Genomic DNA, 288,358 nt, shown 5'->3' with positions numbered 1-288,358 from the left:
ACTTCCGTCGGATTGCACCCGGTGTGAGACGGCACAGTGCTGTTCGGGATCGAATTTCGTCCCTTTATTGGTCTGCGCTGGACATCGGATGCGTCCCATTGTGACCGGGGACTATCACAGATAGATAGAGTATGTGGCTTTGGCCACTAGAGGCCACCAGAGGGGACGAAATGGCCTCTAGAAAAGTTGGCGCTCCGAAACAGTACCTAGCATAGTGCGAGCACAAAACGAGCACGTCACCCGACCGCATCCCTAACACAGCCGCCGAAAGTGGACCTTCAGCGGGGTAGCAATTTTTGGAAATTACAAACTCCGCTCTTTAATACAGCTCGCTCGCACGCACGCACGCAGTATTAGGAGAAGACACAGACCGTAACGGTACGGAACGAAACAAAACAAAACAGGGAAAAGCGCTGAAAAAGCAGCAGAGGAAGCAGAGAGATGTCGGACAATAACGCAGCTACCGAGGCAGTCGGCGAGAGCCCGTTGGCGGCACCAGCCGTGGGCAGTGAGAAATCGCCGAAAAAGGCAGGCGGCAAATCAGCGGCGGCAGCAGCAGCAGCGAAGAAGCCGAAAAAGCCCGCCAACCATCCACCGGTTAACGAGATGATAGTGGCCGCCATCAGGACGCTGAAGGAGCGCAACGGTTCATCGCTGCAGGCCATCAAGAAATACCTGGCCGGCAACTACAAGGCGGATGTGGCGAAGCTAACTCCGTTCATCAAGAAAGCGCTGAAGAACGGTGTCGTCAAGGGCCTGTTTGTGCAAACGAAGGGCACTGGTGCGTCGGGCTCGTTCAAGATCCCCCCAAAGGCCAAAAAGGAGTTCACCGGGGAGAAGAAGAGTGGCTCGTCGGCTAAGAAAGCACCAGCAGCAGCGAAAAAGGGTACCGCTTCCGGGGATAAGAAATCCAAGAAGGCAGCCGCCGAGAAGAAGCCGAAAAAGGCTACCGCTGCTGCTGGCAAGAAGAAAGCTGCCGCTGCTACCGGGGAGAAAAATACAGCAACCGCAGCCAAAAAACCGAAAGCTGCTGCTGCTGCTGCTGCTGTGAAGAAGGTGGTGGCCAGCGAGAAGAAAACCAAGGCAGCGAGTGCCAAGGCTGCCAAGAAGACCGGCAGTGTGAAGAAAGCTGCTGCTACCGCCCCGAAGCAAAAGCCAACGAAACCCTCGAAAACCGCCGCACAGAAACCGAAAACGCCAAAGCCAAAGAAAGCAGCAGCAGCTCCGAAAAAAGCTACCGCTGCCAAAAAGTGAACAACGTAGCCAGTAGTAGTGGTCCGACTAAAACAACAGCACAACACGAGAAATCAAATTCAGTCCTTTTCAGGACTATCAATATTGTTTTAAAGCAAAAGAGTTTATTTTATTGTTTTCCACTTATCATAGAATATTGTGTAAAACTACAATCAAATATTGTTGTTTACTTTCGCATTTTCTTCGACCAGGTGCAAACCGTCATATCCACGGCTAGAGATGTCTAAATTTTTCGTTTACTCGATTATGGATCAATCATCGTTGGGGCATTTTACAATAATCGATTCATTCGAATATATATATATTTTTTTTGTTTTCTTTCGATAACAGGAGTAGGTTTGTTAGGGGTGGTGGGTTCATGAAAAGCAATCGATTGGGATGAAGTGTGTTCGGTTGGATTGAGATTGATTTTTAGGTTTCTTCCTTGAAGATACCTTTCCCAGGGAGGGAGGACTGTCCATCTTCAGATGATTCAGCATTTAGTGCAGTGCAGTTTGTACTGCCAGGCGCGATTCGCGAGGACGGCGGTATGGTGTCGACATCTGGATACGACATCAATTTGTATGAGGCAACAAACTATTCTCTATCAGATTAGTCGGTCCGAAGGCAATTTTGAATTGTTAAAATTTGTATGAAATTTTTTTCTTTGCATTATTTAATTACTTGAAGTACGTTGTTCTGACCATAATTTAAACTATTTTCTACAAATTTTAAGATATTCTCACCAAAACTCACAACTGTAATGTAAAATTATTTTTATACACAATTTTTGTATGACATTTTTTCATCGCTTGCAGACAAAAGTAATTTTCATTTACATAGAGTACTACTTTGATTTGGGAAAATAATTTTTATTTTAAAAATGTGTTCATTTCTGCTACAAACACATATAGTCATGCAAACTCCCCCAACTTGTAATACGAAGCTCAATGCCATCTAATCTACGCGAATAAGTAGTAACACACACAAAATTGCAACATTGGCAACAGAGTGAGAGTGAGAATTACATCAAATATTTAAATGTTTACAACTAATTTCATTAGTGTATCCATCTGATCACATGGTGTCTGGGACGAGACACTGCCAATACAGGGGGAACCCCCGCCGCTGATTGGTTGATTTTTGTAAACAAACCAATTCTACACTGTTGCCAATTTTGTGTATGCTTCTACTTATTCGCGTTGACGGCGGAATGGTGTCGACATCTGGATACGATGTTAGTTTGTATGAGGTCAGCTATTCTCTATCAGATTAGTCGACCCTAAGGCAGTTTTAAATTGCTTAACCCTCCTGTACTCGCGTGCAAAATCATAACACGTATACTCGCGCACGGTGTCACAGACCGAAAATTGAACTTCTCTGTAATGTTGCTATTGTGTATTTTTCAGGCTTCGTTGGCATTTATTTGAAGAAGAGGGTATGATTGAATGAAAAACTCCAAAAAATATGTTTTTGTCGTCTTTATTAAGTTTTAATAGTCATCTAAATCAGCCTCCTCAAGACAGAGTAATTTTTGACACTCCAACACAAATAACGAAATTCGAATTTTTCACTCTTGTTAATAAAAAGTAAGCAACTGAACATAATTCATGGAAGTATAAGGAGCTATAAAATAACATAAAAGCGTATTAATAGATTGTGGTTTCATTGGAGTAAGAATCAGAACATTGCATAACTGCATGCTCGAAACAAACATATTTTTTACATTTCATGCAGTTGTTGCGTGTTTTTCGGGTCTTTTATCGAAGAGAAGAATGTATAACGACCTTTTAGATAATTATCAGATGATAAAGATTTTGGAATATAAAGTTTGCATATTTCTAATATTCTTATATGCTGTATTCTTGGTAAATTAAGAATTAATGCTTTTTTTTAGATGGGGCAGAAAAAGATTATATAAAAGGATTTCTAGGAACTTCCTTTTCTTTTTCTTGTTTTCTTGTCGATATATATAGATGTATAGTGAAAAACGTCGTAAAACTCGAGCTAGTGCTCTGAAAGTTAAATTTTCATTTCTCAATCTTCGGCAATGGTTTTGTTTGTATTGTTGAAAGCATCGTTATTTTTTCGACACTGATGCCAGACAAGATCGTCGAAACAGCTATAAAAACCACTCAATAACATGTTATTTCTGAGTCATAGCGTTTCATGTAATTAAAATCAATAGAATAAAATTGTGTTGATATCAATACAATTATTATTTCTACGTTTAATGGGTCTATAATGTAAGTTCTAGCAACTTTAACATTGGGTAAGAAAATTGTATTGTAGAGCTCGGAACACCGCCTATGCTTTCAAAAACAGTAAACGGAAAAGTATTACATTCAATCAAAATGCCTCGGCCAACGAAGAGCGTTAAGGCTCTCCAACGTGAGTATGTGAAAACAATACGATCAACGAAGGAAACATTAAGGAATTATCCACATCGAGTTACTATGCGGAAGAACTTGTTAATACCAAAAGGGCCCCAATTCGCATGTCTTATAAATTTGCTCATGTTACGCTCGCGTATAATCAGAATTTTACTTCATATACAGATACACCTTCTATACATATTTATATCCGCAATTGTTCGTGGGAACATATCGTTCGTACATTTTACATTTACAGTATTGAATTGTTATTTTTATTTTCAAATTTATTCAAAGACTCGTGTCAATGTAGCGCCACACAGTCTGATAAGTGAATTGATCTATTTACGTGTGCTTTGCTCTTCTCTCACAAACACTATTACCCAATTTTTACACGTGGGTTTACCTATACTACTACCATGGCTAGCTTCCACCTTCACCTTAAGTAGAGGCAAAGAACAAAATTGGCAACCGCGTAGAAGTGATTTGTTTACAAAAATCAACCAATCACCGGTGGGGGCTCCCCATCTATTGGCTGGTCTCGTCTCAGACGCCACGTGGTCAGCTGGATACACTAATGAAATTAGTTGTAAAAATTGAAACATTTTATGTAGTTCTCAATTTCAATTCTCAATCCCGCTCGAATGTTTCTATCGACAGAAACACGAGAATATACTGTATATGTTACTATGTGCAACGGTTTACAAAATACAATCGAATACAAAATTAAAAAAAAAAACCAAACTAACAAACAAACAAAAAATACAAAATGAAGGTTCTCAAATGGGGATCAACACTAGGGTAGGAGCCTACCTGTTGGTCTCAAATGTTCCTATCTCACGCCTCCACGAAGATCATATGACGACATTTTTAGATCGGGCGTGAACTGGAAACGGGAGGTTCTCAAATGGGGATCAACACTAGGGTAGGAGCCTACCTGTTGGTATCAAATGTTCCTATCTCACGCCTCCACGAAGATCATATGACGACATTTTTAGATCGGGCGTGAACTGGAAACACACACCTGGTCTTGGCTCCGAGAACGGGTGTCGAAAGTGGCTAAGTGAGGGGGTGCGAGCGAGTCAGAGCGCTATATCTCTCCCGGGGAAGGCCTCCCGGGTCATGGAGGCCTTGCCAACCCGCTGTCTCCCGGGCAAAGGAGATACACCCAGAAAATGGAGCTACGTTCACGAAGAATACTCAGAATGCGATCGCCCGAGGAGGGTCCCCGAACTGGAGCTGGTCCTGGAACGGGCGTAAGAGCGAGCGGCCAGCGGCTGGAGGGCGATGTGCAAGAGCGGGCCACCAGCCGGGTTCAACCCGAAGAGCTACCGCCACACGGAAACAGCAGCCATCGACATCACCAACGAAACGCTGCGCCTACGAGGCGTGTTGCGACTGTCAGACGACAGTCGTCCACACTTGTGGGTACTACTAGGCGACGGATCATGTGGACACATGAAATGAATGAATTCGTGATCCGCGCCTATTACATCTGCACTGCTTTGGAGACGGACATGAGCGGTCGCCCTCGAATACTCGCAATGTTCGAGGAAGCGTATCCAGAGTTCGTCGGGAGGCTTGACCAAAACGCGATGAACGCGAGGCGTAGAGCGATTGTACGCAACAATATGCTCTCCCAAACGCAAGTCGACGAGATCAAGCAGCAGGTGCAGAGAGAACTAAGCTCCAGAACAAGCAGAGCAAGCGATGTGTCGAGACGAAGTTCAGTACGGCTGAGCAATTCATTCGCGAGTGGGGCACGCGAATCAGCACCAGTGGAGGCCACAGTACAACAACCCCCTGAGCCGGAAGATCCACAGCCAGATCAACAACTACTACGCGATCTGGTCTTCCATTACGACGAGGCGATCTCACAGTTCCGCGACACGGACCCTTTGTCGCGCCCCAGGATCCCGAAGTTGCAGCATTCCCGCAGGCTGACAAGTGCAGTAAAGCTCATGAACGAGCACGTTCTTCCGCTGCACTTGGTTGATGCTGAGAACATGGAGGAGCTGCAACTGAAAGTTTACTGTGCTGCTGTGGCGACCGCCAAAAGTTTAGGATACCGTATTAGGCCAAGAGGCGGACTGCTCCAACATCTCCGTGAAAGGCGTGAGCCTCCATGGCGAAGGAGATTGGAGCAACGGATCCTAAACAAGCGCGCCGCAATTGGAAGACTGATGGCGTACAAAAGAGGCAGCAGATCGGCGAAATTATGTCGCCAAGTTGCTGTGATCGTGCGGCCTACTGAACTTCGCCAGCTGGGAGCTCACCAGCTGACGGAAAAACTCGACACACTGGTACAGCAATTGAGCGTCCTAACTAAACGGCTGAAACGTTACTCTGACTCTGCAAAGCGCCAGGAACAAAATCGGATGTTCAGAGATAACGAAAAAGCGTTCTACGACCACATTAGCGACGAGAAGCCCGACTACCGCGAAGGTTTGCCAGATATTAGCGATGTGACGAACTTCTGGGCTGGTATTTGGGAGACCCCAGTAGAACATCGCGACGGGCAAATGTGGTTAAGACGGGAGGAGGAGAGTTGTGGTGAAATTGGAGAGATGCCAGCTATCATCGTCGGAGAGAACGATGTCCGCGAAGCCTCGCGGTACCTGAGGAACTGGGCAGCACCGGGCCCCGATGGTGTCCAGAACTTTTGGCACAAGAAGCTGACCGTCGCACATCCAAAGATAGCTGAGTGCTTCAACAAGGTGCTACGTGACCCACACAACCTTCCTGAATTCGCCACCCGTGGCGTCACCTTCCTCCTCCCGAAAGACAGCAACACATTGAACCCATCAAAGTACAGACCGATAACGTGCCTATCGAGTCTGTACAAAATACTGAGCAGCATAATTACCGCCAAAGTTTCTGCTCACTGCGAACAGCATCACATCATCGCAGAAGAGCAGAAAGGATGCAGGAAAAATACGCATGGCTGCAAAGACCAGGCCATCATCGACGCAGCCATAGTCGGCCAGGCGGTATATAACCAGCGGAACCTAAGTATGGCCTACATCGATTACAGGAAGGCTTATGACTCCATACCTCACTCGTTTCTCGTCCGGGTATTGGAGCTCTACAAAATTGATCCCGTCGTCGTTAGGTTCCTGCAGCATGCGATGAGGCAGTGGAGTACGTCTCTGCACCTCAGTGATGGGGAAAATGTGTTGCAGTCTAGAACGCTGCAGATAAAGAGGGGGATATTCCAAGGCGACTCTTTCAGCCCGCTTTGGTTTTGTCTGGCACTGAACCCCCTCAGTAGGACGCTCAATAGAAACGGTCATGGCTATAAAATAAGGTATGGCGACGGCGCCCACGAAGAAGTGACCCATACCTTTTACATGGACGATCTCAAGGTCTACGCTGATTCACGTCAGCGTCTAGGTGTAGCTATCCGGGTTGTCGAAGACATAAGCAGGGACATCTGTATGGAGTTCGGCCTCGACAAGTGTCGCTGTGTCCACCTGCTGAAAGGACAACTTACCGAATCCGGAGGCTACGAGGTCTATGACGGCGAGTTTATAAGAGACATGGTTCGTGGCGAATCCTATAAATATCTTGGATTCCGACAGCTCACCGGGATTCGCCACTCCGACATCAAGACGGAGCTGCGAGACAAGTTCTTGAGTCGAGTGAACTGTGTCCTGAGGACTTTCCTCAACGCGGGGAACAAGGTACGCGCGATCAACACATTCGCGGTTCCCCTGCTGACCTTCAGTTTTGGTGTAGTCAAATGGAGCAAAACTAACCTAGAGGACCTTGAGAGGAGGATGAGGAAAGCATTCAAAGAGGCCGGAATGCACCATCCTCAATCGGCACTGGAGAGAGTTTCACTACCACGCAAAGAAGGGGGACTTGGAATCGTCGACATTTCTGCACTGTGTGTTGCCCAGGTACGACAACTGCGCGAGTACTTCGCAGAACGCGCCAACCAAAACGCGCTATACCGGGCTGTCTGCGCCGCCGACAGAGGATACAGCGCTCTGCACTTGGCGCAAGCGGAGTACCAACTCAACTGCAATCTGCAGACAGTGGAGGAGAAGATTGCAGCTTGGAAGCAGAAGGCAGTGCATGGTGCCCACCCCCATCAACTGGACCGGCCACACGTCGACAAGGCCGCATCTAATCTGTGGCTAACGCGTGGTGAACTCTCTTCAGTAGTAGAAGCCGACATGATAGCCATCCAGGACAGGATAATGCCGACGAGAAACTGCAGGCGGTACGTCTGGCATCAAGACGTTGATGACATTTGCCGGATGTGCCATCAACCAGGTGAAAACATAGAGCACATTATGGGAGGCTGTCCCGTTTTGGCCAACGCAGCCTACACCGAGCGCCACAACAACGTGGCCCGTATTGTTCATCGACAACTGGCGCTCCAATGTGCTCTACTGGAAGACAACGTACCAAACTACCGGTACCTGCCTGCACCTGTCCTGGAAAATGACCGTTTCAAGCTGTACTGGGATCGCACTGTTCTGACCGACCTCTCGATCCACCACAACCGCCCAGATATAATGGTTTACGACAAGAGCGACCGCAAAGTCACCATCATCGATGTCGCTATTCCACTGAACCAGAATCTGGAGGAGACCCACGGTCGCAAAATCTGCAAGTACCGACCATTGGCCGTGGAGCTCAAGGAACTGTGGGGGCTAAGGGAGGTCCCAAGAATTGTTCCAGTCGTTCTCTCTGGAACTGGAATTATCCCGAAGACACTTCTGGAAGCGCTAAAGGTGTTGAACATCGAGAAGGAATTGGCCGGCATCCAAAAGTCGGTCATCCTTAGCACCTGCGCGATTGTCCGACAATTCCTCGGTCAGGACTAAAACAGCACGAGCATGCAGATACGTGCATTCCGCAGAGCCTAGTCCCCCTTTGGCATTCAGAAGCCCGGGGGCAGGTGAAAATTCTGGCTAGGTTCGCCTAGTTAAGAAGTGAGATAAGTCTGCCAAATGAAAAAAATCGTTTGTATTATTAAGCCAATTGATATGCGAGTTGGTATGTGGTGTGAGTCAAGGTTTTATTTTTGTTTGTTTGTTTTTTTTTTTTTTTTTTCAAATGAAATGTAGTTGTGTAGGTGGTAGTGTGGTGGTGGTTTTTTTTTGTTAAGAAACTAAAATTGATAAACTCTTTTGGTGACAAACATGTTGTGGTCCTAAAAAGGACCGTTTTGTTTTGGGGGTATTTGTTAACCTCCAAACCCGTATAGGGTACGTCCCTGACGTTTCAGCGCGTATACGACATCCATAGCAGTCACTGTTTTACGCTTGGCATGTTCGGTGTAGGTGACAGCGTCACGAATAACATTCTCCAGGAATACCTTCAGCACTCCTCGGGTTTCTTCGTAAATCAGACCAGAGATACGTTTGACGCCCCCACGGCGGGCTAGACGACGGATAGCGGGTTTCGTGATACCCTGGATGTTGTCACGCAGTACCTTGCGATGACGCTTTGCTCCTCCTTTACCGAGTCCTTTGCCTCCCTTGCCGCGTCCAGTCATGTTGGTTAATGGGAAAGAAAGTTACTGACGAAAGCACAGGCGCTTGTCGATCTGAGCGTCGAACGAGTATAATGAAGAAAAAAATCACGCGCGCACTATTTATACCCTCTCGCTTGGGTGCATCCGCACACGATGCTTGGTCGTGATTGGCTACAGCTGTCGGCACCACTATACATCCAAGTATAAAGAGCATAAAAGCTACGTACGGACATTTTTTCCAACACGGTGCTTCTGACATTCAACCGAGACGGTCATGTTTGTAGCGCCCCTTGGAAAAGAGTAGCGAAAATAGAAGTTTTCTCCTCATACAACTGGTTCTATGCTAAAGGAAATTCCTTGAGGCTCTAATCAGTCCTAAATAAAGTTTTCTCCCACAGGTGTACAAGACGAGGACAAGGAGGAGGCCACCGAATAGCCTAGACGGTTGGTGGCTTTCGATACCGGCAGTTTTCACTGCCCCTAGCGTCGGTCCCTGTTTTTGGCGCGTTTTTTTCAGCTCACTTATATATACTCCACATTATTATTACTGGTTACTTATCTCTGGTGGTGGTTTTTATTTTCAGCTGGTGTTTGATCCTGGATTGCAGAGAGGTGGTGTACCCACACTACCGTTTCTCCGGTGCGGGGGCGCACCCCCCCAGCAGCAGTACATAGTGTTAGTGATATTTTAACAGTTTTTTCTTTAAACCTCATAGACATTATAGTAGTGTTTCATTGTATTAAAAGTAGTGTTTCTAGTGAAATTTTAAAAACTTTTTTGAAACAAGCTCCGAAACTGTTGAGCCTTTTCTTTTTTTTTATTCTGCATTAGTGCCATTTTTAGTGTGTATCTCTACATCAACCCCCCTGGCTGTACCTCCCGGGTATAGCCAGCCTCTACCATGGCTTCCAGCAGTGCCGGTAAGTCAACAAACCTTTATAATGGCGTGCCCACCACACGCACCTCTCCTCTCTGGGCCGACCCCTTATGTGGGGAGCTCCAAATTTTATTGCTCAAAGCAACTGGCAAGAATACTCTACCATCAAACCCTTTCGTTGTTTCCAAAACCATCCAAGCTGTTACGGATCGCGATTTCAAGGACGCGAGACCACAGCGAGATGAAAATAACAATCTACAATATGTTATCCATATTCGCAACAAAGAATATGTGGATGCACTCCTGGGTATTAAGTCATTAATTGACAAAACCCCTGTGGAGATAAATTTTCACCCTACCTTGAACCAGCGCAAATGCGTAGTATCGTGTAGGGATGTTATTGATATGGCAGAAGCTGCACTTTTAAAAGAGCTTGCTGACCAAAGAGTCATAGCAATCAAACGAATTTCCCGTATGGACCCAACCAAGAAGGAATTAATTCCAACTCCAACCTTGATTTTGACAATCAGAGGTACTGTAATTCCTGATTACATCAATTTTGGCTTTATCCGCGCCCCCACTCGTAATTTTTATCCGAATCCGATGCAGTGTTTCGGCTGCTACAAATTCGGACACACTTCGAAAAAATGTAGGACCAAGATCCAATTATGCCGAAACTGTGGACAAGCACACCCAGAACTAGGCAATGAAGAAACTGCCAAGAGCTTTATTTGCAACGCTCCTGCCTACTGTGTAAATTGCAGTGGCAACCACCCTTCTACTAATAGAAAATGCCCTGCATGGGTCATGGAAAACAACATCACCAAAGTGAGAGTTGACCAAGGCATATCCTACAAGGAAGCCAAACTAAGCTACCAGGCCAAGATAAATGGATCCTCTTACGCAAGCAAAGTCCAAGAGAGACTTAATGTAGCCCAAAGTACAGGATGCAATCGCTGCAAGTGCAACTGCACGCAATCCAACCCTACCCCAATCATTCCAACGGTTTCCACACCGATAGTTAATCTACCAGACATGGAATATACCATCTCCACTTCCGATTCCGAAACTGATTCAGAAATTCCCATGGAAACTGAATCAGCAAAATTAAACAAACGAAAAATTAAAAATATTAAAACTACAACTTCAGATGAATTGAAATCATCTGAAGATGAAAATTTCCGCGTTAATGAAAAAACAAGGAAAAGGTACAAAAACCAACAACTTCAAATATCTCAACCGGCCGCCCCACAACTGGCCGACCCTCAACCATCTACTTCACACAAAACAGTACCCAACACAAATAGAACAATACCAAATTACTTAAAATTTGACCCTAGACTGAAGACCAAGATTTCCAAAGGTAACAAACAGTCAAAATAATTTCTGATATACCTCCTTCCAAATTAATTAAACCCTTCAAGAGCCTCCATAACATTTCTTAAAATTCAACACTCCACACAAAAACAGTACACCTGTTGTCCAAAATTCAACATCCAACCGAAAACTTGCCATTCAATGGAATTTGCGTGGGCTTAGTAGGTCAATGGATGAAATTAAATTAATGTTAGCTGAGGAGAAACATCTCCCACTAACACTTGCATTCCAAGAAGCCAGAGTGACTAAGATTACACCCGATTTTAACCTTTCACTACAAGGTAAATACAAGTGGTACTTCCGTGAGGGACTTACCTCACGCCAGGGTGGAGTATGTCTTGCTGTTTTGAGCCATCTCCCACATACCCTCATCCAAATTTCATCACAGTTACAGATATGCGCAATCCAACTCACGGGACCGTTACGGTTAACCCTCGCTTCTATATATATTTCCCCAACGCATAGTAACAGTAATTTGGAAGCAGAAATGAACAATGCCATTCAACAATTACCACACCCTTTCATAATCATGGGTGATTTTAACGCCTACCATACTGTATGGGGTGGCCAAAGATGCAATTTAAGAGGTAAAATTATTTTAAAAATAGTTGAACAACTTAACCTCATCATCCTGAACGACTTCCAACATACTCGTATGGATGAACACTCTGGCTCTACTTCTTCAATTGATTTAACGATTACCTCATGGGACCTAGCGCCCAGAGTCAGATGGTGTGTCGATGATGATCTAAGAGGAAGTGATCATTTTCCCATTCACATCCGAACACTGACCAGTAATCCAAAAATCCTCCTGCGAAGGAGATGGTTGTACCAATTTGCCGACTGGGATGGTTTCGAATCAACCATTTCGCATCTGTTACCTGCACAGGGTAACTATTCAGTAGAGGAGTTTTCCCAAGCCGTTTTCGCAGCTGCGGAAGCTAATATACCCCGCACTAGTGGTATCTCCGGCCGGAAGGCAGTCCCATGGTGGAATAATGATGTCAAACAGGCCATTAAATCCAGAAGAAAAGCGCTAAGGAAGCTTAGAAGACAACTGGACGGTAGTGAGACAAAAGTACTTGCCCTAGCTGATTTTCAATCCACTAGAGCTAGAGCAAGGAAAATTATAGCGGAAGCTAAACAAAATAGCTGGCTTAAATTTCTAGATAGCTTTTGCCCTCAGACAACTTCTAGTGAACTGTGGAGCAAGGTTAATGCAATCAGTGGCAAAAAAAGATCGCGAGGCTATTCCATTATGATCAATGGTACCACTACCGATGATCCCGGAACTATTGCTGAACATTTAGCTGACCATTTTGCAAGTACTTCTGCCACCTCCAACTACAAAAGCGACTTCAAAGCTCGTAAAACTGCCGCGGAGACTACAGAGTTTCCCTCGGACTCAGGGGAACCTCATATTTACAATATCAGGTTCTCTATGAAAGAAATGTTGTGGTCCATTAGTAAGTCCAAAGGCAAATCAGCCGAACCAGACGAAATAGAATACAGCATGTTAAAAAAAATTACCTTTCCACGTCAAAACGTCGCTGCTCCAAATTTATAATAACCTTTGGGCTAGCAAATGTTTCCCCGACTCATGGAAGGAAGGGCTAGTCATCCCCATCCCTAAACCGATGGAGAAAAAACCACTAGCCACTAGTTTTCGTCCCATCACCCTTCTCAATTGCCTAGGTAAGGTCTTCGAGAGAATGATCAAACGGAGATTGATGACGAACCTTGAAGAACGTCATCTCCTGGATCCTCGACAACATGCTTTTCGTCAAGGCAATGGTACCAACACGTATTTCAGCCAACTTGATCAACACCTTCACGTGATCACGCGAGACCACCTCCACGGGGAACTCGCTCTGTTGGACATATCCAAAGCCTACGATACAACCTGGAGATATAATATCTTGGACCAACTCCATCAATGGGGTATCGAAGGTAATTTGTTCGAGATAATTCGCAGTTTTCTACAAAATCGTAGCTTCAAAGTTCTTCTCGGAGGAGTCACCTCCACCAGTAAACTGCAAGAAAATGGAGTGCCACAGGGTTCTGTGCTATCGGTGGCTCTTTTCCTGATAGCGATGCAATCATTATTTGATGCCATACCCCAAAATATTGACGCTTTGCTATACGCAGATGATATTCTGCTAATTTCAAAAAACCCATTCCCAGTACTAGCAAGAAGAAGACTTCAGGAAGGAATCTCGTCTGTTAATAACTGGGCGAATTCCGTGGGATTTAGGATCTCAGCTGAAAAATCTCAAGTTCTTCATTGCTGCAACAATAAGCGTCACAGGAAAAAACTACGTTCTTATCTTCTGAACGGTAGTTCCATTAAACGAGTCAATTCTGCACGAATTCTCGGTGTAATGGTGGACAAAAAACTCACGTTCAATAAACATATAAAGAGTACAATATCGGACATTAAAAACCGCCTTAACTTAGTTAGCGTTATAAGCGGTCGAAGCCGAACAGGATCCCGCAAAACTATCTTCAACATTGGAAGAAGCTTAGTCTATTCCAAACTTACTTACGGTATTGAACTCTTCAGCCGTGCCACCTGGAAAACGCTTGAAGAACTGAGGCCTAGCTATCAAAAGATAATAAGACTAGCTTCAGGGGCCTTTAGAACTAGCCCAAGTAAAGCGTTACTCGCTGAGTCAGGCAATTTACCTTTCAAATTGTTCCTCACGAGATTCTACAGCACGCGCGCGATACGAACGCTCGAGAAACATCCAACATTTGAATCCTCACTTGTGAGAGTGAATAACTGGTTGCAGGATACATGCCGAACCACTCTTCCAACGATTGCACCAATTCCCATTATTAACCTTCGACCATGGTATAAACGGGAACCTCAGATTGATTGGTCAATTAAAAATTCTGTGCGAGCTGGTGAAAACAGCAGCATAGTTTTGGCCATTTTCAACAACCACATCCACAGTAAATACCTTTTTCACCACAAGATCTTTACAGATGGATCCTTTGATGGTTTACAAGTAGGTATCGGCATTTTTGCTAATAACCTGCAAGTTAAGTTCCAACTCCCAAATATCTGTTCGGTATTTTCAGCTGAATTAGCGGCACTTCTTATCGCTACATCAAAGTGCGAACACAACAGAAAGACGGTTATTTTCACCGATTCTGCTAGCGCGCTTCTTGCTCTTGAGAGCGGAAGTAGCAAACATCCATGGGTACTCGCAATTGAAGAGAAAACTGCCCAAAATGATATCACCTTCTGCTGGATCCCAGGTCACTGTGGAATCCGCGGTAACGAAGAGGCTGATCGCCTAGCCAAAGAAGGGAGAACATCCGAACTATGGAGCACAAGCGTCCCATCTGATGATATAACCAGATGGGTTAACTCATCTCTGATGACGTGCTGGGAGAACGAATGGAACATCTGCAGAGATACTTTTTTGAGAAAAATTAAAAACACTACCCATCCTTGGATGGATAGAAACCAAAGATCTTTTCAAGTATGTCTAACACGTCTTCGTATTGGACATACCAAATTAACGCACAGGTTCTTGGTTGAAAAAACCGAACCACCCATTTGTAATACCTGTAACGTCAGGCTGACCGTAGAACATTTTCTACTTGTCTGCCCACGTTACAACCTTATGAGAACTAAGTTTCAGATAGCTGACAACCCAAGGACAGCCCTAGCAAGAGATAACTTGGAGGAGGACAAATTACTGCATTTCCTGAAGGAGACGGATCTTTTGGAGCTTATTTAACCATTATACAATTATTTACTATATGTTACAGACTTAACCACATCATTCATACTAACACCTAATGCTTGTGAGCTAATATATGTGTTACCAACGTATTACATATGTTAGGTCACACACATTTTATTTATAAAAAAAAAAATAAATTAATAAATATATATATATAAAAAAAAAAAAAAAACAAAAAACAAAAAAAAAAAATTAGTTAGATATGTAGTTAGATATCACAAACCAAACACACCCACACACACACTTAGACACACACTCACAACAAAATACACAGATTTTAATTTTTTGTAAAAAAAAAAGGCTCTTTTCCGACATACGAATTCAAATTTTGCGTGGATGGCACACAAGTCAATTAACATCTTTTAATTACCATATAATTCACTTTCAGCTTCCTGGGCTAGACATCATTTCTCATTTTATTTTCTTTCAGCGTGTTTGATATAATTATTTCTTATTTCTACTACCAGGTGACCAAATATGCCTCCCATTACTAACGTACTTCTCTTCCAGCATATGTTATACAATTATTACACTATATACATGATTCACCGGAAACGAGAGCAGAGGAAGCATGCGCGAAATTTGATTTAAAAAAAAAAAACCCAAGGCCTTTCTCAAGGCTAGAGGCGAATGAACTGAAAAGTTTAAAGCCTCTTTAATTCAACATCATCATCATCATTTTTCCAACATATTGCTACCTCTGCTCTCGTACCGTGAGAACCTCGCTCGCTTCGTTGAGAAAACGTAGAACGTATCGTATTCGTATCGCCCGTTGTAATGGCTCGTACCAAGCAGACTGCTCGTAAATCTACCGGTGGTAAGGCACCGCGTAAGCAGCTAGCCACGAAGGCAGCTCGGAAAAGCGCCCCAGCCACAGGAGGTGTGAAGAAGCCTCATCGCTACCGACCGGGAACCGTTGCTCTGCGTGAAATTCGTCGCTATCAGAAGTCGACCGAATTACTGATCCGCAAGCTTCCGTTCCAGCGTTTGGTTCGCGAAATTGCCCAAGACTTCAAAACCGACTTGCGCTTCCAAAGTTCCGCCGTTATGGCACTGCAGGAGGCAAGCGAGGCATATTTGGTCGGCCTTTTCGAAGATACCAACTTGTGTGCTATTCACGCAAAACGCGTCACCATTATGCCAAAGGACATCCAGCTAGCACGTCGTATCCGAGGAGAACGCGCTTAAACGAGCCATTTTTTTAAAAATACATACAAAAAATTAACATCGGTCCTTTTCAGGACCACTACTCCTATTTCTGCGAAGAGAGTTACGCATAAAAGTTTTCTCCAACAGAATAGTTAGAGTTTGTCCCCAAGGGTTTTTTTTTTTTCTCAAGGCCAGAAACGGCAACTCCCTGGACAAGAACGACAGAGGTTCATGAATGAATCTGCCCGGATACTACCCTAGACGTGAAATTTGACAATGTGTTGACAACAGTGTTTTTGTAAATAGTAGACTAAGATGTTTGGTCAAGTAGGTAGATTTATCAATTGACATGCACAGAGCTTTGCATCGACGAAAACAACACATGCGCATGCGCGGGACGGCCTCTTCTTCATCCATCGCCGACTTCCAAAGTGTATTCGTTGCTCAGGACCAAGCAGCAAGCGCCTGTACAGACACGTGCATTCCGCAGAGCCTAGTTCCCCTTTGACATTCAGAAGCCCGGGGGCAGGTGAATATTTTGCCTAGTTTCGCCCAGTTAAGAAGTGAGATAAGTATGTAGGAAAAAAATGTACCTTATCTAAACGAACTACTATCCGAGGAAACCCGAACGGGTAAGTAATAACAATATACAATAACAATATATATTTTCAGTCCATTCGCCTCTAGTTAACAACGCGATGGGATTTACAACTTAAAGATGTAGAACCCCTAGGTTGATCACTTGAAATGTAGTATTATTATTATAATGCAAACAAAATTAAGAAATAAAGAGAATTTATGTCAAATTAAAAAGAAAAAAAAGTCACCATGGGATTTCATTATAAACTCTTTCGAAATAGTTTTGTCGTCCTGAGAAGGACGGTTTTTTATGTTTCTTGTGTGATCTCACAGAAAAGAACATTTAAGCTTTCTTTTCGGTCTTCTTGGGCAACAGAACAGCCTGGATGTTTGGCAGTACTCCGCCCTGAGCGATGGTAACTCCGGACAGCAGTTTGTTCAGCTCCTCGTCGTTGCGGATGGCAAGCTGTAGATGACGGGGGATGATGCGGGTTTTCTTGTTGTCGCGGGCGGCATTGCCAGCCAACTCGAGCACTTCGGCGGCCAGGTACTCCATAACCGCGGCTAAGTATACTGGTGCACCAGCACCAACCCGCTCGGCATAGTTACCCTTGCGGAGCAATCGGTGAATACGACCGACGGGGAACTGTAGACCAGCACGGTTGGAGCGGGACTTTGCCTTTCCCTTAACTTTTCCTCCTTTGCCACGTCCAGACATAGCTGCTTGTGTTGTCTTGTCGATGCGATAGAACCACACTGGGGTACGGTTTGAACGAGAATGATATCTTTTTTTACGGGGTCCGGACGTTTTGTACTCTAGCGGTACACGCTCACAGGATAGAGACAAATCGGCAGACTCAGCCAAAGGGGCGGGTCTAGCGAGATGAACGAACAAGCGGTCAAAGGCAAAAAGAGCGTGAAAAAAACAAAATTATTCAGTACGATTTGTTCGCTCGTCGAATTCACACGTAGTTCTTACTAGCAAACACGATGGCACCGAAGACTAGTGGAAAAGCCGCCAAAAAGTCCGGCAAGGCGCAGAAAAACATCTCGAAAACGGACAAGAAGAAGAAGAAAGTCCGCAGGAAGGAATCCTATGCTATCTACATCTATAAGGTGCTGAAGCAGGTCCATCCCGACACCGGTATCTCGTCGAAGGCGATGAGCATCATGAACAGCTTCGTCAACGATATCTTCGAGCGTATCGCAGCTGAAGCCTCGCGTCTGGCCCACTACAACAAACGTTCCACCATCACGTCCCGGGAAATTCAGACCGCAGTCCGTCTGCTACTACCCGGTGAACTTGCCAAGCACGCGGTTTCCGAAGGTACCAAAGCGGTGACGAAGTATACCAGCTCTAAGTAAAGAGCTGGTCCCGAAGGCGTTGATTCCGAAACAAGTCAAAAAACAAAACGGCCCTTTTCAGGGCCATAAAATCGTCTTTAATCTAAAGAGTTTATTGTTTTGTTATCACTCGATATCCCCATCTTGTTCGGCTAGAACTCCCTGTTGTTGTTTACAACCCCCCAAAACTTCTTCCCAACCCCTGCCGCCGAGTCCTTCAAATACCGATGCATCCATTCATGCATGCCCATTCACGATTCAGTGGTCGTCAATCCAGTTTGCAACCAGTCGACTAACGGCCGCGAGTTCTCCAAGTATCTTTTCTCAAGGCTAGAGGCGAATGAACTGAATGAAAAATTTAAAGCCTCTTAACATCAAAACTCACTCGTGCTCATGCTTTCATTGTTCTACCAACAAATCATCTCCCCGGTGATTGAGAATACCCAATTGACACGTACTTGAAGCAGCAGCAGGGCCTACGACGCATCATCGGCTCCACACTCCATCGAATCCAAAACACAATCCCATTCCCTCAACCATCCAGAGACTCCAACGCATCCGGAAGAAATTTCTTTCGTAACACAGTTCACAAGGTCGGAGGTTCACGGGAGAGCCTGCCTCGATACCCTAGTAGTGAAATTCCACCAATTTATTCAGAAGTTCGGAGAGAAGTGCTTCAATTCCGAACATTCGATTTTCCGGAACCTTGTACAGTCGAAGTTTATTTAGAAGTAAGATACTGTTACATACCGTCAAAGTCATTGCACCTAGCGTCAGCGATAAACATGATTGACAGCGAAGCGGAAGCAGCTATGACAGCCGAATAAAGTGCGCTACACATGCAACGTCTCGTCACCGTGAAGTCAACGTAGAGAAATGATTTTTTTGACGTGGGACTACGTCTAACCGGAATATATGGAGGGTAAAATGAAAACCTAAACACAGAACATGCAGGAAAAAATGAAAGATTTCGAATGCTTATAGCTCGAACATTTCGTACTGGATAGGAGAGATGTTTGCATCACTTGATAGGGAATATTTCTACGCATCTATCGCAACTAACAAAATGTTGTTTTTCATTAGATAAACAATTGAATAACTGTAAAATATTAGGCGTTATCTAAACGCCCTAACTGCATCGTTTTGATTGGCCCGATTTACGGTTTCCCTAACACAACCATCAAAACCAAGCAGCCTTGGGGAAATCGGCATTGCAAATACATGAAAGTAGGGGGACTTTTGTTCTCATCGAAAAATGTTCCCTAACACAGACTTTAAAACCAAGCAGCGAAATCGGCATTGCAAGCACACGAAAGAGCCTAGAGGCGAGTGAACTGAAAAGTTTAAACCCTCTTAAAGCCAAAAAGAAGAAAAAGAACACACGAAAGTAGGGGGAGCTTTTGTTCCCACCGAAATGTGTTCCCTAATAGAGATTTCTGAACCAAGGTGCCTGGAGAAATCGGTATTTCAAATTCATGCAAGTCGGGGGTATTTTTGTTCCGACTGGATTAGAGACGAATGAACTCTCAGAGTTTAAAGTCTCTCTAATTCAATACCTTCCCTTCCGACTGGAATGTGTTTCCCTAACACAGACTTCAAATCCATGAAGCGTGGGGAAATCGGCATTGCGAATTCATACAAATCGGGGGTATTTTTGTTCCGATTGAAATGTGTTTCCCTAACACAGACTTCAAAACCGAGGTTTCTGGGGAAATCGGCTCTGCAAATAAATGCAAACTGCGAGTACTTTTGTCCTCGCTTGCCTTTGTGCAGAGTGGAATATGTCTGTCCTAACATGATCTTCTAAACTTAGGAACCTGGGAAAATCGTGCAGCCACTAGAAGCGAATGAACTTCCCAGTTTCAAGCAAATTCGAGATTCGAGAAGTATGTACACTTTTGGGATGTAAACTTCAGAGGGAAATGTAAAATAAAATAATCGTTTGATAATTTTTTTTTTTGTCTTTATTGGAAAGATTTTCAGCCTTAGGCTGGTTCATCAAACGTTTGATAATTCTTCCGTACATATATTTTGTTCTAGTCATCATACCAAACGTAAAAGGTCCGTCATTAAATTTACTTGTAACGAAGAACAATCAATCACAATAAATGAATTGACTTTACACGGCATTTGTTCATTTTTTTCACTCACAGAGCAAATATATTGAACTCAATTGAATTTGGAAACTGTTTCATTCAATCAAGAATTTAATCAATACAAACGAATGATTGCTAAGCTAAGGTAGTTCCACGTGAACCTTTTTTTTTTTTTTTATATATATATACAGTGCTTGAATGCTGCTTATAATGTCTTGACACTAGTGGTGAGCCTTATTCTTAATATATAGCTACAATGTCCAGAGCTTAATCTTGGTAATACGGATTAGGGACTAGGTTACGCTAGATGAACACAGCTGAAAGACTGAAGGACTGGAAGAATAGTGAAGGGATTTAGTCGTAAGCAATTTATTTACTATATTTACTGAAATCACTGTAATATGAATTTGATGAATTTATAGGAAAATTATATTCTCCAAATTAAATTCGAATCGTGGTAATTTTATTCCGGCACTGACCCTACTCCTAGCAGGTCACAAAATAATATTTAATATTTAATTCCGGTAGGACCATCGTGGGCATCTGTCCGCGGCGGCGGCGGATGGACTAGCAGCTGTCATGCTATTGAGAACGGCTGCTGGCGCGGATGGTACTTCTTGGCCGGTCACTAGGGGCTGACCGCTTACCCGGATCCGAACAACCAATGCACCATTCTGTAGGGAAACTTTCCCACCCGCCGAGCTGTGGTAATTCGAAACGGTCCGATCGGGCGATTGGCCGGAAACGGAACACTTCCGTCGGATTGCACCCGGTGTGAGACGGCACAGTGCTGTTCGGGATCGAATTTCGTCCCTTTATTGGTCTGCGCTGGACATCGGATGCGTCCCATTGTGACCGGGGACTATCACAGATAGATAGAGTATGTGGCTTTGGCCACTAGAGGCCACCAGAGGGGACGAAATGGCCTCTAGAAAAGTTGGCGCTCCGAAACAGTACCTAGCATAGTGCGAGCACAAAACGAGCACGTCACCCGACCGCATCCCTAACACAGCCGCCGAAAGTGGACCTTCAGCGGGGTAGCAATTTTTGGAAATTACAAACTCCGCTCTTTAATACAGCTCGCTCGCACGCACGCACGCAGTATTAGGAGAAGACACAGACCGTAACGGTACGGAACGAAACAAAACAAAACAGGGAAAAGCGCTGAAAAAGCAGCAGAGGAAGCAGAGAGATGTCGGACAATAACGCAGCTACCGAGGCAGTCGGCGAGAGCCCGTTGGCGGCACCAGCCGTGGGCAGTGAGAAATCGCCGAAAAAGGCAGGCGGCAAATCAGCGGCGGCAGCAGCAGCAGCGAAGAAGCCGAAAAAGCCCGCCAACCATCCACCGGTTAACGAGATGATAGTGGCCGCCATCAGGACGCTGAAGGAGCGCAACGGTTCATCGCTGCAGGCCATCAAGAAATACCTGGCCGGCAACTACAAGGCGGATGTGGCGAAGCTAACTCCGTTCATCAAGAAAGCGCTGAAGAACGGTGTCGTCAAGGGCCTGTTTGTGCAAACGAAGGGCACTGGTGCGTCGGGCTCGTTCAAGATCCCCCCAAAGGCCAAAAAGGAGTTCACCGGGGAGAAGAAGAGTGGCTCGTCGGCTAAGAAAGCACCAGCAGCAGCGAAAAAGGGTACCGCTTCCGGGGATAAGAAATCCAAGAAGGCAGCCGCCGAGAAGAAGCCGAAAAAGGCTACCGCTGCTGCTGGCAAGAAGAAAGCTGCCGCTGCTACCGGGGAGAAAAATACAGCAACCGCAGCCAAAAAACCGAAAGCTGCTGCTGCTGCTGCTGCTGTGAAGAAGGTGGTGGCCAGCGAGAAGAAAACCAAGGCAGCGAGTGCCAAGGCTGCCAAGAAGACCGGCAGTGTGAAGAAAGCTGCTGCTACCGCCCCGAAGCAAAAGCCAACGAAACCCTCGAAAACCGCCGCACAGAAACCGAAAACGCCAAAGCCAAAGAAAGCAGCAGCAGCTCCGAAAAAAGCTACCGCTGCCAAAAAGTGAACAACGTAGCCAGTAGTAGTGGTCCGACTAAAACAACAGCACAACACGAGAAATCAAATTCAGTCCTTTTCAGGACTATCAATATTGTTTTAAAGCAAAAGAGTTTATTTTATTGTTTTCCACTTATCATAGAATATTGTGTAAAACTACAATCAAATATTGTTGTTTACTTTCGCATTTTCTTCGACCAGGTGCAAACCGTCATATCCACGGCTAGAGATGTCTAAATTTTTCGTTTACTCGATTATGGATCAATCATCGTTGGGGCATTTTACAATAATCGATTCATTCGAATATATATATATTTTTTTTGTTTTCTTTCGATAACAGGAGTAGGTTTGTTAGGGGTGGTGGGTTCATGAAAAGCAATCGATTGGGATGAAGTGTGTTCGGTTGGATTGAGATTGATTTTTAGGTTTCTTCCTTGAAGATACCTTTCCCAGGGAGGGAGGACTGTCCATCTTCAGATGATTCAGCATTTAGTGCAGTGCAGTTTGTACTGCCAGGCGCGATTCGCGAGGACGGCGGTATGGTGTCGACATCTGGATACGACATCAATTTGTATGAGGCAACAAACTATTCTCTATCAGATTAGTCGGTCCGAAGGCAATTTTGAATTGTTAAAATTTGTATGAAATTTTTTTCTTTGCATTATTTAATTACTTGAAGTACGTTGTTCTGACCATAATTTAAACTATTTTCTACAAATTTTAAGATATTCTCACCAAAACTCACAACTGTAATGTAAAATTATTTTTATACACAATTTTTGTATGACATTTTTTCATCGCTTGCAGACAAAAGTAATTTTCATTTACATAGAGTACTACTTTGATTTGGGAAAATAATTTTTATTTTAAAAATGTGTTCATTTCTGCTACAAACACATATAGTCATGCAAACTCCCCCAACTTGTAATACGAAGCTCAATGCCATCTAATCTACGCGAATAAGTAGTAACACACACAAAATTGCAACATTGGCAACAGAGTGAGAGTGAGAATTACATCAAATATTTAAATGTTTACAACTAATTTCATTAGTGTATCCATCTGATCACATGGTGTCTGGGACGAGACACTGCCAATACAGGGGGAACCCCCGCCGCTGATTGGTTGATTTTTGTAAACAAACCAATTCTACACTGTTGCCAATTTTGTGTATGCTTCTACTTATTCGCGTTGACGGCGGAATGGTGTCGACATCTGGATACGATGTTAGTTTGTATGAGGTCAGCTATTCTCTATCAGATTAGTCGACCCTAAGGCAGTTTTAAATTGCTTAACCCTCCTGTACTCGCGTGCAAAATCATAACACGTATACTCGCGCACGGTGTCACAGACCGAAAATTGAACTTCTCTGTAATGTTGCTATTGTGTATTTTTCAGGCTTCGTTGGCATTTATTTGAAGAAGAGGGTATGATTGAATGAAAAACTCCAAAAAATATGTTTTTGTCGTCTTTATTAAGTTTTAATAGTCATCTAAATCAGCCTCCTCAAGACAGAGTAATTTTTGACACTCCAACACAAATAACGAAATTCGAATTTTTCACTCTTGTTAATAAAAAGTAAGCAACTGAACATAATTCATGGAAGTATAAGGAGCTATAAAATAACATAAAAGCGTATTAATAGATTGTGGTTTCATTGGAGTAAGAATCAGAACATTGCATAACTGCATGCTCGAAACAAACATATTTTTTACATTTCATGCAGTTGTTGCGTGTTTTTCGGGTCTTTTATCGAAGAGAAGAATGTATAACGACCTTTTAGATAATTATCAGATGATAAAGATTTTGGAATATAAAGTTTGCATATTTCTAATATTCTTATATGCTGTATTCTTGGTAAATTAAGAATTAATGCTTTTTTTTAGATGGGGCAGAAAAAGATTATATAAAAGGATTTCTAGGAACTTCCTTTTCTTTTTCTTGTTTTCTTGTCGATATATATAGATGTATAGTGAAAAACGTCGTAAAACTCGAGCTAGTGCTCTGAAAGTTAAATTTTCATTTCTCAATCTTCGGCAATGGTTTTGTTTGTATTGTTGAAAGCATCGTTATTTTTTCGACACTGATGCCAGACAAGATCGTCGAAACAGCTATAAAAACCACTCAATAACATGTTATTTCTGAGTCATAGCGTTTCATGTAATTAAAATCAATAGAATAAAATTGTGTTGATATCAATACAATTATTATTTCTACGTTTAATGGGTCTATAATGTAAGTTCTAGCAACTTTAACATTGGGTAAGAAAATTGTATTGTAGAGCTCGGAACACCGCCTATGCTTTCAAAAACAGTAAACGGAAAAGTATTACATTCAATCAAAATGCCTCGGCCAACGAAGAGCGTTAAGGCTCTCCAACGTGAGTATGTGAAAACAATACGATCAACGAAGGAAACATTAAGGAATTATCCACATCGAGTTACTATGCGGAAGAACTTGTTAATACCAAAAGGGCCCCAATTCGCATGTCTTATAAATTTGCTCATGTTACGCTCGCGTATAATCAGAATTTTACTTCATATACAGATACACCTTCTATACATATTTATATCCGCAATTGTTCGTGGGAACATATCGTTCGTACATTTTACATTTACAGTATTGAATTGTTATTTTTATTTTCAAATTTATTCAAAGACTCGTGTCAATGTAGCGCCACACAGTCTGATAAGTGAATTGATCTATTTACGTGTGCTTTGCTCTTCTCTCACAAACACTATTACCCAATTTTTACACGTGGGTTTACCTATACTACTACCATGGCTAGCTTCCACCTTCACCTTAAGTAGAGGCAAAGAACAAAATTGGCAACCGCGTAGAAGTGATTTGTTTACAAAAATCAACCAATCACCGGTGGGGGCTCCCCATCTATTGGCTGGTCTCGTCTCAGACGCCACGTGGTCAGCTGGATACACTAATGAAATTAGTTGTAAAAATTGAAACATTTTATGTAGTTCTCAATTTCAATTCTCAATCCCGCTCGAATGTTTCTATCGACAGAAACACGAGAATATACTGTATATGTTACTATGTGCAACGGTTTACAAAATACAATCGAATACAAAATTAAAAAAAAAAACCAAACTAACAAACAAACAAAAAATACAAAATGAAGGTTCTCAAATGGGGATCAACACTAGGGTAGGAGCCTACCTGTTGGTCTCAAATGTTCCTATCTCACGCCTCCACGAAGATCATATGACGACATTTTTAGATCGGGCGTGAACTGGAAACGGGAGGTTCTCAAATGGGGATCAACACTAGGGTAGGAGCCTACCTGTTGGTATCAAATGTTCCTATCTCACGCCTCCACGAAGATCATATGACGACATTTTTAGATCGGGCGTGAACTGGAAACACACACCTGGTCTTGGCTCCGAGAACGGGTGTCGAAAGTGGCTAAGTGAGGGGGTGCGAGCGAGTCAGAGCGCTATATCTCTCCCGGGGAAGGCCTCCCGGGTCATGGAGGCCTTGCCAACCCGCTGTCTCCCGGGCAAAGGAGATACACCCAGAAAATGGAGCTACGTTCACGAAGAATACTCAGAATGCGATCGCCCGAGGAGGGTCCCCGAACTGGAGCTGGTCCTGGAACGGGCGTAAGAGCGAGCGGCCAGCGGCTGGAGGGCGATGTGCAAGAGCGGGCCACCAGCCGGGTTCAACCCGAAGAGCTACCGCCACACGGAAACAGCAGCCATCGACATCACCAACGAAACGCTGCGCCTACGAGGCGTGTTGCGACTGTCAGACGACAGTCGTCCACACTTGTGGGTACTACTAGGCGACGGATCATGTGGACACATGAAATGAATGAATTCGTGATCCGCGCCTATTACATCTGCACTGCTTTGGAGACGGACATGAGCGGTCGCCCTCGAATACTCGCAATGTTCGAGGAAGCGTATCCAGAGTTCGTCGGGAGGCTTGACCAAAACGCGATGAACGCGAGGCGTAGAGCGATTGTACGCAACAATATGCTCTCCCAAACGCAAGTCGACGAGATCAAGCAGCAGGTGCAGAGAGAACTAAGCTCCAGAACAAGCAGAGCAAGCGATGTGTCGAGACGAAGTTCAGTACGGCTGAGCAATTCATTCGCGAGTGGGGCACGCGAATCAGCACCAGTGGAGGCCACAGTACAACAACCCCCTGAGCCGGAAGATCCACAGCCAGATCAACAACTACTACGCGATCTGGTCTTCCATTACGACGAGGCGATCTCACAGTTCCGCGACACGGACCCTTTGTCGCGCCCCAGGATCCCGAAGTTGCAGCATTCCCGCAGGCTGACAAGTGCAGTAAAGCTCATGAACGAGCACGTTCTTCCGCTGCACTTGGTTGATGCTGAGAACATGGAGGAGCTGCAACTGAAAGTTTACTGTGCTGCTGTGGCGACCGCCAAAAGTTTAGGATACCGTATTAGGCCAAGAGGCGGACTGCTCCAACATCTCCGTGAAAGGCGTGAGCCTCCATGGCGAAGGAGATTGGAGCAACGGATCCTAAACAAGCGCGCCGCAATTGGAAGACTGATGGCGTACAAAAGAGGCAGCAGATCGGCGAAATTATGTCGCCAAGTTGCTGTGATCGTGCGGCCTACTGAACTTCGCCAGCTGGGAGCTCACCAGCTGACGGAAAAACTCGACACACTGGTACAGCAATTGAGCGTCCTAACTAAACGGCTGAAACGTTACTCTGACTCTGCAAAGCGCCAGGAACAAAATCGGATGTTCAGAGATAACGAAAAAGCGTTCTACGACCACATTAGCGACGAGAAGCCCGACTACCGCGAAGGTTTGCCAGATATTAGCGATGTGACGAACTTCTGGGCTGGTATTTGGGAGACCCCAGTAGAACATCGCGACGGGCAAATGTGGTTAAGACGGGAGGAGGAGAGTTGTGGTGAAATTGGAGAGATGCCAGCTATCATCGTCGGAGAGAACGATGTCCGCGAAGCCTCGCGGTACCTGAGGAACTGGGCAGCACCGGGCCCCGATGGTGTCCAGAACTTTTGGCACAAGAAGCTGACCGTCGCACATCCAAAGATAGCTGAGTGCTTCAACAAGGTGCTACGTGACCCACACAACCTTCCTGAATTCGCCACCCGTGGCGTCACCTTCCTCCTCCCGAAAGACAGCAACACATTGAACCCATCAAAGTACAGACCGATAACGTGCCTATCGAGTCTGTACAAAATACTGAGCAGCATAATTACCGCCAAAGTTTCTGCTCACTGCGAACAGCATCACATCATCGCAGAAGAGCAGAAAGGATGCAGGAAAAATACGCATGGCTGCAAAGACCAGGCCATCATCGACGCAGCCATAGTCGGCCAGGCGGTATATAACCAGCGGAACCTAAGTATGGCCTACATCGATTACAGGAAGGCTTATGACTCCATACCTCACTCGTTTCTCGTCCGGGTATTGGAGCTCTACAAAATTGATCCCGTCGTCGTTAGGTTCCTGCAGCATGCGATGAGGCAGTGGAGTACGTCTCTGCACCTCAGTGATGGGGAAAATGTGTTGCAGTCTAGAACGCTGCAGATAAAGAGGGGGATATTCCAAGGCGACTCTTTCAGCCCGCTTTGGTTTTGTCTGGCACTGAACCCCCTCAGTAGGACGCTCAATAGAAACGGTCATGGCTATAAAATAAGGTATGGCGACGGCGCCCACGAAGAAGTGACCCATACCTTTTACATGGACGATCTCAAGGTCTACGCTGATTCACGTCAGCGTCTAGGTGTAGCTATCCGGGTTGTCGAAGACATAAGCAGGGACATCTGTATGGAGTTCGGCCTCGACAAGTGTCGCTGTGTCCACCTGCTGAAAGGACAACTTACCGAATCCGGAGGCTACGAGGTCTATGACGGCGAGTTTATAAGAGACATGGTTCGTGGCGAATCCTATAAATATCTTGGATTCCGACAGCTCACCGGGATTCGCCACTCCGACATCAAGACGGAGCTGCGAGACAAGTTCTTGAGTCGAGTGAACTGTGTCCTGAGGACTTTCCTCAACGCGGGGAACAAGGTACGCGCGATCAACACATTCGCGGTTCCCCTGCTGACCTTCAGTTTTGGTGTAGTCAAATGGAGCAAAACTAACCTAGAGGACCTTGAGAGGAGGATGAGGAAAGCATTCAAAGAGGCCGGAATGCACCATCCTCAATCGGCACTGGAGAGAGTTTCACTACCACGCAAAGAAGGGGGACTTGGAATCGTCGACATTTCTGCACTGTGTGTTGCCCAGGTACGACAACTGCGCGAGTACTTCGCAGAACGCGCCAACCAAAACGCGCTATACCGGGCTGTCTGCGCCGCCGACAGAGGATACAGCGCTCTGCACTTGGCGCAAGCGGAGTACCAACTCAACTGCAATCTGCAGACAGTGGAGGAGAAGATTGCAGCTTGGAAGCAGAAGGCAGTGCATGGTGCCCACCCCCATCAACTGGACCGGCCACACGTCGACAAGGCCGCATCTAATCTGTGGCTAACGCGTGGTGAACTCTCTTCAGTAGTAGAAGCCGACATGATAGCCATCCAGGACAGGATAATGCCGACGAGAAACTGCAGGCGGTACGTCTGGCATCAAGACGTTGATGACATTTGCCGGATGTGCCATCAACCAGGTGAAAACATAGAGCACATTATGGGAGGCTGTCCCGTTTTGGCCAACGCAGCCTACACCGAGCGCCACAACAACGTGGCCCGTATTGTTCATCGACAACTGGCGCTCCAATGTGCTCTACTGGAAGACAACGTACCAAACTACCGGTACCTGCCTGCACCTGTCCTGGAAAATGACCGTTTCAAGCTGTACTGGGATCGCACTGTTCTGACCGACCTCTCGATCCACCACAACCGCCCAGATATAATGGTTTACGACAAGAGCGACCGCAAAGTCACCATCATCGATGTCGCTATTCCACTGAACCAGAATCTGGAGGAGACCCACGGTCGCAAAATCTGCAAGTACCGACCATTGGCCGTGGAGCTCAAGGAACTGTGGGGGCTAAGGGAGGTCCCAAGAATTGTTCCAGTCGTTCTCTCTGGAACTGGAATTATCCCGAAGACACTTCTGGAAGCGCTAAAGGTGTTGAACATCGAGAAGGAATTGGCCGGCATCCAAAAGTCGGTCATCCTTAGCACCTGCGCGATTGTCCGACAATTCCTCGGTCAGGACTAAAACAGCACGAGCATGCAGATACGTGCATTCCGCAGAGCCTAGTCCCCCTTTGGCATTCAGAAGCCCGGGGGCAGGTGAAAATTCTGGCTAGGTTCGCCTAGTTAAGAAGTGAGATAAGTCTGCCAAATGAAAAAAATCGTTTGTATTATTAAGCCAATTGATATGCGAGTTGGTATGTGGTGTGAGTCAAGGTTTTATTTTTGTTTGTTTGTTTTTTTTTTTTTTTTTTCAAATGAAATGTAGTTGTGTAGGTGGTAGTGTGGTGGTGGTTTTTTTTTGTTAAGAAACTAAAATTGATAAACTCTTTTGGTGACAAACATGTTGTGGTCCTAAAAAGGACCGTTTTGTTTTGGGGGTATTTGTTAACCTCCAAACCCGTATAGGGTACGTCCCTGACGTTTCAGCGCGTATACGACATCCATAGCAGTCACTGTTTTACGCTTGGCATGTTCGGTGTAGGTGACAGCGTCACGAATAACATTCTCCAGGAATACCTTCAGCACTCCTCGGGTTTCTTCGTAAATCAGACCAGAGATACGTTTGACGCCCCCACGGCGGGCTAGACGACGGATAGCGGGTTTCGTGATACCCTGGATGTTGTCACGCAGTACCTTGCGATGACGCTTTGCTCCTCCTTTACCGAGTCCTTTGCCTCCCTTGCCGCGTCCAGTCATGTTGGTTAATGGGAAAGAAAGTTACTGACGAAAGCACAGGCGCTTGTCGATCTGAGCGTCGAACGAGTATAATGAAGAAAAAAGGAAGGAAGGAAGGTATTGAATTAGAGAGACTTTAAACTCTGAGAGTTCATTCGTCTCTTGCCCTTGAGGGCGGGAAATTTAACTAAAGGAAAACTAAGAAAAACTCTTGCAAAATTCGTTATTCTCGCTCGACTCAGTCTTAGTAACCGCTATGGACGTATGTCGTATCGCCGCACCCTACACGGCTCTGGGGCCAAAAACACAACCAAACAATTGGAGCAGGGAAAAAGCCCATTTTAGTGTGCTTGAAGAGCTTGCTTCTAAAATGGGCGTAAAAACCTGCTCATCTTTTGCTGAAAATAAAAGAACAGAAAAGGAAAATACTTTTAATGTGTATTCATTTCGATATTATATTATTAAATTTTGTCGAGTAAACCTGTATCCTTTAAGAATTTTATGGTCCGGTCCTCTTCGATGTCGTCTCTTGCTAATGCAGTTCTGATGCTGTCTCCAACCTGAAATTTTGTTCTAGAGATGTTAAAAACTGGGCAATTGATTAACAAATGCTCTACTGTGAGCCTTACATTGCACCATGTGCAGCGCGGTTGATTTGCGATCAAGAAATTATGTGTTAAGAGAGTATGCCCGATACGCAAGCGTGTCAGGCATACTTGAATGGGGCGCTTAGTACTGTCCATCCAAGGATGGGTGGTATTCTTTATCTTTCTTAGAAAGAAGTCATTAGAGGTGTTCCAATTTATATCCCAACACGATCGTAGGTTGTTATCAACCCATCTGATGATGTCTTCGGACGGGGGGATATCAGTCCATAGTTCAGAATTTCTTCCCTCTTTGGCAAGACGATCAGCTAATTCATTTCCTTGAATTCCGCAATGTCCCGGGATCCAACAGAAAACGATGTCCTTTCCCTTGATTCCAGCTTCAATGCTTTGGGTCCAGGGGTGCTTATTTTCGCCACTCTGGAGTGCAAGCAGGGAGCTGTAGGAATCGGAGAAAATCACCGTTTTCGTGTTATCATCACATAGTGATATCGCAACGAGGAGGGCAGCTGTTTCTGCTGAGAAAATTGAACAAATGGATGGTAATTGGAATTTTATTTGAGCATTGTCGGAAAATATTCCAAATCCTACTTTATCACCATCAACAGATCCATCTGTGAAGATTTTGCGATGGAAGGGGAACTGTTTATGTATGTGATTGTTGAAGATAGCTGTGACTATACTGTTGGCTTCACCAGCTCTAACAGAGTTTTTAATAGTCCAGTCAAATTTTGGTCCTTGGTCGTACCATGGTCGAGGGCCTTCTCTAGTTAGAGGAGCGGCTCCCGGGAGAGTGATATTGCAAATGTCTTGAAGCCATTTGCTAGCTCTCGTGGTGGTTGATGTGAGATTTGGATATTTCTGTGAGATTCGGATGGCTCGATTGGCCAAGGCTCTGGTGATGAACATTTCGAAGGGAACTTGGCCAGCCTCCACAAGCAAAGCTTTTATTGGGCTGGACTTACAGGCTCCTGAGGCATATCTGATTACGCTATGGTAGCAAGGTTTTAAATGATCAATTGATTTCCAGGATGCACTGCTGAAGAGTTCAATCCCGTATAGCATTTTTGTGAAGACGATACTTCTACCGATTTTATAAATGGTTTTACGCGCGCTTAAGCGGCTGCGACCACTTATTACCATCGTTAACCGGATACGGCTTTTGATATCTGCTTTTGTCTTTTTGATGTGGTCTGTGAATGAAAGATTTTTATCTATTGTAACACCTAGAATTCGAGCTGATTTAACTCGTTTCACAAGTGCACCATTAATTTTGCATGGTTTGAATTTTTTCTTGTGACCTTTTAGACTGCAGCAATGAAGTATATTGGATTTTTGTGCTGAAATTTTGAAACCAATTGAATCTGCCCAGCTGCTGATAGCAGAGATTCCTATCTGGAGTCTTCTGCGTGCAAGTTCAGTGAATGATGCTCGGGCCATAAGCAGTATATCGTCAGCATATGCCAGTATTTCGATGTTTGGTGGAATAACATCGAAAACTGATTGCATTGCTATTAGGAAGAGAGTTGCCGAAAGAACAGAGCCCTGTGGTACTCCGTTTTCTTGAACTCGGCTTTCAGATATTGACCCTCCGAAGAAAACTTGAAAACTTCGGTTGAGGAGGAAACTTTGAATGATTTCGAAGAGGTAACCTTCGAATCCCCATTGGTGGAGTTGATCTATGATATTATGCTTCCAGGTGGTATCGAATGCTTTGGAAAGATCAAGCAAAGCAAGTTCATTGTGTTGTCTCTTCTGTGTGGAGTCATGAAGAAATTGGTTGAGATGGCAGAAATATGTACTTGTGCCTTTTCCTCGACGGTAAGCATGTTGTCTGGGGTCTAGTAGTTGTTGTTCTTCGAGGGTTGTTATCAGTCTTCGGTTAATCATCCTTTCAAAAAGTTTCCCTAAGCAGCTGAGGAGCGTGATAGGGCGATAGCTATTCACATCACGTTTGTCCTCTTTTGCTTTGGGGATCGGGATTACCATGCCAGCTTTCCATGAATCTGGAAAGTATCTGTTTGTCCAGCACTCGTTGAAAATCTGCAAAAGCAGGGTTTTCGCATGGTGGGGCAGGTGTCTTATCATCGGGTATTCGATATTATCTGGGCCGGCTGACTTACCTTTGGACCTTTTAAGGGCCCAGAGCAGCTCGTCCATGGAGAAAGGTTTGTTGTATTCGTGCTGTTGACCTGTAGCAGAGGGAAACACTTCTAGTTCTGCTTTGGCTTTGATATTCTTAAAGGCATTGGTGTAATTCGAAGTGGATGAAGATTTGGCGAAATGATCTGCCAGATGTTCGGCTATGGTACCAGGGTCTTCAGTAGTAATACCGTTGATCTCAATGGAATAGCAGTTAGAAGCTTTCTTGCCACTGAGAGCGTTGACCTTGTTCCATAGTTCTTTTGAAGATGTTGAAGGATTAAATTCATCAAGAAATTCAGTCCAGCTTTGGGTTTTTGCTTCGGCTATTGCTTTTCTGGCGTTAGCTCTAGCTTCCTGAAAATTGGATAAAGCAATCCTTTTGCTGTTGTTTCCATCTGGAAGACGTCTGAGAAGACGAAGCAGTTTTCTTCTTTTTTTGATGGCAAGTGCTACTTCATTATTCCACCAGGGGACAGCCTTACGACCGGGGTTCCCACTTGTTCTGTAGATATTTACTTCTGCAGCGGAGAGAATGGCTTGAGTAAAGTCATCAACAGAGTAGCTTATGTGTGCTTGAAGTAAGCTGTCAATTGAAGATTCAAAGCCTTCCCAGTTGGCTGATTGGTATTTCCATTTTCTGCGAAGTGTAATATTGGGATTCCTTGTTAATGTTCTGATGTGAATTGGGAAGTGATCACTTCCTCTGAGGTCATTGTCAACAAACCAATTTAGTCTGGGTGCCAGTTCCCAAGATGCGATCGTGAGATCGAGGGCAGACGTTGATCCAAAACGTGGATCGAGTCTGGTATGTTGATGATCGTTGATGATAATGAGGTTCAGTTTTTGGATGATTCTAAGAATCGTATGACCTCTTGCGTCACATTTTTTTCCTCCCCAGGAAGTATGGTGTGCGTTGAAGTCACCCATGATAATAAATGGGTGTGGTAATTGTTTGAAAGCATTTACCAAATCAACTTCAAAATCATTGATATTGTGCTGAAGGGATATGTATATTGAAGCAAGGGTTACCTGGAAAGGTCCCTTGAGTTGGACTGCACATATTTGTAGTGGTGATGTTATGGGGATCACAGTATGAGAAAGGTGACTTAGGACAGCGAGGCATGTTCCTCCTTGTTGTGAAGATAGTCCGTCACAAAAATACCATTTGAATTTGCCTCCTAGGGCACTATTCATGTTTGTACCAGTCGGTACTTTAGTTTCTTGGAAAGCTAGGGTTAGTGGGAGATGTTTCTCTTCCGCTAACATTAATTTTATTTCGTTCATTGAACTGTAAAGCCCACGCAAGTTCCATTGAATGGAAAGTTTGCGATTAGGGATAGGGTCTCGAGACGATGGTGTATGATTAGGTGGGGGATTGAATGTTAAGATTGGAAGGGGGGAAGTGGGCTGAGGTGTGGAGGATAAATTGGAGATTGGTGGAGTAGAAATCAGTTGAAATTAGTTGTGGTTGGGTTTTTCACCCTTGGATTGTTTGAGTTTTAGTCTCGGATCATTTTTGGAAACATTAACAATTGGTTTGTTGGTAGTAGGATTGGGTTTGTGTTGGGTAGTAGGTGGATTGGATCCAATTGGTTGGGTTGAAGTGCTGGGTTGTGATAGGTAGTTCTGGTGGGATTGGGTCTTCTGTAGGGTTGGGGTCGATTTCTTATTTTTAGGTTTCTTCCTAGAAGATTCCTTCTCAATTGGTTGTTCATCTTCCGATGATTTGAATTCATCTGAAGTTGTTGTTTTCGAGATGATTTTTCTTTTGTTTGAGTAAGTTGATTCGATTTCCATTGGAGATTCAGAATCTTCCTCAGAGTCAATTGGAATGATGCTGGATCCCTGTTCAGATTTTTTATTGGCCTGAATAGAAACAGTCTTATTCGATTTAATAGGAGCTGACTTTGTTTGTGTACAGTTGCACTTGCATTGTTGGCATCCTGTGTTTTGGATATTGTCGAGCCGCTCTTTCAATTTACTAGCGTAGGAAGAACCATTATTGTTTTCACAAATGGATTTAGCTTCCTTGTAGGAGATTCCTTTATCAATCCTAACTCGTGTTATTTTGTCCTCGGCGATCCAAGCTGGGCACTTCCTGCTAGTGGAGGAGTGATTTTCCTTGCAGTTCACGCATGAGGCAGGTGCATTGCATTGAAACTTCTTCGCCTTTTCTTTATCGATTTGGTTTAGTTCTGGGTGTGCTACACCACAGTTACGGCATAACTGTATTTTCTTCATACACTTCTTGAAAGTGTGTCCATAATTATAGCATCCGAAGCATTGCATCGGGCTTGGATAGTAGTTTCTGGTTGGTGCGCGAATGAAACCGAAGTTAATCGCTTCGGGAATGACTGTTCCGTTGATGGTTAGGATTAGGGTAGAAGTTGCTACCTTTTCCTTTTTAATTGTATCGTATCTAAATATTCTTTTGACACCGATAACTTTTTGCTCAGAGAGTTCAGTAAGAAGTACATCCTCTGGCATGGAAACAACATCCCAGCAAGATACAACACACTTGCGTTGATTAAGAGTGGGATGAAAAATTATTTCAATTGGGGTCGAGTCAGTTAGCGACTTCATACCCAGTAAAGGTTCAACCTGTTTGACGTTGCGTATTTGTAGAACATATTGAAGGCGACCTTTATCATCGCGTTGAGGTTTTGCATCTTTAAATTTATCTCCGATCACACCTTGGATCGATTTCGATACAACGAAGGGGTTGGGTGGAAGAATATTACCATCAGTTGCTCTCAACAATAAAATTTGCAAATTTCCGCCAAAGGGATCAGCCCATTTGGGGGAAGTGTGGGTGGTGGGAACACCATTGTATATATTTGTTGGCCTTCCGGCGCCGGAGCTGCTGGAAGCCATGTTCAAGCCTGGCTATACCTAGGTACAGCCAGGTAAAAAGTTTTTAAATTTTCTTATTCTATGTACGTTGTGCGTCGGGGGACAATAACAGCGGGGACGAAAACGGCGGAGGACGGTAACGGCGGGGGACAATGCCAACGCAGTTACAAGGACGAACACCGCAATCACTTGGCTGAAAAACACTTGGGGCAGAAAAGCACTGTTTTAAAAACACTTGGAAAAGTCACTTTTAAATATCTGTTATATAAAATTAATTTGGGATATGTAGTAAAAATTTCCTAACCTATACCCTTTGGGCGTCCTATCTTTCACTAACTCCTGGTAAAATGAAAAGTTTGGTCACTCACCGATCGTGTTGAAGGACCTCCTCGAAGATCACCACCTAATGGTAGTGGGGTAGCGGGGAAGGGACCGGACACCGCCGACGGCAGGGCAACAGCCGCAGCGGCTCAAAACGACGAAGCGAAAATAACCTCCTCACACCTTACACCTCCTGAGCTGCTGATGATTGATGCGAAGAAAATTGCGCCAAAATCGCGCGTCACTGGCAGGGGAAACGTTGCTGATGAAACGGGCGCAAACAGCGGGACACGCAAAGGGCAGTGAAAACTGCCGGTCAAAGTGGCCAATCCGACCGAACCAACTTCCAGAATGGCTGTTGGGGGCTTCTCGGCTGCTTCCTCCTTTCCTGATGTCCGGACAACTGTTGCTGAAAAAGAACGCTTTATTTAGTACCGAATACAGCTTTGAAAAAAGCTATGCATCCGGTTGTAGGAGAAAACTTTTATTTCTATGCTTCTCTTTTAGAATGGCGCTAAAAACGTAACCGTTGCGGTCGAGTGTCAGTAGCACCATGAAGGAAGAAAAATGGTAATGGTAATGAATTAGAGAGACTTTAAACTCTGAGAGTTCATTCGTCTCTTGCCCTTGAGGGCGGGAAATTTAACTAAAGGAAAACTAAGAAAAACTATTGCAAAATTCGTTATTCTCGCTCGACTCAGTCCTAGTAACCGCTATGGATGTATGTCGCAACGCCGCACCCTACACGGCTCTGGGGCCAAAAACACAACCAAACAAATGGAGCAGGGAAAAAGCCCCTTTTAGTGTGCTTGACGAGCTCGCTTCTAAAAAGGGCGTAAAAAACCTGCTCATCTTTTGCTGAAATTAGAAGAGAAAACAAACGTAGTTTTATCAGTATAGGTAGATTTAGTAATTTGACATTAGATCTGATCGAATAAACCTGTATCCTTTAGGAAATCGATGGTCCTTTTTTCCTCGACGGCGTCGTCCGATAGTGCTGTCCTTATGGTGTCTGCAACCTGAAACTTTATTCTTGAAGCATTAAATTTAGGGCATGTGATTAATATGTGTTCCACCGTGAGTCTTACATGGCACGACTCACATAGTGTTGGTTCCAATCTACGCATGATAAATTTGTGTGTTAAAGATGTATGCCCGATACGTAAACGTGTCAGACATACTTGAGTAGATCGGAGAATACTATCCTTCCAGGGAAGGGTAGTATTCTTGATCCTTCTTAAGAAGAGGTCACGGGAAAAAAACCAACTGTTCTCCCAGCTCAATCTGAGGGATTGCATGACCCATTTGATGGTGTCATTTGCTGGGTGGGAGGTGGTCCATAGTTCGGAGAGCCTACCCTCCTTGGCGAGACGATCAGCCTGTTCATTACCCTGGATTCCGCAGTGCCCTGGGACCCAGCAGAAAGTGATGTCCTTCCCTGTAATTTTTTCCTCAATGCTTTGAATCCAAGGGTGTTTACTATCGTCGCTTTGTAGCGCCCGTAATGCACTATAGGAATCCGAGAAGATCACCACTTTACTGTCGTTATCACAGAGTGATGTCGCGACAAGGAGAGCGGCAATTTCCGCGGAGTATACCGAACATATGGAAGGCAGTTGGAATTTTAGCTCCGTGTTATTGGCAAAAACTCCAAACCCTGTTAGGTTTCCATCAAAAGACCCATCTGTGAAGATTTTGTGGTGGGTGTGATACTTGTTATGCAGGTGGTTATTAAAACAGGCCGTAACAATGCTGCTGGCTTCCCCAGCCCTGACAGCATTTTTGATTGACCAGTCGATCTTTGGCGGATGTGCATGCCATGGGCGTTGACCGACTCTGCTTAATGGGGCAATAGTCGGGAGGGTGACTTGGCTAATATTTTGCAGCCAAGTGTTGGCTCTGGAGTAAATGGATAGAAGATCCGGGTCTTTCTCGGACGTCCGGATGGCTTTAGTGGTTAGGATATTCGTGAGGAAGTGTTCGAAAGGAACTACGCCGGCCTCCACAAGCAGAGCGTTTATTGGGCTGGTCTGAAAGGCTCCTGATGCATATCTAATCACATTATGGTAGACAGGCTTTAAGTAATTCAAGTGATCCCAAGAGGCACGGCTGAAAAGTTCGATGCCGTAACGAATTTTAGAGAAAATAATGCTTTTGCCTATGTTGTAGATGGTTTTACGAGAACTCAAGCGGCATCGGCCACCTAGAGCATTCACCAGCCGCAGGCGGCACTTCATACTAGCTTTAGCATTTCTGAGGTGTTGTCCGAAAGATAGTTTACTGTCAACTAGCACTCCGAGAATTCGGACAGAGCTGACTCTCTTAATAGGCCTGCCATTGATTAGGCATGTTCTAAACCTTTTCCTATGACCTTTACGTTTGCAGCAGTGCATTATATTAGACTTCTCTGCCGAAAACTTAAACCCGATGGAATTTGCCCAGTTACTAACCGCCGAGATTCCTTCCTGCAGTCTTCTGCGGGCCATTTCTGGGAAAGCATTTCTTGCCATCAGCAGTAGATCGTCTGCATAGGCCAGTACCTCGGTGTTTTTAGGGATAACCTCTAGAACCGACTGCATAGCTACGAGGAAAAGGGAAACTGATAGAACCGAACCTTGTGGTACTCCGTTTTCTAGGCAACGGTGATCCGAAAGTACTCCTCCGAAGTAAACTTGAAAACCTCGATTGGTGAGGAAACAGCGAAGAATGTTGAAGAGTGAGCCTTCAAAACCCCATCGGTGGAGTTGATCGATAATGTTATGCCGCCATGTGGTATCGTAGGCTTTGGCTAGATCGAGTGAAGCGATTTCGCTATGTTGGCCCTTTTCGATAGTTTCTTGAAGGAAATGATCGAGTTGACTGAAGTAGGTGCCCGTACCTTTACCTCGGCGGAAGCCATGCTGTCTTGGGTCTAATAGTTGGCATTCTTCAAGGGCCGTCCTAAGTCTTCGATTGATCATTCTTTCGAAGACTTTCCCTAAGCAGTTGAGAAGGGTTATGGGACGGAAGTTGTTCGCGGTCCGTTTACTCTCCTTCACCTTTGGGATAGGTATTACCAAGCCCGTTTTCCATGCATCTGGGAAATAGCTGTTAGCCCAACATTCGTTGTATATCTGGAGGAGTAGAATTTTTGCATGAAGAGGTAGATGCTTGATCATCGGATATTCGATTCCGTCAGGGCCAGCTGATTTGCTTTTGGATATTTTTATTGCCCATAACAACTCGTCCAAAGAGAACTTATCGTTGTATTTGTGGACCTGTTCCGAAGCAGGAGGAAAAACTTTAAGTTCCGCCTTTGCCTTAATAGCCTTGAATTCGTTGGTGTAGTTGGAGGTGGCTGAAATAGTGGCAAAGTGTTCGGCTAGGTGGTCGGCTATGATGCCTGGATCTTCGGTGAAGGTGCCATTAATCACGAAGGAATAGCAATTTGAAGCTTTCTTGCCACTAAGTAAGTTGACCTTGTTCCAAAGTTCAGCTGTCGAAGTATTAGGGTTGATACAGTCGAGAAATTCCATCCAACTGTTTTGCTTGGCTTCGGTTATTACCTTCCTGGCTAGAGCTCTAGCCGTTTGGAAGTTGGTTAGGGCAATCATTTTGCAAGCGCTTCCATCAGGAAGGCGTCGTAGGATACGGAGGGATTTCCTTCTCCTTTTGATGGCCTGTGCAACTGCATCGTTCCACCATGGGACAGCCTTTCGGCCGGGTTTCCCACTGGTACGGTGGATATTTTGTTCAGCCGCCAAAAAGATGGCGTGGGTAAATTCTTCCACGGAGCAGCTTTCATGTTCGGAAAGTAAGCTGTTGATTGTGGATTCGAAGCCTTCCCAGTCGGCCGACTGGTATATCCACTTCCTGCGCAAACGAATGTTTGGGTTTCTTGACAGGGTTCGGATGTGGATGGGGAAATGATCACTACCTCTGAGGTCACTATCAACTGTCCAGCTCAACCTGGGGGCGAGGTCCCAGGAAGCAATCGTGATGTCAATGGCCGATGATGATCCGTGATGGATATCTATCCTGGTATGACGGTGATCGTTAAGTATGATGAGGTTTAGTTTTTGGACGATTCCCAAAATTGTTTTACCTCTTTTGTCACATTTGTTTCCTCCCCATGAAGAGTGGGAGGCGTTAAAGTCACCCATCAGGACGAATGGGTGCGGTAACTGTTTGATGGCATCCGTAAGTTGAGTTTCAATGTCATTACTGTGCAATGGGGGAATATAAATGGAAGCAAGGGTTACCTGTAGAGGTCCCTTCAGTTGTATAGCACATATTTGTAATGATGATGTTATGGGGATGACGGTATGAGGAAGGTCACTCAGGACAGCGAGACAGGCTCCAAAAAGCCCCGAGGATGGTCCTTCCTTAAAATACCAAGAAAATTTGCCGCTAAATGACCGCTCTAAGAGCGATACATTGATTTTTTTAGCTTCTTGAAAAGCCAGTGTTAGTGGGAGATGTTGTTCCTCAGCTAACATTAGCTTAATTTCATTCATGGAAGTGGATAGCCCACGCAAGTTCCATTGAATAGCAAGTTTTCGGTTGGGTGTTTGGTTACGGGACGAAGGGTTGCTGTTAATAGCTATAGGAGTGAATTTTAAAAAAGAGAAAAAGGTAAGTGGGCTGAGGTAAGTAAATAGGGGTTCGAAGATGGGAGAAGGGTATGAGATTAGGAATGGGTAGATTTGCTGGATATGTTCTTCAGTCTAGGATCATTTTTGGAAACGTTGGCAATTGATTTGTTGCCAGGTGGGGTGGGTTTGTTTGAATGGTTGGATTGGTTGGAGGTTTTAGTTTTGGATGCGGTGGTTGGTTGGAATGAAGTGGATGGTTGGGGGGAAGAGGGTGGTTGGAGGGAAGTGGATGGTTTGGATTCGTTGGCTGGTTGGGTTGAGTTGAATTTTTGGTTTTTGGATTTCTTCCTATTGGATTCTTTTCCTCTAAAAATTTCCTCTTCTGATGATTTGAATTCATCTGAGGTTGACCTTTTGTTTGTATTTTTCCTCTTGTTGGAGGGGGTAGTTTCAATTTCCATAGAAATTTCTGGGTCGGATTCTGAATCTGACGAGGAGGTGCTGAGTTCCGATTCCTGTGGATTACTGGACGGGATTGGAACTGCTTTTTCTGAAGAAGTTTGCTTAGCCTGATTGCAGTTGCATTTGCATTGAGAACAGCCTGTATTTTGAATTTTGACTAGTCTCTCTTGCAGCTTACTTGCAAAGGAAGGACCATTTTTGTTTTCAAAAATGGATTTAGCTTCCTTATAAGAAACACCTTGGTCAATTCGGACTCTGGTGATGTTATCCTCTGCGATCCACGCTGGGCACTTCCTACTGGTAGAGGCGTGATTTCCCTTGCAGTTCACACAAGAGGCAGGTGCATTGCAGATAAAATTTTTAATTTTGTCCTTATCGTTACTATTTGTGTTAAGTTCAGGGTGGGCTACACCGCAGTTACGACAAAGCTGGATTTTTTTGGCGCATTTTTTGGAAGTGTGGCCGAAAGCGAAGCATCCGAAGCATTGCATCGGGTTTGGATAAAAATTCCTGGTTGAAGCACGGAGGAATCCGAAGTTAATTGCTTCAGGGATAACTGTTCCGTTAATGGTAAGGATCATTGTTGAAGTAGGAACTCTTTCCTTCAAGACTGGGTCAAATCGTAGGATTTTTTTAACGCCGATCACATTTTGGTCGGCTAGTTCAGTTAGGAGGACGTCTTCGTTTAAGAACATTACGTCACGACAGGACACAACGCATTTGCGTTGGTTCAAGGTGGGATGGTATAAAATTTCGATGGGTGTTTTGTCGATCAGCGACTTTGTACCCAGAAGCAATTGAACGAGTTTTTCATCTCGTAAATGTAGCGCATATTGCAGGCGATTTTTATCGTCGCGTTGAGGTTTCGCATCTTTAAATTCCGTACCGATCACTCCTTGGATCGATTTGGAAACGGTGAAAGGATTCGATGGAAGAATGTTACCTTCAGTGGCTCTCAACAATAATATTTGCAAGTTGCCACCAAAAGGATCAGCCCATCTGGGCAAGGTACGAGAGGTGGTAACACCTCTGTAAATGTTGGTTGGCCTTCCGGCGCCGGAGCTGCTGGAAGCCATGATTGGGGCCTGGCTATATCGAAATACAGCCAGGCGCGGAAAAATATTCACGAACCAAAGTAGACTATACGACGTGCGACGGGGGACGAAAACGGCGGAGGACAGTAACGGCGGGGGACAATGCCGACGCAGTTACAAGAACAAACACCGAAATCACTTGGCGGAAAAACACTATTTTTAAAAACACTTGGAAAAAATCACTTTTTAAATGTCAGTTAAATTAAAATCAATTTGGGATATGTAGTAAAAAATTATTTTTTTTTAACCTATACCCTTTGGGCGTCCTAACTCTCACTAACTCCTGGTATTAAGAAAGGTTTGGTCACTCACCGATCGTGTTGAAGAACCACTCCTAATCCACCACCAAATGGTAGTGGGGTAGCGGGGAAGGGACCGGATACCGCCGACGGCAGGGCAATCGCCGCAGCGGTTCGAAGCGACGAAGCGAAGAAAACCTCTCTCCACACCTCCTGAGCTGCTGATGATTGACGAGTAGAAATTGCGCCAAAATCGCGCGTCACTGGCAGGAAAAACGTTGCTGATGAGACGGGCGCAAACAGCGGGACACGCAAGGGGCAGTGAAAACTGCCGGTCAAAGTGGCCAATCCGACCGAACCAACTTCCTGAATGGCCGTTGGGGGCTTCTCGGCTGCTTCCTCCTTTCCTGATGTCCGGACAACTGTTGCTAAAAGAAACGCTATATTAAGGACCGAACACAGCTTTGAGAAAAGCTTTGCATCCGGTTGTAGGAGAAAACTTTTATTTCTATGCTTCTCTTTTAGAATGGCGCTAACAACATAACCGTTGCGGTCGAGTGTCAGAAGCACCATGGAAGAAAAAAATCACGCGCGCACTATTTATACCCTCTCGCTTGGGTGCATCCGCACACGATGCTTGGTCGTGATTGGCTACAGCTGTCGGCACCACTATACATCCAAGTATAAAGAGCATAAAAGCTACGTACGGACATTTTTTCCAACATATTGCTACCTCTGCTCTCGTACCGTGAGAACCTCGCTCGCTTCGTTGAGAAAACGTAGAACGTATCGTATTCGTATCGCCCGTTGTAATGGCTCGTACCAAGCAGACTGCTCGTAAATCTACCGGTGGTAAGGCACCGCGTAAGCAGCTAGCCACGAAGGCAGCTCGGAAAAGCGCCCCAGCCACAGGAGGTGTGAAGAAGCCTCATCGCTACCGACCGGGAACCGTTGCTCTGCGTGAAATTCGTCGCTATCAGAAGTCGACCGAATTACTGATCCGCAAGCTTCCGTTCCAGCGTTTGGTTCGCGAAATTGCCCAAGACTTCAAAACCGACTTGCGCTTCCAAAGTTCCGCCGTTATGGCACTGCAGGAGGCAAGCGAGGCATATTTGGTCGGCCTTTTCGAAGATACCAACTTGTGTGCTATTCACGCAAAACGCGTCACCATTATGCCAAAGGACATCCAGCTAGCACGTCGTATCCGAGGAGAACGCGCTTAAACGAGCCATTTTTTTAAAAATACATACAAAAAATTAACATCGGTCCTTTTCAGGACCACTACTCCTATTTCTGCGAAGAGAGTTACGCATAAAAGTTTTCTCCAACAGAATAGTTAGAGTTTGTCCCCAAGGGTTTTTTTTTTTTCTCAAGGCCAGAAACGGCAACTCCCTGGACAAGAACGACAGAGGTTCATGAATGAATCTGCCCGGATACTACCCTAGACGTGAAATTTGACAATGTGTTGACAACAGTGTTTTTGTAAATAGTAGACTAAGATGTTTGGTCAAGTAGGTAGATTTATCAATTGACATGCACAGAGCTTTGCATCGACGAAAACAACACATGCGCATGCGCGGGACGGCCTCTTCTTCATCCATCGCCGACTTCCAAAGTGTATTCGTTGCTCAGGACCAAGCAGCAAGCGCCTGTACAGACACGTGCATTCCGCAGAGCCTAGTTCCCCTTTGACATTCAGAAGCCCGGGGGCAGGTGAATATTTTGCCTAGTTTCGCCCAGTTAAGAAGTGAGATAAGTATGTAGGAAAAAAATGTACCTTATCTAAACGAACTACTATCCGAGGAAACCCGAACGGGTAAGTAATAACAATATACAATAACAATATATATTTTCAGTCCATTCGCCTCTAGTTAACAACGCGATGGGATTTACAACTTAAAGATGTAGAACCCCTAGGTTGATCACTTGAAATGTAGTATTATTATTATAATGCAAACAAAATTAAGAAATAAAGAGAATTTATGTCAAATTAAAAAGAAAAAAAAGTCACCATGGGATTTCATTATAAACTCTTTCGAAATAGTTTTGTCGTCCTGAGAAGGACGGTTTTTTATGTTTCTTGTGTGATCTCACAGAAAAGAACATTTAAGCTTTCTTTTCGGTCTTCTTGGGCAACAGAACAGCCTGGATGTTTGGCAGTACTCCGCCCTGAGCGATGGTAACTCCGGACAGCAGTTTGTTCAGCTCCTCGTCGTTGCGGATGGCAAGCTGTAGATGACGGGGGATGATGCGGGTTTTCTTGTTGTCGCGGGCGGCATTGCCAGCCAACTCGAGCACTTCGGCGGCCAGGTACTCCATAACCGCGGCTAAGTATACTGGTGCACCAGCACCAACCCGCTCGGCATAGTTACCCTTGCGGAGCAATCGGTGAATACGACCGACGGGGAACTGTAGACCAGCACGGTTGGAGCGGGACTTTGCCTTTCCCTTAACTTTTCCTCCTTTGCCACGTCCAGACATAGCTGCTTGTGTTGTCTTGTCGATGCGATAGAACCACACTGGGGTACGGTTTGAACGAGAATGATATCTTTTTTTACGGGGTCCGGACGTTTTGTACTCTAGCGGTACACGCTCACAGGATAGAGACAAATCGGCAGACTCAGCCAAAGGGGCGGGTCTAGCGAGATGAACGAACAAGCGGTCAAAGGCAAAAAGAGCGTGAAAAAAACAATATTCTCAGACTCAGCTAGCTGTCTCCACGATCTTCTGAGTGGAAACAGCAAACACCCATGGATTAAGCAAACAGAAGAGGCTGCTTCAAATAAAAACATCTCCTTCTGCTGGGTTCCTGGTCACTCAGGAATCCGTGGAAACACAGCCGCCGACATACTGGCCGGCAAGGGCAGCAAAATAGATCCCCCAGACATGCCCTGTCCTCCATCTGACATTGTCCGCTGGGTAAAACAGCAAGTCCGTGAAAGCTGGGACATAGGCTGGATAAACAGCCGTCCCACTCATCTTCATAAAATTAAAAATTCCACTCTCCCTTGGGATGACCGCCTCAATAGTAGGGAAAGGCAAGTCCTTACCCGTCTTCGAATTGGGCACACTAACTTCACCCACTCACACTTGTTCTGCAGAGCCGAAAAACCCCAATGTGCTTGCAACGAAGCTCCGGTTTCCGTTAGCCATCTTTTACTTGAATGTCAACATACCAAAGATGCTCGAGCCCGACACAACATAGGTCAGAGTCTCCGAGATATCCTCAGTAGAGACGAGACCCAAGAAACCAATTTAATTGTGTTTCTGAAAGAAACCGACTTCTTTGGTAAAATCTAAACCGAAATACTAAATACCTTGGAAATTGCTTATTAAAGTTCGCCACTTCACAGTCATGTATGCGTGTTTATGTGTGTATACACATGTATGTACGGGTCGGAAGGAAGGTATTCATACATGTATATACACGCATTCAATAATAATAAATAACAAATAATATAATATATACTTTCATACCCACATCTATCTTCTATCCATTACATTATACTTTAATCAACTTCCTATTCCTACAGCCACACTCACCAAGGAGGATAAATTAATTAAATAAACCTCTCCATTTTTCAGCTCTACTATATACCATTAAATTCAAAACCACTATATTTTATTATCTATTAAAACTGTATTTCATTTCATTTCACCCCACCCCACACCCACTCCTCCCCTCTTTCCTTCCCATACCACTCCCACCCCCTCCCACTCCACTAATCCCACCCAAATCCTTTCCACTCCTTTCCTTCCTATCCTCCTGAGAAGGGCCGTTTTGTTTTTTGGCTTTGGAACACGCCTTCGCTGAGTCACTTGTGCTTCGTTAGTGCTTTGGTCCTCGGATCAGTAAATTTACTTTTCTTTACAGCATATATTAAATATCTTATGAAGCATAGGATCCCTTCCTACCTTCTTCTTTAACCGAGAGTCGAGCGGACGGGTCTGATGAGTGATTTTGTTGGTTTCCCTTTCGCCAGTCCCCTCTGGGCTGGTTTTATTGTGGCTCTTCACTGGGCTAGAGGCGAATGAACTGCAAAGTTTAAAGCCTCTTAAAAACAAAGAAAGAAAGAAAGAAAAAAACAAAATTATTCAGTACGATTTGTTCGCTCGTCGAATTCACACGTAGTTCTTACTAGCAAACACGATGGCACCGAAGACTAGTGGAAAAGCCGCCAAAAAGTCCGGCAAGGCGCAGAAAAACATCTCGAAAACGGACAAGAAGAAGAAGAAAGTCCGCAGGAAGGAATCCTATGCTATCTACATCTATAAGGTGCTGAAGCAGGTCCATCCCGACACCGGTATCTCGTCGAAGGCGATGAGCATCATGAACAGCTTCGTCAACGATATCTTCGAGCGTATCGCAGCTGAAGCCTCGCGTCTGGCCCACTACAACAAACGTTCCACCATCACGTCCCGGGAAATTCAGACCGCAGTCCGTCTGCTACTACCCGGTGAACTTGCCAAGCACGCGGTTTCCGAAGGTACCAAAGCGGTGACGAAGTATACCAGCTCTAAGTAAAGAGCTGGTCCCGAAGGCGTTGATTCCGAAACAAGTCAAAAAACAAAACGGCCCTTTTCAGGGCCATAAAATCGTCTTTAATCTAAAGAGTTTATTGTTTTGTTATCACTCGATATCCCCATCTTGTTCGGCTAGAACTCCCTGTTGTTGTTTACAACCCCCCAAAACTTCTTCCCAACCCCTGCCGCCGAGTCCTTCAAATACCGATGCATCCATTCATGCATGCCCATTCACGATTCAGTGGTCGTCAATCCAGTTTGCAACCAGTCGACTAACGGCCGCGAGTTCTCCAAGTATCTTTTCTCAAGGCTAGAGGCGAATGAACTGAATGAAAAATTTAAAGCCTCTTAACATCAAAACTCACTCGTGCTCATGCTTTCATTGTTCTACCAACAAATCATCTCCCCGGTGATTGAGAATACCCAATTGACACGTACTTGAAGCAGCAGCAGGGCCTACGACGCATCATCGGCTCCACACTCCATCGAATCCAAAACACAATCCCATTCCCTCAACCATCCAGAGACTCCAACGCATCCGGAAGAAATTTCTTTCGTAACACAGTTCACAAGGTCGGAGGTTCACGGGAGAGCCTGCCTCGATACCCTAGTAGTGAAATTCCACCAATTTATTCAGAAGTTCGGAGAGAAGTGCTTCAATTCCGAACATTCGATTTTCCGGAACCTTGTACAGTCGAAGTTTATTTAGAAGTAAGATACTGTTACATACCGTCAAAGTCATTGCACCTAGCGTCAGCGATAAACATGATTGACAGCGAAGCGGAAGCAGCTATGACAGCCGAATAAAGTGCGCTACACATGCAACGTCTCGTCACCGTGAAGTCAACGTAGAGAAATGATTTTTTTGACGTGGGACTACGTCTAACCGGAATATATGGAGGGTAAAATGAAAACCTAAACACAGAACATGCAGGAAAAAATGAAAGATTTCGAATGCTTATAGCTCGAACATTTCGTACTGGATAGGAGAGATGTTTGCATCACTTGATAGGGAATATTTCTACGCATCTATCGCAACTAACAAAATGTTGTTTTTCATTAGATAAACAATTGAATAACTGTAAAATATTAGGCGTTATCTAAACGCCCTAACTGCATCGTTTTGATTGGCCCGATTTACGGTTTCCCTAACACAACCATCAAAACCAAGCAGCCTTGGGGAAATCGGCATTGCAAATACATGAAAGTAGGGGGACTTTTGTTCTCATCGAAAAATGTTCCCTAACACAGACTTTAAAACCAAGCAGCGAAATCGGCATTGCAAGCACACGAAAGAGCCTAGAGGCGAGTGAACTGAAAAGTTTAAACCCTCTTAAAGCCAAAAAGAAGAAAAAGAACACACGAAAGTAGGGGGAGCTTTTGTTCCCACCGAAATGTGTTCCCTAATAGAGATTTCTGAACCAAGGTGCCTGGAGAAATCGGTATTTCAAATTCATGCAAGTCGGGGGTATTTTTGTTCCGACTGGATTAGAGACGAATGAACTCTCAGAGTTTAAAGTCTCTCTAATTCAATACCTTCCCTTCCGACTGGAATGTGTTTCCCTAACACAGACTTCAAATCCATGAAGCGTGGGGAAATCGGCATTGCGAATTCATACAAATCGGGGGTATTTTTGTTCCGATTGAAATGTGTTTCCCTAACACAGACTTCAAAACCGAGGTTTCTGGGGAAATCGGCTCTGCAAATAAATGCAAACTGCGAGTACTTTTGTCCTCGCTTGCCTTTGTGCAGAGTGGAATATGTCTGTCCTAACATGATCTTCTAAACTTAGGAACCTGGGAAAATCGTGCAGCCACTAGAAGCGAATGAACTTCCCAGTTTCAAGCAAATTCGAGATTCGAGAAGTATGTACACTTTTGGGATGTAAACTTCAGAGGGAAATGTAAAATAAAATAATCGTTTGATAATTTTTTTTTTTGTCTTTATTGGAAAGATTTTCAGCCTTAGGCTGGTTCATCAAACGTTTGATAATTCTTCCGTACATATATTTTGTTCTAGTCATCATACCAAACGTAAAAGGTCCGTCATTAAATTTACTTGTAACGAAGAACAATCAATCACAATAAATGAATTGACTTTACACGGCATTTGTTCATTTTTTTCACTCACAGAGCAAATATATTGAACTCAATTGAATTTGGAAACTGTTTCATTCAATCAAGAATTTAATCAATACAAACGAATGATTGCTAAGCTAAGGTAGTTCCACGTGAACCTTTTTTTTTTTTTTTATATATATATACAGTGCTTGAATGCTGCTTATAATGTCTTGACACTAGTGGTGAGCCTTATTCTTAATATATAGCTACAATGTCCAGAGCTTAATCTTGGTAATACGGATTAGGGACTAGGTTACGCTAGATGAACACAGCTGAAAGACTGAAGGACTGGAAGAATAGTGAAGGGATTTAGTCGTAAGCAATTTATTTACTATATTTACTGAAATCACTGTAATATGAATTTGATGAATTTATAGGAAAATTATATTCTCCAAATTAAATTCGAATCGTGGTAATTTTATTCCGGCACTGACCCTACTCCTAGCAGGTCACAAAATAATATTTAATATTTAATTCCGGTAGGACCATCGTGGGCATCTGTCCGCGGCGGCGGCGGATGGACTAGCAGCTGTCATGCTATTGAGAACGGCTGCTGGCGCGGATGGTACTTCTTGGCCGGTCACTAGGGGCTGACCGCTTACCCGGATCCGAACAACCAATGCACCATTCTGTAGGGAAACTTTCCCACCCGCCGAGCTGTGGTAATTCGAAACGGTCCGATCGGGCGATTGGCCGGAAACGGAACACTTCCGTCGGATTGCACCCGGTGTGAGACGGCACAGTGCTGTTCGGGATCGAATTTCGTCCCTTTATTGGTCTGCGCTGGACATCGGATGCGTCCCATTGTGACCGGGGACTATCACAGATAGATAGAGTATGTGGCTTTGGCCACTAGAGGCCACCAGAGGGGACGAAATGGCCTCTAGAAAAGTTGGCGCTCCGAAACAGTACCTAGCATAGTGCGAGCACAAAACGAGCACGTCACCCGACCGCATCCCTAACACAGCCGCCGAAAGTGGACCTTCAGCGGGGTAGCAATTTTTGGAAATTACAAACTCCGCTCTTTAATACAGCTCGCTCGCACGCACGCACGCAGTATTAGGAGAAGACACAGACCGTAACGGTACGGAACGAAACAAAACAAAACAGGGAAAAGCGCTGAAAAAGCAGCAGAGGAAGCAGAGAGATGTCGGACAATAACGCAGCTACCGAGGCAGTCGGCGAGAGCCCGTTGGCGGCACCAGCCGTGGGCAGTGAGAAATCGCCGAAAAAGGCAGGCGGCAAATCAGCGGCGGCAGCAGCAGCAGCGAAGAAGCCGAAAAAGCCCGCCAACCATCCACCGGTTAACGAGATGATAGTGGCCGCCATCAGGACGCTGAAGGAGCGCAACGGTTCATCGCTGCAGGCCATCAAGAAATACCTGGCCGGCAACTACAAGGCGGATGTGGCGAAGCTAACTCCGTTCATCAAGAAAGCGCTGAAGAACGGTGTCGTCAAGGGCCTGTTTGTGCAAACGAAGGGCACTGGTGCGTCGGGCTCGTTCAAGATCCCCCCAAAGGCCAAAAAGGAGTTCACCGGGGAGAAGAAGAGTGGCTCGTCGGCTAAGAAAGCACCAGCAGCAGCGAAAAAGGGTACCGCTTCCGGGGATAAGAAATCCAAGAAGGCAGCCGCCGAGAAGAAGCCGAAAAAGGCTACCGCTGCTGCTGGCAAGAAGAAAGCTGCCGCTGCTACCGGGGAGAAAAATACAGCAACCGCAGCCAAAAAACCGAAAGCTGCTGCTGCTGCTGCTGCTGTGAAGAAGGTGGTGGCCAGCGAGAAGAAAACCAAGGCAGCGAGTGCCAAGGCTGCCAAGAAGACCGGCAGTGTGAAGAAAGCTGCTGCTACCGCCCCGAAGCAAAAGCCAACGAAACCCTCGAAAACCGCCGCACAGAAACCGAAAACGCCAAAGCCAAAGAAAGCAGCAGCAGCTCCGAAAAAAGCTACCGCTGCCAAAAAGTGAACAACGTAGCCAGTAGTAGTGGTCCGACTAAAACAACAGCACAACACGAGAAATCAAATTCAGTCCTTTTCAGGACTATCAATATTGTTTTAAAGCAAAAGAGTTTATTTTATTGTTTTCCACTTATCATAGAATATTGTGTAAAACTACAATCAAATATTGTTGTTTACTTTCGCATTTTCTTCGACCAGGTGCAAACCGTCATATCCACGGCTAGAGATGTCTAAATTTTTCGTTTACTCGATTATGGATCAATCATCGTTGGGGCATTTTACAATAATCGATTCATTCGAATATATATATATTTTTTTTGTTTTCTTTCGATAACAGGAGTAGGTTTGTTAGGGGTGGTGGGTTCATGAAAAGCAATCGATTGGGATGAAGTGTGTTCGGTTGGATTGAGATTGATTTTTAGGTTTCTTCCTTGAAGATACCTTTCCCAGGGAGGGAGGACTGTCCATCTTCAGATGATTCAGCATTTAGTGCAGTGCAGTTTGTACTGCCAGGCGCGATTCGCGAGGACGGCGGTATGGTGTCGACATCTGGATACGACATCAATTTGTATGAGGCAACAAACTATTCTCTATCAGATTAGTCGGTCCGAAGGCAATTTTGAATTGTTAAAATTTGTATGAAATTTTTTTCTTTGCATTATTTAATTACTTGAAGTACGTTGTTCTGACCATAATTTAAACTATTTTCTACAAATTTTAAGATATTCTCACCAAAACTCACAACTGTAATGTAAAATTATTTTTATACACAATTTTTGTATGACATTTTTTCATCGCTTGCAGACAAAAGTAATTTTCATTTACATAGAGTACTACTTTGATTTGGGAAAATAATTTTTATTTTAAAAATGTGTTCATTTCTGCTACAAACACATATAGTCATGCAAACTCCCCCAACTTGTAATACGAAGCTCAATGCCATCTAATCTACGCGAATAAGTAGTAACACACACAAAATTGCAACATTGGCAACAGAGTGAGAGTGAGAATTACATCAAATATTTAAATGTTTACAACTAATTTCATTAGTGTATCCATCTGATCACATGGTGTCTGGGACGAGACACTGCCAATACAGGGGGAACCCCCGCCGCTGATTGGTTGATTTTTGTAAACAAACCAATTCTACACTGTTGCCAATTTTGTGTATGCTTCTACTTATTCGCGTTGACGGCGGAATGGTGTCGACATCTGGATACGATGTTAGTTTGTATGAGGTCAGCTATTCTCTATCAGATTAGTCGACCCTAAGGCAGTTTTAAATTGCTTAACCCTCCTGTACTCGCGTGCAAAATCATAACACGTATACTCGCGCACGGTGTCACAGACCGAAAATTGAACTTCTCTGTAATGTTGCTATTGTGTATTTTTCAGGCTTCGTTGGCATTTATTTGAAGAAGAGGGTATGATTGAATGAAAAACTCCAAAAAATATGTTTTTGTCGTCTTTATTAAGTTTTAATAGTCATCTAAATCAGCCTCCTCAAGACAGAGTAATTTTTGACACTCCAACACAAATAACGAAATTCGAATTTTTCACTCTTGTTAATAAAAAGTAAGCAACTGAACATAATTCATGGAAGTATAAGGAGCTATAAAATAACATAAAAGCGTATTAATAGATTGTGGTTTCATTGGAGTAAGAATCAGAACATTGCATAACTGCATGCTCGAAACAAACATATTTTTTACATTTCATGCAGTTGTTGCGTGTTTTTCGGGTCTTTTATCGAAGAGAAGAATGTATAACGACCTTTTAGATAATTATCAGATGATAAAGATTTTGGAATATAAAGTTTGCATATTTCTAATATTCTTATATGCTGTATTCTTGGTAAATTAAGAATTAATGCTTTTTTTTAGATGGGGCAGAAAAAGATTATATAAAAGGATTTCTAGGAACTTCCTTTTCTTTTTCTTGTTTTCTTGTCGATATATATAGATGTATAGTGAAAAACGTCGTAAAACTCGAGCTAGTGCTCTGAAAGTTAAATTTTCATTTCTCAATCTTCGGCAATGGTTTTGTTTGTATTGTTGAAAGCATCGTTATTTTTTCGACACTGATGCCAGACAAGATCGTCGAAACAGCTATAAAAACCACTCAATAACATGTTATTTCTGAGTCATAGCGTTTCATGTAATTAAAATCAATAGAATAAAATTGTGTTGATATCAATACAATTATTATTTCTACGTTTAATGGGTCTATAATGTAAGTTCTAGCAACTTTAACATTGGGTAAGAAAATTGTATTGTAGAGCTCGGAACACCGCCTATGCTTTCAAAAACAGTAAACGGAAAAGTATTACATTCAATCAAAATGCCTCGGCCAACGAAGAGCGTTAAGGCTCTCCAACGTGAGTATGTGAAAACAATACGATCAACGAAGGAAACATTAAGGAATTATCCACATCGAGTTACTATGCGGAAGAACTTGTTAATACCAAAAGGGCCCCAATTCGCATGTCTTATAAATTTGCTCATGTTACGCTCGCGTATAATCAGAATTTTACTTCATATACAGATACACCTTCTATACATATTTATATCCGCAATTGTTCGTGGGAACATATCGTTCGTACATTTTACATTTACAGTATTGAATTGTTATTTTTATTTTCAAATTTATTCAAAGACTCGTGTCAATGTAGCGCCACACAGTCTGATAAGTGAATTGATCTATTTACGTGTGCTTTGCTCTTCTCTCACAAACACTATTACCCAATTTTTACACGTGGGTTTACCTATACTACTACCATGGCTAGCTTCCACCTTCACCTTAAGTAGAGGCAAAGAACAAAATTGGCAACCGCGTAGAAGTGATTTGTTTACAAAAATCAACCAATCACCGGTGGGGGCTCCCCATCTATTGGCTGGTCTCGTCTCAGACGCCACGTGGTCAGCTGGATACACTAATGAAATTAGTTGTAAAAATTGAAACATTTTATGTAGTTCTCAATTTCAATTCTCAATCCCGCTCGAATGTTTCTATCGACAGAAACACGAGAATATACTGTATATGTTACTATGTGCAACGGTTTACAAAATACAATCGAATACAAAATTAAAAAAAAAAACCAAACTAACAAACAAACAAAAAATACAAAATGAAGGTTCTCAAATGGGGATCAACACTAGGGTAGGAGCCTACCTGTTGGTCTCAAATGTTCCTATCTCACGCCTCCACGAAGATCATATGACGACATTTTTAGATCGGGCGTGAACTGGAAACGGGAGGTTCTCAAATGGGGATCAACACTAGGGTAGGAGCCTACCTGTTGGTATCAAATGTTCCTATCTCACGCCTCCACGAAGATCATATGACGACATTTTTAGATCGGGCGTGAACTGGAAACACACACCTGGTCTTGGCTCCGAGAACGGGTGTCGAAAGTGGCTAAGTGAGGGGGTGCGAGCGAGTCAGAGCGCTATATCTCTCCCGGGGAAGGCCTCCCGGGTCATGGAGGCCTTGCCAACCCGCTGTCTCCCGGGCAAAGGAGATACACCCAGAAAATGGAGCTACGTTCACGAAGAATACTCAGAATGCGATCGCCCGAGGAGGGTCCCCGAACTGGAGCTGGTCCTGGAACGGGCGTAAGAGCGAGCGGCCAGCGGCTGGAGGGCGATGTGCAAGAGCGGGCCACCAGCCGGGTTCAACCCGAAGAGCTACCGCCACACGGAAACAGCAGCCATCGACATCACCAACGAAACGCTGCGCCTACGAGGCGTGTTGCGACTGTCAGACGACAGTCGTCCACACTTGTGGGTACTACTAGGCGACGGATCATGTGGACACATGAAATGAATGAATTCGTGATCCGCGCCTATTACATCTGCACTGCTTTGGAGACGGACATGAGCGGTCGCCCTCGAATACTCGCAATGTTCGAGGAAGCGTATCCAGAGTTCGTCGGGAGGCTTGACCAAAACGCGATGAACGCGAGGCGTAGAGCGATTGTACGCAACAATATGCTCTCCCAAACGCAAGTCGACGAGATCAAGCAGCAGGTGCAGAGAGAACTAAGCTCCAGAACAAGCAGAGCAAGCGATGTGTCGAGACGAAGTTCAGTACGGCTGAGCAATTCATTCGCGAGTGGGGCACGCGAATCAGCACCAGTGGAGGCCACAGTACAACAACCCCCTGAGCCGGAAGATCCACAGCCAGATCAACAACTACTACGCGATCTGGTCTTCCATTACGACGAGGCGATCTCACAGTTCCGCGACACGGACCCTTTGTCGCGCCCCAGGATCCCGAAGTTGCAGCATTCCCGCAGGCTGACAAGTGCAGTAAAGCTCATGAACGAGCACGTTCTTCCGCTGCACTTGGTTGATGCTGAGAACATGGAGGAGCTGCAACTGAAAGTTTACTGTGCTGCTGTGGCGACCGCCAAAAGTTTAGGATACCGTATTAGGCCAAGAGGCGGACTGCTCCAACATCTCCGTGAAAGGCGTGAGCCTCCATGGCGAAGGAGATTGGAGCAACGGATCCTAAACAAGCGCGCCGCAATTGGAAGACTGATGGCGTACAAAAGAGGCAGCAGATCGGCGAAATTATGTCGCCAAGTTGCTGTGATCGTGCGGCCTACTGAACTTCGCCAGCTGGGAGCTCACCAGCTGACGGAAAAACTCGACACACTGGTACAGCAATTGAGCGTCCTAACTAAACGGCTGAAACGTTACTCTGACTCTGCAAAGCGCCAGGAACAAAATCGGATGTTCAGAGATAACGAAAAAGCGTTCTACGACCACATTAGCGACGAGAAGCCCGACTACCGCGAAGGTTTGCCAGATATTAGCGATGTGACGAACTTCTGGGCTGGTATTTGGGAGACCCCAGTAGAACATCGCGACGGGCAAATGTGGTTAAGACGGGAGGAGGAGAGTTGTGGTGAAATTGGAGAGATGCCAGCTATCATCGTCGGAGAGAACGATGTCCGCGAAGCCTCGCGGTACCTGAGGAACTGGGCAGCACCGGGCCCCGATGGTGTCCAGAACTTTTGGCACAAGAAGCTGACCGTCGCACATCCAAAGATAGCTGAGTGCTTCAACAAGGTGCTACGTGACCCACACAACCTTCCTGAATTCGCCACCCGTGGCGTCACCTTCCTCCTCCCGAAAGACAGCAACACATTGAACCCATCAAAGTACAGACCGATAACGTGCCTATCGAGTCTGTACAAAATACTGAGCAGCATAATTACCGCCAAAGTTTCTGCTCACTGCGAACAGCATCACATCATCGCAGAAGAGCAGAAAGGATGCAGGAAAAATACGCATGGCTGCAAAGACCAGGCCATCATCGACGCAGCCATAGTCGGCCAGGCGGTATATAACCAGCGGAACCTAAGTATGGCCTACATCGATTACAGGAAGGCTTATGACTCCATACCTCACTCGTTTCTCGTCCGGGTATTGGAGCTCTACAAAATTGATCCCGTCGTCGTTAGGTTCCTGCAGCATGCGATGAGGCAGTGGAGTACGTCTCTGCACCTCAGTGATGGGGAAAATGTGTTGCAGTCTAGAACGCTGCAGATAAAGAGGGGGATATTCCAAGGCGACTCTTTCAGCCCGCTTTGGTTTTGTCTGGCACTGAACCCCCTCAGTAGGACGCTCAATAGAAACGGTCATGGCTATAAAATAAGGTATGGCGACGGCGCCCACGAAGAAGTGACCCATACCTTTTACATGGACGATCTCAAGGTCTACGCTGATTCACGTCAGCGTCTAGGTGTAGCTATCCGGGTTGTCGAAGACATAAGCAGGGACATCTGTATGGAGTTCGGCCTCGACAAGTGTCGCTGTGTCCACCTGCTGAAAGGACAACTTACCGAATCCGGAGGCTACGAGGTCTATGACGGCGAGTTTATAAGAGACATGGTTCGTGGCGAATCCTATAAATATCTTGGATTCCGACAGCTCACCGGGATTCGCCACTCCGACATCAAGACGGAGCTGCGAGACAAGTTCTTGAGTCGAGTGAACTGTGTCCTGAGGACTTTCCTCAACGCGGGGAACAAGGTACGCGCGATCAACACATTCGCGGTTCCCCTGCTGACCTTCAGTTTTGGTGTAGTCAAATGGAGCAAAACTAACCTAGAGGACCTTGAGAGGAGGATGAGGAAAGCATTCAAAGAGGCCGGAATGCACCATCCTCAATCGGCACTGGAGAGAGTTTCACTACCACGCAAAGAAGGGGGACTTGGAATCGTCGACATTTCTGCACTGTGTGTTGCCCAGGTACGACAACTGCGCGAGTACTTCGCAGAACGCGCCAACCAAAACGCGCTATACCGGGCTGTCTGCGCCGCCGACAGAGGATACAGCGCTCTGCACTTGGCGCAAGCGGAGTACCAACTCAACTGCAATCTGCAGACAGTGGAGGAGAAGATTGCAGCTTGGAAGCAGAAGGCAGTGCATGGTGCCCACCCCCATCAACTGGACCGGCCACACGTCGACAAGGCCGCATCTAATCTGTGGCTAACGCGTGGTGAACTCTCTTCAGTAGTAGAAGCCGACATGATAGCCATCCAGGACAGGATAATGCCGACGAGAAACTGCAGGCGGTACGTCTGGCATCAAGACGTTGATGACATTTGCCGGATGTGCCATCAACCAGGTGAAAACATAGAGCACATTATGGGAGGCTGTCCCGTTTTGGCCAACGCAGCCTACACCGAGCGCCACAACAACGTGGCCCGTATTGTTCATCGACAACTGGCGCTCCAATGTGCTCTACTGGAAGACAACGTACCAAACTACCGGTACCTGCCTGCACCTGTCCTGGAAAATGACCGTTTCAAGCTGTACTGGGATCGCACTGTTCTGACCGACCTCTCGATCCACCACAACCGCCCAGATATAATGGTTTACGACAAGAGCGACCGCAAAGTCACCATCATCGATGTCGCTATTCCACTGAACCAGAATCTGGAGGAGACCCACGGTCGCAAAATCTGCAAGTACCGACCATTGGCCGTGGAGCTCAAGGAACTGTGGGGGCTAAGGGAGGTCCCAAGAATTGTTCCAGTCGTTCTCTCTGGAACTGGAATTATCCCGAAGACACTTCTGGAAGCGCTAAAGGTGTTGAACATCGAGAAGGAATTGGCCGGCATCCAAAAGTCGGTCATCCTTAGCACCTGCGCGATTGTCCGACAATTCCTCGGTCAGGACTAAAACAGCACGAGCATGCAGATACGTGCATTCCGCAGAGCCTAGTCCCCCTTTGGCATTCAGAAGCCCGGGGGCAGGTGAAAATTCTGGCTAGGTTCGCCTAGTTAAGAAGTGAGATAAGTCTGCCAAATGAAAAAAATCGTTTGTATTATTAAGCCAATTGATATGCGAGTTGGTATGTGGTGTGAGTCAAGGTTTTATTTTTGTTTGTTTGTTTTTTTTTTTTTTTTTTCAAATGAAATGTAGTTGTGTAGGTGGTAGTGTGGTGGTGGTTTTTTTTTGTTAAGAAACTAAAATTGATAAACTCTTTTGGTGACAAACATGTTGTGGTCCTAAAAAGGACCGTTTTGTTTTGGGGGTATTTGTTAACCTCCAAACCCGTATAGGGTACGTCCCTGACGTTTCAGCGCGTATACGACATCCATAGCAGTCACTGTTTTACGCTTGGCATGTTCGGTGTAGGTGACAGCGTCACGAATAACATTCTCCAGGAATACCTTCAGCACTCCTCGGGTTTCTTCGTAAATCAGACCAGAGATACGTTTGACGCCCCCACGGCGGGCTAGACGACGGATAGCGGGTTTCGTGATACCCTGGATGTTGTCACGCAGTACCTTGCGATGACGCTTTGCTCCTCCTTTACCGAGTCCTTTGCCTCCCTTGCCGCGTCCAGTCATGTTGGTTAATGGGAAAGAAAGTTACTGACGAAAGCACAGGCGCTTGTCGATCTGAGCGTCGAACGAGTATAATGAAGAAAAAAATCACGCGCGCACTATTTATACCCTCTCGCTTGGGTGCATCCGCACACGATGCTTGGTCGTGATTGGCTACAGCTGTCGGCACCACTATACATCCAAGTATAAAGAGCATAAAAGCTACGTACGGACATTTTTTTCAACACGGTGCTTCTGACATTCAACCGAGACGGTCATGTTTGTAGCGCCCCTTGGAAAAGAGTAGCGAAAATAGAAGTTTTCTCCTCATACAACTGGTTCTATGCTAAAGGAAATTCCTTGAGGCTCTAATCAGTCCTAAATAAAGTTTTTTCCCACAGGTGTACAAGACGAGGACAAGGAGGAGGCCACCGAATAGCCTAGACGGTTGGTGGCCTTCGATACCGGTAGTTTTCACTGCCCCTAGCGTCGGTCCCTGTTTTTGGCGCGTTTTTGCAGCTCACTTATATATACCCCACATTATTATTACTGGTTACTTATCTCTGGTGGTGGTTTTTATTTTCAGCTGGTGTTGGATCCTGGATTGCAGAGTGGTGGTGTACCCACACTACCGTTTCTCCGGTGCGGGGGCGCACCCCCCCAGCAGCAGTACATAGTGTTAGTGATATTTTAACAGTTTTTCTTTAAACCTCATAGACATTATAGTAGTGTTTCATAGTATTAAAAGTAGTGTTTCTAGTGAAATTTAAAAAAACTTTTTTGAAACAAGCTCCGAAACTGTTGAGCCTTTTCTTTTTTTTATTCTGCATTAGTGCCATTTTTAGTGTGTATCTCTACATCAACCCCCCTGGCTGTACCTCCCGGGTATAGCCAGCCTCTACCATGGCTTCCAGCAGTGCCGGTAAGTCAACAAACCTTTATAATGGCGTGCCCACCACACGCACCTCTCCTCTCTGGGCCGACCCCTTATGTGGGGAGCTCCAAATTTTATTGCTCAAAGCAACTGGCAAGAATAATCTACCATCAAACCCTTTCGTTGTTTCCAAAACCATCCAAGCTGTTACGGATCGCGATTTCAAGGACGCGAGACCACAGCGTGATGAGAACAATAATTTGCAATACGTGATCCATATTCGTAACAAGGAATATGTAGATGCGCTCCTGGGTATTAAGTCATTAATTGACAAAACCCCTGTGGAGATAACTTATCACCCTACCTTGAACCAGCGCAAATGCGTGGTATCCTGTAGGGATGTGATTGATATGGCAGAAGCTGTACTTTTAAAAGAGCTTGCTGACCAAAGAGTTATTGCGATCAAAAGAATTTCCCGTATGGACCCAACTAAGAAGGAATTAATTCCAACTCCAACCCTGATTTTGACCATCAGAGGTACTGTAATCCCGGAATATATTAACTTTGGCTTTATCCGCGCCCCCACGCGCAATTTTTATCCGAATCCTATGCAGTGCTTCGGCTGCTACAAATTCGGACATACTTCAAAAAAATGTAGAACCAAGATCCAATTATGCCGAAACTGTGGACAAGCACACCCAGAACTAGGCAATGAAGAAACAGCCAAGAACTTCATTTGCAACGCTCCTGCCTTCTGTGTAAATTGCAGTGGCAACCACCCTTCTACGAATAGAAAATGCCCCGCATGGGTTGCAGAAAACAATATTACCAAAGTGAGGGTAGACCAAGGAATATCGTACAAGGAAGCCAAACAAAGCTACCAGACCAAAGTAAATGGATCCTCGTACGCAAGCAAAGTCCAAGAGAGACTTAACTTAGTTCAAAGCACGGGATGCAATCGCTGTAAGTGCAACTGCACACAGCCCAACCCTACCCCAATCATCCAAACGGTTTCCACACCGATAGTTAACCAGCCAGACATTGAATTTACCATCTCCACTTCCGATTCCGAAACTGATTCAGAAATTCCCATGGAAACTGAATCAGCAAAATTAAATAAACGTAAAATCAAAAATTCAAAAACTTCAACTTCAGATGATTTGAAATCATCTGAAGATGAAAATTTCCGCGTTAATGATAAAACAAGGAAAAGATATAAAAACCAACAACCAGAAATCTCTCAACCGGCCGCCCCACAACAGGCCGACCCTCAACCATCCACTTCATACAAAACAGTACCCAATACGAATCGAACAATACCAAATTATTTAAAATTTGACCCTAGACTGAAGACCAAGACTTCCAAAGGTAACAAACAGTCAAAATAATTTCTGATATACCTCCTTCCAAATTAATTAAACCCTTCAAGAGCCTCCATAACATTTCTTAAAATTCAACACTCCACACAAAAACAGTACACCTGTTGTCCAAAATTCAACATCCAACCGAAAACTTGCCATTCAATGGAATTTGCGTGGGCTTAGTAGGTCAATGGATGAAATTAAATTAATGTTAGCTGAGGAGAAACATCTCCCACTAACACTTGCATTCCAAGAAGCCAGAGTGACTAAGATTACACCCGATTTTAACCTTTCACTACAAGGTAAATACAAGTGGTACTTCCGTGAGGGACTTACCTCACGCCAGGGTGGAGTATGCCTCGCTGTTTTGAGCCATCTCCCACATACCCTCATCCAAATTTCATCACAGTTACAGATATGCGCAATCCAACTCACGGGACCGTTACGGTTAACCCTCGCTTCTATATATATTTCCCCAACGCATAGTAACAGTAATTTGGAAGCAGAAATGAACAATGCCATTCAACAATTACCACACCCTTTCATAATCATGGGTGATTTTAACGCCTACCATACTGTATGGGGTGGCCAAAGATGCAATTTAAGAGGTAAAATTATTTTAAAAATCGTTGAACAACTTAACCTCATCATCCTGAACGACTTCCAACATACTCGTATGGATGAACACTCTGGCTCTACTTCTTCAATTGATTTAACGATTACCTCATGGGACCTAGCGCCCAGAGTCAGATGGTGTGTCGATGATGATCTAAGAGGAAGTGATCATTTTCCCATTCACATCCGAACACTGACCAGTAATCCAAAAATCCTCCTGCGAAGGAGATGGTTGTACCAATTTGCCGACTGGGATGGTTTCGAATCAACCATTTCGCATCTGTTACCTGCACAGGGTAACTATTCAGTAGAGGAGTTTTCCCAAGCCGTTTTCGCAGCTGCGGAAGCTAATATACCCCGCACTAGTGGTATCTCCGGCCGGAAGGCAGTCCCATGGTGGAATAATGATGTCAAACAGGCCATTAAATCCAGAAGAAAAGCGCTGAGGAAGCTTAGAAGACAACTGGACGGTAGTGAGACAAAAGTAATTGCCCTAGCTGATTTTCAATCCACTAGAGCTAGAGCAAGGAAAATTATAGCGGAAGCTAAACAAAATAGCTGGCTTAAATTTCTAGATAACTTTTGCCCTCAGACAACTTCTAGTGAACTGTGGAGCAAGGTTAATGCAATCAGTGGCAAAAAAAGATCGCGAGGCTATTCCATTATGATCAATGGTACCACTACCGATGATCCCGGAACTATTGCTGAACATTTAGCTGACCATTTTGCTAGTACTTCTGCCACCTCCAACTACAAAAGCGACTTCAAAGCTCGTAAAACTGCCGCGGAGACTACAGAGTTTCCCTCGGACTCAGGGGAACCTCATATTTACAATATCAGGTTCTCTATGAAAGAAATGTTGTGGTCCATTAGTAAGTCCAAAGGCAAATCAGCCGGACCAGACGAAATAGAATACAGCATGTTAAAAAAATTACCTTTCCACGTCAAAACGTCGCTGCTCCAAATTTATAATAACCTTTGGGCTAGCAAATGTTTCCCCGACTCATGGAAGGAAGGGCTAGTCATCCCCATCCCTAAACCGATGGAGAAAAAACCACTAGCCACTAGTTTTCGTCCCATCACCCTTCTCAATTGCCTAGGTAAGGTCTTCGAGAGAATGATCAAACGGAGATTGATGACGAACCTTGAAGAACGTCATCTCCTGGATCCTCGACAACATGCTTTTCGTCAAGGCAATGGTACCAACACGTATTTCAGCCAACTTGATCAACACCTTCACGTGATCACGCGAGACCACCTCCACGGGGAACTCGCTCTTTTGGACATATCCAAAGCCTACGATACAACCTGGAGATATAATATCTTGGACCAACTCCATCAATGGGGTATCGAAGGTAATTTGTTCGAGATAATTCGCAGTTTTCTACAAAATCGTAGCTTCAAAGTTCTTCTCGGAGGAGTCACCTCCACCAGTAAACTGCAAGAAAATGGAGTGCCACAGGGTTCTGTGCTATCGGTTGCTCTTTTCCTGATAGCGATGCAATCATTATTTGATGCCATACCCCAAAATATTGACGCTTTGCTATACGCAGATGATATTCTGCTAATTTCAAAAAACCCATTCCCAGTACTAGCAAGAAGAAGACTTCAGGAGGGAATCTCGTCTGTTAATAACTGGGCGAATTCCGTGGGATTTAGGATCTCAGCTGAAAAATCTCAAGTTCTTCATTGCTGCAACAATAAGCGTCACAGGAAAAAACTACGTTCTTATCTTCTGAACGGTAGTTCCATTAAACGAGTCAACTCTGCACGAATTCTCGGTGTTATGGTGGACAAAAAACTCACGTTCAATAAACATATAAAGAGTACAATATCGGACATTAAAAACCGCCTTAACTTAGTTAGCGTTATAAGCGGTCGAAGCCGAACAGGATCCCGCAAAACTATCTTCAACATTGGAAGAAGCTTAGTCTATTCCAAACTTACTTACGGTATTGAACTCTTCAGCCGTGCCACCTGGAAAACGCTTGAAGAACTGAGGCCTAGCTATCAAAAGATAATAAGACTAGCTTCAGGGGCCTTTAGAACTAGCCCAAGTAAAGCGTTACTCGCTGAGTCAGGCAATTTACCCTTCAAATTGTTCCTCACGAGATTCTACAGCACGCGCGCGATACGAACGCTCGAGAAACATCCAACATTTGAATCCTCACTTGTGAGAGTGAATAACTGGTTGCAGGATACATGCCGAACCACTCTTCCAACGATTGCACCAATTCCCATTATTAACCTTCGACCATGGTATAAACGGGAACCTCAGATTGATTGGTCAATTAAAAACTCTGTGCGAGCTGGTGAAAACAGCAGCATAGTTTTGGCCATTTTCAACAACCACATCCACAGTAAATACCTTTTTCACCACAAGATCTTTACAGATGGATCCTTTGATGGTTTACAAGTAGGTATCGGCATTTTTGCTAATAACCTGCAAGTTAAGTTCCAACTCCCAAATATCTGTTCGGTATTTTCAGCTGAATTAGCGGCACTTCTTATCGCTACATCAAAGTGCGAACACAACAGAAAGACGGTTATTTTCACCGATTCTGCTAGCGCGCTTCTTGCTCTTGAGAGCGGAAGTAGCAAACATCCATGGGTACTCGCAATTGAAGAGAAAACTGCCCAAAATGATATCACCTTTTGCTGGATCCCAGGTCACTGTGGAATCCGCGGTAACGAAGAGGCTGATCGCCTAGCCAAAGAAGGGAGAACATCCGAACTATGGAGCACAAGCGTCCCATCTGATGATATAATCAGATGGGTTAACTCATCTCTGATGACGTGCTGGGAGAACGAATGGAACATCTGCAGAGATACTTTTTTGAGAAAAATTAAAAACACTACCCATCCTTGGATGGATAGAAACCAAAGATCTTTTCAAGTATGTCTAACACGTCTTCGTATTGGACATACCAAATTAACGCACAGGTTCTTGGTTGAAAAAACCGAACCACCCATTTGTAATACCTGTAACGTCAGGCTGACCGTAGAACATTTTCTACTTGTCTGCCCACGTTACAACCTTATGAGAACTAAGTTTCAGATAGCTGACAACCCAAGGACAGCCCTAGCAAGAGATAACTTGGAGGAGGACAAATTACTGCATTTCCTGAAGGAGACGGATCTTTTGGAGCTTATTTAACCACTATACAATTATTTACTATATGTTACAGACTTAACCACATCATTCATACTAACACCTATTGCTTGTGAGCTAATATATGTGTTACCAACGTATTACATATGTTAGGTCACACACATTTTATTTATAAAAAAAAAAAAAATTAATAAATATATATATAAAAAAAAAAAAACAAAAAACAAAAAAAAAAAAAAATTAGTTAGATATGTAGTTAGATATCACAAACCAAACACACCCACACACACACTTAGACACACACTCACAACAAAATACACAGATTTTAATTTTTTGTAAAAAAAAAGGCTCTTTTCCGACATACGAATTCAAATTTTGCGTGGATGGCACACAAGTCAATTAACATCTTTTAATTACCATATAATTCACTTTCAGCTTCCTGGGCTAGACATCATTTCTCATTTTATTTTCTTTCAGCGTTTTTGATATAATCATTTCTTATTTCTACTACCAGGTGACCAAATATGCCTCCCATTACTAACGTACTTCTCTTCCAGCATATGTTATACAATTATTACACTATATACATGATTTACCGGAAACGAGAGCAGAGGAAGCATGCGCGAAATTTGATTTAAAAAAAAAAAACCCAAGGCCTTTCTCAAGGCTAGAGGCGAATGAACTGAAAAGTTTAAAGCCTCTTTAATTCAACATCATCATCATCATTTTTCCAACATATTGCTACCTCTGCTCTCGTACCGTGAGAACCTCGCTCGCTTCGTTGAGAAAACGTAGAACGTATCGTATTCGTATCGCCCGTTGTAATGGCTCGTACCAAGCAGACTGCTCGTAAATCTACCGGTGGTAAGGCACCGCGTAAGCAGCTAGCCACGAAGGCAGCTCGGAAAAGCGCCCCAGCCACAGGAGGTGTGAAGAAGCCTCATCGCTACCGACCGGGAACCGTTGCTCTGCGTGAAATTCGTCGCTATCAGAAGTCGACCGAATTACTGATCCGCAAGCTTCCGTTCCAGCGTTTGGTTCGCGAAATTGCCCAAGACTTCAAAACCGACTTGCGCTTCCAAAGTTCCGCCGTTATGGCACTGCAGGAGGCAAGCGAGGCATATTTGGTCGGCCTTTTCGAAGATACCAACTTGTGTGCTATTCACGCAAAACGCGTCACCATTATGCCAAAGGACATCCAGCTAGCACGTCGTATCCGAGGAGAACGCGCTTAAACGAGCCATTTTTTTAAAAATACATACAAAAAATTAACATCGGTCCTTTTCAGGACCACTACTCCTATTTCTGCGAAGAGAGTTACGCATAAAAGTTTTCTCCAACAGAATAGTTAGAGTTTGTCCCCAAGGGTTTTTTTTTTTCTCAAGGCCAGAAACGGCAACTCCCTGGACAAGAACGACAGAGGTTCATGAATGAATCTGCCCGGATACTACCCTAGACGTGAAATTTGACAATGTGTTGACAACAGTGTTTTTGTAAATAGTAGACTAAGATGTTTGGTCAAGTAGGTAGATTTATCAATTGACATGCACAGAGCTTTGCATCGACGAAAACAACACATGCGCATGCGCGGGACGGCCTCTTCTTCATCCATCGCCGACTTCCAAAGTGTATTCGTTGCTCAGGACCAAGCAGCAAGCGCCTGTACAGACACGTGCATTCCGCAGAGCCTAGTTCCCCTTTGACATTCAGAAGCCCGGGGGCAGGTGAATATTTTGCCTAGTTTCGCCCAGTTAAGAAGTGAGATAAGTATGTAGGAAAAAAATGTACCTTATCTAAACGAACTACTATCCGAGGAAACCCGAACGGGTAAGTAATAACAATATACAATAACAATATATATTTTCAGTCCATTCGCCTCTAGTTAACAACGCGATGGGATTTACAACTTAAAGATGTAGAACCCCTAGGTTGATCACTTGAAATGTAGTATTATTATTATAATGCAAACAAAATTAAGAAATAAAGAGAATTTATGTCAAATTAAAAAGAAAAAAAAGTCACCATGGGATTTCATTATAAACTCTTTCGAAATAGTTTTGTCGTCCTGAGAAGGACGGTTTTTTATGTTTCTTGTGTGATCTCACAGAAAAGAACATTTAAGCTTTCTTTTCGGTCTTCTTGGGCAACAGAACAGCCTGGATGTTTGGCAGTACTCCGCCCTGAGCGATGGTAACTCCGGACAGCAGTTTGTTCAGCTCCTCGTCGTTGCGGATGGCAAGCTGTAGATGACGGGGGATGATGCGGGTTTTCTTGTTGTCGCGGGCGGCATTGCCAGCCAACTCGAGCACTTCGGCGGCCAGGTACTCCATAACCGCGGCTAAGTATACTGGTGCACCAGCACCAACCCGCTCGGCATAGTTACCCTTGCGGAGCAATCGGTGAATACGACCGACGGGGAACTGTAGACCAGCACGGTTGGAGCGGGACTTTGCCTTTCCCTTAACTTTTCCTCCTTTGCCACGTCCAGACATAGCTGCTTGTGTTGTCTTGTCGATGCGATAGAACCACACTGGGGTACGGTTTGAACGAGAATGATATCTTTTTTTACGGGGTCCGGACGTTTTGTACTCTAGCGGTACACGCTCACAGGATAGAGACAAATCGGCAGACTCAGCCAAAGGGGCGGGTCTAGCGAGATGAACGAACAAGCGGTCAAAGGCAAAAAGAGCGTGAAAAAAAACAACAAGGTGCTACTGACATTCAACCGATTCGGTCGTGTTTTTAGCGCCCTTGTAAAAGAGTACGGAAAAATAGGAGTTTTCTCGCACAACTAATCAAATGCTTAGAGCAGCCTTTCTGAAGGCTTGATTAGTCCTAAATACAAATTGATTTTCAGCACCGCAACCCGAGGATAGCAGAAAAGGATATCAACAAACGTTCACTGCGGTGGCGGTGCTCACCGGTTCGCCGGAAAAAGCGCGCGCTTTTTCGGCGTCACTGACGCCACGCCCCCTTTTTTCTTTCGGGCAGTGTTGCCAGTTTTTTTCTGTAGTGCTAATAGTGAATCTTAATTATTAAATAAAATCTAAAAAGAAAAAAAAAAAAAAAAAACCACGCATACAAACAGTGAAGTGACTGAAGCAAATATTAGATTAAGTGTAATTTGAAATTTTCTGCACCTGTTGGTGGCTTTTCAAAGTGCTTTATCGGAACAAAGTGTGATTTTCTGGGAAAATACCCCTTAGTGAATATCCCCCATAAGGAATTTTAGTGGTTTTATATCCGTACCTGCTGACTATAACCTAGGTATAGTCAAGCAGAAGCATGGCTTCAAGTAGCTCCGGGCCTCCGGGAGGCCGGGCTACAAATTTGTACGAGGGTAAACCTACCCAACGTACTGCTCCAAGATGGGCCGATCCACTGAACGGCAACCTACAGATCCTGTTACTACGTGCCACAGGAGAGAACGTGATTCCGACTAACCCGTTCGTCGTGAGTAAGACGATCGCCAACGCTGTAGGAAAGAAGTACTACACAGCGCGACCGCAACGAGACGACAAGAAGAGGACGCAATATATCCTTACGGCCAAGGACGAAGATATCATTGGTAAGCTCCTCTTAATCAACAAATTAATTGATGAAACCCCTATTGAAGTGATTTACCACCCAACCCTTAACCAACGCAAATGTGTTGTTACTTGTCGTGATGTCATGGACATCAAAGAATCCGAACTGGTGACAGAGCTTTCCGATCAAGGTGTGATCGATGTCAAGCGCATCACCAGAAAGGAGAACAATATTGTTGTACCAACTGCCACTCTTATTTTGACGATTCGTGGAACTGTTGTTCCCGATTTCATTAATTTTGGATTTATTCGGGCTGGGACTAGAAATTTCTACCCCAACCCAATGCAATGCTTTAAGTGTTACAAATTTGGACATACTAGCAAACGATGCAAACGCGAGAACCCGCTTTGCCGAAATTGTGGACAGGAACATCCAGAACAAAAGGATGGAATTAAAACCTGCAACGCTTCAGCATTTTGCTTGAATTGCCAAGGGGACCATTCCTCTTCGAATAGGAAATGCCCCGTATGGCAAACCGAGAACAACATCACAAAAATCAGAATCGATTATGGTATCTCCTACAAAGAGGCGAAAGAAAAACACAACGGTCAAAATAATGGACCAACTTTTGCAAGTGTTCTGCAAGACAGACTCTCCAACTTGCAAAAGCCAACACCCAGCTGCAACTGCAAATGTAACTGCGCCTCGGCCGCTTCGGCCTCTTCTAGCCGCGAAAGCACTCCCCCAATTGACACTACAATCGATACTTCCATGACAGAGTCGACAACCGACAGCTCAACAACGGAATCTGGAAACGAATCAGTCATTTCAATGGACACTTCTGATGTTCCAAACAAAAATAAAAATAAAAGAAAAATGGCGAAAGGATCATCTTCAGATTCAGATCAAAAATCCGAAGATGAAATCCAAACAAACAAGGACAAGAAAAGAACTAAGAATGAACAAAGAACTACACCACCAACAAATAACAACACAACACCAACAGAAAACAACAACAACACACATCAAACAAAAAACAACAATAACAACAACAGCAACGCACATTCAACAAAAAACAACACAAACACAACAAACACTCCAAAGACTTCTACACCAAACAAAAACAACACCAATACCTCAAAGAAAGCTTCTCTTTCCAAGGGTAAAGGACCATCGAACTAATTCTCTTTGAATAGTTCAAACATACACACATTTAAGACTTAGGAATTAGAGTCAAAAACACCAACACATTCACTCCAACACAGAAATTCGGGATACAATGGAACATCAGAAGTATCCGACGAAATATTCTAGAACTGAAAATGCTTATTTCAAACTCTAATCCCACAGTCATAGCCCTTCAAGAAACTATGACTCCAAACAACTTCGATAAACACTTCATCTCAAAATATATCACATACTTCAAAGAGGGTCCCAACCCCTCAAAAAACGGAGTTGCAATCGCAATCAAAGATGGCACTCCACATGATCTTCTTCCCATTACCACTGATCTTCAGGCAGTGGTAGTGCGCATTAAACACCCCTTTCCAATCACCGTCGTTAGCATCTACATCACTTATGATTCCGATCCGAACACTCTACGCGGCCAACTAGACCATCTGTTCGCCCAACTTCCCGCCCCAATCATGCTTATGGGTGATTTCAACGCCCACTCATACGCCTGGGGAGGTGCATACCTCGATCGAAAAGGATCCATCATTGAGGATTTCATATCCGACCATTCTCTTCTCCTTCTTAACAACGGCCAACACACCAGAATCCATTATTCTGGTACTACTTCAGCCATCGATCTCACTATAGTATCAGACAAACTATCTTCAAAACTTTCTTGGAACATCCACGATGATACTTGCGGAAGCGATCATTTTCCAATCTTCACTTCCTTCGGCCAAACTTCTCCAGAGTTTTCAACAAGGCCAAGATGGAAATTTGAATACGCTGACTGGGCTGGCTATCAGTTTGACATTGAAAACCGCCTCTCCGCTAAACGAGATTGGACAGCCAAGGAATTCTCCAAAGTTGTCCTAGAAGTTGCAATGGTGCACATCCCCAGAACCAGTGGCATCCCTGGCAGGAAATGTGTCCCATGGTGGTCGCCTGAGCTGAAGGCAGCGATCAAAGGTCGACGTAAGGCCCTACGCAAATTAAGAAAGGCCCATCCGGACAGCCCACTGAGACCCACTCTGCTTGCAGAGTTCCAAAGGGCTCGCAAAGAAGCTAAGACTGCTATCAACACAGCCAAGCACAACAGTTGGGTTAAATTCGTCAGCGAAATTAATCCCAACGCGTCAACAAAGGATTTATGGAGTAAGATTGGCAGGCTTCATGGAAAGAAAAGAAGCAAAGAATATAATCTTCTAATTAACGGTCAATACACCAATGACCGGAAAATCATCGCCGAGGCGTTTGGAGATTTCTTTGCTTCCGCCTCCTCCAATCAAAACTACGACCAAACCTTTCTAACCCACAAAACGGAATGCGAAAGAATTCCCATCGATTTTCATACCGATGTGGAATTTGACTTCAACAAAAACCTCTCCCTCAAAGAGCTCGATTGGGTACTGAACAAAGTCAAACAAGGATCCACAGGACCCGATGACATCAGCTACCCTATGCTTAAGAATCTACCCCATCTCGGGAAAAAAGCACTTCTGAAGCTCCTCAACAAAGTCTGGGACAGTGGAACCCTCCCCAGTTGCTGGAAAGAGGGTTTAATGATCTGTATCCCGAAACCAGACATGAACAACCATCTTCTTGACAATTTCCGCCCCATCACTCTCCTAAGTTGTGTTGGGAAAGTCTTGGAAAAAATGGTCAATCGACGCTTAACGACTTTTCTAGAGTCAAATAAGCTGATTGATCCCAGACAATTCGCCTTCCGTGCGGGAAAAGGTACAGAAGATTGCCTTGTAGCAATCGAAAAAATCCTAGACGACGCAACTGAAAAATTACACCACATTGATATTGTTTCCCTGGATTTATCCAAGGCCTTCGATCGGGCATGGAGGTACCCAGTGCTGAAAAGCCTTTTCGACTGGGGGATTCGTGGGAGATTAGGTCTCTTCGTTAAAAGTTTTCTAGAAAACCGGTCTTTCAAAACCGTTATTAACAACCACCAATCTTCTCTAAAAATCCCAGAAAACGGCTTCCCACAAGGCTCAGCACTTTCACCAACCCTCTTCAACATTGCCATGCAATCTCTATTCGAGATTATCCCGGACCATATAAAGGTCATAGTCTATGCAGATGACATCACTCTTATCTCTACGAGCTGCTTCGGCTTAATTCAGAGAAAGAGGCTTCAAAAAACCTTAGACTCCATCCAAAACTGGGCTCTAAAAACAGGTTTTAAAATCTCCCCGGAGAAATCCAAACACATACATATCGGAAAAGCTCTCAGAAGGAGAACCTATCTTCAGCTCAACAAAATCCCGATCCCTACAATGAGGACATTGAAAATACTAGGGGTTACTTTCGACAAGAAACTCAACTTCCTATCACATTCCCAAAAGACCAAAATAGCCACCAGAAAGAAATTGAACATCATCAAGGCTATCGCAGGCAACCTAGCCTCTGGCCATAGAAAGACGCTGCTAAATGTTGTAAATGTTTGGTTGGTCCCACAAATCCTTTACGGAATAGGCACCTTCAGCCGTGGAGGGGACAAGGTGTTAAACACCATTCAACCAATTTACAATAAAGCAATTAGGCTCGCAATTGGCGCTTTTCCCACCAGTCCTACTCTTGCTGTAATGGCAGAAAGTGGGCAACTTCCCTTCACCCACCTGGTAACAAAAGCCATCACCAATAAAGCCATCCGTCACTTGTCACTCCCCGAAAGCGACCACAATGTCCCATTAATACATAGAGCTAAAACATGGTTCAAAAATCTCACGAACAAAGATCTTCCCGATATATGTGAACGTTCATCTGCGACGGGAAGAAATTGGAACGTCAAACCGCCGAACATTAACCTTGAACTTCTCAAGACAGTTCGAGCGGGAGACCCTTCTCCAAAAGTCAAAGCCTGCTTCAATAACCTCGTTGCATCCAATTTTCAAATCAACCACCAGGTATACACAGATGGTTCAGTCAGTGCCGATGGAGTTGGATGTGGAGTCTTTGAGAGTAGATACACTGGTAGCTTTTCTCTTCCACCGCAATGCTCCATCTTCAGTGCGGAAGCTTTCGCCCTTTTAATAGCTACCCAAGAATGCACCCATGAGTTTCTTCCTACCACAATATTCTCAGACTCAGCTAGCTGTCTCCACGATCTTCTGAGTGGAAACAGCAAACACCCATGGATTAAGCAAACAGAAGAGGCTGCTTCAAATAAAAACATCTCCTTCTGCTGGGTTCCTGGTCACTCAGGAATCCGTGGAAACACAGCCGCCGACATACTGGCCGGCAAGGGCAGCAAAATAGATCCCCCAGACATGCCCTGTCCTCCATCTGACATTATCCGCTGGGTAAAACAGCAAGTCCGTGAAAGCTGGGACATAGGCTGGATAAACAGCCGTCCCACTCATCTTCATAAAATTAAAAATTCCACTCTCCCTTGGGATGACCGCCTCAATAGTAGGGAAAGGCAAGTCCTTACCCGTCTTCGAATTGGGCACACTAACTTCACCCACTCACACTTGTTCTGCAGAGCCGAAAAGCCCCAATGTGCTTGCAACGAAGCTCTGGTTTCCGTTAGCCATCTTTTACTTGAATGTCAACATACCAAAGATGCTCGAGCCCGACACAACATAGGTCAGAGTCTCCGAGATATCCTCAGTAGAGACGAGACCCAAGAAACCAATTTAATTGCGTTTCTGAAAGAAACCGACTTCTTTGGTAAAATCTAAACCGAAATACTAAATACCTTGGAAATTGCTTATTAAAGTTCGCCACTTCACAGTCATGTATGCGTGTTTATGTGTGTATACACATGTATGTACGGGTCGGAAGGAAGGTATTCATACATGTATATACACGCATTCAATAATAATAAATAACAAATAATATAATATATACTTTCATACCCACATCTATCTTCTATCCATTACATTATACTTTAATCAACTTCCTATTCCTACAGCCACACTCACCAAGGAGGATAAATTCATTAAATAAACCTCTCCATTTTTCAGCTATACTATATACCATTAAATTCAAAACCACTATATTTTATTATCTATTCAAACTGTATTTCATTTCATTTCACCCCACCCCACACCCACTCCTCCCCTCTTTCCTTCCCATACCACTCCCACCCCCTCCCACTCCACTAATCCCACCCAAATCCTTTCCATTCCTTTCCTTCCTATCCTCCTGAGAGGGGCCGTTTTGTTTTTTGGCTTTGGAACACGCCTTTCGCTAGGTCACTTGTGCTTCGTTGCTGCTTTGGTCCTCGGATCAGTAAATTTTTACTTTTCTTTACAGCATATATTAAATATCTTATGAAGCATAGGATCCCTTCCTACCTTCTTCTTTAACCGAGAGTCGAGCGGACAGGTCTGATGAGTGATTTTGTTGGTTTCCCTTTCGCCAGTCCCCTCTGGGCTGGTTTTATTGTGGCTCTTCACTGGGCTAGAGGCGAATGAACTGCAAAGTTTAAAGCCTCTTAAAAACAAAGAAAGAAGAAGAAAAAAACAAAATTATTCAGTACGATTTGTTCGCTCGTCGAATTCACACGTAGTTCTTACTAGCAAACACGATGGCACCGAAGACTAGTGGAAAAGCCGCCAAAAAGTCCGGCAAGGCGCAGAAAAACATCTCGAAAACGGACAAGAAGAAGAAGAAAGTCCGCAGGAAGGAATCCTATGCTATCTACATCTATAAGGTGCTGAAGCAGGTCCATCCCGACACCGGTATCTCGTCGAAGGCGATGAGCATCATGAACAGCTTCGTCAACGATATCTTCGAGCGTATCGCAGCTGAAGCCTCGCGTCTGGCCCACTACAACAAACGTTCCACCATCACGTCCCGGGAAATTCAGACCGCAGTCCGTCTGCTACTACCCGGTGAACTTGCCAAGCACGCGGTTTCCGAAGGTACCAAAGCGGTGACGAAGTATACCAGCTCTAAGTAAAGAGCTGGTCCCGAAGGCGTTGATTCCGAAACAAGTCAAAAAACAAAACGGCCCTTTTCAGGGCCATAAAATCGTCTTTAATCTAAAGAGTTTATTGTTTTGTTATCACTCGATATCCCCATCTTGTTCGGCTAGAACTCCCTGTTGTTGTTTACAACCCCCCAAAACTTCTTCCCAACCCCTGCCGCCGAGTCCTTCAAATACCGATGCATCCATTCATGCATGCCCATTCACGATTCAGTGGTCGTCAATCCAGTTTGCAACCAGTCGACTAACGGCCGCGAGTTCTCCAAGTATCTTTTCTCAAGGCTAGAGGCGAATGAACTGAATGAAAAATTTAAAGCCTCTTAACATCAAAACTCACTCGTGCTCATGCTTTCATTGTTCTACCAACAAATCATCTCCCCGGTGATTGAGAATACCCAATTGACACGTACTTGAAGCAGCAGCAGGGCCTACGACGCATCATCGGCTCCACACTCCATCGAATCCAAAACACAATCCCATTCCCTCAACCATCCAGAGACTCCAACGCATCCGGAAGAAATTTCTTTCGTAACACAGTTCACAAGGTCGGAGGTTCACGGGAGAGCCTGCCTCGATACCCTAGTAGTGAAATTCCACCAATTTATTCAGAAGTTCGGAGAGAAGTGCTTCAATTCCGAACATTCGATTTTCCGGAACCTTGTACAGTCGAAGTTTATTTAGAAGTAAGATACTGTTACATACCGTCAAAGTCATTGCACCTAGCGTCAGCGATAAACATGATTGACAGCGAAGCGGAAGCAGCTATGACAGCCGAATAAAGTGCGCTACACATGCAACGTCTCGTCACCGTGAAGTCAACGTAGAGAAATGATTTTTTTGACGTGGGACTACGTCTAACCGGAATATATGGAGGGTAAAATGAAAACCTAAACACAGAACATGCAGGAAAAAATGAAAGATTTCGAATGCTTATAGCTCGAACATTTCGTACTGGATAGGAGAGATGTTTGCATCACTTGATAGGGAATATTTCTACGCATCTATCGCAACTAACAAAATGTTGTTTTTCATTAGATAAACAATTGAATAACTGTAAAATATTAGGCGTTATCTAAACGCCCTAACTGCATCGTTTTGATTGGCCCGATTTACGGTTTCCCTAACACAACCATCAAAACCAAGCAGCCTTGGGGAAATCGGCATTGCAAATACATGAAAGTAGGGGGACTTTTGTTCTCATCGAAAAATGTTCCCTAACACAGACTTTAAAACCAAGCAGCGAAATCGGCATTGCAAGCACACGAAAGAGCCTAGAGGCGAGTGAACTGAAAAGTTTAAACCCTCTTAAAGCCAAAAAGAAGAAAAAGAACACACGAAAGTAGGGGGAGCTTTTGTTCCCACCGAAATGTGTTCCCTAATAGAGATTTCTGAACCAAGGTGCCTGGAGAAATCGGTATTTCAAATTCATGCAAGTCGGGGGTATTTTTGTTCCGACTGGATTAGAGACGAATGAACTCTCAGAGTTTAAAGTCTCTCTAATTCAATACCTTCCCTTCCGACTGGAATGTGTTTCCCTAACACAGACTTCAAATCCATGAAGCGTGGGGAAATCGGCATTGCGAATTCATACAAATCGGGGGTATTTTTGTTCCGATTGAAATGTGTTTCCCTAACACAGACTTCAAAACCGAGGTTTCTGGGGAAATCGGCTCTGCAAATAAATGCAAACTGCGAGTACTTTTGTCCTCGCTTGCCTTTGTGCAGAGTGGAATATGTCTGTCCTAACATGATCTTCTAAACTTAGGAACCTGGGAAAATCGTGCAGCCACTAGAAGCGAATGAACTTCCCAGTTTCAAGCAAATTCGAGATTCGAGAAGTATGTACACTTTTGGGATGTAAACTTCAGAGGGAAATGTAAAATAAAATAATCGTTTGATAATTTTTTTTTTTGTCTTTATTGGAAAGATTTTCAGCCTTAGGCTGGTTCATCAAACGTTTGATAATTCTTCCGTACATATATTTTGTTCTAGTCATCATACCAAACGTAAAAGGTCCGTCATTAAATTTACTTGTAACGAAGAACAATCAATCACAATAAATGAATTGACTTTACACGGCATTTGTTCATTTTTTTCACTCACAGAGCAAATATATTGAACTCAATTGAATTTGGAAACTGTTTCATTCAATCAAGAATTTAATCAATACAAACGAATGATTGCTAAGCTAAGGTAGTTCCACGTGAACCTTTTTTTTTTTTTTTATATATATATACAGTGCTTGAATGCTGCTTATAATGTCTTGACACTAGTGGTGAGCCTTATTCTTAATATATAGCTACAATGTCCAGAGCTTAATCTTGGTAATACGGATTAGGGACTAGGTTACGCTAGATGAACACAGCTGAAAGACTGAAGGACTGGAAGAATAGTGAAGGGATTTAGTCGTAAGCAATTTATTTACTATATTTACTGAAATCACTGTAATATGAATTTGATGAATTTATAGGAAAATTATATTCTCCAAATTAAATTCGAATCGTGGTAATTTTATTCCGGCACTGACCCTACTCCTAGCAGGTCACAAAATAATATTTAATATTTAATTCCGGTAGGACCATCGTGGGCATCTGTCCGCGGCGGCGGCGGATGGACTAGCAGCTGTCATGCTATTGAGAACGGCTGCTGGCGCGGATGGTACTTCTTGGCCGGTCACTAGGGGCTGACCGCTTACCCGGATCCGAACAACCAATGCACCATTCTGTAGGGAAACTTTCCCACCCGCCGAGCTGTGGTAATTCGAAACGGTCCGATCGGGCGATTGGCCGGAAACGGAACACTTCCGTCGGATTGCACCCGGTGTGAGACGGCACAGTGCTGTTCGGGATCGAATTTCGTCCCTTTATTGGTCTGCGCTGGACATCGGATGCGTCCCATTGTGACCGGGGACTATCACAGATAGATAGAGTATGTGGCTTTGGCCACTAGAGGCCACCAGAGGGGACGAAATGGCCTCTAGAAAAGTTGGCGCTCCGAAACAGTACCTAGCATAGTGCGAGCACAAAACGAGCACGTCACCCGACCGCATCCCTAACACAGCCGCCGAAAGTGGACCTTCAGCGGGGTAGCAATTTTTGGAAATTACAAACTCCGCTCTTTAATACAGCTCGCTCGCACGCACGCACGCAGTATTAGGAGAAGACACAGACCGTAACGGTACGGAACGAAACAAAACAAAACAGGGAAAAGCGCTGAAAAAGCAGCAGAGGAAGCAGAGAGATGTCGGACAATAACGCAGCTACCGAGGCAGTCGGCGAGAGCCCGTTGGCGGCACCAGCCGTTGGCAGTGAGAAATCGCCGAAAAAGGCAGGCGGCAAATCAGCGGCGGCAGCAGCAGCAGCGAAGAAGCCGAAAAAGCCCGCCAACCATCCACCGGTTAACGAGATGATAGTGGCCGCCATCAGGACGCTGAAGGAGCGCAACGGTTCATCGCTGCAGGCCATCAAGAAATACCTGGCCGGCAACTACAAGGCGGATGTGGCGAAGCTAACTCCGTTCATCAAGAAAGCGCTGAAGAACGGTGTCGTCAAGGGCCTGTTTGTGCAAACGAAGGGCACTGGTGCGTCGGGCTCGTTCAAGATCCCCCCAAAGGCCAAAAAGGAGTTCACCGGGGAGAAGAAGAGTGGCTCGTCGGCTAAGAAAGCACCAGCAGCAGCGAAAAAGGGTACCGCTTCCGGGGATAAGAAATCCAAGAAGGCAGCCGCCGAGAAGAAGCCGAAAAAGGCTACCGCTGCTGCTGGCAAGAAGAAAGCTGCCGCTGCTACCGGGGAGAAAAATACAGCAACCGCAGCCAAAAAACCGAAAGCTGCTGCTGCTGCTGCTGCTGTGAAGAAGGTGGTGGCCAGCGAGAAGAAAACCAAGGCAGCGAGTGCCAAGGCTGCCAAGAAGACCGGCAGTGTGAAGAAAGCTGCTGCTACCGCCCCGAAGCAAAAGCCAACGAAACCCTCGAAAACCGCCGCACAGAAACCGAAAACGCCAAAGCCAAAGAAAGCAGCAGCAGCTCCGAAAAAAGCTACCGCTGCCAAAAAGTGAACAACGTAGCCAGTAGTAGTGGTCCGACTAAAACAACAGCACAACACGAGAAATCAAATTCAGTCCTTTTCAGGACTATCAATATTGTTTTAAAGCAAAAGAGTTTATTTTATTGTTTTCCACTTATCATAGAATATTGTGTAAAACTACAATCAAATATTGTTGTTTACTTTCGCATTTTCTTCGACCAGGTGCAAACCGTCATATCCACGGCTAGAGATGTCTAAATTTTTCGTTTACTCGATTATGGATCAATCATCGTTGGGGCATTTTACAATAATCGATTCATTCGAATATATATATATTTTTTTTGTTTTCTTTCGATAACAGGAGTAGGTTTGTTAGGGGTGGTGGGTTCATGAAAAGCAATCGATTGGGATGAAGTGTGTTCGGTTGGATTGAGATTGATTTTTAGGTTTCTTCCTTGAAGATACCTTTCCCAGGGAGGGAGGACTGTCCATCTTCAGATGATTCAGCATTTAGTGCAGTGCAGTTTGTACTGCCAGGCGCGATTCGCGAGGACGGCGGTATGGTGTCGACATCTGGATACGACATCAATTTGTATGAGGCAACAAACTATTCTCTATCAGATTAGTCGGTCCGAAGGCAATTTTGAATTGTTAAAATTTGTATGAAATTTTTTTCTTTGCATTATTTAATTACTTGAAGTACGTTGTTCTGACCATAATTTAAACTATTTTCTACAAATTTTAAGATATTCTCACCAAAACTCACAACTGTAATGTAAAATTATTTTTATACACAATTTTTGTATGACATTTTTTCATCGCTTGCAGACAAAAGTAATTTTCATTTACATAGAGTACTACTTTGATTTGGGAAAATAATTTTTATTTTAAAAATGTGTTCATTTCTGCTACAAACACATATAGTCATGCAAACTCCCCCAACTTGTAATACGAAGCTCAATGCCATCTAATCTACGCGAATAAGTAGTAACACACACAAAATTGCAACATTGGCAACAGAGTGAGAGTGAGAATTACATCAAATATTTAAATGTTTACAACTAATTTCATTAGTGTATCCATCTGATCACATGGTGTCTGGGACGAGACACTGCCAATACAGGGGGAACCCCCGCCGCTGATTGGTTGATTTTTGTAAACAAACCAATTCTACACTGTTGCCAATTTTGTGTATGCTTCTACTTATTCGCGTTGACGGCGGAATGGTGTCGACATCTGGATACGATGTTAGTTTGTATGAGGTCAGCTATTCTCTATCAGATTAGTCGACCCTAAGGCAGTTTTAAATTGCTTAACCCTCCTGTACTCGCGTGCAAAATCATAACACGTATACTCGCGCACGGTGTCACAGACCGAAAATTGAACTTCTCTGTAATGTTGCTATTGTGTATTTTTCAGGCTTCGTTGGCATTTATTTGAAGAAGAGGGTATGATTGAATGAAAAACTCCAAAAAATATGTTTTTGTCGTCTTTATTAAGTTTTAATAGTCATCTAAATCAGCCTCCTCAAGACAGAGTAATTTTTGACACTCCAACACAAATAACGAAATTCGAATTTTTCACTCTTGTTAATAAAAAGTAAGCAACTGAACATAATTCATGGAAGTATAAGGAGCTATAAAATAACATAAAAGCGTATTAATAGATTGTGGTTTCATTGGAGTAAGAATCAGAACATTGCATAACTGCATGCTCGAAACAAACATATTTTTTACATTTCATGCAGTTGTTGCGTGTTTTTCGGGTCTTTTATCGAAGAGAAGAATGTATAACGACCTTTTAGATAATTATCAGATGATAAAGATTTTGGAATATAAAGTTTGCATATTTCTAATATTCTTATATGCTGTATTCTTGGTAAATTAAGAATTAATGCTTTTTTTTAGATGGGGCAGAAAAAGATTATATAAAAGGATTTCTAGGAACTTCCTTTTCTTTTTCTTGTTTTCTTGTCGATATATATAGATGTATAGTGAAAAACGTCGTAAAACTCGAGCTAGTGCTCTGAAAGTTAAATTTTCATTTCTCAATCTTCGGCAATGGTTTTGTTTGTATTGTTGAAAGCATCGTTATTTTTTCGACACTGATGCCAGACAAGATCGTCGAAACAGCTATAAAAACCACTCAATAACATGTTATTTCTGAGTCATAGCGTTTCATGTAATTAAAATCAATAGAATAAAATTGTGTTGATATCAATACAATTATTATTTCTACGTTTAATGGGTCTATAATGTAAGTTCTAGCAACTTTAACATTGGGTAAGAAAATTGTATTGTAGAGCTCGGAACACCGCCTATGCTTTCAAAAACAGTAAACGGAAAAGTATTACATTCAATCAAAATGCCTCGGCCAACGAAGAGCGTTAAGGCTCTCCAACGTGAGTATGTGAAAACAATACGATCAACGAAGGAAACATTAAGGAATTATCCACATCGAGTTACTATGCGGAAGAACTTGTTAATACCAAAAGGGCCCCAATTCGCATGTCTTATAAATTTGCTCATGTTACGCTCGCGTATAATCAGAATTTTACTTCATATACAGATACACCTTCTATACATATTTATATCCGCAATTGTTCGTGGGAACATATCGTTCGTACATTTTACATTTACAGTATTGAATTGTTATTTTTATTTTCAAATTTATTCAAAGACTCGTGTCAATGTAGCGCCACACAGTCTGATAAGTGAATTGATCTATTTACGTGTGCTTTGCTCTTCTCTCACAAACACTATTACCCAATTTTTACACGTGGGTTTACCTATACTACTACCATGGCTAGCTTCCACCTTCACCTTAAGTAGAGGCAAAGAACAAAATTGGCAACCGCGTAGAAGTGATTTGTTTACAAAAATCAACCAATCACCGGTGGGGGCTCCCCATCTATTGGCTGGTCTCGTCTCAGACGCCACGTGGTCAGCTGGATACACTAATGAAATTAGTTGTAAAAATTGAAACATTTTATGTAGTTCTCAATTTCAATTCTCAATCCCGCTCGAATGTTTCTATCGACAGAAACACGAGAATATACTGTATATGTTACTATGTGCAACGGTTTACAAAATACAATCGAATACAAAATTAAAAAAAAAAACCAAACTAACAAACAAACAAAAAATACAAAATGAAGGTTCTCAAATGGGGATCAACACTAGGGTAGGAGCCTACCTGTTGGTCTCAAATGTTCCTATCTCACGCCTCCACGAAGATCATATGACGACATTTTTAGATCGGGCGTGAACTGGAAACGGGAGGTTCTCAAATGGGGATCAACACTAGGGTAGGAGCCTACCTGTTGGTATCAAATGTTCCTATCTCACGCCTCCACGAAGATCATATGACGACATTTTTAGATCGGGCGTGAACTGGAAACACACACCTGGTCTTGGCTCCGAGAACGGGTGTCGAAAGTGGCTAAGTGAGGGGGTGCGAGCGAGTCAGAGCGCTATATCTCTCCCGGGGAAGGCCTCCCGGGTCATGGAGGCCTTGCCAACCCGCTGTCTCCCGGGCAAAGGAGATACACCCAGAAAATGGAGCTACGTTCACGAAGAATACTCAGAATGCGATCGCCCGAGGAGGGTCCCCGAACTGGAGCTGGTCCTGGAACGGGCGTAAGAGCGAGCGGCCAGCGGCTGGAGGGCGATGTGCAAGAGCGGGCCACCAGCCGGGTTCAACCCGAAGAGCTACCGCCACACGGAAACAGCAGCCATCGACATCACCAACGAAACGCTGCGCCTACGAGGCGTGTTGCGACTGTCAGACGACAGTCGTCCACACTTGTGGGTACTACTAGGCGACGGATCATGTGGACACATGAAATGAATGAATTCGTGATCCGCGCCTATTACATCTGCACTGCTTTGGAGACGGACATGAGCGGTCGCCCTCGAATACTCGCAATGTTCGAGGAAGCGTATCCAGAGTTCGTCGGGAGGCTTGACCAAAACGCGATGAACGCGAGGCGTAGAGCGATTGTACGCAACAATATGCTCTCCCAAACGCAAGTCGACGAGATCAAGCAGCAGGTGCAGAGAGAACTAAGCTCCAGAACAAGCAGAGCAAGCGATGTGTCGAGACGAAGTTCAGTACGGCTGAGCAATTCATTCGCGAGTGGGGCACGCGAATCAGCACCAGTGGAGGCCACAGTACAACAACCCCCTGAGCCGGAAGATCCACAGCCAGATCAACAACTACTACGCGATCTGGTCTTCCATTACGACGAGGCGATCTCACAGTTCCGCGACACGGACCCTTTGTCGCGCCCCAGGATCCCGAAGTTGCAGCATTCCCGCAGGCTGACAAGTGCAGTAAAGCTCATGAACGAGCACGTTCTTCCGCTGCACTTGGTTGATGCTGAGAACATGGAGGAGCTGCAACTGAAAGTTTACTGTGCTGCTGTGGCGACCGCCAAAAGTTTAGGATACCGTATTAGGCCAAGAGGCGGACTGCTCCAACATCTCCGTGAAAGGCGTGAGCCTCCATGGCGAAGGAGATTGGAGCAACGGATCCTAAACAAGCGCGCCGCAATTGGAAGACTGATGGCGTACAAAAGAGGCAGCAGATCGGCGAAATTATGTCGCCAAGTTGCTGTGATCGTGCGGCCTACTGAACTTCGCCAGCTGGGAGCTCACCAGCTGACGGAAAAACTCGACACACTGGTACAGCAATTGAGCGTCCTAACTAAACGGCTGAAACGTTACTCTGACTCTGCAAAGCGCCAGGAACAAAATCGGATGTTCAGAGATAACGAAAAAGCGTTCTACGACCACATTAGCGACGAGAAGCCCGACTACCGCGAAGGTTTGCCAGATATTAGCGATGTGACGAACTTCTGGGCTGGTATTTGGGAGACCCCAGTAGAACATCGCGACGGGCAAATGTGGTTAAGACGGGAGGAGGAGAGTTGTGGTGAAATTGGAGAGATGCCAGCTATCATCGTCGGAGAGAACGATGTCCGCGAAGCCTCGCGGTACCTGAGGAACTGGGCAGCACCGGGCCCCGATGGTGTCCAGAACTTTTGGCACAAGAAGCTGACCGTCGCACATCCAAAGATAGCTGAGTGCTTCAACAAGGTGCTACGTGACCCACACAACCTTCCTGAATTCGCCACCCGTGGCGTCACCTTCCTCCTCCCGAAAGACAGCAACACATTGAACCCATCAAAGTACAGACCGATAACGTGCCTATCGAGTCTGTACAAAATACTGAGCAGCATAATTACCGCCAAAGTTTCTGCTCACTGCGAACAGCATCACATCATCGCAGAAGAGCAGAAAGGATGCAGGAAAAATACGCATGGCTGCAAAGACCAGGCCATCATCGACGCAGCCATAGTCGGCCAGGCGGTATATAACCAGCGGAACCTAAGTATGGCCTACATCGATTACAGGAAGGCTTATGACTCCATACCTCACTCGTTTCTCGTCCGGGTATTGGAGCTCTACAAAATTGATCCCGTCGTCGTTAGGTTCCTGCAGCATGCGATGAGGCAGTGGAGTACGTCTCTGCACCTCAGTGATGGGGAAAATGTGTTGCAGTCTAGAACGCTGCAGATAAAGAGGGGGATATTCCAAGGCGACTCTTTCAGCCCGCTTTGGTTTTGTCTGGCACTGAACCCCCTCAGTAGGACGCTCAATAGAAACGGTCATGGCTATAAAATAAGGTATGGCGACGGCGCCCACGAAGAAGTGACCCATACCTTTTACATGGACGATCTCAAGGTCTACGCTGATTCACGTCAGCGTCTAGGTGTAGCTATCCGGGTTGTCGAAGACATAAGCAGGGACATCTGTATGGAGTTCGGCCTCGACAAGTGTCGCTGTGTCCACCTGCTGAAAGGACAACTTACCGAATCCGGAGGCTACGAGGTCTATGACGGCGAGTTTATAAGAGACATGGTTCGTGGCGAATCCTATAAATATCTTGGATTCCGACAGCTCACCGGGATTCGCCACTCCGACATCAAGACGGAGCTGCGAGACAAGTTCTTGAGTCGAGTGAACTGTGTCCTGAGGACTTTCCTCAACGCGGGGAACAAGGTACGCGCGATCAACACATTCGCGGTTCCCCTGCTGACCTTCAGTTTTGGTGTAGTCAAATGGAGCAAAACTAACCTAGAGGACCTTGAGAGGAGGATGAGGAAAGCATTCAAAGAGGCCGGAATGCACCATCCTCAATCGGCACTGGAGAGAGTTTCACTACCACGCAAAGAAGGGGGACTTGGAATCGTCGACATTTCTGCACTGTGTGTTGCCCAGGTACGACAACTGCGCGAGTACTTCGCAGAACGCGCCAACCAAAACGCGCTATACCGGGCTGTCTGCGCCGCCGACAGAGGATACAGCGCTCTGCACTTGGCGCAAGCGGAGTACCAACTCAACTGCAATCTGCAGACAGTGGAGGAGAAGATTGCAGCTTGGAAGCAGAAGGCAGTGCATGGTGCCCACCCCCATCAACTGGACCGGCCACACGTCGACAAGGCCGCATCTAATCTGTGGCTAACGCGTGGTGAACTCTCTTCAGTAGTAGAAGCCGACATGATAGCCATCCAGGACAGGATAATGCCGACGAGAAACTGCAGGCGGTACGTCTGGCATCAAGACGTTGATGACATTTGCCGGATGTGCCATCAACCAGGTGAAAACATAGAGCACATTATGGGAGGCTGTCCCGTTTTGGCCAACGCAGCCTACACCGAGCGCCACAACAACGTGGCCCGTATTGTTCATCGACAACTGGCGCTCCAATGTGCTCTACTGGAAGACAACGTACCAAACTACCGGTACCTGCCTGCACCTGTCCTGGAAAATGACCGTTTCAAGCTGTACTGGGATCGCACTGTTCTGACCGACCTCTCGATCCACCACAACCGCCCAGATATAATGGTTTACGACAAGAGCGACCGCAAAGTCACCATCATCGATGTCGCTATTCCACTGAACCAGAATCTGGAGGAGACCCACGGTCGCAAAATCTGCAAGTACCGACCATTGGCCGTGGAGCTCAAGGAACTGTGGGGGCTAAGGGAGGTCCCAAGAATTGTTCCAGTCGTTCTCTCTGGAACTGGAATTATCCCGAAGACACTTCTGGAAGCGCTAAAGGTGTTGAACATCGAGAAGGAATTGGCCGGCATCCAAAAGTCGGTCATCCTTAGCACCTGCGCGATTGTCCGACAATTCCTCGGTCAGGACTAAAACAGCACGAGCATGCAGATACGTGCATTCCGCAGAGCCTAGTCCCCCTTTGGCATTCAGAAGCCCGGGGGCAGGTGAAAATTCTGGCTAGGTTCGCCTAGTTAAGAAGTGAGATAAGTCTGCCAAATGAAAAAAATCGTTTGTATTATTAAGCCAATTGATATGCGAGTTGGTATGTGGTGTGAGTCAAGGTTTTATTTTTGTTTGTTTGTTTTTTTTTTTTTTTTTTCAAATGAAATGTAGTTGTGTAGGTGGTAGTGTGGTGGTGGTTTTTTTTTGTTAAGAAACTAAAATTGATAAACTCTTTTGGTGACAAACATGTTGTGGTCCTAAAAAGGACCGTTTTGTTTTGGGGGTATTTGTTAACCTCCAAACCCGTATAGGGTACGTCCCTGACGTTTCAGCGCGTATACGACATCCATAGCAGTCACTGTTTTACGCTTGGCATGTTCGGTGTAGGTGACAGCGTCACGAATAACATTCTCCAGGAATACCTTCAGCACTCCTCGGGTTTCTTCGTAAATCAGACCAGAGATACGTTTGACGCCCCCACGGCGGGCTAGACGACGGATAGCGGGTTTCGTGATACCCTGGATGTTGTCACGCAGTACCTTGCGATGACGCTTTGCTCCTCCTTTACCGAGTCCTTTGCCTCCCTTGCCGCGTCCAGTCATGTTGGTTAATGGGAAAGAAAGTTACTGACGAAAGCACAGGCGCTTGTCGATCTGAGCGTCGAACGAGTATAATGAAGAAAAAAATCACGCGCGCACTATTTATACCCTCTCGCTTGGGTGCATCCGCACACGATGCTTGGTCGTGATTGGCTACAGCTGTCGGCACCACTATACATCCAAGTATAAAGAGCATAAAAGCTACGTACGGACATTTTTTCCAATCACGGTGCTTCTGACATTCAACCGAGACGGTCATGTTTGTAGCGCCCCTTGGAAAAGAGTAGCGAAAATAGAAGTTTTCTCCTCATACAACTGGTTCTATGCTAAAGGAAATTCCTTGAGGCTCTAATCAGTCCTAAATAAAGTTTTTTCCCACAGGTGTACAAGACGAGGACAAGGAGGAGGCCACCGAATAGCCTAGACGGTTGGTGGCCTTCGATACCGGTAGTTTTCACTGCCCCTAGCGTCGGTCCCTGTTTTTGGCGCGTTTTTGCAGCTCACTTATATATACCCCACATTATTATTACTGGTTACTTATCTCTGGTGGTGGTTTTTATTTTCAGCTGGTGTTGGATCCTGGATTGCAGAGTGGTGGTGTACCCACACTACCGTTTCTCCGGTGCGGGGGCGCACCCCCCCAGCAGCAGTACATAGTGTTAGTGATATTTTAACAGTTTTTCTTTAAACCTCATAGACATTATAGTAGTGTTTCATAGTATTAAAAGTAGTGTTTCTAGTGAAATTTAAAAAAACTTTTTTGAAACAAGCTCCGAAACTGTTGAGCCTTTTCTTTTTTTTATTCTGCATTAGTGCCATTTTTAGTGTGTATCTCTACATCAACCCCCCTGGCTGTACCTCCCGGGTATAGCCAGCCTCTACCATGGCTTCCAGCAGTGCCGGTAAGTCAACAAACCTTTATAATGGCGTGCCCACCACACGCACCTCTCCTCTCTGGGCCGACCCCTTATGTGGGGAGCTCCAAATTTTATTGCTCAAAGCAACTGGCAAGAATAATCTACCATCAAACCCTTTCGTTGTTTCCAAAACCATCCAAGCTGTTACGGATCGCGATTTCAAGGACGCGAGACCACAGCGTGATGAGAACAATAATTTGCAATACGTGATCCATATTCGTAACAAGGAATATGTAGATGCGCTCCTGGGTATTAAGTCATTAATTGACAAAACCCCTGTGGAGATAACTTATCACCCTACCTTGAACCAGCGCAAATGCGTGGTATCCTGTAGGGATGTGATTGATATGGCAGAAGCTGTACTTTTAAAAGAGCTTGCTGACCAAAGAGTTATTGCGATCAAAAGAATTTCCCGTATGGACCCAACTAAGAAGGAATTAATTCCAACTCCAACCCTGATTTTGACCATCAGAGGTACTGTAATCCCGGAATATATTAACTTTGGCTTTATCCGCGCCCCCACGCGCAATTTTTATCCGAATCCTATGCAGTGCTTCGGCTGCTACAAATTCGGACATACTTCAAAAAAATGTAGAACCAAGATCCAATTATGCCGAAACTGTGGACAAGCACACCCAGAACTAGGCAATGAAGAAACAGCCAAGAACTTCATTTGCAACGCTCCTGCCTTCTGTGTAAATTGCAGTGGCAACCACCCTTCTACGAATAGAAAATGCCCCGCATGGGTTGCAGAAAACAATATTACCAAAGTGAGGGTAGACCAAGGAATATCGTACAAGGAAGCCAAACAAAGCTACCAGACCAAAGTAAATGGATCCTCGTACGCAAGCAAAGTCCAAGAGAGACTTAACTTAGTTCAAAGCACGGGATGCAATCGCTGTAAGTGCAACTGCACACAGCCCAACCCTACCCCAATCATCCAAACGGTTTCCACACCGATAGTTAACCAGCCAGACATTGAATTTACCATCTCCACTTCCGATTCCGAAACTGATTCAGAAATTCCCATGGAAACTGAATCAGCAAAATTAAATAAACGTAAAATCAAAAATTCAAAAACTTCAACTTCAGATGATTTGAAATCATCTGAAGATGAAAATTTCCGCGTTAATGATAAAACAAGGAAAAGATATAAAAACCAACAACCAGAAATCTCTCAACCGGCCGCCCCACAACAGGCCGACCCTCAACCATCCACTTCATACAAAACAGTACCCAATACGAATCGAACAATACCAAATTATTTAAAATTTGACCCTAGACTGAAGACCAAGACTTCCAAAGGTAACAAACAGTCAAAATAATTTCTGATATACCTCCTTCCAAATTAATTAAACCCTTCAAGAGCCTCCATAACATTTCTTAAAATTCAACACTCCACACAAAAACAGTACACCTGTTGTCCAAAATTCAACATCCAACCGAAAACTTGCCATTCAATGGAATTTGCGTGGGCTTAGTAGGTCAATGGATGAAATTAAATTAATGTTAGCTGAGGAGAAACATCTCCCACTAACACTTGCATTCCAAGAAGCCAGAGTGACTAAGATTACACCCGATTTTAACCTTTCACTACAAGGTAAATACAAGTGGTACTTCCGTGAGGGACTTACCTCACGCCAGGGTGGAGTATGCCTCGCTGTTTTGAGCCATCTCCCACATACCCTCATCCAAATTTCATCACAGTTACAGATATGCGCAATCCAACTCACGGGACCGTTACGGTTAACCCTCGCTTCTATATATATTTCCCCAACGCATAGTAACAGTAATTTGGAAGCAGAAATGAACAATGCCATTCAACAATTACCACACCCTTTCATAATCATGGGTGATTTTAACGCCTACCATACTGTATGGGGTGGCCAAAGATGCAATTTAAGAGGTAAAATTATTTTAAAAATCGTTGAACAACTTAACCTCATCATCCTGAACGACTTCCAACATACTCGTATGGATGAACACTCTGGCTCTACTTCTTCAATTGATTTAACGATTACCTCATGGGACCTAGCGCCCAGAGTCAGATGGTGTGTCGATGATGATCTAAGAGGAAGTGATCATTTTCCCATTCACATCCGAACACTGACCAGTAATCCAAAAATCCTCCTGCGAAGGAGATGGTTGTACCAATTTGCCGACTGGGATGGTTTCGAATCAACCATTTCGCATCTGTTACCTGCACAGGGTAACTATTCAGTAGAGGAGTTTTCCCAAGCCGTTTTCGCAGCTGCGGAAGCTAATATACCCCGCACTAGTGGTATCTCCGGCCGGAAGGCAGTCCCATGGTGGAATAATGATGTCAAACAGGCCATTAAATCCAGAAGAAAAGCGCTGAGGAAGCTTAGAAGACAACTGGACGGTAGTGAGACAAAAGTAATTGCCCTAGCTGATTTTCAATCCACTAGAGCTAGAGCAAGGAAAATTATAGCGGAAGCTAAACAAAATAGCTGGCTTAAATTTCTAGATAACTTTTGCCCTCAGACAACTTCTAGTGAACTGTGGAGCAAGGTTAATGCAATCAGTGGCAAAAAAAGATCGCGAGGCTATTCCATTATGATCAATGGTACCACTACCGATGATCCCGGAACTATTGCTGAACATTTAGCTGACCATTTTGCTAGTACTTCTGCCACCTCCAACTACAAAAGCGACTTCAAAGCTCGTAAAACTGCCGCGGAGACTACAGAGTTTCCCTCGGACTCAGGGGAACCTCATATTTACAATATCAGGTTCTCTATGAAAGAAATGTTGTGGTCCATTAGTAAGTCCAAAGGCAAATCAGCCGGACCAGACGAAATAGAATACAGCATGTTAAAAAAATTACCTTTCCACGTCAAAACGTCGCTGCTCCAAATTTATAATAACCTTTGGGCTAGCAAATGTTTCCCCGACTCATGGAAGGAAGGGCTAGTCATCCCCATCCCTAAACCGATGGAGAAAAAACCACTAGCCACTAGTTTTCGTCCCATCACCCTTCTCAATTGCCTAGGTAAGGTCTTCGAGAGAATGATCAAACGGAGATTGATGACGAACCTTGAAGAACGTCATCTCCTGGATCCTCGACAACATGCTTTTCGTCAAGGCAATGGTACCAACACGTATTTCAGCCAACTTGATCAACACCTTCACGTGATCACGCGAGACCACCTCCACGGGGAACTCGCTCTTTTGGACATATCCAAAGCCTACGATACAACCTGGAGATATAATATCTTGGACCAACTCCATCAATGGGGTATCGAAGGTAATTTGTTCGAGATAATTCGCAGTTTTCTACAAAATCGTAGCTTCAAAGTTCTTCTCGGAGGAGTCACCTCCACCAGTAAACTGCAAGAAAATGGAGTGCCACAGGGTTCTGTGCTATCGGTTGCTCTTTTCCTGATAGCGATGCAATCATTATTTGATGCCATACCCCAAAATATTGACGCTTTGCTATACGCAGATGATATTCTGCTAATTTCAAAAAACCCATTCCCAGTACTAGCAAGAAGAAGACTTCAGGAGGGAATCTCGTCTGTTAATAACTGGGCGAATTCCGTGGGATTTAGGATCTCAGCTGAAAAATCTCAAGTTCTTCATTGCTGCAACAATAAGCGTCACAGGAAAAAACTACGTTCTTATCTTCTGAACGGTAGTTCCATTAAACGAGTCAACTCTGCACGAATTCTCGGTGTTATGGTGGACAAAAAACTCACGTTCAATAAACATATAAAGAGTACAATATCGGACATTAAAAACCGCCTTAACTTAGTTAGCGTTATAAGCGGTCGAAGCCGAACAGGATCCCGCAAAACTATCTTCAACATTGGAAGAAGCTTAGTCTATTCCAAACTTACTTACGGTATTGAACTCTTCAGCCGTGCCACCTGGAAAACGCTTGAAGAACTGAGGCCTAGCTATCAAAAGATAATAAGACTAGCTTCAGGGGCCTTTAGAACTAGCCCAAGTAAAGCGTTACTCGCTGAGTCAGGCAATTTACCCTTCAAATTGTTCCTCACGAGATTCTACAGCACGCGCGCGATACGAACGCTCGAGAAACATCCAACATTTGAATCCTCACTTGTGAGAGTGAATAACTGGTTGCAGGATACATGCCGAACCACTCTTCCAACGATTGCACCAATTCCCATTATTAACCTTCGACCATGGTATAAACGGGAACCTCAGATTGATTGGTCAATTAAAAACTCTGTGCGAGCTGGTGAAAACAGCAGCATAGTTTTGGCCATTTTCAACAACCACATCCACAGTAAATACCTTTTTCACCACAAGATCTTTACAGATGGATCCTTTGATGGTTTACAAGTAGGTATCGGCATTTTTGCTAATAACCTGCAAGTTAAGTTCCAACTCCCAAATATCTGTTCGGTATTTTCAGCTGAATTAGCGGCACTTCTTATCGCTACATCAAAGTGCGAACACAACAGAAAGACGGTTATTTTCACCGATTCTGCTAGCGCGCTTCTTGCTCTTGAGAGCGGAAGTAGCAAACATCCATGGGTACTCGCAATTGAAGAGAAAACTGCCCAAAATGATATCACCTTTTGCTGGATCCCAGGTCACTGTGGAATCCGCGGTAACGAAGAGGCTGATCGCCTAGCCAAAGAAGGGAGAACATCCGAACTATGGAGCACAAGCGTCCCATCTGATGATATAATCAGATGGGTTAACTCATCTCTGATGACGTGCTGGGAGAACGAATGGAACATCTGCAGAGATACTTTTTTGAGAAAAATTAAAAACACTACCCATCCTTGGATGGATAGAAACCAAAGATCTTTTCAAGTATGTCTAACACGTCTTCGTATTGGACATACCAAATTAACGCACAGGTTCTTGGTTGAAAAAACCGAACCACCCATTTGTAATACCTGTAACGTCAGGCTGACCGTAGAACATTTTCTACTTGTCTGCCCACGTTACAACCTTATGAGAACTAAGTTTCAGATAGCTGACAACCCAAGGACAGCCCTAGCAAGAGATAACTTGGAGGAGGACAAATTACTGCATTTCCTGAAGGAGACGGATCTTTTGGAGCTTATTTAACCACTATACAATTATTTACTATATGTTACAGACTTAACCACATCATTCATACTAACACCTATTGCTTGTGAGCTAATATATGTGTTACCAACGTATTACATATGTTAGGTCACACACATTTTATTTATAAAAAAAAAAAAAATTAATAAATATATATATAAAAAAAAAAAAACAAAAAACAAAAAAAAAAAAAAATTAGTTAGATATGTAGTTAGATATCACAAACCAAACACACCCACACACACACTTAGACACACACTCACAACAAAATACACAGATTTTAATTTTTTGTAAAAAAAAAGGCTCTTTTCCGACATACGAATTCAAATTTTGCGTGGATGGCACACAAGTCAATTAACATCTTTTAATTACCATATAATTCACTTTCAGCTTCCTGGGCTAGACATCATTTCTCATTTTATTTTCTTTCAGCGTTTTTGATATAATCATTTCTTATTTCTACTACCAGGTGACCAAATATGCCTCCCATTACTAACGTACTTCTCTTCCAGCATATGTTATACAATTATTACACTATATACATGATTTACCGGAAACGAGAGCAGAGGAAGCATGCGCGAAATTTGATTTAAAAAAAAAAAACCCAAGGCCTTTCTCAAGGCTAGAGGCGAATGAACTGAAAAGTTTAAAGCCTCTTTAATTCAACATCATCATCATCATTTTTCCAACATATTGCTACCTCTGCTCTCGTACCGTGAGAACCTCGCTCGCTTCGTTGAGAAAACGTAGAACGTATCGTATTCGTATCGCCCGTTGTAATGGCTCGTACCAAGCAGACTGCTCGTAAATCTACCGGTGGTAAGGCACCGCGTAAGCAGCTAGCCACGAAGGCAGCTCGGAAAAGCGCCCCAGCCACAGGAGGTGTGAAGAAGCCTCATCGCTACCGACCGGGAACCGTTGCTCTGCGTGAAATTCGTCGCTATCAGAAGTCGACCGAATTACTGATCCGCAAGCTTCCGTTCCAGCGTTTGGTTCGCGAAATTGCCCAAGACTTCAAAACCGACTTGCGCTTCCAAAGTTCCGCCGTTATGGCACTGCAGGAGGCAAGCGAGGCATATTTGGTCGGCCTTTTCGAAGATACCAACTTGTGTGCTATTCACGCAAAACGCGTCACCATTATGCCAAAGGACATCCAGCTAGCACGTCGTATCCGAGGAGAACGCGCTTAAACGAGCCATTTTTTTAAAAATACATACAAAAAATTAACATCGGTCCTTTTCAGGACCACTACTCCTATTTCTGCGAAGAGAGTTACGCATAAAAGTTTTCTCCAACAGAATAGTTAGAGTTTGTCCCCAAGGGTTTTTTTTTTTTCTCAAGGCCAGAAACGGCAACTCCCTGGACAAGAACGACAGAGGTTCATGAATGAATCTGCCCGGATACTACCCTAGACGTGAAATTTGACAATGTGTTGACAACAGTGTTTTTGTAAATAGTAGACTAAGATGTTTGGTCAAGTAGGTAGATTTATCAATTGACATGCACAGAGCTTTGCATCGACGAAAACAACACATGCGCATGCGCGGGACGGCCTCTTCTTCATCCATCGCCGACTTCCAAAGTGTATTCGTTGCTCAGGACCAAGCAGCAAGCGCCTGTACAGACACGTGCATTCCGCAGAGCCTAGTTCCCCTTTGACATTCAGAAGCCCGGGGGCAGGTGAATATTTTGCCTAGTTTCGCCCAGTTAAGAAGTGAGATAAGTATGTAGGAAAAAAATGTACCTTATCTAAACGAACTACTATCCGAGGAAACCCGAACGGGTAAGTAATAACAATATACAATAACAATATATATTTTCAGTCCATTCGCCTCTAGTTAACAACGCGATGGGATTTACAACTTAAAGATGTAGAACCCCTAGGTTGATCACTTGAAATGTAGTATTATTATTATAATGCAAACAAAATTAAGAAATAAAGAGAATTTATGTCAAATTAAAAAGAAAAAAAAGTCACCATGGGATTTCATTATAAACTCTTTCGAAATAGTTTTGTCGTCCTGAGAAGGACGGTTTTTTATGTTTCTTGTGTGATCTCACAGAAAAGAACATTTAAGCTTTCTTTTCGGTCTTCTTGGGCAACAGAACAGCCTGGATGTTTGGCAGTACTCCGCCCTGAGCGATGGTAACTCCGGACAGCAGTTTGTTCAGCTCCTCGTCGTTGCGGATGGCAAGCTGTAGATGACGGGGGATGATGCGGGTTTTCTTGTTGTCGCGGGCGGCATTGCCAGCCAACTCGAGCACTTCGGCGGCCAGGTACTCCATAACCGCGGCTAAGTATACTGGTGCACCAGCACCAACCCGCTCGGCATAGTTACCCTTGCGGAGCAATCGGTGAATACGACCGACGGGGAACTGTAGACCAGCACGGTTGGAGCGGGACTTTGCCTTTCCCTTAACTTTTCCTCCTTTGCCACGTCCAGACATAGCTGCTTGTGTTGTCTTGTCGATGCGATAGAACCACACTGGGGTACGGTTTGAACGAGAATGATATCTTTTTTTACGGGGTCCGGACGTTTTGTACTCTAGCGGTACACGCTCACAGGATAGAGACAAATCGGCAGACTCAGCCAAAGGGGCGGGTCTAGCGAGATGAACGAACAAGCGGTCAAAGGCAAAAAGAGCGTGAAAAAAACAACATACTGATTTTAACCTCCGACCGAGAAGGTCGCTTTTATTTTCAGCTTAGCAGTTTGACGTTTTGGACAAGCGGACTAGGACGTCCCCCCCCCCCCCCGGCGTTTTCGAAAGGAACGATTTCAACGGTTTTAGTGTGGCAGCAGAAAAAGAAGCAGGAAACAACAGTTCGTTTCGACCGTGAGGAGCGGGCGCCTACCGGTGAACCGGAAAAGCGCGCGCTTTTGCGGCGTCACTGACGCCACGCCCCCTTTTTCTTTTCTGGCAGTGTTGCCAATTTTAATAGTAGTGCTTAGTGTTTACAAAATAAAATAAAATTTAAAAAGAAGACGCACGCGTACGGACTGTGAAGTGACAAGAGGGAATAATTCCAAAAGTTTACCCGCGATATTGGTGGTTTTTCAAGTGCTCTTGTATAAAAAGTAGTATTTTCTGGGAACATATCCCCAAGTGTCAAGCCCTCACAAGAATAACTCAGTGCTTTAGTGCAAAGTGAAACCCACTTGTCGGCTATACCTAGGGTGTAGCCAGACAACAAAATGGCTTCCAGTAGCTCCGGGCCTCCTCAAGGCCGGGCTACAAACCTGTACGAAGGGAAACCTACCCAACGTACCTCTCCAAAGTGGGCCGATCCACTCAACGGCAATTTACAGATTCTGCTCCTTCGTGCAACAGGAGAGAACGTGATCCCTTCCAATCCGTTCATAGTTAGTAAAACTATCTCCAACGTTGCGGGGGATAAATTTAACAGCGCGAGACCACAACGAGACGAAAAAAAGAGGACGCAGTATATTCTTACAACCAAGGACAAGGATATTATTGGTAAGCTCCTTTCAATAACTAAATTGATAGATGAAACCCCTGTTGAAGTTATCTCTCACCCAACATTGAATCAACGCAAATGCGTTGTCACTTGCCGTGATGTCATTGACATCAAAGAATCCGTACTGGTTACTGAGCTTTCCGATCAAGGTGTGATCGATGTCAAGCGTATTACCAGGAAGGATAACAACATTGTTGTCCCAACGGCAACCTTAATTTTGACCATTCGTGGAACGGTTGTTCCCGATTTCATTTATTTCGGGTTCATTCGAGTCGGGACTAGAAACTTCTACCCTAATCCCATGCAATGTTACAAATGCTATAAATTTGGGCATACGACCAAGCGATGCAAGCGCGAAAATCCGCTTTGCAGAAACTGCGGCCAAGAACATCCGGAACAAAAAACAGAAGCAAACATAGTTTGCAATGCTTCAGCTTTTTGTGTCAACTGCCAAGGAAACCACTCCTCTTCCAGTAGGAATTGTCCCGTATGGCAAAATGAAAATAAAATTACCAGAATCAGAATCGATAATGGAATTTCACACAAAGAGGCAAAGGAACAGTTTCAACTTCAAAACAATGGCTCTTCATTCGCAAGTGTTCTGCAAAACAGACTCACCAACTTGCAAAAGCCAGCACCCACATGTAACTGCAAATGTAACTGCGCCTCGGCCGCTTCGGCCACTTCTAGTCGCGAAAGCACCCCCCCAATTGACACTACATTCGATACAACCATGACAGATTCAACAACTGGTAGTTCATCAACTGAATCCGAAAGCGAATCAGTCATTTCTATGGATACGTCTGATGTTCCAAACAAAAACAAAAACAAAAGAAAAATAACTAAAGGATCATCCTCAGAGTCAGATCAAAAATCTGAAGATGAGACCCAAACAAACAAGGACAAGAAAAGAACTAAGAACGAACAAAGACAGACACCAACAACAAATAACAATACAACCCCAACAGAAAACAACAACAACAACAACACACATCAAACAAAAAACAACAATAACAACAACAGCAACGCACATTCAACAAAAAACAACACAAACACAACAAACACTCCAAAGACTTCTACACCAAACAAAAACAACACCAATACCTCAAAGAAAGCTTCTCTTTCCAAGGGTAAAGGACCATCGAACTAATTCTCTTTGAATAGTTCAAACATACACACAATCAAGACTTAGGAATTAGAGTTAAAAACACCAACACATTCACTCCAACACAGCAATTCGGGATACAATGGAACATCAGAAGTATCCGACGAAATATCCTAGAACTGAAAATGCTTATTTCAAACTCTAATCCCACAGTCATAGCCCTTCAAGAAACTATGACTCCAAACAACTTCGATAAACACTTCATCTCAAAATATATCACATATTTCAAAGAGGGTCCCAACCCCTCAAAAAACGGAGTTGCAATCGCAATCAAAGATGGCACTCCACATGATCTTCTTCCCATTACCACTGATCTTCAGGCAGTGGTAGTGCGCATTAAACACCCCTTTCCAATCACCGTCGTTAGCATCTACATCACTTATGATTCCGATCCGAACACTCTACGCGGCCAACTGGACCATCTGTTCGCCCAACTTCCCGCCCCAATCATGCTTATGGGTGATTTCAACGCCCACTCATACGCCTGGGGAGGTGCATACCTCGATCGAAAAGGATCCATCATTGAGGATTTCATGTCCGACCATTCTCTTCTCCTTCTTAACAACGGCCAACACACCAGAATCCATTATTCTGGTACTACTTCAGCCATCGATCTCACTATAGTATCAGACAAACTATCTTCAAAACTTTCTTGGAACATCCACGATGATACTTGCGGAAGCGATCATTTTCCAATCTTCACTTCCTTCGGCCAAACTTCTCCAGAGTTTTCAACAAGGCCAAGATGGAAATTTGAATACGCTGACTGGGCTGGCTATCAGTTTGACATTGAAAACCGCCTCTCCGCTAAACGAGATTGGACAGCCAAGGAATTCTCCAAAGTTGTCCTAGAAGTTGCAATGGTGCACATCCCCAGAACCAGTGGCATCCCTGGCAGGAAATGTGTCCCATGGTGGTCGCCTGAGCTGAAGGCAGCGATCAAAGGTCGACGTAAGGCCCTACGCAAATTAAGAAAGGCCCATCCGGACAGCCCACTGAGACCCACTCTGCTTGCAGAGTTCCAAAGGGCTCGCAAAGAAGCTAAGACTGCTATCAACACAGCCAAGCACAACAGTTGGGTTAAATTCGTCAGCGAAATTAATCCCAACGCGTCAACAAAGGAGTTATGGAGTAAGATTGGCAGGCTTCATGGAAAGAAAAGAAGCAAAGAATATAATCTTCTAATTAACGGTCAATACACCAATGACCGGAAAATCATCGCCGAGGCGTTTGGAGATTTCTTTGCTTCCGCCTCCTCCAATCAAAACTACGACCAAACCTTTCTAACCCACAAAACGGAATGCGAAAGAATTCCCATCGATTTTCATACCGATGTGGAATTTGACTTCAACAAAAACCTCTCCCTCAAAGAGCTCGATTGGGTACTGAACAAAGTCAAACAAGGATCCACAGGACCTGATGACATCAGCTACCCTATGCTTAAGAATCTACCCCATCTCGGGAAAAAAGCACTTCTGAAGCTCCTCAACAAAGTCTGGGACAGTGGAACCCTCCCCAGTTGCTGGAAAGAGGGTTTAATGATCTGTATCCCGAAACCAGACATGAACAATCATCTTCTTGACAATTTCCGCCCCATCACTCTCATAAGTTGTGTTGGGAAAGTCTTGGAAAAAATGATCAATCGACGCTTAACGACTTTTCTAGAGTCAAATAAGCTGATTGATCCCAGACAATTCGCATTCCGTGCGGGAAAAGGTACAGAAGATTGCCTTGTAGCAATCGAAAAAATCCTAGACGACGCAACTGAAAAATTGCACCACATTGATATTGTTTCCCTGGATTTATCCAAGGCCTTCGATCGGGCATGGAGGTACCCAGTGCTGAAAAGCCTTTTCGACTGGGGGATTCGTGGGAGATTAGGTCTCTTCGTTAAAAGTTTTCTAGAAAACCGGTCTTTCAAAACCGTTATTAACAACCACCAATCTTCTCTAAAAATCCCAGAAAACGGCTTCCCACAAGGCTCAGCACTTTCACCAACCCTCTTCAACATTGCCATGCAATCTCTATTCGAGATTATCCCGGACCATATAAAGGTCATAGTCTATGCAGATGACATCACTCTTATCTCTACGAGCTGCTTCGGCTTAATCCAGAGAAAGAGGCTTCAAAAAACCTTAGACTCCATCCAAAACTGGGCTCTAAAAACAGGTTTCAAACTTTCCCCGGAGAAATCCAAACACATACATATCGGAAAAGCTCTCAGAAGGAGAACCTATCTTCAGCTCAACAAAATCCCGATCCCTACAATGAGGACATTGAAAATACTAGGGGTTACTTTCGACAAGAAACTCAACTTCCTATCACATTCCCAAAAGACCAAAATAGCCACCAGAAAGAAATTGAACATCATCAAGGCTATCGCAGGCAACCTAGCCTCTGGCCATAGAAAGACGCTGCTAAATGTTGTAAATGTTTGGTTGGTCCCACAAATCCTTTACGGAATAGGCACCTTCAGCCGTGGAGGGGACAGGGTGTTAAACACCATTCAACCAATTTACAATAAAGCAATTCGGCTCGCAATTGGCGCTTTTCCCACCAGTCCTACTCTTGCTGTAATGGCAGAAAGTGGGCAACTTCCCTTCACCCACCTGGTAACAAAAGCCATCACGAATAAAGCCATCCGTCACTTGTCACTCCCCGAAAGCGACCACAATGTCCCATTAATACATAGAGCTAAAACATGGTTCAAAAATCTCACGAACAAAGATCTTCCCGATATATGTGAACGTTCATCTGCGACGGGAAGAAATTGGAACGTCAAACCGCCGAACATTAACCTTGAACTTCTCAAGGCAGTTCGGGCGGGAGACCCTTCTCCAAAAGTCAAAGCCTGCTTCAATAACCTCGTTGCATCTAATTTTCAAATCAACCACCAGGTATACACAGATGGTTCAGTCAGTGCCGATGGAGTTGGATGTGGAGTCTTTGAGAGTAGATACACGGGTAGCTTTTCTCTTCCACCGCAATGCTCCATCTTCAGTGCGGAAGCTTTCGCCCTTCTAATAGCTACCCAAGAATGCACCCATGAGTTTCTTCCTACCACAATATTCTCAGACTCAGCTAGCTGTCTCCACGATCTTCTAAGTGGAAACAGCAAACACCCATGGATTAAGCAAACAGAAGAGGCTGCTTCAAATAAAAACATCTCCTTCTGCTGGGTTCCTGGTCACTCAGGAATCCGCGGAAACACAGCCGCCGACATACTGGCCGGCAAGGGCAGCAAAATAGAACCCCCAGACATGCCCTGTCCTCCATCTGACATTGTCCGCTGGGTAAAACAGCAAGTCCGTGAAAGCTGGGACATAGGTTGGATAAACAGCCGTCCCACCCATCTTCTTCAAATTAAAAATTCCACTCTTCCTTGGGAGGACCGTCTCAATAGTAAGGAAAGGCAAGTCCTTACCCGTCTTCGAATTGGGCACACTAACTTCACCCACTCACACTTGTTCTGCAGAGCCGAAAAACCCCAATGTGCTTGCAACGAAGCTCCGGTTTCCGTTAGCCACCTTTTACTTGAATGTCAACATACCAAAGATGCTCGAGCCCGACACAACATAGGTCAGAGTCTCCGAGATATCCTCAGTAGAGACGAGACCCAAGAAACCAATTTAATTGCGTTTCTGAAAGAAACCGACTTCTTTGGTAAAATCTAAACAGAAATACTAAATACCTTGGAAATTGCTTATTAAAGTTCGCCACTTCACAGTCATGTATGCGTGTTTATGTGTGTATACACATGTATGTACGGGTCGGAAGGAAGGTATTCATACATGTATATACACGCATTCAATAATAATAAATAACAAATAATATAATATATACTTTCATACCCACATCTATCTTCTATCCATTACATTATACTTTAATCAACTTCCTATTCCTACAGCCACACTCACCAAGGAGGATAAATTCATTAAATAAACCTCTCCATTTTTCAGCTATACTATATACCATTAAATTCAAAACCACTATATTTTATTATCTATTCAAACTGTATTTCATTTCATTTCACCCCACCCCACACCCACTCCTCCCCTCTTTCCTTCCCATACCACTCCCACCCCCTCCCACTCCACTAATCCCACCCAAATCCTTTCCATTCCTTTCCTTCCTATCCTCCTGAGAGGGGCCGTTTTGTTTTTTGGCTTTGGAACACGCCTTTCGCTAGGTCACTTGTGCTTCGTTGCTGCTTTGGTCCTCGGATCAGTAAATTTTTACTTTTCTTTACAGCATATATTAAATATCTTATGAAGCATAGGATCCCTTCCTACCTTCTTCTTTAACCGAGAGTCGAGCGGACGGGTCTGATGAGTGATTTTGTTGGTTTCCCTTTCGCCAGTCCCCTCTGGGCTGGTTTTATTGTGGCTCTTCACTGGGCTAGAGGCGAATGAACTGCAAAGTTTAAAGCCTCTTAAAAACAAAGAAAGAAAGAAAGAAAAAAACAAAATTATTCAGTACGATTTGTTCGCTCGTCGAATTCACACGTAGTTCTTACTAGCAAACACGATGGCACCGAAGACTAGTGGAAAAGCCGCCAAAAAGTCCGGCAAGGCGCAGAAAAACATCTCGAAACGGACAAGAAGAAGAAGAAAGTCCGCAGGAAGGAATCCTATGCTATCTACATCTATAAGGTGCTGAAGCAGGTCCATCCCGACACCGGTATCTCGTCGAAGGCGATGAGCATCATGAACAGCTTCGTCAACGATATCTTCGAGCGTATCGCAGCTGAAGCCTCGCGTCTGGCCCACTACAACAAACGTTCCACCATCACGTCCCGGGAAATTCAGACCGCAGTCCGTCTGCTACTACCCGGTGAACTTGCCAAGCACGCGGTTTCCGAAGGTACCAAAGCGGTGACGAAGTATACCAGCTCTAAGTAAAGAGCTGGTCCCGAAGGCGTTGATTCCGAAACAAGTCAAAAAACAAAACGGCCCTTTTCAGGGCCATAAAATCGTCTTTAATCTAAAGAGTTTATTGTTTTGTTATCACTCGATATCCCCATCTTGTTCGGCTAGAACTCCCTGTTGTTGTTTACAACCCCCCAAAACTTCTTCCCAACCCCTGCCGCCGAGTCCTTCAAATACCGATGCATCCATTCATGCATGCCCATTCACGATTCAGTGGTCGTCAATCCAGTTTGCAACCAGTCGACTAACGGCCGCGAGTTCTCCAAGTATCTTTTCTCAAGGCTAGAGGCGAATGAACTGAATGAAAAATTTAAAGCCTCTTAACATCAAAACTCACTCGTGCTCATGCTTTCATTGTTCTACCAACAAATCATCTCCCCGGTGATTGAGAATACCCAATTGACACGTACTTGAAGCAGCAGCAGGGCCTACGACGCATCATCGGCTCCACACTCCATCGAATCCAAAACACAATCCCATTCCCTCAACCATCCAGAGACTCCAACGCATCCGGAAGAAATTTCTTTCGTAACACAGTTCACAAGGTCGGAGGTTCACGGGAGAGCCTGCCTCGATACCCTAGTAGTGAAATTCCACCAATTTATTCAGAAGTTCGGAGAGAAGTGCTTCAATTCCGAACATTCGATTTTCCGGAACCTTGTACAGTCGAAGTTTATTTAGAAGTAAGATACTGTTACATACCGTCAAAGTCATTGCACCTAGCGTCAGCGATAAACATGATTGACAGCGAAGCGGAAGCAGCTATGACAGCCGAATAAAGTGCGCTACACATGCAACGTCTCGTCACCGTGAAGTCAACGTAGAGAAATGATTTTTTTGACGTGGGACTACGTCTAACCGGAATATATGGAGGGTAAAATGAAAACCTAAACACAGAACATGCAGGAAAAAATGAAAGATTTCGAATGCTTATAGCTCGAACATTTCGTACTGGATAGGAGAGATGTTTGCATCACTTGATAGGGAATATTTCTACGCATCTATCGCAACTAACAAAATGTTGTTTTTCATTAGATAAACAATTGAATAACTGTAAAATATTAGGCGTTATCTAAACGCCCTAACTGCATCGTTTTGATTGGCCCGATTTACGGTTTCCCTAACACAACCATCAAAACCAAGCAGCCTTGGGGAAATCGGCATTGCAAATACATGAAAGTAGGGGGACTTTTGTTCTCATCGAAAAATGTTCCCTAACACAGACTTTAAAACCAAGCAGCGAAATCGGCATTGCAAGCACACGAAAGAGCCTAGAGGCGAGTGAACTGAAAAGTTTAAACCCTCTTAAAGCCAAAAAGAAGAAAAAGAACACACGAAAGTAGGGGGAGCTTTTGTTCCCACCGAAATGTGTTCCCTAATAGAGATTTCTGAACCAAGGTGCCTGGAGAAATCGGTATTTCAAATTCATGCAAGTCGGGGGTATTTTTGTTCCGACTGGATTAGAGACGAATGAACTCTCAGAGTTTAAAGTCTCTCTAATTCAATACCTTCCCTTCCGACTGGAATGTGTTTCCCTAACACAGACTTCAAATCCATGAAGCGTGGGGAAATCGGCATTGCGAATTCATACAAATCGGGGGTATTTTTGTTCCGATTGAAATGTGTTTCCCTAACACAGACTTCAAAACCGAGGTTTCTGGGGAAATCGGCTCTGCAAATAAATGCAAACTGCGAGTACTTTTGTCCTCGCTTGCCTTTGTGCAGAGTGGAATATGTCTGTCCTAACATGATCTTCTAAACTTAGGAACCTGGGAAAATCGTGCAGCCACTAGAAGCGAATGAACTTCCCAGTTTCAAGCAAATTCGAGATTCGAGAAGTATGTACACTTTTGGGATGTAAACTTCAGAGGGAAATGTAAAATAAAATAATCGTTTGATAATTTTTTTTTTTGTCTTTATTGGAAAGATTTTCAGCCTTAGGCTGGTTCATCAAACGTTTGATAATTCTTCCGTACATATATTTTGTTCTAGTCATCATACCAAACGTAAAAGGTCCGTCATTAAATTTACTTGTAACGAAGAACAATCAATCACAATAAATGAATTGACTTTACACGGCATTTGTTCATTTTTTTCACTCACAGAGCAAATATATTGAACTCAATTGAATTTGGAAACTGTTTCATTCAATCAAGAATTTAATCAATACAAACGAATGATTGCTAAGCTAAGGTAGTTCCACGTGAACCTTTTTTTTTTTTTTATATATATATACAGTGCTTGAATGCTGCTTATAATGTCTTGACACTAGTGGTGAGCCTTATTCTTAATATATAGCTACAATGTCCAGAGCTTAATCTTGGTAATACGGATTAGGGACTAGGTTACGCTAGATGAACACAGCTGAAAGACTGAAGGACTGGAAGAATAGTGAAGGGATTTAGTCGTAAGCAATTTATTTACTATATTTACTGAAATCACTGTAATATGAATTTGATGAATTTATAGGAAAATTATATTCTCCAAATTAAATTCGAATCGTGGTAATTTTATTCCGGCACTGACCCTACTCCTAGCAGGTCACAAAATAATATTTAATATTTAATTCCGGTAGGACCATCGTGGGCATCTGTCCGCGGCGGCGGCGGATGGACTAGCAGCTGTCATGCTATTGAGAACGGCTGCTGGCGCGGATGGTACTTCTTGGCCGGTCACTAGGGGCTGACCGCTTACCCGGATCCGAACAACCAATGCACCATTCTGTAGGGAAACTTTCCCACCCGCCGAGCTGTGGTAATTCGAAACGGTCCGATCGGGCGATTGGCCGGAAACGGAACACTTCCGTCGGATTGCACCCGGTGTGAGACGGCACAGTGCTGTTCGGGATCGAATTTCGTCCCTTTATTGGTCTGCGCTGGACATCGGATGCGTCCCATTGTGACCGGGGACTATCACAGATAGATAGAGTATGTGGCTTTGGCCACTAGAGGCCACCAGAGGGGACGAAATGGCCTCTAGAAAAGTTGGCGCTCCGAAACAGTACCTAGCATAGTGCGAGCACAAAACGAGCACGTCACCCGACCGCATCCCTAACACAGCCGCCGAAAGTGGACCTTCAGCGGGGTAGCAATTTTTGGAAATTACAAACTCCGCTCTTTAATACAGCTCGCTCGCACGCACGCACGCAGTATTAGGAGAAGACACAGACCGTAACGGTACGGAACGAAACAAAACAAAACAGGGAAAAGCGCTGAAAAAGCAGCAGAGGAAGCAGAGAGATGTCGGACAATAACGCAGCTACCGAGGCAGTCGGCGAGAGCCCGTTGGCGGCACCAGCCGTGGGCAGTGAGAAATCGCCGAAAAAGGCAGGCGGCAAATCAGCGGCGGCAGCAGCAGCAGCGAAGAAGCCGAAAAAGCCCGCCAACCATCCACCGGTTAACGAGATGATAGTGGCCGCCATCAGGACGCTGAAGGAGCGCAACGGTTCATCGCTGCAGGCCATCAAGAAATACCTGGCCGGCAACTACAAGGCGGATGTGGCGAAGCTAACTCCGTTCATCAAGAAAGCGCTGAAGAACGGTGTCGTCAAGGGCCTGTTTGTGCAAACGAAGGGCACTGGTGCGTCGGGCTCGTTCAAGATCCCCCCAAAGGCCAAAAAGGAGTTCACCGGGGAGAAGAAGAGTGGCTCGTCGGCTAAGAAAGCACCAGCAGCAGCGAAAAAGGGTACCGCTTCCGGGGATAAGAAATCCAAGAAGGCAGCCGCCGAGAAGAAGCCGAAAAAGGCTACCGCTGCTGCTGGCAAGAAGAAAGCTGCCGCTGCTACCGGGGAGAAAAATACAGCAACCGCAGCCAAAAAACCGAAAGCTGCTGCTGCTGCTGCTGCTGTGAAGAAGGTGGTGGCCAGCGAGAAGAAAACCAAGGCAGCGAGTGCCAAGGCTGCCAAGAAGACCGGCAGTGTGAAGAAAGCTGCTGCTACCGCCCCGAAGCAAAAGCCAACGAAACCCTCGAAAACCGCCGCACAGAAACCGAAAACGCCAAAGCCAAAGAAAGCAGCAGCAGCTCCGAAAAAAGCTACCGCTGCCAAAAAGTGAACAACGTAGCCAGTAGTAGTGGTCCGACTAAAACAACAGCACAACACGAGAAATCAAATTCAGTCCTTTTCAGGACTATCAATATTGTTTTAAAGCAAAAGAGTTTATTTTATTGTTTTCCACTTATCATAGAATATTGTGTAAAACTACAATCAAATATTGTTGTTTACTTTCGCATTTTCTTCGACCAGGTGCAAACCGTCATATCCACGGCTAGAGATGTCTAAATTTTTCGTTTACTCGATTATGGATCAATCATCGTTGGGGCATTTTACAATAATCGATTCATTCGAATATATATATATTTTTTTTGTTTTCTTTCGATAACAGGAGTAGGTTTGTTAGGGGTGGTGGGTTCATGAAAAGCAATCGATTGGGATGAAGTGTGTTCGGTTGGATTGAGATTGATTTTTAGGTTTCTTCCTTGAAGATACCTTTCCCAGGGAGGGAGGACTGTCCATCTTCAGATGATTCAGCATTTAGTGCAGTGCAGTTTGTACTGCCAGGCGCGATTCGCGAGGACGGCGGTATGGTGTCGACATCTGGATACGACATCAATTTGTATGAGGCAACAAACTATTCTCTATCAGATTAGTCGGTCCGAAGGCAATTTTGAATTGTTAAAATTTGTATGAAATTTTTTTCTTTGCATTATTTAATTACTTGAAGTACGTTGTTCTGACCATAATTTAAACTATTTTCTACAAATTTTAAGATATTCTCACCAAAACTCACAACTGTAATGTAAAATTATTTTTATACACAATTTTTGTATGACATTTTTTCATCGCTTGCAGACAAAAGTAATTTTCATTTACATAGAGTACTACTTTGATTTGGGAAAATAATTTTTATTTTAAAAATGTGTTCATTTATGCTACAAACACATATAGTCATGCAAACTCCCCCAACTTGTAATACGAAGCTCAATGCCATCTAATCTACGCGAATAAGTAGTAACACACACAAAATTGCAACATTGGCAACAGAGTGAGAGTGAGAATTACATCAAATATTTAAATGTTTACAACTAATTTCATTAGTGTATCCATCTGATCACATGGTGTCTGGGACGAGACACTGCCAATACAGGGGGAACCCCCGCCGCTGATTGGTTGATTTTTGTAAACAAACCAATTCTACACTGTTGCCAATTTTGTGTATGCTTCTACTTATTCGCGTTGACGGCGGAATGGTGTCGACATCTGGATACGATGTTAGTTTGTATGAGGTCAGCTATTCTCTATCAGATTAGTCGACCCTAAGGCAGTTTTAAATTGCTTAACCCTCCTGTACTCGCGTGCAAAATCATAACACGTATACTCGCGCACGGTGTCACAGACCGAAAATTGAACTTCTCTGTAATGTTGCTATTGTGTATTTTTCAGGCTTCGTTGGCATTTATTTGAAGAAGAGGGTATGATTGAATGAAAAACTCCAAAAAATATGTTTTTGTCGTCTTTATTAAGTTTTAATAGTCATCTAAATCAGCCTCCTCAAGACAGAGTAATTTTTGACACTCCAACACAAATAACGAAATTCGAATTTTTCACTCTTGTTAATAAAAAGTAAGCAACTGAACATAATTCATGGAAGTATAAGGAGCTATAAAATAACATAAAAGCGTATTAATAGATTGTGGTTTCATTGGAGTAAGAATCAGAACATTGCATAACTGCATGCTCGAAACAAACATATTTTTTACATTTCATGCAGTTGTTGCGTGTTTTTCGGGTCTTTTATCGAAGAGAAGAATGTATAACGACCTTTTAGATAATTATCAGATGATAAAGATTTTGGAATATAAAGTTTGCATATTTCTAATATTCTTATATGCTGTATTCTTGGTAAATTAAGAATTAATGCTTTTTTTTAGATGGGGCAGAAAAAGATTATATAAAAGGATTTCTAGGAACTTCCTTTTCTTTTTCTTGTTTTCTTGTCGATATATATAGATGTATAGTGAAAAACGTCGTAAAACTCGAGCTAGTGCTCTGAAAGTTAAATTTTCATTTCTCAATCTTCGGCAATGGTTTTGTTTGTATTGTTGAAAGCATCGTTATTTTTTCGACACTGATGCCAGACAAGATCGTCGAAACAGCTATAAAAACCACTCAATAACATGTTATTTCTGAGTCATAGCGTTTCATGTAATTAAAATCAATAGAATAAAATTGTGTTGATATCAATACAATTATTATTTCTACGTTTAATGGGTCTATAATGTAAGTTCTAGCAACTTTAACATTGGGTAAGAAAATTGTATTGTAGAGCTCGGAACACCGCCTATGCTTTCAAAAACAGTAAACGGAAAAGTATTACATTCAATCAAAATGCCTCGGCCAACGAAGAGCGTTAAGGCTCTCCAACGTGAGTATGTGAAAACAATACGATCAACGAAGGAAACATTAAGGAATTATCCACATCGAGTTACTATGCGGAAGAACTTGTTAATACCAAAAGGGCCCCAATTCGCATGTCTTATAAATTTGCTCATGTTACGCTCGCGTATAATCAGAATTTTACTTCATATACAGATACACCTTCTATACATATTTATATCCGCAATTGTTCGTGGGAACATATCGTTCGTACATTTTACATTTACAGTATTGAATTGTTATTTTTATTTTCAAATTTATTCAAAGACTCGTGTCAATGTAGCGCCACACAGTCTGATAAGTGAATTGATCTATTTACGTGTGCTTTGCTCTTCTCTCACAAACACTATTACCCAATTTTTACACGTGGGTTTACCTATACTACTACCATGGCTAGCTTCCACCTTCACCTTAAGTAGAGGCAAAGAACAAAATTGGCAACCGCGTAGAAGTGATTTGTTTACAAAAATCAACCAATCACCGGTGGGGGCTCCCCATCTATTGGCTGGTCTCGTCTCAGACGCCACGTGGTCAGCTGGATACACTAATGAAATTAGTTGTAAAAATTGAAACATTTTATGTAGTTCTCAATTTCAATTCTCAATCCCGCTCGAATGTTTCTATCGACAGAAACACGAGAATATACTGTATATGTTACTATGTGCAACGGTTTACAAAATACAATCGAATACAAAATTAAAAAAAAAAACCAAACTAACAAACAAACAAAAAATACAAAATGAAGGTTCTCAAATGGGGATCAACACTAGGGTAGGAGCCTACCTGTTGGTCTCAAATGTTCCTATCTCACGCCTCCACGAAGATCATATGACGACATTTTTAGATCGGGCGTGAACTGGAAACGGGAGGTTCTCAAATGGGGATCAACACTAGGGTAGGAGCCTACCTGTTGGTATCAAATGTTCCTATCTCACGCCTCCACGAAGATCATATGACGACATTTTTAGATCGGGCGTGAACTGGAAACACACACCTGGTCTTGGCTCCGAGAACGGGTGTCGAAAGTGGCTAAGTGAGGGGGTGCGAGCGAGTCAGAGCGCTATATCTCTCCCGGGGAAGGCCTCCCGGGTCATGGAGGCCTTGCCAACCCGCTGTCTCCCGGGCAAAGGAGATACACCCAGAAAATGGAGCTACGTTCACGAAGAATACTCAGAATGCGATCGCCCGAGGAGGGTCCCCGAACTGGAGCTGGTCCTGGAACGGGCGTAAGAGCGAGCGGCCAGCGGCTGGAGGGCGATGTGCAAGAGCGGGCCACCAGCCGGGTTCAACCCGAAGAGCTACCGCCACACGGAAACAGCAGCCATCGACATCACCAACGAAACGCTGCGCCTACGAGGCGTGTTGCGACTGTCAGACGACAGTCGTCCACACTTGTGGGTACTACTAGGCGACGGATCATGTGGACACATGAAATGAATGAATTCGTGATCCGCGCCTATTACATCTGCACTGCTTTGGAGACGGACATGAGCGGTCGCCCTCGAATACTCGCAATGTTCGAGGAAGCGTATCCAGAGTTCGTCGGGAGGCTTGACCAAAACGCGATGAACGCGAGGCGTAGAGCGATTGTACGCAACAATATGCTCTCCCAAACGCAAGTCGACGAGATCAAGCAGCAGGTGCAGAGAGAACTAAGCTCCAGAACAAGCAGAGCAAGCGATGTGTCGAGACGAAGTTCAGTACGGCTGAGCAATTCATTCGCGAGTGGGGCACGCGAATCAGCACCAGTGGAGGCCACAGTACAACAACCCCCTGAGCCGGAAGATCCACAGCCAGATCAACAACTACTACGCGATCTGGTCTTCCATTACGACGAGGCGATCTCACAGTTCCGCGACACGGACCCTTTGTCGCGCCCCAGGATCCCGAAGTTGCAGCATTCCCGCAGGCTGACAAGTGCAGTAAAGCTCATGAACGAGCACGTTCTTCCGCTGCACTTGGTTGATGCTGAGAACATGGAGGAGCTGCAACTGAAAGTTTACTGTGCTGCTGTGGCGACCGCCAAAAGTTTAGGATACCGTATTAGGCCAAGAGGCGGACTGCTCCAACATCTCCGTGAAAGGCGTGAGCCTCCATGGCGAAGGAGATTGGAGCAACGGATCCTAAACAAGCGCGCCGCAATTGGAAGACTGATGGCGTACAAAAGAGGCAGCAGATCGGCGAAATTATGTCGCCAAGTTGCTGTGATCGTGCGGCCTACTGAACTTCGCCAGCTGGGAGCTCACCAGCTGACGGAAAAACTCGACACACTGGTACAGCAATTGAGCGTCCTAACTAAACGGCTGAAACGTTACTCTGACTCTGCAAAGCGCCAGGAACAAAATCGGATGTTCAGAGATAACGAAAAAGCGTTCTACGACCACATTAGCGACGAGAAGCCCGACTACCGCGAAGGTTTGCCAGATATTAGCGATGTGACGAACTTCTGGGCTGGTATTTGGGAGACCCCAGTAGAACATCGCGACGGGCAAATGTGGTTAAGACGGGAGGAGGAGAGTTGTGGTGAAATTGGAGAGATGCCAGCTATCATCGTCGGAGAGAACGATGTCCGCGAAGCCTCGCGGTACCTGAGGAACTGGGCAGCACCGGGCCCCGATGGTGTCCAGAACTTTTGGCACAAGAAGCTGACCGTCGCACATCCAAAGATAGCTGAGTGCTTCAACAAGGTGCTACGTGACCCACACAACCTTCCTGAATTCGCCACCCGTGGCGTCACCTTCCTCCTCCCGAAAGACAGCAACACATTGAACCCATCAAAGTACAGACCGATAACGTGCCTATCGAGTCTGTACAAAATACTGAGCAGCATAATTACCGCCAAAGTTTCTGCTCACTGCGAACAGCATCACATCATCGCAGAAGAGCAGAAAGGATGCAGGAAAAATACGCATGGCTGCAAAGACCAGGCCATCATCGACGCAGCCATAGTCGGCCAGGCGGTATATAACCAGCGGAACCTAAGTATGGCCTACATCGATTACAGGAAGGCTTATGACTCCATACCTCACTCGTTTCTCGTCCGGGTATTGGAGCTCTACAAAATTGATCCCGTCGTCGTTAGGTTCCTGCAGCATGCGATGAGGCAGTGGAGTACGTCTCTGCACCTCAGTGATGGGGAAAATGTGTTGCAGTCTAGAACGCTGCAGATAAAGAGGGGGATATTCCAAGGCGACTCTTTCAGCCCGCTTTGGTTTTGTCTGGCACTGAACCCCCTCAGTAGGACGCTCAATAGAAACGGTCATGGCTATAAAATAAGGTATGGCGACGGCGCCCACGAAGAAGTGACCCATACCTTTTACATGGACGATCTCAAGGTCTACGCTGATTCACGTCAGCGTCTAGGTGTAGCTATCCGGGTTGTCGAAGACATAAGCAGGGACATCTGTATGGAGTTCGGCCTCGACAAGTGTCGCTGTGTCCACCTGCTGAAAGGACAACTTACCGAATCCGGAGGCTACGAGGTCTATGACGGCGAGTTTATAAGAGACATGGTTCGTGGCGAATCCTATAAATATCTTGGATTCCGACAGCTCACCGGGATTCGCCACTCCGACATCAAGACGGAGCTGCGAGACAAGTTCTTGAGTCGAGTGAACTGTGTCCTGAGGACTTTCCTCAACGCGGGGAACAAGGTACGCGCGATCAACACATTCGCGGTTCCCCTGCTGACCTTCAGTTTTGGTGTAGTCAAATGGAGCAAAACTAACCTAGAGGACCTTGAGAGGAGGATGAGGAAAGCATTCAAAGAGGCCGGAATGCACCATCCTCAATCGGCACTGGAGAGAGTTTCACTACCACGCAAAGAAGGGGGACTTGGAATCGTCGACATTTCTGCACTGTGTGTTGCCCAGGTACGACAACTGCGCGAGTACTTCGCAGAACGCGCCAACCAAAACGCGCTATACCGGGCTGTCTGCGCCGCCGACAGAGGATACAGCGCTCTGCACTTGGCGCAAGCGGAGTACCAACTCAACTGCAATCTGCAGACAGTGGAGGAGAAGATTGCAGCTTGGAAGCAGAAGGCAGTGCATGGTGCCCACCCCCATCAACTGGACCGGCCACACGTCGACAAGGCCGCATCTAATCTGTGGCTAACGCGTGGTGAACTCTCTTCAGTAGTAGAAGCCGACATGATAGCCATCCAGGACAGGATAATGCCGACGAGAAACTGCAGGCGGTACGTCTGGCATCAAGACGTTGATGACATTTGCCGGATGTGCCATCAACCAGGTGAAAACATAGAGCACATTATGGGAGGCTGTCCCGTTTTGGCCAACGCAGCCTACACCGAGCGCCACAACAACGTGGCCCGTATTGTTCATCGACAACTGGCGCTCCAATGTGCTCTACTGGAAGACAACGTACCAAACTACCGGTACCTGCCTGCACCTGTCCTGGAAAATGACCGTTTCAAGCTGTACTGGGATCGCACTGTTCTGACCGACCTCTCGATCCACCACAACCGCCCAGATATAATGGTTTACGACAAGAGCGACCGCAAAGTCACCATCATCGATGTCGCTATTCCACTGAACCAGAATCTGGAGGAGACCCACGGTCGCAAAATCTGCAAGTACCGACCATTGGCCGTGGAGCTCAAGGAACTGTGGGGGCTAAGGGAGGTCCCAAGAATTGTTCCAGTCGTTCTCTCTGGAACTGGAATTATCCCGAAGACACTTCTGGAAGCGCTAAAGGTGTTGAACATCGAGAAGGAATTGGCCGGCATCCAAAAGTCGGTCATCCTTAGCACCTGCGCGATTGTCCGACAATTCCTCGGTCAGGACTAAAACAGCACGAGCATGCAGATACGTGCATTCCGCAGAGCCTAGTCCCCCTTTGGCATTCAGAAGCCCGGGGGCAGGTGAAAATTCTGGCTAGGTTCGCCTAGTTAAGAAGTGAGATAAGTCTGCCAAATGAAAAAAATCGTTTGTATTATTAAGCCAATTGATATGCGAGTTGGTATGTGGTGTGAGTCAAGGTTTTATTTTTGTTTGTTTGTTTTTTTTTTTTTTTTTTCAAATGAAATGTAGTTGTGTAGGTGGTAGTGTGGTGGTGGTTTTTTTTTGTTAAGAAACTAAAATTGATAAACTCTTTTGGTGACAAACATGTTGTGGTCCTAAAAAGGACCGTTTTGTTTTGGGGGTATTTGTTAACCTCCAAACCCGTATAGGGTACGTCCCTGACGTTTCAGCGCGTATACGACATCCATAGCAGTCACTGTTTTACGCTTGGCATGTTCGGTGTAGGTGACAGCGTCACGAATAACATTCTCCAGGAATACCTTCAGCACTCCTCGGGTTTCTTCGTAAATCAGACCAGAGATACGTTTGACGCCCCCACGGCGGGCTAGACGACGGATAGCGGGTTTCGTGATACCCTGGATGTTGTCACGCAGTACCTTGCGATGACGCTTTGCTCCTCCTTTACCGAGTCCTTTGCCTCCCTTGCCGCGTCCAGTCATGTTGGTTAATGGGAAAGAAAGTTACTGACGAAAGCACAGGCGCTTGTCGATCTGAGCGTCGAACGAGTATAATGAAGAAAAATGGTAATGGTAATGAATTAGAGAGACTTTAAACTCTGAGAGTTCATTCGTCTCTTGCCCTTGAGGGCGGGAAATTTAACTAAAGGAAAACTAAGAAAAACTATTGCAAAATTCGTTATTCTCGCTCGACTCAATCTTAGTAACCGCTATGGACGTATGTCGTATCGCCGCACCCTACACGGCTCTGGGGCCAAAAACACAACCAAACAATTGGAGCAGGGAAAAAGCCCCTTTTAGTGTGCTTGACGAGCTCGCTTCTAAAAAGGGCGTAAAAAACCTGCTCATCTTTTGCTGAAATTAGAAGAGAAAACAAACGTAGTTTTATTAGTATAGGTAGATATAGTAATTTGTCATTAGATCTGATCGAATGAACCTGTATCCTTTAGGAACTAGATGGTCCTTTTTTGCTCGACGGCGTCGTCCGATAGTGCTGTCCTTATGGTGTCTGCAACCGTGAGTCTTCGCCATCACTCCCACTGAGTGAAATGGAGGACAACTCCCGGCCTTTAGAGAAAATATAATATTAGACTAGGAACCGCCGCTCACCCTGCCATCTCAAAAATAAGGTGAGAGTCGGTTTCCGGTCCTACGATTATGAAAGTTATTTAAAGAATTAATCAGATTAAATATAATATGAATAAGTGAAAGCCTGAAGACCGCCCTCCGTCCCATCCCTCTTAAATAAGGCGGAAGGTGACTCCAGGTCTTTCGATTTATGAATTATTTTATGCAAAGTATGGTAAATAGTATCAAGAGATCGAGGGCTGGAGCCGCCGTCCATCCTACCTCCCTCAAAAATAAGGTGGACGGCAACTCCGGGCCGTTCGGTTTAACTAAAATAATATTGATTGATATAAAAATGCTGCAGATCAAAGGTTAAAATTATGTAATAGAAGTAATAATTTATTTGTTTTTATTATTACCCTTTGGAGGGCTGGAAACTTTCCTGGTGTGTGTGTTATTTGTGTTAGTGTTATTTTTATTTGGAGTGGAGTGGTTTAGAGTGTTAGCTTGTGATTGTTGATTGTTGTTATGTGGGTGTTTATTGTTGGTGTGTGTGTGTGTGTTGTTTCTTCCATTTATTTGATTTGTTTGTTCGTTCCTTGTCCGTTTTCGTTGGACTTCTTTGGTTTGCTTGTTTTCCTCATCAGAAGACTTATGTTCTTCAGAAGATATTCCTTTGTTCGAGATTTTCCTTTTATTTTTATTCCTAATTTCAATGTATTCCATTGGATTATCTGATTCCTCTTCGGTTTGCATGTCCTGTCTATCCTCTTCAGATTCTATATTCTTTGGTACCTCCATTTCTTCTTCTTCTGATTCTTCGGAATCTTCTTCAGATTCATCTACCGAGCTTTCCGTTTCATTGCCTGAAGTAATGGATTGGCTATTATCCTGATTGGGTCTAGCGGAATTACATTGGCATTTGCATTGAGTGCAGCCATCTACTGTTGTTTGAATGGTATTAAGTCTGTCCTGCAGCACACTGGAATAGGTTATTCCATTGTTCTGGAGGTCATACTTTTTCCTAGCTTCGTTGTGAGATATTCCCTCATCTACTCTTATTCTGGTTATGTTGTTTTCTCTTACCCATATTGGGCACGTCCTGTTGGATGAGGTATGATCACCCTTACAGTTGACGCAAAATTCAGGGGATTTACAAATTTTGTTTCCGGAAATATTTATTTTGTGTTCTTTTCCACAGTTTTTGCAGAGTGGAGTATTTCGTCTGCACCGTTTTGTTGTGTGCCCAAAGCGGTAACACTTAAAACATTGCATGGGGTTTGGATAATAATTCCTTGTCCCTGCTCGAAGAAATCCAAAATTTATATATTCAGGAACAACAGTTCCACGAATGGTCAGAATTAATGTTGGTGTGGCTATAATCAAATCATTTTCTTTCCTGGTGATACGCTTTACCTCGATCACTTTTTGATCGGCTAGTTCTTTTAACAATTCGTCTTCCTTTAAATCTAGAACTTCACGACAGGTGACAACGCATTTGCGTTGATTTAGAGTCGGATGGTGAATAATTTCTATTGGGGTGTTATCAATTAGCTTGTTAATTGAAAGTAAATTTTCGATAACATCCTTTTCTCTTACTGAGAGTACATATTGAATTCGGTTTTTATCGTCTCGTTGTGGTCTTGCACTTTCTAAGGATCCTGCCTTGGCAACTGTCTTGCTTACAAGAAAGGGGTTCGAGGGGAGGGTATCTTCCCCTGTGGCCCGTAATAGAAAAATTTCAAGATCACCACTCAGTGGGTCAGCCCAAAATGGACTGGTCCGTTGGGTTGGTCTTCCACGGTAACGGTTTGTAGCCCGGCCTCCTGGAGGTCCGGAACTACTGGAAGCCATTTTTGTTGCCTAGCTACACCCAGGTGTAGCCGGCGAAAAAGTCGTAAAATATTCACTAACCAAAGTAGACCCTACGACGTGCGACGGGGGACGAAAACGGCGGAGGACAGTAACGGCGGGGGACAATGCCAACGCAGTCACATGAACAAACACCGAAATCACTTGGCGGAAAAACACTATTTTTTTAAAAACACTTGGAAAAAATCACTTTTTAAATGTCAGTTAAATTCAAATCAATTTGGGATATGTAAAAAAAAAAATTTTAACCTATACCCTATGGGCGTCCTATTTCTCACTAGCTCCTGGTATTAATAAAGGTTTGGTCACTCACCGATCGTGTTGAAGAACCGTTCCTAATACACCACCAAATGGTAGTGGGGTAGCGGGGAAGGGACCGGATACCGCCGACGGCAGGGCAATCGCCGCAGCGGTTCGAAGCGACGAAGCGAAGAAAACCTCTCTCCACACCTCCTGAGCTGCTGATGATTGACGAGTAGAAATTGCGCCAAAATCGCGCGTCACTGGCAGGAAAAACGTTGCTGATGAGACGGGCACAAACAGCGGGACACGCAAGGGGCAGTGAAAACTGCCGGTCAAAGTGGCCAATCCGACCGAACCAACTTCCTGAATGGCCGTTGGGGGCTTCTCGGCTGCTTCCTCCTTTCCTGATGTCCGGACAACTGTTGCTGAAAAAAAAAAAACGCTTTATTTAGTACCGAAGACAGCTTTGAAAAAAGCTATGCATCCGGTTGTAGGAGAAAACTTCTATAGTTATTATTCTCTTTTAGGATGGCGCTAAAACATAACCGTTGCGGTCGAGTGTCAGTAGCACCATGTGAAGAAAAAAATCACGCGCGCACTATTTATACCCTCTCGCTTGGGTGCATCCGCACACGATGCTTGGTCGTGATTGGCTACAGCTGTCGGCACCACTATACATCCAAGTATAAAGAGCATAAAAGCTACGTACGGACATTTTTTCCAACATATTGCTACCTCTGCTCTCGTACCGTGAGAACCTCGCTCGCTTCGTTGAGAAAACGTAGAACGTATCGTATTCGTATCGCCCGTTGTAATGGCTCGTACCAAGCAGACTGCTCGTAAATCTACCGGTGGTAAGGCACCGCGTAAGCAGCTAGCCACGAAGGCAGCTCGGAAAAGCGCCCCAGCCACAGGAGGTGTGAAGAAGCCTCATCGCTACCGACCGGGAACCGTTGCTCTGCGTGAAATTCGTCGCTATCAGAAGTCGACCGAATTACTGATCCGCAAGCTTCCGTTCCAGCGTTTGGTTCGCGAAATTGCCCAAGACTTCAAAACCGACTTGCGCTTCCAAAGTTCCGCCGTTATGGCACTGCAGGAGGCAAGCGAGGCATATTTGGTCGGCCTTTTCGAAGATACCAACTTGTGTGCTATTCACGCAAAACGCGTCACCATTATGCCAAAGGACATCCAGCTAGCACGTCGTATCCGAGGAGAACGCGCTTAAACGAGCCATTTTTTTAAAAATACATACAAAAAATTAACATCGGTCCTTTTCAGGACCACTACTCCTATTTCTGCGAAGAGAGTTACGCATAAAAGTTTTCTCCAACAGAATAGTTAGAGTTTGTCCCCAAGGGTTTTTTTTTTTTCTCAAGGCCAGAAACGGCAACTCCCTGGACAAGAACGACAGAGGTTCATGAATGAATCTGCCCGGATACTACCCTAGACGTGAAATTTGACAATGTGTTGACAACAGTGTTTTTGTAAATAGTAGACTAAGATGTTTGGTCAAGTAGGTAGATTTATCAATTGACATGCACAGAGCTTTGCATCGACGAAAACAACACATGCGCATGCGCGGGACGGCCTCTTCTTCATCCATCGCCGACTTCCAAAGTGTATTCGTTGCTCAGGACCAAGCAGCAAGCGCCTGTACAGACACGTGCATTCCGCAGAGCCTAGTTCCCCTTTGACATTCAGAAGCCCGGGGGCAGGTGAATATTTTGCCTAGTTTCGCCCAGTTAAGAAGTGAGATAAGTATGTAGGAAAAAAATGTACCTTATCTAAACGAACTACTATCCGAGGAAACCCGAACGGGTAAGTAATAACAATATACAATAACAATATATATTTTCAGTCCATTCGCCTCTAGTTAACAACGCGATGGGATTTACAACTTAAAGATGTAGAACCCCTAGGTTGATCACTTGAAATGTAGTATTATTATTATAATGCAAACAAAATTAAGAAATAAAGAGAATTTATGTCAAATTAAAAAGAAAAAAAAGTCACCATGGGATTTCATTATAAACTCTTTCGAAATAGTTTTGTCGTCCTGAGAAGGACGGTTTTTTATGTTTCTTGTGTGATCTCACAGAAAAGAACATTTAAGCTTTCTTTTCGGTCTTCTTGGGCAACAGAACAGCCTGGATGTTTGGCAGTACTCCGCCCTGAGCGATGGTAACTCCGGACAGCAGTTTGTTCAGCTCCTCGTCGTTGCGGATGGCAAGCTGTAGATGACGGGGGATGATGCGGGTTTTCTTGTTGTCGCGGGCGGCATTGCCAGCCAACTCGAGCACTTCGGCGGCCAGGTACTCCATAACCGCGGCTAAGTATACTGGTGCACCAGCACCAACCCGCTCGGCATAGTTACCCTTGCGGAGCAATCGGTGAATACGACCGACGGGGAACTGTAGACCAGCACGGTTGGAGCGGGACTTTGCCTTTCCCTTAACTTTTCCTCCTTTGCCACGTCCAGACATAGCTGCTTGTGTTGTCTTGTCGATGCGATAGAACCACACTGGGGTACGGTTTGAACGAGAATGATATCTTTTTTTACGGGGTCCGGACGTTTTGTACTCTAGCGGTACACGCTCACAGGATAGAGACAAATCGGCAGACTCAGCCAAAGGGGCGGGTCTAGCGAGATGAACGAACAAGCGGTCAAAGGCAAAAAGAGCGTGAAAAAAACAACATACTGATTTTAACCTCCGACCGAGAAGGTCGCTTTTATTTTCAGCTTAGCAGTTTGACGTTTTGGACAAGCGGACTAGGACGTCCCCCCCCCCCCCCCGGCGTTTTCGAAAGGAACGATTTCAACGGTTTTAGTGTGGCAGCAGAAAAAGAAGCAGGAAACAACAGTTCGTTTCGACCGTGAGGAGCGGGCGCCTACCGGTGAACCGGAAAAGCGCGCGCTTTTGCGGCGTCACTGACGCCACGCCCCCTTTTTCTTTTCTGGCAGTGTTGCCAATTTTAATAGTAGTGCTTAGTGTTTACAAAATAAAATAAAATTTAAAAAGAAGACGCACGCGTACGGACTGTGAAGTGACAAGAGGGAATAATTCCAAAAGTTTACCCGCGATATTGGTGGTTTTTCAAGTGCTCTTGTATAAAAAGTAGTATTTTCTGGGAACATATCCCCAAGTGTCAAGCCCTCACAAGAATAACTCAGTGCTTTAGTGCAAAGTGAAACCCACTTGTCGGCTATACCTAGGGTGTAGCCAGACAACAAAATGGCTTCCAGTAGCTCCGGGCCTCCTCAAGGCCGGGCTACAAACCTGTACGAAGGGAAACCTACCCAACGTACCTCTCCAAAGTGGGCCGATCCACTCAACGGCAATTTACAGATTCTGCTCCTTCGTGCAACAGGAGAGAACGTGATCCCTTCCAATCCGTTCATAGTTAGTAAAACTATCTCCAACGTTGCGGGGGATAAATTTAACAGCGCGAGACCACAACGAGACGAAAAAAAGAGGACGCAGTATATTCTTACAACCAAGGACAAGGATATTATTGGTAAGCTCCTTTCAATAACTAAATTGATAGATGAAACCCCTGTTGAAGTTATCTCTCACCCAACATTGAATCAACGCAAATGCGTTGTCACTTGCCGTGATGTCATTGACATCAAAGAATCCGTACTGGTTACTGAGCTTTCCGATCAAGGTGTGATCGATGTCAAGCGTATTACCAGGAAGGATAACAACATTGTTGTCCCAACGGCAACCTTAATTTTGACCATTCGTGGAACGGTTGTTCCCGATTTCATTTATTTCGGGTTCATTCGAGTCGGGACTAGAAACTTCTACCCTAATCCCATGCAATGTTACAAATGCTATAAATTTGGGCATACGACCAAGCGATGCAAGCGCGAAAATCCGCTTTGCAGAAACTGCGGCCAAGAACATCCGGAACAAAAAACAGAAGCAAACATAGTTTGCAATGCTTCAGCTTTTTGTGTCAACTGCCAAGGAAACCACTCCTCTTCCAGTAGGAATTGTCCCGTATGGCAAAATGAAAATAAAATTACCAGAATCAGAATCGATAATGGAATTTCACACAAAGAGGCAAAGGAACAGTTTCAACTTCAAAACAATGGCTCTTCATTCGCAAGTGTTCTGCAAAACAGACTCACCAACTTGCAAAAGCCAGCACCCACATGTAACTGCAAATGTAACTGCGCCTCGGCCGCTTCGGCCACTTCTAGTCGCGAAAGCACCCCCCCAATTGACACTACATTCGATACAACCATGACAGATTCAACAACTGGTAGTTCATCAACTGAATCCGAAAGCGAATCAGTCATTTCTATGGATACGTCTGATGTTCCAAACAAAAACAAAAACAAAAGAAAAATAACTAAAGGATCATCCTCAGAGTCAGATCAAAAATCTGAAGATGAGACCCAAACAAACAAGGACAAGAAAAGAACTAAGAACGAACAAAGACAGACACCAACAACAAATAACAATACAACCCCAACAGAAAACAACAACAACAACAACACACATCAAACAAAAAACAACAATAACAACAACAGCAACGCACATTCAACAAAAAACAACACAAACACAACAAACACTCCAAAGACTTCTACACCAAACAAAAACAACACCAATACCTCAAAGAAAGCTTCTCTTTCCAAGGGTAAAGGACCATCGAACTAATTCTCTTTGAATAGTTCAAACATACACACAATCAAGACTTAGGAATTAGAGTTAAAAACACCAACACATTCACTCCAACACAGCAATTCGGGATACAATGGAACATCAGAAGTATCCGACGAAATATCCTAGAACTGAAAATGCTTATTTCAAACTCTAATCCCACAGTCATAGCCCTTCAAGAAACTATGACTCCAAACAACTTCGATAAACACTTCATCTCAAAATATATCACATATTTCAAAGAGGGTCCCAACCCCTCAAAAAACGGAGTTGCAATCGCAATCAAAGATGGCACTCCACATGATCTTCTTCCCATTACCACTGATCTTCAGGCAGTGGTAGTGCGCATTAAACACCCCTTTCCAATCACCGTCGTTAGCATCTACATCACTTATGATTCCGATCCGAACACTCTACGCGGCCAACTGGACCATCTGTTCGCCCAACTTCCCGCCCCAATCATGCTTATGGGTGATTTCAACGCCCACTCATACGCCTGGGGAGGTGCATACCTCGATCGAAAAGGATCCATCATTGAGGATTTCATGTCCGACCATTCTCTTCTCCTTCTTAACAACGGCCAACACACCAGAATCCATTATTCTGGTACTACTTCAGCCATCGATCTCACTATAGTATCAGACAAACTATCTTCAAAACTTTCTTGGAACATCCACGATGATACTTGCGGAAGCGATCATTTTCCAATCTTCACTTCCTTCGGCCAAACTTCTCCAGAGTTTTCAACAAGGCCAAGATGGAAATTTGAATACGCTGACTGGGCTGGCTATCAGTTTGACATTGAAAACCGCCTCTCCGCTAAACGAGATTGGACAGCCAAGGAATTCTCCAAAGTTGTCCTAGAAGTTGCAATGGTGCACATCCCCAGAACCAGTGGCATCCCTGGCAGGAAATGTGTCCCATGGTGGTCGCCTGAGCTGAAGGCAGCGATCAAAGGTCGACGTAAGGCCCTACGCAAATTAAGAAAGGCCCATCCGGACAGCCCACTGAGACCCACTCTGCTTGCAGAGTTCCAAAGGGCTCGCAAAGAAGCTAAGACTGCTATCAACACAGCCAAGCACAACAGTTGGGTTAAATTCGTCAGCGAAATTAATCCCAACGCGTCAACAAAGGAGTTATGGAGTAAGATTGGCAGGCTTCATGGAAAGAAAAGAAGCAAAGAATATAATCTTCTAATTAACGGTCAATACACCAATGACCGGAAAATCATCGCCGAGGCGTTTGGAGATTTCTTTGCTTCCGCCTCCTCCAATCAAAACTACGACCAAACCTTTCTAACCCACAAAACGGAATGCGAAAGAATTCCCATCGATTTTCATACCGATGTGGAATTTGACTTCAACAAAAACCTCTCCCTCAAAGAGCTCGATTGGGTACTGAACAAAGTCAAACAAGGATCCACAGGACCTGATGACATCAGCTACCCTATGCTTAAGAATCTACCCCATCTCGGGAAAAAAGCACTTCTGAAGCTCCTCAACAAAGTCTGGGACAGTGGAACCCTCCCCAGTTGCTGGAAAGAGGGTTTAATGATCTGTATCCCGAAACCAGACATGAACAATCATCTTCTTGACAATTTCCGCCCCATCACTCTCATAAGTTGTGTTGGGAAAGTCTTGGAAAAAATGATCAATCGACGCTTAACGACTTTTCTAGAGTCAAATAAGCTGATTGATCCCAGACAATTCGCATTCCGTGCGGGAAAAGGTACAGAAGATTGCCTTGTAGCAATCGAAAAAATCCTAGACGACGCAACTGAAAAATTGCACCACATTGATATTGTTTCCCTGGATTTATCCAAGGCCTTCGATCGGGCATGGAGGTACCCAGTGCTGAAAAGCCTTTTCGACTGGGGGATTCGTGGGAGATTAGGTCTCTTCGTTAAAAGTTTTCTAGAAAACCGGTCTTTCAAAACCGTTATTAACAACCACCAATCTTCTCTAAAAATCCCAGAAAACGGCTTCCCACAAGGCTCAGCACTTTCACCAACCCTCTTCAACATTGCCATGCAATCTCTATTCGAGATTATCCCGGACCATATAAAGGTCATAGTCTATGCAGATGACATCACTCTTATCTCTACGAGCTGCTTCGGCTTAATCCAGAGAAAGAGGCTTCAAAAAACCTTAGACTCCATCCAAAACTGGGCTCTAAAAACAGGTTTCAAACTTTCCCCGGAGAAATCCAAACACATACATATCGGAAAAGCTCTCAGAAGGAGAACCTATCTTCAGCTCAACAAAATCCCGATCCCTACAATGAGGACATTGAAAATACTAGGGGTTACTTTCGACAAGAAACTCAACTTCCTATCACATTCCCAAAAGACCAAAATAGCCACCAGAAAGAAATTGAACATCATCAAGGCTATCGCAGGCAACCTAGCCTCTGGCCATAGAAAGACGCTGCTAAATGTTGTAAATGTTTGGTTGGTCCCACAAATCCTTTACGGAATAGGCACCTTCAGCCGTGGAGGGGACAGGGTGTTAAACACCATTCAACCAATTTACAATAAAGCAATTCGGCTCGCAATTGGCGCTTTTCCCACCAGTCCTACTCTTGCTGTAATGGCAGAAAGTGGGCAACTTCCCTTCACCCACCTGGTAACAAAAGCCATCACGAATAAAGCCATCCGTCACTTGTCACTCCCCGAAAGCGACCACAATGTCCCATTAATACATAGAGCTAAAACATGGTTCAAAAATCTCACGAACAAAGATCTTCCCGATATATGTGAACGTTCATCTGCGACGGGAAGAAATTGGAACGTCAAACCGCCGAACATTAACCTTGAACTTCTCAAGGCAGTTCGGGCGGGAGACCCTTCTCCAAAAGTCAAAGCCTGCTTCAATAACCTCGTTGCATCTAATTTTCAAATCAACCACCAGGTATACACAGATGGTTCAGTCAGTGCCGATGGAGTTGGATGTGGAGTCTTTGAGAGTAGATACACGGGTAGCTTTTCTCTTCCACCGCAATGCTCCATCTTCAGTGCGGAAGCTTTCGCCCTTCTAATAGCTACCCAAGAATGCACCCATGAGTTTCTTCCTACCACAATATTCTCAGACTCAGCTAGCTGTCTCCACGATCTTCTAAGTGGAAACAGCAAACACCCATGGATTAAGCAAACAGAAGAGGCTGCTTCAAATAAAAACATCTCCTTCTGCTGGGTTCCTGGTCACTCAGGAATCCGCGGAAACACAGCCGCCGACATACTGGCCGGCAAGGGCAGCAAAATAGAACCCCCAGACATGCCCTGTCCTCCATCTGACATTGTCCGCTGGGTAAAACAGCAAGTCCGTGAAAGCTGGGACATAGGTTGGATAAACAGCCGTCCCACCCATCTTCTTCAAATTAAAAATTCCACTCTTCCTTGGGAGGACCGTCTCAATAGTAAGGAAAGGCAAGTCCTTACCCGTCTTCGAATTGGGCACACTAACTTCACCCACTCACACTTGTTCTGCAGAGCCGAAAAACCCCAATGTGCTTGCAACGAAGCTCCGGTTTCCGTTAGCCACCTTTTACTTGAATGTCAACATACCAAAGATGCTCGAGCCCGACACAACATAGGTCAGAGTCTCCGAGATATCCTCAGTAGAGACGAGACCCAAGAAACCAATTTAATTGCGTTTCTGAAAGAAACCGACTTCTTTGGTAAAATCTAAACAGAAATACTAAATACCTTGGAAATTGCTTATTAAAGTTCGCCACTTCACAGTCATGTATGCGTGTTTATGTGTGTATACACATGTATGTACGGGTCGGAAGGAAGGTATTCATACATGTATATACACGCATTCAATAATAATAAATAACAAATAATATAATATATACTTTCATACCCACATCTATCTTCTATCCATTACATTATACTTTAATCAACTTCCTATTCCTACAGCCACACTCACCAAGGAGGATAAATTCATTAAATAAACCTCTCCATTTTTCAGCTATACTATATACCATTAAATTCAAAACCACTATATTTTATTATCTATTCAAACTGTATTTCATTTCATTTCACCCCACCCCACACCCACTCCTCCCCTCTTTCCTTCCCATACCACTCCCACCCCCTCCCACTCCACTAATCCCACCCAAATCCTTTCCATTCCTTTCCTTCCTATCCTCCTGAGAGGGGCCGTTTTGTTTTTTGGCTTTGGAACACGCCTTTCGCTAGGTCACTTGTGCTTCGTTGCTGCTTTGGTCCTCGGATCAGTAAATTTTTACTTTTCTTTACAGCATATATTAAATATCTTATGAAGCATAGGATCCCTTCCTACCTTCTTCTTTAACCGAGAGTCGAGCGGACGGGTCTGATGAGTGATTTTGTTGGTTTCCCTTTCGCCAGTCCCCTCTGGGCTGGTTTTATTGTGGCTCTTCACTGGGCTAGAGGCGAATGAACTGCAAAGTTTAAAGCCTCTTAAAAACAAAGAAAGAAAGAAAGAAAAAAACAAAATTATTCAGTACGATTTGTTCGCTCGTCGAATTCACACGTAGTTCTTACTAGCAAACACGATGGCACCGAAGACTAGTGGAAAAGCCGCCAAAAAGTCCGGCAAGGCGCAGAAAAACATCTCGAAAACGGACAAGAAGAAGAAGAAAGTCCGCAGGAAGGAATCCTATGCTATCTACATCTATAAGGTGCTGAAGCAGGTCCATCCCGACACCGGTATCTCGTCGAAGGCGATGAGCATCATGAACAGCTTCGTCAACGATATCTTCGAGCGTATCGCAGCTGAAGCCTCGCGTCTGGCCCACTACAACAAACGTTCCACCATCACGTCCCGGGAAATTCAGACCGCAGTCCGTCTGCTACTACCCGGTGAACTTGCCAAGCACGCGGTTTCCGAAGGTACCAAAGCGGTGACGAAGTATACCAGCTCTAAGTAAAGAGCTGGTCCCGAAGGCGTTGATTCCGAAACAAGTCAAAAAACAAAACGGCCCTTTTCAGGGCCATAAAATCGTCTTTAATCTAAAGAGTTTATTGTTTTGTTATCACTCGATATCCCCATCTTGTTCGGCTAGAACTCCCTGTTGTTGTTTACAACCCCCCAAAACTTCTTCCCAACCCCTGCCGCCGAGTCCTTCAAATACCGATGCATCCATTCATGCATGCCCATTCACGATTCAGTGGTCGTCAATCCAGTTTGCAACCAGTCGACTAACGGCCGCGAGTTCTCCAAGTATCTTTTCTCAAGGCTAGAGGCGAATGAACTGAATGAAAAATTTAAAGCCTCTTAACATCAAAACTCACTCGTGCTCATGCTTTCATTGTTCTACCAACAAATCATCTCCCCGGTGATTGAGAATACCCAATTGACACGTACTTGAAGCAGCAGCAGGGCCTACGACGCATCATCGGCTCCACACTCCATCGAATCCAAAACACAATCCCATTCCCTCAACCATCCAGAGACTCCAACGCATCCGGAAGAAATTTCTTTCGTAACACAGTTCACAAGGTCGGAGGTTCACGGGAGAGCCTGCCTCGATACCCTAGTAGTGAAATTCCACCAATTTATTCAGAAGTTCGGAGAGAAGTGCTTCAATTCCGAACATTCGATTTTCCGGAACCTTGTACAGTCGAAGTTTATTTAGAAGTAAGATACTGTTACATACCGTCAAAGTCATTGCACCTAGCGTCAGCGATAAACATGATTGACAGCGAAGCGGAAGCAGCTATGACAGCCGAATAAAGTGCGCTACACATGCAACGTCTCGTCACCGTGAAGTCAACGTAGAGAAATGATTTTTTTGACGTGGGACTACGTCTAACCGGAATATATGGAGGGTAAAATGAAAACCTAAACACAGAACATGCAGGAAAAAATGAAAGATTTCGAATGCTTATAGCTCGAACATTTCGTACTGGATAGGAGAGATGTTTGCATCACTTGATAGGGAATATTTCTACGCATCTATCACAACTAACAAAATGTTGTTTTTCATTAGATAAACAATTGAATAACTGTAAAATATTAGGCGTTATCTAAACGCCCTAACTGCATCGTTTTGATTGGCCCGATTTACGGTTTCCCTAACACAACCATCAAAACCAAGCAGCCTTGGGGAAATCGGCATTGCAAATACATGAAAGTAGGGGGACTTTTGTTCTCATCGAAAAATGTTCCCTAACACAGACTTTAAAACCAAGCAGCGAAATCGGCATTGCAAGCACACGAAAGAGCCTAGAGGCGAGTGAACTGAAAAGTTTAAACCCTCTTAAAGCCAAAAAGAAGAAAAAGAACACACGAAAGTAGGGGGAGCTTTTGTTCCCACCGAAATGTGTTCCCTAATAGAGATTTCTGAACCAAGGTGCCTGGAGAAATCGGTATTTCAAATTCATGCAAGTCGGGGGTATTTTTGTTCCGACTGGATTAGAGACGAATGAACTCTCAGAGTTTAAAGTCTCTCTAATTCAATACCTTCCCTTCCGACTGGAATGTGTTTCCCTAACACAGACTTCAAATCCATGAAGCGTGGGGAAATCGGCATTGCGAATTCATACAAATCGGGGGTATTTTTGTTCCGATTGAAATGTGTTTCCCTAACACAGACTTCAAAACCGAGGTTTCTGGGGAAATCGGCTCTGCAAATAAATGCAAACTGCGAGTACTTTTGTCCTCGCTTGCCTTTGTGCAGAGTGGAATATGTCTGTCCTAACATGATCTTCTAAACTTAGGAACCTGGGAAAATCGTGCAGCCACTAGAAGCGAATGAACTTCCCAGTTTCAAGCAAATTCGAGATTCGAGAAGTATGTACACTTTTGGGATGTAAACTTCAGAGGGAAATGTAAAATAAAATAATCGTTTGATAATTTTTTTTTTTGTCTTTATTGGAAAGATTTTCAGCCTTAGGCTGGTTCATCAAACGTTTGATAATTCTTCCGTACATATATTTTGTTCTAGTCATCATACCAAACGTAAAAGGTCCGTCATTAAATTTACTTGTAACGAAGAACAATCAATCACAATAAATGAATTGACTTTACACGGCATTTGTTCATTTTTTTCACTCACAGAGCAAATATATTGAACTCAATTGAATTTGGAAACTGTTTCATTCAATCAAGAATTTAATCAATACAAACGAATGATTGCTAAGCTAAGGTAGTTCCACGTGAACCTTTTTTTTTTTTTTTATATATATATACAGTGCTTGAATGCTGCTTATAATGTCTTGACACTAGTGGTGAGCCTTATTCTTAATATATAGCTACAATGTCCAGAGCTTAATCTTGGTAATACGGATTAGGGACTAGGTTACGCTAGATGAACACAGCTGAAAGACTGAAGGACTGGAAGAATAGTGAAGGGATTTAGTCGTAAGCAATTTATTTACTATATTTACTGAAATCACTGTAATATGAATTTGATGAATTTATAGGAAAATTATATTCTCCAAATTAAATTCGAATCGTGGTAATTTTATTCCGGCACTGACCCTACTCCTAGCAGGTCACAAAATAATATTTAATATTTAATTCCGGTAGGACCATCGTGGGCATCTGTCCGCGGCGGCGGCGGATGGACTAGCAGCTGTCATGCTATTGAGAACGGCTGCTGGCGCGGATGGTACTTCTTGGCCGGTCACTAGGGGCTGACCGCTTACCCGGATCCGAACAACCAATGCACCATTCTGTAGGGAAACTTTCCCACCCGCCGAGCTGTGGTAATTCGAAACGGTCCGATCGGGCGATTGGCCGGAAACGGAACACTTCCGTCGGATTGCACCCGGTGTGAGACGGCACAGTGCTGTTCGGGATCGAATTTCGTCCCTTTATTGGTCTGCGCTGGACATCGGATGCGTCCCATTGTGACCGGGGACTATCACAGATAGATAGAGTATGTGGCTTTGGCCACTAGAGGCCACCAGAGGGGACGAAATGGCCTCTAGAAAAGTTGGCGCTCCGAAACAGTACCTAGCATAGTGCGAGCACAAAACGAGCACGTCACCCGACCGCATCCCTAACACAGCCGCCGAAAGTGGACCTTCAGCGGGGTAGCAATTTTTGGAAATTACAAACTCCGCTCTTTAATACAGCTCGCTCGCACGCACGCACGCAGTATTAGGAGAAGACACAGACCGTAACGGTACGGAACGAAACAAAACAAAACAGGGAAAAGCGCTGAAAAAGCAGCAGAGGAAGCAGAGAGATGTCGGACAATAACGCAGCTACCGAGGCAGTCGGCGAGAGCCCGTTGGCGGCACCAGCCGTGGGCAGTGAGAAATCGCCGAAAAAGGCAGGCGGCAAATCAGCGGCGGCAGCAGCAGCAGCGAAGAAGCCGAAAAAGCCCGCCAACCATCCACCGGTTAACGAGATGATAGTGGCCGCCATCAGGACGCTGAAGGAGCGCAACGGTTCATCGCTGCAGGCCATCAAGAAATACCTGGCCGGCAACTACAAGGCGGATGTGGCGAAGCTAACTCCGTTCATCAAGAAAGCGCTGAAGAACGGTGTCGTCAAGGGCCTGTTTGTGCAAACGAAGGGCACTGGTGCGTCGGGCTCGTTCAAGATCCCCCCAAAGGCCAAAAAGGAGTTCACCGGGGAGAAGAAGAGTGGCTCGTCGGCTAAGAAAGCACCAGCAGCAGCGAAAAAGGGTACCGCTTCCGGGGATAAGAAATCCAAGAAGGCAGCCGCCGAGAAGAAGCCGAAAAAGGCTACCGCTGCTGCTGGCAAGAAGAAAGCTGCCGCTGCTACCGGGGAGAAAAATACAGCAACCGCAGCCAAAAAACCGAAAGCTGCTGCTGCTGCTGCTGCTGCTGCTGTGAAGAAGGTGGTGGCCAGCGAGAAGAAAACCAAGGCAGCGAGTGCCAAGGCTGCCAAGAAGACCGGCAGTGTGAAGAAAGCTGCTGCTACCGCCCCGAAGCAAAAGCCAACGAAACCCTCGAAAACCGCCGCACAGAAACCGAAAACGCCAAAGCCAAAGAAAGCAGCAGCAGCTCCGAAAAAAGCTACCGCTGCCAAAAAGTGAACAACGTAGCCAGTAGTAGTGGTCCGACTAAAACAACAGCACAACACGAGAAATCAAATTCAGTCCTTTTCAGGACTATCAATATTGTTTTAAAGCAAAAGAGTTTATTTTATTGTTTTCCACTTATCATAGAATATTGTGTAAAACTACAATCAAATATTGTTGTTTACTTTCGCATTTTCTTCGACCAGGTGCAAACCGTCATATCCACGGCTAGAGATGTCTAAATTTTTCGTTTACTCGATTATGGATCAATCATCGTTGGGGCATTTTACAATAATCGATTCATTCGAATATATATATATTTTTTTTGTTTTCTTTCGATAACAGGAGTAGGTTTGTTAGGGGTGGTGGGTTCATGAAAAGCAATCGATTGGGATGAAGTGTGTTCGGTTGGATTGAGATTGATTTTTAGGTTTCTTCCTTGAAGATACCTTTCCCAGGGAGGGAGGACTGTCCATCTTCAGATGATTCAGCATTTAGTGCAGTGCAGTTTGTACTGCCAGGCGCGATTCGCGAGGACGGCGGTATGGTGTCGACATCTGGATACGACATCAGTTTGTATGAGGCAACAAACTATTCTCTATCAGATTAGTCGGTCCGAAGGCAATTTTAAATTGTTAAAATTTGTATGAAATTTTTTTCTTTGCATTATTTAATTACTTGAAGTACGTTGTTCTGACCATAATTTAAACTATTTTCTACAAATTTTAAGATATTCTCACCAAAACTCACAACTGTAATGTAAAATTATTTTTATACACAATTTTTGTATGATATATTTTTTCATCGCTTGCAGACAAAAGTAATTTTCATTTACATAGAGTACTACTTTGATTTGGGAAAATAATTTTTATTTTAAAAATGTGTTCATTTCTGCTACAAACACATATAGTCATGCAAACTCCCCCAACTTGTAATACGAAGCTCAATGCCATCTAATCTACGCGAATAAGTAGTAACACACACAAAATTGCAACATTGGCAACAGAGTGAGAGTGAGAATTACATCAAATATTTAAATGTTTACAACTAATTTCATTAGTGTATCCATCTGATCACATGGTGTCTGGGACGAGACCTGCCAATACAGGGGGAACCCCCGCCGCTGATTGGTTGATTTTTGTAAACAAACCAATTCTACACTGTTGCCAATTTTGTGTATGCTTCTACTTATTCGCGTTGACGGCGGAATGGTGTCGACATTTGGATACGATGTTAGTTTGTATGAGGTCAGCTATTCTCTATCAGATTAGTCGACCCTAAAGCAGTTTTAAATTGCTTAACCCTCCTGTACTCGCGTGCAAAATCATAACACGTATACTCGCGCACGGTGTCACAGACCGAAAATTGAACTTCTCTGTAATGTTGCTATTGTGTATTTTTCAGGCTTCGTTGGCATTTATTTGAAGAAGAGGGTATGATTGAATGAAAAACTCAAAAAAATATGTTTTTTGTCGTCTTTATTAAGTTTTAATAGTCATCTAAATCAGCCTCCTCAAGACAGAGTAATTTTTGACACTCCAACACAAATAACGAAATTCGAATTTTTCACTCTTGTTAATAAAAAGTAAGCAACTGAACATAATTCATGGAAGTATAAGGAGCTATAAAATAACATAAAAGCGTATTAATAGATTTCACATTCTCATGGTGCTACTGACACTCGACCGCAACGGTTACGTTTTTAGCGCCATTCTAAAAGAGAAGCATAGAAATAAAAGTTTTCTCCTACAACCGGATGCAAAGCTTTTTTCAAAGCTGTGTTCGGTCCTTAATATAGCGTTCTTTTTCAGCAACAGTTGTCCGGACATCAGGAAAGGAGGAAGCAGCCGAGAAGCCCCCAACGGCCATTCAGGAAGTTGGTTCGGTCGGATTGGCCACTTTGACCGGCAGTTTTCACTGCCCCTTGCGTGTCCCGCTGTTTGCGCCCGTTTCATCAGCGGCGTTTTCCCTGCCAGTGACGCGCGATTTTGGCGCAATCTTCTTCTCATCAGTCATCAGCAGCTCAGGAGGTATAAGGTGTGAAAGGAGGTTATTTTCGCTTCGTCGTTTCGAGCCGCTGCGGCTGTTGCCCTGCCGTCGGCGGTGTCCGGTCCCTTCCCCGCTACCCCACTACCATTAGGTGGTGATCTTCGAGGAGGTCCTTCAACACGATCGGTGAGTGACCAAACTTTTCATTTTACCAAGAGTTAGTGAAAGATAGGACGCCCAAAGGGTATAGGTTAGGAAATTTCTACTACATATCCCAAATTAATTTTTTATAACAGATATTTAAAAGTGACCTTTCCAAGTGTTTTTAAAACAGTGCTTTTCTGCCCCAAGTGTTTTTCAGCCAAGTGATTGCGGTGTTCGTCCTTGTAACTGCGTTGGCATTGTCCCCCGCCGTTACCGTCCTCCGCCGTTTTCGTCCCCGCTGTTATTGTCCCCCGACGCACAACGTACATAGAATAAGAAAATTAAAAAACTTTTTACCTGGCTGTACCTAGGTATAGCCAGCCTTGAACATGGCTTCCAGCAGCTCCGGCGCCGGAAGGCCAACAAATATATACAATGGTGTTCCCACCACCCACACTTCCCCCAAATGGGCTGATCCCTTTGGCGGAAATTTGCAAATTTTATTGTTAAGAGCAACTGATGGTAATATTCTTCCACCCAACCCCTTCGTTGTATCGAAATCGATCCAAGGTGTGATCGGAGACAAATTTAAAGATGCAAAACCTCAACGCGATGATAAAGGTCGCCTTCAATATGTTCTACAAATACGCAACGTCAAACAGATTGAACCTTTATTGGGTATGAAGTCGCTATCTGACTCGACCCCAATTGAAATAATTTTTCATCCCACTCTTAATCAACGCAAGTGTGTTGTATCTTGCTGGGATGTTGTTTTCATGCCAGAGGATCAACTTCTTACTGAACTCTCTGAGCAAAAAGTTATCGGTGTCAAAAGAATATTTAGATACGATACAATTAAAAAGGAAAAGGTAGCATCTTCTACCCTAATCCTAACCATCAACGGAACAGTCATTCCCGAAGCGATTAATTTCGGTTTCATTCGCGCACCAACCAGAAACTACTATCCAAGCCCGATGCAATGCTTCGGATGCTATAATTATGGACACACTTTCAAGAAGTGTATGAAGAAAATACAGTTATGCCGTAACTGTGGTGTAGCACACCCAGAACTAAACCAAACCGATAAAGAAAAGGCAAAGAAGTTTCAATGCAATGCACCTGCCTCATGCGTGAACTGCAAGGAAAATCACTCCTCCACTAGCAGGAAGTGCCCAGCTTGGATCGCCGAGGACAAAATAACACGAGTTAGGATTGATAAAGGAATCTCCTACAAGGAAGCTAAATCCATTTGTGAAAACAATAATGGTTCTTCCTTCGCTAGTAAATTGAAAGAGCGGCTCGACAATATCCAAAACACAGGATGCCAACAATGCAAGTGCAACTGTACACAAACAAAGTCAGCTCCTATTAAATCGAATAAGACTGTTTCTATTCAGGCCAATAAAAAATCTGAACAGGGATCCAGCATCATTCCAATTGACTCTGAGGAAGATTCTGAATCTCCAATGGAAATCGAATCAACTTACTCAAATAAAAGCAAAATCATCTCGAAAACAACAACTTCAGATGAATTCAAATCATCGGAAGATGAACAACCAATTGAGAAGGAATCTTCTAGGAAGAAACCTAAAAATAAGAAATCGACCCCAACCCTACAGAAGACCCAATCCCACCAGAACTACCTATCACAACCCAGCACTTCAACCCAACCAATTGGATCCAATCCACCTACTACCCAACACAAACCCAATCCTACTACCAACAAACCAATTGTTAATGTTTCCAAAAATGATCCGAGACTAAAACTCAAACAATCCAAGGGTGAAAAACCCAACCACAACTAATTTCAACTGATTTCTACTCCACCAATCTCCAATTTATCCTCCACACCTCAGCCCACTTCCCTCCTTCCAATCTTAACATTCAATCCCCCACCTAATCATACACCATCGTCTCGAGACCCTATCCCTAATCGCAAACTTTCCATTCAATGGAACTTGCGTGGGCTTTACAGTTCAATGAACGAAATAAAATTAATGTTAGCGGAAGAGAAACATCTCCCACTAACCCTAGCTTTCCAAGAAACTAAAGTACCGACTGGTACAAACATGAATAGTGCCCTAGGAGGCAAATTCAAATGGTATTTTTGTGACGGACTATCTTCACAACAAGGAGGAACATGCCTCGCTGTCCTAAGTCACCTTTCTCATACTGTGATCCCCATAACATCACCACTACAAATATGTGCAGTCCAACTCAAGGGACCTTTCCAGGTAACCCTTGCTTCAATATACATATCCCCTCAGCACAATATCAATGATTTTGAAGTTAATTTGGTAAATGCTTTCAAACAATTACCACACCCATTTATTATCATGGGTGACTTCAACGCACATCATACTTCCTGGGGAGGAAAAAAATGTGACGCAAGAGGTCATACGATTCTTAGAATCATCCAAAAACTGAACCTCATTATCATCAACGATCATCAACATACCAGACTCGATCCACGTTATGGATCAACGTCTGCCCTCGATCTCACGATCGCATCTTGGGAACTGGCACCCAGACTAAATTGGTTTGTTGACAATGACCTCAGAGGAAGTGATCACTTCCCAATTCACATCAGAACATTAACAAGGAATCCCAATATTACTCTTCGCAGAAAATGGAAATACCAATCAGCCAACTGGGAAGGCTTCGAATCTACAATTGACAGCTTACTTCAAGCACACATAAGCTACTCTGTTGATGACTTTACTCAAGCCATTCTCTCCGCTGCAGAAGTAAATATCTACAGAACAAGTGGGAACCCCGGTCGTAAGGCTGTCCCCTGGTGGAATAACGAAGTAGCACTTGCCATCAAAAAAAGAAGAAAACTGCTTCGTCTTCTCAGACGTCTTCCAGATGGAAACAACAGCAAAAGGATTGCTTTATCCAATTTTCAGGAAGCTAGAGCTAATGCCAGAAAAGCAATAGCCGAAGCAAAAACCCAAAGCTGGACTGAATTTCTTGATGAATTTAATCCTTCAACATCTTCAAAAGAACTATGGAACAAGGTCAACGCTCTCAGTGGCAAGAAAGCTTCTAACTGCTATTCCATTGAGATCAACGGTATTACTACTGAAGACCCTGGTACCATAGCCGAACATCTGGCAGATCATTTCGCCAAATCTTCATCCACTTCGAATTACACCAATGCCTTTAAAAATATCAAAGCCAAAGCAGAACTAGAAGTGTTTCCCTCTGCTACAGGTCAACAGCACAAATACAACAAACCTTTCTCCATGGACGAGCTGCTCTGGGCCCTTAAAAGGTCCAAAGGTAAGTCAGCCGGCCCGGATAATATCGAATACCCGATGATAAGACACCTGCCCCACCATGCGAAAACCCTGCTTTTGCAGATATTCAACGAGTGCTGGACAAACAGATACTTTCCAGATTCATGGAAAGCTGGCATGGTAATCCCGATCCCCAAAGCAAAGGAGGACAAACGTGATGTGAATAGCTATCGCCCTATCACGCTCCTCAGCTGCTTAGGGAAACTTTTTGAAAGGATGATTAACCGAAGACTGATAACAACCCTCGAAGAACAACAACTACTAGACCCCAGACAACATGCTTACCGTCGAGGAAAAGGCACAAGTACATATTTCTGCCATCTCAACCAATTTCTTCATGACTCCACACAGAAGAGACAACACAATGAACTTGCTTTGCTTGATCTTTCCAAAGCATTCGATACCACCTGGAAGCATAATATCATAGATCAACTCCACCAATGGGGATTCGAAGGTTACCTCTTCGAAATCATTCAAAGTTTCCTCCTCAACCGAAGTTTTCAAGTTTTCTTCGGAGGGTCAATATCTGAAAGCCGAGTTCAAGAAAACGGAGTACCACAGGGCTCTGTTCTTTCGGCAACTCTCTTCTTAATAGCAATGCAATCAGTTTTCGATGTTATTCCACCAAACATTGAAATACTGGCATATGCTGACGATATACTGCTTATGGCCCGAGCATCATTCACTGAACTTGCACGCAGAAGACTCCAGATAGGAATCTCTGCTATCAGCAGCTGGGCAGATTCAATTGGTTTCAAAATTTCAGCACAAAAATCCAATATACTTCATTGCTGCAGTCTAAAAGGTCACAAGAAAAAATTCAAACCATGCAAAATTAATGGTGCACTTGTGAAACGAGTTAAATCAGCTCGAATTCTAGGTGTTACAATAGATAAAAATCTTTCATTCACAGACCACATCAAAAAGACAAAAGCAGATATCAAAAGCCGTATCCGGTTAACGATGGTAATAAGTGGTCGCAGCCGCTTAAGCGCGCGTAAAACCATTTATAAAATCGGTAGAAGTATCGTCTTCACAAAAATGCTATACGGGATTGAACTCTTCAGCAGTGCATCCTGGAAATCAATTGATCATTTAAAACCTTGCTACCATAGCGTAATCAGATATGCCTCAGGAGCCTGTAAGTCCAGCCCAATAAAAGCTTTGCTTGTGGAGGCTGGCCAAGTTCCCTTCGAAATGTTCATCACCAGAGCCTTGGCCAATCGAGCCATCCGAATCTCACAGAAATATCCAAATCTCACATCAACCACCACGAGAGCTAGCAAATGGCTTCAAGACATTTGCAATATCACTCTCCCGGGAGCCGCTCCTCTAACTAGAGAAGGCCCTCGACCATGGTACGACCAAGGACCAAAATTTGACTGGACTATTAAAAACTCTGTTAGAGCTGGTGAAGCCAACAGTATAGTCACAGCTATCTTCAACAATCACATACATAAACAGTTCCCCTTCCATCGCAAAATCTTCACAGATGGATCTGTTGATGGTGATAAAGTAGGATTTGGCATATTTTCCGACAATGCTCAGATAAAATTCCAATTACCATCCATTTGTTCAATTTTCTCAGCAGAAACAGCTGCCCTCCTCGTTGCGATATCACTATGTGATGATAACACGAAAACGGTGATTTTCTCCGATTCCTACAGCTCCCTGCTTGCACTCCAGAGTGGCGAAAATAAGCACCCCTGGACCCAAAGCATTGAAGCTGGAATCAAGGGAAAGGACATCATTTTCTGTTGGATCCCGGGACATTGCGGAATTCAAGGAAATGAATTAGCTGATCGTCTTGCCAAAGAGGGAAGAAATTCTGAACTATGGACTGATATCCCCCCGTCCGAAGACATCATCAGATGGGTTGATAACAACCTACGATCGTGTTGGGATATAAATTGGAACACCTCTAATGACTTCTTTCTAAGAAAGATAAAGAATACCACCCATCCTTGGATGGACAGTACTAAGCGCCCCATTCAAGTATGCCTGACACGCTTGCGTATCGGACATACTCTCTTAACACATAATTTCTTGATCGCAAATCAACCGCGCTGCACATGGTGCAATGTAAGGCTCACAGTAGAGCATTTGTTAATCAATTGCCCAGTTTTTAACATCTCTAGAACAAAATTTCAGGTTGGAGACAGCATCAGAACTGCATTAGCAAGAGATGACATCGAAGAGGACCGGACCATAAAATTCTTAAAGGATACAGGTTTATTCGACAAAATTTAATAATATAATATCGAAATGAATACACATTAAAAGTATTTTCCTTTTCTGTTCTTTTATTTTCAGCAAAAGATGAGCAGGTTTTTACGCCCATTTTAGAAGCAAGCTCTTCAAGCACACTAAAATGGGCTTTTTTCCCTGCTCCAATTGTTTGGTTGTGTTTTTGGCCCCAGAGCCGTGTAGGGTGCGGCGATACGACATACATCCATAGCGGTTACTAGGACTGAGTCGAGCGAGAATAACGAATTTTGCAATAGTTTTCTTAGTTTTCCTTCAGTTAAATTTCCCGCCCTCAAGGGCAAGAGACGAATGAACTCTCAGAGTTTAAAGTCTCTCTAATTCAATACCTTCCTTCCTTCCTTCACATTCTTTGTGTGGACACCGACTGGATAACATCGTTGCTGGACGGGCTGGACGGCGAGGGATCGAGTGCCTTTCTCAAGGCAAGAGGGCGGAGGTGGTAGCGCTGGAGTAAAATAGAGTAGTGTTTTCAAAGGGCCTTTCTCAAGGCTAGAGACGAATGAACTGAAAAAGTTTAAAGTCTCTATAATACAATACCATTACCATTACCATTACCATTACCTTCCTTCCTTCCTTCACATTCTTTGTGTGGACACCGACTGGACAACATCGTTGCTGGACGGGCTGGACGGCGAGGGATCGAGTGCCTTTCTCAAGGCAAGAGGGCGGAGGTGGTAGCGCTGGAGTAAAATAGAGTAGTGTTTTCAAAGGGCCTTTCTCAAGGCTAGAGACGAATGAACTGAAAAAGTTTAAAGTCTCTATAATACAATACCATTACCATTAATAGATTGTGGTTTCATTGGAGTAAGAATCAGAACATTGCATAACTGCATGCTCGAAACAAACATATTTTTTACATTTCATGCAGTTGTTGCGTGTTTTTCGGGTCTTTTATCGAAGAGAAGAATGTATAACGACCTTTTAGATAATTATCAGATGATAAAGATTTTGGAATATAAAGTTTGCATATTTCTAATATTCTTATATGCTGTATTCTTGGTAAATTAAGAATTAATGCTTTTTTTTAGATGGGGCAGTAAAAGATGATATAAAAGGATTTCTAGGAACTTCCTTTTCTTTTTCTTGTTTTCTTGTCGATATTGTTCATTATAAAAACAAAATCCCCGAAACTGTAACTGTTGAAAATTATTATAAGCCGCCGATTAGTTTATAGTTTACTGTTTACAATTATTCCACAAGTGAAATTCTTTCACAAGTGTGTATATGTATGACCATTATATTTAGCGAATAACTATAAGAAAGTCAAACATTTATATTTTGCTTTTGAACATATGAATCTAACGACGAATAGCAAAATCCGTTCAATCCTGTTACAAAAGGGACTAAAGGGACTGTACACAAATAAGAATAGACCGATACTGACCTTATGCATTATATTCAATAAATATTCCACGCCACTAACATTAATGTTTACATTTCATTCAACAATATTCCGGAATATGAAAAAAGGCACTTGTCCAAAAAAGTTACTCCTATACTCGCGTCGGTGTGTCAGACCGAAAGTGTTAAAAAGTGGCACACGTTCTCTTTGTACCAACACATGCGATACGCTAAACGATGACGAACGATCAATAACAAAGCTAGATAGAATCGCAAAGTCGTAGTGTTGATATTTTCTGAGAAATGAACGAATTATTGATTTCTCGGTCTAACAGACCAATGCGCGAGTATAGGAGTGTTAAAATCACATCCATGCATGTATTGCGCCTATTAAGCTTCATTCGTTGAAGGAATATCAGTATTCTTCTAAACATAACCATATCAACACTTTTGGAAATTTTCATAGCAGATGTCTCAAAAAAAGATTTGGCATCCTTTCTATAGGAAGGAAGGAAGGAAGGTATTGAATTAGAGAGACTTTAAACTCTGAGAGCTCATTCGTCTCTATCCTTTCTATAGTGCTTTGTGAAACATTTCAAACTCGTTTCAAAATATTTTTCTGCACCGCCACTAACATTTGAGCAGAGTAACGAATCGAGCTGTTTTCCTCGATTTCTATAATTCCAGATTTTACTCGGTGTGATAGTGATAGTGATTGTATCGAATCCTCGATTCGATTTCTATAATAGGGCACTATATTACATGTTCCAAATACGAATTCGAAATTTTTCGTTCATACAATAATATCTCAATACTGAATGGAATGGATAGTTGATAAGTTCAAATGGATTTGCTATCTTTGAAAAAACAGAAAGAAATCGATTTCTCATTTCTTCCCGATATTTTGATCCACTACATCTACATACATCGAAATACAAAATTTCTCTGTCAAATATACCGTGTACATCCATGTAAATTATGCTTTAAAGAGATTTATATCCCATCTTCAAGCGTTGATATTTCACGATTTCGAAGCATTTCAAAAATCGCCTAAAAGTTTCGACTTCGCACTCTGTTCCTTAATTTTTTTTTTTCGAGTGTAAAAAGTTTTATTTCCATTTCCGATAAATTTATTAATTTCCATCCTACAACTTGTTTACATTTTAACCCATACCATTTCTCAGACTCTTTTCCGGTCCGGAAATTTGACTGAAGATGGATAAAAGTATGCTCTATCCAATGAGTATTATCTCAAAAATGTGTTTGGGTCCTTTCAAATAACTTTTTTTCAATTTGCTTCATATTAATTCATTTCCCCCATACAAGTTGTATAGGTTTTGGACTATAACTTTTCTCAGACCCTTTTCCGACCGAAAATATTTTATATCGAATAAGTACTATCCCGAGAATGTGTGTTGGGTCCTTTCAAATAGCGTTTTTTTTCAATTTTCTTTAACATATTATTTTCTTCCATACAACTTGGCCTATAACTTTTCTCATATCCTTTTTCGATTAATAAAATTGTGGCTGGAAGATAGGTAAAATAACTTCGATAACTCTATTCCAACAACTTTTTTTGATTTTCAAAATTCTGTAGATTTTCCTATATTGACCCATGCTCACGTTTCAGTCTATAACTTTTCGCTGTCACGATCAAGATAAATATAAATTATGTGGCATGAAAAATGATTCAATTCTTTATCTAATGAGCATGATTTTAAAGATCGTTACATGATAAACAATCAATTTATTACAATTGAAATAATTCATTATTCATTAAATCCAGCAAGAAGTTGAACAGAAACTTGTACGCAACAAAAACTTTTACCCGCTGATTTCACCCAAGTCGGTAAAGAAGGAACGCGAAAACGAGAAATCTCGTGAGCGGTCCGCAACGGATGGGACGCGAAATACGAGAAATCTCGTGAGCGGTCCGCAAATTGTTAACACGGATATAACTCCAAAATGAACAGGTTTTTTGCGCTCAAAAAAATCAGGCATGTTGCTGGATATCAGAACTAGTTACCACATAAGGCTAGAAGTGATAATTTATTGTCAAAAAAGAGAAAAAAAAATAACATCGTTGGTCATTTATAGTTGCTCGTAAAATTTATTTGAAGTTTACAAAAAAAACCTTGTTTATCTCTCATGATCTCACGAAGATATACATCACTTGAAAGGCCAGTGATAATGTACAACTTCAATGCGACCGCAAAGGGTTAAACATACGGCTTCGTTGAACGTGTGTCTCGAGTTAAAGTGGTATCATCGAATAACTACCCTTGAACCATTCCCAACCAGTTCCCAGTTCCCAGTTCGCAACTGAAAGAAAATCTTCAGTGTCATCATCTATCGCTGACATAGGGAAATTTCTTTCTACTAGTACATTGTAGCTATATTTTATTGTGATCTATTTGATTTCATTCATTTTGTCATTCGCCATTTCAAAACGCGATTTGTACACAGAAGAAATGCAAGTCATCGCGCAACTGAATGTTTGAAAAAGTACGTTAACTTTTAGTAGATCTCTTTGCATACATCAACCGGCCATTGTGATCCTTTTCGCCTTGTGAGTAACATCCATCATTTCCGATTATATTTACAACAATCCTCAATTATTCAAGTGTTCGCGCTTAAGTAAAAATAAAAAAAAATCACTTTCGAAACAAAACTAAACGAGAAATTTTACGAAACTAAAAACAAGCAATGCGAATCATTGTTCTGCGCGAATGTATGAATAATGTCATCAAAAGAAATGAATGAGCTTCTTTTCTCTGTCCTTATGGTGTTGTTTCACGTTACAGACTAAATTTAACAAAGATTGTTCCGTCGGTAAATAGTGGAATTAATTTGCATCAACGCATGGCATTTTCTGGAGATACAATACAACTTATACAAAACAAAATTAATGTTGCTGCACGAGTAACCAAACCGAACGGAATTCATTATGATGTATATAAATGGTTCGTTATTTTATATAATCTTATTTTCTCTCGCTCATTTCAAAATTGTTTAACTGGCAACGGGGAAAAACTAACAAGCGTATAATTTTTTCTTTCGATCAATTTTTTCCTTAGTTGAAAAAATTTTAAAATCAATAAATAAGCCCAAATTTTTAATAAAATTAGTTTACATACGCATACCCAAAAACTACAAATTTTGCACATTTCTTCGCTACGATTTGCTGTTTTCACCTAACCATTTTTGAATATTGTTCAAAACTGACCTGTTTATGTGTTGATCCTTTCTTTCCAGACATCACTATTAAAAAATATATGTATAAATTAAGAATTCTGCTTAAAATCTAGAGAATTGATTTTTCCATATCCTCTAATCCATACCTATCAGTTTTGTGTGCTTTTTACGTCATTTAATATGACAGTACTTGTATTACTAGGTATTATTTTTTTACAATTTTTCGCTAAGTAATTTCACCAGTTTGTCCTAAAGTGACCTTCAGTGGAATGCTCTAATGCGAACGACAATAAATCGGTATTTGTTCTACCGGCACAAAACTGTTAGAATATTGGAACGAATGCGCAGTAGAGTATTCCACTTTTCCTCTATGAATACCGACGGATGGTCCACATTTTCTGCATATGGCCGGGGATTAGTCAGTTTTTATTGGAAGAAGTTTGGTCAGGTCACCGAAAATTCTTTCCGAGATAAATTCAGCCGCTTCTACCGTCCGGACAAGTGTAGCTCATTTGTGTTTGCTTCGTAGTTTCCTTTTCAGTTTTTAAATAATTTACATACAATTATATATATACAAAAATATAACTTAATCATCAATCAATATTAGTGTTAAAACAATCTTATTGTAACCACTTTTTCGCTCAACTTCTATTCGACCTATGACATTCCTAAACACAGAGATGCTACCCATACGGCTTCTTATTTCGTTTTTCATCAGTGTTCCCCAACTATACGATGCACAAAAACAACACCTCGTAAAAACGGAACACCGATTGACAGATAATGTTAGGAAATATTGGAATTTGCAGCTCAGCACAAAGTATGGGTTTTGTGTAAATATTTTTACTTAGTTGCACTGAGCCTAATAAACATAATATACGCACCGTATGTTTTATCAGCGGTTGATAGTTGTTGCGTGCACTGCTGATTATTACTAAGAGTAATAAACTTAGGATTAAAAAAAATACAATTATGTATATGCCCACATAAATTTGAACTAAAAATTAAAATCAAACAAATCGAACACGCCCTCCGTGTGATCCAAGGAGAAGTTGTAGTCGTTGTCTAGAGGTTCCAACGGTAAGAAGGAGTCCATTTCGGGCACTAGAAAAATATTGAGATTAAAATTATTGTTGGGGAACAGGAAGAATTTGTGTTTGTGAAATAAGCTTCAAATCGATGGGCTTCGGAATATGTTATATGTTAGGTTCGTTTGGTAGTCAAACTTCTCGTGGATAAACTCAATGTAAAACTTATTATCAATATTTTTTTATCGAGAAGGATTTTCAGAAGGTGTAATTTCTCACCGAATAAAATTCTTCCTATTTATAATACTTGAGTACACCTGTACCATCTTCTGAACCTTTTTTATATGCATTTAAGACAACAACCTTGGAAACGTAACATTGACTTAATACTGATGAAAATAACAGAATCGATCTTATAAGTATGAGTTCGAAATGGGGGGATGGGTTTTTTCAGGCCACGACATCATTGTTGATATAAGACTACAAAGTTATGTTATTAGATTCAGTTTTTTATCACTTTGGATATTATTTTAGAATGGATCGAAATTCTAAAACTCACTTTTTAGTAGGAAATTTCGGGGACTCTGACAGAGTTAATGGTTTGCGTGGTTTTGTAATATCAACTGAAAATGTTAGATTCATAACTCATTCTTGCTTTCGCGAGATCTGTATATGGCTATATGTCGCAGTTTATTTCTTTATTGTCAATCCACGCACTGCACTGAATACGTGCACACATCACATCAACGAGCGTGTTACGAGCGTCGTCTATAGACGACTTCCGCGCGAAGAGCTGTGTGTACGAGCGTCGTCTTTAGACGACATGAGATTCATATTGCTCTTCGATCACACCAGCGCGATGGGTATACTTTTCTGCGCAGTGCTCCGTACAGGGGTAGCACTTCGGCGGAGCACACTGCCGTAATGAAAGGGTTAACAACGCATAAAAACAACAATGTGTGCGTATGATGCAATAACACACAAACGATCTCCACCCGATAATATGAGAACCGACGAGATGGATTTTATTCCTCGAACCTCATACTCGAATTCGAAAGGCGAAATAAAAACATTATAGGGGCTGTATTCAGGACACAACAGCTTTGTAGACGTAGGACTCGCGTGTTTATCTAAGGTGACGACTCAAAAGCCGGAAATTAAACCCATGATTTTTGAGAAACTTACTAGACATGTAAAATCAAAAAGCCATGCTTAACTTTGGCGTTTCCATACGGAACAGCAAATAATTTTTGCTATGGTAAAAATTTACGTAAAATTCATCCCTCGATAGTGATTTCTTCCGAAAATTGCTCAGTCGATTATATCTTTCGATCACTGTGATAAATTTATTGCATTTGTTACTAGTAGCTCATCCGAAATGTTATTTCAGTGCCAGGTCTCCTGGAGCTGGATAAAAAAATCCCTTCAAATTAGATAAAAGCTTCTCGAATGTTTTTAAAACCCATTTTTGATCTTAACCTAGGACGGAAAAGTGAAGAGAGAATGAAGCTTTTGTTACAGGATAGTCAACGACGATTACTTCATGTGCTTCAAAGCCATTGCTTTTAATATTCCTTTGTATTCTAGACGAAATTGCAGGCAACAAATTTGAAAGAAAACGTCGGCTTCGCAAGGGGTGGCGAATCCTTCAAGCACTTGAATACGTCGACGTATAGTTTAGATGTTGGTTTCATTTTATTTTTCTAAACACCCTCAACAAACACGCAGCTTCACAGCTTTCTAAGAAACTTCAACGTTCGCCAACCATCTGTGCTTTCCGAATACATGGTAACATTCATTCTTTTCATGACATTCTTTTCTTCATCCCAAGAACTGGGATTCAGATAAATATGTTGCTGCTTCGCCGTCTTCTTTGAAGACTCGTCGAAACTAACAATAATGTAACTTGTATTATGCGATCATCGAGCTCCTTCTTCTGTAGAAGTCTTGAGCCACTGCGATTATTAGGTAGTCTATTATGATGCACTCCAGGTTACATTTACAATAATACGGGATCACGCCAACACCATCATGTAGCTCCTTTTATCACGGCCTAGTTGAACGTTGGCTTTGGATTGGTTTGTTTTGGCTTGGTTGGGTTTGGTTGAAATTTGGCTGTTGTGGAACATATTTGTCAATGCACAGAAGCGCAGCTTTGATATTATCATTTTTCAGCATGAACCTATCGATAACTTTCGTAGGAGAAAGGATGCTCGAAGAAGAAATCGAAGGGAGTTGACAGCCTATTTGCCATTATGCTGAGAACACATCTTGACTTATAGCGAATTCGTTTTTGTACAGTTTCAACCCCAGTGCCGCACTAACTGCTGTCAAAACGTTTTTTTTATTCACTCAGTTTCGCACTCAGTGTCGCACTAGTTCGCCCCGAAAGCTGTTAGTTTCGCACTGAGATGTTTCACGGGTTGGCACTCGGGTTCACCAATACAACTATACTGAACTGTCAAGTTCAGAATATTGTTTTGGAAAATCTAAAAATAAAGACTATGAAAATGGAAAACCTGCTGCTTTTGCTTTTGTATTATTGGAATCGTAATCCAATTCGGATTCTGATTTTGAAGAGTAGAGTAGACGGCATTAAGCTACGTGTGCTTTCATTGGGAGGTGAAAATAATGATGGATATTCAGGTGGAATAAATTTCAAAATCAAAATTATGAATGAAAATTTACTTTAACGTATCGAATATTTATTTTATGTGATTAAATAAAAGTTTTTTTCCGATATCGCAGAATATTGAAAGAAAACTGTGTCTAATGATGGTTTTATATTATAATAGTAATTATTTGTGGAACAAACAGGAAATGCATCGACAAATGGTTAAGTGAGTGTCAGAACTACATGTGTTAGGTAATCAAACAATATTAAGTAAAAAGTTTCATTCAAACTTTTATATGTTTACATTGCACTTGGCCCTTCTGATCTGATGGAGAACAATTTACCTCCCAAGCACTAATATCACCACCAGACGTCGACCCTGTACATTTGCCGTCGTAAATATAAACAAATCAGACTATATAACGCACACCAACAAACGACCGCATTCGTGAAACTGAAAAGGTTTTTTTATTACAGAGTCAGTTTGGCACTGACTCAGTTTTAAAAACGAATTCGCTATTAGTGTCGATCTATTTCAACCAAAAAAAAACTCGGAACCTTCCTTTCCAAATGCTTGGAGCGTGCTTTTTTATATTTTGTATCATTACCTTTCCAATTACTGCAATGATTAAAATTCCGATCGATCTGTGTTGCATTTTTTCCCTGATTGGTGACGAAATTCTCTGATGTTTCCTAATTTTCCCTAACATTGTTTGAAATCCCTGATTTTCAAGGTTTTTCCAGGCAATCCACACCCTGTTATCACTTCGGATAATATTTTAGGATAAATTGAAACTCTAGAATTTACTCTTTAGTAGAATGTTTTGGTGGCCCTGCAATAGGCCGACGGTTTTGCGCAGATTTGTAGAATAAGCTGAAGATGGTTGATTCATTCTTGCCCACGTGAGATTAATACACAAGCTGGTCATCTGTAGTAATTTATGTCCCTATGTCAATACGCACCCTGCACTAAGTATGCAACGCGAACGTTCTCAGGCGAACAAATGCGGTCCGTATTGCATTACGTCTAGGGATCCCCGATAATCGATTAATCGAATACTTCCTACAGAAATCGATTAATCATCGAATGAATACTGCGCAGCCAATAATCGAAGCGAACGAATAATTTACGTCGATTAATCGATCCTAACCCAAAGAATAAAAAACGTACGGCCGCTGCAGTTTTATTCTGAAATTCAATCATTATTTTTGACGCTCCTCCTAAACTCGTAAAAGAAGCTCAATGCCTTCAACGAGTTTAGAGGAGCGTAAGAGATAATAATTGATTTTCAGGCGGATTGAACACTTTTTGATTCAAGATGGCTTTCTAGTAAATGAGAAATATTAGTCTAACTAATTATTTCTCTCAGTCTCTCTTTCGCTTAATCGATTAATCGATTATTTGGGGCGATTAATCGTATCGAATAACAAACTGCTGAAAATTATTCGATTAGCTGATGAACGATTAATTTCAAAAATCGGGGATCACTAATTACGTCGTAACTGGAATAAATCACCTAAAGGTAGGTTTAGAGTTCCCGTGAACGTGAACGCGGACAAACACTTTTTTGTTAATAATTCATCAGTCCATATATAAAACGCGAGGAAAACATCTTGAAACGATAGGAAGAAACATTTTCTAGTTGGAAAACATGTTCAAACACAATTCATATTGATAAAAGTGGATTAATTCAATCTTTCACAATGCTTCTGAATTTCCAACCGTGGAATCGAGATGTTGGTGAACTCACCATAGTTCACCGACTTCGGTGAACGTGAACGTGAAAACAGTGGCGAATATAGGCGTCAAAATATTTCCCTGTTCATGTTCACGTTTGAATGTCCCAAGGCATTCTGAAAATTATTTCACCGTGAACTGTAAAAGGATATGTTTAGCAATTCTCAAGTTTTCAATGAAAATTTTGATATGGATACAATTTCATTCAATCGGATCTCTGCGCGGGTTGAAAAACTTCGTATCTTCGGGTTGATTCGTGAACAACCGTATATTTTATCCGAATTACTTGATTGAAAATCGATGTTTATTTACTTCACGTTTGCTGCCGAACTTTTAATATGAACGTGAACGTGAACAAAATCATTCTATTCACCACGATTTTTTGAGTTGTTTGTTCGCAATGTAGTTCACCATGAAATGATCGTACTATTCCACCAACTGTTCAAGTTCGTTCACGGGTTCACGTTCACGGGAACTCTAAACCAGGCTTAAGAAATAAGAGCAACAGAAGTGGCAGCAGACAAAAAAATGGATGGGTTATATCTATGATATAACCGCAAGGTTGACGTGGGACTACTGTTGCCTTAGTAAGCATTTGTATTGTATTGATTAAATTATTGATTGAATGAAACAATTTTCGAATTCAATTGAATTCAATATATTTACTTTGTAAGTAAAAAGTTTGAACAGTTGCCATGTAAGATCAAATCATGCATTGTAATAGATTATGTTCTTGGTTATAAGTAAATTTGATGACCGTCCTTTTACGTTTGGTATGATGCCTAGGACCAGGGGTACCAAATGTACTGCATCACGACAGTAATCTCATGACTGTCGCCACCATTGTCCCGTCACAGTCACGCGATTGAATTTTTAACTACAGTCACACAGTGGAAATGTTATGCGACATTTATTGTTACTGTCGTGTACTGTACACGAACACATTCGCATGTGAGAGTATTTTGGTCTTTCGTCTGCGACAGACCCGCTTGCTCATTAGTGATGTTTTTGTAGATTCTGAATGCAATAGTTATACGTTGCTACCGTCGTTGATGATTTTGACGTGGGACTACGTCTAACCGGAATATATGGAGGGTAAAATGAAAACCTAAACACAGAACATGCAGGAAAAAATGAAAGATTTCGAACGCTTATAGCTCGAACATTTCGTACTGGATAGGAGAGATGTTTGCATCACTTGATAGGGAATATTTCTACGCATCTATCGCAACTAACAAAATGTTGTTTTTCATTAGATAAACAATTGAATAACTGTAAAATATTAGGCGTTATCTAAACGCCCTAACTGCATCGTTTTGATTGGCCCGATTTACGGTTTCCCTAACACAACCATCAAAACCAAGCAGCCTTGGGGAAATCGGCATTGCAAATACATGAAAGTAGGGGGACTTTTGTTCTCATCGAAAAATGTTCCCTAACACAGACTTTAAAACCAAGCAGCGAAATCGGCATTGCAAGCACACGAAAGAGCCTAGAGGCGAGTGAACTGAAAAGTTTAAACCCTCTTAAAACCAAAAAGAAGAAAAAGAACACACGAAAGTAGGGGGAGCTTTTGTTCCCACCGAAATGTGTTCCCTAATAGAGATTTCTGAACCAAGATGCCTGGAGAAATCGGTATTTCAAATTCATGCAAGTCGGGGGTATTTTTGTTCCGACTGGAATGTGTTTCCCTAACACAGACTTCAAAACCGAGGTTTCTGGGGAAATCGGCTCTGCAAATAAATGCAAACTGCGAGTACTTTTGTCCTCGCTTGCATTTGTGCAGAGTGGAATATGTCTGTCCTAACATGATCTTCTAAACTTAGGAACCTGGGAAAATCGCGCAGCCACTAGAAGCGAATGAACTTCCCAGTTTCAAGCAAATTCGAGATTCGAGAAGTATGTACACTTTTGGGATGTAAACTTCAGAGGGAAATGTAAAATAAAATAATCGTTTGATAATTTTTTTTTGTCTTTATTGGAAAGATTTTCAGCCTTAGGCTGGTTCATCAAACGTTTGATAATTCTTCCGTACATATATTTTGTTCTAGTCATCATACCAAACGTAAAAGGTCCGTCATTAAATTTACTTGTAACGAAGAACAATCAATCACAATAAATGAATTGACTTTACACGGCATTTGTTCATTTTTTTCACTCACAGAGCAAATATATTGAACTCAATTGAATTTGGAAACTGTTTCATTCAATCAAGAATTTAATCAATACAAACGAATGATTGCTCAGCTAAGGTAGTTCCACTTGAACCTTGCGGTTATATCATAGATATAACCCACTAATTTTTTTTCCCTCGTGCTGATGATGTCGGGTGTCTTAGTATATATTTTTCCAGTACAACGTCATTTTATTTCATTTCATTTTCGCAAACTAAAGAGATTAATCTGCTGTGCAGCGAAGAATTAATAACAATTAATATCTGGCGAATTTTGCAGCATATTCCGATATGGGAAAATTTAATTTGTCGATGACGCGGCTATTCTATGTAGAGAAGTTTTCGGGGGAAATAGTGTGAGCAACAGAAGAGAATCTGTTGAAAGAGGTGCGTGGAGAAGTGTCGTGGGTGGAAGTCGTGTGAATGAAAGTTACGTGAATGCAACTGTAGGGCCAGATTAGAATGCGGCTGGGGGAAGTGTTGCACACTTAGCAATGTAGGGTTATTTTATTTATGAATAAAATATGTTTAGCGCGTAATATTAATATTATCAACAAAAATGTAAAGTAACATTTTAGTATTATTATCATTATTACTAGCTGACCCGGTAAACGTTATGCTGCCATTTAGATAATTTTTAGCGAATATATTCGTTGTTATATGATAAACAACAAGTGTATTGCAAGTGTGTTTCATATTCATATCGATATACTGAATTTGAAATAAATTCAAAAAATTTGCCCTCATTCACGGACTTGCAAATGTATTTAATGCTTTTCACGGAACTACAGAACTGCAGAACATTAATATATATGTTGTTCATGCAAGAACTCGATTGTATTTCAGAATACGACGGTATACTTTTACCTGGTGAATTAGGTTTGCCTGGTTGATTCTTGCTTTTTTTTATCCCATTTATTTATTTAAGGCTCATTAGCATTTTAGATGTAACAGAGCCGAATTTTAATCGTGTACATGTTACATGGTTATCATATCTATAATTAGCACATTACACAGTTGTCATTCGCCAGAATTCCTTCTATACCATTACGTATGGTACATTCACACAGTAGCCATTTAGGCGTAAGAGTATTCGTTCTGTTCTTCCATCATCCAGTTGTATGGATGAATCGATCTTATTCCGACCGTGGATCGATCTCCATCGCTGATGATTGTTGCGTGGACGTAGTTATTCTGTAACAACACAAAGATGGTCAATGAGGGCCCTGAGTTTTGAACTCACGATCGATCGCTTACTAAGCGAACGCGCAACCAATGTGGCTACGGAGACCCCCTGATTCTTGCTTTTAAATATATGATTCATTGACATTCAAAACTATAATTATATCATGATCTGAAGAATTTTCCACATATAGAGATATTTTGATTTGACATTCAGCTATTTTTGAAAGTGTGAAGTTAATAAAAAAACATTGCCTTTTTTATGTACAAATTTATTTCCATGAGATCTTCTACGTGCGAAAATTTTCGTTATACTTGTTTCATTTGCGATTTTTTCGGGAATCTGTTTAATGGGGGAATCAACTCTGGTGAATCGAAAAAATGGTTTTTATGCAATGTTGTACCGGAAGGATTCTTCGATATTTCATTTCGTTGAAAATCTGCAGTAAAACTATGGGGTCATCTCAAGAGTAACATGGCTGTACGAATCTTTAAGCGCAATTTTTCAGCTGGTGGTACGTCTATCTCAGAATCTAGTGGACCAATTTAGCAGAAGTTTTTTTTCAGCATGCAAAAATGAATTCTTGTGTGACCTACGAAAAGGACCTATCTGCTTTGATCGATTATCATCATTGATAACTTCTCTGATAACCACGGCCTTACGATTTTTGTTGATTTTTTTTTATTCAAATGGCCGACATTTTGGCAATTTTCATAATTTTCAAAAACCGCTACGTAACAATTCAGATAATAAGATTTTTACATGCTAAAAAAATCAGCCATATCGGTCCACTGGATTATGAGAAAAACGTACAACTAGCAAGAAAATGTTTTAAAGATTAAAAAAAAAATGTCTTTCAAATGAAAGCAACATAATTGGCTCACGTAGCGTACTTTTTATTGTAGAGCCAGTTTAGTTATATAACTCTGTCATTGTTAAAATTCGAACATATGCGTAGGAGGGTTTTTTCCATGAAATATGATCATCTATCACCTCCTGAGAGATTCTGGGAAAATATATTAAATTCTTCTTTTACATTCAATAATCAAAAATTATATGCATGAAAAACAAATTAAAAAATACATTTTTTTGACTCGATTATATACAGGATTCGATTATATACAGTGAAAAGAAATCGGAGACTGTATATAATCGAGTTCACGCTGCATTAGTTTCCAACTTGGAGGATAAATCTAAACACTCCCAACACTGAGTATTTCCGACGTCACCAATATATTATCGAAGAAACTCTCGCCTAGAATTATTAAGCTGTGCGTGTTTTTCTCATATGAATTGTTGATCATTTGTATATCTGGATTCAGGCATCCCAACAGTAAAGCATTCTTTTTACAGTCGATATGAAATTAACTCGGCTTCCTATGTGTGCACGCAACTAGTGATCACAGCCATATGTCAGATACACATCTCAAAGCGTACTGGTGAAGAAGCACAAACGCATAAGAAACAGGCTAGCATTACGATCGCCAGAAAAATGTCATGACATTTTTCTGGCGACAGTCACGTGTGACAGTAACCCGGGTAAACCGATGAGATTCATCGCTTCGTCAGCGACTGTTACGGCGACAGAGCGAACGGAATAGCAGACACGAAAAAATCGGAAACGAACAGTCTCCACGGCTCACTACGGTCGGGCACGACAAATTAGATGAATTCGACGAAACACCGACTGTTGCTGTATAGTATTACTCAGCCGTATGGAACCCTCCATGTTTTTGATGCCAACATCTCACACGTCAGAAGTATTTGTTTTCTTCAAAACAGCGATCCGCGTTGACGGCAGTGAGCTTCGTTTACTAGTTTAGGGGAGCGTCAGCTGATTTTCAGTCGGAGTGAACGTTTTCAAAATTAAAATTATGAATGAAAATTAGCTTTCCCATATCAAATTAGTATTCTGTTTAAATTAAAAACATTTTTGTTTGCAGGTGGGGAAAAAGTCTCATACGAAAAATGTTTATGAAAACAACTTTATATTATAAAGAAAAAAAATCAGCAACAATGTTGGAATTGTATGACCATATGGTTGAATGTAAGTCAGAAATACGTGTTTCTAATAATTAAATAACATAATGTGAAAATTTTCATTCAAATTTGAAAATTTGAAAACCGGCTTCGTGTCTTCTAATCTGGTAGAGATTACACTAACGATTTTGGGACCCAAATTATGACTCAAACTTGAAGTCGCCACCAGACGTCGTTATCGCGAATTACCAATTTACCACCATCTGACATATCGTGATGTCGATGATGAACTTTTACAGCAGAGGGATAGTGAGATATGCGGTGACGGTAGGTAGAGTGAGATAGCGATAATCGTGTCATACACCTGGTATTACTTTATGCATTCATGCTCTGTCGCTTGTATACGAGTGTAGCGCGCTCACAGAGACTGTCGATTCAATTTCATACCGACTGTTATGAAAATGCAGTACATTTGGGATGCCTGCCTAGGACTACCGAAACATGTGAACGGAAGAATTATCTAACGATCTTTGTATTTTACATTACCCTTTGAAATTATTACATATCTCATGTTTACGTAGTTCTCGAACAGCGAAAGTTCATTCCCCTCTAGTATCTGAAATGACGATTTTTCTAGGCTTCTCCCTTTAGAAGCAATTTCTTGGAAAAAAGGTAATGAAGATGGTCGAGTTTCGAGCGACATAGCATGCGTTACCATGTAAAAATGATATTTTCAGGGAGTAATTTATCAATTAAAAACGTACATTTTTGGAGAGCTCCCGCTGAATATGAGGCTAAAGTGATAGCGTGGAGTGAATATTTGTGAAATCACATCGAAGAAGACGGATAAAAGTGATATTTCCATGTGCCATTTTCACTCCCCCACGTTCATAGAAACAAACGAAGTTTCATTATTTTACCGTTATGAAGTTGATGTTTCGAAGGCTCTCAGTGTCGGTGTGTATGTTGTGAGATAATAATTGCCCATTAATCAAAATTTCACCGAAAATGTTATTGCTTTCGAGAACTAAGCATACGACTGCTCTTCCGTTCACATATTTTGGTAGTCCTAGGCATCATATCAAACGTTAAAGGACGGCCATCAAATTTATTCGTAACGAAGAACATAATCTATTACAAAAAATTCGATGCATTCTAAAATAATATTCGAAGTGGTAAACAAATGGATTGCATGATATAATTGCGTAGTTTTACGTTGAAAATATGCGATAGTGTCCTAGATACAACCCCTTAGAATTTTTCCGAATGTAGGGTCCATTTTGCGACGTTATCTTTGCTACGACTGAGTTAGGTATGCTCAGTTTCGATGCAATAAACCATAATATGAAAGAGATGTGTTTTAAACTACATGTATGTCCTCCAAGCAAACCATTTGTCATGCGTAAATGCGAAAACAGAATAGAAACATACGGTATGAGGCATGATGTCGACGCCAACCTCTCTCAGTTTCTATTGGCGATCTAACGTACAAATCTAAACCTAGGTGGCGCTGCTGTGAAAGTGATGATGGTTTTAAATTTTGCAATGTGAGTTTATGGAAGGCTTGTAGTTCTTTCCATAAATCACAATGTTATAGTCATAGAAGATTATTTAATTGCGATGAGTTTGGAAGAAATTTAATTCTGCGCAATTTAATACATAACATGTTATTTTCTCACCTCTTTCAGTAGTGAAAACTAAATAAATGTTGACAATGGTTTAATCAAAAAAGGAAATTCTAGAGCACAATCAAAAACAAGTTGAAAAATGCATGGTTCCTGCATGTGGGAACTACCTTGGAAAGTCCGGAAGTAAAATATACGTGATTTGTTTTTGAGTTTTAGGTTATATTATCATCATTTTCTTAGTTCAAAAAGAAAATCTAGATGTCTCACCGATCGTTTACGTTTTGTGTTAGATCGCCAATTCTGTTTTCGCATTTTCGCATGACAAATGGTTTGCTTGATGTCCTCTAATTGGGCATACTGAGACACCACTCAGAGTCGCATAAGAGGCGATTGTTACCCTATAATTGGACATATCAACAAGCACAACACAATCTAAAAACAAGTTAAAACAAGAATTTAATAAATAACCATTAGAAAAGTGTGCAAAATACATAATCTTTGAAAATTGTTGGAAACATTTCTAAAAATTTATTGTGTTGTAGAAATTGCACAACGGTTGTTGATAAGGATCAAATGTATAATTATTCGTGTCACATTACATTCAAGCATAAAATCCACGGATTAAAATTTTTATTATTCAGTTGTGTTTGTACGATAACAAGGAAATTTTTTATTTCATTGTACAGTTCTACTGTTCTATAATGCTTTGGAGTGTTCGAATAAATGTTCTCAATTTCAGTAAAATTGAATCGTTTGTTCGAAGAAACCCCATAAACGCCTTTTTTATGAAAATTTACTTTTTAGCAGATTTTGAGTCCTCGAGGGTACCTATATCGACTATCAACAATTCAGAAAAAGTTAATTCTACGAACCCCCTTAAATTGGGGTTGCAAATATTCGTTTGTTTAAGAACCCCATAACTCCAACGTTCTAAAGCACAAAGAACATTGAGCTGAGTGGCAGACAAAGTCCCGTAGTACTTATCAAGTACATTTCATATATTAGGTAACGCAGAAAGTATTTTAAAATGTTCTCTATCTTCATCTACAACGTATTTTTGTATTCCTTATGCATTGAGAGTAAAAGAAACAATACTTATCCAACTTATACAGTCCCATTTTTATTTGGTATGAACATTATGAACATTTTAAGTACATAAAATTGAATTGAATCACTTCAACACCGCTAAATACACCACTGATTTCTCGTTTGCTTAAGAAACCCCCTTTAAGTCCACCAACTTCAAAGCGTTGTATTCCAAGCTTAAAATTTCATATTGATGAAACTGTGGTTTCACATAATATATTTTGGGTGATATCATTATTAAACCTAATACCGACAAATAGGAGGACCAGGTCCAAATTTTTAGACAAACTGTTTTTAGTCATTTTCTCGCAAGAGCAAGAGAGTCAAGTGGACTTATGAGGTTTCTCAAACAAAGGATTCAATTATTTATGGTGCAATTCAATATCGGATGGAATCAATGGCGTTTTTGTGTCTACGTTGGTAGCGATTTCCAAGATGAAACGACGAGATTTTTTAGCCAGGAATGTATTTCTCATTGATTTTTTTTTCAATGGAAAGCGATTTACAAAGAGTAGCATTTTGGGCATAACTTTGTATATTACAGTTAGAATAATGAGATTATTACATAAATAATTAAATAGAAACTACGGCACATAAATTGATTGCTCGTTCGAAATCCTATGAAAATTTCACTTGTTTTTCATCTGAAGAAAGTACGAATTTTTGGGTTAGTAACCCTCTATTGTATTCAGTTGTCATAACTGAGCTTCTCCCGCAGCTATAAATTTCACTTTTGCTCAAACTCTGAGATATTCCGGTGAGGGGAAGTGCAAACAAGACAGCATGAATAATATTTGGCACAAACTGCAAAGTGATACATATCTCGGGCAATTTAGCATCTATAGTTCTCATGTAGTTTATTTCTTTTTCCACACAGAGGGTACTGCTCGTTTCAGCTCTACAAAACTCTCATACAGCTCACTAGCTGCATCTACTTTTCATATGACCGTCTTACTACGACCACTTGAATTGTCGATTGTGCTTGGATTGGGTAAACAAATTGACCAGTCCAGAATCCCTCATGCCATTGTCGTCCGGATTTTATGAACTGGCGCTCAGTTATCCAATTATTACGATGGTGCAAAAAACAGCAGTAAATGGTTATGAAGTACTTCGTTGTACTCCTGACCAAGGATGGAAATCATGCGATCATGATTCGATCCATGATTAATTGCAAACAGCACAGATCGCGATCTGTACAAGTTGCGATCAACTATTACTCCTCTCCCGTCCCAACAGAATGATGTTCTCTTGGTTACTCTGAGTTTATTAATAGATCGCATCAACGGATCTAGATAGGAGAAACGAAAGACTGTCTCCAGTCGGTTTGTGTCCAAATCGCAGTAATTTGCTTCACGGAGGCAAGTGTTTCTATAGTATACGATTCTCAGTATATCGCCTCTCCGCTCAATTTTTGCTTGCCACAACCCGAATGTTATCGAAAGTAAAATTGACTCTCCGAGTGCGTCTTTGCAGGCGAGACGGGAGACGGGAAGCAAAACCGCACTCGTCATCAGCCACTCGTTTCGGCAATTGAAAATCAGAGCGATGTAATTCTCAGATCAGAAATGTTCGTCAGTAGTAAACAGTCCGAACAACACCTGATCCCCAGCTTCGCCAGCTGAGTTTAATTGTTTGTAGCGTGCCCTCACGATAAACCTTCAATTGTATGAGCAAAGCTTTGGGAGTGCAGACAGTAATGATTCCACTGCCATATCGCTTTTGTGAGATTTTGGCAGCTCTTCGTTTATAGTGCTCTCTATGTGTAAGCATGAAGAAAACGAAAGCATCGCTCGTTGCTGGTGACGTCAACACATCTGACTAGTGGTATATACCTATTCATTGATCGCTCGAGGCGATTTTTTTCCATCACTGCTCCTGACGGTTCATTCGTGTTGGTGAACAGCTATTGGAACCAGGCCTTCCTGAGAAAATTCTCCCCAAACCGTGAAAAATCCATCTCCAATCGAGATCTAATTAGGAGTGATCGTACAAGGAGTAGATGCAGCTAACAAGCCATTTGAAGTTTTGAAGAGTTGAAACGGGTATCTTGCGTGGAATGAGATACAAACTACAACGTGCCGCATCTTAGTCGAAACTACCCTGAATAGGTTATCTGAACTGATTGAGAACTAAAGACGCCCTACGAATTAGAAACTTATTGTAATAATGTTAATTATATAAAGGAGTGAGAGTTTTACCATCTGGTTCTATAGTTAATAAACACCAGCGTATTTTGTAATGAACAAAACAATAAATTTTAAATGCCCATTCTTGTAAACGAAGATTGTTATTGTATCCTAGACTATATACTTCATTCCAATAGAGATCTTACATATCTCTGGAAACTCAAAAAAGTTGTGTGGTTCTAATGTTATGACACGTGGTGTATATATGAAAAAAAATGTACACATGGACAACAGGAGAAAGGGTATAGTCAATGTCCACGGAGGAGGAGCGGGAGTTGAAAGTTATGCTTTTTGTGTCCAAGTGGTATGTGGACAGCCCCTTAGGGAAACACATTTCGGTAGGAACAAAAATACCCCCGACCTGCATGTATTACAAAGCGGATTCCTCCAGACACATTGATTTGAATTTTGCTGTGAACAAAAATACCTCCTACTTGCATGTATATTTGCAAAGCGGATTCCCACAGGTACATTGTTTTTGAAATGTGTGTTGAGAAAACCGTAAATCGGACCAATCAAAAATTGGCAGTCAGAGTGTTTAGATAACGCTTGACATTTCACAGTTATTCAATTGTTTATCTCATGGAAAATAACGTTTTATTAATTGTGATAAACGCGTAGAAATATTTTCTATCAATTGATGCAAACATCTTTCCGATCTATTAAGAAATGTTCGAGTTATAGGCATTCGGAATCCTTCATTTTCTCCTGCATATTCTGTGTTAAGGTTTTCATTTCACCCCCATATACTCCGGTCAAAACTCCACGTCAAAAGCGTAATTTTTATTATAAATTATAAATTATTGACGTAGGACTACGTCTTTCATTTCTATACCGGTGTGTAAAATCAAAGTTTCGAAAACGAAAGCGTTACGCCGGAGACCGAGATTTTGAGTGTTAATAGCTCCCAAACAACTGAACGAAATGGTATGATAAACACTTCATTCGAAAGATAAAATGTCTACGCGTTCTATACTTGTTACTTTCTGATCCAAAAACTTGTTTCAATAGTCTTAAATTTGCTTTCAAAACAGGTTATTGAAATCACCAATCGGTATATAAGCGAGCGCCGCTCGGAAATCCACTCAGTTCTAATTGAACAGCGATTGGAGCATGTTGTCGCTGTTGTGGTGAAGCTCTTCATTTATCATGAAAGCGCGGATGAACGGTGTCACCAAGAGCCTGTTTGTGCACCTTAGGCCAGAAGGGAATCCATCAGGAGGAGAGTGATGCCACAAACGGTTACCCGGGAAGATCTCGAAGCAGCCGCTACACACACACACATACACGCACGGAATTCTTTCCTTTTGGATGCCATTCAGCATCGAGAAAGATCCGGAAAATAATCTGCCAGTTCCTCTAGGAATTAAAAAAAAAAATGAGTGGGTTATATCTATGATATAACCACAAGGTTCACGTGGAACTACCTTAGCTTAGCAATCATTCGTTTGTATTGATTAAATTCTTGATTGAATGAAACAGTTTCCAAATCCAATTGAGTTCAATATATTTGCTCTGTGAGTGAAAAAAATGAACAAATGCCATGTAAAGTCAATTCATTTATTGTGATTGATTGTTCTTCGTTACAAGTAAATTTAATGACGGACCTTTTACGTTTGGTATGATGACTAGAACAAAATATATGTACGGAAGAATTATCAAACGTTTGATGAACCAGCCTAAGGCTGAAAATCTTTCCAATAAAGACAAAAAAAAAAATTATCAAACGATTATTTTATTTTACATTTCCCTCTGAAGTTTACATCCCAAAAGTGTACATACTTCTCGAATCTCGAATTTGCTTGAAACTGGGAAGTTCATTCGCTTCTAGTGGCTGCACGATTTTCCCAGGTTCCTAAGTTTAGAAGATCATGTTAGGACAGACATATTCCACTCTGCACAAAGGCAAGCGAGGACAAAAGTACTCGCAGTTTGCATTTATTTGCAGAGCCGATTTCCCCAGAAACCTCGGTTTTGAAGTCTGTGTTAGGGAAACACATTTCAATCGGAACAAAAATACCCCCGATTTGTATGAATTCGCAATGCCGATTTCCCCACGCTTCATGGATTTGAAGTCTGTGTTAAGGAAACACATTCCAGTCGGAACAAAAATACCCCCGACTTGCATGAATTTGAAATACCGATTTCTCCAGGCGATCTCTATTAGGGAACACATTTCGGTGGGAACCAAGGCGCCTCTATATGTACCAGGTGAAACAATCATATGAAATGCACTTTCAGCCATATTGGAATTGCTGTCGGTATTGTTTACAAACGGCATCAGAACGCTGCCGGCGGCTCTCTACAAATCGCTACGACGCTTATTCGAACGATGCCTACTATGTTCGGCTTTTGCGAATTTATGTGAAATAGAAGGGATGATTTTGTAGTATTTCATTCTCATTTCCACACTCTCGCATGTAAAAAGGCAAAAATAGCGTATCCTAGCAATAACAAAACAAACAACCCCCGCTCCACAAACCGTAATCCCCTCCTTATTGAAGTGATGATGTTGCTTCACCTGTTATACATTGATATAAGCGCCTTGGGTGGGAACAAAAGCTCCCCCTACTTTCGTGTGTTCTTTTTCTTCTTTTGACGTAGGATTACGTCTTTCGGGAACATATTAGGGTACAAATTGAAAAATGAAAATCGATCGCATCATGAAAAATGTCCAATTTCAAACGCTTGTTACTCATTCATTTCATGATGGTTTGATGAGATTTTTGCATCAAACGATTACGGCACTCCATAACAATTTTTCACATTGAATAAAATAGTATATATCATATAACTAACTATCGAACAATTAAAAAAAAATCAACCCCTATCCAAACAGAGATACCCAGTCCTGATTGGTCGAAATTGACGTCATTTCTTTTTCGCGCCCGATTCGTTCTCTCACCGGCAAGCTGCATGACAATCGAGTAGGAGGCGCCTACTTCACACATACCAAATGATATAAAAGGAAGGAGCATTCGTGGATCTCATTCAGTTTTGGGGTTACGCTCGCGTTGACAACACGTGTTCTGTTTTCGCTCTCGCTTACTGTAAAAGTCAAAGTTTTTGTTGTTGTTTTTATTCGTTCTTCTGCACATTGGAAATCGATTCAACATCACACGCTTTAGCGTGCTTGGTGGATATCGCCAAAAATAAGAATATGGGACGTCACCGTTCGAGTGCAGCAACCACTGGTGGCCCGAACGCAGTCCGCTGTCCCAGCGGAGGAAGCAGCAAATCGGCTCCTCCAGAGCAATAATTTCTCGGTGCTCCCGGAGGAGAGTGGAAGTAACGTTGTCCTCGCCAAGAAAGAGCGCGTTCCCCCGCTCTTCACATCTTGCACGGACTTAGTAAAACTAGAATCCGAACTCTCTCAACAAAACCTTCGCCCGCGATTTAAGCTGTGCAGTGTGGGCATCAAAATAGTTTGCTCCAACCTAGATGAATACAAAAAAGTCGGGGCCCACCTGACAGCTGGAGGTGTGCAGTTTTACACCCATGACATGCCATCAACGAAGCCATTCAAGGTGGTTCTGCGAGGTCTGCTGCCTTTCAGCACGGATGAGGTGAAAGCCGAGTTATTGAAAAATGGATTGACAGCGCTTAATGTTTATCCAATGACTCGCCGCTCAATTGAAAACATAACCTTTAGAGATCAGTTGTTTCTAGTGCATTTCACCAAGGGCACCACAAATATCAGTGCACTCAAGAACATTAAGGATTTGTTCCGAATGATTGTGTCATGGGAACCGTATCGTCCCCAGCACCGAGACGTCACGCTGTGCACGAACTGTCAAAGGTTCGGGCACGGTACCAAAAACTGCCATATGCAGACTCGTTGTGGTAAATGTGCTGGGGATCACAGCACTGCGTCCTGTGGCTTAGTTGATGACAGCGTTTTGAAATGTGTTAACTGTGGTGGTGATCATGGCACCTCAAATCGGGCCTGCCCCAAGCGGGCTGAGTTCATTTCCATCCGTCAGAAAGCGACAACTTCTAACCAGCCCGGACGCAAGCGCAACGTTCGCACTCCACCGCTAAGGAGTAAGCACGTCGAGCTACTCGATTTTCTGAACAATAAAAACATTGACGTAGCCATCATCACCGAGACGCACCTCAAACCGGAAAATAATATCTATCTTTCGGAGTTCCGGCTCTTGAGACTAGATAGAACTAATGCAGATAGAGGAGGAGTGGCTGTTGCTGTGAGGCGAAACATCAACTATCGCCTGCTGCCGAACTTTCAACTTAAAACAATCGAAGCCATCGGAGTCGAGATTTGCACATCGCTTGGGCCAATCACCATCATCGCGGCGTACTGTCCTAAGCAAGTCACCATTAGGGATGGTACGGCCGCTCAGCTACGAAACGACTTGGCCAAGCTGACGCGGCGGCGGGCGAAGTACATTGTTGCAGGTGATCTGAATGCTCGGCATGAGATGTGGGGTAATCGAAGGCGTAACCGGAACGGGATCATTCTTGCAGAGGATTTGGATATCGGCCATTATAATATCCTGGCACCAGATAGTCCAACCAGAATTTCTAAATCAGGAGTTCATTCCATTCTGGACGTCTTCCTGACAAACATGGCCATCTCTGAGGATCCGGTCGTCTTTGAGGAGTTATCATCCGATCATTACCCAGTGGTGCTGAAACTGGGAGCTTCTGCTGATACGCTGGCTAGCCTACCTCGGAGGAATTATCACCGCGCCAACTGGAGTGAATTCCAGAGAATCGGTGATAACAATATCGATATTGATCATCCTTTAGATTCCTCAGAGGAGATTGACCAGGCGCTGGAATCCCTCCAGCGGGCGATCAACATCGCTCGCAGCAATGCGGTCCCGGTGCATCAACATCAGGTGAGTACCTCTCTCGTAATAGACAGCACCACTAAACACCTCATGCGCCTGCGAAACATTTTCCGACGTCAATATCAGAGGACTGGTGACCGAGACAGAAAGATCATGTCCAACAGCCTCACTAGGGTAATCCAGGAGAGGATTCAGGATCTTCGAAATAGGGATTTTAAACAAAATATTCGTCAAATTCCCCCACACTCTAAACCATTTTGGTCCATGACGAAAATCCTAAAGAAAAAGTCCAAGCCAATCCCTCCACTTGTCTCGTCCGAAGATGCAGATGTGAGTCATCTCCTAATCACACCCATTGAAAAAGTGAACGCGCTGGGGCAACAGTTTGTGATGTCACACAATTTAGGGAGACACATTAATAGTCCACATGAACGTTCGGTTACTGAAGGAGTCGCCATTATTGATCATTCCGACAGTTTAGTTCCAGTGGAAGCAAAGGTTACAGTGGATGAGCTGATGGGTTTTGCTCTTAGATCTAAGAATATGAAGGCCCCTGGTTTTGACAGTACTTTCAACATCGAGCTCAAGCACTTGAGTCGAACCTCTTTTGCTTTTGTAGCTAAAATATACAACAGATGCTTGGAGCTTTGCTACTTCCCATCAATGTGGAAGTTAGCAAAAGTGATCCCAGTCCTTAAGCCGGGGAAAGATCCTTCTGTTCCTAAAAGTTATCGACCCATCAGCTTACTCTCTGCCCTTTCTAAGCTGTTCGAAAGATCTATACAAAGCCGAATTCTATTCTTCGCTGATGAGAATGGCGTCTTCCTGGAAGAACAGTTTGGTTTCCGCAAAGGAAGGTCCACCATCCATCAACTCTCGCGAGTTACCAATTTAATTCAGCGGAACAAGTCGGTGTCCAAGACGACAGCAATGGCGCTCTTGGACATTGAAAAAGCGTTTGACAATGTGTGGCATGATGGTCTGGTGTACAAGCTGCATCAACACAATTTTCCAATGTACCTAATAAAAATCGTCCGAAGCTACCTTTCCAACAGAGCATTCCAGGTGTCTCTGCATAACAATTTTTCTCAAACCTTCGATATCCCCGCAGGAGTGCCTCAAGGAAGCATCCTTGGGCCTATCCTGTACAATATATATACATCGGACATCCCACCTCTTCCAGGTGGTGGTGTCTTGTCTCAATTCGCGGATGATACTGCCATCATGTACGAAGGTCGTGTTATACGTGCACTCACCCGTAGGTTACAGGGAGGTCTGGATGCTTTAGCTGATTATTATCTTAGTTGGAAAATTGTTGTCAATGTGGCAAAGACTCAGGCCGTTTTGTTTCCACATTCAAAATCGCCAAAACTTATCCCGGCTGCTGATTGCAGAATTCGGCTTGGCGGCTCGATAATTCAGTGGTCCGAAGAGGTAGTTTACTTAGGACTCACGCTAGACAGACAACTGATCTTCAGGTCTCATGTTAATAAAATAATTTTGAAATGCAACATACTTGTCCGGTCTTTGTACCCGCTTATATGTAGAACTTCAAAACTGAACTTAGAAAATCAGTTGGCTGTCTACAAACAAGTAATCTATCCAGCGATAGAATACGCGGTCCCGGTATGGAAGGGATGCGCCATGACTCACAGGCTGAGACTCCAGCGTGTACAAAATAAGATCCTTAAGATGATCCTTAGTCTGCCGCCTTGGACGAGAACAAGCGAGGTACACGAGAAGGCTTTCCTGGATACCCTAGAGGTGAAATTTGCCCGTTACAATCAAAAATACAGAGAGAGGTGCTCAACTTCCGAACATATGATTATACAAAATCTGTAAACCCAAGGTTTCTGTACAGTAGGTTAAGTTAGATTAAGTAGGTAGCTTTCTTTTTATTAATAATTTTATATTCCTCATCACTAAATGTTTATACATTTATCAATCAATTTATTAGAAACATAATTAATTTCAAAATTAAATAATTGACAATTATTGAAAAAACGTTGTAACAAAGATGAAAACCATTAGGTCTCACTTAGCCTGTATGAACTTTGTAAATATCAAAAGTTAATATGAATAAAATCAAAATTAATGTAAAAAAAAAAAAAAAAAATGGATCTCATTCATTCTTACAACGGACGTGGAACGGACAACAACAAGTGGAGAGCAGCAACAGTGAAAGCGGCTAATATATAGGCGAGCATAAAAGTTGAGCGGTCAAAATGCGAGCTGTGTCTCACATCGAGCTTCTATGGCAGCATAAGCAGCGGCAAACAGTAGCAACGGTTGTTGAAATCAATCTACTACTAGTGGCAGCAGCAAGCATCTCGAGCGGATCGTTTCAGGCACGCTCTCTCCGTCAGAAGTGCGAGAACGTTTCTTGGCACCGTGAAAGTACAGTATTGAATCTGAGCGGCCAACAATTGAGCTGTGTCTTACATAAGTGGCAGTAGCAGCAGCAGCGGGGGTAAACATCAAGGCTGAACCTCAACAATCGAGCTGTGTTTCGCATCGGTCCACTACTGTTGGCAAGAACAAACATCATGAGTAGAGAGTTTCAGGCATGCTCTCTTTCTCTACTGCTGCTGCTGCTGCTGCTACTCAGTTAGATTTCTCATTCTTGTTGGACGCTCAGATCGATAAACATATGTGTTTCTAGTGTGCATTGCTGGTACTCCTGTTCACATCAACCAATACAATTGGATGCGGTTATGGAGGTAAAGGAGACAAAGGATCCGGTTGAGGAAGAGTGTATCGCAAGGTTCCACATGACAACATCCAGTGTATCAAACCCGCTATCCGTTGTTTAGTTCACCGTGATGGTGTCAACGAAACCCTTGCAAACCGACGCACAGAAGCCGAAGATGCCAAAGCCAAGGAAAGCAGCAGCGACTCGGAAAAAAACTACCGCTGCCAAAAAGTTAACAACTGCTACATCCGACTTAAACCTCACATTAGCACGCAGCAGATTCCGTACAACCCATTTAATCATTCCAGTCCTTTTCAGGACTTTCGATATTGCTTTGAAACGAAAGAGTTTAATTTATTGTCATAAAAATGATATAAAACTACGATCAAAAATACTGTTTACTTTTATATTTTCTTCGATCATGTGCAACTAACAGGAAACTTATCACGTCAGAAACATACTTTCCATCAACCAACCTGACTGGATGCGGTAAGGGAGGCGAATGACATATGTATGCATATATATATAGCGAAACGGCTCCGGTCATGCCTCAAGGAATTTTCTAAAATAATATTTTGCCGATGCCTTTGCGCGAACTACACGGGCGAGTAGCACCATAATAGCAAATAAAATGTCGAAGTTCGTGATATGGGTGCGTTCATCGCTATTCGGTTCGGCGTCGGTTTAACCCTTTCATTACGGCAGTGTGCTCCGCCGAAGTGCTACCCCTGTACGGAGCACTGCGCCGAAAAGTATGCACATCGCGCTGGTGTGATCGAAGAGCAGTATGAATTTCATGTCGTCTAAAGACGACGCTCGTACACACAGCTCGTCGCGCGGATGTCGTCTATAGACGACGCTCGTAACGGAAGGGTTAACCATCAATAACTACGCTTGGCAACATTGAAATCTGGCAATTTTCATATAAGATTTTTCCCCCGCATGTTAAAAGTGGTTTTTCATGTACATAAAAGCGCAGCGTAGTATGTCAACTGCTTCCTGGTTAGAAAATAAATTATCGTTAGAAAATAAATGAGCGACCCGTCCAATTTCAAACGCTTATTGCTCATTCAATTCATGATGGATTGATGAGATGTTTGCATCATACGTTGTCGGCACTCCATAATAATTTTTCACATTGAATAAAATAATATATATCATGTAACTAACAATCGAACAATTAAAAATGCATGACAATCGAGTAGGAGGCGCCTACTTCACACATACCAAATGATATAAAAGAATGGAGCGTTCGTGGATTTTATTCATTTTTACAACGGACGTGGAACGGACAACAGTGGAGAGCAGCAACAGTGGACGCGGCTAATATATAGACGAGCATCGAAGCTGTGTGGTCAATAGGCTAGCTGTGCCTCACATCAAGCTTCTATGGCAGTATAAGCAGCGGCAAACTACTACTACTACTACTAGTGGCAGCAGCAAGCATCGCGAGCAGAGCATTTCGGGCACGCTCTCTCCATCAGAAGTGCGAGCACACGCTTCTTGGAATCGTGAAAGTGCAGCAGTGAACTTCAAGACATCGAAGCATCGAATCTGAGCGGCCAACAATTGAGCTGTGTCTCATATCGAACTTAAGTGGCAGTAGCAGTAGCAGCGGCGGTAAACATCGAGGTCTAACATCAACAATCGAGCTGTGTCCCGCATCGGTCCAGTACAGATGGCAACAGCAAACATCATGAGCAGAAAATTTCAGGCATGTTCTCTCTTTCTGCTGATGCTGCTGCTCAGTCAGATTTCTCATTTTGTTCGACGCTCAGATCGGTAAACATATATGTTTTTAGTGTTTTAAGTGTGGTCACATCAGATCAACATCAACCAACATGACCTCATGCGGCAAGGAAGGCAAAGGAGGATCGAAGCGTATCGCAAGGTTCTACATGACAATATCCAGTGTATCAAACTCGCTATTCGCCGTTTAGCTCGACGTGATGGTGTCAACTAAAACCACCAAAATAAAAACAGAAATAGGCAGCAGCGGCTCCGAAAAAGCTACCGCTGCCAAAAAACAAAAAATACCCAACAACCAAACCAAACGGCCCTTTTCAGGGCCATCAGATCATTATCAAAGAGTTTAACAATATATTTTTTCAAACATCCAAAATCAGCATGCGACAGATAGCCTAACGTAATCCTACGTCAACTATGCGGTCGTGTCTCGGACACAACTTTCTGTGACTTTTTGGCTTTAAGAGGGTTTAAACTTTTCAGTTCACTCGCCTCTAGGCTCTTTCGTGTGCTTGCAATGCCGATTTCGCTGCTTGGTTTTAAAGTCTGTGTTAGGGAACATTTTTCGATGAGAACAAAAGTCCCCCTACTTTCATGTATTTGCAATGCCGATTTCCCCAAGGCTGCTTGGTTTGATGGCTGTGTTAGGGAAACCGTAAATCGGGCCAATCAAAACGATGCAGTTAGGGCGTTTAGATAACGCCTAATATTTTACAGTTATTCAATTGTTTATCTAATGAAAAACAACATTTTGTTAGTTGCGATAGATGCGTAGAAATATTCCCTATCAAGTGATGCAAACATCTCTCCTATCGAAAACGAAATGTTCGAGCTATAAGCGTTCGAAATCTTTCATTTTTTCCTGCATGTTCTGTGTTTAGGTTTTCATTTTACCCTCCATATATTCCGGTTAGACGTAGTCCCACGTCAAAACAGGAAGTGGGTTATATCTATGGTATAACCGCAAGGGTGACGTATGACTATCGTTGGTTTAGAGATCATTTGTTTGATGTTGAATCTGAATTCATTCTGAATGAATGAATATTTGGAGAACTTCGAAAACGAGAGCGTTACGTTGGAGGCACAAGGTTTTATGCATCCAATATTGGACACGGAAATATCCTACTGATGGGGAAGAATAATCTTCAGAAGCTATACTGTTAATTGCGGCGATTGATTAAAAAATCAAAAAACAAAATGTATTTGGTCACAGTGTTACATGGATAGAAAACATTAAAATAAATTTTTTCACATGAATGTAATTTTAAATTCTCAGAGGTACTGGCAGATTATTTTCAGTAACGATTGGATATTTCCACATTTTCCTCGATACTGGAAGCCCACCAGTGGTTAATGCTAACTCGATAACCATCTGTTAATAGCACTTGATTGAAACATATTTGGTCACAGTGTTACATGGATGGAAAACATTCAAATAAACTCTTTCACATAAATGTATTTTTAAATTCCTAGAGGAACTGGCAGATTATTTTCCGGATCTTTCTTGATGCTGAATGGCATCCAAAAGGAAAGAATTCCGTGCGTGTATGTGTGTGTGTAGCGGCTGCTTCGAGATCTTCCCGGGTAACCGTTTGTGGCATCACTCTCCTCCTGATGGATTCCCTTCTGGCCTAAGGTGCACAAACAGGCTCTTGGTGACACCGTTCATCCGCGCTTTCATGATAAATGAAGAGCTTCACCACAACAGCGACAACATGCTCCAATCGCTGTTCAATTAGAACTGAGTGGATTTCCGAGCGGCGCTCGCTTATATACCGATTGGTGATTTCAATAACCTGTTTTGAAAGCAAATTTAAGACTATTGAAACAAGTTTTTGGATCAGAAAGTAACAAGTATAGAACGCGTAGACATTTTATCTTTCGAATGAAGTGTTTATCATACCATTTCGTTCAGTTGTTTGGGAGCTATTAACACTCAAAATCTCGGTCTCCGGCGTAACGCTTTCGTTTTCGAAACTTTGATTTTACACACCGGTATAGAAATGAAAGACGTAGTCCTACGTCAATACATAGCTTATTGTCACAAATGGTCATTTTAGAAGGAGGTGTATTCGAGAAATTATGATTCAACATGAATCTGCACACTACCTGTAAAAAATCTTGAGAAAAGTTATATCTCAAGGTTCAAAGGAAATGATTGGGTGCCAAGGCAGTGTATATTGCAGCCAAATTTCGCATCAAATACCGAACAGGGTAAACTATGACTTCGGAATGTGTAGAAGATAATACTGAATACACCAAATCCTGGGCATCCATTGAGGTTAGAAGAGAAGTTACCGTGCGTGTTTTAGTCTTTCAATGCAAGTACTCGAAAGTCCAATATTTCGATGTAATAGACGCCAAAACGGCCTTTTCTAGCCGATAGCCATCAAACCAGTGCGACTTGCCGTTCAGTATTGCATCAATGGTATCCCATCTTTACACAGTGCGGTGTTTTCATACCAACAAACCACTGTGGGGACATTAGCCTTAGACGTTATTGCAAGGTTTCGCTTCCAGTCAACGTGGAATAAGTATGTTCTGGCTTACGACTTATTTAAGTATAGAGTATCAACGGGAGAACCCAACACCATCCGATGGGTTCGATGAGAATTCCGTTCACCTAAGATACTATATCGGAATGGATGTGAAACATGACTAAAACCGGAGCTGAATCTCATGGTGCTACAAGTTCCAAAAAGCTACACTGCAGATCCACGAGAGTTCAGTGCCGGTAATAATCTCCTTGCTGCTGTATATCTTAGTGTGTTAGCCCCGAAAAGCACTCCGAGGCTGAATAACGTGTTAATGTTAATTACTATTAATTCACTACTATTCGCCATTATTTCACCACAAACTACTCTATTCACAGCCTCAAAAAAGAGACAAAGTCGAATGGCGAACGTCCAAGCAAGAACTCAGACTGTGATGTGATTTGTCGAAGCGTACACAGGTCACAGTAAGAGTTCTTGCCCAGCTCATTTCGCACATTACATCCGTTCTTCCAAATCCGACACCAATCCACATATTGCATTCCCCCAAGCACGCCCAACGGATGAATTAGTGACTAAACTGTGCCTACTACTACGAAACAACGTCTTACCTTCCGGATAGGGTAAATTGAAGGGACTACAATTACCGAAATCCGTCATCATCGCATTCCTATCGCGCTGGTTGACGGGAGTCGATTTTGCACTCAGTCCCTTTAGTGACGTGCCTGCCGCGTCCAACTGTTCTTGAGGAAGGAGTTCTTCCGGACTCAACTTGCTATCGCACAGCGATGCATTTCTGTTTGTGATTGCTGCTGGAAGTATCTTGGAGTTACTGCTGCTTTCCAACATATCAGCGTCCAATCGTTCTTTTTTGATTGAACTAGATTTGAAATACATCGTCTCCGCACTAGTTGACTGTTTCACGCAGGATCTATTTCCACCGTTCAAAAGTTCCAGCTCTTTTTGAGTTAATATCGCAGGAGATGCTGTTTCTGGTGGAAACGATTCACTTGTCTGTTCCACTGAAAATGATTCTAGTACGCTAGGTTCTGGTTCAGCCTTCACTTCTGCAGCAGGATTACCAAACAGCGCTTTGTTAAGATTACGCTGCACAGAGCTGAATTGTTTCATATGGCTTCCTCCTATAAACAACAAAAAGGATGTTAGATGCAATGACGCTATTATATCACATAGTAACAAAACCCACTCAATTTGTTTTTGGGACTAAATAATTTTTCACTGAACGGCGACAGCAATGGATCGATGTCCTCCAGTAGAGGATCCGGTCCAGACCTGCTGTTTCCGGCAGTACTAGAGCCACCAATGATGCTACCGCTAGTGGCTCCGTTTCCAATCAAGCTAGCGTTGGTAGAAGAAGTCTCTGAGGATTCCGGACAGAGGAATACGTCAATCTCCCCCTTTTCAGATTTGAGAAATATCTCTCGAGGTTGTTGTACATCAGGTAGCTTGGGGAATAAAACGGATGCTGTCAGTAAAACTATCATCATTATTTTTTCACATTTGCTTGCTACATACCACTAGTTTTGCTTCCGGTGGGGCCTTGATCACCACTATGATCTGCTCCTTGAACATATCGATTGAATTCAAATCCTGACAGGTAACATACGCATGTTTAGCGGTCTGCATGTCGTCTGCAGTTGTCTGACGCATCTCGACAATCATCCGGTCCAGCATATTTTCTTTCTGTTCCAACAGGTACCGCTCCCGCTGTATCCGGTTGTTCTTTTCGATATTGCACAACGAGTTTCCATACTTCCACTGAATGTTGTTTTTGGATTTCTTCTCCAGAATTCCAATCCCTTCGAGAACATTCGTAATATCGTATATACGACGCTTTTGTACGTTTAGTTTGGAGGAAGCGATATTCAAATCGACCACACCATCAGTTGACTCTTTCAGCAGATCGATGAACTTTTTCGTTAGCAGTCCAAGTGACGTGTCATACCTTCAATGAATTAAACGTGTAAATCAAAATTCGAATTGTTGTATCAGACATCTCTTTTTAGACTTACCTCGTGCCCTCCGAATATCGCTTCTTCGAAGACGATGACGATACGGACGATGTTGGAGTAGAGCAGGTAGAGCTTGGTGTTTTTATACTGGACTGCTTAGCTATTTTGGCCGGAGTCGGTGATATGCTGGACTGAGGCCGACGTTTCACCGCCTACGGTGGCAATAAAGACAGTGACAGTGACCTAGTTTGTGTCGAGGTGACGTTCAGCTTACCTTGAAGTAGTTGGTAATCTGCGGATCTCCGCTGGCACTTTTGTGCTGTTGATGAAGTCCTGTTCGGCTCGATGTTGTTTGTTTCACATAATGTTGTGTCGCAATGCTCGCTGTCGAGGAGGACGACGCCGAAGGACTGTGATGACGGTGATAACTACTGTGTTGACTACTACTGTTATGACTATTACTATTGGTATTACTGCTGCTATGGTGATGATGGCTTTGTTGTTGTTGCTGTTGTGGCTGATGATACTGCGGAGTAACGCCGAATCCGTACCCATGATCAAGCAGGTGGGAACTTACTTTGATGTCCGGTTTTACCTCCTCATAATCCTCACTAGACATATCACTGCCGCTGCCGATCGAAGGCTTCCTACTACTGCCAACGCTGCTTATGCTATCGGCACCATAAACCATCGTTCGATTTGTACTTCCACTTACGTTGCAGCCACTGCTGTTGCCGATGCTGCTATTCAGTCCACACGACTCGCCAGTCTTTTTGTTGTTGGTTTCCATACTACTTAACCTAGCCCTTCCGCTTGACGCTACATAGTGCTGTTGCTGTTTCTGTTTCGACTGAACCGTGTACATAGTTTATAAAAATAGTAGTAAAACTCTAGTCTGTGTGACACTGCCACCGACGTTTGGACACTTATCAACGTGCGTCTCGTGTTTCTGCGGCCATCAACAACCTTGCTTCACTCGGTCGATTTTCATTTGCACGGGCAGTCTCTTTAGGGTAAGCGTTGTGGGTCTGTGTGTATTTATTGCATGAGTGAAGAATAAGCCCGATCACCCGACAGAGGAAATCGTCGTTTTGGGACAAATCTGAAACAATATACGAGAAGAATGAAAAAAAATCAGTTATTATTAGAACGTCACGAATGATTTGGGCTATATTTGACATAATTTTCGACTGAAAGAGGTGCGGTGTAAATACTTCTCACCATTGCGTATACATATTTAAATTGCGGCAAGGAGTGGGCGCAGTCTGGAGGAAGAATGTTGTATTGTTGTATTTCTTTGTGACTGATCGTTTTAGGCATGTTCTAGAAGTGAACACATTGTTGTTTTAGGTTTTCAAATCGTCGATTGTAATTTCCCATCACTATCTGTTCACTCGCAAAGCTGCACTTCTAAATGCAGTAGTAAAATTTTGTCTAAATTTGTCTTCATTTGCGCGCCACTTTTACTCTACGGGACAACATAAGTCACCAGAGATGTCGTACATTGCATACCGACGATTGCATTTTTACAGGTTGAATAATCATTGGTTCTGTATTGTTCATAAATAATTCCGACCAGAACGTAACTGTTGATGGTGAACGTTACAGGACCATGACCGACGACTTTTTTGTCCTTTTTTGTTTTGTTCAGATTTCTTAACACGTTCGTCGCCCAACGCGACGTTTTTGAGTTTCTTGCAGAGCCCAACTTGCGATTAAATTATTAAATGAAGATCAAACTAAGTTTGTAGATAACTTTGACATGATCTAGCAATGTTTGTTTCCAATTGAAGACGAATTGATAACAATAACACATGCCAAAGTCATATTATAGGGGTTTTGCAAAAAACTGCAGTACAAACCATCCGTACTATAAATTAATAAAAAGTATAATATAAACAGTATAATATTATGGTTATGATTTTATTATTTTTCTTCAGATCCTATAGTTACATTTAGGTGCCTATTCTATCAAATTCCTTCTAAAATCCTACTCAATTCGAGCGAGGAAAGTGTCACCCATATCTGGGTGACGGGGCGTCGAAAGAGTTAATGGGAAGGAATTGTTTCAATAAGACCATGCAACATGTCAGACCGGGTATGTCGCATTTGATTTTTTGGACGAAAAGTTCGGTTTCGCGTAATGGATCCCTGAATTGGTCTTCAATTGGCATGCATTGCTGTAAGAAGAGATCAAAGATTGCACTTCCTCCGAGCCTGCGGAAGATGATCCTAATCTGACCCCCCCCTTGTATCTGGAGATTGGCTCTGCCTACCTACCGCTCTGCCTTAGTACAGTAGTCGTTCGGTAAGACTTATTTAGAAAAATAATATGTAGATGGGCGAGAAAGAAAGCTCAGTTATCGACATTCGCTTGCTTACTGGACCGGCATGAAAAAGTCAAATTAAATCGAGGGAAATTTCAATGTATGGTTGGATTTGCGTTAACGGCATTGAGCTTTATATTTCGAATTTGGGAAGGGATAATGACAATGGATTTTCAGATGGAATGAGCAACACACTTTTAAAACAAGAATTGTTAACTCTTCCCAATCAAATCAATATTCTATGTGAATGAAAATCATCAAGTGGTGAAAAAATCCTCTATAAAAATTTGTCTTAAGATGAATGATTTCGTATTACTGTAGGACCCCGATTATCCGCGGAATTGTCTGGTAAGGTCACCATGGATAACGAAAATCGCGGATAACTAAAGGGCTAAAAATGAGGTGCAAACAAGAAAAAAAGATAGTTCAGCAAGAAAAATGAAAAAAATGAATGATGCTTTATCAATACAGAAATCATTTAACTATCCATCTGTATGGTCATGCACACCAGTGGTCAGATAATGTGAAAAAAGCAATCATCCACACAAGAGCAAAATTCTAGTATTAACTGACGAATTTCGGGAAGGCCTATAGAATTACTATGGTACTCGCGAATAATCGAGATTTTACTGTATAATGGTAAGTTTCAGTAGGAATAACAAAACATTTAGAGAAAATATATTAGTGTTAAGACTACGTGCTTGAAGTATTTTAAAACCTTCACGTCGGCTCTGTAATTCAAGCTCCTCGCCACCTTGGGACTTTTCGCTCTATCGGACGGGAGCTAGTCCAGGCAGTGTTTGCCGATTGAAGGTTTTTTTTCTCAATAATTCACACTCGTTTGTTCAAATATGATCTTGCAGAATTCATTTCCTCAGTGGCTTTCGTTTGTTGTTACATGCTACGAATCATGACACATTGGTACGCGCCGGCGTGAACGTGTTTTTCCTTTGTATTTGTTTAACTCGTTCACTCCAGCGATTACCATCAAATGTTCGCACAAGCCATCAAATGTAAGTTCATGTGCAGGTGCTCTTTTACTACGGACATTTCTCTCTAACACGACTTCTTCGTCTTGCTCTAACACTTTTTTGTTTGTCTAACACCGCTCCACTAACTTTATTTCCGATCTTTTTGGACTCTTTTTAACAAATGGGTCAAATGACCCATTTTAAACTTTTTGTCAAAACTTTCTTGCAAATTACATTTTTACAACATCATTTGTCTACACTACTTTTCTTACAACATACATCGAACGTATTTTTCAGTGTTTACTCCTCTCTTGTTATTTTTTTTACTGAGAAATATATGTAACTGCCCTAACTACCGCAACAAGTCATTTGACCTGTGCAAACATTCATATGATATCAGAAAGATTTGTATGTGTGGTCGTGATACAAAATAGGATTGGGCGATCTTTATAAAAAGATCGATCTTATTGAACCGATTTTCCAAACGGCGTAGGGATCGATCCACTGATTAAATCGGTTCCAAAGAATCGATCTTTGCCGAAACGATTTTCGAAAAATTAAAAGCTTGTTTCGATTTATATGCTTATCCTATATGAATACTGTCGTTTCTTTGAACAGGGAATACAAATTTCATATTTCTATTCAAATATCAAAAGCATTTTCTCTTGTTGCACATCATGAAGGCAACAGCCACACGGCGTTCATCTTGTGCCGTCAGGTAGTCGTTTTATTTCATGAATTGATCGAAGAAGTATTATTAGAAATTGAACAACAGCTCAGAACTCAGCTAACAATGATCCCATAAAAGCCAATCGTGCCATATATCTGTCATTTAGTCGAAGCTGATTCTCGATTTTGGCGCCAGATCTAGAAAACAACCTTTCACCAGTAATTGATGTCAACATCAGGTTTATTGATCCTATGCGCAGCCTGTTACAGTTCATTCCCTCAGTAGCTGCCATTAGTTCTGTCTCTATCAGCATTTGTACTGAAGTAAATCGTAGAAGAAGCAATCCAAATGTTGACATTATGTTTAAAAGAAATGTTAGTTGGCCTTTGGTGAAATAAAAAATCGATGTACACCGAAAAACAAATCTACAAAAAGATCGAAAGCAAAAAATCGATTTTCTCGATTTTCTCGAATACAAAGGTCGATCCAAAAAATCGAAAATCGGAATGGAAAAGATCGATCTTCTGAGAATCGATCCGAGATTGCCCAATCCGATTACAAAACCATTGCATTACACATTTTTTGCTGCTGCTGTATATTTTGTTGTATTTGTGCATAAAGAGTGAATTATTAAAATTAATTGAATTGCTGACTATCCAAGCGAGCTAACAGTAACCATTCCAAGCTACAGTGCCATTTTGAGTGTCAAAAAATGTAATTTTATTATTTTGCTAATAGTTGTTATCCCAAAATGTCGAAATATACGGGAGAAAGATGGTATGTCACGTTTCTCAACAAAACTATATAAATCGAGTCATTGTTCATTAACTATTCATAAAGGGTCATTTCACCCGATGGGGTAGGAATAGGTATACATGAAACATCGGAAGGTTTAGTGTTAATAAACCGGAAGTCACCATCGTCGGTTTCGAAACGGCATCGAAATACGATATTCGACTTCCGCTGTTAAAGCCCTTTCACCCATTATTCATATCGTATGGGTTTTCCATCATTGTTGGTCATTTAGTGCCATTATCTACACAAAATAAAGGATCGATTCAAGAACGCCATTTTTGAAAGGGTCGAACAAAGGTACTTTAAGATTTGGCCTCTGTTTTCAGGCTTTTCTACACTCATGAACCACACCTTCCTGTAGAAAACAGTTGCCAAAAGACAAGAATTCACTTCCCAAAACTCCTATCTTCTTTCTATTGCCAATCACTCATTGCATGGAAAGATGAGTTTCTAGTTTTACGGAGATACTTCCTACCCATAATTTGTTATGCAGGGTGTCAGGTGGTTAACCCAGAACGTCCAGAAGGTGATAGCGGAGTATATTTGATTTGTCTTAAATTTTACTTAGGATTTCACCAATTGAAAAATGAAAAAAATAAGCACTGAATGTAATTGTAGAACATATAAAATAGTAGAATTTCAGAGCTACTACTTAGTCTACTCATTCGATTCACGTTTATTCACGTTTTCACCTACGATTCGTAGTTACTCTCCGTGATTGTAGTACCAACGAAATTTCACGAAGAACATACTGTATGGCGCTTTGGGTAGCATTCCCATTCTCATTGTACATATTTCGGTGATTCGAACTTTAAATAATCAATAACGAGGCCGGCCACGCCCTTAGAAGAAGGTTAGTATGAAATAGAACAAATGTTAGTATGATATTTGCGACCAAAGAGGTCGGCTCTATAGTATGATTCCCTTGCGATTATCATGGGAAGGATAATTGTGTGACATGATTATGTAAACTCGGCGTGAGGATTCGGCCCGATCCGACGATATATTTCGTGAATCGTAGCATCGCGATCATACTCATACTTTAACGCTCGGTGGCGAATTTCTTCGAGAAACCTGCAACCGAGAGACCGAGACCTCTTCATCCAGAAATCTAGAAATATTAGACAATTATCAAACAAAAACGTGGAACAACAGGGTGACTCAGGTGCAGCAAAAATTAAGAGATGGTGAAACAAATTGACCAGAAAGATTAGGTAACGCTAAAAATTAGGATTTAAAATCGCGAAGTGGTTGAAATTAGGGATTTGGCAACCTTCTCATAACCAACACAAATTGAGCGTAGGCAGCATATAGCTAGGGCTCGTGCTCAGGGCTCACGCATTGTTTGCTGTTCGAGTCAATATTGATGCAAATATGTTCAGCTTTGTAATTGTCTGCAGCCAATTATTCCGTTGGATAGTTTTCTTTGGCAAACATTGTTTGGATACCCATCCGGAAGCTTTATGTGGCGATTTGCAATCAAAACCACTACTACAGGATCACACGTAGCATTTTATGTTTAATTTTAGATTATCAATTCTATGCTTATGATTTTATATGCTGGGTAAAAACTAAGGCCCTTGGTTGAAACGGTTAAAACAGTCTAAATCGACCGTGAGTGTTCTCAAACTTCCCCGTGAGCGGCATTCTATCGATCGGCAGAATCATATCAAGCGTCGTCCTGCTATGAAATTCAATGCCAGCCAAAGTATCGTCAGAATTATTCGTGTGCATGTTGGGTTTCGTTCTTTTCGGACCAGTAAGTAAACAAACAGGACACTGAAGCAGATTGTAGTGGCTAAAAGACGTGCCTGGAAATTGTACAATGAGGTTCTTACAAAGTACAAAGGATGCACCCTCATGGACGACGGAACGTACGTGAAGATGGGTTATGGGCGGCTTCCCGGACAAAAGTTCTATAAAGCCTGGTCGATATGATGTCTCTAGCATGTTCAAATTCGTTTTTGCCGATAAATTCGTTATGTTATTATGATCTGGTAAGGTATTTGCAACTGCGAACAAAAAAAACTCAGGCTTTCGTGATTGTTTGCCACACTTCACATGGGCCTTTTATCGGACTATCGATTCCAAAATGTACAAGCAGCAACTGGCAACTCAATTGGGAAACTCCTGCTCCCTAAGCCGCCCTTTAGTATCCAACGATTCAGTTGATTTTACTAAGCCCCATTCAGTACTTCATTGCCGCCATCATGTTTGCTCTGGTGTACAAAAATCTCGAAAAATGTTGCGTGTTGTTATCAGCGCATGGGACCGAGCCACCGTTTCTGTTTCATCGATTTTTTTTGCCAACATTAGCTGTCATCACTCACTTATCGATCGCTCGCTGCTTGCTATAGTTTGTAAATGAATAGGATTATAGAACCTCAGCAAAATTGATCTGTCCATCGTTAACTGTAGTAGCACTTCGGTTTATTCTGTTCCTAATGTTAGTTTTAGATTCAATCCACGGGTCGGACGAACGAACACATTTAAACTAATCGATTGTTTTTACAGCACTGATAGTAAACAACAAATTGTCTGGTTTTACTTTTTAAATAATGAAACAATATCTGTTAAAATCTGTGTTCCAGATGGCAAACGATTCAGATCGCTTGAACTTCATAACATACGAATAGTTCCAGTAGCTCATGGCTTCTTGTTTTCAAGAAAAGGTCATAAAGTTCAATACACAAGGTAGCTAAAATAAATGCCGTAAAGCACGGGCGCGATGATTAGGCTTTTGCTTTACGCCAAATTGCATTATCGGACATTTTCACACCGATTCGTCGCATTCCCTCGAATCAGCACCCATTTGTTCCAATTAGTGCAGCTGCGGTAATACAGAATAAACTCGTGTTAGAAAGTGCCTACGTTCGATAACAATAGCCAAAATAAATGCCAGCCTTTGCACGCTCAAGTTTTCGTCCATTTAATTTTGCAGCTTGCATCATTTGCTTTTTTTTTACCAGAATGCTTTTCCCTCTTCCAACCGGGAACTATCGTACGCATTGAAACACAGTGCTAAAAGCAAGTACCGAAAATGTTTCGCTATACGGCTTCTTTTCCAGATGCTTGATTCACTGAAGCAAAACGAGGGGGACACAAAACCCGTACACGGAGTTGTTATTCTTCTCTGGTTTGAGTTGCATCCATTGCACACACCGGTTTGGAGAGACGAAGTTGTCCCCTGTCGTGTACATCATAAAATCGATACCACCGCCAGGATGCTATGTTTCGTGTGCGAACAGTCCTGTTAGGTTCAATGAATCCAGCTACTGCCGCACGCACTAAACTTTTCTCGCATCTTGATTCTTTTTGAATTTATCGTTCCTGTTTCCGCAAATTTTGTGTGCTGTCTCATACGCGCATGCACTAACACACTTCACTTGATTTCGGTATTCGTTTAGAATATGTATAATTTTGGCCCATTTTCGTATCAAGTGCGTCTCTCATTCAACGAATCACTGGTTTTTGTTCTTTAACACTACTCACCACAATTCACATAACTACACGGAATATATTTACTTTTATCACAGATTAAAAACTTCTCATTTGAATCAATCAACTGTTCTGTACTTTTTGTAAGTTTTGCCTACGTACAAGAAGCATTTGATTTGATTGTACACACCAACAGCAGCATCTCAACGAATGTCACACCTTATACTCCCGAACACTTTGGACGCAAGACCCGTTCCTTCACATAGCGGGATGTTGTTTGGCCATGGTGTGTGTGAGATTCTCCGGTCCACCAATATGTAGTGGTGAGCTGGATGGGATTCGTCTGTCTGCGTTTTTGTTGTTGTTTTTACTCGCGCTCAATTCCACGCAGAGCAAATAACCTACCGTTTCCCCCCTTCGTCTCAGACGTTTTATGAATCGTTCTATTTCCCTGAAGAGAGCACCATCATCATTGTGGGATTCATTTTACACAGGGCTCTTCGTGTGAGCCTCAAATCCCCATACCGATTACGATGTTCTGGACATTGAATACTTTTTCCGCTCGCTGAATCGATTTTGCTATTGCTTCCCCCTGAGGACCATTTATGCTTACACAACTCCTAAACATGAGAAATTAAATACAAAGAATATAATAGAATCAACAATACAAATTTTCATGGGAGTTACCAGCAACCGAATGACAAAAACCACACTATTCGTCGAATATTTCCTGTATTGACAAACTTCTTGTTACTATTGCGGATGTCCTTTTGATTGATTCTTAAGAGGCTTTGAACTTTGCAGTTCATTCGCCTCTAATGTCCTTTTTTTGTATGTTTTCGCTATAACGCAGCCCGTTTCGCCGGCTATGCATTAATGGTGGCAAATTCCACTAATTTGCATCCATGTTGTTTTTCTCCTTATCTTGTGCGTTCAATGATATATACAATCCAGCATACTTCTCTCCTCTCCTCTTTCGCTATGCAACTTTGTGTAATTTGATTATTGGAATTGTTAGTTCCAAGAGTTCTTTTTTCGTTGAAAAACAAACCTTCCTTAGCGGGAGGTCTAAAAATCGTATAAGAAATTACACACTTTATTTCTGTCAGATGTTCACCATCTTTTCATGTGCAGATCAATTTATCACTAGCGATGTTATCACTTGTATCTGGTATCCTTTTTTTTAACTGAAACTTTGTCATCAAGATGTTTGCTTAAATTGTCTCCGAAAACCATATACCTTTGACGGACAGCCATTTGCTGGGAAGTCTCCATCTTTTTCAAAGTCGCCATACGTCCTCCTGCCATTGCTGTGGTATGTCTGCTTCTCTTGCTAATGGATATATTGAAAGATTGTGTTCTTTTCGAGGAATAAACTAGCTTAGGATCCGGCTCCGACGATTCTTCCGGAAGCTTTTTGACCCGGCTGTGGCGGCGTCTAGAGTGCTCTGAAGGTAACATTCAGGAACGAAAAATTAGCCTTCGTCTAATTACCGCGTTTTTCTCCTATCTATGGTTGCTCTTGTCGGAAACGTACGTGCCGTGTGTCTGATTATCGCGCCGATGCCACGATGAAGAAGAAGCGCAGCAGCGAGAGAGAGCGACGCGAACAGGAATACCAGAGCTGCCAAATATTTATCCCGGAAATTCGTCCCTGTCTCTGTTCACTTTGAAGATTGGATACTGTGCTGGGTATGGCCGTAGTTCAGAACTTTAAACTAGTTAATTGGATTTTACTAAGATCTTGGTTGGTATCACTCTTTGTTATATAATTAAAATTTCTGTTTACTTTTATCTGATTAATTTTTAGCATTAAAATGGATATGAACATAATCCTATGACGAAACTGCTAAGTATCATTTATATTAACACATTCGCTTATCCTGTTGTGTTTGTAAATTGAACTTACACTGGAGTCATTATTTACGCGGTTGATATGTACCGCGTAAATTTCGAAATCCGTGTAAAAATAAACCGCGTAAAAAGCGACTGCAATGTATTTCAATACAATTACCGTTGTCATTCTTTTTAACTATCCGATGTGTATTTCATGTATAAACATTGCTGTGAAGAGGTTTTACGTTTTTGTTTCGGATCGTTTGTGAGAAAGGCACCTTTTCTATTAATTCGTTTATTTTTACAGAAGAAAGACACTTATGTTGCTTGAAGCTTACTTGAGCTTTGACAGAATTACAGTAGAATCCCGATTATCCGCGGAATAACCTGACAAGGTGACCGCGAATAAAAAAATCGCGGATTACGTAATAAGGGATTAAAATGCAAACTATGTTTTATCAATAGAGAAATCATTAAACTATCCATATATAAGGTCGTGAACACCAGTGGTCAGATTATGTGAAAGTCACGACCAAAACAAAAGAGCGTGAGCTTACCACTCACTGACAAATCCCGAGACGGCCTATAGATTTATTATGAAATTTTGACATCAACCGAGGATCATTCGCTCGCGGATAACGGGGGTTCTACTGTGTTACGCTTTTCTTGTTATCCGTTCTGTTTATTTAAACTGGTTTTGATCCACATATTTGCTGCTTGATCGCTTCTACTATGTTGTACACCATTTAAATTAGTGTAAACAAGTAACATTTGTGACATATCAATACGCTTTCAGCCTATGTAGTGTTCCATAGTTTTTTTAGGGAAATGAATAAAGAATTCTCGCGTAACTTTTGAAAAATTCCTAAGAAACAAATTACATTACTAACCCATTAACTACCAAGCTGTAAGAAGTATTTCTTGACGACAGCAGTTGGTATAATTTTGATTATTGGCGTTCAAGTAATCCTAATGTTTGAGAATTATTTTCTGTCATCATGAGTATAACACATGAGTCGAGACGCTTGACCTTTGTCTGGTATATTGAAAGAAAACAGCATGAACAAATTTTGGAAAGCCTGCATTCAGTCACTTTCATTACATTTAATAATTTCATGTGATTATCACGAACGTTAAGTTGATCTTCATCGCTTGCAGGAAATTTTTATTCAAAACGTGTTTGATTTCCATATTTAGAACAAAAGAAAGGACCAGGAATCCGGAAAAGGCAACATTAGTTTTCGCTGAGCGTTGACTGTTGTTCGGTGTTGAGCGTATCATTAAACCGTAAATCAAACGAGATTATGCTCGTTTTCCGCTCACCCATTGCCCATTGTAATTATCACCCATTGCCCATATATTAAGGGGTGTATGCCATTTCCGGCCAATCGGAAGTAAATTCATAAAACATAGCAAGAGTTACCTATACATTCTATTGCCGAAGTCGCCAAAAACAAGAATTTTGTGCGATGAATGGCCATTAGAGTACCAATGAAAATGGCCATCTCGAATTTTCAAAGCGAACTTGATTAAAAATGTTGATCCCCACGAAAAACTACCCTGTTGAAAATATCAGCTCAATCGGACTTCTACTATTGTCGCACTGCGGTCAAAGTTCGAGTTTTTTGAAAACCGAAAAAAATATTCGTGAAAAATCGACTTTTCAGACAAAAAACGACCAAGGGCCAGAAAGTCAATTTTTGACAAAAAAAAATCCTAGATAACAGTAAATCTCGACGTTTCATGCAATTCTAAGACATTTGGCATCAACATTTTTTAAAACCCCGATTTCTCTTACTCCTTTGAATTGCACTAACACGCAATGATTTTCAACTTCTACGTTACGACTATCATGAAAAAAATGAAGATGCAAATGAAAAATGAACTTCATGGCAAGCTGATGTTGATGTTCATTACACTGGTGTTCATTGATAGTGTTGTTTCATATTTATCGACTCTCGCTTGAGCAATAGGTTATCAATACAAGGCAGGCTGAAATTCGCCGTATTTGAGTGTCGTGAACGTGAATATTTTCGGCCCTGCTTGCTATAGAAGCTTAGATCCAGTGGGTTTGTTCCAACATCATAATGTGTGTTTTGACGTAGGACTACGTCTTACAATAAGGATGCAAAATTGGAAAACTGGTCACGTTTTTATGAAATAAAGTTAACGTTAATAACTATATTTACTGCGAACGGATTTTAACGATTTGCATACCAATCGTAACGGAAATTTTCTAAGATTTGTTTGATATATTGGGTTGGGGAAAAATAAATGTCGTATATTGTCAATATATGGCTACACTTAAACATATCTTGTGTTGTACTTATCGCATCGGGTACGGCTATTGAAAGCTATTTAAAGACGACAATCTGTGCTACAAGTATCTTTTTGATGGTGTTGTGATTGTCCTTTTCAGTCTCAAGTTATAGCGCGTCAAAGATGGAGTCCACCAAGCAAGAAATTCGCCATATTTTACGTTTTTCCTACCTGCGAGGTAAAACTGCAACGAAGGCGGCCGTAAAAATTCGTGTAGTTTATGGACCTGATACTGTAACGATTCGCACAGCACAGCTTTGGTTTGATCGATTTCGTTCTAGTGTAGTGGCTATCGAAGATACATCCCGTACTGGTAGGCCAATCGTCGTGGAAACCGATAAAATCATTGAAATCATCCAAGTAGACCGGCATGTGAGCACTCGCTCGATTGACCAGGAACTGGGTATAGACCATAAAACCGTTTGGAGCCATTTGCAGAAGATTGGATTCCAAAAAAGCTGGATGTATGAGTGCCACACGAGTTGATTCATATTCATTGAACGATGAAAAATCAAAACTAAAAAAATGAGTGGGTTATATCTATGATATAACCGCAAGGTTCACGTGGAACTATCTTAGCTTAGCAATCATTCGTTTGTATTGATTAAATTCTTGATTGAATGAAACAGTTTCCAAATTCAATTGAGTTCAATATATTTGCCCTGTGAGTGAAAAAAATGAACAAATGCCGTGTAAAGTCAATTCATTTATTGTGATTGATTGTTCTTCGTTACAAGTAAATTTAATGACGGACCTTTTACGTTTGGTATGATGACTAGAACAAAATATATGTACGGAAGAATTATCAAACGTTTGATGAACCAGCCTAAGGTTGAAAATCTTTCCAATAAAGACAAAAAAAATTATCAAACGATTATTTTATTTTACATTTCCCTCTGAAGTTTACATCCCAAAAGTGTACATACTTCTCGAATCTCGAATTTGCTTGAAACTGGGAAGTTCATTCGCTTCTAGTGGCTGCACGATTTTCCCAGGTTCCTAAGTTTAGAAGATCATGTTAGGACAGACATATTCCACTATGCACAAAGGCAAGCGAGGACAAAAGTACTCGCAGTTTGCATTTATTTGCAGAGCCGATTTCCCCAGAAACCTCGGTTTTGAAGTCTGTGTTAGGGAAACACATTTCAATCGGAACAAAAATACCCCCGATTTGTATGAATTCGCAATGCCGATTTCCCCACGCTTCATGGATTTGAAGTCTGTGTTAGGGAAACACATTCCAGTCGGAACAAAAATACCCCCGACTTGCATGAATTTGAAATACCGATTTCTCCAGGCACCTTGGTTTAGAAATCTCTATTAGGGAACACATTTCGGTGGGAACAAAAGCTCCCCCTACTTTCGTGTGTTCTTTTTCTTCTTTTTGGCTTTAAGAGGGTTTCAACTTTTCAGTTCACTCGCCTCTAGGCTCTTTCGTGTGTTTGCAATGCCGATTTCGCTGCTTGGTTTTAAAGTCTGTGTTAGGGAACATTTTTCGATGAGAACAAAAGTCCTCCTACTTTCATGTATTTGCAATGCCGATTTCCCCAAGGCTGCTTGGTTTTGATGGTTGTGTTAGGGAAACCGTAAATCAGGCCAATCAAAACGATGCAGTTAGGGCGTTTAGATAACGCCTAATATTTTACAGTTATTCAATTGTTTATCTAATGAAAAACAACATTTTGTTAGTTGCGATAGATGCGTAGAAATATTCCCTATCAAGTGATGCAAACATCTCTCCTATCCAGTACGAAATGTTCGAGCTATAAGCATCCGAAATCTTTAATTTTTTCCTGCATGTTCTGTGTTTAGGTTTTCATTTTACCCTCCATATATTCCGGTTAGACGTAGTCCCACATCAAAAAACCTTCAATGAAACATTTCGTAACTTTGTTATCTCAAGTCGGAATAAAGGGGACTGAAAATGACAAATGTAACACAGAGTAGAACAAAACGATTAATACATTATGTCCAATGCACAACTTGCTTAATCGTAATGTTCAATGTGATATTTTTTATGATTTTAATCACTATTTTTTAAGTTCTTCACTTCCAAAATGTCATTTTAATCCACTAATTTAGATGTTCCACAACTACAGTAGAACCAAGATTATCCGCGGAATAGTCGGGCAAGCTCAACGCGAATAACGCCAATTGGACTAAAATGAGGTGCAAACACAAAAAAAAAAAATTCAGCATGAAAACTATGTTTTATCAAAACAGAAATCATTGAACTCTGTAAGGTTGTGTACACCAGTGGCCTAATAATGTAAAAGCCATGACCAAAAAAAGCATGAGCCTACTACTCACTATCAAATTCCGTAAAGGTCTGTAAGGTTTACTATGGAACTCGCTGTTGCGAATAATCCGCACCGTGGATCATCCGCTCGCAGATAATCGGGGTTCTACTGTATATCCTGTACTGAATTTTCTCATCTTTCAAATGGAAGCAACAGAATCGTTTTATTCGTGTTTTCTGACTTTAAGGGAATGAATCAAAAATTTAATTCTTTTTTTTTCATTCAAAAAACGAAAAGTATATGTATAGAAACAAAAATAAACATATATTTTTGGAACTCAATTAGGATCAATAAGATTCGATTATATACAGTGAGAAGAAATCGGAGACTGTATATAATCGAGTCCGTCCTGTAGATATTGGCTATAGATTTATATTATAAAATGTTTCTAAATGCTTCTTACCCATAAAGATCACACACATACCACGTGGACAGAAAAAGCATTTAGACAACCCCCTCCCCCTCCATTGACATTCCTTATACCCCTCCCCCTGTTGTCCAAGTTGTTTCAAGTTTGTTTCAATTTTCTATTACATGTTTTGTTAATAGAAATGATAGCCTTGTTAATAGTAACAATTTGTTTTAAATTCACCGATTTTGATATAAACGCGCTGTTCAAATCGTCTAAATGTTGTAATGTACAGGGGAACTTCGATATAACGTACATTTTACCATTTCCAAAGTGCAAAAGATTTTTTATGTAAAGAACAATAAATTATCTGTATTGTGATGCTAAAACATGTTTTGTACATTTAATCAATTCCGAAATACAGCTGGTTGTGTGATTCCGGATTCTAAAAAAAAATCAACAGTACGAAGGGAAACACCATGAGAAAGGCTGGCTTCTTCTTCTTCTTCTTCAGTGGCTCTAACGTTCCTAGAGGAACTTCGCCGTCTCAACGTAGTATTACTTGCGTCATTTTTATTAGTACTTAGTTGAGATTTCTATGCCAAATAACACGCCTTGAATGCATTCTGAGTGGCAAGCTCTAGAATACGCGTGATCACAGTGCAAGTCGGAGGAAATTTCTTTGACGAAAAATTCCCCCGACCAGAACGGGAATCGAACCCGAACACCCGGCATGTTAGTTATGACGCTAACCACTCGGCCACCGGAGCACACAAGGCTGGCTACACCTTCTAATTGAATTTATTCATTACCTTTACTAAAACAGCTACACAATAATGTATTATAGACTACGTTTGTGAGTTGTTTATTATGCTGTTTATTATACAATGTACAATTTTGAAAGTGAAATGTACGTTTTATCGAAGTTTCTCTGTATTGCTAGATTTGGATCGTTCAACACACCCGAATTGTCACTCAACCGAATAAACGTTATTTGTATTGACTGCATTAAACTTTGTGCTTCGTTATTGGGAAGGGATAATGACAATGGATTGGTGAATTGAACACACTTTGAAAATAAAAAACAATAATTAAAATTTACTTCTCCGTATCAAATATCTATTCTATGTAATTTAAAATTATATTAATTTTCGAGTGGTGAAAAATGTTTAAGGAAGGTTATGTCTAATAATGATTTTATATTATAATGATCAATTTTAGCGGTAATATTATAGTAGTTATGTCGGGGTCAGGAATACGTGTAATCAATCAAGTAATCAAATAACACCAAGTCAAAATTTCCATTCAATTTTTTTAATTCTAGAATGAACGTAATATGTCTCAGAACCCATTCATATACATTAATGATCGCGGATTGCGAAATATTTTCTCGTCTTACAGAAGTATTAACAGTTGATAATCTGAAGATACAATATCTGGTGAGTAAGGCGGGTGGAGTCTTAGAAGCGCCATTGAAGTGTTCTAGATCGTTGATTTTAATACGTTCAGCTGCGAGCAGTACTTGTTGGAATTCAACGAGACTAGTTGCTTGGTAGGAGCTCATAATGCAGATTTCCTTCCAGTCCTACCAGATCCAGAGAACCTGCTTCGGGGTTTTATTAACTTGTCCAATATATTTTTTAACTCAACATTATTGTGAATGATTTGCTCTTCACAATTTGCTACAAATATGTCCCGTGGCCGAGTAGTTAGCGTCACACTTCATCTTGCTGGGGGTTCGAGTTCGACTTGTACTGAGGTCACGCGTATTCTAGGGATTTACACTCCTGAATACATTCAAGGCGTGTTCTACGGTATAGAAATTTCAACTAAGTACTATCTACTAATAAAAATGACAGCACAGCAAAATGGCAGCACTCTCAGGTAACACTGTCTTTCTATTGTTGAATACAGAGTATTCAGGGTGGGCGTATATTTAAAAATATCTTGTAAATATAGAACAGATCTTATTAAATTTTGACTATAAATAAGGGACTCAGATTGAAAGGGTTGTAAGTGATTTGATCGATTTCTCTTCAACATCTTTCTCTTTAGTTAATAACTGCAAAAACGTTCCAATTTGAGTTTGCTTTAGAATCCGATAGACGAGGCTCTGACACATTGTCAAATACAGCTGGGAATGTGTTTGCAGCTTATTTATGACCAAAAGAGTAGAGAAATCGATGATGTCACTTACACCCCTTTCAATATACTTTACGTGTCCACGTGGACATTATCAAAACCCCCTACCCCCTCATCATGGACAAGCGTGGACATTTTCGTAAACCCTACATTCGAAAATGTACTCTATGCAAAATATTAGCTCATTCGAACTTCATTTATTAGTGTCACAGACGTTAAAATTTGATTTATTTTTTTTGAAAAACGAAAGATCACCGAAAATTGGGTTTTCAAAAAAAATTGTTGGTGCCAAATATATTAAAATTGCATTACTCGTTAAGATTTATTGTTATCTCGAAAAAAAATTTTTTTTTTGGCACTTGGTCGTTTTTCCGTCGGAAAAGTCGATTTTTGACAATTTTTTTTTAATAACTGTAAATCTCGACGTGTCATGCAATTCTAAGACATTTGGCATAAAAAAAATTGAAAACTACGATTTCCGGTGATTTTTCGGTTTACAAAAACTCAAATTTTAACGACTGCAACAGTAATAAATTCCCAGCTGGCGTCGTTGGGATTTTCTGAGGCGAAAAATCTCTGGTTACGTCTTCCTTCGGAGCGGAAGTAAAAGAAGTTGGCCCGGCTCATGAGTTGTTGAGTCTGATAGGTAGGAACAGGTGGAGTCGCCTCCCTGATGTCGGTGATTGGCACTAAAAGTGGCGGAAATAGGCCGACGAAAAATAAGCGAAGATAAAAAAAAAAAAAACAGTAATAAATGAAGTTCGAATGAGCTAATATTTTGCATATGGTACATTAATGTGCAAATCAACATTTCGCAGCAAGTTCGAATGATAAATCGAGATAACTATTTTTATTAGAACTTAAAACCATACGTTTCGTCTCGTATTCCAGAAAAAAAAACTCCCAAAAAGTCTCAGTGTCGATTTTTGACAAATAAAATTTCGAGATGACACTAGATCTCGACATTTCATGCAATTTTAAGACGTTTGGCATAAACTTTTTTTACCGAAAACCCCGATTTCCTTTACTCCCTTGGTTGATTTTTGGATTTTAAAAAAAAATCAAACTTAGAGCGCTCTGCGCCACTTTCCCTTAAGCCCGATTGAGCTGATATTTGGCATGAGATGTTTTTTCGAGGTGAACATTTTGTATAGGGTAACTTTTTGAAATTTAAGGGTCGATTTTTTCCCATACATTCATTGGGACCCTATTGTCTACTGAAAGGTTCTAGGTCAGCTACCTAACACTGTATATGCCTAATACATACTATCAACTTGCCACACGTGTATTACTCGCTTTCAGCTTCTGTAGTACATCATAGTTAAATAACTATGATATAAGAGCGACATTTAGAAAAGATTGCGTCTTTTGAAGTAATCTCGAATAAAAGTTTAGCGTTAAAACCCATCCTGTCTGGCAGCACATTTTAACGCGTACAAGAACGACACGAAGTCGAACCAAAACGATGAACGACGAAACAAGAAAAAATACTCATACTCTTCCCGAGACTCTTGCGAAAACATGGATGCACACGGGATAAAAATAGGGTGGCCACAGGAAATCGTATGCTGAAAAATATCGATGTACGGTTTGGTGGCATCACCCAGCTGGAATTTACACAACCGTCACAACCCCACAGTCGATGGTGTCTGACCGCCTAGTATCACCGAGGTCCTCTCTTCATTTTTGACCGCACGAAAGTGTTCGTCATCCCGGCCACTTTTGACAATATGAAGCAATCGATAAATTGGCGAGCAACAAACCGGCGTAAGAATTTTTCTTCGCCGTCCTATTTTCCAAATCAAAACTTACAAACCGCCTTCCGTAAAAGGGGAGCTTGTAGGAGGAAGTCGCCTTTAAAACAATATAGAACGCATAAAATTTCTCAAAGGAAAAATTTGAAAAGAATAAAGGGAATGAAGGCATTAGTTGTTCAGTTGGAATGCATTGGTTAACGAATAGGAAACAATTTTACCATAGAACAAGGAAAAAGCGATAAACAAATATGGATCAGTTAATTTTGGGGCTATTCCGAGGTTGTTGATTACAAATTTAATTTGTAGGGTGAATTTGACTAATATCCTGTTGAAACCTTATGATCCCGAGTGAATATTTCCATCTGAACTATCCCCGACTCACGTGGCGCACATTTTTTAGGTAAATTCTTTAAACAAAATTTCACGCAAAAATGTTGAGGCCATCAGCGAACGACAGCGCCACCGATCGAATCAAATCCGGTCCTTAGAGGCGAATGAACTGAAAAGTTTAAAGCCTCTTTAATTCAACATCATCATCATCAAATCCGGTAGGAACCAAAAATTAGTGCAGAAGCTTAACGCAACCCACACAAAACAAAATAAACCATCGATAAGAAAACTAACTTCAGCTCGTACTCACAATTCCACAGCTCCTCCAATTATCTATCAATTATCGCACTGTTGTTGCTGCGGTGGCGGAAATTCTCACCGTCACCGTCTCTTTTTGTTTCATTTGCCTCGACCCAGTCGTGGTGCTCCTTTTTCTTAGCAGATAGCGGCGACGACCTCCAACTGGGAGAAAAAAAATAGGCAGAATTTCACGGTCCTCTTCCGGTTAGACCGCAGTCCCCGTCACGGACATAGAAAACTCAAGCACTGACCGCACCATTACGCTTTATTCGCCCGCTTCAGCAGCACATTCAGATACACTTCGAAAAAAAAATGTCCGCCGCGATACAGCAAAAAGCTTGTGCAAATAAGGCTGTTTTTCGATTCTCACTTCACAACCCGATGATATTGCTGCGGCTGCTGCTACCGTGAATTGCTTGCTGTTTGACTGAAATATAAATCTGAGAGTCTTTTCTGTGAACGACGGCTCTTTACTTTTGGGATCCTTGCGTCATTGTGTTGGTGATACCACCGGTGTCTGTACGACTCGTCCTATCAAACTGACTGAGTTTGACAATCGGCTGAGAAAATGTGTGTAATCGCCGCATAAAAGAAAATTTCTTTCAATCAACATTCATTGACAGTTGTTGTTTTTGTAGCTACAGGCAGTGCTGTCAGATATTGTGAATTTATCGATGGCTAACTATCTACCAATTACCATTGAACGATCTTTATAAAAAGATTGATCTTGACAAATGATTTTCTAAACTAGGTGGGGATCGTTTTACTGAAACAATCGGTTAACAAAGAATCGATACTTACCGAATTTCCAATTTAGCTACTTGAGATGCTCAAAACAAAAGGGGTGTAAGTGATTTGATTGATTTCTCTTCATCAACTTTTCTTTAGAGAATAACTCAACTGCAAAAATTTTCCGATTTGAGTTTTCAATAAAATTTCTCAAAAAGGTTGGAAATGTAGAAAATTATTTAGGTTTTAATTGAAAAATATCAAGCAAATTTTTGAAAAAAAATCTTTAAACAAATATTTTGAAAATTAAAATTATTTTTTCTTGAAAAAATGTTTATTTTTAATTCTGAAAAAATAGATATGAATAGCCCATACTATTTCCAACAAATCACCCATACATCGGAAGATGGGCACTTTTACAGGGAAAAAGTTTTACTTTTAATTTTTAAATTCGTGACATTTTTATGTATAAATTATCGCGATTTACATGCTCTGATAACTTTTTTCTATTATGTTCCTTTTTTTGTATTATGTTCCAAGAACATGTCAAACGCGAGAATTTACACCACAAAATGTAATGAATAAAACATATATTCCTGTATTCCAAAAACTATAAAAGATGTTGACGTCTTCGATAAAATTTCATATTTTAATTAGATCTAAAACTTTTTCACACTATATCGCTATCTTGACTTTGAACAAAATTAGGATTAGTTGTATTTTTTCAAACAAAACATGAAAAAGTTATTGTTAGAAAAATTTTTTCCCTGTAAATGTGCCCATCTTCCGATGTATGGATGACTTATTACACATTATATGAGTTATTCATATCTCTTATTTTTTTTTTTTTTTTTGGTTTTGGTAAATTTAAGCAATTTCCTACATTTCATTCTTTGATTAGACTTTTGTAGGTATTATAGTTTTTAAGTTATATTTTTTCGTAAAAAATCAGGAAAAACATTGTAGTTCTTTTCAAAAAGTAGTCTCATTCTTTTTGGAATATTTCAAGTATGCAAAGTTGCTTAAAAGACCCATACACCCAAAACGTTTTGCTGCTATCTGAGTTAGTACTGCCAACGGCCAGTCGAATTGGCATGAAATTCGTCAATTGTTGCCTGTAGTCGTTTTTTTTTGTTTTTATGGCTTTGGACTAAGGAGCGCTTGAAAGCTGATGATTTTTTACATAACATATCTCGATATCAGATAGGTTTTTCTTTATTTTTGAAACATGATTTTTCAAAGTTAACCGGTGCTCCGAAAAACCATTTCTCCCATTTTATTCAAAAATGACTTTTTGAAAAAAATCATAAAATCTGAACTACTGGACCGATTTAAATGATCGACTTATTATTGAAATTAAATGACAAAATTATTTTTTCGGGATAAGCATAAATCTTGATGTTTCGTGCAATTATAAGACATTTGGCAGAAAAAAGAATACATTCATATATCTTCAACAACTACATTATTCACGTGCAACCATGAATTCCTCCTTTCCCGCTGGCCGCGGGAAATTTGCAATTATGACAGTTGAGTAGAATGGTGATTGAAGGTGCTAAAACAAAAATTGGTACTTTCTTCAGATGGAAAACCAATGTTTTCAAGGAATTTCATGAGAACAATCAAATTTAGTGCTGTAGATTTTCAAATGCATATAACAATTCAGTCATTCCATGCCAAACCGATATACTGGTTCTCAGATTTTCGTGAAAAGTGATAGTTTTGTTCCTGGGGAACAAAAAGGAAATGTTTGCCTAGAGTATAAACAGTGGATCTCGCTGAGGCAAGCTTTCAGTATCGTTCTAGATACGAAGCAATGAACATCGCTTGTTCTTCCTTGTTTGGCGCCATCATATGTCTTCGTTTCGGCGTAAAATTACTCACTCGCTAATGTCTCTGGCATTGCAATCATTGCATCAAACTTACGCCATTGCATTAATGTTTTGAGCCACACAATTGTGTGGGAAATCATCAAACTAAACTATCGTCGGCTCACCAAGAAAATATGTGTTCTGTAATTTTGCCTGTGATTTGGCTAAGCTAATCTAGACCGGCAATATTACCAGAAAAGGCTTTTGTTGAGAAGAGCACAAAACGGAGATATTTGTATATTTAGTTGCTTCAAGCCATCGATATGTGGATGTTTGTGTGTATATGTGCGTGCTTCATAACCCATACGTATAAATAGTGACTCTTCAATAAATTTACTGATTGTTCAGATTAATAGAAAGAGTTTATTTCATTTATTTAGTCACCAAGAAAGTAAATGTCGTTCTAGAATTTTGTATGTGATTGATTGGGTTCCGCTTGCCAGTAGCAAAACTTTCTCCACTAAGGATAACAGCTGCGCTTATCTTGAGCATGAGAAAGTAATGCAACTTTTTTCGAGACCAGTAATATCAACAGAAGCGTTTCTTTTGAGAATAGCGCAAAATGATGAGAAATAATTATATTTCTAGTAGCTTCAAGCCACCAATGTATGGCTCTGTATGTATGCTATGGCGAACGTTTGGTTTACGTTGTACGAACGATGCCTAAAGGTGCGATTCCACTGAGGCAATACTAAATAAAATGTAGCATGGTATTTGATACCTACAAGTATTGTCATTGTTGTTGTTTCCATGCGGTGTCAAATATATATTGATGTAGTTATGAGATGTGGAATAATGGTGCTGATCTTCTTCTTCTTCAATGGCACTAACGTTCCTCGAGGAACTTCGCCGTCTCAACGTAGTATTACTTGCGTCATTTTTATTAGTACTTAGTTGAGATTTCTATGCCAAATAACACGCCTTGAATGCATTCTGAGTGGCAAGCTCTAGAATACGCGTGATCACAGTGCAAGTCGGAGGAAATTTCTTTGACGAAAAATTCCCCCGACCAGAACGGGAATCGAACCCGAACACCCGGCATGTTAGTTATGACGCTAACCACTCGGCCACGGGAGGATTTTCAATACATTGACATGAAACAAATTGCGACATACGATCAGCTAGTGAATTGTTCTACGAGGGCAAGAATGAATCATCAATCAGGGCGATCAAACTATTCTCCTAAACAGTTATTTCTAAAATTACACAGCATAATATACGAAGTTTTAAACAAGCGACTTATAAAAAATAACAGCGTAGTTCTACGTCAACAATGCGGTTGTATCTTGGACACAACCTCGTATAATTTTTCCACAAATAATTTTTTTTCAAAAATTAATAACTTTTGAACTTCTTTTGTTTGTGTTTGTTTTTCATTTTTTAATGGCTTTGGACTAGAAGGTGCCATATTTATTTTTATATTTTTTCTTGAAAGTTTTTATCCAAAAGTGACTTTTAAAAATTAAAAATCAAAACTCGACCGATTCAGATGATCGACATTTTAAATTGAAGCAAATGAGCTAGTATTCTTTGAAAAATACTCATTTCGGAAAATCGGAAATCGGATTCTAGTCGCATATGTCTAGTCTAGTTCATAGTAATATTAAACAAAGACAGAAAACATGTTAGCTTTGATAAATAATTACTCAAAAACGAAAAAAAATTCGAGGGTGGTATATCTTCGATATAACCGCATGGTGGACGTAGGACTAGCGTTGACTTAGCAATAAATAAGTAACAAGCATATGAATCTTAGACATCTCATCTTTCGAATAAAGTGAATATCATACCAATTCCATTAGCCGAAAAAGTCACAGAAGGTTGTGTCCGAGACACGACCGCATAGTTGACGTAGGATTACGTTAGGCTATCTGTCGCATGCTGATTTTGGATGTTTGAAAAAATATATTGTTAAACTCTCTGATAATGATCTGATGGCCCTGAAAAGGGCCGTTTGGTTTGGTTGTTGGATATTTTTTGTTTTTTGGCAGCGGTAGCTTTTTCGGAGCCGCTGTTGCCTATTTCTGCTTTTATTTTGGTGGTTTTAGTTGACACCATCACGTCGAGCTAAACGGCGAATAGCGAGTTTGATACACTGGATATTGTCATGTAGAACCTTGCGATACGCTTCGATCCTCCTTTGCCTTCCTTGCCGCATGAGGTCATGTTGGTTGATGTTGATCTGATGTGACCACACTTAAAACACTAAAAACATATATGTTTACCGATCTGAGCGTCGAACAAAATGAGAAATCTGACTGAGCAGCAGCATCAGCAGAAAGAGAGAACATGCCTGAAATTTTCTGCTCATGATGTTTGCTGTTGCCATCAGTACTGGACCGATGCGGGACACAGCTCGATTGTTGATGTTAGACCTCGATGTTTACCGCCGCTGCTGCTGCTACTGCCACTTAAGTTCGATATGAGACACAGCTCAATTGTTGGCCGCTCAGATTCGATGCTTCGATGTCTTGAAGTTCACTGCTGCACTTTCACGATTCCAAGAAGCGTGTGCTCGCACTTCTGATGGAGAGAGCGTGCCCGAAATGCTCTGCTCGCGATGCTTGCTGCTGCCACTAGTAGTAGTAGTAGTAGTTTGCCGCTGCTTATACTGCCATAGAAGCTTGATGTGAGGCACAGCTAGCCTATTGACCACACAGCTTCGATGCTCGTCTATATATTAGCCGCGTCCACTGTTGCTGCTCTCCACTGTTGTCCGTTCCACGTCCGTTGTAAAAATGAATAAAATCCACGAACGCTCCATTCTTTTGTATCATTTGGTATGTGTGAAGTAGGCGCCTCCTACTCGATTGTCATGCATTTTTAATTGTTCGATTGTTAGTTACATGATATATATTATTTTATTCAATGTGAAAAATTATTATGGAGTGCCGACAACGTATGATGCAAACATCTCATCAATCCATCATGAATTGAATGAGCAATAAGCGTTTGAAATTGGACGGGTCGCTCATTTATTTTCTAACGATCATTTATTTTCTAACCGGGAAGCAGTTGACATATTACGCTGCGCTTTTATGTACATGAAAAACCATTTTTAACATGCGGGGGAAAAATCTTATATGAAAATTGCCAGATTTCAATGTTGCCAAGCGTAGTTATTGATGGTTAACCCTTCCGTTACGAGCGTCGTCTACAGACGACATCCGCGCGACGAGCTGTGTGTACGAGCGTCGTCTTTAGACGACATGAAATTCATACTGCTCTTCGATCACACCAGCACGATGTGCATACTTTTCGGCGCAGTGCTCCGTACAGCGGTAGCACTTCGGCGGAGCACACTACCGTAATGAAAGGGTTAAACCGACGCCGAACCGAATAGCGATGAACGCACCCATATCACGAACTTCGACATTTTATTTGCTATTATGGTGCTACTCGCCCGTGTAGTTCGCGCAAAGGCATCGGCAAAATATTATTTTAGAAAATTCCTTGAGGCATGACCGGAGCCGTTTCGCTATATATATATGCATACATATGTCATTCGCCTCCCTTACCGCATCCAGTCAGGTTGGTTGATGGAAAGTATGTTTCTGACGTGATAAGTTTCCTGTTAGTTGCACATGATCGAAGAAAATATAAAAGTAAACAGTATTTTTGATCGTAGTTTTATATCATTTTCATGACAATAAATTAAACTGTTTCGTTTCAAAGCAATATCGAAAGTCCTGAAAAGGACTGGAATGATTAAATGGGTTGTACGGAATCTGCTGCGTGCTAATGTGAGGTTTAAGTCGGATGTAGCAGTTGTTAACTTTTTGGCAGCGGTAGTTTTTTTCCGAGTCGCTGCTGCTTTCCTTGGCTTTGGCATCTTCGGCTTCTGTGCGTCGGTTTGCAAGGGTTTCGTTGACACCATCACGGTGAACTAAACAACGGATAGCGGGTTTCATACACTGGATGTTGTCATGTGGAACCTTGCGATACACTCTTCCTCAACCGGATCCTTTGTCTCCTTTACCTCCATAACCGCATCCAATTGTATTGGTTGATGTGAACAGGAGTACCAGCAATGCACACTAGTAACACATATGTTTATCGATCTGAGCGTCCAACAAGAATGAGAAATCTAACTGAGTAGCAGCAGCAGCAGCAGCAGCAGTAGAGAAAGAGAGCATGCCTGAAACTCTCTACTCATGATGTTTGTTCTTGCCAACAGTAGTGGACCGATGCGAAACACAGCTCGATTGTTGAGGTTCAGCCTTGATGTTTACCCCCGCTGCTGCTGCTACTGCCACTTATGTAAGACACAGCTCAATTGTTGGCCGCTCAGATTCAATACTGTACTTTCACGATGCCAAGAAACGTTCTCGCACTTCTGACGGAGAGAGCGTGCCTGAAACGATCCACTCGTAATGCTTGCTGCTGCCACTAGTAGTAGATTGATTTCAACAACCGTTGCTACTGTTTGCCGCTGCTTATGCTGCCATAGAAGCTCGATGTGAGACACAGCTCGCATTTTGACCGCTCAACTTCTATGCTCGCCTATATATTAGCCGCTTTCACTGTTGCTGCTCTCCACTTGTTGTTGTCCGTTCCACGTCCGTTGTAAGAATGAATGAGATCCACGAATGCTCCTTCCTTTTATATCATTTGGTATGTGTGAAGTAGGCGCCTCCTACTCGATTGTCATGCAGCTTGCCGGTGAGAGAACGAATCGGGCGCGAAAAAGAAATGACGTCAATTTCGACCAATCAGGACTGGGTATCTCTGTTTGGATAGGGGTTGATTTTTTTCAATTGTTCGATAGTTAGTTATATGATATATACTATTTTATTCAATGTGAAAAATTGTTATGGAGTGCCGTAATCGTTTGATGCAAAAATCTCATCAAACCATCATGAAATGAATGAGTAACAAGCGTTTGAAATTGAACATTTTTCATGATGCGATCGATTTTCATTTTTCAATTTGTACCCCAATATGTTCCCGAAAGACGTAATCCTACGTCAAAACTCTTACGGCTAAATGACCCCTGTGTAAATGTGTACCATATGCAATGGTATAGGAGGGAAGACTCTAACGCCGAAAAATGGCAACTGTGTGATGTACTAATTATAGATATGATAAACATGTGACAAGTACACGATTAAAATTCAGCTGTTACAGCTAAAATGGTAATGAGCCTAAAATAAACAAAAGGGTAAAAAAATATCATAGTTCATTCATAGTGAATCAAGCCTCTGAATAATGTTTTTGTTCAGTCATACTAAGGTACGGTCTGACTGAACACCGACCAATTGGAAAAAAGACATACAGTAGTCGTTCGCTAACTAGGTACTCTTTTACTAATATTTTACTTGAATCAATAATATACGTCATTTATCCAGACGCTGTTATGTCATTACCTTTGTCTGGGTCCCTTCACATTGCTCAATTCCGGGTAATGAGAGGGCTGACTCATTAGCAAAGGTAGGTGCAATTGAAGGCGACATTTATCAGCGTCAAATCGCCTTCAATGAATTTTATTCTTTAGTCCGCAAAAATACCATCGCTAACTGGCAACGCAAGTGGAACGAAGATGAATTGGGTCGGTGGTTTCACTCGATTATCCCTAAGGTTAGCCTCAAACCATGGTTCAAAAGTCTGGAATTGAGTCGGGACTTTATCCACTACTATTCCGTTTCAATCTGGCCAGCAGCCATCTCTGCGTTTGTGGCCAAGGTTATCACGACATCGAGCACGTTGTTTGGTCGTGCGAGGTGTATCTGGTAGAGATGTGCCATCCGCTCAAGAGCTGTTCCGAAGAATCGACTCTTTGAAGTGAGTTGACGCGGAACAGCTCGTAAAAAAAAATCAAACAGCTCTTCAGCTCACTTTGATGATGATGCAGGAGAGAAAAGAGCTATAGAATTGAAGAGAGTGTGTGAGCTGTAAGATTCAAATGAACTGACCGTCTCTCGCTCTGCGTGTTATAACATCAGTTCAGTTTCATTTGTTCCTTGTCTTTTCAACAGTTATATTCGCGTTGACGGAATTGGGCTTTGTTTACCAGTTTAGGGGGCGCCAAAAATAATAAGTGACTTTCAGGCAGAATGAACACGTTTTTAAAATTAAAATTATGAATGAAAATTAACATCTGTGTATTAAATTAGTATTCTATTTCAATGAAAAAACACTTTGTTTGTAGGTGGTGAAAATATCTCATAAGAAAATTCTTTTTGAAGACAATTTTATATTATAATGAAATTCTCAGTAAAAATGTCGGAAATGTATAGACAAATGGTTAAATAAGATTCAGGAATACGTGTTTTAAGTAATTTAATAACACGGTGTGAAAAAATTCATTTAAATTTTAACATTTTAAAAAACTGGCTTCGTGTCTTCTAATCTGATAAAGATTACACTATCGAGTTTGGGACCCAAATTGAAAGTCGCCACCAGACGTCGTTACTGACAACTGAGCTGAAGAGCTGTTCATAAAGAACAGCTCTTTTAGATGAACTGAGCTGATCTGAGCTGTTCATCATGATGAGCTGGATTGCACACCTCTAGTATCTTGTCGCCAAATCGAATTTAGAAAACTCCCTTCGGGCCCGAGGAAGGCAGCCCAATGTGCCGGTGAGATGTGTTGGCTCGGTTAGACCTTGATTACATGTCCCATATATATGTTTTCCTTAAAGCTATCGATCTTCGTGTGTGATTGTTCCTATATCCTTATGCCCTCCTTTCCTTCTTTGAAGGTAATTAGTCCCCTTGCTATAAACAGTAGAATAAGTTGAAACGTAAATACACTATATATGTACGAATAGATTTAAGAATTGAATGTTCATCAACATTGTTGCGATTTCCTTATATCCCATCCTTCTCCTAAAAATATGTCACCCTTCTAAACTCGAGTACACCGCGAGTAATCGGTTTCCCACCTTACTAACCATAGATATAAGAAAATTGTTTTTATATATAGTTTTAAAATTTTATTTAAGAATTCGGCTCATTTAAACTTAAGTAACTGAGCCTGTCAAAATAAACGAATTAATAAAAAGAATATATACGTCATACTCGTGTGCTTTCAAAAAAATGTGCATATCCAATTTCACGATGTTTAACGCTGAGAGAATGCAATTAGTAACGTTACGCTGTACATGCAACTACCTTTATGCCCAAATTGGAACGTTCACAAGCGCACGAGTTTATTTTTCAATGTCAATCAAGCAATTCATTGAAGTTCCTCTCAGTGTTATTTGACGTTTGGTATGTCAGCCCATTTAGAAGCATTGTATCAAGTAGAAGAATACAATTTGTATCTTTATTATCGCAGGTACAATCAAAACTACATAAATGGAGACCGGACAATTCAAACCTTAAGCATCACGTAAATGAATTAGAAATATTTAAAATGAACCACTATCAATATAAGCACCAACAAATCTGGCCAGAATTTAATATGGGAGCACTTCGAGGACTATTCGCAAAGGAACTCTATATAATTTTATAATAAAATTATAAAATTAGTTTAAACTGTCTTGTTTAAAATTAATTGAAAATAATAACATTATATTCTCAGGATACTAAAAAACACGTGATGCCTTACTCAATAGTTTGAGTCCTTTAAATATTTCTTCAAAACCACATAATATAATCATTATATAGAATCATTATCAGACACAATTATTGCTGAAAATGTTATTAAGTTGATTAGCAAATAAATGTTCTTGAAAATAACACACATTAAGATAAAAAATATGTTCGTAAAATATTCCAAAAGCTGAAGGTCTGAACTTTAAAATGACGATTATACAATTTATCTATAATGAATGTTTCGAAAGCTTGTTTTCGACTTTCAAAATAGTGAAAAGAGATCTGCATCATGGGGTACAAATGCGAGTTTGAGTCTCTGTATTTGTAATTTTTTGAAACATTCATCTGTAAGGGACCATTTATGTTTACCAAAATATATGTACCTAGTGTAGTTACTATATAACATGTGGGAGAAAATCAATCGTTTAGAACATTTCTCATATTATAATAACTTTGGAAATAATACAAATACACAAACAACTTATCCACGCGTCATAGAGCTTGAAATCCTGTAACGGACAAATTAAACGGGATACACCAGCAACCCCAGAGTAAAACCAACAATTTCGTCAGAATTAGTCCCCTCAACTTGAGAATGTTATGTTGTTGCTTAATGAATTTTTTTCAGCTTACAAAAGCATATGTAGTGGTCTCCTTCAAGCACCCATGCACATGTTACGATCATTCGGTTATACACGTCTCTCTCTTGGATCAATGAATAAACGTCATCTGTCTGGCTATTCATTCGCATTACGAACTGACGATGCCTATCGAAAGCATTGGTGTTGGTATGTTTACGTCGGAGTATAGTAGTGTAAGTGATCTTAACTAATAGCATTTTCCTACACCAGCTGTTGTTGGGAATTGTAGCAGTGTTACCAGCGCAATTATTTGTTTCTTTGTATATTCTGGGCCGATAATGCAGAAAACATAATAAACCTTCACAAAATTCAGCTTTTCTTTAAAAAAAATAACATGAATTGCGACAATTTATATGCATTACACTTCTGAACCGAACCTGACAACACCGCGCCGGAGAAATAAAGGAGTTTCACAGGAGTGCAACGTAAACATGCAACCCACGATACAATAAACCAACACTTCGGTACTCACAATTTATGGTACACAAAGTGTAATATTTTGGCTAGTCCTGATAGCGCTTATTTCCAACGCTTGTACATCACTAGTATTAGTGTCAACATTGAAAAAGTGTAGAGGGCTGGTTTGCAGGGACAACAGAAATACTTTATAGGGGGTTTCTCTCACCTTTCTTGGGTCCTTCCTCGAGAACTGATGGGATACCGGCGAGATGGCAATAGGAGAGAAGCTGGAAAATCAACCTAACCGCACAGTAGAGCGGCCATGGCGGACAATCTTATGATTCGGCACTTTGAAATTGCTATGTTGTCTATCGCGCGTTTTTCATCTCAACTTGTCTTCGCATATAATTATCTCCTCTTTTTCTATTACTTTAACACCTTTTCACGGCCACAAAGCGCTGAAAGATCTTACATATCCGTCATTTAACTGCAAAAATTAACTCACTCTCAGACTAGCAGTAAACTTTCTGAAATCATCCAGGTTTGGAAGACCCGCGTCCAGCCTAGAATTGATTATTCTCTTCTTTTCTTCGGTCGCAAATTGCACAAAATGGACATTTTTTCTAGTTACTGAAACATAAGTGGTCAGAGAAGGAAAAACGACTCTTCTTTTCGGCGGCAGTCCGCGCTTTGAAAGCTTCGGTTTTTAACATCATCAGCGGGCCGCTGGTGATACCAATACTTGTGCAGGGAACAGTTTATTGCAGGCAGGGTTGCCAATAATAATTTTCAAAAAACTGGAAGAAAACTGGATCTTGTAAAACCGTTTATTTTGAAAAGATTGGCTTTAAAAATTTTACCCATTCCAATGATTGAGAAATAGAATCTCCTTTGAAGCTTCGTGTCGTATTCAGATGCAGTTCATAAAATGGCGAAATAAACAATTAATTAATTATATCCGTCGAGGAGATCAAAATGACGTTTTCCACTACTCGAACATTATTGTAAAACAATATTTGAGGATCTTTTTTCTAGAACGTCTAGAAAATACGGTTTCATTTGGGTAAAATTTGAAAAATATCGTATTTTTTGCTTCCTGTCTATCATGTCATTCATGAAATGTCATGTTCAGATTATTCGAGGTGTACATGGACATAGGATTTAACTCCAATCCTCTGTTGTTTTTCTAATTAACGCTAAATTTGATTTCTGTAGTGTACCATTTGACCCTAAGTGGTGCGGACTCAATCCACTTCATTTTCAAGCAAATTCATGCATTTTTTCAAGCGATTTCTTGCAATAAATTCTCAGACCACCAGAGATGCCAGATTTACATATATGTTTGTAAATTTACAGACATATCTGTAAAATACTTTTGACATGGGGCTATGTCTTTGATTTCTATATAGGGGGGTCACTCTACGAAAAATATAACGATTCATAAAGAGTTTTCAAACGCATAATACTCAAAATCGTTATTGTGACATATATTGTGTTATAGACCATTAAACAGGAAATTTATCCAGCATTTTATAGCTTGAAACAAACAAATATAGTAAAAAAATAAACAATTTGACTATTAAAATGGTTGTTTTTTCGATTGCACTAACCACTCGCTTTCCTCCCCGATGGCTACATTCGGGCGTTAGCTCACAATGTGAGTCGGGCGTATCACGAGCTATTCACCATTTTCGAACAAACAGGCATTTATAAGTTGGCAGAATCAATGAAAGTATAATCTTGGAAGATAGTTTTACTCTATTATCCTCAAAGTTCAATCAATTCGGGCTCAATTCACGTCTTTATCGTGTAGGTCTTGCTACTTACAATTTATGTAATTGATGTCAAGGATTTCATAATATCGAGCATGTTGTTTGGTTACGTAAAAAATACAATAAATGAATTTAACTGGCTGCTGATTCAGAAATTCGAAAGGGTACACTCACACATATCAGATTATGACATCTTGAGTAGTCGCGATCGTAATATTATGTTCTCTATATATGTCTTCCTTAGAAGCTCGAATGCACTTGCCCATTCTCCTTTCCCTTTTCTATATTTAAGCATAACTCAGCATCCAATGAGATCAGTTCACTACAGCAACTACACGAACTTCCCAAGAGAGCACCCAATAGGATGCTCAATATACATCACCTGGCCATAAAGTTATTACAACCCCCTACAAATAATGGTAACGTGAGAACGAAGGAGTAAATGCTATTATTATCCTTAACACATTTTTGTAGTCATAGATTTACTTGGATTAGGCTTATATTTATGAAGATCTTAACTATTTAGTCTTGTGTTTAAAAATGATAAATGATGATGTGCACATTTTTGAATAGAATGTGGTTTCGGATTCTACCACGTTATCTCATCTAATCCGTAAAGGATACAAGTTCAGTTTCAGGGCTTCCATTTGGTGTATAAAAATAGAAAAAAATACAAATTTTGAACAATAAAAAAAAATCAATTCAAATGCAATTACTACACACAATCACAGGCCTATGTCAAGATCCCGTCCGTGCCCCTAGGCCAAGACCCATCAATGTTTTATTTTTGTTGCAGACTTTTTGGACATAACCCGCTCAGCTTTTGAGACGTGCAGACGTATTTTTTCGATTGCGCTTATCTCAAGTGAAGTACCCACCGTTGAAAATTTCAATATTATACTGTGCCGCGTCGCGTGATAAGTGTTCCGCGATGAGGCGAGAAAACACATTCAAAATTGATTATTCGCAAATCGCCGTGAAGCCGTCAGTCGAGAAAATTTTTGGTTTCTGCCGTTCGGTTCTCGGGTTGAAGAGGGAAGAAATCAAAAGACTTCAGTGCCATAGAGGTGATGCATGTGCGTTCGTTAAGGTCAGTGACCTGACACTCGCCCAAAAAATCGTTGACGAACATGACGGGAAACATGAAGTGGAAAATGAGGGAAAAAAACAGAAACTCCGTATCACATTGGTAGACGGTAGTGTTGAAGTGCGTGTTCACGATCTCCCCGAAGATGTGCCGGAAAAAAATGTCGTCAATTTTCTAACCCAATACGGAGAAGTATTCTCGATTCGCGAGGTGTCGTAGGGCGAGAACACCGAAGCCGAAGGCATACCACTCGGTATCTGGTCTGCCCGTATGCTAGTGAAACGTAACATTGACTCTTGAGTCACCATCGACGGAGAGCAAGCGTTCGTGGTATACAAGGGACAGCTTCAATCTTGCCGCCACTGCAAGGAACAAGCGCACACTGGCATATCATGTGCCCAGAACAAAAAGCTACTGTTTCAAAAGAGCTACGCGAACGTAACGTAGCAGACTACTAGATCCACCACCGGTCAACAACCCAGAAAATCAGCTGGTGCGAGACCACCAAATACGAAGGTAGTCGGTCATAAGTCCACCGTGCCCCCACTGTCATCACAGACAGTTTTTCCAGAACTGCCGAGTGTTTCGAGCCAGCTTGAACCCCCAGGTTCGAAATCAAATCAAAACAGCCAATCCGAGATCGCTCCCGGCACGAAAACGAACCCAAGCAGTCAGCCGGTAGCTCAAATACAACGCACTAAGTCCTCAACGTCTTTACTAGCACCACCACAAGCCGTCGTGGCCGTAGACGATTTCTTCAGAAAACCAGCGCTGCGTTCGCAGAGCAAGAGCAGCAATGGTAACGAAACTGACGACTCTACCACATCTATGAGTAGCAGACAAAACCGAGGACGACCAGCTGGAAAGAAATTCCGCCGAGATGACACCGACGACGATAGAAGTGAGGTAACAATAATTTAAATGGCCCTCACATCGTACAACATCTCGTCCATCAACATCGCTACCATCACAAACCCCACGAAACTAAACGCGCTACGAAACTTCGTCAATAGTCAAAGCCTCGACATCGTGTGTCTGCAAGAAGTAGAGAACGAACAGCTCTCCTTACCCGGCTACATCGTTGTCTTCAATGTAGACCACTCGAGAAGGGGAACAGCTATCGCTCTGAAGGAGCACATACAAGTCACTCACGACGAGAGAAGCCTGGACAGCCGGCTGATTGCGCTGCGAGTGCAAGACACCACGATCTGTAATATATACGCTCCCTCCGGATCTTCGCAACGCGCCGCTCGGGAGAATTTCTTCCACGAAACGCTTCCCTACTATCTTCGTCATCACACCACGAATGTAATCTTGGCAGGCGACTTTAATTGTGTGCTTCGAACATGCGATTCAAGCAGCCCGAATACGAGTACCGCTCTCAAAGCTGCTGTCCAACAACTACAGCTGCTTGATGTATGGGAGAAACTGTGTTCGCGTGATAATGGCTTCACGTACGTATGTCGCAACGCTCAGTCGCGCCTGGATCGCATATATCCGATCTCTCTGCTCAACAGCGATTACAAGCTGTTCTCCCGTATCCTCAAAACCAGACTGGAGCGGGTGATGAGAGAACACCACGTTATAAGCGATGGGCAGAAATGCTCGAACTCGGAGCACAACATCTTCCAAGCTACTCTCGCTCTGAAAGATCGGATAGCAAGTCTTCGATATCACCGACGTGCAGGAAAGTTAATCAGCTTCGACCTCGACCATGCGTTCGATCGGGTCCGACATTCTTTCCTCTTCGAGACCATGCGATCGCTCGGCTTCAACCCCGACTTCATTGCTCTGCTATCCTGCATTATCAGTCGATCCACTTCTCGACTTTTAATTAATGGATATCTCTCTCGTCCGTTTGAGATCCAGCGATCGGTGCGACAGGGGGACCCGTTGTCAATACACCTCTTCGTACTATACCTACATCCTCTGGTATGCAGGCTTGAACATGTGTGCGAAAACGATCTGCTGGTGGCGTATGCAGATGACATCAGTGTGATCGTCACATCGGCAAGTCAAATCGAAGTTATGAATGGGCTGTTTACTCGCTTCGAGAGGGCTGCCGGGGCAAAACTGAACCTAAGTAAAACTGTGGCTGTTGACGTCGGTTTTTGTGAAGGTGAAACTATCAACACCCAACGGCTGCAAACAGCCCATGTTGTCAAAATCTTAGGTGTTATTTTCACAAATTCCATACAACAGATGACAACTTTGAATTGGAGCTTTTCCCCACCAGCGCAATTTTCGCAGCAAATGTGGCTGCATTCTCTACGCACGCTAACGTTGCATCAGAAAATCATCATGCTGAATACGTTCGGCACTTCCAAGATATGGTACATTGCGTCCATATTACCACCGTTGGGTATACATACAGCGAAGTTAACATCAACGATGGGAACATTTCTGTGGAGAGGAATAGTTGCCCGCGTCACGATGATGCAGCTGGCGCGTAGCATAGAAGAAGGAGGCCTGAAGCTGCAACTACCAGCGCTAAAATGCAAATCACTTGCAATAAACCGACATCTGCGAGAAATCGAATCCCTTCCTTTCTACAAATCCCTTCTATTCCACGCAAATCCCCGTCCAAGAATCCCAATAGATCTTCCCGACCTTAAAACAATTCTAGCAAACCTATCCCAAATTCCCCACCAAATCCTACAAAACCCTTCCGTCGGTGCAATCCACCAGCTCTTCATCAAGCGAACTGAATTGCCAAGGGTGGAACGGAACAGTCCAACAGTGAACTGGCCACGCACATGGCGAAACATTGCCTCGAGAAAGCTTACTTCAACACAGCGAACTAACTTATACTTACTTGTGAACGAAAAAATTGAGCACCGAAAATTGCTTTTCGTGATGCAGCGAGTTGACAACGAAAGCTGTGAACATTGCGGAAACCGATGTACTGAAACCCTCATTCACAAATTCTGCACATGTGTTCGAGTTGGACCGGCTTGGATGGCTTTCCAGCAAAAAAATTCGGACATATTAGGTGGATGGAGAAGGCTTGATTTCGAGGACCTGGTTAAACCTGCTTTAGCAGGAATAGACAAATCACGAAGAGAGAAAATTCTCAAACTTTTCATTAGTTACATATGTTTTGTAAATGAATGCAACGGAAGAATTAATGTAGCTGAATTAAACTTTCAATTAGATTTAGAAGTTTGACGAAATGTTAGAACACACAAAATTTGTACAAGTATGACAGAAAAATAAAACTATTTTTATATAAAAAAAAAATAACAATATTTCACAGGTTTCTGAAAAATGAGAGGCTCTACCCAGCAAACATTAAATCGTATAATTTTGCACGTGCCAAGTCTTACAAGAAGTCCGAATAAATCATAATCGCATATAATATCAATCAAAGTATGCATCGTGTATATTTGAAATCGCATAAAATGTAAAAACTCGATTTTATATACCATTATCAAATTAAGTCGCAATTCGGTATAATAAACATCAATTTTATGATGTAAATTATCGTAAAATATATTTAATCTGCATCACATGCGTATATTACGCTGATGTAGTTTGTGTGTCGTATAAGCGTATAATTTAAATCGATTCAGTACTGTAGTAAATCGTGTTGCATGCTGAAGAAAATCATGAAACAATAAATCATATTAGATCCTATTGAATATTACATCATATTGAAATGTCAAAGAAATGCTGATGCACTCGAAAGTTTTAACCGCTGTTGAATTAAATTTCAGATAGCCGCGCGAGACAGCTGGTGGATGATAATTCAGATGACCGGAGTTCGAACCCACATCGGAGCAGTTTTCACCAAACATCAATCTGTGCCATTTTAAACATTCATATTCCACTCCCAACACAAGTCAATCAAATAATTATTACTTCTACAAATATAAATACTCATATATAAAAATGGCGATTTGTGAGGCTATAATAAATATTTCACGAAAATATTTTGCGCCATTTGTTTTTTTTTCTATGTCTGTAATAAATCGTATATGAGTATGGTAAAAGTCGTATTTGGTGCTTTGACAATTCATGAATATATTCATACTAGATCGCAATTCAATTTCAACATAATCGCTATTATAGCCGGCCAAAGTTGCATATTCATCCAAACAAATTCGGTAAGCATTTGCCATGTGCATGCATATGCCAACCAAATTTTAGGGCATATGATGTTATATATACGCTTGTTATGCGATTTAATGTTTGCTGGGTATTCATCAAATCATAAAAAGTCACAGAAGGTTGTGTCCGAGACACGACCGCATAGTTGACGTAGGATTACGTTAGGCTATCTGTCGCATGCTGATTTTGGATGTTTACCGATCTGAGCGTCGAACAAAATGAGAAATCTGACTGAGCAGCAGCATCAGCAGAAAGAGAGAACATGCCTGAAATTTTCTGCGCATGATGTTTGCTGTTGCCATCAGTACTGGACCGATGCGGGACACAGCTCGATTGTTGATGTTAGACCTCGATGTTTACCGCCGCTGCTGCTGCTACTGCCACTTAAGTTCGATATGAGACACAGCTCAATTGTTGGCCGCTCAGATTCGATGCTTCGATGTCTTGAAGTTCACTGCTGCACTTTCACGATTCCAAGAAGCGTGTGCTCGCACTTCTGATGGAGAGAGCGTGCCCGAAATGCTCTGCTCGCGATGCTTGCTGCTGCCACTAGTAGTAGTAGTAGTAGTTTGCCGCTGCTTATACTGCCATAGAAGCTTGATGTGAGGCACAGCTAGCCTATTGACCACACAGCTTCGATGCTCGTCTATATATTAGCCGCGTCCACTGTTGCTGCTCTCCACTGTTGTCCGTTCCACGTCCGTTGTAAAAATGAATAAAATCCACGAACGCTCCATTCTTTTATATCATTTGGTATGTGTGAAGTAGGCGCCTCCTACTCGATTGTCATGCATTTTTAATTGTTCGATTGTTAGTTACATGATATATATTATTTTATTCAATGTGAAAAATTATTATGGAGTGCCGACAACGTATGAGGCAAACATCTCATCAATCCATCATGAATTGAATGAGCAATAAGCGTTTGAAATTGGACGGGTCGCTCATTTATTTTCTAACGATCATTTATTTTCTAACCGGGAAGCAGTTGACATACTACGCTGCGCTTTTATGTACATGAAAAACCACTTTTAACATGCGGGGGAAAAATCTTATATGAAAATTGCCAGATTTCAATGTTGCCAAGCGTAGTTATTGATGGTTAACCCTTCCGTTACGAGCGTCGTCTACAGACGACATCCGCGCGACGAGCTGTGTGTACGAGCGTCGTCTTTAGACGACATGAAATTCATACTGCTCTTCGATCACACCAGCGCGATGTGCATACTTTTCGGCGCAGTGCTCCGTACAGCGGTAGCACTTCGGCGGAGCACACTACCGTAATGAAAGGGTTAAACCGACGCCGAACCGAATAGCGATGAACGCACCCATATCACGAACTTCGACATTTTATTTGCTATTATGGTGCTACTCGCCCGTGTAGTTCGCGCAAAGGCATCGGCAAAATATTATTTTAGAAAATTCCTTGAGGCATGACCGGAGCCGTTTCGCTATATATATATATATATGCATACATATGTCATTCGCCTCCCTTACCGCATCCAGTCAGGTTGGTTGATGGAAAGTATGTTTCTGACGTGATAAGTTTCCTGTTAGTTGCACATGATCGAAGAAAATATAAAAGTAAACAGTATTTTTGGTCGTAGTTTTATATCATTTTTATGACAATAAATTAAACTCTTTCGTTTCAAAGCAATATCGAAAGTCCTGAAAAGGACTGGAATGATTAAATGGGTTGTACGGAATCTGCTGCGTGCTAATGTGAGGTTTAAGTCGGATGTAGCAGTTGTTAACTTTTTGGCAGCGGTAGTTTTTTTCCGAGTCGCTGCTGCTTTCCTTGGCTTTGGCATCTTCGGCTTCTGTGCGTCGGTTTGCAAGGGTTTCGTTGACACCATCATGGTGAACTAAACAACGGATAGCGGGTTTCATACACTGGATGTTGTCATGTGGAACCTTGCGATACACTCTTCCTCAACCGGATCCTTTGTCTCCTTTACCTCCATAACCGCATCCAATTGTATTGGTTGATGTGAACAGGAGTACCAGCAATGCACACTAGAAACACATATGTTTATCGATCTGAGCGTCCAACAAGAATGAGAAATCTAACTGAGTAGCAGCAGCAGCAGCAGCAGTAGAGAAAGAGAGCATGCCTGAAACTCTCTACTCATGATGTTTGTTCTTGCCAACAGTAGTGGACCGATGCGAAACACAGCTCGATTGTTGAGGTTCAGCCTTGATGTTTACCCCCGCTGCTGCTGCTACTGCCACTTATGTAAGACACAGCTCAATTGTTGGCCGCTCAGATTCAATACTGTACTTTCACGATGCCAAGAAACGTTCTCGCACTTCTGACGGAGAGAGCGTGCCTGAAACGATCCACTCGTAATGCTTGCTGCTGCCACTAGTAGTAGATTGATTTCAACAACCGTTGCTACTGTTTGCCGCTGCTTATGCTGCCATAGAAGCTCGATGTGAGACACAGCTCGCATTTTGACCGCTCAACTTCTATGCTCGCCTATATATTAGCCGCTTTCACTGTTGCTGCTCTCCACTTGTTGTTGTCCGTTCCACGTCCGTTGTAAGAATGAATGAGATCCACGAATGCTCCTTCCTTTTATATCATTTGGTATGTGTGAAGTAGGCGCCTCCTACTCGATTGTCATGCAGCTTGCCGGTGAGAGAACGAATCGGGCGCGAAAAAGAAATGACGTCAATTTCGACCAATCAGGACTGGGTATCTCTGTTTGGATAGGGGTTGATTTTTTTCAATTGTTCGATAGTTAGTTATATGATATATACTATTTTATTCAATGTGAAAAATTGTTATGGAGTGCCGTAATCGTTTGATGCAAAAATCTCATCAAACCATCATGAAATGAATGAGTAACAAGCGTTTGAAATTGGACATTTTTCATGATGCGATCGATTTTCATTTTTCAATTTGTACCCCAATATGTTCCCGAAAGACGTAATCCTACGTCAATATTTTACTCATTGTATGACATTTTTCATAGTTTTAATACATAAAAAAGTTTTTATAATCAGTTTATATCAATACACATGACGTTAGTCCTATTTTTTGAGTCATTCATTATCATTTTGCCGCCCGGCGTAACCACAGTGGTTATGTGCTCAAAATAGGTCGCACCGCAGTGATGTCGTGAGCATAGCATCGCTCAGTGGCCGATGAAAGTACTTCGTATCTTTTGCATTCTCATTCATTCCCATATGACCGAAAATTACAGCGTGATAAGCGTTGTTAGTCCATTCGATATTTGCGCTAGCGAAGTTGATCTTTGTTCAAAAGTGGAAATGGTTTTTCAGGCAAAACAACGCATTCCTATATCTTCTATCTATCTATATATCTATATAATAAATAAAAATGGAAGGCCAAGTGTGTTGTTAATCGCCAAATCCGATTAAGGAAAGGTCCCTTTTGAGTCGTCTTCATTTTGTTGTATTTGTTGTATTCTGCCCATAGAACAATGTTATGATAAGAAAAAGTTTAGGAATTCGTTTTAACGAATTCATATCAAAACAATAATGTTGGGTGAGACGAAATTAGCCGGGTCAACTAGTATATATACAGCCATTCCATGTCAAATCGATGAAGTGGTTCTCAATGGGAAACATGATTTTTCGGACCACCGGTTAACTTTATCTCAAAAATGAAAAAATAGTATCTCTGAAACCGAAATATGTCATGTAAAACATCCTCAGCTTTCTAGAAAAATATGAAAAAAAACAACTACAATCGATAATTACGAAAATAAAATCCATTTTTTTGCGAGTTCATTATTTTTTTAATAAAGAGCTAGCTAATTGGCTTCAATTAGATGGGTCGATAGTCGGTTCAGTGGGGAAAAAAAATGATTTTTCGGATCACCCTAAAATGGAAATGGTCACCCTAACGAAAAAATAAAAAAATACGGGTCTAATATTTTGCGATAAAGAACAAAACTACCACTTTTCATCGAAATCTGAGAACCACTATATCGATTTGACATGGAATGGCTGTATATATGCAAAATACACATATACAAAGTATACAAGAATATACAAAAAACAATCTTACGTGCATTGCGATGTACAAAGTATTAATGAATCTGTGAGAATCAACGTTAAAAGACATTTCAAAACTGTTTTCACCGACGTTAGAAAAAAAACGTCTCCAAAACATTTCACTATTGATATGTATGCATGTATCGAAACTCGCCAATGTCGAATTTGGCTCCCACATTAAAATCTTGGAGTGAACTAAGCGTTATTCGTAGGTTGTTGATATTATGTCAAGTTCTGATACCTTGCAATATGAGATGCTCTTTCAGAAATGCAATGGTCAATTAAACAATTGACGGAAAAATGTAGTTCGTTCATCTTAAAAGTTTAATTATTTTTGCCTTTGATAACAATACCTTTTTTATAGTGTTAATTATCATAAGAAAAATAACACTCCTGATCGTTGGATCTTTTTTGACAGCCGTTTTGATTCAGTCCGCACTACCTAGATTTGATCATATTCGTTACTATCTTTTTCTCACTCACGAAGAACGTAGAATAAGAAAAATCAATCTTCGGTTCGACGTTTTTGCGTGGTTTGTTTGAGCTTCCATTTGTTAACATTTGAATACGGACATTGAAAATTGCAATGAATGGAAACTCCATCTCCGTGCACTAATTTGTGCAGTGATCTATGTACCAAAATTCTGGAATAATTTTTCATCGGGTTACATAATATTATTTCAATACTAAATAGAGCACATTCAATACCAAAGCAACACTGCTTAAATGTGACTGTAGTATTGAAATTATAAAATATTACTATTGAAAAGCTGTTTCTCTCCTATTTTGATATTATTCTTTGGTATTTTACTTTCATATTAGACTTGTCCAAACCAAATTTGGGTATCAAGATCGAAATGAGGTATCCTTAAGTATTTCCTCCTGCTCTAGAATGTAGTATTGGAAAAATATCAATAGTATACATACTTGCTAAATAAACACTATAGTGCTTATGTATTTTATGTAAAGTATACATTTTTTTCGTAATATGCATCAAATAGGAGATGATGATGATGATGGTCCCACCTCATACCCCTACGAAGGTTTGAGCAGGACGATTTATCTTCAAGATAATATTAAACTTTAATAATGTTCATGAAAACCCAGCATGCAAACTCAAACGAACTGGTTCTGTTGCAGACATACATTAACTATCATAAGAACATCAAGAAATAGGCAAAAACTGAAAAAAATGATCTCAAGGTAAATTTCCAACCAGGATAGATCCTTGAATGATCGGGAATTGAACCCGATATCTTGAAGTTTCCACTAGAGACCTCGATATAACCATCTGCTAATACGATAGTTTACGAGTATTCCAACGAGGCTATCCCGAGATTGAATCCGGTTTCCACTGCACCCTAAAAAATTTACATTGTATATCTGTTTTCGCCAGAGTTCAAACTTTAGATTCTATGTCTACCGAAACGTACACGTGCCTCAAACATTCGTAGACTTCTCTTGTATATATCTTTTCAATCTTCTTCTTCTTATATGGCACTAACGTTCCTAGAGGAACTCCGCCGTCTCAACGTAGTATTACTTGCGTCATTTTCATTAGTACTTAGTTGAGATTTCTATGCCAAATAACACGCCATGAATGCATTCTGAGTGGCAAGCTCTAGAATACGCGTGACCACAGTGCAAGTCAGAGGAAATTTCTTTGAAGAAAAATTTCCCCGACCAGAACGGGAATCGAACCCGAACCCCCGGCATGTTAGGTTTGACGCTAACCACTCGGCCACGGGAGCACATCTTTTCAATCTAAAAACTATAAATACAATAATGCAATAAAAAAATATGAGAGTTTAGATCATGCGTAACATCAATGCTATTTATAACTAAAAATCCTTTGAGAGACCATGAGAAACTAATATCCCATTGATGTAAACGGGGACAAGATTATTTGGGTTTTATGTTCATATCAATCAAAGTCAATGGAACTCATTGACTCTAAGGTATTCTGAAATTTAAAATGATTTGAAGGACCAAATCAAATGTTATGATGATTATATGCAGGGTCTTTCAAATTAAACGCTCACGTAAAAAAATTTAATTACTTCTACAAAAGTGAACCGATTTTTATTTAAAAAAAACGAAAATAAAGCTAAATGTCCTAAACATTTTCGATGTGACCTATTTTCGATAACGCGTTTTGAACGGTGAACAAAATTCTTCATGCACAACTCTAACATTACGACTTCGATGTTGTTGAGACGAGTTATTTCTTATTTCTTTAGTTATAAGTTCCTCCAAATTTCGTGGCTTATTGACATAGCAATGGCCCTTCACGTACCCCCAGAGGAAGTAATCGACGACGAGAAATGTTGAAATTCTCACCATAAGAGGACAAAGTTTCATTAAGGCTTCGGTTGCTCGAGTAATACTATTTCACTAAAAATACACGTTCTTGTAAATTGTACATCGTAACACTAAAAACCATCCGATCAGACTTAACGAGTAGCCGTATATTATCGTCCCGAAGTGTTACCATCGACGGAGCGAAAAAAAATATTAGGAGCTATTCCAGTTTGTTGCGTGAGCGTTAAATCTGAAAGACCATGTTAACTCAAAGCCAGCATAGCACATAGGCTCTATGAACCTATTTGGGTAAGATTTATTGCTATGAATTCTATGCTATGCACATATAGAATTTTTGTTTTTGAAGCTGTTGTCAATTGCCCGTATGACATGGTCATTTTACAGTCGATAGATTATTATTTTCTGCATCCAATGGTGTAAGTAACTCGATTTTGCAAAAAATGGCGTTTGGTTCGTTTTGGCAGAACCCCGACCAATTGTTGTGAGTCAAAATCAATCAACTGATCCTAAATGGCCCATCACTGCGGTTTATTCAAGAGGCAAAACGATGCATAATTCAACATAAGTATATGCATATGGGTGATGCATTTATCTTAACTTCAAATTGCATGAAGAAACTCATGAATATATACTTATTATATAAATTCACATTAGTGTAAACGGTTGATGCAATTTTTGGAAATTTCATCATTTTCTTCACACGAATATATCACTAGTCTAAAACCACCGTAAGATGTCACATGTGGAAATGTCATTTCGTTAGGTAGAATCAAGATGTGTGGAATAAAGGTGTGGCCGTGTCGTCAATAAGTCAGGGGTTAGACATCAATTGAATATAGGCTACTCAAAATCAAAACCAATATGGCGTCATTTGTTTACCAACATATCATTTGCGAGGATTGAAATCGTTGAAATCACGGAGATAGTATGCTTAACTGCATGAGTGATTTTCATATTTCGGTTTCACATGAAGGTGTTCACATTTAACATGGAGTTTAAAGTGAGCCACTATTCGACTATATAATCGGACCGAGTTGTAAACAACAGAGTAATTGACAGAACCAAAATGTCAGTGAACCGCAGCATTATTGAGTACACTGGCAATATGAGGGATTTGACGTTCTAGTCATACCCCTGCAATAAAGGCGCGAGGGGAAACGGTATAAATATACAGAGGACTGTGGAAAGGGATTTGACTGCAAATAGAGATGTCTAAATTTTTCGTTTATTCAATTGTCGATTAATCGTGGTGTCATTTTTAAATATTTGTTTCATTCGAATAATTGTTTTTCAGTATTCGATTAACCGAGCGAATATTTATTTCTTGTAATCAAAAAGAACAGACATATTTATAATAAAAAAATATGATGTCATAATTTTAAAAGTTACATTAAATATAATTTTGAAATAAACATGGTGCAGAATAACTATTCGTGAATGAAATGGTATTTTAGTATATTGATAAATTTACCATTTCATGATTTTTTGAGGACGATTAAAAAAAAGAGCATATCATGAGAATGATGCACAATATTATTATTATATCTACATAAATTTTTTTCTGTTCAAAATTACCTGTTCTTTGAATGTTGTTGAAATAGTTGATTTGTTTGAATATTTCTGCTTAGTCCTTATAGCTACTAGTTCAAAAGAGGTACATTTATAGAATCATTGACCACTAGTATGGTATATTTTCCTCGGCACTCTGAATTTGAATACTACTATTTTAGAACGGGAGCTGAGACCTCCTTCTTTATGTCCGCATTTTACTCCTGCAGACCCTGAATTCTTCTTCCCAGTCTCCTTCACCACCAGGGAATCATTTTTATGGTTCAACCGTAAATGATTTAGCATATCCGAAGAATTTCGACGAAACACCATGACGGTTAACACTCCTATACTCGCGCATAAGTATGAGAGACCAAGAAATCAATAGTTCGTTCATTTCTCAGAAAACATCAATACTACGACATTGCGATTCTCTCTAGCTTCGTGATTCATTGTTCATCATCGTTTGGCGTATCATATAAGTTGGTACGAAGGGGACGTATATCACTTTTTCACCACCTTCGGTCTGAGACACCGATGCGCGTATAGGAGAAACTTTTTTGGACAAGTGACTTTTTTTTCCTATTCTAGAATATTGTTCAATGAAATGTATAAATTAATGTCAGTGGCGTGGAATATTTATTAAATATAATGCGTTATATCATTTTCGGACTATTCTTATTTGATTTTAGTCCTTTTGTCACCGGATTCATATATTATTCGTCGATATACTCGTCGTTAGATTCATACGTGCAAAAGTAAAGTACAAATGTTTGACATTCGTATAGTTGTTCACTAAATATAATGGTCACGCACTTGCGGAAGAATTGTAAACTGTAAATTATAAATTAATCGGTGGCTTATGGTTATTTTTACAGTTACAGCTTCGGGTTTTTTCTACAATATATGAGCTGAACAATATCGACGATAAAACAAGTCGCAGGAGGTTCCTAGAAATCCTTTTATATCATCTTTTTATGCCCCATCAAAAACAGGCAATAAGTTTTTGTTAACCAAGAACACAGAAACAAAGAATATTAGATATAGGAAAACTTGAAATTCCAGAAACCTTACAATCGAATAATTAACCGACGTCTCTAACTGCAAAACGCGGGAATCGTGGGCAGAATCACGATAGATACAATACGGTAGCGCAACTTATGAAAAAGGCCTTTCAGCCATCTTGGAATTTGTATGTAAACAATCTGCAATATTTTGCAATTTTTTTTTTGTGCTTTGTGTGTGGAATTGTTTTGGTGGCAATAAGAGCATTGAAAAGTTGAAAGGTAAGTCTTTTACGGTTATAGTTAGTTTTGGTAATATACTCTATCGTATTATATGTTTCAGCTCAAGAGAATAAATCGACTCTCGGTGTCGGTTGGTAATGGAGATATTTTATCCGCGTTTTGCAGCTAGAGATGTCGCTTAATCGTTCGATTAATTCAAATAATCGAATATCTGTATCAGTAATTTTATATCAAATAATAAAAAATCAAGGTATGAATACATCGAATAATTATCAAAGTAATCGCGATTAATGAAAAAGGGAACCATTTTTTTCAGAAAATACAGTGCAAAATTTGTTTAACCGTCATGGTGTTATGACATCATATTTTTTATTATAAATATGTCTGTTCTTTTTGATTACAAGAAATAAATATTCGCTCGGTTAATCGAATACTGAAAAACAATTATTCGAATGAGTCGAATATTTAAAAAGACGGGTTGGTAATGTCGGGGACATAACCGGAGTGACGTAGGACTATACAAAGGGGACAGCTTTTGTTAAATATATATTTTAAATATATTGTTTCATTTTCATCTCCTACGTGAATATCTACCTATCTACCTGAAAAATGGATTAGTTCACTGTTTACTCTTTATGAATATGTTGATGGTTCTGAAAAGAACCTTTGGTGTTGTGTTTTTGTTATCACTCGATATTCCCATCTTGTTCGGTTAAACCTTCCTGTTTAGCTATTGCGTTTGCCACTCGCCACAGCTTTCACAGTTGGAAAATTTCTTCCCATCCAGCTTGTGACATGTTGTTCAGTAAATTACATTTAATGCGACGTGCCGGAGAAACACTTTGCCACTCACTGAAACTAATTGTTGCCTTGATGAGCGCCGAACCGAACCTGCTCTGTTCTTGATGCGGGTTTTCTGATTGTCGTGAGCAGCTTTGCAAGCCAACTCGAGCACTCCGATGGCCGAAACTCTATAATCACTGTTAGGTATACTGGTGCTCCGGCACCAATCCGTTCGGCCTAGTTACCCTTGCGGAGCAATCAGTGAATGCGACCAACAGGGAACTGGAGACCTGCACGGTTCGAGTGAGACTTTGCCTTTCCCTTAACTTGTCCTCCTTTGTTACGTCCACGATGCCGATGCCGTACAACCACACGGGTTTACGGTTTGAAAGAAAATAAGATATTTTTTTGGGGTCCGCGTGTTTTATACTCTAGCGGTACACACTCACAGGATAGAGACAAATCGGCAGACTCAGCCAGAGGGGCGAGTCCAACGAGACGAACGAATGAGCGTTAAAAGGGAGCGATGGCAAAAAAATACATTCATTACGATTCGTTCGCTCGTTGGATTCACATGCAGGCTAAAAAGGGTCCTTTTCAGGATCACAAAATTATCTTCAATGTAAAGAGTTTATTGTTTTGTTATCACTCGATATTCCCATCTTGTTCGGCTAAACCTTCCTGTTTAGCGATTTGTTGCCACTCGCTACAGCCTTCACAGTTGGAAAATTTCTTCCCATCCAGCTTTGTGACATGTTGTACAGTAAATTACATTCAATGCGACGTGCCGAAGCGCCACTCAGTGTCGCATTGGAGGCGATTTTAACCTGTAATTGAACATTTGCGATGACAGTGGTACAGTATCGACTTTCAATGTGGGGTCATAATTTGGATCTCTATGTTTACAAAAATGTCCAACTAAATAAGTCGCATTACATGTCCGTCCAATTAGCTAAATGTCGAACTAATTGTAAATTACTGTACTTTCAATCTGGAAACAATTTAAGAATTGGTGAAAATTGAATAATCAGGAAAGTCCCTGAGCTTATTGATAGTTAATAAGCTCAGAACAACTGCCAAATTCACATACTCATCAGATCCTGGCAAACAAATTATGAAAAAATCAATTTATGTTTTATTATTATTTTGGATAATGTTTTAGAAAGCATTGAACTGTATTTCCTAAACTCTTTTTTGGAAGGTTTAATGGCCCTGAAAAGCGCATTGTTTTATTGAATGGTTCCAATTTAGAAAACTTAGTACTCGTGGTTCTGAAAAAAAAACCATTTCGAACGCCCTCGATGCCGCCTTGTTCTGGATATGCCACCAACGCAGTTTGTATAAAGAACAAACATTTTTCTTCTGCTACCTGATGCCGTTTTGCGATTGCGTTTGCCACTCGCCACTCGGTGCAACTGCCTGTTGTCTTGATGTCCACCGAACCGAATGTGTTCTGTTCCGAATGCGGGTTTTCTTATCGTCGCGAGCAGCTTTGCCAGCTAACTCGATCACTTCGGCGGCCGAAACTATATAACGCTGGCTAGGTGGACTGGTGCACTGGTACTAACGCGCTCGGCCTAGCTACCCTTGCGGGGAACTCCAGATCAACACGGTTCGAGCGGGATTTTGCCTTTCCCTTCACTTTTCCTCCTATACCATGTCCAGACATGGCTGCTTGGGTTGGTTTGTTGATGTGTTGTGATGCGAACCGCTGTGGTGTACGGTTTGAATGAGAATGATCGTTACGGCAGCGGAGCGGGGATTTTTAAGCTGACTGGCTGGCTCGAGAATTACGGATGTGTGAGACTGCGACCAATGTTTCGTTCATTTTTTTCTTTTTCCTTTCCAATCGTGCTTCATTCTATTTCGCTGCTGCTCTGGTTGCCCGTTTTGGTCGGTACGATTTGAGGAGCACAAAATGGACCAATCAAAAATGGGCACATAGTGCATTTTGACAATGCTTGATATTTCACAATTATTCAATTATTTATCTCAAGAAAAATGAAATGTTATTCGTTATGATAGATGCGTAGATATATTTCCTATCAATTGATGCAAAAACCTTTGCGATCTATTGAGAAATGCTCGAATTATAAGCGTTCCAAATCTTGCATTTTTTCCTACTTGTTCAGTGCCTAGATTTCCATTTCACCCCCTATATCTTCCGGTTAGACGTAGTCCTACGTCAAAATGACCCCAAGATTAATCGACAATTGAATAAACGAAAAATTTAGACATCTCTATTTGCAGTCAAATCCCTTCCCACAGTCCTCTGTATATTTATACCGTTTCCCCTCGCGCACTTATTGACGACACGGTCACACCTTTATTCCACACATCTTGGGCAGAATCAAGGCACAGCAGTGGAACTCCATACAATTCACTGACTAAAAAGTGTCCACATTTTCATCGCTTGTTTACGTGAAGAATATATTTTTTTCAGGCACACTTGATTTGAGAGTGTATGGATTTCTAGCTGTCTTGACGCAAGGTCTTTAATGAAGAATGAGAAGATGGGAAGGTTTATATAAACATGTTTATAATTACATAAGTTTATTCAAATATTAATATTGCCCTTATTTAACTATTCAGTGCAATTTTATCAAAATTTGAAAGAGAAATTAAAAAAGGAATGTTTTTTTTCAATATTTTTCCGAGATGGTTATTAAAAATCCATGATTACCTTTGCTCTATTATTTACCCCCCATTGTTTGTTAATTTTTCCTGCTTTTCGTTCTTTGGCCTATCATTTTGACAATTCAATTTGAGAGGTTTAAAATTGCGACAAGATAGAAATTTGGTGTAAAAGTGTAAATTGTGGAAAATTATGTCGCAAATTCTCTAAGCTTTATAATTAAAGTTTTTCTGTAGTATTTAATTTTTGAGTTTGTTTGAATGACAGATTGAAGTTGATTCATAGAAGAATATGATTTCATTTGATATGACGATTTTTGAAATCGACTCAATGGTTGTAAAGTTATGATGTTTTGGAAGAAATCTTACTTACTTAATCAGCAAAAGGCCCCAGTGGCATGTGCTGTACACAAAAGACGTCTCCATTCACATGAATTTTATATTTTTTTTTTCCAATTCTTAACTTTCAAACTTATTTCAAGGATCAACATATCATATCTTTCCATTAATCCGCAAACATGCCTATTAGTAACTTAAAAAAACCAAACTCATAAATGACAAAAAGAGTCTTCGATTGTATATTTTTTTCAGATTTTCGTGAAAGTTGGTAGCTTGTTTTCGTTGTGGTAAAACATTGTACCTGTATTTTTTTTTGGGTGATTCGATTTTTTCACTTTTCCCAAAAATGACTTATCAAAAACTCACTCACAAACTCACTTCTGAACCACTGAGCCGATTCAGATGATCGATACATCAAATTGAAGTTAATTAGCTAGTCTTATTTGGAAAAATATCAAACTTGCAAGAAATTTGAATTTTGTTTTCGTAATTCTTGATTGTATCCGTTTTTATAGTTTACATGGTTTAGGGACCAACGGCGCTATATTTTTCTATATTTTTTCTTGAAAATTGGGGATTTTTTTTACACACTTACATTTTTTACTCAAAACCAGGTGTGTTCTTTTTTTTCTTTTTTGAGTTATAATTTTTTAAAGTTAACCGATAGTTCGGAATATTAATTTTTTCCCCTTGCTCCTATTCTCAAAAATTCATAACATTTGAACTGCTTGAGCGATTCAGATGATGGTTATATCAAATTAAAGCCTAGAATTTTTTGGAAAAAAAATAATTTTGTTTTCGTGATTAATAATTGTATCTGTTTTTTATAAATAAATATTTTTTTTGCAAGTGTGAAATTATTGACTTAAATTAAGTATGTCGATTATCTGAATCGGTTCAGTAGATCAAAAGTTATGAATTTTTGAAAAACCTTATTTTTGGAAAAAAGGAGAAAACGATTTTTTGAACCATCGGGTAAATTTGAAAAATCATAATTTGAAAACGAAGAAGAACACATTTTTGGATAGGTTATCTAAAAAATCCTCAGCTTTCGAGAAAAAATATAAAAAAATATAGCACACTTGAATGAAACTAGAAAGAACAATTACGATCAATAACTAAGAAAACAAAATAATTTTTTTTGTCAGTATACTATTTTTTCATCTGAATCGGTTTAGTAGTTCAAAAGATATGAATTTTCGAACCACCCTAAAATGAAATGGGATCTAATATTTTACGATAAGGAACAAAAATACCAATTTACAAGAAAATCTGAGAAACACTATGTCAGTTTGGCATGGAATATATATACTACTAAAAAATATAGTTTGGTGTTAATTTCCCCGGCAACTAAAAAGCTAGGAACTAGGAACTAATTGACGTTAACGTTTCATTACCTTGTAAATTCTAGATACAGTACCAACATAGGGTATTTAAAAAAAATTAAAATGGCTTTTTACGGGGTGTGTTCGAAACTGGAAAAAAAGAAATTTATTCAGGAATAATATTTTTATGTTGTTTTTAAGCGCACATACATTATTTAGTCGTATAATTATTGTATCATTCAATTTATTCCGATGAGACTGCTTTAAAATATTTCAACTGATGCTCTTACCACATTTTAATTTTTTCATTCAATGTTCAGTTTTTATGGCGAAGCTTCATTCGTAAATTACACATTTGTCATTATTGGTGGAATACGACCATAAATGTTTTTATGAATAGCATAGCAAGTTATGATTACAATACATATGGGTTTATTTTGATAATGCATTATACATAAACCGATAAAAATGCATTATAATATTTGTCCACAGCGTTTCAGCGTCTATATGTATATTTTATTCAATTTTCAGTTCGTAATTTCTATCCCATTTGCGTGTTTATCATGATGATGGTAACATTAATAACATTATATACGAACCTCCCACCTTATATATATATGATGTCTCCCACCCTTTTAGAGACATCTTAATATTATGTTCAATTTTTAGAGCGTAAATCATCTGTCAATTTTTTCACTGTTTACATTTTCTTGCCACAAATCGTTGCCACTTTTTTCTCTCAAGTTCCACTTCTCTTCTCTGATCAAGGCGACAAAATTTTGTAGTCATAGTTGACTAGACTAATTGGGCGGTAGGAACGTGCGCTGTCCCCCGAATCTCGTTTCTTCACCAGCACGATCACCCCATCGACGATATGGGATGGAAAATTTGACCTGATAGCGTCATTCATAACCAGGTTAAGCTCACGATGTATCACATCGAAAGTTCGCAGAAAAAACTCTTGGCAGTCCGTCGGGTCCTGGAGACTTTTTCGATGCGCTTGTGCGGATAGCAAAAAGTATTTCTGCCGTAGTGATTTCATACATACAAGCTTCGTTTGCATCATCCTGCTCGGGAATGATTCTCTCACACTGGAAAGGTCCCCATTCTCCCTCTTCTACATTGCCGGGCGCGTATAGATTACTGAAATACTCGACCATATGGTGCTGTATAGCAGCAGAATCATCGATGATTTCATCTCTCTCATTTCGCAGACGCTCGATGGTTGTTTTTCGGCGCACTCGCTCGCCCAGCTGATAAGTCGATAGCGGCTCACCAGCAACGAAGGTTTCGTTGATTCGCACGAACATTTCGGAGAACGCTCGCTGCTTTTATTCGATTGATGGTGGTGAGCATGGCAGGGTTGTTTTGGTAGCCATCGTACGCATTCCGTAGTAACTGAAAGAGACGATGTTGTTCACGATGGAAGTTATCGAATGCTGTTTTGGACTTCCATCGGAAAAAAGACTTTGCGGCTTTGCGCACGATAGCCACCATTCCATCCACGACCGATAGTTTCGTCGTTGACGAGTCCAAAACTGCCACCGTATTTGGAACTCGTTAATATTTTCAGCGGTCAGTAGATGCGAACGGAGAGACCAAAATCCACGACCATGTGCTCTGTCGGGGAGAGGAAGGCAAATTCTCATGGTGACGGCCTTATGATCCGAAAACAGCACACATGTACAGCTGTTCTCGGAGACCGTTGCTCACGTAGAAACGATCGAGCCTAGACGAAGAGTTGTGTGTGATGTAAGTATACTCGATCTCTCGTGAACGAAGTCGTTGCCACACATCATGCAGATGTAACTGCTGAACGGTGGCTAGAAGAGCGGGACTCGAATTTTGCCCTGTCGCATCGCATTGACGAATCACGCAGTTGAAATCGCCACCTAAGACGACGTGGTCGGTCCGATGACGAAGGTAATAGGCAATGCTGTTGTTGAAGAACCGCTCTCTTTCAGTACGGAGAACGGAACCTGATGGGGCATACACATTACAGAGCGTTGTGTTGTGGACAGGGATGGTAAAAAATCACATTCAACGATCAATGAATAAGTATATCCCTCTAGTCGGATATTTTTAAATCACCCCCAGCAGGCGATGCTCTTTTATTCTTCATATGTACACAGAGAGAATACTTGGAACGGTGAGCTACCAAGATCTCAAAAAAGCAATATGAAAGCGGAATCCTCACTGCTTGCACTCTCGAAACATTACTTCTACTACTCAAGTTTTATCGTGAGTGCAAGCCACAAACGGTTAATCCCATTCCATAGAGCGGATGATGAGTTCTTGATCGGAAAGTGTAACAAGAGACGAATAACTGAAATCTTACGACACTCATCGAGGGATTTTTAATTCTCTATTGCATTGTCCGCAGTGAGTGGCTGACTCAGTCTCGTGTCGATTTTATTTTTCTGTCGTCTCCCGCCCGATGAACAGCAGACGTGTAATGGATGCAAGTGATTAATTTTATTACCAGCAGATTTGGGCGAATCTCATCCCGCCCGAAATCGTTTTTAGATACCAATAATTCTGAACATACACAGTTCTCTCCAAATAATTTTTCCAATAGTAATTCAATTAGTGACTTCACGAAACACCTTTCGAATTCGATTGAATGTCAGACCCTTTCTTATTTTGTAGATAAAACGGATCACATATTTGATTAATTCAATTCTGTGTGGTTACGTTCTTCGTTGCGAATAAATGTAATGAATTAGTATGGACGTATTTTATTCATATATCGTGAACTTCCGACATATCTGGCAGTAGATTTATCGAACGACTAATGTTTTTTATATCCCTTCAAACTTGTTGCATCTCTCAAGTGTACATACTGCTTTGACCGCAGATTTGCATTGTTAAATCTGGTTAATTTCAGGTATTCAGTCTTCATTTTGTCGAATGAATACTGTTGGAAAAATAGGTATCGCAGCAAATGATTATCAACATCCTACCTTATCATCAAACGGTATGCTAAGAATTTCAGTGAACTGACGGCATTGGAATATATGCTTTGTGGGGACCACACAATTATTATCAGAGCTGATAAACACCCGACTGGAAGTCATGAACATCAATTCAATGTGCCCAAGATAAATTTATCCTTTAAAGGTCTTTAATCTTTCTAAAGATGATCAGATGGAATATATTGCAATGTCGTCTGGAATAACCTATCCAACACCTTATGATCGTAATATTGTTTTCGCTATTATTCTGATGTTTCATAACACGGCACTCTATTGATTATTCGCCGAAAATGAATAAAAAATATCCTTGAAGTTAGCCTACGGTTTTAGTAGCAGTGCAATATGGTGAGCCAGTCTCAGGATAAGAAAACATTTAAAAATAAAGGTTTTTTTTTTGAATGAATCAATAGTAAAACAAAACGTCAAAATATTACTCAGCTTTGTGATAGCAGAGAATCATTATCCATTTGAGTTGTATGAGTATTCGCCCCCCCCCCCCCACACTAACTGTGGATAGTCTAACTGCATACAAATTATGTAGAGTTTTTACAATCCAAAAATTTTATGAGTAAATATTTACGTGCTTACACAAAAAAAACACATGTTCACATATTTGCGCTAATTTATGTTTTTTGATTAATTCAAGGTAATCAAGGTCTTTTCTAGCCACCAGTTTACTCGGGCCCGAAAAAAGAGGTCTGTATTTGGGCTGGCGGAAAAATATATCTCGCAAGACCACGTGTTCGATGTCGTAATAGCCTTGGCCAATAACGCATTTACATTAACTCATAAAATTAGTGATTTGAGGGGGATTATTGTTTGTAGTCTCTTGTAGATTAATTTAAATACCATCTGAAAAATCCTCTGTGAAACATTAAACATTAAAGTCGTCCTATCTGCTGTAGCGCATTTTTTATTTTACCCAGATTCATCGAAGTAAACGCACTCGGAAAGGAAAATTGAACGCCCGGACGAGAGAGCGAGAATCGTACGTCATAGAGACACTCATTCCCATGGAGCAAATTCTTGTTAGGAGTTGTAAACAAAACGAGGACGGAGAGTAACTCAATTATTCGAACTACTTTCAGTCTAGCAATGCTTTGGTCAACTCAGAGTTACCAAGAGAAAATCATTAGGTTATGATGGGTGAGGATTAATAGTTAGTCGCAGTTTGCACAGATTGCGATCTGTGCAGTTTGCGATTAATCGTAAATCACATCATGCTCCCTTGTTTTCCATCCTTGGTTGTGGACACGGAGGGCGAGTAATCTTCCGTCTAGACTCTTCTCTACATGTGAGAATTTGATGTGTTGTTTTAAAGCGATTGCCGTTCCTCTCCTTGAGTGGTCGACATTACAGACAACGTTGTAGCCAGGCAAGACTAACTGCTCGTTCTCTACCTCCTGCAAAAACACAATATCCAACTCCATTGTGCGAACAAACGTGCGAAGGGCGTTTAGCTTGGTTTGGTTGGTGATGGTATTTATATTGATCGTCCCGATGTTACTGACGTACTCCATTTTATTGGATTTCTTCGTCGGAGATTCTAACTTGTACGTGTTCGGTGAAGATGACGTCTTCTCCGTAGTGACGCATTTTCTTGCCTGGTGGTTTTCTACGCGAGCGTCGGCTGCCATTCGAGCCTTGGGAAGCTTGTGAATTGTCTGTTTCGTTGCCATCGGGTCTACGATGCGACGTGGTGGCGTTCGGGAATGAGATGGGCGATAGCTGGATTACAGCTTGTGTTGCGGATGGTATCGTTGTTGAAGGTGTAGCGGGGGGTGGCATCGTGTTATTTTGTTGTTGTACTGCGGTTTTTGTCCCACTCATTTCAGAGAAATTTGGCTTCAGACGCGTGTTGTCGTAGTGACCGACAGTGAGCGGACTCTTTGTCAAACGTTTTGATGAAGCTGACGATGGTTTACGAAGATTCGTTGGTTTGGTGTGTTGAGGTTTTGTCGGGTTGCCCTTCGTTACGCTAGTGTATGATTGGTCTACTGCGAGCTTCTGCACCAGCAGTTTCTTGTTTTGTACACATGGAATGCCAATGTGTACAAACTCATGGCAGTGTAGGCACGTTTGCCGTTGCCTCTTATATTTCACCGCAGTCTCTTCTCCCTGGATTGTCACGAGAGAAGGAATGTTTTTCGTAACCACCATCCGAACAATACGAACCCCGGTTTTAATACCACCGAAGTCGCTGTATCGGTCATCCCACAGTAGGTCACGAATACTGACGACTTCGCCGTACTCGGTGAGAAAATCAGCAATCTGATCATTGGTGACGCTCTCGGGTAGCTCAAGCAAATTTACTTCTGCCGCACCGTCCTCCATCGTAACTCGTAGTTTGTATGATTTCCCTTCAAACACAAACTCGTGCTTGTTGTCGTGCTGCTCCACTATTTGTTCAGCAAGTTGGAGGTTGTTGACCTTGACGAAGGTACATGTGTGGCATGCCTAGTTCTGGCAACACGGGTATCGTCAGTTCAGTGATCAAATTGACCGGGCACACAGCCATTTTGCAGCAATCTCCTCAGCAGTCAGTCACCGCTCGGTTTCAGGCGGTCTCCGATTATCCCGCAGACGCTCATGGGCACACAGTACATGCAAGCCGTCTGCTTGGCTGAAGTTGCAGAACACGTGAGAATGTGTAAGACCGAGTTCTTTTCCAACGAACTTATGGATCTCGTCATGAGAAAGCAATTTCGGAAATTGCGAGTAGTCGACGCGAAACGTATTTTCGCGACGCGGCATCACGGAATGTGCCGTCGCGGATAGCGTAGATGAAAAAAAACCATCAACGTATCAAATAGTCTGTGAACGACTTCCAAAATCTTCTCGTCTGATAAAATCGACTTATCGACTCGGAAGTTGAGCGCTAACTGATGAAGCTCTTCATTTATCATGAAAGCGCGGATGAACGGTGTCACCAAGTTTGTGCACCTTAGGCCAGAAGGGAATCCATCAGGAGGAGAGTGATGCTACAAACGGTTCCCCGGGAAGATCTCGAAGCAGCCGCTACACACACACACATACACGCACGGAATTCTTTCCGTTTGGATCGAGAAAGATCCGGAAAATAATCTGCCAGTTCCTCTAGGAATTTAAAAATACATTCATGTGAAAGAGTTTATTTGAATGTTTTCTATCCATGTAACACTGTGACCAAATATGTTTCAATCAAGTGCTATTAACAGGTGGTTATCGAGTTAGCATTAATCACTGGTGGGCTTCCAGTATCGAGGAAAATGTGGAAATATCTAATCGTTACTGAAAATAATCTGCCAGTTCCTCTGGGAATTTAAAATTACATTCATATGAAAGAGTTTATTTTAATGTTTTCTATCCATGTAACACTGTGACCAAATACATTAGGTTTTGTGATTTTTCAATCAATCGTAATCAACAGGATAGCTTCTGAAGATTATTTTCCATCAGTAGGATATTTCCGTATCCAATATTGGATGCATAAAACCTTGTGCCTCCAACGTAACGCTCTCGTTTTCGAAGTTCTCCAAATATTCATTCATTCAGAATGAATTCAGATTCAACTTCATACAAATGATCTCTAAATCAACGATAGTCCTACGTCACCCTTGCGGTTATACCATAGATATAACCCACTTCCTGTTTTTTATGAATCAACTTTAATCTGTCATTCACACAAACTCAAAAATTAAATACTACAGAAAAACTTTGATTATAACGCTTAGAGAATTTTCGACTTAATTTTCCAAAATTCGCTCTTTCACACAAAATTTTTATCTTGCCGCAATTTCAAACCTCTCAAATTGAATTGTTAAAATGATAGGTCAAAGAACGAAAAGCAGGAGAAATTAACAAATAATGGAGGGTAAATAATAAAGCAATATTAATCATGGATTTTTAATAACGTTGTTAAGTTTCATCCACTCTCTCACCATCACATTGTCAGTTTACTTTGAAGTTTTGATTTGTATCGTGAAAAGTACCGTATTTTGCTATTCAAAGTATCGGTTTTCCAAACCAAAAGCTTCCATTTATGATTCCTACAATTTCAGTAGTTTATAAATTTTAATTACAATCGCAAAAAAGACTAACAAAAATTAAATGTGCGCTTGCATATCTGGCAACTCAGTCTGGAAGTCTGTGAGGTAAAACGTCAACATCATGCATCCATATGAAATGTCACGATATTGATGCTCGAAAATCAGAAAATCTGGATGGGCACCTTACACGATCAAACTGATTGACAATAAGTGTCTTCAATATCGTGACAGCTAGGCTTTCGACATCCGATCTAACCTCAATCAATATTTTGCCACCTTACACGGTCAATATCGCCCTCAACCCGAGACAACGAAAATATCCGCGATGGCTAGTGGTGACATTCGAGTTTGGGATCCAAACTATTCTCCATCAGATTAGAAGGCTAAATTGCAATTTTCAATTGGTAAAATTTGATTGAAAATATCTACTTGGTATTATTTAATTAGTTGAAGCATGAAGTCCTAACACTAACTTAACCTATTTTCTATGAATTTTCAGATATTCCTACTAAAATTTATTATTATTATATAACGTCAGTTTCAGATACAATTTTTGTATGGGATTTTCTCACCACTTGCAGAAAAAAAGTGATTTACATTCACATAGAATACTAATTTGATTTGGAAAAGTTAATTTTCATTCATAATTTACACTTTAAAACTAGTTTTTCCTTCTCAAAAACACATCATAATACTCGCTTCACAAATACATACTGATCTATTCAGTTTCAGGGATGCCAAATTATTTTAGATTGTGAAAATATATGCAAATTATATTATCTGCAAGCAAATGTTTTTATTCGATAAATAAGACTATGACAGTAGAACCCCGATTATCTATATATATATCTATTTCTGTATTGATAAAACATAGTTTCTATGTTTAAAAATCATCCCGACTATTCACGGATAATCGGGATTCTACTGTAACTTGAATTAACACGAGATGTTTTTTCACCTGTGATTTTCCCAGATCTTCTCATTCTCCAAATTTTATAGCGGAGTGTGAAGAAACACACAAATTAGACTAAAGTGGCTGCCCTGCTCGCTAGCGCAAAGAATGACCAATTCAATGTTAAAAACATTCCTAAGACGTTGTTGATTTTCATTCACTCTCTCACCATCACATTGTCAGTTACTTTGAGGTTTTGATTTGTATCGCGAAAAGTACTGTATTTTGCTATTTTAGGTACAGTAATTTACATTTAATGCGACATTTTTCTAATTGGACAGACCTGTATGCGACACGTTTAGTTAGACATTTTTTTAAACATTGAGTTCGGGCCCAAATTATGGCCCCACATTGACATTCGCCGCCAGACGTCGACGCTGTACCACTCTCATCTTCAATGTCAAATTACAGGTCAAATCGCCTCCAATGCGACACTGAGTGGTTCTCCGGCATGTCGCATTAAATGTAAATTACTATATCAGTTTTCCAAACCAAAAGCTTTCATTTATGATTCCTACAATTTCAGAAGTTTATAAATTTTAATTGCAATCGCAAAAAAGACTAACAAACATTAAATGTCCGCTTCCAAATCTGGCAACTCAGTCTGGAAGTCCGTGAGGTAAAACGTCAACATCATGCATTCATATGAAATGTCACGATATTGATGCCCGAAAATCAGAAAATCCGGATTTCTGCGTTGTCGGCCATGTTCAGCTGTCATTATGCTCTCAAACGTCATCATATTGTCAATAAATTTGACCGTGTAAGGTCCGCTGGATTTCTGCGTCGTCGGCCATGTTCAGCTGTCATTATGCTCTCAAATGTCATCATATTGTCAATAAAGTTGACCGTGTAAGGCCGCTTAAAGCGGACCTTACACGATCAACTTTATTGACAATATGATGACATTTGAGAGCATAATGACAGCTGAACATGGCCGACAAAGCAGAAATCCGGATTTTCTGATTTTCGGGCATCAATATCGTGACATTTCTCGCGTAACTTTTGAAAAGGTCCAATGTAACATTTTCGTCAACTCGAGAAAAATGAAGTTGAAGACCCGAACATTATTCCGCGAATTGTCTTAAAAGGTATCGATCTTTATCACTACTTTTACCACTAGCAGTCAATAATAACTCTGAAAAACCAATCGTAACAGTTGTTCCGTGATTTGAGCTTAAATTTGAAGCCTCGGAGCGAAAAATGTTACATTGGACGTTTTGACTGCCCCTGTTTGCACATTGGACATATTACGTTTCACGATAAGATTTTGAAACTAACTACTGAAGAACAATCGAAACATCAGCATTTCATTCTAAAGACAGATTATTATTGTCATCACTCGTTGAATTGCACTGACATAGATAACAACACCTGAAAGAAACAAAAACTCAAAACGACCGAAGTACGACTTCGTGTTGTTTTGATTGCTTTGTTACTTTGGACGTTTCGAGCGTCGGAGGAAAGAGGCGTCTGAAGTAACAGCCGAGTGCTTAAAATCCGAATCTGTACATTGGATATTTTTTGCATCGGCGATTAAAAGATGAAGAAGATAGATACGTGAACGATTGTTTTTGTAATGCATTCAATGATTGAAAACTAATAGCGTGCATCCATTAACTTGATTTGTTTACATTTGTTACATAGGACCTTTTCAAAAGTTACGCGAGATTTCATATGGATGCATTATGTTGACGTTTTAACTCACGGACTTCCAGACTGAGTTGCCAGATTTGCAAGCGGAGATTTAATTTTTGTTAGTCTTTTTTGCGATTGCAATTAAAATTTATAAACTTCTGAAATTGTAGGAATCATAATGGAAAACTTTTGGTTTAGAAAACTGATACAATAATTTACATTTAATGCGACATGCCGAGGAACCACTCAGTGTCGCATTGGAGGCGATTTTGACCTGTAATTGGACATTGACGATGAGAGTGGTACAATGTCGACGTCTGGTGGCGAATTTCAATGTGGAGTCATAATTTTGGCCCCCAACTCGATGTTTACAAAAACATCCAATTAGAAGTAAAAATTTCCAATTAAATGTGTCGTCTGTCCAATTAGAAAAATGTACTTTAAATAGCAAATTACGGGACTTTTCACGATACAAATCAAAACTGACAATGTGATGGTGAGAGAGTGCATGAAAATTAACAACGTCTTAGAAATGTTTTAACGTTGAACTCGGTCATTCTTTGCGCTAGCGAACGGGGCAGCCACTTTAGTCTAAGTTGTGTGTTTATTCACACTCCGCTATAAAATTTGAAGAATGAGGAGATCTGGGAAAATCACAGGTGAAAAAACATCACGTGTTAATTCAAGTTACAGTAGAATCCCGATTATCGGCGGAATAGTCGGGTAAACTCATTGCGAATAACGAAAATCGCGGATGACCCATTGAAGGACCAAAAAAGAATAACAAACACGAATAAAGATGTTTCAACATAAAAACTATGTTTTATCAATACAGAAATTATTAAACTATCCATCTATAAGGTCGTGGCTAAATAATGTAAAAGCCATGACTACAACAAAAAATCATGGGCCTACCACTCACTATCAAATTCCGGAAAGGCCTATTGATTTACTATGGAACTCGCAGTCGCGAATAATCCGCACGGCGGATCACCCGCTCGCAGATAATCGGGGTTCTACTGTCATAGTCTTATTTATGGAATAAAAACATTTGCATGTAGATAATATAACTTGTATATATTTTCGCAAACTAAAATAATCTGGCATCTCTGAAACTGAAAGGAACAGTCTGTATTTGTGAAACGAGTATTATGATGTGTTTTTGAGAAGGAAAAACGAGTTTTAAAGTGTAAATTATGAATGAAAATTTACTTTCCGAATCAAATTAATATTCTATTCGAATGCAAATCACTTTTTTTCTGCAAGTGGTGAGAAAATTCCATACAAAAATTGTGTCCGAAATTGACGTTATATTATAATAATAAATTTCAGTAGGAATATCTGGAAATTCAGAGGAAATAGGATATGTTAGAGTTAGGACTACGCGCTTCAACTAATTAAATAATACCAAGTAGATATTTTCATTCAAATTTTACCAATTTAAAATTGCCTTTTAGCCTCTTAATCTGATGGAGAATAGTTTGGATCCCAAACTCGAATGTCGCCACTAGCCATCGCGGATACTTTCGTTGTCTCGGGTTGAGGGCGATATTGACCGTGTAAGGTGGCAAAATATTGATTGAGGTTAGATCGGATGTTGAAAGCCTAGCTGTCACGATTTTGAAGACACTTAAGGCTGATTTAGACGGTGCCAGTCAACGCGCTAGTAGAAGAATCCAATCACTAGAGTCTAGTTATTAGAGCCATGTAAACACCCGGCTCCAGTTACATGCGCAAGTATCGTACAAGTAATTGGCCACGCCAGCGAATAGAAAATTTTCTAGATACTGGCGCCAATAGATAAATGACAATTGCTTCCAAACAGTGCGTCATATTATGGGTACCTTACACGATCAAACTGATTGACAATAAGTGTCTTCAATATCGTGACAGCTAAGCTTTCGACATCCGATCTAACCTCAATCAATATTTTGCCACCTTACACGGTCAATATCGCCCTCAACCCGAGACAACGAAAATATCCGCGATGGCTAGTGGCGACATTCGAGTTTGGGTTCCAAACTATTCTCCATCAGATTAGAAGGCTAAAAGGCAATTTTCAATTGGTAAAATTTGAATGAAAATATCTACTTGGTATTATTTAATTAGTTGAAGCGCGTAGTCCTAACTCTAACTTAACCTATTTTGTATGAATTTTCAGATATTCCTACTAAAATTTATTATTATTATATAACGTCAGTTTCAGATACAATTTTTGTATGGGATTTTCTTACCACTTGCAGAAAAAAAGTGATTTGCATTCACATAGAATACTAATTTGATTTGGAAAAGTTAATTTTCATTCATAATTTACACTTTAAAACTCGTTTTTCCTTCTCAAAAACACATCATAATACTCGCTTCACAAATACAGACTGATCCTTTCAGTTTCAGGGATGCCAGATTATTTTAGATTGCGAAAATATATGCAAATTATATTATCTGTTTTAAAGTGTAAATTATGAATGAAAATTTACTTTCCGAATCAAATTAATATTCTATTCGAATGCAAATCACTTTTTTTCTGCAAGTGGTGAGAAAATTCCATACAAAAATTGTGTCCGAAATTGACGTTATATTATAATAATAAATTTCAGTAGGAATATCTGGAAATTCAGAGGAAATAGGATATGTTAGAGTTAGGACTACGCGCTTCAACTAATTAAATAATACCAAGTAGATATTTTCATTCAAATTTTACCAATTTAAAATCGCCTTTTAGCCTCTTAATCTGATGGAGAATAGTTTGGATCCCAAACTCGAATGTCGCCACTAGCCATCGCGGATACTTTCGTTGTCTCGGGTTGAGGGCGATATTGACCGTGTAAGGTGGCAAAATATTGATTGAGGTTAGATCGGATGTTGAAAGCCTAGCTGTCACGCCGCAAGGCCGCAAGGAATTGAATTTCGCGAATTCGTGGACAATGGCACCTCCACACGGCATTTTTGGAAATCTGTGCCAATAGCCGACCCGGGAGCAACGTCGACGTAACAATTCTGCCAACCTCAATCAGCACTCGTGATTTCTTGACCATTTATTATCAAAACGTCCGTGGTTTACGTACTAAAACGAACGCTTTGCTTCACTCGTTGCTCTCCTGTGATTTCGACGTGGTAATTTTCACCGAAACGTGGCTTCATTCCGACATTGCGAATACCGAGTTGGCAGCTAACTATACAATCTATCGTTGTGATCGGAACTCTCGCACCAGCTCATTTCAACGCGGCGGCGGCGTTTTGATTGCTGTCAATCCCAGACTTAATTGCAAATCTGTGCATCTGTTAGACAGTGAGAACCTTGAACAAATTGCCGTACAAATTGTTCTTCTACATCGATCGCTCTTCCTATGCTGCATCTATATTCGTCCCAACAGCCATCTGGATATTTATACCAAACACGCCGAGTCTGTGCAACAACTTATAGATATGGCAAAGCCTCATGATTCAACTATCGTCGTGGGTGATTATAACCTACCAAATCTAGTGTGGAATTTCGAAGAAGACATCAACGGCCTGTTGCCACTCAATGCATCGTCTGAACAAGAACTTGCTCTTGTCGAGTCCATTTTGTCCGTTGGACTCAAGCAAATCAACGATCTAGTCAATGTGAATGGCAAGTTACTTGACCTGGTATTCGTTAGCGATTCAGACGGTATTGAGCTGTTTGATCCACCATCTGCTATTTTAAAAATCGACGATCATCATAAGCCGTTACTTTTAAAACTTGACGTCCATTCGCCTGGCCAGATCCGCCCGCCCGGTGTTCCAGCAGCTCGCAGTGAGTATGACTTTGCACGGTGTGACTTTAACGCTATCAACGAGCGAATCGGCTCGTTGAATTGGACAGAGCTTCTTGACCTCTCTGACACTGATGCAGCCGTCTCTGCCTTCTACGACAACATATATCAAATAATTCAAGACACCGTTCCTGTTAAAAGATGTAAGCCTTCCCTAAATTTCACACAACCATGGTGGAATTCCGAACTCCGTAATCTGCGTAACCGTCTGCGAAAAGCTCGGAAACGTTATTTCCGCTCCAAAACAGCTGCTAATAAAACTGCTGTACAGTCGGCTGAAGCCGAGTATAGTGGTTTACATGAACTTAGCTTTCGGCAGTACATTGACAATTTGCAGAGTAGTTTCAAGATAAATCCATCATCTTTCTGGAATTTCGTAAATTCCCGAAAAGGCTCTGCACGTATTCCAGTGGACGTTACATACTGTAGTCAAAGCTCCTCTGACGCTGCTAGCTCTGCTAATCTCTTTGCGGAATTCTTCCGAACCGTTTACGAAGTCGATCAGGCTCCGACTCCGCAGGAATACATCGATAACTTGCCGAGTTTTGATATTCGTCTACAGCAAATCACCTTCAGCCACGACGATATTTTCAAAGCCCTCTCTTCTGTTGACGCCTCGAAAGGTCCTGGTCCGGATCGAATTCCACCTTCCTTCATTAGGAATTGTGCTGCATCATTGACCATCCCTGTGAAGTTTATTTTCAATCGATCACTTCTTGACGGCGTCTTTCCTGAGTCATGGAAGCTAGCATCCATAACCCCGATCTTCAAATCTGGAAACATTCACAGCGTAGAAAACTACCGTCCAATCTCGATACTGGACTGTTTGGCGAAAGTCCTGGAAAGACTGCTACACGATAAGCTGTACACGGCAGTCCGATCGTTAATCTCGGAATTTCAGCACGGGTTTATGAAGAAACGCTCCACCATTACCAATCTGATGACCTTCACTAACACTCTGGTTGGTGCCATCGAGAAGCGTCGTCAAGTTGATGCCGTGTATATCGATTTCTCCAAGGCGTTCGACAAAGTTCCGCATGGTCTCGCTATCACAAAACTGAGCCGCCTCGGTCTTCCTTCGTGGATTGTTCGCTGGATAGAATCGTACCTTTCGTCCAGGAAAGCTTTCGTGAAGGTTCACGATGCCACATCGAATGCGTTTCAACTACCGTCCGGGGTTCCTCAGGGTAGTCACCTTGGTCCTCTCATCTTTATACTTTTTTTAAACGATGTATGCGACCACCTAAGCTGCTGCAAGCTCTTGTATGCAGATGACCTAAAACTCTACCGCATTATCAAGACGACGGTTGATTGCCTGGCTCTGCAAGCTGATATTGAACGCTTGTCATCGTGGTGTAAGATGAACGGAATGTTGGCAAACCCAGCCAAATGCAAAATCATCACCTTCAGCCGAAGTCGAACACCGGTCACGTTCGAATATTCGATGAATGAGTCACCGCTTGTGAGAGTATGCTCTATCAAGGACCTTGGGCTACTTTTAGACAGGAAATTGAGATTCAACGAGCACATATCGATGACAGTCACTAAAGCAAACTCCATGCTTGGCTTCCTGAGAAGAAATACAGCGCAATTTGACGACGTACATGCCATGAAGTCACTGTACTGTTCTCTGGTTCGCAGCGTATTAGAGTATGGAGTGCAGATCTGGGCCCCGTATCACAGTGTGCACGTAACACGTATCGAAAAAATCCAGAAACGTTTTATAAGAAGTGCATTACGGCGGCTCCCATGGACAAATCCCGACAATCTACCGCCTTACGAACATCGATGCGCGCTCATCGGACTCCAAACTCTGTCGAGCCGGCGTAGTTTTCTGCAAAGGCTGTTCATCTACGACGTACTAAGCAACAACATCGACTGCGGCAGCATACTGCAAAATATTAATATTCACGTTCCGAACCGCCAACTCCGAAGCACTTCCTTTCTCAGAGTTCAAGGGCACCGTACTACATACGGATATAACAATCCGCTAGATAGATGCTGTAGGCTTTTTAACGATGTGCACGATATTTTTGATTTCAACATAAGTAGACTAGTTTTTAAAGATAGAATTAAGAATGTCTAAATAGTCTGTGTGGTCTGTGACCAAAGATGGTAAATAAATAAATATCGCCCTCAACCCGAGACAACGAAAATATCCGCGATGGCTAGTGGCGACATTCGAGTTTGGGTTCCAAACTATTCTCCATCAGATTAGAAGGCTAAAAGGCAATTTTCAATTGGTAAAATTTGATTGAAAATATCTACTTGGTATTATTTAATTAGTTGAAGCACGAAGTCCTAACACTAACTTAACCTATTTTGTATGAATTTTCAGATATTCCTACTAAAATTTATTATTATTATATAACGTCAGTTTCAGATACAATTTTTGTATGGGATTTTCTTACCACTTGCAGAAAAAAAGTGATTTGCATTCACATAGAATACTAATTTGATTTGGAAAAGTTAATTTTCATTCATAATTTACACTTTAAAACTCGTTTTTCCTTCTCAAAAACACATCATAATACTCGCTTCACAAATACAGACTGATCCTTTCAGTTTCAGGGATGCCAGATTATTTTAGATTGCGAAAATATATGCAAATTATATTATCTGCAAGCAAATGTTTTTATTCGATTAATAAGACTATGACAGTAGAACCCCGATTATCTGTATCTGTATCTATTTCTGTATTGATAAAACATAGTTTCTATGTTTAAACATCATCCCGTCTATTCTCGGATAATCGGGATTCTACTGTAACTTGAATTAACACGTGATGTTTTTTCACCTGTGATTTTCCCAGATCTTCTCATTCTTCAAATTTTATAGCGGAGTGTAAAGAATAACACAACTTAGACTAAAGTAGCTGCCGCACTCGCTAGCGCAAAGAATGACCGAGTTCAATGTTAAAAAATTCCTAAGACGTTGTTCATTTTCATTCACTCTCTCACCATCACATTGTCAGTTTACTTTGAGGTTTTGATGTGTATCGCGAAAAGTACTGTAATAACATTTAATGCGACATTTTTCTAATTGGACAGACCTGTATGCGACACGTTTAGTTAGACATTTTTGTAAACATCGAGTTCGGGCCCAAATTATGGCCCCACATTGAAATTCGCCGCCAGACGTCGACGCTGTACCACTCTCATCTTCAATGTCCAATTACAGGTCAAATCGTCTCCAATGCGACACTGAGTGGTTCCTCGGCATGTCGCATTAAATGTAAATTACTGTATCAGTTTTCCAAACCAAAAGCTTTCATTTATGATTCCTACAATTTCAGAAGTTTATAAATTTTAATTGCAATCGCAAAAAAGACTAAGCGTGGAAACACACTAGACGGCTCTCCCGCGCGATTCTCGCAATGACAAGTCGCAGCAGGAGCTCGATGAAAAACACATTCAGCGGCTTTCGACGGCTTCACTAGCGGCCATTATCATATTTTTATAGACGGATGCAAGACGAGTCTATGGTACAAGGTACAACTGTTTGGACAGTAAGCGGATTAGAGGGGAGGTATATAAAGACAGAATGGTGGAAAACGGAAGAGGGATGTTTACCTGAGCGAGAGGGAGAAAGAAGTTGATCGCACACGTCTGAAATATTGCATTTCTCGATAATTTGGGTAGTATTCGAGAATCCGCAGCTACATGACCGCAGAGTGATTTTCACGTATTGGCTCACCGATAGTACATTAACTATTACCTTGCTTCATGTGCACCGCATAAACACTAATACTATCACAAAACCGTTGCGGCGCATCATCTCCATCGAGCCACCGCAGAGAATGAGGAACCTTACAACAGTGACTTTAGAACCGGCCGTACCCGCTCCGCCTTGTGTGTTTTATCTCATTCACATTCCATTATCGAGGCCCCGCGGCGGTCTGTCATTGCAAAATCCGCGCGGGGAAGCCGTCCAGTGTGTTCTTACGCTAACAAACATTAAATGTCCGCTTGCAAATCTGGCAACTCAGTCTGGAAGTCCGTGAGGTAAAACGTCATCATCACGCATCCATATGAAATGTCACGATATTGATGCCCGAAAATCAGAAAATCCAGATTTCTGCGTTGTCGGCCATGTTCAGCTGCCATTATGCTTTCAACTGTCATCATATTGTCAATAAATTTGACCGTGTAAGGTCCGCTTTAGACATTTGTGTGAAATCGAAATGCCAGGCAGTTTCAGTGGTGCCATATATTTATTTGTACTGGAAGGGGAAAAATCATTTTCGGCTATGGTGAAGACAATTATTAAACGGTGTTATTTGGCTTGCTCTGTAATTTGTATGTTTGTATGTTTGTAACATGTTTGTTTGTAGCGCTTCACCACATTAAAAGAAATTTAACCCCCTTCCTGTTGACCGATTGGTCTGAAATTTGGAACACACCTTTATCTCTGCAGTCATTATAAAACTGGGTATTTCATTATTTTAAAAATCCAAGATGGCGGCTGCTACAAAATGGCGGATTACATATTTTCTCAAAACCCCATCAACATGGGTATCAAATCAAAGGGTTTGACTAGTAGAACACAGTTATGCATGAGGAATGCAAATCCAAAATGGCCGCCTCCACAAAACGGTGGTTCACATATTTTCTCAAAACCCGGTCAATATTGGTATCAAATGAAAGGGCTTGACTAGTAGAACACAGTTATTCATGAGAAATGCAAATCCGAAATGGCCGCCACCACAAAAGGACGGATTGTGATCCATTTTCTCAAAACCCTTTTAATATGGTTATCAAATGAAAGGACTTGACTAGTAGAACACAGTTATCCATGAGAAATGCAAATTCAAAATGGCCGCCACCACAGAATGGCGGATTACATATTTTCCCAAAATCCCATAAACAAGGGTATCAAATGAAAGAGCTTAACTAGTAGAACACAGTTATTCATGAGAAATACAAATCCAAAATGGCCGCCACCACAAAATGACGGATCACAAATTTTCTTAAAACCCTATCAATATGGGTATCAAATGAAAGGACTTGACTAGTAGAACACAGTTATTCATGAGAAATACAAATCCAAAATGACCGCCACCACAAAATGACGGATCGCATATTTTCTTAAAACCCTATCAATATGGGTATCAAATGAAAGGACTTGACTAGTAGAACACAGTTATCCATGAGAAATGCAAATTCAAAATGGCCGCCACCACAGAATGGCGGATTACATATTTTCTCAAAATCCCATCAACATGGGTATCAAATGAAAGGGCTTGACTAGTAGAACACAGTTATTCATGAGAAATGCAAATCCGAAATGGCCGCCACCACAAAATGACGGATCACATATTTTCTTAAAACTCTGTCAATATGGGTATCAAATGAAAGGACTTGACTAGTAGAACACAGTTATCCATGAGAAATGCAAATTCAAAATGGCCGCCACCACAGAATGGCGGATTACATATTTTCACAAAATCCCATCAACATGGGTATCAAATGAAAGGGCTTGACTAGTAGAACACAGTTATTCATGAAAAATGCAGATCCAAGATGGCGGTCCCTACAAAATGGCGGATTACATATTTTCTCAGACCCCATCAATATGGGTATCAAATGAAAGGGCTTGACTAGTAGAATACAGTTATTTATGAAAAATGCAAATCTAAAATGGCGGCCACTACAAAGTGGTGGATTACATATTTTCAGAAATTTATGGAAAATTATGAAAAATGCAAATCCAAAATGACCGCCATCATAAAATGGCGCCATGTTTTTCTCAAAGCCCATCAATATGGGTATCCAATGAAGATGCTCGACTGGTAGAACACAGTAGATCATAAAAAATCCCAACAAACATCGAAACATACTTTTAATTCTACTGTCATTATAAAACTGCGTATTCCATGTTCATGGAAAATTTGATTTGGCCGCCGCTAAAAACTGGCTGAATGGCTTGACTTGGAGAATACACTACCCTATGAACAACATAATTTCGAAAAGGTCACCGCTATAAAATGGTCCACTATGTATTTTTTGCAATCCCCTCAATATTAGTATCAAATGAAATGATTTCACTAATAGAATACAGTACACACTCGAAATATTCCGAAGAAAGTTAGGTAAGAAACAAAAATTGAAAAAACACAAATTTTTTGAATGGTTTTAATGTAGAGAAACTAGGAAATAAAATAAGTAAAAAAAACCTTTTTAAGTTAAACGGTTTAATGTACTAAGAGCTAGAAAATAATTTGACAAGTAGCTGTTAGTAATCATCACATCCGTTCTTTCATTGATCTAGGGCAATGATGAGACTAAAATCACATCGTGGGGTATATGATGAAACAACTAATTGTGGATAATGGAAATCCAACGTTTATTTCTTACCTAATTTTCTTCGGAATATTCTCATGATGTATTGTATTCTATTAATCAAATCATTTTGTTTGATACCGATATTGAGGGAATTGCGAAAAATACATAGTCGACCATTTAGTGGCGGCGACCTTTTTGAATTTATGTTGTTTATTATGTTTCGTGTTTTTCATGCCAAGTCATTCAGCCATTTTTAGCGAAGGCCAAAATAAATTTTTCAAGGTCATAGAATACGTAGTTTGATAATGGCAGTAGAATTAAAAGTATGTTCCATATTTCAGATCAATCAGTCAATAGGAACGGGGCAATTTTCTATTAATATGGGACAACCCTACAAACATTCAAACATACATACAAACAGGTCAAGCTGAAGGAAACTATTTAAACAGTAATTAGTTGTTTGGGGACTGCAGTCATTTTGGATTTGCATTTTTCATAAATTACTGTCTTCTACTAGTCAATCCCTTTCATTTGATATACATATTGATGGGGTTCTGATAAAATGTGTAATCCGCCATTTTGTAGTGGTCGTCATCATGGATTAGTATTTCTCATGTATAACTGTGTTCTACTAGTTAAGCTCTTTTATCTGATACCCATATTGATGGGGTTTTGAGACAACGTGTAATCAGTCATTTTGTGGTGGCGGCCATTTTTGATTCGCATTTTTCATAAATAACTGTGTTCTACTAGTCAATCCCTTTCATTTGATACCCATATTGATGGGGTTTTGAGAAAATATGTAATCCGTCATTTTGTGGTGGCGGTCATTTTGGATTTGCATTCCTCATGAATAATTGTGTTCTACTAGCCAAGCCCTTTCATTTGATACCCATATTGAAGGAGTTTGGGAGAATATGTAATCCACCATTTTGTAGCGGCAGCCATCTTGGAGTTTTAAAATGATGAAATTCCCAGTTTTATAATGACTGCAGAGATAAAGGTGTGTTCCAAATTTCAGATCAATCGGTCAACAGGAAGGGGCTCAAATTTCTATCGATGTGGTAATGAATTTCATTCAAATTTTACCAATTTAAAATTGCCTTTTAGCCTCTTAATCTGATGGAGAATAGTTTGGATCCCAAACTCGAATGTCGCCACTAGCCATCGCGGATACTTTCGTTGTCTCGGGTTGAGGGCGATATTGACCGTGTAAGGTGGCAAAATATTGATTGAGGTTAGATCGGATGTTGAAAGCCTAGCTGTCACGATTTTGAAGACACTTAAGGCTGATTTAGACGGTGCCAGTCAACGCGCTAGTAGAAGAATCCAATCACTAGAGTCTAGTTATTAGAGCCATGTAAACACCCGGCTCCAGTTACATGCGCAAGTATCGTACAAGTAATTGGCCACGCCAGCGAATAGAAAATTTTCTAGATACTGGCGCCAATAGATAAATGACAATTGCTTCCAAACAGTGCGTCATATTATGGGTACCTTACACGATCAAACTGATTGACAATAAGTGTCTTCAATATCGTGACAGCTAAGCTTTCGACATCCGATCTAACCTCAATCAATATTTTGCCACCTTACACGGTCAATATCGCCCTCAACCCGAGACAACGAAAATATCCGCGATGGCTAGTGGCGACATTCGAGTTTGGGTTCCAAACTATTCTCCATCAGATTAGAAGGCTAAAAGGCAATTTTCAATTGGTAAAATTTGAATGAAAATATCTACTTGGTATTATTTAATTAGTTGAAGCGCGTAGTCCTAACTCTAACTTAACCTATTTTGTATGAATTTTCAGATATTCCTACTAAAATTTATTATTATTATATAACGTCAGTTTCAGATACAATTTTTGTATGGGATTTTCTTACCACTTGCAGAAAAAAAGTGATTTGCATTCACATAGAATACTAATTTGATTTGGAAAAGTTAATTTTCATTCATAATTTACACTTTAAAACTCGTTTTTCCTTCTCAAAAACACATCATAATACTCGCTTCACAAATACAGACTGATCCTTTCAGTTTCAGGGATGCCAGATTATTTTAGATTGCGAAAATATATGCAAATTATATTATCTGTTTTAAAGTGTAAATTATGAATGAAAATTTACTTTCCGAATCAAATTAATATTCTATTCGAATGCAAATCACTTTTTTTCTGCAAGTGGTGAGAAAATTCCATACAAAAATTGTGTCCGAAATTGACGTTATATTATAATAATAAATTTCAGTAGGAATATCTGGAAATTCAGAGGAAATAGGATATGTTAGAGTTAGGACTACGCGCTTCAACTAATTAAATAATACCAAGTAGATATTTTCATTCAAATTTTACCAATTTAAAATCGCCTTTTAGCCTCTTAATCTGATGGAGAATAGTTTGGATCCCAAACTCGAATGTCGCCACTAGCCATCGCGGATACTTTCGTTGTCTCGGGTTGAGGGCGATATTGACCGTGTAAGGTGGCAAAATATTGATTGAGGTTAGATCGGATGTTGAAAGCCTAGCTGTCACGCCGCAAGGCCGCAAGGAATTGAATTTCGCGAATTCGTGGACAATGGCACCTCCACACGGCATTTTTGGAAATCTGTGCCAATAGCCGACCCGGGAGCAACGTCGACGTAACAATTCTGCCAACCTCAATCAGCACTCGTGATTTCTTGACCATTTATTATCAAAACGTCCGTGGTTTACGTACTAAAACGAACGCTTTGCTTCACTCGTTGCTCTCCTGTGATTTCGACGTGGTAATTTTCACCGAAACGTGGCTTCATTCCGACATTGCGAATACCGAGTTGGCAGCTAACTATACAATCTATCGTTGTGATCGGAACTCTCGCACCAGCTCATTTCAACGCGGCGGCGGCGTTTTGATTGCTGTCAATCCCAGACTTAATTGCAAATCTGTGCATCTGTTAGACAGTGAGAACCTTGAACAAATTGCCGTACAAATTGTTCTTCTACATCGATCGCTCTTCCTATGCTGCATCTATATTCGTCCCAACAGCCATCTGGATATTTATACCAAACACGCCGAGTCTGTGCAACAACTTATAGATATGGCAAAGCCTCATGATTCAACTATCGTCGTGGGTGATTATAACCTACCAAATCTAGTGTGGAATTTCGAAGAAGACATCAACGGCCTGTTGCCACTCAATGCATCGTCTGAACAAGAACTTGCTCTTGTCGAGTCCATTTTGTCCGTTGGACTCAAGCAAATCAACGATCTAGTCAATGTGAATGGCAAGTTACTTGACCTGGTATTCGTTAGCGATTCAGACGGTATTGAGCTGTTTGATCCACCATCTGCTATTTTAAAAATCGACGATCATCATAAGCCGTTACTTTTAAAACTTGACGTCCATTCGCCTGGCCAGATCCGCCCGCCCGGTGTTCCAGCAGCTCGCAGTGAGTATGACTTTGCACGGTGTGACTTTAACGCTATCAACGAGCGAATCGGCTCGTTGAATTGGACAGAGCTTCTTGACCTCTCTGACACTGATGCAGCCGTCTCTGCCTTCTACGACAACATATATCAAATAATTCAAGACACCGTTCCTGTTAAAAGATGTAAGCCTTCCCTAAATTTCACACAACCATGGTGGAATTCCGAACTCCGTAATCTGCGTAACCGTCTGCGAAAAGCTCGGAAACGTTATTTCCGCTCCAAAACAGCTGCTAATAAAACTGCTGTACAGTCGGCTGAAGCCGAGTATAGTGGTTTACATGAACTTAGCTTTCGGCAGTACATTGACAATTTGCAGAGTAGTTTCAAGATAAATCCATCATCTTTCTGGAATTTCGTAAATTCCCGAAAAGGCTCTGCACGTATTCCAGTGGACGTTACATACTGTAGTCAAAGCTCCTCTGACGCTGCTAGCTCTGCTAATCTCTTTGCGGAATTCTTCCGAACCGTTTACGAAGTCGATCAGGCTCCGACTCCGCAGGAATACATCGATAACTTGCCGAGTTTTGATATTCGTCTACAGCAAATCACCTTCAGCCACGACGATATTTTCAAAGCCCTCTCTTCTGTTGACGCCTCGAAAGGTCCTGGTCCGGATCGAATTCCACCTTCCTTCATTAGGAATTGTGCTGCATCATTGACCATCCCTGTGAAGTTTATTTTCAATCGATCACTTCTTGACGGCGTCTTTCCTGAGTCATGGAAGCTAGCATCCATAACCCCGATCTTCAAATCTGGAAACATTCACAGCGTAGAAAACTACCGTCCAATCTCGATACTGGACTGTTTGGCGAAAGTCCTGGAAAGACTGCTACACGATAAGCTGTACACGGCAGTCCGATCGTTAATCTCGGAATTTCAGCACGGGTTTATGAAGAAACGCTCCACCATTACCAATCTGATGACCTTCACTAACACTCTGGTTGGTGCCATCGAGAAGCGTCGTCAAGTTGATGCCGTGTATATCGATTTCTCCAAGGCGTTCGACAAAGTTCCGCATGGTCTCGCTATCACAAAACTGAGCCGCCTCGGTCTTCCTTCGTGGATTGTTCGCTGGATAGAATCGTACCTTTCGTCCAGGAAAGCTTTCGTGAAGGTTCACGATGCCACATCGAATGCGTTTCAACTACCGTCCGGGGTTCCTCAGGGTAGTCACCTTGGTCCTCTCATCTTTATACTTTTTTTAAACGATGTATGCGACCACCTAAGCTGCTGCAAGCTCTTGTATGCAGATGACCTAAAACTCTACCGCATTATCAAGACGACGGTTGATTGCCTGGCTCTGCAAGCTGATATTGAACGCTTGTCATCGTGGTGTAAGATGAACGGAATGTTGGCAAACCCAGCCAAATGCAAAATCATCACCTTCAGCCGAAGTCGAACACCGGTCACGTTCGAATATTCGATGAATGAGTCACCGCTTGTGAGAGTATGCTCTATCAAGGACCTTGGGCTACTTTTAGACAGGAAATTGAGATTCAACGAGCACATATCGATGACAGTCACTAAAGCAAACTCCATGCTTGGCTTCCTGAGAAGAAATACAGCGCAATTTGACGACGTACATGCCATGAAGTCACTGTACTGTTCTCTGGTTCGCAGCGTATTAGAGTATGGAGTGCAGATCTGGGCCCCGTATCACAGTGTGCACGTAACACGTATCGAAAAAATCCAGAAACGTTTTATAAGAAGTGCATTACGGCGGCTCCCATGGACAAATCCCGACAATCTACCGCCTTACGAACATCGATGCGCGCTCATCGGACTCCAAACTCTGTCGAGCCGGCGTAGTTTTCTGCAAAGGCTGTTCATCTACGACGTACTAAGCAACAACATCGACTGCGGCAGCATACTGCAAAATATTAATATTCACGTTCCGAACCGCCAACTCCGAAGCACTTCCTTTCTCAGAGTTCAAGGGCACCGTACTACATACGGATATAACAATCCGCTAGATAGATGCTGTAGGCTTTTTAACGATGTGCACGATATTTTTGATTTCAACATAAGTAGACTAGTTTTTAAAGATAGAATTAAGAATGTCTAAATAGTCTGTGTGGTCTGTGACCAAAGATGGTAAATAAATAAATATCGCCCTCAACCCGAGACAACGAAAATATCCGCGATGGCTAGTGGCGACATTCGAGTTTGGGTTCCAAACTATTCTCCATCAGATTAGAAGGCTAAAAGGCAATTTTCAATTGGTAAAATTTGATTGAAAATATCTACTTGGTATTATTTAATTAGTTGAAGCACGAAGTCCTAACACTAACTTAACCTATTTTGTATGAATTTTCAGATATTCCTACTAAAATTTATTATTATTATATAACGTCAGTTTCAGATACAATTTTTGTATGGGATTTTCTTACCACTTGCAGAAAAAAAGTGATTTGCATTCACATAGAATACTAATTTGATTTGGAAAAGTTAATTTTCATTCATAATTTACACTTTAAAACTCGTTTTTCCTTCTCAAAAACACATCATAATACTCGCTTCACAAATACAGACTGATCCTTTCAGTTTCAGGGATGCCAGATTATTTTAGATTGCGAAAATATATGCAAATTATATTATCTGCAAGCAAATGTTTTTATTCGATTAATAAGACTATGACAGTAGAACCCCGATTATCTGTATCTGTATCTATTTCTGTATTGATAAAACATAGTTTCTATGTTTAAACATCATCCCGTCTATTCTCGGATAATCGGGATTCTACTGTAACTTGAATTAACACGTGATGTTTTTTCACCTGTGATTTTCCCAGATCTTCTCATTCTTCAAATTTTATAGCGGAGTGTAAAGAATAACACAACTTAGACTAAAGTAGCTGCCGCACTCGCTAGCGCAAAGAATGACCGAGTTCAATGTTAAAAAATTCCTAAGACGTTGTTCATTTTCATTCACTCTCTCACCATCACATTGTCAGTTTACTTTGAGGTTTTGATGTGTATCGCGAAAAGTACTGTAATAACATTTAATGCGACATTTTTCTAATTGGACAGACCTGTATGCGACACGTTTAGTTAGACATTTTTGTAAACATCGAGTTCGGGCCCAAATTATGGCCCCACATTGAAATTCGCCGCCAGACGTCGACGCTGTACCACTCTCATCTTCAATGTCCAATTACAGGTCAAATCGTCTCCAATGCGACACTGAGTGGTTCCTCGGCATGTCGCATTAAATGTAAATTACTGTATCAGTTTTCCAAACCAAAAGCTTTCATTTATGATTCCTACAATTTCAGAAGTTTATAAATTTTAATTGCAATCGCAAAAAAGACTAAGCGTGGAAACACACTAGACGGCTCTCCCGCGCGATTCTCGCAATGACAAGTCGCAGCAGGAGCTCGATGAAAAACACATTCAGCGGCTTTCGACGGCTTCACTAGCGGCCATTATCATATTTTTATAGACGGATGCAAGACGAGTCTATGGTACAAGGTACAACTGTTTGGACAGTAAGCGGATTAGAGGGGAGGTATATAAAGACAGAATGGTGGAAAACGGAAGAGGGATGTTTACCTGAGCGAGAGGGAGAAAGAAGTTGATCGCACACGTCTGAAATATTGCATTTCTCGATAATTTGGGTAGTATTCGAGAATCCGCAGCTACATGACCGCAGAGTGATTTTCACGTATTGGCTCACCGATAGTACATTAACTATTACCTTGCTTCATGTGCACCGCATAAACACTAATACTATCACAAAACCGTTGCGGCGCATCATCTCCATCGAGCCACCGCAGAGAATGAGGAACCTTACAACAGTGACTTTAGAACCGGCCGTACCCGCTCCGCCTTGTGTGTTTTATCTCATTCACATTCCATTATCGAGGCCCCGCGGCGGTCTGTCATTGCAAAATCCGCGCGGGGAAGCCGTCCAGTGTGTTCTTACGCTAACAAACATTAAATGTCCGCTTGCAAATCTGGCAACTCAGTCTGGAAGTCCGTGAGGTAAAACGTCATCATCACGCATCCATATGAAATGTCACGATATTGATGCCCGAAAATCAGAAAATCCAGATTTCTGCGTTGTCGGCCATGTTCAGCTGCCATTATGCTTTCAACTGTCATCATATTGTCAATAAATTTGACCGTGTAAGGTCCGCTTTAGACATTTGTGTGAAATCGAAATGCCAGGCAGTTTCAGTGGTGCCATATATTTATTTGTACTGGAAGGGGAAAAATCATTTTCGGCTATGGTGAAGACAATTATTAAACGGTGTTATTTGGCTTGCTCTGTAATTTGTATGTTTGTATGTTTGTAACATGTTTGTTTGTAGCGCTTCACCACATTAAAAGAAATTTAACCCCCTTCCTGTTGACCGATTGGTCTGAAATTTGGAACACACCTTTATCTCTGCAGTCATTATAAAACTGGGTATTTCATTATTTTAAAAATCCAAGATGGCGGCTGCTACAAAATGGCGGATTACATATTTTCTCAAAACCCCATCAACATGGGTATCAAATCAAAGGGTTTGACTAGTAGAACACAGTTATGCATGAGGAATGCAAATCCAAAATGGCCGCCTCCACAAAACGGTGGTTCACATATTTTCTCAAAACCCGGTCAATATTGGTATCAAATGAAAGGGCTTGACTAGTAGAACACAGTTATTCATGAGAAATGCAAATCCGAAATGGCCGCCACCACAAAAGGACGGATTGTGATCCATTTTCTCAAAACCCTTTTAATATGGTTATCAAATGAAAGGACTTGACTAGTAGAACACAGTTATCCATGAGAAATGCAAATTCAAAATGGCCGCCACCACAGAATGGCGGATTACATATTTTCCCAAAATCCCATAAACAAGGGTATCAAATGAAAGAGCTTAACTAGTAGAACACAGTTATTCATGAGAAATACAAATCCAAAATGGCCGCCACCACAAAATGACGGATCACAAATTTTCTTAAAACCCTATCAATATGGGTATCAAATGAAAGGACTTGACTAGTAGAACACAGTTATTCATGAGAAATACAAATCCAAAATGACCGCCACCACAAAATGACGGATCGCATATTTTCTTAAAACCCTATCAATATGGGTATCAAATGAAAGGACTTGACTAGTAGAACACAGTTATCCATGAGAAATGCAAATTCAAAATGGCCGCCACCACAGAATGGCGGATTACATATTTTCTCAAAATCCCATCAACATGGGTATCAAATGAAAGGGCTTGACTAGTAGAACACAGTTATTCATGAGAAATGCAAATCCGAAATGGCCGCCACCACAAAATGACGGATCACATATTTTCTTAAAACTCTGTCAATATGGGTATCAAATGAAAGGACTTGACTAGTAGAACACAGTTATCCATGAGAAATGCAAATTCAAAATGGCCGCCACCACAGAATGGCGGATTACATATTTTCACAAAATCCCATCAACATGGGTATCAAATGAAAGGGCTTGACTAGTAGAACACAGTTATTCATGAAAAATGCAGATCCAAGATGGCGGTCCCTACAAAATGGCGGATTACATATTTTCTCAGACCCCATCAATATGGGTATCAAATGAAAGGGCTTGACTAGTAGAATACAGTTATTTATGAAAAATGCAAATCTAAAATGGCGGCCACTACAAAGTGGTGGATTACATATTTTCAGAAATTTATGGAAAATTATGAAAAATGCAAATCCAAAATGACCGCCATCATAAAATGGCGCCATGTTTTTCTCAAAGCCCATCAATATGGGTATCCAATGAAGATGCTCGACTGGTAGAACACAGTAGATCATAAAAAATCCCAACAAACATCGAAACATACTTTTAATTCTACTGTCATTATAAAACTGCGTATTCCATGTTCATGGAAAATTTGATTTGGCCGCCGCTAAAAACTGGCTGAATGGCTTGACTTGGAGAATACACTACCCTATGAACAACATAATTTCGAAAAGGTCACCGCTATAAAATGGTCCACTATGTATTTTTTGCAATCCCCTCAATATTAGTATCAAATGAAATGATTTCACTAATAGAATACAGTACACACTCGAAATATTCCGAAGAAAGTTAGGTAAGAAACAAAAATTGAAAAAACACAAATTTTTTGAATGGTTTTAATGTAGAGAAACTAGGAAATAAAATAAGTAAAAAAAACCTTTTTAAGTTAAACGGTTTAATGTACTAAGAGCTAGAAAATAATTTGACAAGTAGCTGTTAGTAATCATCACATCCGTTCTTTCATTGATCTAGGGCAATGATGAGACTAAAATCACATCGTGGGGTATATGATGAAACAACTAATTGTGGATAATGGAAATCCAACGTTTATTTCTTACCTAATTTTCTTCGGAATATTCTCATGATGTATTGTATTCTATTAATCAAATCATTTTGTTTGATACCGATATTGAGGGAATTGCGAAAAATACATAGTCGACCATTTAGTGGCGGCGACCTTTTTGAATTTATGTTGTTTATTATGTTTCGTGTTTTTCATGCCAAGTCATTCAGCCATTTTTAGCGAAGGCCAAAATAAATTTTTCAAGGTCATAGAATACGTAGTTTGATAATGGCAGTAGAATTAAAAGTATGTTCCATATTTCAGATCAATCAGTCAATAGGAACGGGGCAATTTTCTATTAATATGGGACAACCCTACAAACATTCAAACATACATACAAACAGGTCAAGCTGAAGGAAACTATTTAAACAGTAATTAGTTGTTTGGGGACTGCAGTCATTTTGGATTTGCATTTTTCATAAATTACTGTCTTCTACTAGTCAATCCCTTTCATTTGATATACATATTGATGGGGTTCTGATAAAATGTGTAATCCGCCATTTTGTAGTGGTCGTCATCATGGATTAGTATTTCTCATGTATAACTGTGTTCTACTAGTTAAGCTCTTTTATCTGATACCCATATTGATGGGGTTTTGAGACAACGTGTAATCAGTCATTTTGTGGTGGCGGCCATTTTTGATTCGCATTTTTCATAAATAACTGTGTTCTACTAGTCAATCCCTTTCATTTGATACCCATATTGATGGGGTTTTGAGAAAATATGTAATCCGTCATTTTGTGGTGGCGGTCATTTTGGATTTGCATTCCTCATGAATAATTGTGTTCTACTAGCCAAGCCCTTTCATTTGATACCCATATTGAAGGAGTTTGGGAGAATATGTAATCCACCATTTTGTAGCGGCAGCCATCTTGGAGTTTTAAAATGATGAAATTCCCAGTTTTATAATGACTGCAGAGATAAAGGTGTGTTCCAAATTTCAGATCAATCGGTCAACAGGAAGGGGCTCAAATTTCTATCGATGTGGTAATGCGCTACAGACAAACATGTTACAAACATATAAACGTGCAAACATACAAACATGCAAATTACAGGGCAAGCTAAATAAAACCGTTTTAAAACAGTTCCTATCGGTGTTTTATGAGAAAAATCTGTGTTCTTACTGTACAGAACAAAACAAAAAAAACTGAAAAAAATATACCTTTCCGGATAAATCTGTACATTTGCCAACACTGGATGGTTCAACGGTACAAGGAACATCAAATTCAATTCCCTCAACGTATACATGGAAGAATCTCCATTCGCGTTGACGACATTGTGCTTCATGTGTTCGATTTGTGAATCGAAAATGATAATAGACAATGAAATCATGGAAATATCAGGAAATTTATATAAAAACAGCTGATGAAGGTTCAGTACGACGTGTTTTAATTAGTAAATTAACAAGAAGTAAAATTTTTCATTCAAATTTTGACAATTTAAAACTGCCTCCGGGCCTACAAATCCGATAAAGATTAATTTGCCTCCCAAAATGGTTGTCGCCACTGTCATTCGTCATCAAGGATAAAGTGACAGCCAAGCTGTCCAGTTGCTGAAAATGTGTATTGGGCACCTTACACGATCAACCGGATTGACAATAAGTGTCTTCAATATCGTGACAGCTAGGCTTTCAACATCTGATCTAACCTCAATCAATATTTTTCCACCTTACACGGTCAATATCGCCCTCAACCCGAGACAACGAAAATATCCGCGATGGCTAGTGGCGACATTTGAGTTTGGGATCCAAACTATTCTCTATCAGATTAGAAGGCTAAAAGGCGATTTTCAATTGGTAAAATTTGAATGAAAATATCTACTTGGTATTATTTAATTAGTTGAAGCGCGTAGTCCTAACCTTAACTTAACCTATTTCCCCTGAATTTTCAGATATTCCTACTAAAATGTATTATTATAATATAACGTCAATTTCAGACATAATTTTTGTATGGGATTTTCTCACCACTTGCAGAAAAAAAGTGATTTGCATTCACATAGAATACTAATTTGATTTGGAAAAGTTAATTTTCATTCATAATTTACACTTTAGAATTCGGTTTTTCTTCTAAAAAATACATCATAATACTCGTTTCACAAATATAGCCTGTTCCTTTCAGTTTCAGAGATGCCAGATTATTTTAGTTTGCGAAAATATATGCAAGTTATTTTATCTGCAAGCAAATGTTTTTATTCCATAAATGAGACTATGACAGTAGAACCCCGATTATCCGCGAGCGGGTGATCCGCCCTGCGGATTATTCGTGACTGCGAGTTCCATAGTAAATCAATAGGCCTTTCCGGAATTTGTTAGTGAGTGGTAGGCCCATGCTCTTTTGTTGTGGTCATGGCTTTTACATTATTTAGCCACTGGTGTACACGACCTTATAGATGAATAGTTGATTGATTTCTGTATTGATAGAACATAGTTTTTATGTTGAAACATCTCTTTTCGTGTTTGCATTTTTTGTCCTTTAATGGGTCATCCTCGATTTTCGTTAATCGCGGTGAGTTTGCCCGACTATTCCGCGGATAATCGGGATTCTACTGTAGCTTGAATTAACACATGATGTTTTTTCATCTGTGATTTTCCCAGATCTTCTCATTCTCCAAATTTTATAGCGGAGTGTGAAGAAACACACAACCCGCTCACAAGCGCAGAGAATGACCGAGTTCAACGTTAAAAAATTCCTAAAACGTTGTTAAGTTTCATCCACTCTCTCACCATCACATTGTCAGTTTACTTTGAAGTTTTGATTTGTATCGTGAAAAGTATCGTATTTTGCTATTCAAAGTATCGGTTTTCCAAACCAAAAGCTTCCATTTATGATTCCTACAATTTCAGTAGTTTATAAATTTTAATTGCAATCGCAAAAAAGACTAACAAAAATTAAATGTGCGCTTGCATATCTGGCAACTCAGTCTGGAAGTCCGTGAGGTAAAACGTCAACATCATGCATCCATATGAAATGTCACGATATTGATGCTCGAAAATCAGAAAATCCGGATTTCTGCGTTGTCGGCCATGTTCAGCTGTCATTATGCTTTCAAATGTCATCATATTGTCAATAAAGTTGACCGTGTAAGGTCCGCTTATAAACGCATAGCACCAGTCAACTGGTGATCTAAATATGGCGTGCCGTTGACGTTCAAGTAACTAGCGCCAATTACTGGTCAATGTGTACATCAGCTATTATTGTCAATCATTTTGATCGTGTAAGGTGCCCATAAGGTCCGCTTAAGAAACGAATTAGACATCCAAAGTCAATATGTAGAAATAAGGGTTATGTAGATGGTGGAGTGGAGATGGCTGCAATTTCATCGAAAATCATTTCAGCGAAACCAAGGTGACATTGTCATGGCCCACAGTGTCAGTGCGTGTGACGTGAAATATAGACTGCAAACGAACATTATCTCAACGAAAAAGCTACTACTCCCGATAAATTAGAATAAAACTAATGCTAAGAATAAGACAATGGAAAAACATCACAATACCATAGCTCACAATTAAGCAGCTTTATGATTTCATGTGTATTTTGCCTTAAAATATTACGAAATCATAATTATTTTCAACATTTCTTTGTTTCTTCTCCATTAACATCATATTCAATGTAATCAATGAAGACATTTTTGACGTAGGACTACGTCTTTCATTTCTATACCGGGGTGTAAAATCAAAATTTCGAAAACGAAAGCGTTACGCCGGAGACCGAGATTTTGAGCATTAATAGCTCCCAAACAACTGAACGAAATGGTATGATGAACACTTCATTCGAAAGATAAAATGTCTACGCGTTATATACTTGTTACTTTTTAATCCAAAAACTTGTTTCAATAGTCTTAAAATTGATCTCAAAACAGGCTATTGAATACACCAATCGGTATATAAGCGAGCGCCACTCGGAAATCCACTCAGTTCTAATTGAACAGCGATTGGAGCATGTTGTCGCTGTTGTGGTGAAGCTCTTCGTTTATCATGAAAGCGCGAATGAACGGTGTCACCAAGAGCCTGTTTGTGCACCTTAGGCCAGAAGGGAATCCATCAGGAGGAGAGTGACGCCGCAAATGATTCCCCGGGAAGAGATCGAAGCAGCCGCCACACACACACATACACGCGCGGAACTCTTCGTTTGGATGCCATTCAGCAAAATAATCTGCTAGTTCCCCTGGGTACTGAAAAATACATTCATGCGAAAAAGTTCATTTTAATGTTTTTTATCCATGTAACACTGCGACCAAATATTTTTCAATTAAGTGCCATTAACAGGTGGTTATCGAGTGACATTAACCACTGGTGGGCTTCGAGTATCGAGGAAAATCGGGAAAAATCTAATCGTTGCTGAAAAATAATCTGCCAGTTCCCCTGGGAATTGAAAAATACATTGATGCGAAAGAGTTTATTCTAATGTTTTCTATCCATATGACACTGCAACCAAATACATTTGGTTTTGTGATTTTTCAATCAATGGCAATTAACAGGAAAGCTTCTGAAATTATTCTTCCCCATCAGTAGAAAATTTTCGTATCCAATATTGTATGCGCGCTCAACGGAAAATGTTTCGCATCGCGAAAATTATATAATTTTCAATTGATTGTTGCTCAGTCGCCGAAAGTTTCAAACTCAGAGAGTTCATTCCCCTCTAGTTTGCCTTCCAAATTGCCTTCGTAAACCACACCTTCTCTCGATTCAATCACGCACAAAAAGCATACTTAAGCGATATTCTGGTGGTGAAACGCATTCATTTTTCGTGACGACATCGACAAGGCAACATCGTTATTGAACGAGCTGGACGAGCTGGACGGCGAAAAACTTGACAGAAAAGCCGAACCATCAGAAGAAGAGAAGACGACCGAGAAGTTATCAGCACCGAAAAACGATTCCATTTGAGATATCGAAGCGGCCGCCACAACACACATATATATATACGTGCGGAACTTCTTACGTTTAAATGCCATCCAGCATCGAGAAGATTCCGGAAAATTATTATCGTTGCTGAAAAATAATCTGCCAGTTCCCCTGGGAATTGAAAAATACATCCATGAGAAAGAGTTTTTTTTAAATGTTTTCTAATATATAACACTGCGATCAAATACATTTGGTCCTGCGATTTTTCAATCAAGTGCAATTAACAGGTGCTTATCGAGTTAGCATTAACTACTGGTGGGCTTCGAGTATCGGAGACTATCTGGGAAGATGTTATTGTTGCTGAAAAATAATCTGCCAGTTCCCCTGGGAATTGAAAAATACATTCATGCGAAAGAGTTTATTTTAATGTTTTCTATCCATATAACACTGCAACCAAATACATTTGGTTTTGGGATTTTTCAATCAAGTGCAATTAACAGGTGGTTATCAAGTTAGCATTAACCACTGGTGGTGGACTTCGAGAAGAATCGAGAAGAATCCAGAAAGATGTCATCGTTACTGCAAAACAATCTGCCAGTTCCCCTTGGGATTGAAAATTACATTCAAGCGGAAGAGTTTATTTTAATGTTTTTTTTTGTTTTTCTGCGACCAAATACATTTGGTTCTGTTATTTTTCAATCAAGTGCAATTAGCAGGAAAGCTTTTGAAGATTATTCTTCCCCATCAGTAGGATATTTTCATATCCAATATTGGATGCATAAAACCTTGTACCTCCAACGTAACGCTCTCGTTTTCGAAGTCCCCCAACTATTCATTTATTCTTTCATTCAGAATGGATTCAGATTCAACTTCAAACAAATGATCACTAAATCAACGATAGTCCTACGTCACCATTGCGGTTATACCATAGATATAACCCACTTCCTGTTTTTTTACGTAGAACTACGTCTTTCAAGAAGGTTGCCAAATCAGAAAACAGGTTACGTTGTCAATCAATAAAGTTAGCGTCAATAACTATTTTCACTGTGAACGAATTCTCATGATTTGCATACCAATCGCATCGGAAATTCTCTAAGATTTGTTTGATATGCTATATATTACAATTCGCTAATCTTCAAACGGTTTAATTTCATGAAAACTGGAAGAACATCCTTTTTCCCATACATTTATTCTGCCGATTTGTGTGCTAACCCTACCCGTATTTCGAATGCTTATAACTCGAACATTTCTTAACAGATCGGAAAGATGTTTGCATCAATTGATAGGAAATATTTCTACGCGTCTATCACAATTAATAAAATATTATTTTTCATGAGATGAACAATTGAATAACTGTAAAATGGCAAGCATTATTTAAACGCCCTAACTGCCAAGTTTTGATTGGCCCGATTTACGGTTTCCCCAACACAGACTTCAAAATCGATGTACCTGTGGAAATCCGCTCTGAAAATATACATGCAAGTCGGGGGTATTTTTGTTCCCACCGAGCTGTGTTTCCCTAACACGGACTTCAAAATCAATATGCCTGGGGGAATCCGCTTTGTCAAAACATGCAAGTCGGGGGTATTTTTTCCCACTGAGTTGTGTTTCCCTAACCGAACCCGAACCCCCGGCATGTTAGGTTTGACGCTAACCACTCGGCCACGGGAGCACCAAGAAACATTTCTAAGGTGGTTCAATACTCCTCCCACCTCTCTAAGAAATGGAAAAGATTGCCTGAATAATTTCCAACAACGGAAATCAACGCTATCGATTAAAAAGTCGGGAGCTACTATTCTAAACCGAGCTAGACTTTTATGTAGTTTTCAGATAGAAAAAAGACGGGTGGGTAATGTCGGGGACATAACCGGAGTGACGTAGGACTATACAAAGGGGACAGCTTTTGTTAAATATATATTTTAAATATATTGTTTTATTTTCTTCTCCTACGTGAATACCTACCTATCTACCTGAAAAATGGATTAGTTTACTGTTTACTCTTTATGAATATGTTGATGGTTCTGAAAAGAATCTTTGGTGTTGTGTTTTTGTTATCACTCGATATTCCCATGTTGTTCGGTTAAACCTTCCTGTTTAGCTATTGCGTTTGTCACTCGCCACAGCTTTCACAGTTGGAAAATTTCTTCCCATCCAGCTTGTGACATGTTGTTCAGTAAATTACATTTAATGCGACGTGCCGGAGAAACACTTTGCCACTCACTGAAACTAATTGTTGCCTTGATGAGCGCCGAACTGAAGCTGCTCTGTTCTTGATGCGGGTTTTCTGATTGTCGTGACCAGCTTTGCAAGCCAACTCGAGCACTCCGACGGCCGAAACTCTATAATCGCTGTTAGGTATACTGGTGCTCCGGCACCAATCCGTTCGGCCTAGTTACCCTTGCGGAGCAATCAGTGAATGCGACCAACAGGGAACTGCACACCTGCACGATTCGAGTGGGACTTTGCCTTTCCCTTAACTTGTCCTCCTTTGTTACGTCCACGATGCCGATGCCGTACAACCACACGGGTTTACGGTTTGAAAGAAAATAAGATATTTTTTTGGGGTCCGCGTGTTTTATACTCTAGCGGTACACACTCACAGGATAGAGACAAATTGGCAGACTCAGCCAGAGGGGCGAGTCCAACGAGACGAACGAATGAGCGTTAAAACGGAGCGATGGCAAAAAAATACATTAGAGGCGAATGAACTGCAAAGTTTAAAGCCTCTTAAAAACAAAGAAAGAAGAAGAAAAATACATTCATTACGATTTGTTCGCTCGTTGGATTCACATGCAGGCTAAAAAGGGTCCTTTTCAGGATCACAAAATTATCTTCAATCTAAAGAGTTTATTGTTTTGTTATCACTCGATATCCCCATCTTGTTCAGCTAAACCTTTCTGTTTAGCGATTGCATTTGCCACTCGCCACAGCTTTCACAGTTGGAAAATTTCTTCCCATCCAGCTTGTGACATATTTTACAGTAAATTACATTCAATGGCACGTCGCATTACCACCACTCAGTATCGGATTGGAGGTAATTTTAACCTGTAATTGAACATTTGCGATGACAGTGGTACAGTGTCAACTTTCAATGTGGGGTCATAATTTGGACCCCGAACTCTATGTTTACAAAAATGTCCAACTAAATATGTCGCATTACATGTCCGTCCAATTAGCTAAATGTCGAGATAAGTGTGAATTACTGTACTTTCAATCTAGAAGCAATTTAAGAATTGGTGAAAATCAATAAGCTCAGAACAACTACCAAATTCACATACTCATCATACCCTGACAAACAAATTATGAAAAAATCAATTTGTGATTTATTATTATTTTGGATATTGTTTTAGAAAGCATTGAACTGTATTTCCTAAACTCTTTTTTGGAAGGTTTAATGGCCCTGAAAAGCGCCTTGTTTTATGGAATGGTTCCAATTTAGAAAACTTAGTACTCGTGGTTTTGAAAACGCCCTCGATGCCGCCTTGTTCTGGATTTGCCACCAAAGCAGTTTGTATAAAGAACAAACTTTTTTCTTCTGCTACCTGATGCCGTTTTGCGATTGCGTTTGCCACTCGCCACTCGCTGCAACTGCCTGTTGTCTTGATGTCCACCGAACCGAATGTGTTCTGTTCCGAATGCGGGTTTTCTTATCGTCGCGAGCAGCTTTGCCAGCTAACTCGATCACTTCGGCGGCCGAAACTATATAACGCCGGCTAGGTGGACTGGTGCACTGGTACTAACGTGCTCGGCCTAGCTACCCTTGCGGGGAACTCCAGATCAACACGGTTCGAGCGGGATTTTGCCTTTCCCTTCACTTTTCCTCCTTTACCATGTCCAGACATGGCTGCTTGGGTTGGTTTGTTGATGTGTTGTGATGCGAACCGATGTGGTGTACGGTTTGAATGAGAATGATAGTTACGGAAGGATGGAAGGTCTTGAATTATAGAGACTTTAAACTTTTGCAGTTCATTCGTCTCTAGCCTTGAGAAAGGCCCTTTGAAAACTCTACTCTACTCTATTACTCTACTCCAGCGCTACCACCTCCGCCCTCTTGCCTTGAGAAAGGCACTCGATCCCACGCCGTCCAGCTCGTCCAGCAACGATGTTGTCCAGTCGGTGTCCACACAAAGAATGATCGTTACGGCAGCGGAGCGTGGATTTTTAAGCTGACTGGCTGGCTCGAGAATTACGCATGTGTGAGACTGCGACCAATGTTTCGTTCATTTTTTTCTTTTTCCTTTCCAATCGTGCTTCATTCTATTTCGCTGCTGCTCTGGTTGCCCGTTTTGGTCGGTACGATTTGAGGAGCACAAAATGGACCAATCAAAAATGGGCACATAGTGCATTTTGACAATGCTTGATATTTCACAATTATTCAATTATTTATCTCAAGAAAAATGAAATGTTATTCGTTATGATAGATGCGTAGATATATTTCCTATCAATTGATGCAAAAACCTTTGCGATCTATTGAGAAATGCTCGAGTTATAAGCGTTCCAAATCTTGCATTTTTTCCTACTTGTTCAGTGCCTAGATTTCCATTTCACCCCCTATATCTTCCGGTTAGACGTAGTCCTACGTCAAAACAGGAAGTGAGTTATATCTGTGGTAAACCGCAACGGTGACGTAGGACTATCTTTCATTTAGTGATCAATTGTTTTTAGTTGCTTCTGAATCAATTCTGAATGAATAAATAAATGAATATCTGGGGGACTTCGAAAACGAGAGCGTTACGTTGAAGGCACACTATTCAGCAAAAAAAGCAATCACAGGAAAGTTGTATAATACATAATACATTGCTTGTATTGGGATATGATTTGTATTCCATTTCCAATAGACAAAATAACTGTTGTATCAAATCAGTCTACATATTTTTTGCGTTCGCTTATCCTTTCTCACAACACCCATTTCTCGTTTTTTTTTTTGACGTAGGACTACGTCTTTCATTTCTATACCGGGGTGTAAAATCAAAGTTTCGAAAACGAAAGCGTTACGCCGGAGACCGAGATTTTGAGCGTTAATAGCTCCTAAACAACTGAACGAAATGGTATGATAAACACTTCATTAGAAAGATAAAATGTCTACGCGTTCTATACTTGTTACTTTTTGATCCAAAAACTTGTTTCAATAGTCTTAAATTTGCTTTCAAAACAGGCTATTGAAATCACCAATCGGTATATAAGCGAGCGCCGCTCGGAAATCCACTCAGTTCTAATTGAACAGCGATTGGAGCATGTTGTCGCTGTTGTGGTGAAGCTTTTCATTTATCATGAAAGCGCGGATGAACGGTGTCACCAATAGCCTGTTTGTGCACCTTAGGCCAGAAGGGAATCCAGCAGGAGAAGAGTGATGCCACAAACGGTTCCCCGGGAAGATCTCGAAGCAGCCGCTACACACACATACACGCGCGGAATTCTTTCCGTTTGGATGCCATTGAGCATCGAGAAAGATTCGGAAATTAATCTGCCAGTTCCTCTGGTAATTTAAAAATACATTCATGTGAAAGAGTTTATTTGAATGTTTTCTATCCATGTAACACTGTGACCAAATATGTTTCAATCAAGTGCTATTAACAGATGGTTATCGAGTTAGCATAAACCACTGGTTGGCTTCCAGTATCGAGGAAAATGTGGAAATATCCAAACGTTACTGAAAATAATCTGCCAGTTCTTCTGGGAATTTAAAATTACATTCATGTGAAAGAGTTTATTTTAATGTTTTCTATCCATGTAACACTGTGACCAAATACATTTGGTTTTGTGATTTTTCAATCAATCGCAATTAACAGGATAGCTTCTGAAGATTATTCTTCCCCATCAGTAGGATATTTCCGTATCCAATATTATATGCGCCCGCAATCGATTATTGCTCAGTCGCCGAAAGTTCCGAGCTCAGAGAGTTCATTCCCCTCTAGTTTGCCTTCCAAATTGCCATCGTAAACCACGCCTTCTCTCGATTCAATCACGCACAGAAAGCATACTTTAGCGATATTCTGGTGGTGACACGCATTCATTTTTCGTGAGGACATCGACAAGACAACATCGTTGCTGAGGGTGCTGGACGGCGAAGGATCGAGATCTGCCCTGAAACGTAAGCAGTTTGTTTGAAACTGTGAGGGAGCACAGAGAAGCCGATCCTTCATGAGAAGAGAAGGTGACTGTTGTATCTGAATAAAATATCTGGGAACACGGGAAGGGAAAATGAAGAAGGAAAAATATAGAAGTTACTAGAGTGAACAATTGAATGCGCGTTTCATTGGTTAAATCCGATTCCATCCGGAAAATACGAATACAACATTTGGCGACAGAGGTTGGAAACAACAGAAAAGTGTTTCGATACGGGTTTTGATTGAATTCGTGCGGGAGAAACGTGGAAAAAAACATTCTGCATATATTGCCGTGAAAAAACGGGGAAGCCATAAAAATAGCAAGCGGAACAAATAAAACGGAACGAAGAAAAAGTGCGCGAAGCGGACTACAAATTGTCCGTCGGAAGAAGTATTATGGAACCAGTAAATTCAGGCTTACCGAGGTTTGATCCGAGCGACACCTCCACCGTTTCAAACCGATGGAAGAAGTGGAAGCGGTGTTTTGAGATATTCTTGGAGGTAAACAATGTTACCATAGCAGAGCGGAAACGTTCATATTTACTACACTACGCCGGCAGCGACGTGCAAGATATTTATTTCAATCTGAAAGGAGAAGATGAGATACATGTTCCGAACGGGTCGGATATTTACAAAGAAGCAATTAAACTACTGGACGATTACTTTTTGCCGCTGAAATGTTTACCAAGAGAGCGACATATTTTTAGAAATCTGGAACAAGCGGCGGATGAATCAATCGAGAAATTTGTACTACGCTTACGTGAACAAGGAAATTTGTGCGAGTATGGAGAGTGGCTAGAAGAAAACATCAAGGAGCAAATTTTCGAGCGAGGACACTCTGACGAATTGAGAGCCAAGATTTTAACGAAAGGTAACATGACGCTTGCACAGACAGTAGAGATGGGTCGTTCACTTGAGACCATCGCTAAGCATCGACGAAATCTACAGAAGCATGAAGAGGTAAATCGCATTTCTAGCTCGAGGGAATGTTATCGGTGTGGCCGCCAGGGCCATTACGCAAACGACGAAGATTGTCCGGCACGTGACAAGAAGTGTGAAAAATGTAATCTACTGGGACATTTTAAACGATGTTGCAAAACTAAGCCGAAAAATTCACGCAAGAACAAAGAAGGTGGAAAGAAAAAAGTACGTCAAATCGTGAGCGATAATTCAGACACTGAGGAAGAGGAATGTCGAGATTCAACATCTGAAGATGGAAATAACGTCAACTTTGTGTTTGCAACCAATCCGGACCAAAATGAAATGGTTAAATGTAAGATCGGAGGAGTAAAATTGAATTGGACGATCGATTCCGGAGCAGGAGTTAACGTTATTAGCAGTGAAACATGGAAGTACCTGAAGGATCATGAAGTGAAGGTTCATTACCATACCGGTCATGTTTCGAAAACATTATTAGCTTACGGGAATAATAAACTATCGGTAAAAGGGATGTTTGTTGCAGAAATTGCCACCAAGAAGTCATCGATAAGAGGCAAGGTGTATGTCGTCCGCGAAGGCGGCAATAACTTACTGGGACGGAAGACTGCAATGGAACTGGGTATCCTTAAAATAGACACATCTATTTGTGCGGTTCAGTCGAGTGAAGAAAAGATCGGGAAGGTGAAGGATGTCCTCGTCACCGTGCAGGTGGACCCAACAGTCAAACCAGTTCAACACACACAAAGTCGTGTTCCGATTCCTCTGCAACCGAAAGTTGAGAGAGAAATAGAGAAGTTATTGAAGCAGGATATAATTGAACCAGCGCCACGAGATTCGCCGTAGATATCTCGTCTGGTAGTTCGACCAAAATCCGGCACCATAGACGAAGTTCGCTTGTGTGTTGATATGCGTGAGGCGAACAAAGCGATTATTCCACAGCATCACCCATTACCCACATTTGATGACATAATTCCACATTTGAACAATTGCAAAATTTTCTCTAAGATCGATCTTAACAAGGCGTTTCATCAGATTGAACTTGCAGAGGAGTCCCGTGCAATAACAACGTTCGCTTCACACAACGGGTACTACAGGTACAAACGCCTCACTTTCGGCATGAATTGTGCGTCGGAGGTGTTCCAAAATGTGATTGAGCGAGTTCTAGCCGGAATACCCGGAGTGAAAGTCTTTATAGATGACATTCTGGTGTACGGTAAAAATCAAGAACAGCATGACAAAGCTCTTTCCATGGTCTTGAATCGCTTGAAGGAGTATGGAATTACGATAAATGAACGAAAATGTGAATTTGGACGAACCCAAGTAACGTTTATGGGACATAATCTGAATGGAAAAGGAATTAGCCCATCGGAGGAAAAGGTCGACTCCATTCGTCGATTTCGCAATCCTGAGAATGTAGAAGAAGTGCGCAGCTTTCTCGGATTAGTGAATTACCTAGGTAAATTCATTCCGAATCTTTCTACGTTGACCGCGCCGTTGAGAGAGCTGCTTCACAAAAATATACGGTTCAAATGGTGCAATAAACACACTGAGGCATTCGAAAAAGTGAAGAAGGAGCTGGCAGACCCGAGGAACCTGGGTTATTATTCGCCGTATGATGAAACAATTCTGATAGCCGACGCAAGTCCTGTAGGACTGGGAGCAGTTTTGCTTCAGATTAAGGAAGGAAAGAAAAGACCAGTGTGCTACATCAGTAAAGGATTGTCATCGGCGGAAAGAGGCTACGCTCAAAACGAAAGAGAGGCCTTAGCGCTAGTTTGGGCGGTGGAGAGATTGGAGCCATACCTCCGTGGATTAACATTTAAGTTAGTAACCGATCACGAACCTTTGAAAGTAATTTTCAATTCAAAGCGGAAGCAGTGCTCGAGGATTGAGCGGTGGGCCCTAAGACTGCAATCATTCCGTTTTCAAATTGTCCATATTCCAGGGAAAGCCAATATTGCGGATCCTCTATCAAGACTTCCGAAATTTCGAGAATGTACTACATATGATGGAAAGGGAGAATCTCAACTACTTGCTGTGTTGGAAATATCAAGGCCGGTGGCGCTTTCGTTGAACGAAATCATTAAGGAAACGGTGAAGGACGTACAATTAACTGCAGTAAAGGAAGCTTCGTATTGACAGATGGAGTGAGGATCTGAAGAAATATCATCCTTTTCGTGAGGAATTGAGTGAAATGAACGGAATAATAATTCGAAGTGATCGAATAGTGGTGCCAGTCAATCTCCGACAGCGTGTGCTGAACCTTGCACACATAGGACATCCGGGAATCGAAAGGACAAAACAACGCCTCCGCAGCAAAGTGTGGTGGCCGAACGTAGACAAGGACGCAGAAAAGATGGTAAAATCTTGTCTGGATTGCCAGTTGGTGACAGGAACAATAACACCAGAACCTATGAATATTCGCGAACTTCCTCAACAGCCATGGTACGTGTTGGCAATGGACATATTAGGCCCGCTGCCATCCGGCGACTCGATCCTCGTTTTGATTGATTTTTACAGTCGCTTCCGTATCATAGATGTACTTCGATCAACAACAACTGATGATATATTAAATCGACTGGGCCATACATTCATGAGAATGGGAATTCCAGCGGTATTGATTACCGACAACGCTCGTAACTTCACCAGTCAGAAGATGGAAGATTTTTGTAAAGTTCATGGCATCCAGCTTAAGCATACTACTCCATATTGGCCACAGGCCAATGGAGAGGTAGAGAGACAAAATCGCACCATTCTGAAGACATTGAGAATATCTGCGCTAAATGGAACTGACTGGAAAAGGAATTTGGAGGAGGCAAACTATGTTTATTCCCTAACAAGACATCCGGCAACTGGACGCTCACCAGCAGAAATTGCGTTGGGCAGAAGATTCCGAGATTGGATTCCACAGATTCCGGAATTAATTCACGAGGATGAAGAGATCAGAGACTGTGACAAAATTTATAAGAGCAACTCTAAGAAATATTTCGACTCTCATCATAAAACGAACAAGGTGGATCTTCAACATCAAGATATAGTTCTAATGCGTAACCTGTTACCACAAAATAAACTTTCGCCAATGTTTCACGCTAATCCTGCTAAAGTGATTGAAAGGCAGGGTAACAGTGTGTTGGTGGAAACAGGAGATGGTAGAAAATATCGCAGGAATTCCGCTCATCTCAAGAAACTACAACAAAGCCAGGATAGTTTCGCTGGCCAGCAACATACAACCGTTGAGGAATCCGATGTCGCTGAGAGTAACGTGGATTGGGGCACCCCATTTCCATCATCGCATCAGACTTCCAGCACACCTATCGTCAACGATGAGAGGTCACAACGTGAAGGCACACTAGAGAGACCGAGGCGAGAGGCTAGACGTCCTCTGCGGTACGATGACTTTGAACTAGAGTGAAATAATTCGAACATAAACCACTAATTGACAGAAAGAGAAATATGTTGTATCTGAATAAAATATCTGGGAACACGGGAAGGGAAAATGAAGAAGGAAAAATATAGAAGTTACTAGAGTGAACAATTGAATGCGCGTTTCATTGGTTAAATCCGATTCCATCCGGAAAATACGAATACAACAGTGACCATCGAAGCAGCCGCTACACATACACATACACGCACGGAATTCTTTCCGTTGGGATGCCGTTCAGCATCGAGAAAGATCCGGAAAATAATCTGCCAGTTCCTCTAGGAATTTAAAAATACATTCATGTGAAAGAGTTTATTTGAATGTTTTCTATCCATGTAACACTGTGACCAAATATGTTTCAATCAAGAGCTATTAACAGATGGTTATCGAGTTAGCATTAACCACTGGTGGGCTTCCAGTATCGAGGAAAATGTGGAAATATCCAAACGTTACTGAAAATAATCTGCCAGTTCTTCTGGGAATTTAAAATTACATTCATGTGAAAGAGTTTATTTTAATGTTTTCTATCCATGTAACACTGTGACCAAATACATTTGGTTTTGTGATTTTTCAATCAATCGCAATTAGCAGGATAGCTTCTGAAGATTATTCTTCCCCATCAGTAGGATATTTACGTATCCAATATTGGATGCATAAAACCTTGTGCCTCCAACGTAACGCTCTCGTTTTCGAAGTTCTCCAAATATTCTTTCATTCAGAATGAATTCAGATTCAACTTCAAACAAATGATCTCTAAATCAACGATAGTCCTACGTCACCCTTGCGGTTATACCATAGATATAACCCACTTCCTGTTTTTTGTTGAGAGTAGAGTAAGAAATGAACGAAAGCAAAGGAAGCGTGATATTATAAACCATAAAAGTATAAAATGTAAACCCCACCCTTATTATATTCGTAGCTTACCCTGAGGGAGAAACGAATAACATCGAAGTAAGTATACAGTAAGCTTATATAATAAAGAGGGTGGGGTTTACATTTTATACTTTTATGGTTTATAATATCACGCTTCCTTTGCTTTCGTTCAGGGTAGAGGCGAATGAACTACAAAGTTTAAAGCCTCTTAAAAACAAAGAAGAAGAAGAAGCTTTCGTTCATTTCTTACTCTACTCTCGCACCGTGAGGACTTGTTTGTTGAGGGACCAAGCAGACAGCTCGTTAGTCTTTCGGTGGTAAGGCACCACGAAAGCAGCTAGGATATGCGCACCAGTCGCAGGAAGTGTGTTAAAAAGCCACATCGCTATCGACCGGGAACTTTGCGTGAAATTCGTCTATCGCTATCAGAAGTCGACCGAATTGCTGATCCGCAAGCTACCTTTGCAGCGTTTGGTTCGTGGAATTGCCCAGGACTTCAAAACCGACTTGCTCGTCAAAGTCCCGCGGTTATGTCATTGCAGGAGGCCTATTCGAAGATACCCATTTGTGTGCTATCCACGCAAAACGCGTCACATTATGCCCAAGGACATCCAGCTGGCCCATCGTATCCGAGGAGAGCGTGCTATATTAGCTTAGCATATAATCAACGGCCTTTTTCAGGGCTCCAAATTTGATGGATTAGAGTTCAGAAAAGTTTTTTGCAGGCCGAACTGAAATGAGCATTTAGCGAAAATCGTGGTGTCGATGATAATTCTATACCGATAGGGGCCATGTATATGGATTTGATAGTGAAGAATATGAAATACATGACATGGTGTAGTGAATATTTTCCCATATCGAAGAAAAAACTTCGATGAAACTGCATTATAAAATTATTTGTGTACGAATGCCGCAATCGATAGTCGACTCTAATTTGCGCTGGGTAATTTCCTCGGAGGACTCGATTCCTCCTTTGAGCATTAATAATCTCTTTCTGGCAAAACGAAGTGGTATGAATCACATTATTCGAAAGATAAAATGAAGATTTTTTTTTTTTTTTTTTTTTAATTCGTTTATTTTTACAGGCTCAGTTACTTAAGTTTAAAGGAGCCGAATTCTTAAATATATTTAAAACTATATATATATAGAAACAATTTTCTTACATCTATGGTTAGTAAGGTGGAAAACCGATTACTCGCGGTGTACTCGAGTTTAGAAGGGTGACATATTTTTAGGAGAAGGATGGGATATAAGGAAATTGTAACAATGTTGATGAGCACTCAATTCTTAAATCTATTCGTATATCTATAGTTTATTTACATTTCAACTTATTCTACTATTTATAGCAAGGGGACGAATTACCCGCAAAGGAAGGAAAGGAGGGTATTAGGATGTAGGGACAATCACACACGAAGATCTATAGCTTTAAGGAAAACATATATATGGGACATGTAATCAAGGTCTAACCGAGCCAACACATCTCTCACCGGCACATTGGGCTGTCTTCCTCGGGCCCGAAGGGAGTTTTCTAAATTCGATCTGGCGACCAGATACACCTCGCACGACCAAACAATGTGCTCGATGTCGTGATAACCTTGGCCACAAACGCAGAGATTGCTGCTGGCAAGATTGAAACGAAAGAGTAGTGCATCTAACGAACAGTGATTGGACATGAGTCGGGAGAAGGTGCGGATAAAGTCCCGACTCAAGTCTAGACTTTTGAACCACGGTTTGAGGCTAACCTTAGGGATAATCGAGTGAAACCACCGGCCCAATTCATCTTCATTCCACTTGCGTTGCCAGTTAGCGATGGTATTTTTGCGAACTAAAGAATAAAATTCATTGAAGGCGATTTGACGCTGATAAATATCGCCTTCAATTGCACCTACCTTTGCCAATGAGTCAGCCCTCTCATTACCCGGAATTGAGCAATGTGAAGGGACCCAGACAAAGGTAATGACATAACAGCGTCTGGATAAAGCACTCAAAATTTCTCGTATTCTCTCAAGGAAGTACGGCGAGTGCTTTTCCGGCCTCACTGAACGGATAGCTTCGACAGAGCTAAGACTATCCGTTACAATGTAATAGTGTTCAACAGGTCGTGAGGCGACGCTGTCCAGCGCCCAGTATATCGCTGCCAATTCAGCAATATATACCGAGCAAGGATTCTGAAGACTGTGTGAGGTGCTAAAAAATACGTTGAACACTCCAAATCCTGTGGACTCATTCATAGAGGACCCATCAGTAAAGTATATATTATCACAATTGATACGCCCATACTTTGCATTGAAGATTGTAGGAACGAACCCCAATCTAAGATAATCTGGATTTTCATGGATTTTCTCCTTCATGAACAGATCGAAATGTACAGAGGAATTGATGTAGTCAGGAAAACAAACACGGTTGGGAATATACGAAGAAGGAACAACCTGCATAGAGGTGAATTCATGGTATGAATTCATGAATCCAGAATGAAAATTTAGCTCGATCAATTGCTCAAAATTTCCGATCACCAATGGATTCATAACCTTACACCGGATGAGGAACCGAAGAGATAATAAATTGAAGCGATCTTTTAGTGGGAGTAGGCCTGCCAAAACCTCGAGACTCATGGTATGCGTTGAGGGCATACATCCCAACGCAATACGGAGACAAAGATACTGAATTCGCTCGAGTTTAATGAGGTGTGTTTTGGCAGCTGATTGAAAACAGAAACTGCCATACTCCATCACTGAGAGAATAGTTGTTCGATACAACATAATAAGATCTTCGGGATGGGCTCCCCACCAGGTGCCGGTAATTGTACGGAGAAAGTTTATTCTTTGTTGACATTTTTTACTCAGATACCTAATATGGGCCCCCCAAGTACATTTGGAGTCGAACCAGACCCCAAGATACTTGAATGACATAGCATGAGTGATCGGTTTACCCAAAAGTTGAAGCTTTGGTTTTGCTGGTCTATGCTTCCTAGAAAAAACCACCATCTCTGTTTTCTCCGTAGAGAATTCGATCCCTAGCCCAATGGCCCAGGTTGAAAAATTGTTCAAAGTATCTTGTAAGGGTCCTTGCAGGTCGGATTCGTTTGATCCTACGACAGACACCACTCCATCATCTGCAAGTTGTCTTAGGCTGCAATTTTGTGTAAGGCAATTGTCGATGTCGCTTACATAGAAGTTGTACAAAAGGGGGCTTAAACATGAGCCCTGGGGGAGGCCCATGTAAGAGACCCGACTTACTGCCGAATCTCCGTGAGAAAAGTTCAAATATTTCTCACAAAGCAAGTTATATAACATATTATTCAATAGAGGCGGCAGACCCCGAGAGTGTAATTTGTCTGACAAAACCTCTATTGAAACAGAATCAAAGGCCCCCTTTATGTCCAAGAATACTGAAGCCATTTGTTTTTTCTCGGCGTAAGCCATTTGAATTTCTGAAGAAAGCAACGCAAGACAATCATTCGTCCCCTTGCCCCTGCGGAACCCATATTGTGTATCTGAGAGTAGGCCATTCGTTTGAACCCATCGATCAAGGCGAAACAAGATCATTTTCTCCAACAATTTCCGTATACAAGACAGCATTGCTATTGGGCGGTACGAATTGAAGTCGGACGCGGGTTTTCCGGGTTTTTGAATAGCTATAACTCGTACTTGTCTCCAATCATCTGGAACAATATTATGCTCCAGAAACCGATTGAATAAGTTCAACAAGCGATGTTTCGCCACATCAGGGAGATTTTTCAGCAAGTTGAACTTAATTCTATCCGATCCCGGAGCAGAATTGTTACATGAAAGGAGAGCAAGAGAGAATTCTACCATCGAAAACTCGGAATCAAGATCGCACCTATCTTGTGGTATATCTCGAACAATTTTTTGCACAGGAGCGGAATCAGGACAAACCTTCCGTGCAAAATTCAAAATCCATCGATGTGAATATTCTTCGCTTTCATTCGTTGAAGAGCGATTTCTCATGTTTCGAGCCACTTTCCATAATTTTTTCATTGACGTTTCTCGTGACAAACCTCCCACGAAATTTCGCCAATAAGCACGTTTTTTCCCTTTGATCAAGTTTTTAAATTGATTTTCAAGGTCCAAATACGTCTGAAAATTTTCAGGGGTTCCACGTTTCCGAAAAGCTTTAAATGCATTCGATTTTTCTACATAAAGCTTGGAACATATGCTATCCCACCATAGATTGGGAGGCCTTCGACGAATAGTGGAACCTGGGATGGGTTTCGTTTGAGCGCGAACCGCGCTGTCATAGATCAAACGAGAAAGGAAGTTATACTCCTCCAATGGAGGTAAACCATCTCTGGAATTGATGGCTAGAGCAACCGCGTCCGCATATTTTTTCCAGTCAATGTGTCTTGTGAGGTCATATGCCATGTTTATAGATTCAGAAGAATTCGACCCAATGGTGATGGAAATTTTGATTGGCAAGTGATCACTACCGTTGGGGTCCTGGATTACATTCCACTTGCAATCTAACGATAGTGAATTCGAGCAAAGCGAGAGGTCAAGAGCACTTGGGTTAGCAGGAGGTTTAGGCACACGTGTTGTTTCCCCAGTGTTCAAAACGGTCATATTGAAGTTGTTACAAAGGTCATATATCAACAATGAACGATTGTCGTCGTACTGTTCCCCCCAGGCAGTTCCATGAGAGTTGAAGTCTCCCAAGATCAATCGTGGCTCAGGAAGGAGTGAGCACATGTCATCAAGTTGTTTGCGGCTAACCGCAGCTCTCGGAGGCCAATACAAGCTGACAATACAGAGGTCTTTGCCTCTGATGTTTGCATGACAAGCAACAGCTTCGATCCCTCCAATAGGTGGAAGGTCAATTCGAAAAAATGAGTGGCACTTATTGATCCCCAAAAGCACCCCTCCGTATCTATCATCACGGTCCAAGCGTATAATATTAAAATCGTGGAAAGAGATATCATCTCGCGAAGAAAGCCAAGTTTCGGACAGAGCAAAAACATCACAATTGAAGTTATGAATTAAAAATTTGAATGTATCCAATTTAGGGATAAGACTACGACAATTCCACTGAAAAACAGTGATATCTCCGACCTCTCTATCTAAATTAGACATCAAGAGAGATAATCATTGCAAGGAGGGGCCATGTTTGCATCAATTGCTGTAAAATTGTCTTTAATACTGGAAGCATTGAGATGACAAGGGTTCTGATGGAGTCGGAAACATTAAAACACTTGAAGATTTGATCCAAAAGGTCAGACAACTTTATAAATCCCGATTGGGAAGTTGAGCTGGACGGAAAAACAGGGACAGTTGGGGTTTTTGATGTCCCCTGGAGTGCTGGGTCGTTCGAAGGTGAACTATTCCCACGGAAGCCAAGAGGAACCTGATTTTGCTTGTCCGCTGCACTCGGTTTTTTAGGCAAGCTAACTGGGGGTATCACCGGGGGGACTTGTTCTTGAACTTTGGGAGTGGTCACATTTTTGCGCCGGGGATTCCCTTTGAAAATAAACGGTGTGCCCCCGCTAGCTGTGTCCGCTTCCATTTCATCAACTGGCAACGTGGAAAAGATATTGTGTGTTGAGATTGGTTGTTGTTGTTGTTGGGCCAGTGGAGAAGCGCCCTTTAAAATATCCGCAAAAGTGCGCTTCGAGCGTTCCTTTAAAGAGCGCTTCTGTTTCTCCCAGCGACTCTTGTAAGTTTCACAAGCTGAGAGCGCGTGTGGGGATCCTCCGCAATATGGACACTTATGCTCAGTCGCACTGCAGGATTTCCCCTCATGTTGCTCTCCGCAAGTGGCACAGCGCTCCTTGTTGGCACAATAATCCGAAGTGTGACCAACTGACTTGCATTTGTTGCAAGTCATGGGCTTTGGCACGAAGAGTCGCACAGGTAGTCTCAATTTGTCCACCATAACGTAGTCAGGGAGGGCGGCACCAGCAAAGGTGACTCGAAACGAGTCTGACGGCATAAATTTAGTTTGGTCCCCATCATGGGAGAGTTTCCCGAGTTGGCGACAGTCCAAGATCTTTACTTCCATTGAGGGAAGCTTCTTGAACTTGCCTTTTCCTTCTTTTTTTATTTGTTCGCTCGTCAGACCCGTTTCAGTTATCACCCCCTCAATTTCTACGTTATGGGAGGGTATAAATGTTCTATATTCGAGAGTGAAGTGTTGGTCAGCAACAATCTCGTTTGCGTGTTTCCGTTCATTCACGACAACCCGCAATTTGTTCGGTCTAACCCTGCGAATTTCAGATACAGAAGTGTATCTGGCCAGATCTTTCATGATCTGAATCACGTTAAGGCTTTTTCCTTTTGGTTTTGGCCGGAGGAAAACAACCCAAGGACCAGTTCCAGGTGCATCTTCTGGATAAACTCTGACACGTGGAGCGGAGACAACAGAGGGAGAAGACGAGGACAAGGACGAGGACGAGGATTGGGTTGGATCGGAAACATCAGAAGGGGGAAGCGAAATCGATGATGGGAGAGGGGGAGTGGAAGTAATAGTGGGTTCAGAAGGGAGGCTTGCTATTTTCTTAGAGGGGGGCTTGGAAGGATGAGCAGATTCGTCCCCAGAAGAATTATCTTCTTTTTGAGGGACTCGTTTATGTTTTTTCCCAGATCTTGAATGGGATTCATTATCGGAGATCTCCATCTCTGGAGATCCTCCACTATTCTCCATTTTACAAAAAAATTTGTCTTATTTCTAATCTATTATTGATTTTAACAATAATCTCAAAAAAAAAAAAATAACAAAACAAACAAACAAAAAATTATGATGATAATATTAAGCAATGAACATATGAGTTGAACAATAATATTAATATTAAATATGTGTACCTTAATATAAATGTTGTTCCGATACTGCGCTCTACTGCCCTAACCAGGGAGAGACAGAGGCTACGCGCTATGGATCAACACAATAGCGCAAGAATAGCTCACACGGTCACGTGATGATAATTTTTCCGTTAACGACAGCCACACGATGGCGATCCCGTTATGCCAATGTTCAACAGCCGCCAAGGGCTGCAAGCTGCAAGAGCGCTGCTTCCTTTGTTCCACTTCACAAATGGTCAATTCGAAAGCGGACAGCAATGACCTTCACTCGTACACTATACCAATCGCACAATAGTAAAAGTGGCAACGCACAATAACGAAACTGAACTTTACTCGTCAAGAGTTGGATAGCGAATGAAAAATGAAGATGTTTTCTGCCAATTTCCTTCAACCTCCAAACATCTCTTTCTCCCGTTTGTCGTTATTGCGTTCGCTAATCCTTTCTCACCCATTTCTCGTTTGAGAAATTGTTGAGTAAACATCGTTTGCCAGTGCGCGTAGAGCGGGAATTCCTTAAGATTCATTGCACCTCTAATAAATTGCCGAAAGACGTGGTCTTACTTTGATCGCACTTGATTGAAAACCCCAAAACGAAATGTAGCTGGTCGCAGCATTATATGAGTAGGAAGCAAATAATCGCTCGAAAATTACATGACTTTCGCGATGTGAAAAATTTTCCGTTTTTCATGTTATGCATCCAATATTGGATACGAAAATTATCTACTGAGGGGGGGAAAATAATATTCAAAAGCTTTCCTGTCAATTGCGATTGATTGAAAAACCACAAAACCAAATGTATTTGGTTGCAGTGTTCTATGGATAGAAAACATCAAAATAAACTCTTTCGCATGAATGTATTATTCAATTCCCAGGGGAAGTAGTAGATTATTTTTCAGCAACGATAATAGCAACGAGCGTGTATGTGTGTGTGGCGGCTGCTTCGATGTTCCAAGCGGAACCGTGGCATCACTCTTCTCCTGATGGATTCCCTTCTGGCCTAAGGTGCACAAACAGGCTCTTGGTGACACCGTTCATCAGCGCTTTCGTGATAAACGAAGTTAGCTTCACCACAACAGCGATAACATGCTCCAATCGCTGTTCAATTATAACTGAGTGGGTTTACGAGCGGCACTCGCCTATATACCGATTGGTGATCTCAATAGCCTGTTTTGAAAGCAATTTTAAGGCTATTGAAACAAGTTTTTGGATGAAAAAGTAACAAGTATATAACGCGTAGACATTTTATCTTTCGAATGAAGTGTTTATCATACCATTTCGTTCAGTTGTTTAGGAGCTATTAACGCTCAAAATCTCGGTCTCCGGCGTAACGCTTTCGTTTTCGAAACTTTGATTTTACACCCCGGTATAGAAATGAAAGACGTAGTCCTACGTCAAAAGATGAGAATTTGAATTTGTTTTTTCACTTGACAACATGATATTAGTCAAATGTTTTTGTTTTGATTTAGATAATTAATTGATAGTCAAGGAAACCTCTACTGGAAAAAGCTTATTATTTTACCAAAAAGAACATGGCTATTATATGATAGACATGCCCTATATATTGACCTTGAGTTAGTAGGTCAATTTTTTCTGAAATATAAAAACGTCAAATAAAAGAAAAATATCAAATAAATGATTTTCTGGTTATTTTTCATTGAAAAGGAAAAAGGTAAGCTTCATTGTGGTACATAACATTCTAACGCAAAACCTCGTACTACAAAGTTATAACCAAATTTATTCAAAAACTAGCTGACCCGGCAAACTTCGTCCCACCCAAAATTTGTTTTTTGACGTAGGATTACGTCTTTCGGGAACATATTGGGGTACAAATTGAAAAATGAAAATCGATCGCATCGTGAAAAATGTCCAATTTCAAACGCTTGTTACTCATTCATTTCATGATGGATTGATGAGATTTTTGCATCAAACGATTACGGCACTCCATAACAATTTTTCACATTGAATAAAATAGTATATATCATATAACTAACTATCGAACAATTGAAAAAATTCAACCCCTATCCAAACAGAGATACCCAGTTCTGATTGGTCGAAATTGACGTCATATCTTTTTCGCGCCCGATTCGTTCTCTCACCGGCAAGCTGCATGGCAATCGAGTAGGAGGCGCCTACTTCGCACATACCAAATGATATAAAAGGAAGGAGCATTCGTGGATCTCATTCATAGTATCCAACTCTCGTGCTGTTCAGACGCACTTTGGAGAGCTCCGAACGATTAAACCAATAAACGGTCGAAGTGCAAGTGGTGCGAACAATGACGAAGCGCAAGAAGAAGACAAAGTCTTTGACAAACTCGCTCGGTGAATTGAGTGGTGGTACCGCTTCCAATCAGAAGCAGAGAAAGCGGAGTATCAATGGCAATCATTCTGTGAGCCAATCGAGACACATATCAAATGCGTCAGTTTCATCAATGTCTGGTGTATCTGGGGGAAACAAAGAAAATGACTCAGTGAAAACTCCGCACATCAGCGGGTCCTCTTCCCAGCCGCAAAGTGGTGTTGCAAAACCAGTTGGTGAAAAGAATCAAAAAGTGCCACCTATTATGGTGAAAAACATTCCCCTCATCACCTTGATGAAGGATTTATCATCGAATGAAATTCCTGCTGAGTACAAGTTATGCAGTGTGGGAACCAAAATAGTGTGCAGCAACAAAGCACACTATGATAGCGTTTTACTGTACCCGAAAACGAAAAATGCTGAATACTATTCCCATGACATCCCTGGAGTGAAACCATTCAAGGTGGTTGTTAGAGGGCTCCCTGACCTCAAGCCTGAGGTTCTCAGTGAAGAACTGAGTGATCACTACAAGTTGAATGTGCTGGCTGTGTTTCCAATGTCTAGGAGAAATGAGCAGAAAAACCAGTATAACAACAGGTTGTTTCTAGTACATTTTCAAAGAGGAACGACCACCTTCCAAGCATTGCAAGCGATCAGAACAATATTTTCGGTTATCGTGAGATGGGAACCGTACCGAGGTGGCAAGAGAGATGTCACCCAATGCCAACGTTGCCTAAACTTCGGGCATGGTACCCCAAATTGTCACATCTTGCCCCGTTGTGCAACGTGTGGAAAATCACACTCAACAAGTGAGTGTACAATGAAAGATCCGGAAACCGAGCCCACATGCGCAAATTGTGCTGCTAAACATAAAGGCACTGATTGGAGGTGCCCAAAGCGCGAAGAATTTAAACGGATCCAAAAACAAGCGGTGGCGAGGAAGCAGCAAGTAACAAAAACACAGAAGCAATTTGTGCTACAGGATGCTGATTTCCCAGCACTCACGTCACAACTGGCTCCCATCCGTCAAGCAGCTGACTTGGCTCCTGCCTGGAGTGTGCAACATCGCCTAGCCCAACCACCTCCTGTAGGACCCAAACCACCTCCTCTAGAGCCCCAACGTGGAGATCCACGTTCAGCATCAACATCATCGGAGCTTTTCTCGCCAGGTGAATTGATGCAAATCTTTACATCTATGTTGACCGCATTCCGTCAATGCAAATCTAAAATCGACCAGCTCCATGTTCTGGCATCCTTTATCGAACATTATGGATCGTAATTCGCTCCGATTTATGACGTGGAACGCTCGCTCTCTCAGAGTGAAAAAACTAGAGTTGGCGAACTTCATCACCGAACACGGAATAGATATTGGCGCGCTAACAGAAACACATTTAACACCAAACGACAGTTTTTCGTTGCCTGACTACAGCATTGTCCGGCTGGATCGCGTCACCTCTAGAGGAGGTGGAGTTGCAATCGTCTTGAGAAAGGGCATTCGTTTTTCCATCCTACCGCACTTGAAGACGAGTGTTGTGGAGGCCGTCGGAGTGGTGATTAAGACAGGAGCTGGTGGTATACGGTTCATCGCGGCTTACTGTCCTCGACAATGCACAACCAATTCGGGACTGGCAGAACAGTACAAGCGAGACTTAAACATTCTCACCATCAACAGTAGCAACACTCGCTTTATCTTATGTGGCGACTTCAACGCTCGCCACTCACTGTGGAATAACCAGCGGTCCAATTCAAACGGCACCCTCTTATACCAACATTACCAAGAACATCTGTACGAGATTGCCTTTCCGGATGACCCGACATACCTTTCTCCAGCAGGGAACTCATCGACGTTGGACATTGTGATCACGAATGTGAGAGCGTCAAAACCTCGGGTCCATAATGACCTAAGCTCTGACCACTATCCCGTACTATTCACCTCGCAGCTAACTGTGGAAGCTGCCCCGCTTTTTAAACGAAAAGACTACCACAACGTTGACTGGGTGGCTTTCGGTCGACTTGTGGATCGTAACATCGACGATGATATTCCATTGGTGACGACTGGCGACATCGACAGTGCGCTGGATGGCCTTCAGCGCGCAATAACAGTGGCAGACGAGGCTCTCATCCGGCAGGTTCCTGTTCGGGGTAAGCTTCTAAACATTGATTCCCATACTCGGTACATAATTAGATTGCGTAACATATATAGGCGGCAATTTCAACGGACTGGAGAGCTTGGCAAAAAACATGCTGCAGTTTTCCTCACCAAAGTGATTTCCTTCAGGTTAGATGCAATTAAAAACAAAAACTTCGAACGCGAAATCCGCAACCTGAAGGATCACTCTCGTCCCTTCTGGAAGGTTGCCAAGGTGTTGAAGTCTCACCCAAAACCAATACCACCACTCAAGGCAGGTGATTCAATTTTGATTACTTCTTCAGAAAAAGTGAACATTTCCTTCGCTCGCACAATATTGGGCTTGTTTATCAAAGCCCATTTAAGCAGCAGGTTGAGCATCATCTTCAAAATTTTGACGCAATACCTTCGCACCTTCCAAATGATCAAAGAGTGAATATTTATGAGGTCCGCTCAGCCATCAAATTCACTAAAAACATGAAAGCCCCCGGTTTTGACGGTATCTTCAACTTAGTCATTAAAAACCTTAATGACAAGGTATACGCACTCTTAGCTAACACATTCAACAGATGTATGGAACTTCATTATTTCCCATCTGCTTGGAAAGTAGCAAAAATCATACCTGTGGTCAAACCGGGAAAAGACCCCACACTTCCCTCGAGTTATAGGCCAATAAGCTTGCTCTCGGCTATAAGTAAACTATTTGAGAAACTTCTTCTTAACCGTTTACTAGCATTTACCAACGAACATAATATTATTCCCCCAGAGCAGTTTGGATTCCGTAGGGGTCACAGCACAATCCATCAACTGCTAAGACTCAAACAAAAAATTCAACAACATAAGGCAGTATCTAAGTCCACAGCTATGGCATTGTTAGACGTTGAAAAGGCGTTCGACAATGTTTGGCATGATGGGCTTATTTACAAACTTTGCCTCTCCAATGCTCCAGTTTATCTGGTAAAAACAATCCGCAGTTACCTCCGAAATCGAACATTCAGAGTTTCTCTGGGCAGTGTTGAGTCAGAAAACTGTCTCATTAATGCAGGTGTTCCCCAAGGTAGTCTTCTGGGACCGATTTTATTTAACATTTTTACGTCAGACTTTCCGAACCTTCCTGCTGGATGCAATTATTTCTTCTTTGCGGATGATACTGCAATTTCAGTAAAAGGAAGAACCCCACGGGAGCTGACGAACAAACTTCAGAATTGCCTTGATATCTTTGTTTCCTACGCTAAGTCGTGGAAAATAAAAATCAATGCTACAAAAACAGACACTATCATCTTCCATCACAGGTTATCTCCCAAGCTTATACCAGCGCCTAACTGCAAAGTAGTAGTCAATGGTGAGCCAATTGAGTGGTCCTCACAGATTACTTATCTTGGTGTAACCATTGATTCCAAACTACTCTTCAGCCAGCATGTGGATAAAGTTTTGTTCAAAAGCACAATTTTGATCAAAGCTTTATACCCGCTAATTTGTCGCAAATCCAGGCTCTCCAGGCCTAACAAACTTGCTGTCTATAAGCAGATTGTAGCGCCCGCAATCTTCTATGGTTCGCCAGTGTGGGACTCTTGTGCGGCAACGCATCGCAATAAAATTCAGAGAACTCAGAACAGGTTTCTCCGGATGATCCTAAATGTACCGTTTAGGACCAGAACAGTCGATCTACACGATGAAGCAGCCATACTCCTAGTGGAAGAGAAACTCGCTGAAACAAGAAGAACATTAATGGAAAAAGCGAATAGTTCAGAATTTCAATTTATCAGATCCCTTGTTTAAATTTCGATTTCTTCTTTTTTTTTTGTGTACATGTTAGTATTAAGTGTAAATAGTAGTTATAAGTAGTTTTAATTTCAATTTAAATTTCAAGTGCCAAAGCACAAATAGCATACAAACTTTGCTGTAAAAACAGTATATCAAATTTAGTAGAAATCTAATCTAACAAAGCTGAAAAGCGACTAGAGCTGTATCACTTAAAAAATTGAAACTCTGTACATGCACAAACCGAACAATAAAAATGCAATTTTAAGTAAGTTTTTAAGTGGATCTCATTCATTCTTACAACGGACGTGGAACGGACAACAACAAGTGGAGAGCAGCAACAGTGAAAGCGGCTAATATATAGGCGAGCATAGAAGTTGAGCGGTCAAAATGCGAGCTGTGTCTCACATCGCACTTCTATGGCAGCATAAACAGCGGCAAACAGTAGCAACGGTTGTTGAAACCGGTCTACTACTAGTGGCAGCAGCAAGCATCACGAGCGGATCGTTTCAGGCACGCTCTCTCCGTCAGCAGTGCGAGAACGTTTCTTGGCATCGTGAAAGTACAGTATCGAATCTGAGCGGCCAACAATTGAGCTGTGTCTCACATAAGTGGTAGTAGCAGCAGCAGCGGCGGTAAACATCGAGGCTCAACCTCAACAATCGAGCTGTGTCTCGCATCGGTCCACTACTGTTGGCAATAACAAACATCATGAGTAGAGAGTTTCAGGCATGCTCTCTTTCTCTACTGCTGCTGCTGCTGCTCAGTCAGATTTCTCATTCTTGTTTGCTCAGATCGATAAACATATGTGTTTCTAGTGTGCATTGCTGGTACTCCTGTTCACATCAACCAATACAATTGGATGCGGTTATGGAGGTAAAGGAGACAAAGGATTCAGTTGAGGAAGAGTGTATCGCAAGGTTCCACATGACAACATCCAGTGTATCAAACCCGCTTACCGTTGTTTAGCTCACCGTGATGGTGTCAACGAAACCCTTGCAAACCGACGCACAGAAGCCGAAGATGCCAAAGCCAAGGAAAGCAGCAGCGACTCGGAAAAAACTACCGCTGCCAAAAAGTTAAAAACTGCTACATCCGACTGAAACCTCACATTAGCACGCAGCAGATTCCGTACAACCCATTTAACCATTCCAGTCCTTTTCAGGACTTTCGATATTGCTTTGAAACGAAAGAGTTTAATTTATTGTTTTCCACTTATCATAAAAATGATATAAAACTACGATCAAAAATACTGTTTACTTTTAAATTTTCTTTGATCATGTGCAACTAACAGGAAACTTATCACGTCAGAAACATACTTTCCATCAACCAGCCTGACTGGATGCGGTAAGGGAGGCGAATGACATATGTATGCATATATATATAGCGAAACGGCTCCGGTCATGCCTCAAGGAATTTTCTAAAATAATATTTTGCCGATGCCTTTGCGCGAACTACACGGGCGAGTAGCACCATAATAGCAAATCAAATGTCGAAGTTCGTGATATGGGTGCGTTCATCGCTATTCGGTTCGGCGTCGGTTTAACCCTTTTATTACGGCAGTGTGCTCCGCCGAAGTGCTACCCCTGTACGGAGCACTGCGCCGAAAAGTATGCACATCGCGCTGGTGTGATCGAAGAGCAGTATGAATTTCATGTCGTCTAAAGACGACGCTCGTACACACAGCTCGTCGCGCGGATGTCGTCTATAGACGACGCTCGTAACGGAAGGGTTAACCATCAATAACTACGCTTGGCAACATTGACATCTGGCAATTTTCATATAAGATTTTTCCCCCGCATGTTAAAAGTGGTTTTTCATGTACATAAAAGCGCAGCGTAGTATGTCAACTGCTTCCCGGTTAGAAAATAAATTATCGTTAGAAAATAAATGAGCGACCCGTCCAATTTCAAACGCTTATTGCTCATTTATTTCATGATGGATTGATGAGATGTTTGCATCATACGTTGTCGGCACTCCATAATAATTTTTCACATTGAATAAAATAATATATATCATGTAACTAACAATCGAACAATTAAAAAATCTCAACCACTATCCAAACAGAAGATACCTAGGCCTGATTGATCGAAGTTGACGTCATTTCTTTTTCGCGCCCGATTCGTTCGTTCACCGGCAAGCTGCATGACAATCGAGTAGGAGGCGCCTACTTCACACATACCAAATGATATAAAAGGATGGAGCGTTCGTGGATTTTATTCATTCGGCATCGGACTGTTGAGCAGTCCAGTTCACTTTGCTTTCGCTGCGCTTCGATCTAAGATTGGACCCCACCAGTGGTAATCCAACTTGGATATCGTCGTGTGGTTTTTTCTTTTCGTTTTTCGCGTTATTCGTATCGTGTGTTTTCTTCTTACCGCGTCATAAATTTGACGCTTCGCGTAGTGTGTGATGAGCAAGAAGAAGAGGAAGGCAGGCTCGAGCCCTGCAAAAAATGATCGCATTGCCAGGGGCAATAAATTTTCAAGGCAAGCGTCATCTAATGATGCACGCGATGGTGGCGCGGTGAAAAGTGCCCGCACAGAGTCGAGCCTTCGCGACTGTGACACCTCATCGAACGGCACTGGAGTAGGCGACTTCGGCGCGACGGTTGAAAATGCAAACTCTGCTACTGAGGCAGCATCCAAAATCAAACTCCCTCCGCTGGTGGTGAAGGCGGTCGCTCTCGACAAACTCATCAGTGAATTTGCATCGATGGGCGTTAAAGCAGAATATAAGCTATGTGGCATCGGCACTAAAGTTTTCCTCCGTACGCGGAATGAATTTGATCTGGTCGTGGCGTTTTTGAAGAATTCCAATATTGAGTTTTTCACCCACGACATCCCGGGGGACAAACCCTTCAAGGCTGTTATTCGCGGCCTGTCTAACTACGACCCGAAGACGATCACCGCTGAACTCAAGGATCGGTTTAAGCTAGTCGTAACCGCCATTTACCGGATTAAACGTAGAGGTGAAAACGAGAAGATGTACCCGGACTGTCTGTTTCTGGTGCACTTTCAGGAAGGGACGGTGACACTGAATGCCCTCAAAGCGATCCGCTCTCTTTTTTCCCTGAGAATCCGATGGGAACCTTACCGTGGCGGCCGTCGCGACGTCACCCAGTGCCAGCGGTGCCTGAATTTTGGACATGGCACCCGCAACTGTAACATCAAACCTCGCTGCAGCACGTGTGCTAAGGACCACGCCACTGGTGACTGCCCAGTGGACAAAGCTGATAAAGTGGAGTACAAATGTATCAACTGTGGCGGCGCTCATCAGGGTTCGGACCGGCAATGCCCGAAACGCGAAAATTTCAAACATATCCGCAAGCAGGCGTCTATCAACAATCAACCGGGGCGGAAGAAGGAGAAGTCGTTTAGAGCAGAAGATTTTCCTCCGCTTCGCCCCACTCAGCAAACAACTCATCCAAGCGCTCGGGATCGAGCTGCCCCTCCTCAACGTACCTCCGGCGAGCCCGCCGGACAGCGCTCGACTCCCATCCCCCCTGGATTTTGGCGCCCACCACAAACTGAAACCAACTCCGAAAAGTTCACCCCGACGGAGCTACTGGAAATTTTTGACAAGATGACGACCGCCCTCCGCGCGTGCCGCAACAAGCCCGAGCAGATGAATGTGCTTGGTAAGTTTATCATTGAATATGGCTCTTAGGTCTCTGAAAATTGCCACTTGGAACGCTTGCTCGATAAGAGCAAAAGCCATCGAGTTTGTTGATTTCGTCGGCAGACACAACATCGACGTGGGTCTGCTCTCAGAGACCCACCTAAAATCCGGTGACAGTTTCTGGTTGCCGGATCACAACATCATCCGGCTTGATCGCACCAGCTCTAGGGGGGGCGGTGTTGCGGTCATCGTACGGAAAGGCCTGAAGCTCAACATACTTCCGCACGTTCGCACGTCGGTCATCGAGGCGATTAGTGTGGAGGTCGCATTGACAAACGGCAACATCCATTTCATTGCCGTGTACTGTCCTCATCAGTGTCCGAACAGCAACATGATGGCGCGTCAGTTCCAAAATGACTTGACTGCCATCACTCGCACCTCTTCTCGCTTTGTTGTTGGGGGTGATCTCAACGCCCGCCATGAGGATTGGCGGAACTACCGACAAAATCAAAACGGGCGGCTTCTCTTCGACCACGCGCAACATGGGCAGTATGCGGTACAGTTCTCGGACGAGCCAACCTTCACCTCACCTGCGGGAAATCCATCGACTTTGGACATCTTCCTTTCAAACATCATGCTGACCAAGCCGGTGGCGGTAAACGAGTTCAGCTCCGATCACCTTCCGGTGGTTGCTGAAGTAGGGGTCAACATTGTTCCAGCCATCTACCTTCGAAAGGATTACCATCACGTCAACTGGCTGGCGTTTGGAAGGATGGTGAACCATCACCTCGAGGAGAACCCGCTGCTGCATTCAGTGGAGGACATCGACCAAGCATTAGAGGGACTTCAATACGCCATCTCCGTGGCTGATGTGGCGTGTGTGCGACGTGTTCCTGTGAGGGGTAAGTTCGTTGCTATTGACTCTCACACTCAACTATTGATCCGCTTGCGAAATGTGCGTAGACGCCAGTTTCAGAGGACCGGGGATCTCGGCAGAAAGGAAGAGATGGCCGATCTGAACAGGCAGATTGCTTCCAGGATGGTCTCTCTTCGAAACAACAGCTTCGGGCGCACCGTACAAAACTTGGATGATCGCTCCAGACCATTTTGGAAGGTTGCCAAAGTGCTGAAAAACCATCCGAAACCAGTTCCTCCTCTCAAGGTCGGCGATAGTCTCCTCGTTGCGCCTATTGAGAAAGCGAATGCGATAGGCAATCACATTGCATCGTCGCATTTGCTTGGCTCGCATATGGCTAGTCCGCTCGAACAGCAGGTTGCGCAGTGCGTCCAAGAACTAGATACCTCCCCATGTGCCATACCTCGGGAAGATAAGGTCAATGCAGAACAAGTTTGCTCAGCGCTGAAGGCCACTAAGAATATGAAGGCTCCCGGGTTTGATGGAATCTTCAACCTGATCCTGAAAAGGCTCACTCCCAAAGTCTACTCGCTGCTCAGCAACATCTTCAATCGATGCTTGGAATTGCACTATTATCCAAGCATCTGGAAAGAAGCGAAGATCGTGCCGATCCGCAAACCCGGGAAGGATCCAACTCTACCTTCAAGCTACAGACCTATCAGCCTCCTTTCAGCGCTGGGCAAACTTTTTGAAAAAATCATTTTATTCCGATTGCAAAAATTTGTTGAGGTCAACAACATCCTCCTGCCTGAACAGTTTGGGTTTAGACGGGGGCATTCGACTATCCACTAACTAGTGAGAGTGATGAACACCATCCAAAGGAACAGGGCTGTATCCAAGTCCACAGCCTTGGCACTGTTGGATGTCGAAAAGGCTTCCGACTGTGTCTGGCATGACGGGCTTGTATATAAGCTCTGTTCCTTTAACATTCCAATTTATCTCGTGAAAATCATCCGGTGTTACCTTCAGCAAAGGTCGTTCAGGGTATCGTTGAATGGCTGTTTGTCAAACACATTTTCCATCCAGGCAGGGGTCCCGCAGGGAAGTCTGCTGGGCCCTTTGCTGTACAGCCTTTACACCTCTGACACTCCTCCCCTGGGAGATGGCTGCGCGTCCTTTCTGTTCGCAGATGACACCGCAATTGCCGTCAAGGGGAGGATGCCTCGTGAAATAACAAACAGGCTTCAACGATGCCTTGACGCCTTTGTTGAATATGCTAACATATGGAAAATTAAAATCAATGCCTCCAAAACCCAAACAATCATGTTCCTGCACAGGCAGTCTCCCAAACTCAAACCTCCTCCATCTTGCGTTGTGGTGATGAATGGCACAAGTGTTGAGTGGTCCGCTGAAGTAACATATTTGGGGCTAGTAATAGATCAGAAACTCCTCTTCCGTCAGCACGTGGAGAAGAATTTGAATAGGTGTTCCGCTTTGGTTCGATCTCTGTACCCTCT

The 288,358-nt window shown here is 41.7% G+C and overlaps 26 protein-coding genes, 1 long non-coding RNA gene and 1 pseudogene across 31 annotated transcripts; 17 read left to right on the top strand and 11 right to left on the bottom strand.

The window, feature by feature from the left end:
• The first annotated feature begins 297 nt into the window (after positions 1-297).
• LOC129779451 (histone H1B-like) lies at positions 298-1,337 on the top strand. The gene has a single exon (XM_055786933.1). The coding sequence runs from the start codon at positions 442-444 to the stop codon at positions 1,252-1,254; it is 813 nt and encodes a 270-aa protein (XP_055642908.1). The 5' UTR covers positions 298-441; the 3' UTR covers positions 1,255-1,337.
• A 7,368-nt stretch (positions 1,338-8,705) lies between these two features.
• Positions 8,706-9,169, bottom strand: LOC129774318 (histone H4). Its single transcript, XM_055778033.1, has one exon. It carries the CDS (start codon positions 9,115-9,117, stop codon positions 8,806-8,808), a length of 312 nt encoding a protein of 103 aa, XP_055634008.1. The 5' UTR covers positions 9,118-9,169; the 3' UTR covers positions 8,706-8,805.
• Positions 9,170-15,850: 6,681 nt separating this feature from the next.
• On the top strand, positions 15,851-16,840 carry LOC129776536 (histone H3). Its single transcript, XM_055782241.1, has one exon. The coding sequence runs from the start codon at positions 15,887-15,889 to the stop codon at positions 16,295-16,297; it is 411 nt and encodes a 136-aa protein (XP_055638216.1). The 5' UTR covers positions 15,851-15,886; the 3' UTR covers positions 16,298-16,840.
• Positions 16,841-17,145: 305 nt separating this feature from the next.
• On the bottom strand, positions 17,146-17,627 carry LOC129780442 (histone H2A). The gene has a single exon (XM_055788724.1). The coding sequence runs from the start codon at positions 17,553-17,555 to the stop codon at positions 17,181-17,183; it is 375 nt and encodes a 124-aa protein (XP_055644699.1). The 5' UTR covers positions 17,556-17,627; the 3' UTR covers positions 17,146-17,180.
• Positions 17,628-17,784: 157 nt separating this feature from the next.
• Positions 17,785-18,249, top strand: LOC129777580 (histone H2B). Its single transcript, XM_055783946.1, has one exon. The coding sequence runs from the start codon at positions 17,828-17,830 to the stop codon at positions 18,200-18,202; it is 375 nt and encodes a 124-aa protein (XP_055639921.1). The 5' UTR covers positions 17,785-17,827; the 3' UTR covers positions 18,203-18,249.
• A 3,076-nt stretch (positions 18,250-21,325) lies between these two features.
• On the top strand, positions 21,326-22,365 carry LOC129779475 (histone H1B-like). The gene has a single exon (XM_055786959.1). The coding sequence runs from the start codon at positions 21,470-21,472 to the stop codon at positions 22,280-22,282; it is 813 nt and encodes a 270-aa protein (XP_055642934.1). The 5' UTR covers positions 21,326-21,469; the 3' UTR covers positions 22,283-22,365.
• A 7,421-nt stretch (positions 22,366-29,786) lies between these two features.
• Positions 29,787-30,197, bottom strand: LOC129774630 (histone H4). Its single transcript, XM_055778410.1, has one exon. The coding sequence runs from the start codon at positions 30,143-30,145 to the stop codon at positions 29,834-29,836; it is 312 nt and encodes a 103-aa protein (XP_055634385.1). The 5' UTR covers positions 30,146-30,197; the 3' UTR covers positions 29,787-29,833.
• Positions 30,198-43,148: 12,951 nt separating this feature from the next.
• LOC129777324 (histone H3) lies at positions 43,149-44,180 on the top strand. Its single transcript, XM_055783552.1, has one exon. It carries the CDS (start codon positions 43,230-43,232, stop codon positions 43,638-43,640), a length of 411 nt encoding a protein of 136 aa, XP_055639527.1. The 5' UTR covers positions 43,149-43,229; the 3' UTR covers positions 43,641-44,180.
• A 308-nt stretch (positions 44,181-44,488) lies between these two features.
• Positions 44,489-44,945, bottom strand: LOC129777326 (histone H2A). Its single transcript, XM_055783554.1, has one exon. It carries the CDS (start codon positions 44,896-44,898, stop codon positions 44,524-44,526), a length of 375 nt encoding a protein of 124 aa, XP_055639529.1. The 5' UTR covers positions 44,899-44,945; the 3' UTR covers positions 44,489-44,523.
• Positions 44,946-46,524: 1,579 nt separating this feature from the next.
• On the top strand, positions 46,525-46,989 carry LOC129777325 (histone H2B). The gene has a single exon (XM_055783553.1). The coding sequence runs from the start codon at positions 46,568-46,570 to the stop codon at positions 46,940-46,942; it is 375 nt and encodes a 124-aa protein (XP_055639528.1). The 5' UTR covers positions 46,525-46,567; the 3' UTR covers positions 46,943-46,989.
• A 3,076-nt stretch (positions 46,990-50,065) lies between these two features.
• On the top strand, positions 50,066-51,105 carry LOC129777323 (histone H1B-like). The gene has a single exon (XM_055783551.1). The coding sequence runs from the start codon at positions 50,210-50,212 to the stop codon at positions 51,020-51,022; it is 813 nt and encodes a 270-aa protein (XP_055639526.1). The 5' UTR covers positions 50,066-50,209; the 3' UTR covers positions 51,023-51,105.
• Positions 51,106-58,526: 7,421 nt separating this feature from the next.
• Positions 58,527-58,937, bottom strand: LOC129777327 (histone H4). The gene has a single exon (XM_055783555.1). It carries the CDS (start codon positions 58,883-58,885, stop codon positions 58,574-58,576), a length of 312 nt encoding a protein of 103 aa, XP_055639530.1. The 5' UTR covers positions 58,886-58,937; the 3' UTR covers positions 58,527-58,573.
• A 6,674-nt stretch (positions 58,938-65,611) lies between these two features.
• On the top strand, positions 65,612-66,132 carry LOC129777328 (histone H3). Its single transcript, XM_055783556.1, has one exon. The coding sequence runs from the start codon at positions 65,648-65,650 to the stop codon at positions 66,056-66,058; it is 411 nt and encodes a 136-aa protein (XP_055639531.1). The 5' UTR covers positions 65,612-65,647; the 3' UTR covers positions 66,059-66,132.
• A 773-nt stretch (positions 66,133-66,905) lies between these two features.
• LOC129780500 (histone H2A) lies at positions 66,906-67,362 on the bottom strand. The gene has a single exon (XM_055788820.1). It carries the CDS (start codon positions 67,313-67,315, stop codon positions 66,941-66,943), a length of 375 nt encoding a protein of 124 aa, XP_055644795.1. The 5' UTR covers positions 67,316-67,362; the 3' UTR covers positions 66,906-66,940.
• A 6,668-nt stretch (positions 67,363-74,030) lies between these two features.
• LOC129777526 (histone H2B) lies at positions 74,031-74,495 on the top strand. The gene has a single exon (XM_055783837.1). The coding sequence runs from the start codon at positions 74,074-74,076 to the stop codon at positions 74,446-74,448; it is 375 nt and encodes a 124-aa protein (XP_055639812.1). The 5' UTR covers positions 74,031-74,073; the 3' UTR covers positions 74,449-74,495.
• Positions 74,496-77,571: 3,076 nt separating this feature from the next.
• On the top strand, positions 77,572-78,613 carry LOC129779723 (histone H1B-like). The gene has a single exon (XM_055787363.1). It carries the CDS (start codon positions 77,716-77,718, stop codon positions 78,526-78,528), a length of 813 nt encoding a protein of 270 aa, XP_055643338.1. The 5' UTR covers positions 77,572-77,715; the 3' UTR covers positions 78,529-78,613.
• Positions 78,614-86,032: 7,419 nt separating this feature from the next.
• LOC129777139 (histone H4) lies at positions 86,033-86,443 on the bottom strand. Its single transcript, XM_055783217.1, has one exon. The coding sequence runs from the start codon at positions 86,389-86,391 to the stop codon at positions 86,080-86,082; it is 312 nt and encodes a 103-aa protein (XP_055639192.1). The 5' UTR covers positions 86,392-86,443; the 3' UTR covers positions 86,033-86,079.
• Positions 86,444-94,413: 7,970 nt separating this feature from the next.
• LOC129777136 (histone H2A) lies at positions 94,414-94,870 on the bottom strand. Its single transcript, XM_055783216.1, has one exon. The coding sequence runs from the start codon at positions 94,821-94,823 to the stop codon at positions 94,449-94,451; it is 375 nt and encodes a 124-aa protein (XP_055639191.1). The 5' UTR covers positions 94,824-94,870; the 3' UTR covers positions 94,414-94,448.
• A 6,678-nt stretch (positions 94,871-101,548) lies between these two features.
• On the top strand, positions 101,549-101,969 carry LOC129777138 (histone H2B-like; annotated as a pseudogene).
• Positions 101,970-105,044: 3,075 nt separating this feature from the next.
• Positions 105,045-106,084, top strand: LOC129777135 (histone H1B-like). The gene has a single exon (XM_055783215.1). The coding sequence runs from the start codon at positions 105,189-105,191 to the stop codon at positions 105,999-106,001; it is 813 nt and encodes a 270-aa protein (XP_055639190.1). The 5' UTR covers positions 105,045-105,188; the 3' UTR covers positions 106,002-106,084.
• Positions 106,085-113,448: 7,364 nt separating this feature from the next.
• LOC129777140 (histone H4) lies at positions 113,449-113,880 on the bottom strand. The gene has a single exon (XM_055783218.1). The coding sequence runs from the start codon at positions 113,862-113,864 to the stop codon at positions 113,553-113,555; it is 312 nt and encodes a 103-aa protein (XP_055639193.1). The 5' UTR covers positions 113,865-113,880; the 3' UTR covers positions 113,449-113,552.
• A 4,757-nt stretch (positions 113,881-118,637) lies between these two features.
• LOC129780504 (histone H2A) lies at positions 118,638-119,094 on the bottom strand. The gene has a single exon (XM_055788827.1). The coding sequence runs from the start codon at positions 119,045-119,047 to the stop codon at positions 118,673-118,675; it is 375 nt and encodes a 124-aa protein (XP_055644802.1). The 5' UTR covers positions 119,048-119,094; the 3' UTR covers positions 118,638-118,672.
• Positions 119,095-125,730: 6,636 nt separating this feature from the next.
• On the top strand, positions 125,731-126,195 carry LOC129777523 (histone H2B). The gene has a single exon (XM_055783830.1). It carries the CDS (start codon positions 125,774-125,776, stop codon positions 126,146-126,148), a length of 375 nt encoding a protein of 124 aa, XP_055639805.1. The 5' UTR covers positions 125,731-125,773; the 3' UTR covers positions 126,149-126,195.
• Positions 126,196-129,270: 3,075 nt separating this feature from the next.
• LOC129779488 (histone H1B-like) lies at positions 129,271-130,318 on the top strand. The gene has a single exon (XM_055786974.1). It carries the CDS (start codon positions 129,416-129,418, stop codon positions 130,232-130,234), a length of 819 nt encoding a protein of 272 aa, XP_055642949.1. The 5' UTR covers positions 129,271-129,415; the 3' UTR covers positions 130,235-130,318.
• Positions 130,319-141,657: 11,339 nt separating this feature from the next.
• On the bottom strand, positions 141,658-203,164 carry LOC129779918 (transcription factor E2F4). Of its 5 annotated transcripts, none has more exons than XM_055787687.1 (7): positions 202,734-203,164; positions 172,069-172,896; positions 171,855-172,006; positions 171,358-171,787; positions 171,029-171,287; positions 170,433-170,963; positions 141,658-143,562 (listed from the first exon to the last, which is right to left on the bottom strand). In XM_055787687.1, the coding sequence occupies exons 2-7, from the start codon at positions 172,657-172,659 to the stop codon at positions 143,456-143,458; spliced, it is 2,070 nt and encodes a 689-aa protein (XP_055643662.1). In that variant the 5' UTR covers positions 172,660-172,896; positions 202,734-203,164; the 3' UTR covers positions 141,658-143,455. The 5 variants fall into 5 exon arrangements, with proteins under 5 accessions (XP_055643662.1, XP_055643663.1, XP_055643664.1 ...); XM_055787688.1 differs by lacking the exon at positions 202,734-203,164 and adding an exon at positions 191,339-191,807; XM_055787689.1 differs by lacking the exon at positions 202,734-203,164 and adding an exon at positions 181,236-181,482.
• A 15,383-nt stretch (positions 203,165-218,547) lies between these two features.
• On the top strand, positions 218,548-219,139 carry LOC129775358 (uncharacterized). The gene is made up of 3 exons (XR_008742941.1): positions 218,548-218,658; positions 218,720-218,869; positions 218,936-219,139. It is a non-coding gene; the product is annotated as an uncharacterized LOC129775358 (long non-coding RNA).
• A 45,392-nt stretch (positions 219,140-264,531) lies between these two features.
• Positions 264,532-265,917, top strand: LOC129774026 (uncharacterized). The gene has a single exon (XM_055777716.1). The coding sequence runs from the start codon at positions 264,532-264,534 to the stop codon at positions 265,915-265,917; it is 1,386 nt and encodes a 461-aa protein (XP_055633691.1).
• A 1,351-nt stretch (positions 265,918-267,268) lies between these two features.
• Positions 267,269-268,486, top strand: LOC129774025 (uncharacterized protein K02A2.6-like). Its single transcript, XM_055777715.1, has one exon. It carries the CDS (start codon positions 267,269-267,271, stop codon positions 268,484-268,486), a length of 1,218 nt encoding a protein of 405 aa, XP_055633690.1.
• Positions 268,487-288,358: the final 19,872 nt, after the last annotated feature.

This window comes from Toxorhynchites rutilus, chromosome 3 (assembly GCF_029784135.1).
Source record: "Toxorhynchites rutilus septentrionalis strain SRP chromosome 3, ASM2978413v1, whole genome shotgun sequence".
NCBI lineage: Eukaryota > Metazoa > Arthropoda > Insecta > Diptera > Culicidae > Toxorhynchites > Toxorhynchites rutilus.
Note: the sequence above shows the minus strand (reverse complement) of the source record. Positions and strands in the feature narration are given on the sequence as shown.

Excerpts from the sequence above, each read along its gene's own strand:
- LOC129780504 (XM_055788827.1), bottom strand. The coding sequence starts at position 119,047 with ATGTCTGGACGTGGCAAAGGAGGAAAAGTTAAGGGAAAGGCAAAGTCC.
- LOC129777136 (XM_055783216.1), bottom strand. The coding sequence starts at position 94,823 with ATGTCTGGACGTGGCAAAGGAGGAAAAGTTAAGGGAAAGGCAAAGTCC.
- LOC129777323 (XM_055783551.1), top strand. The coding sequence starts at position 50,210 with ATGTCGGACAATAACGCAGCTACCGAGGCAGTCGGCGAGAGCCCGTTG.
- LOC129777325 (XM_055783553.1), top strand. The coding sequence starts at position 46,568 with ATGGCACCGAAGACTAGTGGAAAAGCCGCCAAAAAGTCCGGCAAGGCG.
- LOC129780500 (XM_055788820.1), bottom strand. The coding sequence starts at position 67,315 with ATGTCTGGACGTGGCAAAGGAGGAAAAGTTAAGGGAAAGGCAAAGTCC.
- LOC129774318 (XM_055778033.1), bottom strand. The coding sequence starts at position 9,117 with ATGACTGGACGCGGCAAGGGAGGCAAAGGACTCGGTAAAGGAGGAGCA.
- LOC129777135 (XM_055783215.1), top strand. The coding sequence starts at position 105,189 with ATGTCGGACAATAACGCAGCTACCGAGGCAGTCGGCGAGAGCCCGTTG.
- LOC129777327 (XM_055783555.1), bottom strand. The coding sequence starts at position 58,885 with ATGACTGGACGCGGCAAGGGAGGCAAAGGACTCGGTAAAGGAGGAGCA.
- LOC129774630 (XM_055778410.1), bottom strand. The coding sequence starts at position 30,145 with ATGACTGGACGCGGCAAGGGAGGCAAAGGACTCGGTAAAGGAGGAGCA.
- LOC129777580 (XM_055783946.1), top strand. The coding sequence starts at position 17,828 with ATGGCACCGAAGACTAGTGGAAAAGCCGCCAAAAAGTCCGGCAAGGCG.
- LOC129777526 (XM_055783837.1), top strand. The coding sequence starts at position 74,074 with ATGGCACCGAAGACTAGTGGAAAAGCCGCCAAAAAGTCCGGCAAGGCG.
- LOC129779475 (XM_055786959.1), top strand. The coding sequence starts at position 21,470 with ATGTCGGACAATAACGCAGCTACCGAGGCAGTCGGCGAGAGCCCGTTG.
- LOC129777140 (XM_055783218.1), bottom strand. The coding sequence starts at position 113,864 with ATGACTGGACGCGGCAAGGGAGGCAAAGGACTCGGTAAAGGAGGAGCA.
- LOC129777139 (XM_055783217.1), bottom strand. The coding sequence starts at position 86,391 with ATGACTGGACGCGGCAAGGGAGGCAAAGGACTCGGTAAAGGAGGAGCA.
- LOC129780442 (XM_055788724.1), bottom strand. The coding sequence starts at position 17,555 with ATGTCTGGACGTGGCAAAGGAGGAAAAGTTAAGGGAAAGGCAAAGTCC.
- LOC129777324 (XM_055783552.1), top strand. The coding sequence starts at position 43,230 with ATGGCTCGTACCAAGCAGACTGCTCGTAAATCTACCGGTGGTAAGGCA.
- LOC129776536 (XM_055782241.1), top strand. The coding sequence starts at position 15,887 with ATGGCTCGTACCAAGCAGACTGCTCGTAAATCTACCGGTGGTAAGGCA.
- LOC129779451 (XM_055786933.1), top strand. The coding sequence starts at position 442 with ATGTCGGACAATAACGCAGCTACCGAGGCAGTCGGCGAGAGCCCGTTG.
- LOC129777328 (XM_055783556.1), top strand. The coding sequence starts at position 65,648 with ATGGCTCGTACCAAGCAGACTGCTCGTAAATCTACCGGTGGTAAGGCA.
- LOC129774026 (XM_055777716.1), top strand. The coding sequence starts at position 264,532 with ATGGAACCAGTAAATTCAGGCTTACCGAGGTTTGATCCGAGCGACACC.
- LOC129777326 (XM_055783554.1), bottom strand. The coding sequence starts at position 44,898 with ATGTCTGGACGTGGCAAAGGAGGAAAAGTTAAGGGAAAGGCAAAGTCC.
- LOC129774025 (XM_055777715.1), top strand. The coding sequence starts at position 267,269 with ATGAACGGAATAATAATTCGAAGTGATCGAATAGTGGTGCCAGTCAAT.
- LOC129777523 (XM_055783830.1), top strand. The coding sequence starts at position 125,774 with ATGGCACCGAAGACTAGTGGAAAAGCCGCCAAAAAGTCCGGCAAGGCG.
- LOC129779488 (XM_055786974.1), top strand. The coding sequence starts at position 129,416 with ATGTCGGACAATAACGCAGCTACCGAGGCAGTCGGCGAGAGCCCGTTG.
- LOC129779723 (XM_055787363.1), top strand. The coding sequence starts at position 77,716 with ATGTCGGACAATAACGCAGCTACCGAGGCAGTCGGCGAGAGCCCGTTG.
- LOC129779918 (XM_055787687.1), bottom strand. The coding sequence starts at position 172,659 with ATGTACACGGTTCAGTCGAAACAGAAACAGCAACAGCACTATGTAGCG. Across the intron at positions 171,788-171,854 it reads CGATATTCGGAGGGCACGAG|GTATGACACGTCACTTGGAC; the intron begins GTAAGTCTAAAA and ends AATTCATTGAAG. Across the intron at positions 171,288-171,357 it reads CACCGGAAGCAAAACTAGTG|CTACCTGATGTACAACAACC; the intron begins GTATGTAGCAAG and ends TTATTCCCCAAG.